This window comes from Vulpes lagopus, chromosome 5, assembly GCF_018345385.1.
Source record: "Vulpes lagopus strain Blue_001 chromosome 5, ASM1834538v1, whole genome shotgun sequence".
Classification (NCBI taxonomy): domain Eukaryota; kingdom Metazoa; phylum Chordata; class Mammalia; order Carnivora; family Canidae; genus Vulpes; species Vulpes lagopus.
In genome coordinates this window covers 75531375-75819732 of record NC_054828.1, presented here as the reverse complement: position 1 = coordinate 75819732, position 288358 = coordinate 75531375, and the positions used below count along the sequence as shown (strand labels likewise).

The following is a 288358-nucleotide window of genomic DNA, read 5'->3' as shown; positions in this document are numbered from 1 at the left end:
ATGTTCTCTCATTTCATCCCTGGTTCAAAAGGGAGCCTCATGGTTGACCACAGCCTCCCAGCCTCCAGGGTCTATTCCCTGCAGCCTAGGGATGCAAGCTCCTGCCTCTAGTCAACCTCAAAGCATGCTGATCATTCATCCCATTCCTCAGATGCCCAAACAAACTCAGTAGTTCCTTACTGTCTACAGAGTGTCTACAGGTACACTCAAGCAATTTCCACAAGTGCACTTCCCACCTCCTGGCCTCATCTTCCCCTCCTGGTTCCTTGTAGCTCCTGGAACATACCATCTTATTCAACTTTCACAGCCAATTTCAAATGGCACTTACTCTATGAAGCTTTTCCTGCGAATATTTCCCTCTCCCCAGGTCCTCACCTTAAACTGAGGGCCTGTACTGTCATTCCTCTAGCCACATTCAGCTTTTCCCTTGGAATATGCCATGGTTCTCTTCTCCTACTGGGTCTGAGCACCTGGGGGCTCTCCTATGGGTATGCTCTTGAGCCGTCCAAACAGCGCCGGCCTGTGAACCTGACCTAATATAGAGCAAGGGCTTCCCACACTCACTCCAGTGCTTGGCCACATCCAGAGGTGCAGCTGGCGGACCATCTACTGTCTCAGAGTCAGCAGCCACAACCCTATGGTGGGTGCCTCCTGCTAATCTTATTCCATTTAAGGGTGGCACTCAGAACCCAAATAAAGACAGATTTTCCCAGGCATGAGAACTGCGGAAATGAAGAGAGGCAGCTCCCAGCAGTCACCCCAAGGGAGCACCAAATTTAGCCTGAAGGTTGAACATAAATACATTAAAAATTTTTTAATTATAAAAATAACATGATAACATTAAAATAGTTTAGAAATAAGGGAATTAAAGCATTCCCACAGATCCGCTGTACTGGCACAACTGCTTTCATTTTTGTTTGTTTCTTTCAAATCTTTGTTCTTTTAATTTTTTTTCCGGTCACATTTGGCTATTTTTTTTTTAATTTAAATTCAATTAGCCAACATAAAGTCCATTCTTAGTTTCAGATGTAGTGTGTAATGATTTATCAGTTGGGCATACACCCAGTGCTCTTCATATCATGTGCCCTCCTTAATGCCCATCACCCAGTTACCCCATCCCTCCACCCACCTCCTGTCTAGCAATCGTTAGTTTGTTTCCTAGAGTTAAGAGTCTCTCATGGTTTTTCTCCCTCTCTGATGACAGTTTTCCTTCATTCTTTTAAGTGCCTACTTTACACATAATAATCGTGGTATGGGTACAATCTTGTATCTTGCTTTTTTACATAAAAATATATGATAAGCACTTAAGAGAAGCATGCTGTAGACAAAGAGATGAGTGTTTGAATCACACTTCTACCACCAACTAGCTGTGTAGGTTACTGAATCTGTTTCCTTATCTGGTAAGAGGGCGGGACGGGGGTCAAATGACCTCATAGGATTATTATAAGGATGAAATGATAACTCATAAAGTTAGCACAGGGCCTAGAAAATAACACTTAACAATTCCAAGTTTGTTTCATAATTATTACCAAAATATACGGGGTAGTTTTTTTAAATTGATTTTTCCCCAGCTAATGGCATCCTAAACAGTTTTGACATTGGTTTCCAAATGTACAGTTTTGGCTTAAACATTGTAAGCTTAACCCGCTCCAAGTAATATTTTGATCCATTCAAAGAAAAGTCCCAGGAAAGCATACAACTTTCCACCCTCGTCTGAATGCCCACTATTGTTTGAAGGCAGGCTATGGGATTTAGCTAGGACGGGCTGCAGAGCCCAGTGCAAGAGCTCTCCTGAGTGGCTTCTTGCACAGCGGCTCTCCAGCTCTCCGGCTCTCTGGCTCTCTCCGTTTCTTTCAGAGGAAGCCCTTGTTAGCAAGTAAATGTGCCCCATCCTATAGGGCCTTGAGTCAGAATAATGGAAAATCAGCTAGGTTAAAGGGCTTAAGCCTTGTTTCCTGCCCATGACTTCCCAGTGCTGTGTTAGCCTTCCCTGTGGTTGAAAGAGGCACCAACTGGGGATGATTTCAGAGCAGTATCAGATCCACTTGCCAAAAATCATCTCCCCACCTACCACAATGCTTGATGAGGTACCTGGAAGTCTCAGTATTGATCATTCCTTAGATTTATGACTTTGAAGGCATCTAGTAAGTCATATATGTTGCCGTCAATAAATGTATTTAGCAACACCTCACTGTAATTCTGATAATAGTCACCCATCTTGTACTCTGTTCAAGACTCTGTCCTGATGCATTGCCTAGTAACCCAGTCCCTCAGATGAAGCTGAGCTTTGCCCATGTCAACCCTCTTCTCTGAGTCTGGATGCACAACTCCAAAAAACCCAGATCAGGGCAGTTACCCTGCTGCCTGGAGTCTTGCACAACTTCTGTGGTCTGGCTTCTGTGCTGCTTGTGCTCTTCAAACTTCCTCACTGACCCTACCTCTGTGCACTTGATGTCTCATTGATTTGACTCCTTCTGATGCCAGGACTCCTCCAGACCACACCCCTGCTGGTTCTTTCCCAGCCCCTTCTATTCAGTCTTCTGCCCACCAGCCTGGACTCTAGGCAATGGGCCCAATTTAGAAGGCCCCACGCATGTTACAAGAATCAATTATGGTGGAAATAATAGTTGCAACGTCAAATAGCGCTTTTTAGAAAGTTGACATATGATATTTAGTTGTTTTAATTAAGAACTCCCTTCTTTTCTTTGAGTAAAGAGACTTTTACTGAAATAGTATGTGTGCTTTATAACAGTTGGTGCCAAGTGGTGTTGTTTTAAGTGCTGCTTGAATTCTTTGTTTTTCAAGACTGTTGGATCAAACTGAAGTCAGGTCACTTGTATTCTGGGGTTTTCTGGAAGAAACTTGGGTTCTCCTCTGGGTTGTTCTAGTCATCATTGGTTGGCATCTTCTCAGCTGTCAGATCTCACTCAGCCTCAATGATACTTCCTTAATGCCCATCCTCTCTGAGGAATGTCCCTCTTCCACCTTTGTTAGCATCTTATCTGTTTCCTTCTCCGCACTTATCACAATTTGTAATTATTTTCTTTATTTACTTGTGTTAGGGTGTTTTTCCTATTAGACTGTAAGCTCCAAAAGAGGGGAATCATATGTTTTATCAAATTGCATTCCTGAAAACTGACATAGTGCCCAGTCGAAAGTGGGTGCTCAATAGATGTTTATTGAGTGAAATTTTTCTCTTTTCCAACTGAAAGAACAATAAAAAAAACTATAGATCCTACTCATTTCTGATGACCATCAAGTAAGTAAGGAGAGGAAGAACTATTCATCCTATTCTATTTACATATCTATCATTTGTAAATTCCTCTCATTGTTCAATCCTTGGACCCACCACAGGGACTTCTGGTATCCACAGGAGGATTGGGAAGTGGGAAGCTTATTTTCAGCACCCCCTCCAAACTCACTGTTTTCTTCATCTGCATATCGTGAAAGCAATCCTTTATGAGACTTGCGAGGTGCCCAGTGCCCTCATTCTTCTGTTTTTCTGCCTGCTGGGTAAATTTGCTATTAAGAAGAAATCTGAAATTCATTCATACTATGATTCTTCATAAGAGTGTTATTAGCATTTAAGCACTGAGATACTTTAACCACAGTAATGAAACACTAGTGGTAGAAATTCTGATCTTATCTGGCACTGGAGGGAAGAAATTAGGAAAGGGGACTGCAGGGGCCTACAACCCAGAGTGTGCTCACCATATTACCACACAGCTAACCCTCTTCAGTGGTGAACTTTTAAAGGGAAGAGGAAGAGAAAATGAGAGCAGATACATGAGGTTGTAATCATACTCACTGTAAAATAAGTCCCTTAGCTTTTGCTGTCTGGGTGTAATACAAATTGTTAAGTGTTAATAGCTATGTTTATAAAACCATGAGATGCACTGCTTCTTTCCTAGGAGAAAAAATGGATCTCGGATGCTTTTTCCACTTAAACGACTCAGGCACCTCTGGGCTGAACACCTTGCCCTTGAACAGATGCCAGGTACACCCCGAGTCTCAAGTCTGCTGTCATAAGAGGTGTTCTATGATCTCCTTGCAAGCCACTTTAAAAGAGCTTTCTTGCCCTGATGAACAACATTGATTGGTAGTTAAGATAATACAGAATTCTGCATGTGTTCCCCACCCTCTGTTTCTTTCTCTAGGAAACAGCACCCATGTGTTGCTCAAGGGCTCGGTGGTCCCTTGACCCTTTGTTTGGAGCAGGAATAATTTCTCCCCTTCCAAAAAGATGTGCTCTCAATTGGAGAGGCCAATGAGAAGCTACCACTGTCATGGAAATTTCTTGGGTCTCAGTTTCCATGTCTGTAAAATAGGAACACCAAGACCCAGTTGACAGAGTCATCCTTGAGGTCTTCCCTTATCTAAAACTCCAGCCTCTTAAGGCCCAGGTCAGGTGTTGTCTTCCATGTGGTTTTGTCATACGTTTCATTTCCTGGAACCTGTGGTTCTTAGAATGGATAATAAATGAATTCTCATTTAATTCTATTACAATTGTTTCCTCTGCCTTAATCTGAGTTGATTTGACCTGAGTTAATCTGACCAGGTAGATGTGAATTCCATAAGGGGAAGTTGTGGAATCATCTATAGACATTCCAGGTTTTCAAAAACAATGTATTCAACATAATAGTGAACATAATAAAGATAATGATGACAACAATGTCAGTGATTACCCTTTAGTGACATTTAATGACATTCAGTGACATTTAGTGACAGGCACTCTAATGAACTCTTCACAGTTTCTCATTTAACAACCCAACAATGGGCAGCCCCCTTGGCCCAGCGGTTTAGCGCCACCTTCAGCCGGGGGTGTGATCAAGTCCCACGTCAGGCTCCCTGCAGGGAGCCTGCTTCTCCCTCTGCCTGTGTCTCTGCCTCTCTCTCTGTGTGTGTCTGTCATGAATAAATAAATAAAATATTTTTTTTAAAAAAAACCAACCCAACAACATACATATTCTGAGGCTCAATATACAAATGAGAAAAGCAGAGTTCAGAGATTAAGTAGCTTGCTGGAATCCAGCTGTAAATTAGCAGCTGGAAGTTTTTAACCCTTGCATGTCTAATACCAAGGCTGTTTGCATTACTGATTGAGGGGCCGAGTCTGAGTGCTTCCCTACCCCACAAAGTCTGTCGTCTTTCTTTCTTTCTTTCTTTCTTTCTTTCTTTCTTTCTTTCTTTCTCTTTCTTTCTTTCTTTCTTTCTCTCTTTCTTTCTTTTGTTTAAAAGATTTTATTTATCTATTCATGAGAGACACAGAGAGAGGCAGACACACAGGCAGAGGGAGAAGCAGGCTCCCCACAGGGAGTCCAATGTGGGACTCATTCCCGGGGTTCCGGGATCACACCCTGAGACATAGGCTCAACCGCTGAGCCACCAGGTGCCCTGCCATTTTTTTTCAAGGTCATGGCATGGAAGGGACACAAAAGAGAAATAGGTACAGGGCCAAATTTTATTAAGACAAACTACACATATTATTTCCTGTTTCATTCCTGAAAGTCCCATCACCAAGGACTGATCTCACAGGATTTCTAATCTAAGAACATTCATTTCACAAAACTCTTTTCAGAGATGGAAGGAGAGTCTTTGTTTTGTTTTGTTTTGTTTTGTTTTGTTTTGTTTCGTTTTGGAGACAGTCTTAATGCCAATGTCAGACAATAGATAAAAAGATGTCCTCTCCAGGGGCCTCTGATGACCAGTCATTCTTCCCTAAATGGCATCTGGGTTAGTCCCCTCTACTTCTCTACCCTCATCCTTCTCTCCACCTACCAATAGCAGCCAAACATCAGCAGAGGGGCCTAGAGATGGGCAAGGGGGGCAGAGGCTGAGCCTCCTGAGCTTTCACTCTCCTCTGTCCTCTCCTCTCATCTGTGTAGGCCAATGCCACTGGCAGTAGTGAGGCTCAGCCTCTCCACCAGCTTCTGGAGGTGAGGGCAGAAAGACACAAGTTCATCCAAGGTTTCCTTTCCTTATTTCAGACTCCCTTCACCTTCACCCACTCTATCAGTGTACACACACACACACACACACACACACACACACACGCATGCATTTTAAAAAGTAATCATCTCCCTTTAAATCTCAGTATCCAATTCTAAGCATCCTTTACTTTCATCCAAAATGGCAACCACCCCATTATGGATGGACTGAACAAAGAAAGCAGGCCAGTCCCTGGGAAGGCAGGGCTTTTCCACAGTCTGCAGTCACCACTGCTTTCCAGCAGTCTCATTAGGAGTACCAGGGAAGCATAGGAATCTCTGTGCTCTTAAATGAGGCCCCTGCTAAGAGAGCTGGAGACTCTCTTACTGCTTCCATGCCCCTGCTAAACTCTCCAGGGAGAGAGAGATTTGGGGTCTCCATAGCTGTCATCACACCTCCTCTTGGCACTCTAAGTTGGCAGTCAAAAAGGGAAATAAATAGGAGGGAAAAACGGTTTTCCAGTATTTTCTCTTTTTTTTTATTTTTATCTTCACAGCAGAATTATTTTTTTCCCAAAGGGAATCTGAGAAGCACAATGCCCTCTTTGTTTTAATAAGACCTGGGGAAATTCCAATGGCCTTCGTGACTGGTGATCTGGTCAGGATCTGAGAAAGGACGATGGCTTCTTGGGCACTCTGGTCAATAAGGTCTTTCGGGGAGCACTGGGTGAACAGCCAAGGGAGAAAGGGATGGGATGGTTTCTATCATCAGGTTGAGCTGTAAAAGAGCCCCAGGATGACAGGTGGTGGCAAGGATTCCAGTGGAGCCTGTGTATACAGTCACTCTCTGGGGGAGCTTGCACCCCCATGGGCTAGTTGTCACCCTGGCAGAAGTAAAGGCTGCAGCATCACCAAGATGGGACATTTGCCAGAGGTACATACCAAAGCACTTGTAAAGTTGAGGCTGCTGGTCAAGTTCCAAGGATGTCTTTGTAAGTAAGACTGGGTAGAGGGAAGGCAGCCAAGGACAGCCCAAGGCCACCTCACCGTCACTCAGGATTTAACCCATTGAGACAACAGATTCAAGAGCACATCTACTGTAAGGTCCTTGATCGATGCTCTTTATTGGCTGGGAACTTTGGACTATTACTTGCAAGAAGAAGGGTGATCAGGTCAAGGAAGCTGTAGAAACTTGGAGATCCATCTGGTATGTGGTGGCTGGTATGTAGAGAGCCATTCTATCCTTCTGGCTATCCCTCCCAGGCCAGATTTACCACTGTTCCCTTTTCTTCCTCTACCCAGTTGACTAAAGAACCCAAAAGCCTTCTACACACACTGAGTAGAGGATGGGAAGGGACAGCAGCCTGAGAGGGAAGCCATGTTTCTGCCTGCACTCACAGAGCCCTGGTCCTACCTTCTGGAATAAATGAGCAATGCCATTGGGACTTGAAGCCCCAAAGGAACAGAGCAAGTATGAGAATGAGAGATGGGGTCAGTAGGGATACATCTTCCCTCTCTGAGCTTCCTTTGTTCCCACCTGGTCCGGGTTCCCCCACATTGGAGGGTCACACTGATAGATCATCTGACCTGGCCTTGCTGCTGGCCTTGCTGAGACGGCGCTTGTCGCTCTGATAGCCATGGGGAAGGCGGTGACCTGGGGAGGCTCCGTTAGGTACCTCAGGCTTCTGGGCATAACGGATATGAATGAAACCCTCCCCAGGAATTGGCTCCTGGCCTTGCACCTGCTCAGTGGCCAGATTGTCTGTGTTCTGCTGGGAAGCCATCTTGTTACTGAAGGGATTGAAGAATTTCCCCCCAGGGCCATTATCCAGACACTGATTGAAGTCAGGGGGTGGTGTGCAGTTCTGGACTATGCCAGCCGAGGGTCCAGGAAGCTGACACTCAGCCATGCCCTGCCCAGACTTGACAAAGCGCTGTCTGAGCTTCTTCCAGCCCAGGTGGTAGAGTTCAGCCAGGCTGAGGAAGAGGGATAGTGCAGCCACAGCCAGCATAAAGACAATGAAGACATTCTTCTCTGTGGGCCGGGATACATAACAGTTGACGGGGTGGGGGCAGGGACTCCTGCGGCAGACATGCAGTGTGTCCAGGAAGATCCCATAGAGAAGGTACTGGCCCACAATGAAGGCCACCTCCATGGTAGTGCGGATCAGGATACTGCAGACATAGGTGTTGAGCAGAGTGCCCTGGAGGACAATCCTTCCATTCACTTCTTCCCAGCAGGACAGCTCTGCCTTCTCTGCCACTGGGTACTCGTAAGAGCCAGCACCCCGGGCCTCTTTGGCCCTCTCAGCCTCCCGCAGCTTCCGCTTCTCCTGCATGCGCACCGTGTGCATGGCGTGGCCCATGTACACCAAAGATGGTGTGGACACGAAGATGATCTGCAGCACCCAGTAGCGGATGTGAGAGATGGGGAAGGCTTGGTCGTAGCAGACATTCCCACAGCCAGGCTGCATGGTATCACACTGGAAATCTGCCTGCTCATCCCCCCAGGATGACTCGGCAGCTGTGCCCAGCACCAGCATGCGGAATATGAAAAGGACAGTGAGCCAGACCTTGCCTATCACTGTGGAGTGCTTGTGTACTTCCTCCAGGAACTCTCCCAGGAAGCTCCAGTCACCCATCTTGGCTCAGCAGCAGACGGCCACCGGGACTTCTGTAAAGGGGACAGAAAGAAAGAGAGAAGAGGAGAGGGATGCTTCTGCAAAATCTGGAGGTCCAATCATGCTCTAGGATTCCACTGATCCATTCTTTAAGAAGGTGCAGCTCATGAGTCAAATTCACCTAAAAAGCTCTCTTTTTTTCAAACCAGCAAAAGTAAAAGGAAATATATTAGAAATTGTCATGTTAGCAAGATTAGAGTGTGATTCCCACATTTGAATGGATCTAGAAATCAACTGAAGAGCATGTTAGTGTGGGTTCTATGCTGCTACCTCCAGAGAGTCTATTTTGGGAGATCTGGGGATGCCCCTGGAACCAGGATCTTCCCCAAGCTGCTGAGGTTACTGTGAGGCAGGCAGTACAAAGACCAAGTCTGAAGAAACACTGGTAAGGTGGGAAGCACATAGGACTGCTCTCTGCCCTCATGAGTCTGGCTGTGTGTCTCACTGAGTCTGCATCCTTGCCTGTAAAATGGGGATGGGAAACAGCTGCATCAGAGTTTTGAGGGTAAAATGAGATGCAGTACATGGGTACTGAATCATAACTCAAATATTCCTATGTTTGAATGGCTGAGGTGAAAAAGAATTATTTTGGTCCAGAAGGCAGAACTAGGTGAAGAGGAGGAAGTGAGGGTAGAGTTAGCAAGTTTGGCCTCTCAGAAGGCATCTTCTAACCTTCAGAACCATCCTGAGCTATATTGGGAGGTGGCGAACAAAACCGTGTTGGGTCACACCAGCTCTGGGTGCTGCAGATGAGTGCTCAGATTTCTCCAGCTGGTAGGCAGCTGGCAATGCCCATCTCCAACATCTCAGTGCAATGCAGCCATTCCTGGTGTATGACTTGCCTTGTCCTTCTGCAGAAGATCCCCGTGCACAGACCTGCTCATCCAGAATAAATGCCATTATATCCCATACGGAACCTTCTCTCAGCAGGCTGTTTCCTGCTTCTTTAGCCTCATTTCCTGTCTGTCCTCATTAGTTCCTTTTCTTCCCCCCCACCATGCCACATCCTGGAAGATTCCCAGGTGCTCTCTTCGAAGCCCTCCTACATGCCCTCTTACCCCTCAGAATTTAACCCAGTTATGGCTTCCTCCAGTGCTCCCTGCTCCTTCAAGCTGAGCCTTGTCAGCTTGTCCCTGTGGTGCCCTAGGGACCCCCAGTTCCCTCCTAGCACTTGCCTTCTTATTTTGTGGCCCTCTGTCCATCTGTGTTCTTCCAGTAGGGGCTCCTTGAGAACAGAGATTGCCTTTTCCTCTGTTTCATCATCATCACCTGGCCCAGAGCCTGACCTGTGGAGTGGGTGCTTAGTAAATCTTAGTTGAGTGAATGAAGGGTGGCACACTCTGGTGTGACAAATCAGTTCCCTAATCCTTGCCTGCATCCCATCAGCAAGATGAAAAGGCCAGATTTCACTTTCTACACTGCAGTTAGATCTGGTCAAGTATGGCAGGAGTTTGACGTAAAGGGAGTACTCTAGAAACTATTTTTCCATTCCTGGATAAATGGAAGGTTCCTCACTGGAGGTCCCCTCCCACACACACCCCACCACCCCCACTACTTCCTGCCCATGGACAGAGCTATGTGAGCCAAGATGTCCCAGGCTGTTCTCAGAAATGCCAACCAATGCCAATGTCCTAAGGCCTCTGAATCAACTCTTGAATCTCCTACCTCCAGAATTCTTACTTAATGAGCAATAAGTGTCCTTATGGCTTAAGCCTCTAACCAACAGAATGACAGAAAGAAAGGAAAGAAAGGAAAGAAAGAAAAGAAAGAAGAAAGAAAGAAAGAAAGAAAGAAAGAAAGAAAGAAAGAAAGAAAAGAAAAGAAAAGAAAGTAAAAAGGAAAGAACTGAACATAAATATTTCCCTCTTGCAATCATAAAACCTCAGAATCTAATGGGATCCTAGATATTATCAAGTTCAAGCTTTGGCCTTTACATCTTTGCTGCCAGTGTGCCCCTGATTCCTATCTGAACATTCTTTAGGCACATGAGGAAGGACAGGGTAGGGTGCCATATTTCTCCGTGCAGGCATCCTTGATTCCTGAGTTGAAACCTTGACAGAGACCAGCCTCCTGGCGCTGTCTTTTCCCTGCCCCAGCTTCCCAACCCTGAGAGTCCACACATGAGTGGAAAGGGATTTATCTCTGTTATCCTCCATATCAAAGACCCAACAGGTGGTGAGGCCTTTCCTCTGGTTTGTGATCAGACATCTGCCCTTTCCCTTAAGTGGTGAAGGGTCCCCCTCCCTTCCGCCAAATGTGGAAAATTGTGGTGTTTGCTCAAAGGGAAAATGGCTCATTAGATAAGAGTTCGAACCATCTGTCATCTCTTCTAGGCACGTGCATAGTGTTCAGCATCTTCAGGGTCATCCACATATGTGCAGGGACCAGGATGTGCTGAGTGTCTGAGAGAGGGGAGGGGAAGAAGAGGAGGGAGAGAAGGGAAGCAGAGGGAGAGAAGGGAAGAGCAGGAGCAAAAAGAAGGAAAAGACAAGCAGAAGCTGGGAATGGAAAAAGAAAGACCAGGTAGTGGTTAGGGGAAGATAGTTTGGGGGTAGCTAAGGGGAGTTCAAATCCCTGGTAATATCTCTGAGCTTGGAGAAGTTACTGGATCTGTATCTCAGTTTCCCTAACTGCAAAGTAAGGATACTCTTATTTAGCTCATCAAGTGTTACGAGGTGATGTATAAAAAGCACTTGGCACAGTGCTCAGGATATAAGAACTAAAGAATAAAAGGCGGGCTTTACTAGCAAAGAAAGTGTTTGGGGAGGACAAGAATGGAGGAGGAAGAAAGAGAAAGTAGAGAGAAGTGCATTACAAGGAAGAGAGAAACACGGGGAAGACCAGAAGGGAGAAAGTGAAAGGGAAACAGAAATGGAAGTAAAAAAGAAACAAAAAGGAAAAAAAGAGAAACAAATGTCATATTCTTCCAAAATTTGGGGCAAGTTTTCCAAACTGTCCTCAATCCCTGCAGACTTTTCCCTTGATCTTCTGGCTCTGCCACTCATTCCTTGCAAGTCCCCTGGGAGGTCTAAAAATAGGGCCAAAGAATGTGACACTCTGGTCTAGTCTGCCAAGAGGCTTGACTGCTGACCACCTCACTTGTGGTGCAAGAAATCCCACCTGGAAGAAAGGTACCAGAAAGGAACCTTGTGGAAGAGGAGAAAGACGGTTATATCAGATAGGCTGCCTCATGGGGAGGGAACGAGAGACTAGCTGACAGGGTTGGGGGGTAGACCCCCCCAACCGTGTGCCCTGGTGGCAGGAAATAGTGTGCAGGACCTCCCATTTGTGACTTCCTGGTTGACCCAGGTGAGGTCAGAGAAACTTAACATTGCTACCATGTACCAGCTGCTCAGTTTATAATATGAAAGTCAGTTTCCCAGCTACACTGCATCTCTTTGAGGCCCCTACAACCTCAGCCAAAGAAATATGTAGATTAAATACCCATTGAGTTTACTGGGTGTAGAGCGTATAAAATGCTTTGTAGATTATTATCTGTTTCTTGGCAGGAAGTGTGTTAGGAGGGGCAAAGGAAGCTGCCCATGCCATGAATAAATTCTATTAAATACAATGGTAATAATATACCTCACTGCTTTAGCTGTGATCTTCACTGGCTTCCTACTGCTTATAAAGTTCAGACTCTTTAACTTGTACTTGAGATCCTCCACAGCACAGCTTCATCCTGTCTTATTCCTTCTCCACTCACATACCCCACACTTAGGCTACATGACTCCCCATACATGTGTATATGGCCCACACCATCTCACTTTTTTGTCTTAGCTCCTCATTCTCCCTCTGTCTATAGAGTCCTTCTCTCTTTCATTCATCCATTTAATAGGAGTGGTTACCAGGTGTCATATAAGGCACTGAAGACACAGCAGTTAAAAAGACAAAGAGTCCCTGACTTTACTGAACTAAACTGCCTTTAAATCCCTTAATGAAGGGGAGAGATCAAACACATTGCAAAAAAGCATCATGTGTGTTAACATTAAGGAAGTATATGGTGCTATGGGAACACATGGCAAGAGGTTGACTCTGACTTAGGGGTTGGGGGGCCTCATTAGGTCAGGGCCCTCTAAGGAGCCAGGGTAATTGAATTCTACAGCACTTTGCAACTGATACAAGTTCTGTTCTGAAACCCCAAGGCAAAAGAAATGGTCCCTAGAACCCAGATGAGAATATCCCCACTCTGTAGTTTCTTCACTCCAAAATCTCCAGCATCTACTGTCAATGTGTCATATCCTGGGACAAAACAAACACTTGGGAGAGTCACCAGGGAACTCATTTGGTAATAGTGACATGGTGCTTAGACAAGAGGGAAAGGTCCAAAGGAAGACTTTTGTGCATAATGAGCATGGATCATTTTATTCCCTTACTTTGTGTATTATATGACTACAAATAAAATTCAGGTACCTATCTTCCCAATCCAGTGTTAGCATCGTTGCCTCCCTACACAGCCAAAGTTTTCAATGAAAACCAACTTAGAGGTTAACATAAACTCATAGCTAGGACCTCCTCCTCTGACCCCCCAGATCTAGGTAGAAATGGAGACATCTTTTCTCAAATTGATCTCAACCCATTTAGGTCTCCTAAATAATAAAGACTCCAAATTACCATTCAGGATGTAGGATACCTTCTCACTTATACGTGGCCTTACACCAATTTTCCAAAATTTTCTATCAGCCAATCCACAAGTACTTTATTAAGTCCCTGCTATGTACCTACCACTGTTCTGGGTACTGAAAATAATACCTAAGAGGTATCAGACCTGGCACATATTAGGCATTATTCAATGATATCTATTAAATTAATAAAATCAGGCATGATTCCTGCCCTCAAGGATTTAACAGCTTTTCCCTTCAAATAAGTAATTGACTTCTTAAAGTCAAAAGCCCTGTATTCTACTTTGTATTTTTATTGCATTAGGTTCTCACATTAGGTTCATAATAAATGCTCTGTTAATGACTGAAAAAATGTTTGATCTAGCAGTAAGATTGCAAAGTGATCCTAGGGAGGATCAAATCGTTCTTCTTAAGTCTAGCAATTAAAAAAAAGAAAAAGAAAACCTTACAGGGCATCTGGGTGAATCAGTCAGTTAAGTGTCCAACTCTTGATTTCAGCTCAGGTTGTGATCTCAGGGTTGTGGGATGGAGCCCTGTGTTGAGCTCTGTGCTTGGTGTGGAGCTTGCTTAAGATTCTCTCCCTCTCCCTTTGCCCCTCCCCACCTCTCTCTCTCTCTCTCTCTCTCTCTCTCTCTCTCTCCCTATCTAAAAAAAATAATAAATAAAACTGTATACAGTTCAAGATGTGCTTCTCCTCCCTTCTCTTGTTGACTTCAAGACGAACATATTTGTTTTGTTCGTGACCAAATAGAACATAGAGACACTCAATTTTTATCGTTAAATGGAGGAATCCTCATAACCACTTTGTGGGGTGATGGTTATTGCCTCTGTTTTTGCAGAGGAGACATCTACGAAGGTAAGAGATTTGCTCAAAGAAATGATGATGAATGGAGGTAGAAATTAGACCACTCCAGAGTTTCTGATCAAGTCTGATGCACACCAGAAAGTGTCCCTCCATCTTTCCTCTGAGGGTGGAGTCCATCAATTCTTACGTCTCCCCACTTCAGAACTTCAAGAACTCCTTTGTCCCCTAGGGAAGTGCGTTGAGACATGACTGCCATTTAATGATAAGACCTGGGGGTCAGCTTTTAAGCAATGAAGCAAATATTTATGATGCTCCCTTGATATGACCATCACTGGGCAGGGCGCTGAGGGGGTTATGGGAAAGTACAATTCAGTTCACCTTCACAAACACTTACTGAGTGTCCACTTATTTGCTAGAAGTTAGGGACCCAAAGATCAGTAACACTCTATGTTGAAGGAATTCAGTGTCCAGTGAGGGATACAAACACAACCAAACTTGCAAATATATTGGGCTTTCCTGAAGAGGCAACCCCTGAGTAGGAGTTAGGTAGAGGTAAAGTTTGTAGAGGGAGGTGCAGGAGAGATGGGGGCATTCCAGAAAAAGGCAACCACATAAATAAATCCACCAAGTGAAAACCAGCATGGTTTTAGAGGACAATGAGCAAAACAGGGAAGTAGTCTGCAAAATAGGATGGAGGGCTTTGGAGGCCATGCCTAGGAATTTAGAGTATTTCTCAACCCCTACGATAAACCATGTTCAGTACATGACTTGTTCCTGTGGGCAGACCCTTATGGTACACAGCCCTCAAATGGGGTGGGGACATAAGGCATGGCCCAGTCAATAATCACCCTGCTGGTGGCAGCCCTTTAGTAGTAGTTGCAGCCTACACTAGGTAGGCTGACAGGTGCCACCCAGTACACTCCTAAAACAGCACCCTGTCTCTCCGGCTCAAGAAAGCATATTGCAAGTGGGCAAGAAGCTACCAGAGGGATGCCTTGAAAATTCTCTTCCTTCTATTCTATCCTCTGGAGCCACACATAGCACTTTTTATAATTTCTTTGCCTCCCACCCCCACCCCAGGTCAGCACCTGGGCCTTGGACTGAACTGTAAAACCATTAGGGTTTCATACACATAATGAGAATTATTTGCTCTACTGACTGTGTATTATCTCTCTAAGTCTACCCTAAGCTCCTTGAAGACAAGGCCCATATTTGTTCATCATTGTAGCCTTCCCCTAAGTCCCTGGACCCCCCCTTTCCCCCTTAGTGCTTAATACTGTGCCTTGCACCTGGTAGGCTGACTCGTGCAACAGTCAACAACAGTAAAACGAATTTTAAAAATCAACAACAGTAAACGAATTACAACATTCAGCTCACTCAAAACATCTAATGTCAGTAGATGGGCTCCCTAGAATGTGACCTTTGAGACCTGAACAATGACTATCGTGACTGGAGAGACAGAAGTCACTGAGCCTTCCTTCTGCCCGAAACAGAGCCCTCGGCTCAGCCAAGCAGGACTGGGTGTATCTAGAACAGAGACACATCTGCTCACCATGGACTATTTCTTCCCTACCTCCTCCCCACAGATCACTGGGGAGCTCACCCAAGTTTGTCAAAATTAGATTATAAAACCACTCCACAGAGTCTGAGTCTAATTCTGGACAATGACACATGTTCTGTACATTATCTAACAGATCTCTGGTTCTCAATAAAGGTTGTTATTTACAGTAATAATAACAGCACTCTGGGCCCATGTTAGAATTCCACTCCTGACACAATGGAATGTGGTACAGAGCAGGGTTGACTTGCTTCCCAAGTAAGAGAATTCTGTTGTAAAAGGACCCAAAGGGCCTCACTTAAAAGATCCTTGGACAGAATATCACGTGAATGCAACCCAGTTCAGAAAGTATTTATTGAGCTCCAGTGCTATGCCAGACATCAAAGGTGGCTTTATAAAGTAAAGCACCAAATATAACATCATCTCAGAATTCCTTTGTAACTTATTCATTAATATACATCTTTCTGATTTCCCCTCCCCCCAATAGTTTCTCACTAAAATGGAGAGAAATAGGGAAGATTGCAGAAGAAAGAGGTCTTGATCTTCAGCTACTTCAGCAATTTTGATTATCCTTGGAGATTCTCAGCTCCATTTCCCAGTTTATCTTAAGTTACATAACAAGAAACGAATCTCGGTGATAATGATAATAATAAAATTAAACTATTGAGACCTCTTTGTTTGCCAGACATTCTATGAGTTTCTTGATATATTTTTTCTCATTTGATTGTCCCCTTTATACGGGCTCAGAGAGGTTGATTAAGCAACATCACTTGAGGGGGACTTGCTGCTAAGTGGTGGAGTTGGAGACCAAACCCAGCTCTGATCTTGTCTGACAGCAATACCCCTGCCTTAACAACTGTGCTAGATTCTATCTAAATAACCTAAAGTTCCTTTTTTTAAAAAAAACCTTACCAGAGGCTGGCCACTTTGACAGAAGGTGAGTGCTGCAGGTGACTGATGGAGTTGATTTGTAAGTGCTTGGGGGGTAATTCTCACATTTAGAATTTCCACTCTTCTCCTGACTGAGGTTTGGGGTAACCTCAGGGGAAACAACTAGGTAGGTGATACAGCTACAACTAGTGAGCTAGGCCTTATGGTCAACTTTTCTCCTTATGGTCAAGTCCAGTGGGGGCTTGTACCCCGGAACCTTGATCACTGAAGAGGAGAGAGGGAGACTGAGATGAGAGGAGACAGATGGAGAAGATGAAGTGTCACTTTTGTTTTCCTTTGACTCCAGCCAATGGCAGATAATTAACCTCTCCCAATTACATTATTTTATTCTAGCAAGGACAGAGTGGTTCACTCAGAAACACCCTGCTAGCAGACAATGGTTTCAAAGCCAAGGAAGTGAAAGGGAGCAAAGTGGGGAAGAAGAATTACGCTGGGATAAGTAATTTTCTTGTTAAATTGTTAGGAGAAGAAATACTTAACTGGACGTGGGTAGGAGGTGGTGGCAAATGGAAATACTCGATTTTAATGAAATATTGAGAGGTTCTTATTAATTACTCCTAAGAGGTTGATTAAAACCTATGCAGTTATTAATGAAAATTATATTTATGAGACACTTAGGTTTCTTTATTATTATTATTATTATTATTATTATTCTTTATTATTTCCACCTTCTTGTCATAGATTCATAGTATGGTGGAGCTGAAAGGAATCCAGACATTAATCAAAATCAATCCCTTATTTTAATACAAGCTGAAGACCAGGGTCCAGGGAACTTAAGTAATAGTGATAACAGATAACACTAAATTGAGTGTTTTCCATGTGTGACACATTTACAACTATACTTTTAACCTTTATATTAACTCTGCTAGGGAAGTAGTTAGTATCCCATTTCACAGCTGAGAAAACTGAGGCTTGAAGGTCAAGTAACTTGTAGAAAGTCACACAAGTGGCAAATGCTGCATAAGTGTCTCGCAGTTGGTGTGCCTGACTCCAAAGCCTACCTTCAAGCTGTGTCTCTAAAAGGGGAAGAAAATCAAAGAGGCCCTGGCATGGACAGCTGGTGACAAACCTGTGACCTGAGTTCTGCTTGGTCTCTTAGCTCCCCAGGCAGGGCTTTTCCCACTCTCCCTTAAGAGGCCCAGGGTTTTCCTTTTAGCCCCTGGCTTATTGGCTAGCCATCCCTTGCATATGCTGTTCCTAGAATTAATGATTCCATCGAAGCCCTCAGCCCACAGTGGTCAGGATTCCCAGACTCTTCAGCATCTGCCACCATTTGGCCAGAATTCACATATAGAAAGTTATTTCCTTTTTTAGCCACTAAGTGCTCTTGGCTGCAGCAGTGTCTACTGCCGGGTTTTTGGCGGACCAAACAACAGACTCTGGTGTTCCATTGATGTCAAATTGTTTTTTTTTTTCATTGATGTCAAATTGTAACAAGAACAACTGAAACAAAAATCAGAGGCGGGCCCCCTGTTTCCTACGGAATAGTGGGATTCAAACCCTGCTTCCATGCTCCAGTTGTGTGTCCTTAGGCAAGTCACTTAGCCTCATAGTTTCCTCCTCATCTGAAAAAAGGGAATGTTTATTCATGGGGATTAAATAATATGTGGACGGGAAGCGCCCAGAACAGTATCCGACACATAGTAGACACTCAATATGTTAGTTCCTTATTTTCTAATGTTTTCAGTAAAGACTCCTCTCAAGTATGATCCAACTAGCCAACCTGATGCAGAATTTGGCAGTGCAGCACGCTGGTTAGGGTGACACAACAAGGATGCTCATCGGACACTGGGTGGGGGAAGGTGACTGTCAGTGAGGCAAACACAAGAGGTGGGGAGGATATTAATTTCACTGTGCATTTGTTATTTCACTAGGCATTCAGACCCTGGGAGACAAGAATGGAGAAGGGAGGTACAAGTCTCCACTCAAATCAGGCCCCTCTTATTCTTGTCATTGGTCCAGAGTGGTTCCAGACTTTTCTAAGTCAAGTCTTTGGGCCTGGAGATAGACTGCATACAAGTCCATACTATAAAATGTGTGCTTCGTGTAACTCCTGCCTTCTGAAATGCTGCAGCACTTTTGAATCTGATCACCACGCAGTCCAAAGGCACATCCAGAAAGTAGGTGTGAAGCTGGTTCAGTTCCTCTTGGTAGAGAAACTGGTCACTTGCGGAGAAGGGCCATCCCAACCGCTAACCACACCTGGCCTCTCCTGAAGTTCTGAATCATGAAGATGCCAGGATGGATTTTCCAGATTTTCTGGAAGTGGGACACCAGGGCGGCTCAGTTGTTGAGTGAATCTATTTGGTTCAGGGCATGATCCCAGACTCTGGTTTTGAATCCCGCATCAGGCTCCCTGCATGGAGCCTGCTTCTCCCTCTGCCTGTATCTCTGCCTCTCTCTCTCTGTCTCTCATGAATAAATAAAATCTTAAAAAAAGAAAAAGATTTTCTGGAAGTTATCTGTGAACAAGAGCCTTGAAAGAGGGGCTCTTTCGAGTCCCAGCTGTTTCTCTGTGACTCTAGATGAGACATTCCCCTCCATGAGCCTCAGTTTGCTCACACGTAAAAGAAATCAGTCAAGCTGGATGGTTGCTAGGTCTAAGTGGCCCTTTTAGCTCTAAGTTAGAACATCTGGGGAGTTTGTGACTTGGCCAATTGTGATAATATGGCAAGTTAGTGGCAAAGCCAAAAGACAAAGCTATATTTTCTGACCCCACCTCCAGCTTAAAGATCAACAAAAGTAGTCCCAGAAAACAAAATCTGTGGTCATAAAAACCAAGCAGTACATTCTCAGAATTACATGTCATGGTGAGCCTTCACTGTGGGAAAGTTTTTACATCAAATGAGAAATGGGCTGAGGACTGAGAACCAGGCAACCTGAATTCTACCCTATTGTTCTATTGTTCATTGAGCACTTAATATATTATAGCCATTTTATTTTTTTTTTGAATCTTCTATTTATTTATTTGAGAGAGAAAGGGAGAATGAGAGAAAACACAAACAGGGAGAAGGAAAGGGAGAAGCAGGCTCCCCACCCAGCAGGCAGCCCAACTCCGGGCTCGATCTCAAAACGCTGAGATCATGACCTGAGCCAAAGGCAGCCACTTAACCAACTGAGCCACCCAGGTGCCCCTATAGCCATTTTATTTCTTTTTTTCTTTTTTTTTTTAGATTTTATTTATTTATTCATGAGAGACACAGAGCTTATGTCTGTGTCTGTTATGACTCCATGCAGGGAGCCGGATGTGGGACTTGATCCCGAGTCTCCAGGATCATGCCCTGGGCCGAAGGAAGCGCTAAACCACTAAGCCACCCAGGGATCCCCCCTATAGCCATTTTAAATACAGGTTTCCTCACTATCCAAAAAAGTAGAGTGTTCTGTGAAGCCATTTGTAAGCTGAAATGGCATAAAACGAAGAAGCAATGACCATTTCATAAAAGTGAAATTTCCACCAGTGAAAGCAGGTACTGTAACATAGGTCTTTTGTAAAACCGAGGTGGCATAAAGCAAATGTTAGTTAGTGGGGAAACCTTCGTTTTATTTTACATTATTTTATTTAATCTTTATAAAATCTTACAAGAAAGGCATTTATTAATCTCTTTGGCAGATAAGAAACCGAGGCTCAGAGACATTAAATAATTTGCTCCAGGTCACACAGCTGAAATTCTAACCCAAATGTGACTCCAGATGCCCAGGCTCTTCCTTCTGCCCAATTCCTGAATTAGATAAACTCTAAGATCCCTCTGTGCTATTTTAATACCTCTGATTCTGAGACCTCCTGAGTGCCTTTCTTTATGAAGGTGACTGAATTTTTCTTGCCCATGATTTGCTAATATCCAGAAACAACTGAATCACAAAGTGGCATCAAGCTATCATTCTCCAAGAACCCGCAGCTTCTGACTATAGAAAGGGAGTCAGCAGGGAGATTTGAAGCCTTCCTGGAAAAATGGGCATCTCTCACCTTTGGAGCCCCCAGGAGGCCAGGCTGCACTGTGGTAACCCTGCGGGGCCGCCAGAGCCCAGAACCCTCCACCACACTCACCCCCCAACAGCCAGCAGAGACGATGAGGAGCAGGTGAGCAAGTAAATGTTGCTGCCAGAAAACAAGGTGGTAGAGATACTGAAATGGAAGAAGCAGGGAGGCCTAGGGAGAAACGGAGGCTCAGAAAACACAGCTGAGGATGGAAGTCAGAGGGGCCTGGGTATGAGTGAGCAGAGCAGGGTGTTCTCCCAACCAAACTGACCTGACTCACTGCGTCATCCCTCGTGCGTCACTTTTCTTTTCTAGACTTTGTTTTTACTGTTAGTCAAAGAAATGGACAGGCGATCTAATGGGCCTCTTCCAGTCCTAATGGCCTAAGCCTTTTGGCAAGGATTAGAACGCGGATAGGAGTCAGGCAGCTAGGAGACAAGAACAACAACCACTTTCAAGAGCCCAGTAAGAACATCTATGGGGTTCTAAGCCTGTGGCAAAGCAGGACAACACAATTGTGTCACTGCTGTGGCTCGATAAACTTCATGTACCTGGGTGGAGGGATGGCCAGAGGGTACCAGTTTGGAAGCCAGGGAACACACCTCCAGTTCTTCTCTGTTACGCACACCGTGATCAGGAGACTGCTCTTTGGCAGCTGCTGAGTAAGGAAAATATGTGGAGGGACGCCAGGGAAGCAAGCTCCAAACAGCCCTGCTGCCTTGGGGAACCTGCTGGAAGGTGGAAAGTTCAGAGCTGTCCCTAGGGAGCAATGAATCAGGTTCTCGAGCTGAGCCGGAACTCTGGAGGCCTTGGGCGGAAAAGATGAAGGCCCACTGTTATGAAAGTCAGGCTGGGGTGCCTATAAATACCAGCTGGTGTCCCCAGTGGTGAGCCATGCCACCTGGCAAATGAGGATACTACACCTCCACACACTGGTTTCGTCTCCTCTCCAGTTTTGCTAGATTTCACCTGGGTCTCCTGACTCCCTGTCCAGTGCTCTTCACTCTGCCCTTCCTTGTCTCTGGCCAGTCAGACCCAGTGTGCCAAAGCCCTGTGTGAGGCTGAGGAGGAAACACCAGGAATCCCTCCACATGATGACATACTGGGAGGGGGGATCAAGTTAAAAGTGAACAAGAGCACAATAAAGATGTGAAATCTTTGTGTTGAGCTTCCCTTTTTCATGGTTTTGAGGTATATTTGAGCCTAAGGAATCATAACCTTGTACAATGTTACTGCTGAACAGAACTGGAGGGATCTTTCCACTTCAAACCCCTCATTTTCTTTCTTTCTTCCTTCCTTTCTTTCTTTTTCTTTCTTTCTTTCTTTCTTTCTTTCTTTCTTTCTTTCTTTCTTTTCTTTCTTCCTTCTTTTTCTTTTTCTTCTTTTTCTTTCTTTTAAAGTAGACTGTACGCTGGAGTAAACTCACAACCCTGATATCAAGACCTGAGCCGAGATCAAGAGCGGCATGCTCAACCAACTGAGCCACCGGGGTCACCTGCAAACCCCTCATTTTCTAGATGAGGAAACTGAGGCCCAGAAAGGGGAAGTGTCTGGCCCAAGGACACACGGCCACTCAGGGCACCATAACCCAGGTATCTCAAACCCCCAATCTGGGTTCTTTCGCCACTGGCTCACAAGAAAGGTCAGGTTGCTAACAGAAACTTTTGTGCCCTGCAGCCATCTACCTCACCCTGTACCCAGGAGGAAAGGCGACCATCAGTGGGCATCTCTCTCCACTTCCGCTCTGGGTCTTCACTAGCCTCCTTCCCCCAACACCAAGAGTGCGTGGCGGCCAGATTGCTCAGAGTACACAGCGGGGACATGATACTCTGCAGGAAACTAAGCAGGGAATATTTTTAAACCACCCAACATGCCTTAGGGGGGAAAAATCAAAACACTCCCGTAGATGCTGCAGAAAGCATTTCAAAAAAGATTCCAAGCCTAGAGGAAGCACAGTAAAACACTGATGGTTTTTGTTTTTAAAGGGCCAATTCCATCTTAACCAAACTTCTTGGAAATGGACCGCTGAGCTGCTTGGAAGATGCCCCTGGAGGGCAGCAACTCGCCAGAGGTAGACCCACTCCAAGGGCCCTCCACTCATATTTCTACAGCTCCTTATAAATCAAGTGAGTAATTTCTCTGCTGCTTCACAACCATCCTCCTCAATATATCCCAACCTCACTATCCCAATGACTAGTAGGGATAGAGAGAATAAGCCCCCAGGTACAGAGAAGGAGCTTTGTTGTTCTCCAGCCTGCAACTCCAGGCTCTCTCTTCTGGCTCCTTCCCATCAACTGGTAGTTTCATCTCTTAAAAGCAAATCTATCCTTACCTTTTCCTTGGTCCTCCTCTCTGGAATTTCCACAGGCTTCCCAGCCGCCTCCTCCACTGCCCACTCTTCTCAGCTCTCAGCCTGTCAGTTACTCTCTCACCCCCTTTTGACTCTGTGTCTGTCGCCCTCCCTCCTCCCACTCTTCCTACTCTTTCACTCTCCACCCCCTTCCCCCAGGTCCCTCCCTCCCTGCTCTCCCACTTGCTCTTAGAATCCTTGCTCACTTCAAAAGTTTTCTTCCCTCTACTTCCCTGCAGTCTCTTCTCACTGCTCTTTCCGGAGGAGACAAGGAGACAGAGATGTCTTTCCCACCACTCCACCGCCCTCCCTCCACTGTCATTGTCACCACAGTCCTGGCACCCTCCTTCTCCCTGGTGGGGAGGGGGGGGAGACACCACATTACCTCCCTAGGCTCCACAGAGCCTCCCAGGTTCCTCTGGCCATCACTGTCTTGGGGCATCAGGGGAAAACTGGCATTACCCAAGAGATCTCTTTTCTCCATCCTTTTCCTGCTGTCAGAGAAAAAGAATGTTCCTTCATGGAACAGGTCTTTTTGGGATCTCCACCCTCCAGATAGCATTGGAAACAGTCTCACAACTCACAACTGCCAGCACCCAGAATAGACACTGGGGGTAACCAGAAAGCTCCAAAGGACAGAGAGAGGGCATTCCTACTGACCAGGATCATAAGCCTCTCTCCCCTTTCTCGAAAGGAAAGATAGCGCCTTTTATGTGCCCAACACTGCTCTAGAATACATATATATATTCAATTTCTATTTCACTTAATCATTCCAGTTTCCAATTCTACAAGGTAGACATTCCTACATTTGAGGATATTCAATCATGGTAATCCAGTTGGCAAATGGTAGGGTTGGGATCAGAAGTTTTAGTCAAAGCCAAAATTCACTTCTGTGCTCCTAGAAAAGCATACAGGTCTCTTGGCTGGAATCCAGTGGATGGAAGTAAGCTTATCTCCTACAAGATCATTTATCACAGGTAAGCAAATTTAGAAACTGAGAGGCACCTTTCCCCTCAAGCTCGCCTCATTCCCAACTCCTCAAATTAAGCACTTAGATGGACCCAGTGGGAGTGTGACAAATATCTACAACAGAGGTTGCTGTAAGTGGACTGAACAGAGACAAACCAATGACCAGGAGCCCACATGTTATGACAGCAAGAAGAAATCTGCAGAGATCATCTGGAACAGCCATGGGAACTGAGGCTCAGAGAGTTGAGGCCACTTGTCAGTGTCACGCACAGTAAATAGGTGGCAAAGGCAGAACCAGAACCCAGATCCGTTCCTTTGCTCCACATCATCACCATCACAAATAGCACTTTTCACACACATTCCAACATTTTGCAAAAGCTGTTTGTTTCTTTAGTGGGTGATATTTTTCATGGGTGAATAAGCTTAGGGTCGGCAAGAGGGGAAAGAATGTGGGGCCAAATCTCCTCTGTCCAGGGAAGCAGCAGCCCTATTGAAAACAAATTCTGGATTCTGGATCCCTTAGTCAAGTTTCTTTTTATTCCTTTGTAGCATCAGAGCAGAGTCTGGGGCTAACTTGTCTGGGTTTGAATCGGCAGATCTCTACCACTTACTAGCTCTGTAATACTGAGCAAGTTAACTTAACCTCTGTGCATCTCAGTTTTACAAACTGAAGATAATAACTACCTCCTAGGGTTGTCATAAGGACTAATGAATATGTGTAAAGCAATTAGGACAATGTCTGGTGCATGCTAAATGCCATGATGTGATGTCACTGCACAATCAACACAATACGATAGCAGTCTCTTCCTGCCTGTTCTTACCATGGCTGGGCCAATCTCCTAGGATAGAATTTATCATGTGAAACCATAGAGAGCTCTAATAATACCAGTTTCTTCTCCACAACAGAGATTATCCCTACACTATGGCCTTGTCCCTATATCCCAGTCACTCTATGATACCCAGGGGCTCCTGGAAATACATTATTATCTCCACCCAGAAGATTCGCTACTTAAAGAACGCATAAGTCTCAGTTGAAAGATAATCTGGGAGCAGGGAAGATTCAGTGAAGTATTAATTCCTATATCACTGCTGCCAAAGAAGAGGTGTTGCCTCTTCTGGCTTACATTGGTTTACAAAGAGGTCTTACCCATTAAAAAAATAAGACAAAAGTCAGAGAGGATCTGGAGAGGAAGCCAAAGAATTGGTCAACAACACCTGTAAGGGAAAGGCTGTAGAAGAGGATGGCAAAATAGGCTTCATTCAACATTTACTATGTGATAGGGTTTATGTGAGGCACTCTTCACCTTCTTCTACTTGGAGATGAAAAAACAGAGGATGACCTTCTAAAGATCATATGAACCATCTGTCAGGGTCTCCAGGATAAGGATTTGCTGGCCACTCCTGTGGCACAGCCTATGCTAAGTATGAGAGAAGGGCCATTTTTTTGTCCACAAGAAGCTGGCATTCTAGTCAGCTATGTAGACAAAACAATTAATATAAATGGCAGTATTCAATATGTATTTGTGCTCAATGCATGATGATATAAAAAAGTTAGGTGAGGAAAAAAATGTTTTGGAAAACAGGTTCATATGGTATGATTTCTTTGTTGTGTTTTAGTGAAGGAGAAAAGGCAAGGCACATTTATTAAAGGCCTTCTATGTACTGAGCATTTTCACCTCACAACACTACAAGGTAGATAGAGCATTACTATTTCTGTATTATAAAAAAGAAAATTCAGAGAAGTTTTGTAAATTGTACAAGATTACTCAGTTAATAAGTGGAAAAAAGGCACTTTCTCACCATGGCTATAGAGGAATTCTCATGAAACCCATTGGCCTGGTCAGAGCGGAGGGCACAGGGCCCTCCAGGTGGGAGCAACAGGCCTGCAGATGCCACAAGAAGAATGGGCTCCAACAGCAAGAGAAACCTGTATTTGACCATGACGATGAAGGTGGCATAGCTCCATCTGAGATTTCCAGACAGAGGCAAAATTACCTTTGTACAAGTCTTTTAAAGGTGGCATTTTGAAACTACTTCTTTTTTGCTTCTCCTTAGAGGCAAGAGGGCAGATGAGGAGACTTTTCAATGTCCCCTCTACCCAATGAATCTCTGACTCCCCAAGTTTCTTTCCTAAGACACTGTAGTCCAGATGTTTAAAGATCCTCCTCCCTTAGAACCTACAACCATAACACATACAAATAAGTTCTGTCAGCATCTAATTATGAGAGTGATGAGTCCCCCATGCCTCACTGGAGGTCATAAAGAGGTAATTGAAGCCATGGTTAGTGGGCTGAGGTCACACTTCTCTGCTGGTAGAGATACAGACACCACAGGCACACGCCGTCCCCTTTAAGACATTTGCTTTCCAGATAGTGGCTAAAATGGGCAAGAACATCCTGTTCCAAGAAGCAGAAAGCAAAAGAAACACAGACTTCCTTGCCCCTGGTGCTTTGGTCTATGAATCTACTCTCAATACATCTCAAATTTTAATCCCAAAGAAAAGCTCAAAGTCACATCCATACCTTTTATTGGGCTTAAGGCAGATGGGATCTTTTGGGATCCCAAACTTAAGAACTCTTTTGTAGTGAGTGTGGGCAAGTGGCCTCTATGGACAGACGTGAGAAGAGGAGGAGAGAAAAGTGGAGGAATCCAGTATCAGCCAAGCCTGACTCTCTCCCACTAAATTCAGGGCATGAAGGCAACAGCTGGATGCAGCCTCACTGGAGTTCTGGAGTCCCTGGACCAGGGATTTCATTTTATGACAAAAATAAGACCTTTGTCTAGGAGATCTTGGGATGGCCTTTGCCCTCTAGATCTGAAAGGAAGTCCTTGAAAGCAAGAAGACTGTGAATTTGATGTTATCTTGGTTATTATATCATTATATGCAACATCTAGAGTTGCAATGAATACCTTGAGCATACTTCTTTTTCCTCTAACAAATTATGCATCCTTGGCCTATCCCCACCTACTCACCTCACAAGAACCAAGGAAGTCTTGCTTCTCCTCTTTCCCCTTCTCCTTTTGAAAAGTGTTCTCAGTCACACCCAAGGTATGATACTAGGTGGTATATTGGCAAAAATAATAAAATACAAGGTCAGGAAACTTTCTACCAAATATGCCATTAACTCAGGTGCCCTCAGACAAATCATGTCAAAATAGAGGCATTTTCTTGCATATAAAATAGAGATGCAAAATCCCATGCCTGTCTTGATAATTTAGACAATAATATTCAAAACATTTGAACATTTTGAACAATAATGTTCAAAACCTAATTCAACAACAAAGTTTACACCTCCTTCTAAATTAATGTCCAGCTTCAACTTTAGCTACTAGGGTCAAATTATTATAGAAGATAAGAGTCATTTAGAAGATTAAGATTATTCCACTTCTTCAAAGTTTTATGTCACATTCAGTCAGCTAAATATTCATGGTAGAATGGACAGGGCCTGGGTCAAATAACCTTGTGGGTAAGAGTACTTGGGTTCAGATCTTGGCCCTACCATTCAGCAGCTATGTGACCCTCTTTTGCCATGTGGAGAACTATTTGAAACCCTGGAGTTGGTAGGGAGATTATTGTAAGCTGAAGACATTTGAGATTCATCAGACACAGGAAGAAGCCTTGTTGGAACTTCCTTTATCTGACTTAAAGCAGCAACTTCTGGGAAATGAGGCTGCCATAAATCCCCTCTTTGGAGGGAGTTGCATGGCCATGAAGAAGACAGAAAGACCACTGCACCTGCATAAACAAACATTATCACAAACTTTCTTATCTCTCATTTGTTCTAAAACCTCATTTGTCTTTCCTAAAGAAACCAATTTGTTCTTCCCATAGAAGCCTTTTCTCCCTCCTCTCTTTTCACTAAGTTTAACCTTTAACCTTTTAGTGAGCTAGCTACTTTTGTTAGTTTCCCTATGCATATGAATAAACTTCTTTTTCCCCAGTTATCTATCTTCTGTCACTTTAATTCTCAAGGCTCCAATAACTGAACATAAAGGGTAGAGGAAATTTTTTTCTGCCTGGCAGCTTCATCTGGCTTATTTTTAAAATGAGAATAATATAGTAACTATGAAACTTAGAGGTTGGTTATGGAGGCTGAATGAGATATATATCATGTTTGGAATGTAGTGAGTACTAAATAAATATTCTCTCTCATATATATAATACAGATATATATACATACCCATATAGATATAGATACATATGGGCAGCCCGGGTGGCTCAGTGGTTTAGTGCAGCCTTCAGCCCAGGGCCTGATCCTGGAGACCCAGGATCCAGTCCCATGTCAGGCTCCCTGCAGGGAGCCTGCTTCTCCCTCCCTATGTCTCTGCCTCTCTCTCTTTCTCTCTGTGTCTCTCATGAATAAATAAATAAAATCTTAAAAAAAAAAAGATATAGATAGATACATACATACATATAGCATATAATGAATCCTGCATCTGTTCTGAAGATTAAAATTAAATAATAGAGGGGAAACTACTTTGAAAGAAATAATCATTTGATAACTGATTAACAATGGGAACATGGTGTTATCATTATTATAGCTATAACTATTATGCCCATCTTCATTGCCTCCTTTGAACAAGGCCACCAGATCTGGCCACATAGATTGTACACTACAGACATCCAAAGGTGTCATCAAATGTAACCTTCCCTTTGTACCTGAGAGCATGGAACAACTGCTTTTCCAGGTGACACTACACTTCCCTCACAGCATCTCCCTCCAAAGTCTGAGGAATAGCACCTACCCTATAGAGTCATTCATTTGCTAATCATTAATTCAGTGAAGGTAAGCTGAAGACATACTATGTGCAAGGACAGGGCATACAAAGGTAAAGGAGAAGCAGGTCCCCGCCCTCACCCTCAACACTTCCCATGGCTGAGGAGAGAGCCCCGAGCAGCAATAAGTAGAATGCAATGTAATGAGTGTACAAAATGTGTACAAAATGGTACAAGTGTGTTACATAGCTTCCCTTATTTATGGTTTAGCTTTCTGTGGTTTCAGTTACCTGTGGTCAGCTGTGGTCCAGAAGCAGATGATACCCCTCTGACCTATCATCAGAAGGTCAATAGAAGCCCAACACTATGTCACAGTGCCAACATCATTCACCTCACTTCATCATACAGGCATTTTATCATCTCACATTACCACAAGAAGGGTAAGTACAGTACAATAGTATTTTGAGAGAGAAACCACATTCACATATTTTTGTTTCAGTATATTGTTATAATTGCTCTATTTTATTATTAGTTAATCTCTTACTTGCCTCATTTATAAATTAAACTTTATCACAGTTTTATGTATGTATAGGAAAAAACAGTATATATAGGGTTTGGTTCAATCTGCAGTTTCAGGCATCCACCACTGGGGGTCTTGGTACATATCCCAGTGGATAAGGGGGCACTACTACACCAGGTTTCCTTCTTAGTGATAGTAGTAGTGGGGTAGAGGCAGAGTGGTTAACAACAGCAAAAAAATGAGAAAGTCTACTTCTCTTCAAAAATAAAAATTCCCAGAAATTAATTAATTCCTTAATCCCAGAATTAATTCCCAAAAATTAAAAAATTCTTTTTTTAATAAAAAAAAGTTAACATGTCTCTGTCATGGGGCCCACACTGCTAGAGAAAGCCCGTGGGGAATCTTCTTTATTGACAAAAAGGGACTGGACACTCTGTTGAGTGTTCCCCAAATCTTTCCGGCAGGAGGAAGGTTCAAAAATAGCTCTCCTAACACTGGACCCAACCCAACCCCAACTTTGGAGTATGTGGAGGGGGAAGAGGAAAAGGGATGGAGATCTATCACTTAAACCCCATCTCCAGTGAATTTCAAATATAGATTCTTATCTAACATGAAGACTCAGTTCTCAGATGATGGACAAAACTCTCAACTTTAGACATATGGCTTCTCTTTAGATCTACATGTCTCTCTCAAAGAGGCCATAACTCAGAGTCAGAAGACTGAAGATGGACCCTCAACCTTGTCCGTTACTTGTTGTGTAATCTTGGGCAAACCACTGAGCCTCAACATTCTCATCTATAAAATGGTTTTAACATTGACTTCACAAGTTTGTTCTTTGGACATTATACACCTTCATTATTATTATTACATGCCAAGGAATGGAGGTAAGATCTCAAGAGAGAAGCAAAGGCCCAGAAGGCCCTTCCATTCCCGTTTGGGGTTTGCATCCCCAGAGCTGCCTGCCCACCAGCCTCTAAGGAGCCTCTGTAACTTGTTACAGAAAGATAATCTTATCCTGGAGCATTGTGCTACCAAGCTGGTGAGCTCAGCCCTTCCCTGGCTCCAGCATCTTAATTTGTAAAGAAGGAATTCTGAGGCTATCAGAAAGGAAGTCAAATTGTTTTCGGAAAACAATAGCCAAGTAACTACAAGTCATTAGCTTCCTCCCTGGGGCCTGAAATCAAGCGTGTCTGGGTAGCTAAAAGGACTGGTAGCACTGTTTACTTAAAGACCTCTGGACAAGGCCCATAAATTAATTCCTGTGCATGACTTTCTGGAATGAGAGGAGGTGAGTCATGGAAATGGGAGAATGTCTGGGAGCAGAGAAGAGATTTCTATTTCTTCAGAGCACAGCTAAATCCCTAATGCTAGCCTGTCTCTCCTGTTCCTTAGAGTGAGAGGAGAGTTTCATTTCATCACAGATAAGTGCCCTGTGGATATCTGCCTTTCAAGATGACTCTTAATAAGTTTCTTCCTAAAGCAGGAAACAAACAAACAAACAAAAACCAACTCTGTTCCTTGCCTTCCCCCTGAAGGCCTCTGGGAAGCAAGATGCTTCTCAGGCAGGGTGTTCTAGAAATTTCTGTGGACAGGCATTCCCTCAGTGACAGGAGCAGACCAACGTTATGATCCAGAATCATGACTTCTTAGAGGGTTGTCTCTGCCACACCGATCTCAAGGACTCACAAATGACAGAACGCTGGAGCTTGACAAGAACTTAAAGGGCAACTACGTCAGATGAGGACACTCAGGCCCACAGTGGTGAGGCAGCTTGTCCAAGATCAGGAGCAGAAGCCAGATCTTTCAAAGAATTGAGGAAATCTGGGGACTTCCCTTAGGGCAGAACAGACCAATTAACTGATAACAGATCCTCTGACCTCTGCTGGGTCTCTTAGCTGAAAGTCCCTGGAGTTTAACCTATTAAGAACTAAAGAAAAACACCTCTTTGGGTCCTGATACAACTTGTCTCCAAGATCTAGTGATGACTCTAGATCCTGAAGGGTTTTGAGAGGATATGTAAAACTTTTGCTCTTAAGCTATTTTTAAACACCTCTGGCCAAATCATGAAATTGCTGATTTGGACTTTAGCTAAAGGATCTTCTATTACATGCATGGATCCCTAGAAGATTTATGGTGAGGTTCACGGGGCCTAGGAACCCCTGCATTCATACACAAAATTTTAGGGAAGAGGGACCACAGTCTTGATCTATTCACAAAGCATTCTCCATCCAGAAAAAGTTAAAGATCACTGCTCTAGGTTGAGAAGTTCAAGAAAGGTTATTTTTTTACTAACCTCCAAGGTAATTGAAATGGCTGATAAATCTAACAGAGGTCAACATGACCTATCCTTTCCCTGACCTAGAAGCCTCTTATCAAACAGGTTGAAATCTGTTGCACAGATATAAGGTGAGCTTCTCAGTTCAGTCTTCACTTGTTGGATATGAAAAGGCCCTTTGAGATCAGGTTGTCCATCCCTTCCTTTTATAACTTGTAAAGCCACACAACTACCAAAGGCCAGCACCTAACTTTAATCATGTCAAGGTCAGCACTCTTTAAGCTGCCTCATAACATTTCCTAGTATATATTAATACTTGGGGTGGGGGTGAGGAGATCACACAATAGCTTATTATTCTACAATTATGGAAATTAGGAATTATGGAGACTGAGATATACCACAATATGCCATCTACAAGGTGGAGACTAGGAAAACCAGTGATATAATTCAGTCTGAGTCTGGAGGTCTGAGAACCAGGGAAGCTGTGATGTAAGTTCCAGAATCCAACAGCCCAAGAATCAGGAGCTCCAATATCCAAATATCCAGGAGATGGATGTCCTAGCTCAAGGAGACAGAGAGAATTTGCCCTTCCTCTACTTTTTTTGTTCTTTTGGGCCCTCAACAGATTAGATGATGCCTGCCCAAATTGGTAAGGGAAGAGGATCTCTTCACTTGAGTCTACTGAATCAAATGCTAATCTTTTCTGAAAACACCCTCACAAACACACCCAGATATCATGTTTCACCAGTTATCTGGGCGACCTTAGCCCAGTCAAGTTGACACATAAAATTAACCACCATTAACCACGGTAGTAAGAAAAAGAGTGCTAGGGAAGACATAAATCACTAGTATAACTAGTGATCCCTGGGTGTCTCCAGCCAACTTGATTAATGAGAAGTAAAAAATTAGTTAATGGTGCCAATCTCCAAGAACCCTTCAGTCTTGAAACCCCTTTGACTAGGTGCTGGGCTAACAAATGCAGCATAAACCAAAGGATTTGTCCCTAAATTTGCAATCTTTCACAAACTAATAGGGATTTTTCAAATACTTAGTGAATAAAGAGGAAAAGGCCAAGTAGGTCTCCAAACTGAAAACAGCTGTGTCCTAAAAGCCCCAATGTAAATTGGTGATGTGCTATTTGGAGTACATTTTCCTGTAGAAATAATGTTGTAAAGTGTAGGTAGCTTCCCAAGCTAGACCCTAAAAGCTTATTTAAGGCATTATGCTGCTTAACTACAGCGCTGAGAGTACTGGAGACTCTAACAACCTAGTTAAGATGGTCTCAGGATGGGAAATAATGATGCCAAGTACTGACTAGGGACTCCAGGAATACATCCCCCTCTCTAGAGTTTCCAAAGAGTCTCTATCCCACACTACACTGAGGCTGGCATCTTCCTGCCTCCTTCTCTTCATAGAAAAGGGAAATAACATATACTTATCTCCTAATTTTGTTAATGAAAGAACTGACCCCTTCCACAATATCCCTTTCATAAAGGAATCTCTGGCCCCAGTCACAAATAGAAAGCTTTATTTTTTCCAGCCCTTCTAGTGTTTTCCAAGTATCAAAAGTAAAAGCATATTATGCTTTTTGGTAGTACAGAAAAAGTGTAAAAAGGACTTAAAATCCCCTATAATCACTGTTAACATATTGATACCTATTTTTATTCACCACATTTGTATCATTAAAATTTTTTTTACAAAACTGAAGTTGTATTATGAACATTGTCTTGTAATCTGATTTCCTTTCACTTAACAATATGTCAGGGACATTTTCTATGTTGGTAGATATACATCTTCTTCACCTTTTTAATGATTATCAGGAGTATAGTGAAGGAAATGGCACCCAAAGGCAAAACAATCTGTTCATCTGTTTGTGTCTTTCTGTCTAGAAGAATGTTACCACTACACTAGAATTTGCAAAGACTGACATCTGTGTGGTACCTCCTAGACTGGTATGTCTCCTATTTCCCTTGTTGAGTCCTTGGGTTACACAGTTTCCTACTCTTTGGATTTACCAAAGTTCATTTCACTCCCTGTTATTGAGCATTTCAATTTTTTGATACTATAAATATCACTTGTTGAAGGTAAGTAGTACCCTTTTGAATTTCTAACACAAAGTAATTTGTGCTACTAACATATTCCCTCTCTGCCCCAAGTGAGTTACTCCATGTGATTCTGAGCCTTCATTTCAAAGCCTTGCAAACAGCTCGTGGGAAAAAGCAGAATTTCTGAACAATTCAAAACAAAACAAAAAATACTAGGCTCCCTATCAACCAACCCCTTCCCCACCACATGTAAAACACAAAAGGAAGTGGCTGGGTGAGTGGTGAATAAGTGGAGATAAGAGTGACCTTGACAGACCCTGAGAAAACTCTGCAAAAATCTTGAGAAGGGATTTCTATGGGGAAACATGGGTAGAATTTTAAATCCTGAGCAGCTAAACCAAACTTTGTCAAAACTCTTGCCTCCTCCGTGGAGCCTGCTGCTCCCAAAACAACTATCTCCTGTGCCTCTTGCCTCCAGCCCTGCCCAGGGTTCAGTGATCTCCAATGTATCCCTGGGATTGAATAGCAGCTCTGCCCATGGAGGCGAGGACATGTGCAAGACACAAAGGCTGATGGAACAGTGAAAGCCCAGGGAGAAAAGTGCTGATCAGGGACTTAGGAGACCTGAGCTCAGGTCCTAAGTGACACTTAGAGTCAAGTGAACTTGAGAAGTCACTCATGCTCTTTGGCCCTCAGTTTCCATATTGGTAAAAAGAAGAGATTGAGTTAGATTACAGTGACTGTTCCTTCCAGTTCAGTGTCTATGATTCTAGACAATTGGTTCTCTCTATACCAAGCCAAAGCTTGGAAGAAGCTAAAGTTTGACTTGAGTGCCCAACTTTATATGTGCTCTTGTAGTTGCTCTTGGGTAGCACAAAATATGTCCTTAGACCTTTTTTATTCCAGCTGGTGGCACTGTATTGAAAACTCAAGGTCATACCAGATAAGGAGAACAGAAGTAAGCAAACACTTGGAGGCGTGTTTCAATCAGGATGGTTTCAGCTGACAATAAGGGAAAGCCCAGGTGCTTCCAATCATACTGACACTATACTGTGGGAAAGTAGAGGGTATGTTAATGGCAATGGATGGCCTACTCCTTACTTATCCATGTATTTATTCATTTAAAAACCCCACTGAGTTTAGTACTGTGTTGGGAACTAGATGTACAAGTGACCCAAACATGACATCTACATTAAAAGTCACCAAAACCTAAGGTGTCATAAAGTGTCTGGGGTGCCCAGACCCCTCTGAGAGCCAAATGAGTGGTGTTGCCAGCCAAGAATTCCATGGGTATGGAGAACTAGTTGGAAGAAAAATGGTGTTTTGGGTTAGCTCGCCATGTCTAGGAGGATATCCCGATATCTAGATTGCGGAGGCTGTGCAATACATGCTGGAAGTTGATGGCAGACGCTGTAAAAAGGATCAAGGTGGAGCTCTGACCTTGAAGGAAATTGAAATGAAATTAGGAACCTTGCCTGTTGGCATCTATTCACCCTATACACAAGGGTGCAGAGAGAGAAAGTCACATTCTAGTTCTGGCTTATTAACCATGGATGTGCAAGTGGCCTTACCATGATGGTTGGATGTGCAAGTGGCCTTATCATGATGGTTGAAGCATATACCTGACATGAATAGGAGGGAACCTTGACGGGTATGACTGTCAAACAAATGATAATAACAGAAGCAACAATACTAACACAGTGCCAGACAGTGATCTAAGTCCTTAATACATGGTGGCTCATTGAATCTTCATAATAACTCAGTATAAGTACTAGTGCCCCCATTCTACATAGGAGGGAAGCAAGATAGAGACTTTGTCCAGGGTCACACACTGGTTAGTGGTACAGCTGGGATTTGAATCCAGGCAGCTGATTTCAATGTCTGTGCACTCAACCACAAAATCAACTACACGACAATGTGAGAAGTGCCACAGTAGAGCTAAAGTCAGAAGGCTGTAGGAACCGAGAATGGGGCAAGTCACAAAAGTGCCAGAGGAGCTCCACAAAAGGAATGACATTGTGGTATGTCTTGAAGAGTGAGTAGAAGCTCTCCAGATGGAGAAATGGGGAGAAGTACATCTCGGGCAGTATGAGACAGCATGAGCAAAGGCATGAGGTAAGAAAGAGAGATGGCATTTTTAAAGACCACTAAATAATTCTACATTGTTAGACCAAAAGGTATGTGGGAGCTTGGCTTGTAAAGAAGTCAGAGTTTAGGGCCAGATTTTTAGGAGCTTTGCAAGCCACATTAATTTGTTCTGGAGAGAGCCAAACAACGGGATGAGTCAGAATTGTTTTCCAATTTTCAGGGATTCACAGGATGATTTCTTAGTTGCCCTATCTTGGATCACACCCAATATAAGATCACTTCTGCTTTGGCTCCCTGCTCCCTGCTTTTAGCTTCCCCACCCCCAGCAATTAGAGGCAGAGCTCAGGGCCAAGAATTTCAGTCTTACTCCCAGTCCAGGGCTGGGTGAACACATAGTTGCTTGAAGGCAGAGCTGGGCAGAACACCACAGTAGTCTTTTCCCATGGAATCCTGGGCTTCTCTCTCACCCTAAGACCCCCAAATCCAAGAAAATCCAAATGGAAAGTCAGCAAATAACTTATTTTCCTTAGAATCTCCATAAAGAGCCCTAAGAATAAGCACCTTCATCAGAAGGCTCCTTTGGACTTTGTAAGTAAAGGTGTAAATAGACATTATATCTTGATTCCTCCAACAACACATCTTCCAATTCACCAGTCAATTGTCATTCTCTCGAGGACACCCCTGCAGTCTTACTAAACATCATGCATCTTTCAAGTTACTATGTTTCTACATCCAAAAGTTTCCCCTACTTATAAGTAGAATAGGCTAGACCTACTTAAGGCTTCAGGCCACCCGGTTCTTGGTGTCTCTGTGACCATTAAGAAAGAGGCTACTGGAGGTTCTGTGGCCTCCAGGGCAGAGTAACACACTCACAGCAACAATCCAACAGCAGCTCCAAAGCCTTTAAAACAAGGTATGTCAGAAAGAACTCTGAGCTCAACTCAAATGCAAGCTCTGTCACTTGTGGCTGTGTGAATGGGCAAGATCCCCTTAACCGCTTCAAAGCTAAAGTCCTCATTGTAAAACAAGTATTCTTTTGTAAAAAGACTGTTCTGCCCGGGACAAATCCATCCCAATATTGTAATGAACTAATGTGTTCCAAACCACAAAGTGCCATGCAACCTATATTATTATCAGATTCTTGCTCTCCCATACCATGGGAGAGCTCTTCCTATGAGTGGAAACTATTAGGGCTTGCCAGTAGCATGTCAACAACCAGGAACAGCTTAGCATGGAGCTGTGCCCATAATTGTAGGGCAGAACAGGCAAAGTGCAGGAAATATGTCAAGTCAGCTTCTGTATAAACCTGGGTGGGGACTGGTAGAGGAGGCAGGAAGTTTTTCCCACTGCTGTTGTTCCTGTATGCCTTCATGCCCATTCTCCTCCTGACCGCATCTCTATCCCCAGGCCCAGGTAGTGGGGTGGTGCTCAAAGACTCTAGAGTCCAAAAGCTGTTGGCACAGACCATCCCCAGGGGTTGGGGGGAAGCCCTATAAGAGGTTTATTTGTGTTTTACTTTTGATAAAGTAATGAGGTAGACAAGTCAAAGACAGATTTGGATCTTTCTAGTTTGATCAGTTGAGATCACAAAGAGGGGCTTGGCCTGATGGGAAGAAGTGCACAAGTAGGACAGAAGGAAGTCAGGCATACTGAACCCAGAGGAAAGAGGGACATGAACAGAGCTTGCTGGTATTTGAAAGACTGGCCTAAGAGGAAGATCTGCCTTATTCTGGGCAGCTCAAAAGAGTGGAGCTAGGATCTATGGTAGGAACGAGGAGAAGGAGGATGGTTAACATGAATTTAATCTTATTGGAAATCGAAGTGCTTCACAAGTATCACGACATCAAATCTTCACAACGATACCATGAACTGGTTACTATTATTACCTTCTATTTTACAGGTGAAGAATCCAAGGCATAGAGGCTAGACAACTTGCCCAAACCACATAGTAAGTAAATGACTGAACCCGCCTCCAAAACCAAATGTTCTAGCTTCAGAGTCCTATAAAAGCTTTCTGCCTAGTATAAGAAAGGTACTTTCAGAGGTTGTCAATTAAAAAAAGAGGGAGCTGTTTTATGGGAGTATTTAGGCTAAGGCTAAGGAGCAGTTTCATGGGATGCTTTTTTGGCAGAAAGTGTGAGAAACCAAAGCTTACCACTTTAGGCTTGGGGAGGAGGGAGAGAGAGGCTGGGGGTGGGGGAAGAAAATGGAAGGAACAGGAGAGGAAAGATGGAGAGGAAGAGGAAAATGAGAAGGAGGGGGGACATTTGTTGGAAGAATGTTGGGAGTGGAATGCAGAATAAAAAAAAAAAGAAAGAAAAACTTTTGAAGATTCAGATTTGAGAACCAGAAGAAGGACTGCCTAGGATCCAGGGAACAGGAACTAATTAACCATTTCTTTGGGGCACAAACACCCAAATAAATTAGCTCTAATGGATTTCTGTCTTTTTGCCATTCTGTGAAGGATTCAAATTCCAGGAAAGAACATTCCTTCAGCCTAGCCTTGGAAAGATTGTTTTAAAAAATCACTAATATTCGTGGTGTGTTTATTTTCTACCAGGCACTGTTATAAGCACTATATTTACACACATTTTCTTATCACAATAAACCTATGAAGAGGATACTATTTAGTTAAGAAACCGAACCATGGAGAGTTTGAGTTAGCAGTCCAAATGAGCACAGACGGTCTAGTGGCAGAACTGGGATCTAAGCCGAGGCCATGTGGTGCCACCATGTCATGCTCCCCCTAACATCAACAGGGAAAGAGCATGTCCCTCAAAGCAGAATTTTTTATGCTGATGAAGGAGGGGAATGGATGTGAAGAGATAAAGCCCACAGATGTTCCCTTATGGCTTCGTCCTGTTAGAGGAAAAAGGGAGGACTCCTGAGGTGACTTCTAGCCAAGAATTCGACATTCAAGTCTCTGTGCTTACCCTCTGACCATTGCAAGGGGAAGATGAAAGCAAGCTAGGAGCAAAAAGAATTAAATAACAGATGTAGAACAATGAAGTTGTTAGATATCTATAACAAAAAGACCGAATGAAATGCAGATATAAGAGAATTAAAAATTTCTGAACAGGAAACCCCCAAATGACAAAATTCTGAGGGAATAAAATCCAAGCCTATAAAAGCTAACTCGAAAGACAACAAAGGAAAGATTCCAAATACGGAAGAACTTTGAGAAACTGAGATCAACTGGAGAAAAGCAAAAGCCAATTTCTCACAAATACTAAAGACGTGATGTGAGGCTCTAAGTATTCTAAGAGGCTAGACTCCACTGAGGTTCAGGATGAGAATTTAGAGTCAGGCTGCTGGGGTTAAATCCTACCCCCAGCACCACCACTTGTGGTGCCTTGGGAAAGTTGCATGATCCCTCCGGGTTCCAGTGTTCTTACATGTAAAATTGTAATAATGCCTATGTCAGAGGAAGGTTGCAAGAAGAAAACAAAGTGTGAGAATGTGTTAAGCACAGTGCCTGGCACAGAGCAGGTGCTTACCAAATATTAGCTAGTGGGCCACTATTTGTTAGCTCCTACAGGCCCAACAGTCTTGGGACAGCACACAGCGGCCCCTAGAACCAGTCCCTCTTGGATTGGAATCACAAGTAGCAAGCCTAGAACAGCAGAGATCTAGACCAGCATAGGAAGCCAAGGAAGTCAGTGCTGTGAACAGATGAAGACAGGCATGGAAGGGGCCTCAACAGATAGATGCTCAGGGTGAGGAGAGGAAAAAAAAATCCTCATGTAAGAGTCCAGATACTGGAGGGCCAGAAATGAGGCTCTGGAACAACATTCCACCTGAACTATAATTGTAAGAGCTCTTTGGATAACTCTCAGAAAACCCCTTTGAGATCTCCCAGGAGTCAAAGAACAGAGCCCTGGGCTGGCAATCAAGAGCCAATCTGTTGATGCCAGCTAGGTTCTGTGGCCACAGGTAAGTCATTTATACTTTCAGGGTCTCAAGTTCCTTGTTTGAAAAACCGGGGATGGTGATATCCACCTCAAATTACTACAGTGCAGATTAAATTAGGCGATGCCTGTAAATCTCCTGGCACATGGTAGATGCCGAATAAATAATAGCTTTCCTCCCTTCCACCCACTGTTATAAAACAAACAGTCATACATTAAACAGGGAGTCTTGTGGGGGCAGAAGAATAAGGTAAGTGGCTGCTTTTTAAACTTAATTTCCAGAACATTCCTGTGTCCCAGCAAATCCATCTCTTTGCCAGTCTCACAGTCTGGAATGACCTCTCCATTTCATCCTGTCCCACCTTGTCTAGCAAAAATATTTTATCCTTCAAGGCCAAGTAAAATATCACTACCTCAAGGAACTGTTTCTGGAAATTCCCTCAGCATGTGACTTATTCTCCAGTTTTGCACGTATATCCCTCCGCTGTATGCTGTAATCAGCTCTTGAAAACAGAGACTGTCTTATACACTTTGTTATTATTCACAGTCTAGGCTACATCATGCGTTTGTTTAGCACCTTACTTTCATGGGTTCTAGGGAGCATCCTGTCTGGAGCAATACCTAGTACCTCCACGTTGGTCTTACCAATACTCCATAAGAACAGAAGAGGGGCTTATCTAGTTGGGATATTTGGGAACAAGGATAGGCCATGCAAGGCCAACTTGATTGTTCAGTACAGTGGCTAGGGTCCCAAATACTGGTAGGGCCACACAAAAAAGTTTTAATTTCTTTTAAAATCAGAAGAAAAGGGGCAACTGGGTGGCTCAGTTGGTTAAGCATCTGCCTTCGGCTCAGGTCATGATCCTGGGGGTCCTGGGATGGAGCCCTGCATCAGGCTCCCTGCTCAGTGGGAAACCTGCTTCTCCCTCTCCCTGTACCTGCCCTTCTCCCTGCTTGTGCTCTCTCTGTCAAGTAAATAAATAAAATATTTTTTAAAATAAAATTGGAAAAAATCTTTTAGGTTGGGTCCAACAAAAAAATTATTTTTTAAGATTTATTTATTTTATTCAGAGAGAGTGAGAGGGACAGAGAGAGAGAATCCCAAGCAGAGCATGGAGCCTGACAGAGGGCTCAATCCCATGACCCTGAGATCATGACCTGAGTCAAAATCAAGAGCCATACACCCAACTGACTGAGCTACCCAGGCACCCCCAAGAAAACGTGTTAAAATGTAATGCTAATAAAGAAATGTAATGCTAAATTCATCCTTATGCTAATGCATATATAATTTTTAGTATTTGTTATGGAGGAGGGGACCTCTGAAGGCAAAAGTGCCTATGACCCATAAAAGTCATGATGCAGCTCTGTGGGCATGGGTGACCCTTACTCTCTCTTCCTCATAGGGAGCTGTCTGCCATCAGTAAGCTAGCATTTAGCCTGCTCCTTCATGCTCACCATTGGACAGGGGTATAGCTATGTCCAGCATTGCTGGGTGACTGGGAAGAAAAGCCCACTGCTGTTACATACCATAGGCTAAGCCTTGACCCTTAGGCTCATCAGTAATACATGTGATATATTGATGTCTTTCCACCTGGCTGCTGTGCCATTCTCGCCTATTTTTCCAGACTTGGATAGAAAAGGGGATGTCTTTTATTTGAACACCTGCAATCATTGTATCAATCCTTTAAGTGATCTTGTCAGGTAAATATGACCCTTAGTCAACAGATGAAGAGAGTTTTCAGAATTGAGTCAAGGTCGGTTAACAAATGGGTTTGGAATCCTGTCTTTCGGACTCCAAGTTAAAGCTCCTTTCTGCCACTACATTAAGAAACTGAGTGTTGAATCAAAATGGCCAGAGGATATTTATCAGGCCCCACAGTGCTTGGTTGAGTCTTTCCCAGAATTGTTAACTTGACAATTAGAAGCTCTAGCTGAAACCTTTGACATTTGCCATTCCTTTAATAAACGCTTTATAAAGTTCCAAATCCATTTTCCTGCCATGAAGACACTTCATCTGTTGGAATATATTTTGACACTCTCTTCTGCTATCTTTATAGGAACAGACTGGGGGTAGGGGGTTCTTTATTTACTAAAGTATTTAGGATATAAATATAATGTTTGATTTTCATGGAGACAGACATAAATATTGAATATAAGGTACTTCTTGAAATTAAACTTCCATTCCAGGAGGCCAACACTCAGGATTAGCCCTTTCTACTATGTCTGGTCTGTAATTAAATTTCCCCACTAAGAGATGGAAGGGAAAGAGGCTTTGGGGATGAAACTGACACATGGCTGTTCTTCTGCCATTATTCTTGGAAGACTCTGTTTCCTCTCAAACCAAAACCCAATAGATCAGGGGCCAGTTTAGAACCCTCAAATATTTGCTAAAAGAAATGTTGTGGGAGAAAAAGAATCTCCCACTTTCTTTGCCAGATGGAATTCCAAGATTGTTAGGCAAGATGAAGTAAAGGATTTGCCAGAGGAGAGTCCTTAATTTCCACCTTGGATTTACATGCATTTCTGCCTCACCTCGTTCCTATCCACCAACCCCAACTAATTGTGAAGCTTGGCTCACCCAAGTGCCTACAGTTCCTTCACAGCAAAGATTCAGACAAGATTTAGGCAAGCCAGATTCTGTTTTCTAAGCTAGGCTTATGTTCACAAAACATTCTACAAGATGGTTTTGCAAATACAGGTGAAGCATCTGACCAGCCTAAGTTAGCTCTCTTTGCTGTAAGTGCTATAGACTTTGCATTCTCCTCTCTCCCTCATGTTTCATACACACATACACATTACTCTTCTTCAGCCTTTCTTCCTGTTGGACTGTGAGCTCCATGAAGACAGGGACCATGCCTGTCTTGTTCACAGCTTTGAGCGCAGTGTGTGGCTGTATAGAACACAGGTTAAAAACATGGGCTCAAGGGGAAGATAGACCTGGATTTGAATCCAACTTAGCTACTTAATTCATTGTAGGACTTACAGAAAGTGACTCCCTATTAGTCAGTATTCTCATCTGTAAAATATGGGTGATAATAGTTCCTAGAAGATTAAATTAGCTCATACATATAAAGCATCCAATTGTTTTAGCCCCTGGTACTTTATAAGTGCTTATTTAGTGTATTTTCACTACTAAATGAGTATTTTGAGTAGAATTTTTAAAAACGAGACTGAGCTCAGGCAAGAAGAATGCAGAGGGCTGGCCTCATTAAGGGGGATTCTTCTCCAGCCCCCTGGGATATTGCCTGATTGGATTCTGGGGTGGGAGTGTCCTCACCAAGGAGGTCAATGAGCAGATCCTAAACAGTCCCAGGAGGAATAGCTCCTGCCATGCTCACCTTCCCTCTCCTCCTGCCCCTATTCCCACAGCAGTGGGAACTGAGACCCTTTGTTCAGTGAGACTCCTTGTTCCCGAGAAGAACCTGATCCAGAGCAAGGGAGACAAGTTCCACTGAGGAGGAAGTGTGCCCAGGTCTCTTACCTGCCCCTGGTGAACATCTCAGTCTGTGAGGCTATCAGCTCAGAGCCTGCCCCTGCTTCCCGGGTTTGTCCAGCCCTCATGGCTCTCCTGATAGTCCCCTGTGGGAACGGCTGCCCTCAGGGGCCTGGGGCAGGAGTGCAGCTGAGAGGGGGGCTCTCTTTCAAATAAAGACTGGTGGTTATGGGTGTAGGTGTGGTGTCATGGGAGGGGCAGACTAAGATGGGGGACCTTTGTAAGGGTGCCACATATTAACATATTGAAAACCCCAATACAAATGTGATAAATTGAAGTTTGGGGGGAAAGAAAAGAAAATGCAAAGAAATGTGTTAAAGCACTCGATTGTCCTCAAAAGGCTAAAGTTTCCACTCCAAACATAAGACTACAATCAGTCCTATGAAATGTTCAAGAAGCTCTAGAACTTAATTACAAACAAAAGTCTCTAAAGCATTACATTTAAAAACATGCACTAGGGACGCCTGGGTGGCTCAGTGGTTAAGCACCTGCCTTCAGCTCAGGGCACAATCCTGGAGTCCCGGGATCGAGTCCCACATGGGGCTCCCTGCATGGAGCCTGCTTCTCCCTCAGCCTGTGCCTCTGCCTCTCTCTCTCTCTCTCTCTCTCTCTCTGTTTTTCATGAACAAGTAAATAAAATCTGTTTTAAAAAATGCATTAAACGTTTCTTACCTTAGGAGATTTGGGGTATTCTTTCTTTGTTCAGTTACTACATCAGATATTTTGTTAGTTTTTCCCTTTGATAATTTTATCTTTATACCAATATCTGAGTTAGTGTCTTTAGATACTCTCCTTTTCACCATAGAAAGGGCTTTTTTCTTCTGATTATATATATAATACATACTCAACATAAAAAAAATTCACAATACATAAGCCATAAGGAAAAAAGTAAAAAATTCACCTGAAATGCCACTACCTTGAAATAATAACTATTAACATTCAATGATTATATATCTATGTAATCTATACATCAATATTTATATTTGTATAGATATGCAGACACATATGTGACTTTTCATAAAAGTTGTAGATTTTCAAAAATTATGAAGACCTATATTTTCTTCAGTGCAGTGTTCTATATATTCCTGACACAAAGATCTAGGAAATAGGGTGGTGTCTGATATGTATCTCAGTTTTATCTACCTATGTATAACTAGATATATGTATCATAAAATATCTATAAGCAAGTAGAGATTTGTATAGCTAGCTATATACAACTGCCTAAACAGAGATCAGCTTATATGACATGTGTATGTTTTTTTTTTTGGCATCCTAATATGAATTCCTACATTGTCAACCAATCATCCTGTGTGTATAACAAAGAATATGATCCATTTTGTTCTTTTATAAGTTTCATATATAATTTGTGATTTGTTACTTTAAAGATTAACCTAGCACATGTCACAAGGCAGTGGTAACATGGCACATATACAAACCTGAGATCATGGGGATCCCTTGGTGGCTCGGCGGTTTAGCGCCTGCCTTTGGCCCAGGGCGCGATCCTGGAGTCCCCGGATGGGGTCCCGCGTCCGGCTCCCGGCGTGGAGCCTGCTTCTCCCTCTGCCTGTGTCTCTGCCTCTCTCTCTCTCTATGTCTATCATGAATGAATGAATGAATGAATGAATGAATGAATGAATGAATGAATAAATCTTAAAAAAAAAAACCTGAGATCAGGAGATCTTATGATCAGGCTCTAAACCTAGGAGACTGTTTGAAATTCATAATCCAAAGAGGGATCACAGCTCAAAGTAGAGCAGAACACAGGGAAAAAATGTCAACTCTGAAAGGAAACTCTGAGATCACCTACTGCAAATCACTCACTTTAGGAATGATGAACCAGGACCCACTAAAGTGGATAGCATATGTAGTGTGGCTGAACTTCTACTGCTTTCCTGAATCATCACCCCACCTCTTTCCATCAGATTTTTGTTTCCCATTACATGTGGCAAAGCTGGTTTTCTTTTTTCCCAAAGCACATTTGCCCAGGAAATACTTGCATCTGTTTAATTCAGACATTTTCAGAGATTGAGTCAGAGGTGGAAATAGAGGAAACACGGTCCCTGAGAAATCAGATTTCATTATATCTAGAAAGGGCGGACAAGGGTAGAGGAAATAATAGTATTATAACAATTCTAACAATAGCAAGGCTGTGCAGCACTTACTGTGTTTCAAACATTGTCCTCCTACTTTAAATATTAATTTAAGCAAATAATGTACATATATTCTCAGATCCATACAACCACTCAGTGAAGCAGCCACTCTTATCCCTCCTCTCAGGAGGAAACTGAGGCATACAGAAGTTAGAAGACTTTCCAGGATTATATAGCTAGGGGTGGCGGAGCCAGGATTATGAACTCAACAATCCAGCTCTGAATTCCAGCCTCTTGAGGATCACCCTGCATGGCCCCGCAGAGGGGCAGGAGCACAGACATGCTGCAGGCGTGTAGCTGAGATGGTGGAAACAGAATTAATGAAGCCCTTGCCTTTGTCACCCCACATGCCTGGCAAGAGTGCAGGCGATTCCAAGGGCAGTCCTGGCCCCTCTCTCAGTTTACCCTGCCTGGGTCTGAGCCTCCTGCCCAGAGCTTCTATAACTGTTGGCCCTTTCTTGGTTCTTTGCTCCTTGTTTGTTTTTTATAACATTGAATGAGAAGATCTTAAACATATGCAAAATTAGTCAGAATAATAAAATAAATCCCCATGTACCCAGGTCCTACCAACAAATGTTTTTAAAAACTATATTATTAATTTCATTTTTCACTCTTCTAAAATATGTTTCCATATGTTGTATAACATGCTTGTATATTAACACCTCATGTATTTTATAATTTATGGGTAATTAAATGAACGTACATTGCAGGGCCTGGTTATATAGCTATTAGTGATGTCAGGACACAACTGATGTGTCAAAGCGGAAATAGAGCTGGAATATCTGGGTCCTGGTTCTGGCTCCACCGCTCACTAGTGGAGTGAGTGACCTTGTACAAGTCACCTCCCTTCTCTGAACATCATCCTTCTCACCCATGAAATAGGCCTGGTAATTCTATCTACCTCTCAGATTTGTCATGTTCAGGAATATGAAGGGCTTTACAACAGTATTGAGCCACATAAAGGTGGAGAGCAAATTAGACTAATATGAGGTGGGTATCTATGGCACCAACACTGAAAGCTGAAATCCAAGGCCAGGAGGATCAATTTGGGGATAACACCAGGAGACATGAAGTGGAGAATCAATTGCCAACCAAAGTTACCTAGGTGGGCTTTATAATATGGCCCCTTTGTCCCTCCCTGTGTATTTGAGGCAGCTTGAGTCCTAGCTGGGTGCAGGATCACTTTAGGTCAGCTGGTGCCTTTTGAGCCGCAGAGGTCATGGGATGACCGAAGAAGGGAGGCTGGGCCTCGTTTTATCTCCTCAACCCACCTTCTTTTTGCAGCCTAGTTGGATGTCTCCTTTGGCTGACATCTCTCCAAAATCTTTGGTGAGGAGTTTCCTACTCCAGTCCTAGCCCACTAGTATGGTCATCCCCAGTTACCTTGCCAGCCAGAGGAGATTTAGAGAAAGCCTTTCTGTTTTTAACACTGTGGATTCTATTGTTTAAATCATATTATAATGTTTGCCAACTTTCCTCTGACACTGCCTTATTAGGCAAGTGACTGCTTCCACTCTACCTCCAAGGACACAGAATGGGCTGGACTGGCCACCTACAGTAAGTAGAGTCAAGATGTCACCAGGGCTGGTTTCCACTGCCAGTGGAGAGAACGCAAGCACACTATTGTCTCTGGATGGCCACACTGCCACCAGAAGACATCCTGCCCCACCCACTGCTGCCCAGGCTGTCCCCAGCCTCTGCAGGGGGATCAGCACCCCCCCATTAATGTTCCTGCCCAGCCAGGCCCACCACTTATTTGAGGTAACAGACCTCTGTTCTGAGAATCTCTTGGCCTCTCACAGAGGAGACACAGTGAAACAAATATAGTCCCTCTGAATAATCACAAGTCAGAGGAACAAATAAACACAGACAGACCAGCTGCCACAGCACAAGGAAGCCGGGAGTAATTGAACTTGTACACATTTTATAAGCCACTTGGAGAATATTTTTAAATTGAGATATTTCTGCCCTAGAGTCCCCCTGGGGACTTTGCTCATGGACATGCCTGACGCCTGAGAATGGCAACTTTCCACCAAGACTTATGTGTTGGGGTTACAAAGGCCACATACTCTGTACGTTTCCCCAGTGATCAAGGCTGGCAGAAACCAAAACGGCTGCAACAGGACCCAGGGAGCAGTCAGTTATATGGGCTCAAGGCTCTGGGCAGCCCATTGTTGCCATATTGGGGTATGAGATTTTTCTCCAACCCCAAATAAGGATGAACATACATCCTCAAGTATGAAGACTGTAGCCTGGGCTATTCAATCCATGACCCCATTACCACAGGTGTTCTTTTCTGCATGTGTACTCATTTAATGCATATTTATATCTCAGTTCCTGAGAAATTACTCAGCTCAATGCAAACATGACAGATGGAAAAAACAGCCTTTTGAGACTTAAAGGTTTAGGAGCTACCGTGGCATGTGTCACAATTTTAAAATGCGTAATTTAAAAGGATCATTTTCTTTATTATCACCAGAAGATGCTTAGTAATTACACTTGAGAAACAGTGCTCAACAGTACATTTCTTGAGCAACTACAGTGTCAGGGAGGGTTTACCAAGGTTGATAAGACACAGTCTAGCCTTCAAGGAGTCCGTAGTCTAGTGGGACAAATAGGCAGATGAACCTATCGTTCTAATACAAAGAGAGAAAAAACTACTTCTAGGGAACTAGTATAATGTCTGTGGGTGCCAGAACACAGTGTGCATGGAGTGGGATTTGGACATTAGGGAATGCTTTGCAGAGGAAGTAAGAGCTGATAAGAGGTAAGGCTAGGGAAGGGAGCAGAGACCAAGTTGAGAAGAAACCAATGCAACTACAGGGTAAAGAGGTAGTATGAGTGGTGCTCGGAAAAAGATAAAACAGCACAGCATACTTGCCCTGCAAATGCAGCTTCACCATGCATTTCCTAGGCTTGCTTATTCCAATCAGACTGCTACCTGAAGACTCTCCAACATAGAAATGCTAGAATTTCCACCAGGTATATGCCTCATGGTGAGTTTTCTTCAGTATATGATGAAAGCCACAGTAAAATTTTCAGCAGAGGATAGACTTGTCTTAACCAGTAAATCTTTCCCCCAACAAACCACTGGTGGTACCTCTTGGAAATCTGGATCTTCAAGTATGCCACATGGATCTCAGTTGCCTTAATGTGAATTAGAAAATGTCCGCCTTCTTCAAAATGCTTTAATTGTCAGAGAAGCATTGCAATATATTGCTTTCATTGGAACAGATACTTTACTGCCACCTGCCAGAAAATAATCATAATATACAAATCTAGAATGTCTAAAATGTAAACGGAATCCCCTTAGATATGTCATCCAGTGCAGTGTTCAACCTGTACAACCATACATGGCAATCCTACTTCAGAGAAGGGCCAATCCATCTGCTTTGTTAAAAATGAGGCTGCTAGATACCGGCAGAGATCCAGTGTGGCAATGTTGGGGAGGAGGAAGGGTCCCTGCTAGGTGGTCCATAAAAAGACATAATGAGCACAGACACTGTCCTTTGCCTTCTCTGACATCACCCAGCACTGAGGATAAGCCTGATGTTGGGTCCTGGGAGCAATCTTACCCTATAGGTTTTTACCCCTTGTCCACACACCTCCACCCCCACCATTTGTTGTCTAATACCTTTTGGAGACATCCTCATCTCCCTCAGTTTTTGCTCAAATGTCACCTTCTCAATGAGGCAGATTTTACCACCTTCTCTAAAACTGTAAACCCCAGCAACACCCCTCACACAAATTCTCCAGATTTATACACCTTTTGACATACTACGCATTTAATTTATTTATGATGCTTATTACCCATCTCTTCAAATAGAATGTAAGCTCTGTTAGGATAAGGGCTTGATCTGTCTCAAATCACCACTGGATCTCCAGTCCTATGAACAGCACCTGGCACCATACTTGGCACTCAGTTATCAGCTAAATGAATTCATTGTCTTCCTTTTGATCACCACCTTGCCTGTTTCTGAGGCCTACTCTCTAAACTTTGCGGATTGTGGAAGCTCTTGTTCTTCTGACTCACAGTGTGATTCACCTAAGACCTCAGGCACCACCCTGCACCCCCATCAGAGTTTTACTCCCTGGAGCAAGGTGCTGGGCCCTATTAAAATGTCTCTGGGAGGAGATAGTATGCTAAATTAAAGTCCAACACCAGTATCTTTGGTTGGATACTTTGATGAGATTCCTTCCCATTACAATATGACTTACAATAGCTATTTATCAAGTAGGCATTAAATTCCCTATTTTATAGATGAGAAAAGAGAAGCTCAGAAACATTAGGGAGCATGCCCCAGTCCCACAGGTAGAAAGTATCAGACCCAGGATTCAAATCTAGAATTGTCAGTGCCTATAATCTGGAGTCAGTTGGACATGTAGCTCTTCTCAACAGTGGTGCTGTCAACTGAATATTTGATATGATTGGTTCACACCAGAAATTCATAGTCAACATTAACCAAGTGGGCCCTATTTTTCTCTCTCTATTACACACAATTTCAATGATAAATCATTTTCATCAAGGCAGATGGTTTCATATCTGGGGAATTGAAAGCAGGGAAACCAAAACAGAATCTGTCACTGTTTAACTTGAACTTGAGAAAAAGATGGGATGGAATAAATTTCAGCCACTCAGATACTCCTTTGAGTAGGTTTGCTTTTCTCTTTTCAGTGAAGTGACAAAGCAGAAAGCTGTATTGTGAGCTGTACCCTGATTCCTTAGCGCTTAGCCATTTATTCAGTGTTTAAAAAAAGAAAAAAAAGTTAGAGACAGGTGGGACAGAGGAGGCACTAGCCTTAGAGAAATGGTCCTAAATGGGCATTGTGGAGAAGCTGTACCAGGGATAGCACCAGGCACCCATTATTCATTGACTGAACAATGACAAAGTACCTGTTATCCCAGATTTAACTGGAGCACACACATACAAGAATATGCTTTGTTAAGAACCAGGTCCTACCCAAACTAAGCTCTAGAATCAGGACCAAAATGGTTGTCAGGTCCACAGGGTTCAGATCCAACATCTGGAGAGTTGTGAAAACATTAAAAGGGTTAATTTCATCCTTGCTGGAGGTAGAGAAATGTCTGTGGTTTATTCTATGGTAAATGGAGAACTTAGTCATGTACAGGTGCAAACACCTCACAGTGAAAGCCTGTTGGTAATGCACAACACCTCTTCAGTAAGGAATCAGTGACACCTCCTAGCCCTCGGTACCAAAGGACCACCTCAGCATCTCAGTGGTTCCAGATTTCTTGTCTGTTTTCCTTATCCAGATTCTGCTGATCCTTTCCCATGTCCCACACTATGCTTATCCCAGAACGACCTGGAGGCGGGTCACTTCCTCATGTTATGACCTCACTCCTACTTTCAGGAGAATCTCAGCATCTTTACCTGGTTTGATCTGCACATACACTGAGTACAGAGAATGTAACCTCATAGTTAATAAGGTCTGGATCCCCTCCAATACATGTGACAAACCGTTCGCTGGCATCCCTTCATCATCTTCATGTCTCTCCCTCAGCTGCCTGCCTTCTGCTCCCGGTTCTGTGCTGCCCTACCTGTAATGTAGCAGTGGGGAGAGGCCTTGAAAACTTCTTGCAAAAAGAATAATTGGCAGGTTGGCCAGAGCTTAAAATGGGTCCCATAACTGGAATATAAACTCCATGTGATTACCATTCCCCTTTGACCGAGACCACACAGGACTTCATTTCTGTTACCATTTCATGTCCCAAATTTTATGACCCAAACAGGCTGTGCACTGAGCTCTGTGGCTACAAAGATGAATATGATCCACCTCACCCTTGGGGGATTTCACAGTTTAGCTGAGGAGACAGTAAACAGATGATGACAATCCAAGGTGGGAAGGGCTTATTGCCTGGGGCAGTAGGAGGAACCCTCTGAGCCAACGATGAGGAAGAAGAAACTTTGCAGTGGCCTTAACAACACAGTCCCGCCTAAGACCTGACAACTGAGTGCAATTCTAGCCAGAGATTTGAGCTGCCCTCTCTCCGAGCTGCCCATGTTTGTCTGCATTCAGAAACAAAGCACACTCTAGGAGGGTCTCATTTCCTGATATTCCTGACACCCTCCCTCAATAATTCTTAACTGTTTGGATGGTGAAGTCAAGAATGCAGACATGTAAATAAAGGAGTTTTTCAGAGAGGGGATGTTTCTGTAAGGTGGAGCGCTGGCTAGACAAGCATCAGGACAACTTGGTCCTTAACACACACTGGGAAAGCTGACAAAGATGACATTGAGCCCCTAAGTGATTCTCAGACCAGGACTGGGACCAACAGTGACTGTGCATGGCCAGTCTCCACCCAAATCTGGTGTCACAAAATGACGTAGGTCTAAACACCTCATTCTTCTTAAGACAAAGGAGTTAATGGGAGTAACTCTTCATTTCCTCTGCATTTCTATAGATTGCTGGGAAATTGGAATCCATCTGGGAAACAGTAGCTCTGCCCCTGAGTTATGTTTTTTTTTTTTTTTTTTTTTGTAGTCTGAGTTATGTTTTTATTTTGAGAAAGCTAATCAACTTATATGAGATAGTCTTCATATTAGCATGTTGGAGGTTAATGCTCTTTCCTACCTCCTTCATGGTATTTAATGAGAATGCCTAGACATGAGCATTAGGTAAAGCTTGCATGAAGGTTTATAACAAGAAACTATGAAAATTGATGCTGATCAGCAGTTTATGTTCATCCTCTATTTATGATGTTAAGTGATTGAAACAGGAGAAGCACTTGGGTTCAGATCCCAGCCCCACTACTACCTACCTACCTGCATGAACAGGCTACCTCTTATCTTTGACCCTCAGCTCATCCATATGGTAGCAATAAAATTATTCACTTTGTAATTGTTTTCATTGTTCATTCATGTATTCGTGCCATGAATATTCATTGAACACCTACAATGTGTTATGCAACAAAAGGTAGTACACCTTTTGGGTTAAAAGCATGAACCCTAGACCCAGAATATCTGGATTACCACTTACTAGCTGGATGACTTTAGGCAAGTCATTTAACTTCTCCATACCTCAGTGTGCTCATGCATAAAATGGATATAACAATAGTATCTACCTCATAAGGTTTATATAAACAATACACTTCTTAACATATGTAAAGTGCTTATGATAGGGCCTGGAGCACAGCACTTTATAATACTAGCTATTTTTCTAAGTACTGCATTCCTGATTGAAACTTACATTCCATAGGAGGTAAGGGCAAGAGTCATAAATAAATAAACTATTTAATATGTAAAAAGGTGATGAGTACTGAGGGGAAAGAGCAGGACAAGCAAGATTGTGCAGGGAGTACATTGCAATCTTTAATGTGGTAGTTAGGGTAAGTGTCGTTGAGAGGGGACATCTGAGCAAAGAATTGAGGAAGGTAAGGGTGTGAGTCAAGTCTGTATCTTGGGGAAAATATTGTAGCAAAGAGATTAGCTGGTACAAGAGCTCTAAGGTAGGTGTGTACTTGATGTGTTTGAGAATAGTGAGTGCAGAAGAGAAAAAACTCTCTTGTATCCTCTTATATTCAGTTTCTGAGATATTGCAAATTAAACTGACAAAAGACAGATCAACAAAAGAGGCAAATAAATTTTATTTGATGTTAATATTTTAACTTGTTTTAATGTATACACAGGGGTCTTACAGAAAAGGAAATAAAAACCCAAAGAAGTGGTTAGGCCTGAGAGCTTAAATATCATTTTAACAAAGAGCAATAAATTTGTGAAGTACCAAGACACAGAAAAAGGATTTTGGTTTCGAGGAGCAGTAAATGGTGGGAACGTAGATATAAGAGGGAAACTAATGGAATATAAGGGTTATTTTAGTAAGGTTTATTATGCAGATTCAAGTTGGTCCCACTTCCAATATGAGTTGTCTTCTCTTCCAAGGGGAGATTTATGCCCTGCTTTTAGGCAGACAGAAAGAGGACAGAGAGCTCATCCTGCAACTGCTGTTTTTCAGTTGTCTGCAGCTCATAATATACATGCAAAAAATATATATATGCCATATTTGGGAGGGAACATATTCTGATTTCCTTCATAAGGAAGACAGTGTGACTAGAACCAAGTAGGGGAGGGCAAGAAGCGTAGGAGATGACGTCAGAATAACAAGACCAGGTAGTGTCAGAACACCTCATAGGCCATTAAGAGGACTTTGACTTTTGCATTAAGAGAAATAGAGAGCCACTGCAGGATTTTGAGCAAAGTGACATGGTCTGACTTATACTGTCTAAAAAGATCTATTTGGGGTGCCTGGGTGACACAGTCAGTCAAGTGTCCAACTTTTTATTTCTACTCAGGTCATAATCTCAGGGTCATGAGATTGAGCCCAGTGTCTCTCTCTCTCTCTCTCTCTCTCCCTCCACTGCTCCCCGGCTGACTCACACACACTGTCTTTCTCTTTCTAAAAATAAATAAATAAAATATAAAAAATAAAATAAAAAGATCTATTTGGCTGCCATGTGATAAAACAGACTGCAAGAAAGTCCAGTTAGGAAGCTGTTGCAATAATCCAGGCAAGATATAACAAAAGTGATAGCAGTGGACTGGTGAGAAGTGGTCAGATTCCAGACATATTTCAAAGGTAGAACCAATAGAATTTGCTGAAGGATTGGATATAAAGGAAAGTGGGAGGAATGACTCCACAGAAACATACAATTGCCATCTACTGAGATGAGGAAGACAAATTGATGGTGCAGTAGGTTTGATTGGAGGGATAAGAATTTGAGATGTTTATTAGATGTAGATATGTCAAGTAGCTAGTTTGATATACAAGTTCAGGAATGAGTGAAGTCACCAAGGAAGTGAGGATAAAGAGAAAAGAAGACCAAGGACCAAGCCATGGTTATACCAATATTAAGATGTCAAAAAGAAGGGGAAGAATTCTCAAAGAAAGTGAAAAGGAGGAAAATCCAGAGAATGTGATGTCCTGGAAGGCAGGTCAATTGTAGCCTACAAGTCATTCTAAGATGAAGATGGAAAACTAACCATGGGATTTAACAATGTGGTTGATTAATACATAAGACTTGGTCAGAGGAGTACTCTGTAAATATCAACTCTAATTATTACTCCCATTAGTAGGCTTTATCAAACACCCATCATATCAGCAGCTCTGCTCCCATCCATCTGCCACTCAGGGTAAAAAGCTGGGTTTGCGTGAGTAGAGCTAGATCTAGCAAGCACTGGAACCAAGGGACAAGGTATTGGAATCCCACAGGGAAAGTGTGGAAAACCAAGCATAAAGAACCAAAAGGAGGAATTTGAGTAAGTCAAGCTAAGGGCTGAGGGTTAGAGGGTCAAATCAAGGATAAACAGGGTATGAGCAAAGTGGCCCTGGGAAATCTCAATAAAATTTCTGATTTGGGCTCTGTGTCCTTTATGGGCTGGTGAGTTCCTGCAGGGTCAGGTAGTTTTGTTTGTTGTCTTGTTTATTAAAGTATAATGAACATATAATGTTATACTAGTCTCAGGTGTACAATATGTTGATTTGATAATTCTATATGGTATTCAATGCTCACCAAAATAAGTATAGTCACCATCTGTCACCATACAACATTATTACAATATATTGACTATATTCCCTGTGCTGTACTTGCCACCTCCGTGACTTCTTTATTTTATAACTGAAAGTTTGTACCTCTTCATCATTTTTATCTATTTTGCCCGTCCTCCACCTACCTCTCCTTTGACAACCACCAGTTTATTCTCTATATTTAAGAGCCTCTTTGTTTGTGTGCTTATTTATTTGTTTTGTTTTTTAGATTCCACATATAAGTTAAATCATGTGGTATTTGTCTTCCCCTGAATTATTTCAATCAGCATCATTACAGGGTCAGATGTCTCAAAGAGCCAGAGGTAGGAGGATAGTAAGGCACAGACCTTTCTAGTCCTCCCTCTCTTAAGACAAAAAACAAACAAAAAAAACTTTTTAAGATTTTATTTATTTATTTGAGAGTGAGAGCGAGAGAGAGCATGAGAGGGGCAGACTCCACACTGAGCAGGGAGCCCAATGTGGGACTTGATCCCAGGACCCCAGAATCATGACCTGAGCCAAAGGCAGACACTTAACTGACTGAGCCACCCAGGTACCCCAACCAGAAACAAAATTAAATGCAGAGTCTTATTATATGGCTCACTATACATAACTTATATGTCATTGGCTAAGTCATGTGCCTGAAAATAACAATTACTAACCCAAAGCACACCAGACCGTGAAGCTCTTCTTGTTCTTGTTCCTCATACTGAGTACTTGAATCTTAAAGGATGGGTAACCTCAGGAATATATGTCCAAAGTCAGTCTATGTTGTGAAATTTGGGGGTTGGAAGTTGCTTCTTACCCCCTGAATCCTGCTCACTGCCCCCCAAAACTCTCTCATTTCTTGGCTCTTATCTGCTTGGGATTTTCCAGAAGACTTGGTCTCCCATTGTTTTGTTTTTTTTTTTTAATTAACGATTTTATTTTTTATTTATTTAAGTTTTTTTTAATTTTTATTTATTTATGATAGTCAGACACAGAGAGAGAGAGAGAGGCAGAGACATAGGCAGAGGGAGAAGCAGGCTCCATGCACCGGGAGCCCGACGTGGGACTCGATCCCGGGTCTCCAGAATCACGCCCTGAGCCAAAGGCAGGCGCCAAACCGCTGTGCCACCCAGGGATCCCGGTCTCCCATTGTTAAAGCAAGGATAACTAAGGATTGAATGATGTCATGTTTGCACTTACAGGGTTTAGTACAGAGCCTGGCACATAAAGTGTCAGGAAATACTTGTTGGTGTTGCGAGTACTGTCAATCTGTTGTTAGGAGGCAGAGATGCCTGGAAAGAGGAATGCTTTAACCTTGACTCCTGGGGCAAAGGAAGGCGTTTTGAGAAGCTGCTCAGTCAGGGTGGGAACACACAGGAAGCATTAGGCAAAAAGGTCTCAGGAGACTGAGAGCTTCAGAAACACACTGTCAATAAGTCTGCACCAGCATTGCTGTTCTAACTGAAGCAGTACCGTATCTACAAGTACCAAGGTGTGGTCTTAGGCTCTGACTTTGTTGGCATTTTATCCTGCTGAATTATTCACCAGGTCATCAGGGAGCACATCTGTTCTTCTCCAGCCACTACTTTCCACCTCTCACAGCCCCTTGCAAACCTCACTTATAATTTAGACTTCAGTAAAACCCAACTCCTTGTGGTTCTCCAAGGACACCTGTAGTTATTGCCTCAACATCTTTGCTGTGCTATTCCCTTCCCTGCCCCTGCATCTGGCTGTCTTCCACTCATCCTTCAAAACTCAGCCTAGGTGTTATCTTCCCCAAAAACCTTCTTAATCATTCTTTCCAAACTGAGCACTGAGCCTTCCTCTGTGTGACCACAACACTGTACTTACTAATTTTATAGCACTTAGCACTTTTAATAACTGTTTACATGCTATGTCCCACTAGGTTTTAAACTCTTCCAGCAAAATATCTTACCTGTCACTCTCCAGCCCCAGCACAGTGGCTGTCACATGGTAGGTGCTCACCAAATATGGCAGTATATATATTTATAGGACAAAGACAAAAACAACAACAACAACAACAACAAAAACATGCATATATATGTTTGGAAATAATAAAGACAAGAAAGACCAAACTTTCTCTTGTTATTTGAAAAGATTTCACAAAAAAAAGGTAGTTGCTTATAGCCATTTGGAAGAAAATGAGAGAGCGCATTTCAGCAGTAGGTGTGGAGTGGAGGGGAGTTGTGGGAGAGGAAAGGAAGAAGAAAGGAAAAGAGTCAACAGGGCTTGAGAGGGAGAAAGAAGTTCTTACTCATGGGGGGGGGGTATCTTAGCAACTTCAGTGTCTATTACTCTCTCCCTGCAGAACACATGTAAAAGAAAGTAGTACATGACATATGGAAGGAAGTCAGTTAGATCTACATTAGAGTGTTGCTTCTTGTCAGTTGTATAATCCTGGACAAGGTGCTTGAATTTTCTGGGCCTCCATTTCCTCACCTACAAAACTGGGTGAGAATACCCACTACACAGGGAAGTACTGGTGTGAAAATGAAATGAAATAATATTTAAAGTGCTTAGTTAACACAGAATCTGATCTTTTTGGTCAGATTTTGCTGCAACAACAAAGAAGTCCCAAATCTCGGTGGTTTACAACTATAAACATTTCTTTCTTGAGGACTGGACTCCACTGGTTTCCCACTTGGCTTCTCATTCAGTAGCTCATGAGGAAGGAGAAGCCACTTTCTAAGGCAAGCTGTTCTCACGGCAGAGAACAACTCCGAAGGGGACAAAGCCAAGCTATGCCAGTACATCTAAATCTTAACTCTGACATGTCTGCTCATGTGACACCTATCAAAGTAAGTCCCATGGCCCAGCCCAAAGCCAGCGGGTGGGATGTCACCTGCAGAGAAGCATGGCAAACACAGGGGAACCTCATAATTGTCAACAAATGAAGCAGCCTACCGCACATGGCCTCCCACTGGCCACTGCCTTTGAGTCAGAAGATTCAAAGGTACTTGGGAAATGCAAGTAGTCTTAGAGAAGGATGGAGATGTAATGTCCAAGGAGACAAAAGAAAAAACATGGCTGTGTCCAAACCTATTTCCACTCCAACCCCACCCCTATGCCATCCCTTTCTCCACTCACCTGCTTCATTGTTCCAAATTCCCAGCTAGGGTAAAAAGTGGAAAAAAGAACCAACTGTTTGAAGCGGTTTATGATAATATGTCATCTGTTAAGATCCCTCATTTCTTACTTCTCTTCCCCTCATTCACTTCCTACCAGGCAAGCTGGCCTCCATGAATCCACTAAGCATGTTCTTACCTCTGGGCCTTTGCACTTGTTAGTCCATCTTCCTAGAATATACTTCCTAAGTGTCTGTATGACCTGCTCTGTTACTTCTTCAGGTCTCTGCTCAAATGCCATCTTGTTGGAGAGGCCTTCTGTATCAGTCTACTTGGGCTCCCACAGTGAAATACCAGATAGATGGGATGGGTTAAGCAACAGAAATGTATTTTCCCACAGTTCTGGAGGCTGAAGGTCAAGATCACAGTGCCAGCATGCTTGGGCTCCAGCAAAAGTTCTTTTCCTAGTTAGCAGATGGTTGCCTTCTCCGTGTGACCTCACCTGAAAGAGAGAGGAAGAGTGTAAGCTCTCTGATGTTTCTTCTTGCAAAGGCCCTAATCCCATCAGACCAGGTCCCTGCCCTCATGGCCAATTTATCTACCAAAGGCCCCATCTCCAAATACCAGAACATTGGGTATGGGACCAACATATGGATTTGCAGGGACACAAACATTTAGTTCACAACACCTTCCCTGATCAACCTCAGTAAAATAACAAACTTCTTCCCAACCATCCACCCCGCCTTGCCCCTTACTCTGATTTACTTTTTTTCTCCATAGCATTTATCACAATATGACTTATTATATGTTTACTTATTTTTTTTGTTACTTATTATCTATCTTCCTCTTTTAGAATATAAGCTCTATGAGAGCAGGGATGGTTCACTGCTACATCTTTAGCACCTAGAACAGTGAGTGATTCACAACAGCTAGTCATTAAATATTTGTTGAATTAATTCCTTGGGTAAATATATGCTGTAACTTTATATAAATTAATCTAATTTAATCCTCATGGAAACTATATGAATATATATATGGTATTTTTGAGCCTCATTTAATGGTGGGAATATTTACAGAGAGTTAAAAATAGCTTGCCCAAGGTCACACAGCTTGGGGCTGCCAACACTACCACACTCCACAAGGAGACAGGCCCTTTAAGCTGCAGCTGAGACGCGGCAGTGCTTCTTCTGCTTTCCAGGACCAGAATGACAGCATGGAGAGGGTCTCCTATACCCTATGGGCCAACAGAGCCTCATTCCCTGGCCACTCTGTTTCCCAGGGATGGTGATGGGTAGAGAACAGAGTAGCCTCCACTGGGAGGTTGGTGTTGGGGAGAAAGTAGAAGGGGGCCACTGTTCACTGTGTGTGACAATGACCAGCAGGAAGAGGATGAGCTTGGAGCACATTAGCAACACTTTTTAATGCTTTCTCATAATTTCTTCTGTGTGCAGCATCTCTAATAATATGCCACAGCCTGTATTATCTCCTCAGAGTTTCCCTTCCTCTCTTGCTCCACATAGCTTCCCTCCTGCTCAGGCCCAAGAATGTTGTCCAGCACTAAAGGCCTTAAAGAGGCTGCATTTGTCTTTGACCCTCACTGAACATGCTCACTTCTGAATGCAGAGGGAGACCCAAGTACTCCCCAGCCAATGATGGCCTTTTTTAAGGCTGACACATGGTTGCTTCATCCTCCATTGTCATTGGTGGCAAGAAATTGTGTTCATCCCTCCCTCTCCATGCTCCTTTTCCTTAGGGCTTTTCCCTTGTTAGATGCCACCAATAGAGAACTATAGAAATAGGAAATCACCATTATTCAACCATAAATAAACTTGATATGGATTTATTGAATACCACCATGATACTTCCTAAGTATCCACAGAGCTCACAGTGCAACAGCCCCCACCAGAGAGCCCCATGCCCTTCCTTGGATGTCATTCTATGGGGAGCTGCCCACCTGGTCCATGCACAGAGACCACTAAAATGACCAGATGCACATGCCAGATCACTTTGTCTCTCATGCTGATTCTTCACCTTCATTGAACTTGCAGGGCCAAGGGAGCCTGCAGAAGCAGTAATCACCCAGGACCAGCACCTCTCCCCAGTGGCTCCTTTCAAGGGCCTCAGAATGGCCATGTCCCTCTCTTCCTCTGTCAACTGTTCTTTGACCCTCTAGAACACTATTTTCTGAGCTGCAAATTACAACTCATTAGTGTGTCATGAAATCAATTGAGTGGGCTGCCATCACCATTTTTTTAAATTTTTTTTTAATTTTTATTTATTTATGATAGTCACACAGAGAGAGAGAGAGGCAGACACACAGGCAGAGGGAGAAGCAGGCTCCATGCACCGGGAGCCCGACGTGGGATTCGATCCCGAGTCTCCAGGATCGCGCCCTGGGCCAAAGGCAGGCGCCAAACCGCTGCGCCACCCAGGGGTCCCCACCATTTTTAATAAAATAAAAGAGAAAAGAAAATATCAGTGTGCATTGCATAAAGGGTAAACGTTTTGCAAAACTTTGTTTTAGTTAAGTACTGTGCATGTGTGTGCGTGCGTGCGTGCGTGTGTGTGTGTGTGTGTTGAGTATTCTGGGTTGAGTATTAAGTGTATTTTTTTGCTGGGCTTATGACACAATATGCTCATAAAAGAACAGTAACCAAAAAAAAAAAAAAAAAAGAACAGTAACCATTACAGGCTGCAGCAGAGGATCTTCCAAAGCCAAGACTGATACTACCCACTCAATAAGTGCAAGCTGGGGGTTCCTGAATTGTGGGCTATGAACTCCATGGGGGGGTTCCTTGCCATCTCTTCTCAAGGGTATCAATGCATCTGCAGAGGGATTTGATTCACAAGTGAGCCTGAGCAGAGGGTTCAACAGTCTCAGAAGAGGAGAATCTTGGAATGCTGAGTGCAATGATAATGCTAAGGGGCTAGAGGCAGCAGCAAAAACAGGGAGTCTGGTGAAAAATAAGATAAAAATCCAAAGAGGAAGGTATAAGTCAGGCTTTCAGCATCTAGTGAGTGTTAATACAAAGTACCATGCTAGGCACCATGGGGCATCCAAGAAATAAGAAATGCTCTGACTTTAATGAACCCATAGCACAACAGAGTTGAAAGCTAGGCAGATCTGAACAGTACAGGCAACATGTGCAAAATAGCATGTTAATTAAGAGTAGACTGACAACTGAAATATCCTTTAGTAAGTGAGTGGATAAATGAACTGTGGCACCTTCAGGCAATGGAATATTACTCAGCACTAAAAAATAAATGAGCTACCAAGCCATAAGAACACATGAAGGAAACTTAAATGCATATTACTAAGTGACAGAAGCCAAATGAAAAGGCTACATATTGTATGATTCCAACTACAAGACATTCTGGAAAAGGCAAACTATGGAGATGGTAAAAAGATCAGTGGTTGGTGAGGGGAGACAAAGGTGAATAGGTGGGGCACAGAGGATGTTCAGGGCAGTGAAAATAATCTGTATGACATTATAATGATGGATATATGTCATTATACATTTGTTCAAACCCACAGTATATACAACACCAAGAGTGACCCTAATATAAACTAAGGACTTTGGGTGACATGATGTGTCAATATAGTTTCATCAGTTATAAAAAATGTATTGCTCCAGTGGAAGGTGTCAATAATGGGGGAGGCTAAGCATGTGTGGGGGCAAAAAGTACGTGGGAACTTGCTGTACGTACCACTCAATTCTGCCGAGCATTAAACACTGCTCTAAAAAATAAAGTCTATATTTTAAAAAGAAAAAGAAGGAGACCTCTTGGTTATAAACTACAGAGTGCTGGAAACAGAGTGTGTAGGCAGGAGGGATTTGAGCAAGGCACTGAGGGATGTAGAGTTTGAATGGAGGGAAGGAAGGGCATTGGAGATCCAGGGAAAATGGAACCAAGGCTGGGTGCCACTAGTCAGTGTGATGGGTTCTTGAGATTATGTTGACATTACTGTAGCTGGAACACAGAGATTTTTTTTTAAGATTTTATTTATTTATTTATTCATTCATCACACACACACACACACACACACACACACACACAGAGGCAGAGACACAGGCAGAGGGAGAAGCAAGCTCCCTGCAGGGATCCTGACATGGGATTTGATCCTGGGTCTCCAGGATCACATCCTGGGCTGAAGGCGGCGCTAAACCACTGAGCCACCTGGGCTGCCCCAGAACACAGAGATTCTGAGTAGAGGCTGGCTTCAATAGGGTGAGGCAAGATTATGGGAGGTCAAGGAAACGGATTTGATATTGTAAATAAGATAAAAATCTAATATAACCCAAATGTCAGCTGCAGGCACACCGACCACTTGAAATCCAGATAAGATTGACTTGAATCTCTATTCTACATCCTGTGGAAAATTCAATGCTCTCCCCAACACATCTACACCTTCACAGAGCTGTGGTCTCTGCTGGTTCCAGGATTAGTTCAGTTTATCAATGTTCACCTTCCAGCACATGTGGCCCCTCTTCTCACCCAGAAATGAAAACCCGGTCTGTTCCCTTGATTGATTCACACCCTCTACAAATCCTACAAGGCCTTTGCTGACATTTTGAGGAAAATGAAGAAAGGATTTACCTTATAGCAATGCTAATGAATTACAATTTAATAGTAAAAAGTCCCTGTTCTTAAAAGGTTCCTCTGCAATTTCCCCTGAAACCCCAGGTTTCTCCCATCTAAATTGCTGAGCTGCTCCTCATACATCCCTTTCTTCCCTCCCCCAGGCCCTGCTCCTGTCTCACACAGAGCAATTTGGTGATACTTGGGTCTTCTTGTTTCCTGCCCACCTCATGATCCTGCCTTCCACCCCCAAGTCTATCCAGGGATTTTCTTAAATAAAGTTGTTTCCTTCCTAACGGAAATTCTTATACCAGCTATTAAGATTTTTGTAAATTTTCATTCTGCTTCATAAGAAATGTTATAGGCAGGTATAAACACCAGCCTAAGAGGTAGAGAAACTGAATGCAGAGGACAAGTAGGAGAAAGGACACAAAAAAGAGGGCGTGAAGATGATTTTGAAGTTTAAAACATTGTCAAAGGAAGGAAAAGAAATGGAGGTTAAGGAAACCCACCCAAGTCACATTTACTTTCCAGAATTTTCAGAGTTGGTTCTTTGAACTTCCACAACGAGACTGGCAGGAAGAAAGAATTTGGAGAAGGGAGTCACGCTGACACGTGGATGTTGAACTTCCAGCCAAAAGGTAAAATGAGACATCTGAATCCTCATTGTAATCTGCAGTATGATCTCATTTAAAACACTTCCTGTTCTGGGCTTCAGTTTCCTTATCTGTACAGTAAGAAAGTCAGACTAGAGATCTCCTTTCGCATAAACTCCATAATCAGACCTTAACCTTATGTTTGCAGTTTATTTGGTTTGATTGCTTTTGCAGGCTTCTTATTAAGAACAGAAGGAGGCATGCGAGAGGTCTACAATTGTGAAGTGGGGAGAATGGGGACTTCTGAAAACATGTGGCACTTAAGGGTCTGGGAATGTTGGCACATTAGCTAAAATGTTGTGTACTTATTCTGGTAGAGCTGTACTTTAATAGAAGATGATGATCCTCAGCAGAAGAGGACACCCACATTCTGAAGCTCAGCTCCTTAGGCTTATAGAAAGCTGGGAAAGGTGGTACACACTGTCACAAACAGGCCTATGATTCTAATGTCACTAACCTCACTTCAACTTCACACATCAAGAAGGGAAAAACCCAATCACTGAATTGTTAGTCTTGAAAATCCTAACCTCTAAAGGGTTTCTCAAAGGATGTGCAGTTAGTCCAAAAGGTGCTCAAAAACCAAAGAGAAGCTTTAATCAAATGTTCTCAGGAAGCACAATCTACCATTTAATTCTTTCTCAGCCAAACACAGTGGAGAAATGTTCTCACCCTTAAAATCCATAAGAATAGCTGCAGTGCTTGGAAGAAATATAGTCACTCTGATGAAGTACACATTGTATTTAGAGCACACATCTTACCTGTCTTAATTTGGGCTGCTGTAACAAATACTATAACCTGGGTAGTTTGTCAACAACAGAAATTTATCTCCCATAGTTCTGGAAGTCAGGGATCGGTGCTCAGGTTCTGATGAAAGCCCTCCTCCAGGCTGCAGACAGCTGATTTGGCCTTGTATACTCAAGTGGCAGAAAGAGAACTAGGTAGCTCTCTAGCCTGTTCTCAGAGGGACAATAATGCCATTCATGAAGGCTCCAGCCTCATGACCTAATTATCTTCCAGACGCCTCCCCTCCAGATATTGTCACATGGGGATTAAGATTTTAATGTATGGATTTTGAAGGGACATGCTCAGTCCATTTCACCAACTCTTTTCCCTCCTTCCTAACAGAATCCTGATCATGATCAGATAATCCTCATCACAGCCACTGGCGTCATTCATTAGGCTATTCAGAGTAAACCCAAATCATATTCAAATCATATTTTGAGAAATTCAGCTTTAAATTTATGGCAAACAACCCAGCTGTATGGGGAAAACCATGTTTCCATGAGATTGATGATCTCAATGGATTCAGGAGGATACCTCATGTGCCTTGTGCTTACCAGATTTGACTGTCAATCTAGCCTTTGTACGAAATTCAACATATCCTCTACACTTAAAAATTTATCTTCTTTAAAGTTATTTATGATGGCTTAACATCCTAGGAACTAAATAGCTGGAAATGTTGGTTATAGATGTATTTTTTCATTCTATCCTTCCAGGGTAATGTGGGAGGATTTCCTGAATTCCACACTACATCATGGAGAAAGTGCACAGTAGTAAAGTTATTTTAGAATCTCAAGACTCTCTAGGGGCTAATCCAATCACTCAGTCCCCATCTATTGATCTAAATAACCTCAAAGAACAGTGAATACTGCAGCTGTTCTTGCTTAGTAGGATCACAGAGCCTAACTTCCTCTCCTAAGCAAACAAAGGCCAAGGATTCTGACCTGTGCTGTCCTTATACAGCTTGAGCTGGCAAGGGAGGGAGGCAACTGCAGCTGGGAGCATTGAGTAAATGGGGAATTGAGGTCAGCATTTGGGGGCAAAAAAGGGCCCAAGACTCAGAGGCAGTCCAATAAAATGTCCACAGTAGTCTAGAAAGAAAGATGAGGCAAAGAGACTGCAACCTGAATCAATACCAGAGAGAGTGAATGAGAGATTGAGATGGACACAGGCAGTCTCTCTTTTAGGGGAACCTGTGGTTTCCCACATGTGTGAGGAAAAATAATTCTTGTGTGATGCCTCTCCTCTCAATACTTCATTCCTGACACTTCTGATCGCCACATGTGGCAGGTGAGGGGTTTCCCACACCAGTAATTCTGTGACATCAGTTAGGTATCCTACAATTTAACTCAACTGTGACACTATCCACCTGGACATGGCATCGTATTCCACAGGTTAAAGGCACAGTCTTACAAGATTACCCCCACCACCACCACCATACCAATCACAAGTCCACATTGATACCTGTGCTTCTGGATGACCAGCTGTAAATCAGGGGTTCTCACAATCTGCTTCTTGGGTTCAATTAATTTGCTACAGTGACTCACAGAATGCAGGAAAACATTCTACTTACTCGATTACCAGCTTATTATAAGAGGATATAACTCAGGAACAGCCAGATGGAAGAGATATGTTAAAGTCATGAGACAGGAGGCCTTTAGGCTGAGGTGATTCTAATGCCTTGTAGCCTACATAAGCAAAGTAAGCAAATGGGAACCTAAGCAGGAGTCAATTCCGATAAATGCCTTAAGATTAAGAACAACCAATCACAAACAGCCAACTTGGCTTTCCCAAATTATCATCCCACACCTTAAGCTATAGCTAATCAAAGAATTTCCTTGCTTGGCTTCCCAGTCTTCTCTATAGAAAGCTTGTCCTTAGCTCCTAATGGAGGAGCACTCCTGACCAATTCTGGTTTGGTATTGCCCAATTTGATGTTTGTTCAAATAAACCCTGAACACTTTTAATATGACTTAATTTATCTTTTAACAGATGGTTAGGACAAGGAATGTGGGAAAAGGCATGGGGCTTCCATATACTCTTCAGGCACTACAACCACCCCACTCCTCATATGTTTACCAACCCAGAAGTTCTCTGAATGCTGTCCTTTGGTTTTATAGAGACTTCTTTACATAGACATACTTGATCAAATCATTGGCCATTGGTGATTGATTTAAATCCCAGTCCTTCTCCCCTACATCAGGTAGGTGAGTGGAGGGAAAAATTTCAATCGCCTGGTTGGTTTCCAGGCCCCATCCTCAGGAGTTTCCCAGAAGTCACTTCATTAACACAAACTCAGGTGTGGTTCAAAGAGGTTTGTTATGAATTTTTAAAAGACACCTTTGTCATACTATCACTTAGGAAATCCCAAGGGTTTTAGAACCTCTGCACCTGGGATCCCTGGGTGGCGCAGCGGTTTGGCGCCTGCCTTTGGCCCAGGGCGCGATCCTGGAGACCCGGGATCGAATCCCACATCAGGCTCCCGGTGCATGGAGCCTGCTTCTCCCTCCGCCTGTGTCTCTGCCTCTCTCTCTCTCTCTGTGACTATCATAAATAAATAAAAATTTAAAAAAAAAAAAAAAAAGAACCTCTGCACCAGACATGGCAAAGACCAAATATACATTTTTATTATAAGCCATAATATTATACCACAGAAAATGAAGAACTGTTGATAGCATTAAGCCAATTTGTTGCAGAGAAAAGGATACCATAACCTGCTTAGTAAATGCATTTGTCTCCCCCCCAAACTGGTAAGAAGTAAAGATTCAAATCTTCTGTGTGGTATATATGAAAGATGGCAATCTTGCTGGAAGGAGGCAGAAGGCAGAGATAGGAGATCACTTTAAAGCTCCAAATGACCCTCAGTAATGCACTATATTATCCTGCCACATCGTGGAGGAGAACCAGCTCTATCTCCAGGGGGATTACCATATTTTACTGCTTTGTAGCACCACACTATGGTGAATTTACATCTCTACCAGTTGAATCGAGTTGAGCTAAGCTACTTATCAAATGACTCGCTTTGACTTAGAAAGCAGGAAATAAAACCAGGACTATCCCTATGTAGAGGCAAGGTCAACAGGCATCTCCATAGACATGGCATGGGGAAATAAGGCAATTAATTTCATCCTTTTCAAATGTCTTACTTTAGACCATTATTCTTTTGCAATGAAAATAATGAAGAAGATACTATTGTCCTTCCTCTAATTCCTTGGTATCCTCTTTTCATAAAGTCTCTCTTGAAATTCTTCCTTCCCTAAGACCTATAGTCCCACCAGTGGAGACTTGTTCCTTTGAATTAAGTAATTTAAAACTTGCCCAAAGTTTTAAAATGTAAATACCTCTGGGAGAAGGAACACATTACATCCCTATTACTTTTATATAAATGCATTTAACCCAGGTTTTCCTCTTAGTAGAAAGGCCTGAGCTCCTCTAGGGCCTGAGAAATATGAAAGAGGAACACAGAACGAGGCCTGGAGAAGAACAGAATGTATGGGGTAGGGGAGAATGGTGTTCAAGTACACATTGGCCTCTGTCCCAATCTTACTGAGGTCTGGCCCTGAATAAAACCAATAATAATTGCAGCCACTTTTACTGCTCATTTTGTGAGACTCGTTCCTTCTTGGTAAGACTCCTTTACTTGAAGCTATTATCCCTTTGTAATTAAAACAATATATTGTAATTTCCACTTGGGATTCCTTTGTAATGGCGTGGATAATACGCAATGGCACTCTAAAAACTTTTATTTAGTTTCTCTTGAGTCAAAGCAGAAGCTTCCAGCAAAGATTTATCATGGTTAGGTCCAAAGAGTTATCTCAGACAACTCACATGCAAGATATGGGAGCCCTGGGGGAGATTCAAAGCTCTGTTTCTGGTGTGAAGGAGGTGCAAATATACAACCATCTCAGAAACTGTCACAGAGCCAAATGACATATCACCTGTAGATTTCCTAGAGGAAGATCCAGGCTATGACACAAGTAGGGCAGAGAAGGAGGGCTTCTCCCTTCTAGGCAAAATAATCTTTCCCTTTTTTCCTTCTACTAGGAAAAAGTAGTGTCTTTAAAGTTACATCTTGTAAAATGAAATTTTGAACTTAAAGAATCTACTGTTCAGTCTTTTTAAGGGGCACCAATGGGGATGGGAGCTCAGAGTCCTTATCTATAAAGTAGATTCATGATACTGACTTCAGAGGGTAGTTCTGAAATTAGATGAGACTCTCTATGAAGTACTTGGCCAGAGCCACACACAAGAAAGCTGATTCATGGATATTAGTTTCCTTTCCAACTTCTGTTAACTGACTGTAACCCCAGAACTTATTTGGGGGCACTACCATGCCAAAACTCCTATTACATTCCTGACTTCTCCTACTCTGCCCTAAACTCTATTTCTGATAAGGAGATGCCTCTTATAGGTAGGGGGGGGGGAAGATTTTGATTTCTTAACTGTCCTATAATCATATTTTTCAAAACAAAAAATTGGTTTGATGTCACCATATGGGTGATAGGCAGGTTTTTTTCCTCCTTCAGATATGTTAACTTATTTATATGAAAAGTCTTCCAAAGGCAAAATGATTAAGCCACATTCAGTATATATTCAAAAAACTATCTTTTTGAAGAATGACATTACATTTTTTTAAAAAAGCATATTCAGAAAAAAAACAAAGTCCTTGATTGACATTGGGACTGTATGAGACAGCACAGTCATCACAGACACCCTTCTTCATTTGCTAATCACTGAGGATTGTGAGTGTTGGATGCCAGCAATGCTAGGTCCCCAGCGCCTGCCATGGGTTGACCTTTCTTTGCCAAGCAGCTGGGGACACTTTGGCCCTTGGCCATGTCCGCTGCCATTTCCTCAGACCCACAGATCTTGTGACATACACTCTGAGTGTTACTGAGCTGACATGCCTGGAAAGTGGTCAGTATTCAAGTGATGGGAATGAAGAGAAAAATCCTCCAAAAATAGAAACATAAACAGATGCAATGTTGAGAAATAAGTCAAATTGCTGTGTCATTATTTTGTTTTTGGTGGTTTAATGCTATAGCTCATTTTTATGTTACGTCTTACACTCCTTAGTGAAAGTAGAAAGACTGGTTATTCCCATTCTCTTCTCCCCTACCTTTCCTACCATCTCAGATATAAACTGCTTAAGGACAAGGACTGCATCTTCCAATAAATAATTCAGCTGGAAAATACTCATTCAGTGAAAGACATAATTACATCACCCATAAATTTGACCCCCAGTCCAGGCTGGGGGACATGTGTAGTCATCTCCCCTTGGTTAGCACTGTCCTTCAGAGAGCTAATCCCCGAATCCACAAAGAATTCTCTACAGCTGCTTTCTCTTCCTCAGATGGAATGGCACCAGCTTGACAAGACTAAGAAGCACAGTGGTATTCATCTTGGCTGGGTCAATTCTGAAATCCCCCCATTCACTGGACCAGTCTTATCTATAGCCAGGAGTTTAGCAAAATATGTCTCAAACATTTTTCTTCATGTCTTCTTCTCACCATCACTGGCTGCCCTCCCCTGACTTCCACCAGTGCCCAAGATCCTACCTCTCTTTATCAGAATAAACTCTTTGAGAAAAATTGTATTGGATAAATATATATCAGCTAGCATCAGTCTAAAGATGTAGGTCAGCTCCTGCCTCTACCAACTATACTCCATCCCCTTAATTAACCATTCTCTCTCCATTCTTAGCCCTGCTCCGCTTCTCAGACCCATCCCAGGATAGGTAGGTTGGTTACAAACAAGCACAGACTTTGGAGTATAGCTGTGTGACCTTGAATAAGTCACATAGCCTTTCAGCAAAATGGGTACAATAAATACCTACATCTTGGGGTTACTGTCAGGAGTGGAATAATATATACAAAGGGCTTTTATACAAGGCCTGAAAACATGGTACATGCCCCAAAAATATGACTACATGCATTACTTTTGATTAAGCAATCTTAACCTTCTTGCCCTTACCTCCCCAGTTCTTGACTCTTACCTCAATTTAGTCTTTCACTTTGACCATTCTCTCCCTGAATCTGCAGCTCTTTGAGATCAGGATCTTAATCTGTCTCTAGCCCCTGATATATAGGTCCCCATGTCTGGCAAAAAGTGAGCGCTCAAGAAATACTGAGTGAATGGTGGGACTGATATTCTGACTTAGATAAGGCATGGCAGGGCTAACTCCTGGGCTCCTTCATCATGTCCTGAGTTTCAGCTCCTCTTCAGCTGGGCTTTTGATCCTTTTTAGTTCCCCACTTCTCCTGAGAGGACTAAACATTTCCTCCACCAAGGACTTTGGAGTCCTATCCCTGAATCCCATTTCAGGCTGGGCCAAGACCCAAAATAATTCCAGGCATCAATTGTCTGCCCCAGATTCTACATGGCCCACTGCTAAGGGGTGGCTTAAATTCAGTCTTTTTAATATCCATCAGCACCTCTCCCACTGATATGGACCATGGTAATTTTCTTAATCTTACACGAAATGTGAATGAAAGTATATTTCAAAAGCATTGCTTTGTTTATTGATTTACACTATACCATCCAAGTAAAAATAGTGCTTGCTATGCAAAAGCAGCTTTAAGATAAGAATACCAACATCTTCGCCAACCTGATTTCTCTCCCTAAATGCCACAAATCTGGAAATTCTGGAGTCATCACTGGCCCTACCCTTTGGTCACTGATAGGCCAATTATGGTAAATGGGGACTAAGGCTGCTCCCCAAGCATGCTCAAAGGCTGGTTTAGAGTAGGTGCAGAGGGCCTAGTTTGCTGAAAGCAGACGGACTGGGATAGGTGGAGGTGGTTTCCTCCATCCATGGGAAACTACCCTAACCTTAGGTCTTGCTTCCTATGACCTACCATTGGCCTCCAGTCACTCTCATCTTCCTCGTCCAGTGGGTAAAGGTGTGCATGAAAACAGCTGTAAAGGGCCTCCAGCTTGAGTATTGCTAGATTCCCATCCACAGAGCCCTTTCCACATGGTAGACGTTTTTCTAGCCAGAAAGGGCCTTCTCAAAGCCACAAAAGCCTCTCCAAGGCAGGTGGAGAAGGCCTACTTCAGTGTGGGATCTAAGACCTCCTTAACTGCTATGCAGCTCTCCCTGCCTGAAGCTCCCTTCCTGAGTTGTCCTGGGTCACCTGCCTCAGACCTCAGGGCTCCACACACATGTTGTAAGCATTCAATCTACTTGAATAATAACACACAAAAATAACCTCAGTACAGGAGCAGTGGTAACAAGTCATTGACTACAAAATCTTTCCTATAATTTCACACTAACATGCTATCATCAGTGATGGCAAGGACGACAGCATCCATAATCAAAAAGGCAGAGCCTGCCCTGGGAAGATGGCTCATTATCTCCACTAATTACTTCTGTGCTTTTGTTTAAGCCATTTCCCTGCCTGGAAGGCCTTGCCCCTATCGCCTCCCATCAATTAAAGTCTTACTCATCCTCTAAGACCCAACTCATATGCTACTTTCTCCAAGAAGCCTTTCCTAATCCTCCAGTTAGAGTTAATTGCTTCCCTTTCAATGTTCCTATGACATTTATTATGTAATATTTTATATCATATTAAAATGTTCTATGATATTTATTACATGATATTCCTGTCATTATGTTAAATGTTTATTATATAATATTTATTATACAGTATTCCTTTGTCATCATATTAAAATGTTGTCATAAAGATATATGGAAGGTGATTAACCCACTGCCTAGCCTATAATATGGCCTTAGTAAAGAGAAGCTACCACTAAGATTTGGATTTATACTCTTCATCTGGCCCAAAAGTCAAGTTTGAAAAGTACAGAGTTTGAGGAAAAAAACAATTTCTTAGGCAAAATAAAACATAAATCTAGCTGTTCCAGAAACAATCTGAAAGAACATACAGACATGGGGTATAACCCTTGTTTCTTCTTCTGTTGGAACACACATTTCATTTTGTCCAAAAGACATCTCTCATTCCAGCTATGCTCAAACTCAATTCCACCTGAATACTTTTAAGTACCAAGCTTTATCAAATAGCTTTCATATATCAAGTTCCTATGTGTAGCAGGCCATAGGCTAGATGCATTAACATTCAGTTAATCCTCCTGAAAATAGAAAAGTGAAAATTTACCCAAAACACAGTTAATAAGTAGAATATTTGAGATTTCAACCAAGGCCTAACTCCTAAACCTGGTCTTACTGTTGTGCTTTCCTGCTTACTTGTTGGAAAGTTTTCCTAAGTTTTGTATTTTAGGTAGAAGCCGAAAGCTCCACCCATAGCTGTGAATTTTATCCTTTGAGATCACCAAAACATACCTAATCACCTTCCACTTTACCAGCATGCAAATAATTAAAAACAGGTGGCCTGATTCCAAGCTGTTTCTTCTCCTGGGTCAGCAACCTTCCGCTGTTTGCTCTCCTACAAAATGGCCCCAGAATCCCTCATAGCTGGATCCCCACCTCTGGACATGTTTCAGTTTGTCCCTGTTGTTCTTTAAGGGCAACACTCAGAACGAAGAACACTCAGCAGGTGTGGCCCTAGGCACAGTGAGGCAGGTAGAGCACAGGCACACTGAGCCCCTACTTCAGGGTAAGTCTTCTTCAACTGTGCTCAAGTTATGCCAGGTCACCTCGGGTCTCCACACTACACATACAATTGGCTTTTTAGGGCTAAGTGTATGACTTTCCATTTATCCCTATTAAATCCCACCTTGTTATATCCAGGACATCGCTTTAGTCTGCTGAGAGCATTCTAAATCCTGATCTTGTCATCCAACGTAGTTGCTAACTCTCTCAGCAAATTTGATCACTATGTTCTGTGAACCCATCCAAGTCATTAATAACAATGTTGACTGAGACCCCCGCAGCAAATGACTAGAGACCTCCCTGAAAGTTGACACAGATTCATTAATCATTAGTCTTTGTTTGTGATGGTTCAACCAATTACAAATCCACTTAACTGTACCAGGCTCACAGGTCTATATCCTGCCTGATAACCCCGTCAACAAAGGAAATGAGCTTAGTCTGGCATAGCTGGTTCTGAGTGAGCTCCTGTTGTTTTATGAAGATTAGTCTGGCGGAGTGAATCCTGGACCCACACTGGTTCTCCTGATGGAGTCTATACATAAGCTAGGAGTTGCAATAACATGATAAATCACCTGTAATCACTCCCAGAACTCTAACAGTCCAGAGCTCCCAATTACCTCCCCTACACAAAACAAAAAATACTTAAATGTAAAGACCAGCCTGAAGGTGGATTGCAAAAGTTATCTTTGGTTCTCTGACACAGTGCTCTGATCCCTTTCCTAGTATGTGGTGTCTCCTTTTCTCTACCCCAGATGAATCCTGTGACCACCTGAAACCCTCTGACATCCCAAGGTTCCCCACCTTGGTGCCTTATCTCATTCCTGCCCTTCCTAAATGCCCTCAAGCCCAAAATTAACTTTTCCTGAATCACTCCTCCCCATCCTATTTTCTTAATGTACTGATCTCAGACAGATATAAAGGAAAAAGCAACTGGGTTGAAAGAATTCATGTTGAAGTATGAACGATTAATTGTCCTGTAAAAATGTTGGTATTTTTGAAACAGAAGCAGTTAGCCCCAAATAATCTCTAGGTGGTGAATGAGAAGCCATGTGATAAAATTGGAGTAAAGAATTGCAAGAAGAATTGATAATCCCTTTTGCTGGGGAGCTCTTGTATTAGTCAAGGGTCTTGAATGCAAACAACAAAAACTCACTCTGATTACCTTAATCAGAAAGGGGATTTAGACAAAGTTTCACGTATTATCCTCAGAACTTTATCAGTTCTTTATCAGAAGCTTGGAAGTGAGACAGAATCTAAGAAAGGCTAAGCAGCCAAGAACTTGTTCAGATCACACAACAAAAACAGGCTGTCTAGAAGACTATGGCAGGCTCCACTGCTAATGGACTCTTGCTGCTACTGGACACTCAAACTAAGTCTCTAGGCATCTGAATCTCTGCCTCTGCTGCCTAGAAGGGTTTCAACTGCCCCAAAGGTTCAAATATCAGGGTCAAAACATCCATTGGCCAAGTCTGGACCACATTGCCACTACCCAGTGCCAGGGAGCAGGAAGATGGCTACCTTCCTCTCCTTGGCTTTCTTAATGGGACATTTGTCCTTCTCACTCTCCCCTATTATTTTAGGATTCAGAAGTAGAGCATCTTAGAGCATGAGGAATGTCCAGTAAGATTCCTAGATCTCCTTAAGTTTTACCATGTACTTTTACTGAGAGTCTGCCCCTGGGTTTACCCCTCCTATAGCCATTTGTGGAGGTTGGAAAGAACTTGATAACTGCAAGTCATTGAAGTAGTACTATCACAATGTAATTCTCTTACCTGTCACTGCTCCCAAGCACAGCAGTCAGAACCTTGACAAACCACATTTTGTTTACATTTTTAAAAACTTTGTTAGAATATAGCACACGTATAAAGAAGTACATAAATCACAAAATGTATAGTGCTATGAAATTTCACAATGTGAACATACTTGTTCAAGAAATACTGTCAGCACCCTGCATACTCCCCATCTTGTATCAGTCCCTACCTCCCAACATAACCACTGTCCTGACATCTAGCATCATAGATTTGTTTTCCCTGTTTTTAATTTTAAGATATGGAATCTTATAGTTTTTATTTTTTATGACTGTCTTCTTTCAATATTTTGTTTCTGAATTTTATCCATATTGTTGGGTATGGTTGACCAACCACTTTCAATATTACTATTTCAATAGTAATTTATTGCACTAGCTGACTATCCCCAGGGGCCTTGGGAGTTACAGATATCATATACTGAGGTCAGCTCAGAAAGCAAAATCTTTAGACATTTGTTACATTCGCAAGAAATTTGGACCCACGCTTAATGAGTTGTAGTATACTTGAGGAATACCACCTTCCTGTTATAATGTGCTAAACTCAGGTTATTATGAGTAATAACAGTAGTGATAAAGATATAAAGGATACCTTAGATCTACAAATGTGTTTCACGTGAGTTTAACATACTCTACAAAACGTCCTCTTAGTTCCTGAAAATGCTTGCACCAGAAAGAGAATTTAACTTAACACATAGTTAAAGGACTTGGTTTATTTGAGAGTATTTGGAGTGCATGGGGTGTTGGGCTTGTTTTGTGACAGACAAAGGCTGTGCACTTGGACATGGCCAAGTGAGCCATCCTCCTGCCCAGTGCAGTGGTCTCCAAACACATGGGTGATTTGGGGTAGACTGGGCTTGAGGAATCATGATAGCAAGGAAAGGGTTACTGATGCAGCTAAAGATCACAAAACAGGTTTACAAAGAGACTGCTGTTGGAGATAAGGAGATGCATTAAGAGGGGCTGGCCATGGGCAGGACAAGGAATGCCAGTTGATCAGACCTAAAACATTTATGCTCTCCTAAAAATGTGCTCCAGAAAAGCAATCTCCGTGGAGAAACAGGTTGAAGATTAAATTGCACCTCCCTGAGATACCCACAGTCATTTGATAGTGCACTTGTGGGGTAGAGGGATCTAGAGGTGAGAAGCCACAGGGAGGAAAGCAGGGCTTTGTGGGGAGAAGAATTCCTGACTCTCAGCTGTTTGTTCTGTAAATGGAAGAAGTACTTTGCATTCCATAGGTCTCTGAATAAAGCCTTCACTTTGAAAGACTCTCTGTTCTTGATTAATTCATACCAATGAGACAAAGAGAAGTTGCTGCAAGTCTTGAGAGTCCCCAGTTAGTGAAGAAGGCAGTTAGGTGACAAGTCTGAAGCCTGGTTGCTGGCAGAGGAAAAAACCTGAAGTGCCCAGCTAGCCTCTCCCCAGCCCTAATGTTCTCTCTGTTTCCCATGCCCAGTCCAGCCCCAGACTCAGAATCTTGTTCACAACTGGATGGGATGAGGACAGGGACAGTAACATAAAGAGGAAAAGGGAGAAAGGAAAAATAATCAGAAGAAAGAATCTGAGCAAGAAGTACAAGTTGAAAGAGACTGCCAGGATTAGGAAGAAAAAGGAGTGTGATAAGGGAGGAAGGAGACATGTTAGAGTCCTATGTCCACTCTTTCCCCTGAAAACCATGAATTTCCCCAGTGTGAATGACAGGCAAAGGGAAGCCATAAAGAGACATTGCCAAAGGAGTAGGCAGAGGAAGGCTCCTATGGGCTGAGAGATGAACTTCTGATTTTACACTTCACTGAAGCATTCATTTACATTTGTCTTTTGAAGTCCTTTTGAAAAAGAAACTTGGTGTGGAAGGCTGAGTACCTTTCAAATAAGGTCAAGAATCTCAACAATTATGTGTATCTACATGTGTCAGACATTGTTTTAGAAGTTGCAGGAGATATTAAAATGGGACAGAAGAATGTCTCTGTCCTCTTACCTACCAGGAAATATAGGACAGGTTATGTTCAGGGCCACAGGAAGGATAGATACCAAATAAGACATTGAAGACCAGCAAAGGGAGAGAACTCACCCTCGTAAAGTGAGCAAGGATTCTCCCAAAAGAAAACTATATATAAGAAGAGCATGGAAAAATAGAGGGTGAAATACTAAGAGCCACAAGGAGAAAAGCTTTGTGCATGTTTGAAATGTGTAGCCAAAGCTTAGAGGGCTACAAGGAAATAGAGCCAGAACGAAGAAAAGCCGTACAAAAAGGCATTTGAATGGCAGAGTTTGGGCTTTATTTAATAAGCAACAGGGAGCAATTGAATGCTTTTCCACAGAAGAGTTTCCATGGTCAAGTTGCATTTTAAGAAAAGTGATCTGGACACAGTGTGATTGTGATGGCAAGGGGCTGGAAACAAGGAGTTCAGTTAGAAGGCTACTGGTATCATCTATGGGGGAGTAATAGCCTGACCTAGGCTTGGGGTAATGTAAATGGAAGGACAGGATAGATATACATATATTTTTTAATGTTTCATTGATAAAGTTCATAGAACTTAGCTATTGATTAGGTAGAGTTGGCACAGGAAAGGGAATAGTGATTCCAAGGTTTGTGTCCAGAGCTGATAGAAGCATTATGGTGCCATTAACACAAATAGGAAAATCAGACAGGCTCAGCAGTGTGTGTGTGTTGGAGGGAGGGACAAAAGGCAAGGAGAGAGCTTAGTTTGGGGATGTATTGAAATGTTAGTAGCATTTCTAAATAGAGTAGGAGGAGGTTGAAAGGTGGAAAGTAATTGAGTTGCAGCTGAATACATAGACATAATTACCATCTTCATAGCAATAGGAGAGGCTGAAATCACCAAAAATTGAAATGCTAACACAGCTGAATGCTCACTGTACATCAGGAGCTGTCATTATCCACAGGTACAGAGGCACAAAATTAAGGGTTAGAAAGATAAAGTGAACAAGGATCTGAACTCAGGTAGTCTGACTCCAAAACCTGCACTCTCCGCCACTAGGCTTGACTGCATCTCAAGTCCTGACAGAGCAAGCTCTTGGGGGGTGAGGAAATGGACACAGCAGGTTGTGAAAGAAAAAAAAAGACACCAAAAAACCAAAACCAACAGAACAGAACAGAACACAGAATGGCAGGACCATGGGAAGCAGATATAAATAAGCCTAAACAAGTTTCTAAGTCTGGGAGATCCTGAAGAAGAGCCCAGGACAGGCCAACTAACATAGAAGGCTCAGGATGAAGTGGAATTAATAGACTCAGGAAAAGAGTTAGCCTGGGCAAGGAAGATAAAAACTTCTCTGGAACCAAAGAGGAGCAAGAAGGTGGAAATACAGAGGAATCTTGAGTAGAAGCTGAGAGAACTGAGGAAGGTAGCTGTTAGGGGTTGAATTGTGTCTCCCCCAAAAGATGCTGAAGTCCTAACCATTAGTACCTGTGAATGTGACCTTATTTGGAAATAGAATCTTTGTAGATGATCAAGTTATGATGAGGTCAGCAGAATGGGCCCTAGTCCAATATGACTGTGTCCATATAAAGAGGGGAAATTTGGACACAGAGACAGCCACAGAGCAAATGCCATGTGAAGATGAAGACAGAGATTGGGGTGATAATGTCAACAAGCCAAGGAATACCAAATATTGCCAGAAGACCACTAGAAGCTAGAAGAGAGGCACGGAACAGATTCTTCCTCATACTCTCAGAAGGAACGAAGTCTGCCAATACCTTGATCTTGGACTTCCAGCCTCCAAAACTGTGAGAGAATAAATTTTTGTTGTTTAAGCCACCCAGTAGGTGATGTTTTGTTATGGCTGCCCTAGCAAAAGACAATGGCCTTGACCTTCTCAGCAAGTGGAAGATGTGTCCTTTACATCACACAGCCTCTATAGAGAGAAGCTGCCAGTTCAATCTAGGGCCAACGGGGTGCTGGTGAGTAGAGATCATACTCTACCGGCAGCCCTTGGCCAGAGTTGAGGAGGAATCAAATGGGAAAAATCTTCTTCTCCTCCCCCTCTAGGGATTAATGGGGCAACTGCTTTCCCTATCTGGCTAGACTCCCTGAGGTGCAGGAATGGGAGGTGGGTGCAGTCTCTGAGCTGACCACAATGGAAGCAAGAGCCATGCATGCAAAGGGTCTCTCTGAGGTAAACTTATGGCTGTGATCTGGGCTCCAGCAACACAGGCTCACTCTGGAAGTGGTCTTCTTTTTTTTTTTTTTTAAGATTTTATTTATTTACTCATGAGAGACACACAGAGAGAGGCAGAGACACAGGCAGAGGGAGAAGCAGGCTCCATACAGGGAGCCTGACATGGGACTCGATCCCAGGTCTCCAGGATCACTCCCTGAGCTGCAGGCAGCGCTAAACCACTGCACCACGGGGGCTGCCTCTGGAGGTGGTCTTTAACATAAGATTGTTCTCAGAAGATACTGTAAGTTACATATGCACTCCTTGAAGTGTTGTTCTGAGACTGACTTTTTTATTTGTTTGAGGAGGAAAGGGAGGAATTAATTTTATTTTCATGTAGCCTATGAGTCTGCTGTCCCCAGTAGCCCTACTGGCCAGGGACTGTGTATTGTCCCTGTGTATGTCCCCATTGTTGACATCCCCACAATGCTTAACCCAGGACCTGGCACATAGTTGCTACCCTGAAGAACAAGGAGAGATCATGTGAGAACTTCTATAGTACGTAGAATAAGGATGATCATTTTGAGGAGAGCATGTTTCCATGTTTTTTATTGCAAATGCAGATTCGGAACACTGAAATTCATTCAGAGAGAAAACTAAAGCTCACCCAATGTTGAGAACTTTCTAACACTATTTCTACCACCTTCCAAGGTAATGAGCCACCATTCTCTTCCATTTATGTGGTACAATCATTTTTTTTTTCATGCTTAGAAAAAAAAAAGGATTGTAACAAAACAGGGAGTATTCAAGAAGGAAAATACTGGAAGGCAGAATTTTTAAAAGCAACAACGCACTAGAAGCCTGGAGACTGTTTAAGCACAATTGACTGACAGCCCACAGTGGGGGGTTGGGGGAGAGACAAAGGAGAGAGTATGAAATGGCCTGAAATATTAGGCACTTGAAAAACTTCTGTTCCCTGACCAATCAGCAGAATATAAGTGAAAAATAGCCCAAGGTGAGGGAAAGAAAGGGAAAGTTGAAGGAAGTGGACAATTAGAGGTAAAGTAAAAACGAGGTAATTAAACATATATAAGGAAGAGCTTTGCAAAGAACTCTTAAATAAATGAAATCGATCCATAAAAGGGAGGAACCTAGCTAGGAAACCATGGAGATCCACTAACAATGATTCTACAGCTGTATATAGCACATACCTCAACCTAGAGAGAGAGGCAGGAGTTGCTCTTTCCACTTTACAAGAGGGAAAGCTGAAGTTCAGAGATGGTGTGTAATTTATTCAAAGTCACACAGCTAATAAGTGAAAGAGCCTGATCTCTAGCACTCAGAATGGAAAAGGATTTAGTTCACAGACTGAATGAATAGTTTACCTTCTTCTTATCTAGAGAGGTGATAAAGAGTCTTATCTCTAAATTTTCCACTAAAATAGACAAATAGATATATTTTCCTCACCTTGCAGCAGCAAATTGTAGTTAACACATGGTTTAGGGAATCTGATCTAGGCTCCAACCTTAGCTCTTCAACCTACTAACTAGAGATCATGATCAAGCTGTTTAATCTCTCTGAGCTCTGTTTCCATAACTGTAAAATAGCAGTAATACTTCCTACAATTATTTTGAGTGGGGAAAGAAACATAATTAGGTAGGTAACCAATTGCTAATATTAAGTGCTTAGTTTTTCTAGTAATAAAAATATTTGTCTATTGAAAAAGTAAATTTTAAAGTTTTTAGAGACAAAATCATAACTCACTGAAGAGTGTGCTCATTTTATTCTAGCTACCTACACCTGAGCCTGGTGTCAGATCATTCTACCATAAAGACACTACTATGGTCTTCAGATGTTAGGAGCAGAATTACTAGGGATGGGGATAAACTGCATCTAAAGGGCTTGGCAAAAATAAAATAAAATAAATAAAATAAAATAAAATAAAGTAAAGGGCTTGGCAGGCATAAACGGGAGTGGCAAAGTCACACCTCACTGACCCGGAAGATGAGCACCCAGTCCATCCCCAGATGCTGTCTAATAACCCCGGACCAAGGTTATCCACACTGCCCAGCACCTGCATGCCACCCTCTGCAATCTTTAAGTGGCTTTGTGAAGTAACTACTGGTATTAATTTCTTTTCACAGGTGTGAAAACAGAGACCTATAGAGATTGAGTAATTTGCCCAAGATCAAGTTAAATTGGAATTGATCTAACTCCTGGTTCTGTGTTCTAAACCCATGGATTTCATGAATTAGTAACTTTAAAGTTTAGAGAAACGGAGTTTCCAAATCATGTGACAGATAAGAATATAATTTCTAAGATATATCATTCATGCATGCATTTATTCAATATGTATTCACTGATGTCTACTATGTCCCAGGCACTGTCTTAGGGGCTAGGATGCAGCAATGAACAAAGCCAAGTCTCTGCCTCCTGTCATGGTCATTTATCATGTTTTACTACCAAGGATGTTTTATTACCAAAAAGATGTTTAAAAGATGTGTTATTATAAAAAGCATGAGAAATAGTAATACTGTACACAGAGAGATAATAGAAATCCAAACATAGAAATAAGAATAGGGGGATCCCTGGGTGGCGCAGCGGTTTGGCGCTTGTCTTTGGCCCAGGGCGCGATCCTGGAGACCCGGGATCGAATCCCACATCAGGCTCCCGGTGCATGGAGCCTGCTTCTCCCTCTGCCTGTGTCTCTGCCTCTCTCTCTCTCTGTGTGACTATCATAAATAAATAAAAATTAAAAAAAATTAAAAAAAAGAAATAAGAATAGGGGCACCTGGGTGGCTCAGCGGTTGAGCATCTGCCTTCAGCTCCAGGTCATGATCCTGGGATCCTGGGATCAAGTTCCACTTCGGGCTCCCTGCAGGGAGCTTCTCCCTCTGCCTATGTCTCTGCCTCTCTTTCTGTGTCTCTCATGAGTAAATAAATAAGATCTAAAAAAAAAAAAAAAAGAATAATAATACAAAACACAAGAAAAAGGATTGGAAATAATAATAGCAAACAGGAAAAATACCAAACACAGGAAAGAAGCCTGTTTTAAAAGATAGGAAAGAATTTCAGAATAAGAGTAAGTTCTTCCTACGAAAAGCTATCTAGAACCTATGCCAATAAAACACAGAAAAGTACAAGATCAATTTTTATTTTATGGTACTAAACTGTATATTATTGATTGCCAGTTTGGAGGTTTATATTGATCAGTGCACTAGGGTGTCTGGGTAGCTCAGTTAAGGTTAAGTGTCTGAGCATCAGCTCAGGTCGTGATCCCAGGGTCCTGGAATCCAGCCCCACATCAGGCTTCCAGCTCAGCACCCATATTCTCTGTTACTATCTGTCTCTCTCTCTTTCTTTCAAATAAATAAAATATTAAAAAAAAAAAAACAGTGCACCAGTAAGTGGACATTGATAGTCCAACTTGTTTAGGTAGCTCATTTCAAATCACAGTCTTTTTTTTTTTTTTTTAAGATTTTATTTATTTCATGAGAGACAGAGAGAGAAGCAGAAACATAGGCAGCGGGAGAAGCAGGCTCCTCCCAGGGAGCCTAATGTGGGACTCTATCTCAGATCCCGGGATCAGGCCCTGAGCCAAAGGCAAATGCTCAACCACTGAGCCACCCAGGTGTCCCGAAATCATAGTCTTTATAGAAATTTGTTTCTCATGTATCTATGCAGCTAAAAAAGGAAACAATCTTCTAACCCTGTGTCTCAATTTTGGATAAAACAAGCATTTCCCCACCTCCTACCTCACCATTCTCCCTACAGCTGTAAGAGAGACCAGGGCCCAAGAGAGGGCAGGGCCCATGTCCAGCCGGTTGGGCCGTGGGTATGTGACCACCCATCTAGCAGCAGGTGGGCATTTATCCAAAAGGGATGCTGCAGATGGGTGAGGACACTTCCACAAAGACTAGCAAGGTCTAAGACTCTGCCAGGAAACTGCCCCAAATTTCAGTTCTCCAAAGATTCCATCTCTCTCTTCAGAAGGCCCCCATGAAAATGCAAATATTTCTGGGATGTTAAGCTATCAGCCAACACTTTCCTTATCAGCCACAGCACCTTTGTTATCAGCAAACACCCTGGCTTAAATTATTTGACAACTTTCCAAGTGTGTGTGGGAAAGAAACCCTGCTTTGTCCCCCATAGGGGGAGGTGAAGAGTGGAGATATGGTTTGGAGAATGCAAGGTGGGAGGAGAGAATAGTTACAGGAGGACCAAAGATAGGTCCCCACTACCTTGACATCTTTTCTACTGGCCCTGCACTCATGGGAGAGGGGCAGAGGGAGGGTGGGAAGTGTGTGTGTGTGTGTGTGTGTGTGTGTGTGTGCATGCACACGTGTGCATATAATCTGTGAGCCAACTTCTGGGAAGCAGACAGCAAGTTCTGAAAAAAGGATTGCAGGCAAGTTTATGAGGCCTGAGCAGAGCACACAGGCTCTCAAGGGATGGCTGATCTGTCGTTCAATGGACTCATTAAAAAAAAAATCACAGCCAGCTGCTTTCCTAATACCCAGCTGGTTCTTGCTTCCCTTCTAAAAGGCCATTTAAAAATGTACCCTTATCCACTCCAGATCACTTTAAGCACTTGGTAAGTAGTTACAATATGACAAAGTTGTTGACTGGTATGAGATGTTAAAAGTTATAACCGTTCTGGGTAGCTGGGAGCAGTGAGCTCTGGCCAGTGCGGGGGGTTGCAGTGTACTGTTGTCAGCTGCTGACCATTGAACCAGGTCCTGCTCCCCAGGGCACACCTTCCAGCTGTAGGCTTAATGTAGATGGTATCCGCTCCTTCTCTCCATCAGTGGTGTCTACAGGTGTTTACTCCCCCTAGCTCTTGGTGTCATTCATTCCATTTGTTTTCTCCTAAATTCTTCAGGGAATTTTCCATTAATATGTCTTACTGTGGTTTCACAGATCATGAAAAAAGCAATCACTTATTAAAAATAACATTTTAAATACCATTTAATTCTTCAGATAAGTGGTCACAACAAGATAAGGACAATGATAAATATACAAAATTATAAACATAATGTCATCCCAACACTATAAAAATATAGTATTACATATATTCAAATCTAGGAAATGAAGATAGAAAATACACCACAATATTAACATAGTTCATATTAACACTGGTTATCTCCAGGAGCTGAAGTTGAGAGTGACTTCTATTGCCTTTCCTCAAATCCATCCACTTCTCTCCAGATTCCTTGCCATCACCTAGTCAAGTCACTATCATCTCTCACCTGGACTTCTACAACAGCCTCCTAACTGGCCCTTCTGTAGCTATTTTTGCCAATTCGTTCACCACATAGAATCAAAAGTTATCTTCTTCAAATGTAAATCTGGGGTCATGAAGATAGGATAACAAACTGGCAGCAGCTGCTGGCTCCTTGCATGAAACCCAACCCTGAAATGACAAAGAAACAAGAGTGAGTTTAATGGACCCAATACTTATTGCAAAAACTATTGTTTGTATGCTTGTTTTTTGGTTGGTAGGAAGTCCAAAGTTGGTTAGATCTTGGGCATGTTGCAAGTTCAAAGAGTGGCAGCCTAGAGTAGACAAGGGCTAGAAACTTTGGATGGTATTTTAGTTTCCTATCGCTGTATAACAAATTACCACAAACATAACTTACAACAACAAACATTTATTATCACCCAGTTTTTGTGGGTCAGGAGTTCAGACACAGCTTATCTGGAGTCTCTGCTCAGGATGTCACAAAGCTACAATCAAAGTGTCTACCGGGCTCCATTTTGTTCTAGAGCTCTGAGTTCTCTTCCAAGCTCATCTTCTCATTGCTAGAGTTCAGTTCCTTGTAGTTATAGGACTAAGATTACTGCTTTCTTGTTGGCTGTCAGTGAGGGCTGCTCTAAGTTCCTAGACATCCCCCCAAATAACTGTCATTGGCCTCCTCACAAACTGACCACTTCTTCAAAACCAACAGGAGAACCTCTCTCTCTCTCACTCCTCCATCCCTCTCCAGTCTGCGAAGATGGGATGTTATAAAATGTAAGGTAATCACAAAAGAGATCACCTCATCATATCGCAGGTCCCACTTACACTCAAGGAGAGGAAATTATACAGGAAGAATTCTGTCTTCCACAGAATTCTTGGCCCCCTGGTCCCCAATGATTCATGTTTTTTCCACATGCAATATACAATCACCCGTATCTACTATAGGTTGAACTCTTAACCCCCCTGTACCTAAGAATGTGACTGTACTTGTAGACAGGTCTTTAATGAAATGACTAGATTAAAATGAGGTCATTAGGATGGGCCCTAATCCAATATGACTGGTGTTCTGAAAGAAGAGGAAATTTGGGCACAGGCAGGTGGAGAGAGAAGACCATGTGAAGACACAAAGGGAACACAGCCATTCATCAGCCAACAAGAGAGGCCCTCAGAATAAACCAACACTGCTGAACCATGATGTTAGATGTCTAGCCTCCTAAACTGTGAGAAAATAATCTCTGTTGTTTCAGCCACCCACTCTGTGTTACTCTGTTATGGCACCCCTCATGGACTAATACACCACCCCATGATCCTTATCCCAGTGCATCATAATCAAAATCTTATCATCTAAATCTAATTCTTATCACCTCATTAACTCAAAGTCCAAAATCTCATCATCTAAATCAGTGCTGATGAAGATCCTAGGTGTAATCTATGAAATACAGCACTTGGGATGCAATTCCTCTCCATTGAAAGACCTGTAAAACTAAAGAGAGAAGGTATCTGCCCCAAATGCAATGGTGTGACAACTTTAAGGATGATAGCTATCAATAGTCTGGCTCAAAAATTGGGAAGATAAGAGGTAAAAAAAAAAACAAAAACAAACAAACAAACAAAAAAAAACAAAAAGAGTCCCTGGTCCTTCACAGTCCTGACATTCAGCCAGGCAAATAAATGTTAAATTTCCTTGATTAGGTTTCAAGGCATGGGGATAAATTCTCTATGGCTCTCCACCCTCTGGACTCTCTGTTCTGCCCTCTGAGCCACCCTTCCTCTTCCACAAAAGATAGCCTATGTTGCAGCAAAGTAATTTTATTAGTCTCCTTCCTGCCAGGAGCTTGGCGTCCTCGCCTAAGCCTGACATAGGGAACTGGAACTAGAATAGAGAGAGGAGAGCATCTTTGCAGGTGAGGGGATGGCCTTAAAAATGGGAGATTGGTTTCACACTGGGGAATTATTCAGGGGCATTAGTCAAGTAATTAAATATGCTATCAATAGTGAGAGTCAGATTTCTCAACATCAGAAAATGGAATTACAATTACGGAAAAGCAGAAAATCAGAATGAATTCTGTGATGTTGAATTTGGAGCTAGCAGTTTGCAATATACATATTAGATATGGAAATAAATGTAGATATATAAGCATGTATATGTATACATACATATCTTTCCTAATTCTTTCCAGTGAGAAGTCTTGGGAGTCTTGCTTATTAGCCCTAAGCACACTTACTCCAACTCCTGGTTTCTAAATATTATTCTCCACTTAAAAGAAGTACGGCTTCTTAGAGAGATGTCCAAGTTGAAGGCTGGGGCAGGGAAAGTATAAGATGATCCTATAAATTATTTTTTGCCAGAGGCAAGGAAGTACTCAAAGAATGATAGAGATACACAGATCTTGAAGATTTGTCTCTTCAGCCACCTTGAAGAGACTTCCACTGAGCAAATTGGAAACAATTTGAGTATCAGAATAAATAACAATTGTAAAAACCTGTAATTCTTTAAGAGGGAAAGAAACAATGAATCCTTATAGATATAAAATAATACATGAATAAATTAGCAGTTTGTTGAGGTCTAATAGGATAATTACATAGTTTCGTATTTTTCCACACATAACCATTTATTAATTACAAAGAGAAAAGAAGTGACTTGAGACTGGAGAAGCCTGAGGGACATCTTCTTAATAAACCAAAGTTAATGCCAATTGGTAAGGGGAAAAATTGAAATTTGCACCACCTGGTATGATGCACTGAGAATAACAGAGCATCATTTCCGTGTTTTCCTTCCAAAGAATTCATAACCTGAATCTAAGACAAGGAAAGAGGATAAATGCCTAAATGAAGAGACATTCTACAAAATAACTGGCCTACAATCTTTAAATGTGGCAAGGACATGACAGTCAAAGAAAGATTAAAGAACTGTCTCACACTGAAGTGAACCAAAGAGACTTGGTGCATGTAAACTGCGGTTTTGCACTGTATCTTTTAGCTGGAAAAAGTACAATTGCAACACTTAAACTTTGAGTGAGATCTGACGGCAGCAATGCTTCAAAGTTAATTTTCTGATTTTGTTGACTGTATTGTTGGTATATAAAAGAATATCTTTATTTGTAGGAAATACCAAGTTAATAAACAATCAGACTGACTATTCTCAAATGATTAAGGAAAAATAGTCACTTCTATAGTACTTTAAAAGAATATCTTTATTTGTAGGAAATACCAAGTTAATAAACAATCAGACTGGCTATCTATTCTCAAATGATTAAGGAAAAATAGTCACTTCTATAGTACTTTAAGAGTTTTTGGAACCTTGTAATTCTTTCCAAAACTGCTTAATGAAAGATATACTATCAAAAAAATAGGCTGTGGTCTACCTGGCAGGGTGTCCTCCATCTCTGCCTTGTGGGCCATCCCCAAACAGTGGGAATGGAAGACAATAGTTTCTTGCTGATCTCACGCTGTGGAAAGGAGCTGCTATTGTCAGCATAGCAGCAGCTGACTGTGGCTCAAGATTTTTCTGTCCACATTTCTGTATTAACTTCACTGACAAATCATTCTCACAATTCTCAAAAGATATGCCCCATCTGTAATATAATCACCAAATCAAAGACCCAGGTCTGACTAAAATCTCTCCCATTCTTCAGACTACAGATCTCTGTCTGTCCCTGAATCTTTCTAAACCAACAAGGCGTCTGGGTCTCTTCAGAAATAGATTTACTTCCTATTATATTAGGGGGAATGTTGCTGACTTTTACATGAGATTTCCTGCTTTCTCTCAGCAAGTGACTAAACTGGTTACAGCTAATTCTGCTGGGAGGTAACCAGCTGTTTTTGCACAATCCTGCAGCCATTTCCATGAATTAACTTGGGAGCATTGCAGACCCTTGAAAAGCAGCATAAGGCTCTGGTGCCTGACAGCTTTAGTAGGATTTAGCAGCCTCAGCAATGGACTGAATATAAAGAAACATAAAATCTATTAACAGCTGCTCCTGAGATTGTCCGTGTAGACTTGGGTGAGATAAAAAAGAAAATCTCTCTATCCTTTTGGGTAATATGATGATACCACTAGCCCATACCTATTGTCAAGGTGTGTGTGAGGATAAACAGAGTGTACTTAGAGTCTTGAGTTCTTTATTAAAATAACATCATATGGGCACCTGGGTGCCTCAGTGGGCTAAATGTCTGCTTTTGGCTCAGTTCATGATATCAGGGTCCTGGGATAGAGTCCTGCATTAGGCTCCCTACTCAGCAAGGAGCCTGTTATTCCCCTTGCTTGTTTGTCCTCTCTCTCCCAAATAAATAAAAATTTAAAAAGAGAGAGAGAACATTTATAGCCATGTTGCTGTATTTATTCAGCGCTTACTGAAAGAGAGAAATTTTAAGCCCTAGTTCTACTAAATAACATAAGAATTATTATTAACAATTACATTATAGGTAATAAGATTGAATTTAATCATTTGTTTATTCAACACATATTCACTGAGTACAGACACTATGCTGGAACAAGGATGAAGCCATGAATAATAGCTCTTGGAGCATACAGTCTAGTGGGAAGATATGCAACTAGCCAGCCCTCACAAGTGCAGCAAGGGACAACTAGAAAAAAACTCAAAAAGTTAAAAATAGAACTACCATATGATCCAGCAATTCCACTTCTGGGTGTCTATCTGAAGGAAACAAAATCACTGTCTCGGAGAGACATATGCACCCCTAAGTTCATTATAGCATTATTTGCAATAATCAAGATATGGAAACAACCTATGTGCTCATCAATGAATGAATGGATGAAGAAAATATGGTGTTATTTTCTTCATGGTGTGCATACACACACATACACACACACACATATATATATACATGCACACAATGGACTATTTTTCAGTTATAAATAAAAATGAAATCCTGCTATTGGGGACAGCGTGGATGAACCCTAAGTGAAATAAGTGAACACTAAGTGAAATAAGTCAGACAAAGAAAGACAAATACTCTAGGATCTCACTTAAATGTGAAATCTAAGAAAAACTCAAACTCACAGAAACAGAACATATTGATAAGGGGTGGGAAGTGGGGGAAATGGATGAAGATGGTCAAAAGGTACAAACTTCCAAATAAGTACTATGGATGGGTGTACAGCTAACAATACTATACTGTATATTTAGTAGTTGCTAAGAGAGTAGATATTAAGAGTTCACGTCACAAAGACAAAAATGTAACTAGGTGTGGTGAGTGATGTTAACCAAACTTATCATGGTGATCATTCTGCATTATATACATATATCAAATCATTCTCTTGTACACCTGAAATATTTACAATGTTATATGTCAATTACATCTCAATAAGACAGGGAACCAGACTGTTTTAACTTCAGTGAAAATGACTATTATCAAGCAAGTAAGAAATCATGGGTCTGCGAGTCAGAAGAGGATCTGGAACTCAGTTCTCCTACTTATTGCTACATGAACCTCAAGAAATTACTTAACTCTGACAGCCTTGATTTCATTAGGCATTCTCTGAAAATCAGCACAGCAACACCTGCACACCCTCTTTCATGAGATTCTTGGGAAGCCCAAATGAGATAATCAATGCAAAACCACTTAGAAAACTCAAGAGATACAAGTTTTGCAGAGTCTTTATACAACATTTGAGCATGGTTGTTTTTGTTTGCCCTGGCCACTCTGGGTGGAAAGAGCCAGGTGGTACAAATCCTTACCAGAGGTGCCCTTGTCAAATCCTACCAGGTACTGTGGGGATGACTGTACCCAGACAAAACAGATCCACCACTGCTTGATTCTGTCCACTAGTCTCAGTCCTGTTCCGTTCAACATTTTTAACAACAAATTGGATGAAAATACAGGAAGACATTTATCAATGTAAAGCACAAGTGAAACTAAGAATAGAAAATACAAAGATTGACAGAGTCAGGATCCCATCTCTCCAGAATAACAAGATGAAATATAATTAAGATAAATGTAAAGTCCTGTATTTAGAGTCACAAAAATAACTGCAGAGCAGCACAAACAAAAGACCGGAATATTGCTTGACTCTTCTTTCGGTATTTCACATATAAAGTGTTCTACTATTCACAAAGTGCTTGCCTCTCATTTAATCACTTAGGAAGTTAGCTTTTGTGAATCTGATATGTTAGATAAAAATTTACTTTGATTTATCCTTTTGATTGCAAATTCAGTATTTACTTATTTAGGCTTAATTAAATCTGAGTTCACGGACAGCACCAAGTATAGCTACATCCTAATCCTTGTCATACCTAGAAGTGTCAATGGTGTGTACTGTGCCCAGGATTCAACAGTGAGGCATAGCTGAGGCTAGGATGAGACATAACATTGCCCCTTTAAACTCAGAATCCTACCTTCTCTGCAATCTCCATTTCTTCTAAGAAACTTGTCCCAGTCTTCTCAGCTGCAATTAATCTGTTTTTCATTATAGTCCGTATACAGACAAATGTAGTTATAGGTGTCCATATGTACAGACTGTTCACCATCTTAAATTAAATTCAGTTATTCTGCACCAACCAACTCACCCACCCCACATTCAACTCTAGATTAAACAAAAACAAACACACACACACACCTTACAAATCTTCAATACTCGATCACGGAGATTTGCACATTTTAGGTACTCAATAAATATAAGCAGAATTGAGTGATGATAATAGAGTCCATTCTTTGCAGTCACTCTGACATTTGACTTACTGTTTTAACTGTTTACTAAGTTCCATCCACTTACTTTGACCCCCTCCCCCATATTTTGCTTTGTTTTTATTTTCAGCTTAAAAATGGGCATATAATAGCCACATTATAGAAGATTCTCTGAGTACTAAATGCTAGCAAAATTCATAGGTTATATAAATACTAGTTCCCTTCACCCTTCAACTGCTAGCTCATTGGCTCGACAGAGGTCGGGAAAAGAGTTTCTTTAAATGGAATAATAAGAATAAGACACCCTGACTAGTCTTCCCAAGTTCCTGTAGAGAGATCAGATATCAGTGGCTTCTGGTCCCCAACTGCCCACAGTACTTGCAGACTCTCCCAGTGCCTGACTAATCCCTAAAGTCACAGAAAGGCAGCTGTTTTTCTATAAGTCAGCCATGCAGGGTTATTTGGGAAGCATGGGGTTTCTTTCCCCTACCGCTGCCCATAACAGCATTCCATCCGCACAGACCTGGACTCTTGGACCTCACAATTGTTTGCAATTCAGCAAATGTTTCACTGCTTACTGTGTTTCAGAAACTGTTATAGGGCCAAAAGAGATTTAAAAGTTGATTTGATTAAAATTACCCTCAAGGAACTCAGTCTACTGAGAGTTGTGGAGTATACTTCTACAAACTAATCTCCCACAGAGCAGAATGTGATAACAGCCAATAAAGAGACATGTCCTGGTGGGGGAAGGGAGGGAGGATTCCCTAGGACTCCAAAGTGGAAGATCTACTCTAGATCTTGTTAGGAAAGGCTCCACAGGGAGAGCGGCACTTGAAATGCACTTAGAAAGATGAATAGGTAGCTATGGAGATAGAGAGGGCATTTGGGTGGAAGGGATACCCTAAGGAAAGGCAGAGAGGTGGAAAATAATGGCAGGTATTCAAGTCACAGCCAGCACACAACTTGGGCAGAGCTAGGGCATACACAGTGGAGTAGCAAGTCAAGAAATTTGGTATAGTAGGTAGCTTCTGAAATGGCTCCTAGTGGTTGCCTCCTGATATTCATACCTTCCTTGTGGAATCCCCATCTCTGACCCCCATGCAATAAGGCTATAAAAGACTGGACTGACTCCCATCTTGTTCCTTCTGTCTCTCTTTTTCTCTGTCTCTGTCTCTCTTTCTCATTCATTTCAGTAAAGCCAGCTGCCATGTTATGAGGCACCAAGGCCCTCAGTTCAACAGCCCACAAGAAACTGAATCCTACCATAATCATTGGGTGAACTTAGAGGCAGATCTTTCCCTAGTTAAACCTTGAGATGACTATGGTCCCAGGTGATGCCTTGATTGCAGTCTTATGACAGACTCTGAGGTAGAAGACCCAATCAAGCCATACTCATCCTCTAGACCCACAGAAACTGTTAGATAATGAATGTATGCTATGTTGAGCCACTAAGTTTGGGGATAATTTGTTATGCTGCAGCAATAATTAAAGTACTTAGAAAGGATTAGAGACAAATTTTGCAGGACATTCAGTAGCAGACTGACACAACTGCCCTATGACTGATATGTTTTGCCTATATCTACTGTAATATATATCAAATGTGAGGTATTAAAGGAATAATGATATGACTAGAGACAGGTTTGTCAAACACTGATGTGGCAGGAGTGCACAGAGGAACATGGAAAGACTCTCAAGTTTAGAAAGAACTTTTGTGTAAATTAAGAAATTATACAAAACTGTTGATGGACCCAGAATCCTATGATGAGGAGCAAAGAAGACTCGAAAACCAAGGGCTGGGATGCCTGGGTGGCTCAGCGGTTAAGCGTCTGCCTTAGGCTCAGTGTATGATCCTGGAGTCCCGGGATTGAGTCCCACATCAGGCTCCCTGCATGGAGCCTGCTTCTCCTTCTGCCTCTCTCTCTCTCTCTCTCTCTCTCTCTCTCTCTCTCTTTCTCATGAATAAATAAATAAAATTTTTAAAGAAAGAAAGAAAACCAGGGGCAATGGAGAAGAGAGGGAAGACAGGCAAGGCATTAATCAGACTTGTATGGTCTTAACTGTAGATGGAATGTGGGGGTGCAGGAGAGTGAGGAAATTAAATGAAGATCCTAAAGAAAAAGGACTAGAAAGGTAGAAATATGGAAACGTTATTTACAGAGATGAAAGAAAAGAAAGTTTTGAAAGGAAGATACTGAATTCAGCATGGGACCTGTTGAGTTTGAAGTGCCAGTGAAGCATCTACACAAGTTTGATACTCAAGGCTGAGGTTGAAGCCAGAAGTTCGGGGAATCACCTATATAAAGCTCAAAACCTACTCCTAATGGGAACCAGGGTTATGAGTCACAGCTCAAGTGACCCAACAACAACCTTAACACAGTGAAGGTGAAGCTGGAGCTCAGGGATCATGGTCATACTCCTTCATGTGTTGTCAGGGAGCCTGGCATCTTGCTGGGAGAACCAAAGGGTTAGTCCAAATGCATCTGGACCCTGATAAAGGTATACACAATTTCCTGCATGAATATACCAAAGACTAGCCCAGGGAGTAAGGTAAAGTCTTCATGTCTCATTCTAGAGGCCCCTTCAACATGAATGCTCATGTTCAAGTTGTAAAAAAGGTGGGGATGGAAGGTTATCTTACACAAACAGAAAGTTAGAATGATGATTTCTAGGACTGGGTGAGGGGAAAATGAGGAGTTGCTTAATGGGTATAGAGTTTCAGTTTTGCAAGATGAGAAAGTTCTGGAGATCAGTTGCATAACATAGGAGTATACTCAACAATGCACTTAAAAATTATTAAGACAGTGAAGCAGAGCCACTAGAGGAGCAGTTTTTTTTGGTGGTGGTGGTAGAGAGGAGTTGATCTTTTTTACCTCCTGACTCTGTGAAGCTGGTCAAGCTTCTTCAAAGCTGGTCCTGCTGATTCTTCCATCTCAAAGTGTGGCACATCTACACTTTCCCTTTTATTCTCCTGCTTCCCCCTGAATCTAGGCCCCATGCCACTTGGATGATTGTATAATCTCCTAGCTCTTCCATCTGCCTCCCTGCCTCCCTGCCTAGAGACCCTATACACTGCCCCAGATTGATGATACCAGACCGCCACTTAGCACATGACTACCTCAACTTAAGAAGACTCCACTGAGCCATAATTAAATCCTGAAGGAGCCCTCTTGGCTAGTCCATCTCTCCACTTCTTCCAGGCTCTCTCCTCTGCTGAGTCCCAGACATGCACCATGATTTTGCCCAGTGCCTCTCTGTTGCTTGCACCCTTTCCACTGTTTCATGCCCCCCTATACATTTATCCACCTGTGGGTGGCCTTTAAGACACAGCTCAGTGACTTCTCATCTCTATGAGGGCCTCTGCCCTCTGTAGCTATACCTTTCTTCATACTATAATATCTTTTTTCTCTATTAATCATTTAATCATTATTATTCATTATTGATGACACCAAAAATTATATAAGCTCTTTGTTGTTCACTATGTGCTAGGTACTTTACATACTTACACTTTACACATTCTTTAATACTTATCATTAATCCTTACCAAATTTCCATGAAATAGGTATTATTAATATTATTTTTCAAATGAGGAAACTGAGACCTAGAGGGGTTATACAACTTACCTAAGATCATACCAGCCAAGAAGTGGTCAAGCTGGAAATCAAATTCAGGCCTATGGAACTCCAGAGCCTATGTTCTTTTTATATTATGTTATGTAACTTCTCACTCATTGTGTCATTATTAAGTCAGCAAATAATCACAGTGCGCCTATTATGCGCCATGCATTGTAGTGTGTTTCAAGATGGTCAAGAATAAATTAGACACAGCCCAAGCTTCAAAGAGCATTTCTTTTGTTCTGTATTTTCTTTCTGTCTGAATGCCTGCATTCAGTGGACAATCTTTTCCAGCAGACGGTAAGTGCGTAACATCAAGGATGGGGATTTCTCTTAAGCACTGCTATATTTTCATTATATAGCACAGTCTCTAGCACATAATAGATACTCAAAAAATATTTGTTGAACAAGTGAATAATGAGTGAATGAATGAAAGAATATTAAAAGAGGCCAAAGATGTAGAAGGAGAGAAGGGGGAGCAGGCCGAGGATAAAGCCCTCCATTTCCATGCCCCAAGATTCCCCAGGGGAACAGCATAAATATAGCAGTTTGAGAGCAAGACGGAATTTAGTGCTATTGTCACTGCTTAGCTGATGGATGAGAGTCAAATCGTTCCCATGTTGGCTATCTGGCCCATATGACTGACTGATAGATCCTGTACAATGTCCCCCGCTTCCACACCAGGAAGAGAGGACTTCAGGTCCAGGGGTCCCAAGTTCAATAGCCTTTTCTTTTTTGCCTTAAAAAATTGTTGAGGCATGAGATAGTTCCGTTCTCCACTGGCATCTTTGCACTGTGCCCAGTGAAACAATCATATCACATTCAGGAAGGCAATAGCCAGCAAAGGCAGGGAAACAGGAACCGTCCCCACGGATGTCCTCCCGGGGGAGACAGCCAGGGGCTGGGAACAAATGCTGTGTGAAAAGGAAAGCCAGACTTTACCAGTGGCTCCAGGTTGAGGGGCTGGCCCTTCCCAGCCTCAAGCAGGACCCTCAGCCGCAAATCCGGGAACAACATGTTATTCTTAAACACACACACTTTAACTTCCCTACCCCCAGCCTCCCTAAACACACCTTAAAGCTTATGTGACATCTGAACAGGGAGCTTTGTACTACAGAGCTCTGAACTGCATTCCTACTCCTTAGCCCCGAGGCCAGGCCCTCACCAGAAAAGCATTCCTCTTCCTCTCCAGTCCATCTCCAAAATTCCAGCAGCAGCCTGGGGGCTCTGCTCACTGTCTCCAAACATGTGTCAAGCCCAATCCCACTCCAACCCATTCTTCTCTTCCCCATCCACACACTCCCTTCCCTTCCTCTCTGATTAGCAAATTCTTCCCCTTGGGTCCTTGACCAGAGCATCTCAATCAGAGTCACCCTTTCTCACTTTTGAATTCCAGCAGCACTTCCTGTGTAAATCAATGCTCCTAATCTTCTTCATGGAATAGAAAATAAGAATATTTTCTTATTGGCACCCTGGAGTAACACATGGAGATGATCTTAGCCAGGGCAACTAGCCCAGGGACTCCAGATGCCTGTAGGATGAGGGGAACCAATACCGCCTGTAATCAATTCAAGGTCAAGGAGTGCTGGGAAAGCTCAGGTCTATACACTGCTTGACCCTGTTCTAGAGCAATCCTACAAGCTGGAACAAGAAGGGAAGTATATATGAGAGTCCTTGCCTTAAAGCACTTCCATGCTAATTGAAGGAACAGAAGATGCCTACCTGTATAAATAAACACACACATATTCATTTTTAAGTTCTTTGTGTAACATAAAGAACATAGTCTTTGCCATCAAAGATGTGGAAGTTCAAACTCTGGCTTTGCCACTTACTTGCTGTATGAACTTAGGCAAGTTAATATTACCTCTCTGATCTCACCCTTTCCATCCATAAAATAGAGATAATAATGCCTATGTTCATAAGGTTGTGTTTTCTTAAAAAGATTTATTTGTGTATTATTTTAAAGGTGGTGGAAGGGTGGAGGGAAAGAGCAAGAGAAACTTAAGAGGACTCTGTACTGAGCACAGAACCCATACAACACTGAGATCATGACTCTGAGATCACAACTGGAGCTGAGCAAGAGTTGGATGCTTAACCAACTACATCACCCAGGTGCCCCCATAAGGTTGTGTTTTCAAATCACCTTTATTTTAGTGAGGCATAACTAACACACAATAAAGTTCACCCATTAAAAGCATACACTTTGCTAAATTTCCACAGGGGTATATAGCCATGTAATCACCACTACAATCGAGATATAGAACATTTCAATCATGCAAAAAAGTTCTTCCAGCTTCTTTACAGTCAATCCCCTCCCTACATTCCCTGTCCTCTGACAGTCATGGGTCTCGTTCTCGTCACTGTAATTTTGCCATTTTTTTAGGTTTTCATATAAAAAAAATTGTACAGTCATAGTCCTTTGTGCCTGGCTTCTTTAACTTAGGATAATTCTTTTGGAATTTGTGTATATTGTGTGTATCCATAGTTCATTCCTTTTTATCGCTGAATAGAATTCCATTGTATGGACATACCATGATTTGATTATGCATTCTCCTGTCGATAGACTCGGGTTATTTACAATTTTTGGCTTTAACTAATAAAGCTGCTGTGAATATCCTTACACAAGTCTTTTTTGCCAACATGTTTTTATTTCTTTTGGGTTAGCATCTAAGAGATAAATTGCTGGATTATAGAATAGGTTCATATTTAACAGTTTATCTTCAAGTTTTAAAATTCCAGTTAGTTAACATACAGTGTAACTTTAGTTTCAGGTGCAAAGATATAGTGATTTATCACTTACATATAGCACCTATTGCTCATCACAAGGGCCCTCCTTAATACCCATCACCTACTTAGACCATCCCTCACCCACCTCCCCTCTGGCAACCCTCAGTTTGTTCTCTGTAGTTAAGAGTCTGTTTCCTGGTTTGCCTCTCTTTTTCCCCCCATATGTTCATCTGTTTTGTTTCTTAAATTCCACATATGAGTAAAGTCATATGGTATTTGTCTTTCTCTGACTGACTTACTTCACTTAGCATAATACTCTCTAGCTCCATCCATGTCACCGCAAATGGCAAGATTTCATTCTTTTTTATGGCTGAGCTATTCATATATATATATATGTATGTATGTGTGTGTGTATATATATATATATATACACATCTCACATCTTCTTTATCTGTTCATTAGTCGATTGGACTCTTTCCATAATTTGGCTATTGTTGATGATGTAATCCCTATCAAAATACCACCAGCGTTTTTCACAGAACTAGAATAAACAATCATAAAATTTGTATGGAACCACAAAAGACCTCAAATAAGCAAAGCCATCTTGAAAAAGCAAAGCAAAGCTATAGGTATCATAATTCTGGACTTCAAGTTACATTGCAAAACTACAGTGATCAAGACTGTGTGGTACAGGCACAAAAACAGACATAAATCAATGGAATAGAATAGAAAACCCAGAAAGGACCCACAACTAAATGGCCAACTAATCTTTGACAAAGCAGAAAAAAAAAATATCTGATGGAAAAAAAGACCATCCCTTCAACAAATGGTGTTGGAAAAACTGGACAGCCATATGCAAAAGAATGAAAGTGGACCACTTTCTTACACCATACACAAAAATAAATTCAAAATAGATGAAAGACGTATATGTGAGACAGGAAACCATTAAAATCCTGGAAGAAAATACAGGCAGTAACTCTTTGACCTCAACTGTAGCAATTTTGTACTAGAAATGTCTCCTGAGGCACGGGAAACAAAAGCAAAAATAAACTGTTGAGACTTCATCAAAATAAAAGGTTTCCTCTCAGTGAAAGAAACAATCAACAAAACTAAAAGGGATCTTTTCTGGTTCCATACAAATTTTAGGATTGTTTATTTCAACTCTGTGAAAAATGTTGATGATATTTTAATAGGGATTGCTTTGAATGTGTAGATTGCTTTGGGTAGCAGAGACATTTTAACAATATTTGTTGTTCCTCCATGAGCCTCAACCTACAGAATGGGAGAAGATATTTGCAAATGACATATCTGATAAAGGATTAGTATCCAAAATATATAAAGAACTTATAAAGCTGAACACCCAAAAAACCATAATCTAGTTTAATAATGGGCAGAAGACATGAATAGACATTTTTCCAAAGAAGTCATATACATGGTGAACAGACACATGAAAAGATACTCCACATCACTCATTATTAGGGAAATACAAATCAAAACCACAATGAGATACCACCTCACACTTGTCAGAATGGCTAAAATTAACAACACAGAAAACAACAGGTGTTGGCAAGGATGTGGAGAAAGGGGAACCCTCTCATACTGTTGGTGGGACTGCAAGCTGGTGCAGCCATTCTGGAAAACAATATGGAGGTTCCTCAAAAAGTTAAAAATAGAACCACCCTATGATCGAGCAATTGCACTAGTAGATATTTACCCAAAGATATAAAAACACTGATTCAAACGGATACATGCACCCCAGTGTTCATGTTTAACTTTTTTAAGGACTTCCAAACACTGCTGCAAATTTGACCACCAATGTATGCAAGTTCCAATTTCCCTTTTTCATTATAGACATTTTTAAAAGATTTTATTTTTAAGTAATCTCTACACCATACGTGGGGCTCAAATTTACAACCCCAAGATCGAGTCACATGTTCTGCTGACTGAGACAGCCAGGTGCCCCTGATTGTAATTATTCTGGTGGATATGTACATAGTGTTATTTCATTGTGGTTTTAATTTGCATTTTCCTAATGACTAGTGATGTTGAACACATTTTCATGTGCATATTAGCCACATATATATCTTCTTTTGTGAAGTGTTTATGCAAGCCTTTTGCCCATTCTATTTGCTGGATTATCTTCTCACAATTGATCTGTAAGAATTCTTCACATATATCAGAAAGAAGTTCTTTGTCAGATATAAGTTTTACAAATATTTTTTTCCTAGACTATGCCTGGTCTTTTTATTTTAATGATGTCTTTTAATGAGCAGAAGCTTTGAATTTTGATAAATCTAATTTGTCAATATTTTTTCTCTTTGATTAGTGCTTTTTGTGACCTAAGAAATATCTTGTGATGCCAAGGTCACAAAAATATTCTCCTGTTTTCCTCTAGAACTATTATAGTTTTACCTTTTATGTTTAGAACTATGATCCATCTCAAATTAATTTTGTATATAGTATGATGTAAGGGTAAAGATTAATTTAAAAAATACATTTATCCTGCTGTTGTATCACTATTTGGGTAAAGATTATCCCTTCCTCTACTGAACTAACTTGATAATTGGTCAAAAATCAATTTACCATACATGTGTGAATCTCTTTTCTGTACTCTATTCTGTTTTATTTATCTAATTTGTATGCTTCATAGAAATTACTATATTATAAAATATTAATTACTATAAAGTATTCATGTAATCAAGTAATGGGAATTCTCCTAATTTATTCTTTTTCCAGATTGTTTTGACTATTCAAGTCCTTTGCATTTCTACATAAATTTAAGAATCAACATGTCAATTTATATTTTTAAGAATCCACTAGGATGTGATTGAGATTGTACTAAATCTATAGATCAATTTGTAGAGAATGGGCACTTTTCCCACATTGATTCTTCCAATCTGTAACCACAATATATCTCTCCTCTTGTTTATGATTTCCTTAATTCCTCCCAACAATGTTTTGTGCTCAGTGTTGACATTTTGCACTTCTACTAAATTTATTCCCAAGCATTTTGTTTTTGATATTATTGTAATATTTTTGCATTTAATTGTCCAATTTTTTACTGCTAGTATAAACAAATATGATCAATCTTTGTACAATGACTTTATATCACCTGATTTTTTTAAATGCACTTGGTGGTTCCAGTACAATTTCGGGTGGGGGAGAATTTATGTTCCTCAGCATTTCCTGAATACACCGTCATGCCATCTGAAAAAAAAAAAAAAGACAATTTTACTTCATCTTTCTCAAACTTTATTTCATTTGTTTCTTTTGCTTTCCATATTGTACTGGTTAGGGTCTTCCATACAATACTGAGTAGAAGTAGTGAGAACACTTGTTCTGATCTTAGGAGATAAGCACTCAATATTATACTATTAAGTATGATGTTAGCTATAGAATTTTTCATAGATGTTCATTATCAAATTGAGGAGGCTCTATCCCTTCTCTGGTGAGCATTTTAATCATGAATGAGTATTGAACATTTTCAAATATAGCTTCTTTTTTTTTTTTTTTTTTTTTTTCAAATATAGCTTCTTAAGGTGAAATGTAGATCATTGATTTTAAACATTTTTACTTTTCTGAAAAAAAGAAAAAAGCTTTAAATGTGCCTTCAAGTATTTCTTTAGGAGGAAGGGCAAGACAGCAGAAGAACATGGGACCCTGTTTCATCTGGTCCCTTGAATTTCGCTAGATAATTATCAAATCATTCTGAACACCTATGAATTCAACCAGAGATGTAAGAAAAGAATTGCTGGAATTCAACAAATAGAAAAGCAGCCACTTTTTGCAAAATAGGGGGTGTGGAGAAGTGAATCTGAGGGGATATATCAGAAGATAAACTGCAGTGGGAGGGAGCCTCTATAAGCCAGCTATCAGAAAGTGATAGCAGTGGAGCACAAAATCGGAATTTTTAGAAGTCTGCTCCAGTAAAAGAAGTCCCTTCCTGAAAGATGCTCAAGTAGTAAAGTGGAGCAGAATCCTAGGTAGGACAGCGTGGTCTCAGGATCCCGGGGTCATAGAAAAAATGGGATGCCTGAGTAGGCAGCATTCCCAAGCATTCAGCAGGGGAAACCATTATGGTTAGTGGGCCCAGGAGGGAGCTCTCAGCTCCAATCACCATAAACTGGGAACTGCAGCATGATTGGGCAACCACTCTCCCTGCAGGGGTCCTGCAAAGAGCAGAAACACAGCGGCCCTCCACCTTCCCTCAGGAAGATCAATGGGGTCCCACACCACAGGAGTCTGCAGAGTTTGGCACACACAAAAGTGAAGACTGTTTTTCCCTAAAGGTTTACTGAAGAGAGGGACCATGCTCTTTTAGCTCTGGGGCTGGGGGGGTCAAGGTGAAGCCATTTTTTTATTTTCATCCTCTAAGGAGGCACAGGAGGCTTTCAGAGAACAAAAGAAAACATAGAGCAACCAGTAACAGCTTACATGGAACCTGGCGCTCTGGCAAGGGCAATGCAACTCCACCCAGGCAAAGAATCAGCACATCAGACCCTTCCCCAAGAAGACCAGCTAAAACAAGAGGTGAATACCAAGTTTACAGAGCACACAGGACTGCAAAATTCCAGGGCTAGAGGAAAATAGTATATAGAATTTGAGGGGTTTTTCTCATGGTTCATTTATCTTTCAAATTTTTTCCTTTTCTTTTTTTTATTTCTTTCCTTTTCAATTAGTTTCTTATTTTTATCAACTCTTTGCTTTTAAGTATTTTTTTAACTTTCATTTTTTTACATTTACATTTTATAGATATATTCTTCTTTCTTGACTTCCTTTTGCTGTATTCCTTTTTATTTTTGTGTATATGTAAGTTTTACTTCTTCACAATCTGGGGATTTAGTGTCTTCTAATAAACAGACCAAAATACATCAAGGACCAAGTGGATCACCCTGCTTTGTCCACCTGAGAGATTATATTCTCTCTCCCTGCCCCTTTCTTTCTTTTTTTTTTTTTTCTTTCCTTTTTTAGTTTCTGGTCTCTTCAAAATTGTCTAGTGTGTATTTTGCTTGGGTCATGGTTATTTTGTTCTCTCATTCATCTATTCTTCTCTGGGCAAAATGACTAGAAGGAGGAATTTACAACAAAAGAAATAACCAGAGATAATACTCTCTGCCACAGATCTAATTGGTATGGATATAAGTAAAATGTCAGAGCTGGAATTCAGGATAACGATTATAAAGTTACTAGCTGGCCTTGAAAAAAGCATAAAAGACACTAGAGAATCTCTTAGTACAGAAACAAAATCTAACCAGGCTGAAATTAAAAATGCTTTAACTGAGATGCACTCAAAATTGGATGACCTAACAATTAGGGTAAAAGAGGCAGAAGAGAGAGTAATACAGAAGACAAGTTGATAGAATGGAAAGAAGCTGAAGAAAAGAGAGAAAACAACTAATGGACCATGAAAGGAGGCTTCAAGAAATCAGTGAAACAATATTAGAATTAGTGGGGTCCCTGAGAAAGAAGAGAGAGAGGAACAGAAGGTATATTTGAGCAAATCATAGCTGAGAACTTCCTCATCTGGAGAAGGAAAGACATTCAAGTCCAAGAGGTAAAGAGGACCCCTCTCAAAATCAATAAAAATTGATAATATATAATACTAAACATATAATAGTGAAGCTTGCAAATTTCAGAGATAAAGAGAAAATCCTGAAAGCAGCTCAAGAAAAGAACTCCTTAACCTAGAGAGGTAGAAACATCAGGCTGGCAGTAGACCTGTCCACAGAGACCTGGCAGGCCCAAAAGGGCTGGCATGATATATTTAGTGTACCAAATGAGAAAAACATGTAGCTAAGAATACTTTATCCAGCAAGGCTGTCATTCAGAATGGAAGGAGAGATAAAAAGCTGCCTGAACAAACAAAAACTAGAATTTGTGACCACTAAACCAGCCTTGCAAGAAATATTAAAGGATATCCTATAAGCGATGAGAGACCGAAAGTAACATAGACCAGAAAGAAACAGAGACAATCTACAGAAACAGGGACTGTGCAGGTAATACAGTGGCACTAAATTCATATCTTTCAATAGTTAGCCTGAATGTAAATGGGCTAAATGCTCTAATCAAAAGATATAGGGTAACAGATTGGTTAAAAAAGCAAGACCCATCCATGTGCTGTCTACAAGAGACTCATTTGAGAACTAAAAACAGCTGCAGATTGAAAGCAAAGGGATGGAGATCCATTTATTATGCCAATGGACATCATCAAAAGAAAGCTGGCATAACAATCCTTATATTGGACAAATTAGGTTTTAAACCAAAGACTGTAGTAAGGAATGAAGAGGGACACTATATCATACTTTAAGGGTCTATCTAACAAGAAGATCTAACAATTATAAATATTTATGCTCCTTACTTGGGAGTGGCCAATTATATAAACCAATTAATAAAAAAATTAAAGAAACACATTGATAATAATACAATCATAGTAGGGGACTTCAACACCCCACTCACTGCAATAAACAGATCATCTAAGCAGAAGACCAACAAAGAAACAAGAGCTTTGAATAACACACTGGACCAGATGAACTTCACAGATATATTTAGAGCAGCCCATCCTACAGCAACAGAATACATTCTTCTCAAGTGCACATGGAACATTCTCCAAAATAGATCACATACTAGGCAACAAATCAGGTCTCAACTGACACCAAAAGATTGGGATTATTCCTTGCATATTTTCAGGCCACAATACTTTGAAACTTGAATTCAATCACAAGAGGAAATTTGGAATGAACTCAAACACTTGGAGGTTAAAGACCATCCTACTAAAGAAGGAATGGGTCAGCCAGGAAATTAAAGAAGTTTTTTTTTAATTCATGAAGACAAATTAAAATTAAAACACAACTCTTCTAAACCTTTAGGATACAGCAAAAGCTGTTAAGAGGGAAGTACATGGCAGTACAAGCCTTTCTCAAAAAATTAGAAGTCTCAAAAACACAAGATAAATTTACACCTAAAAGAGCTGGAGAAAGAACAGTAAATAAAACCTAAACCCAGTAGGAAAAGAGAAATAATAAAAATTAGAGCATAAATCAATGAAATAAAACCAGAAGAACAGTAGAACAGATCAATGAAACTAGAAGTTGATTCTTTGAAAGAATTCATAAGATCAATAAACACCTAGCCAGACTTATCAAAAAGAAAAGAGGACACAAATAAATAAAATCATGAATAAAAGGGGAGAGATCATAACCAACACCAAAGAAATACAAACAATTTTTAAAACTTGTTATAAGGGAGATCCCTGGGTGGCTCAATAGTTTAGTGCCTGCCTTTGGTCCAGGGTATTATCTTGGAGTCCCAGGATCAAGTCCCACATCAGGCTCCCTGCATGGAGCTTGCTTTTCCCTCTGCCTGTGTTTCTGCCTCTCATGAATAAATAAATAAAATCTTTTTTAAAAACTTATTATAAGCAACTATATGCCAACAAATAAGGCAATCTGGAAGAAATGGATACATTCTTGGAAACTTATAAACTACCAAAACTGAAACAAGAAGAAATAGAAAATCTGAACAGACCCATAACCAGCAAGGAAATTGAAGCAGTAATCAAAAATCTCCCAACAAACAAGAGTCCAGTGCCAGATAACTTCTCAGGGGAATTCTACCAAACATTTAAAGAAGAAATAATACCTATTCTACTAAAGAAGTTTCAAAGGATAGAAATGGAAGGAAAACTTCCAAACTCTTTCTATGAGGCCAGCATTACTTTGATCCCAAAACCAAACAAAGATCCCATCACAAAGGAGAATTACAGACCACTACCCTTGATGAACATGGCTGCCAAAATTCTCACCAAGATACTAGCCAATAGGATCCAACAGTACATTAAAGGATTATTCACCACAACCAACTGGGATTTATTCCTGAACTACAAGGATGGTTCAACATCCACAAATCAATAAATGTGATACACTACATTAATAAAAGAACAAGAACCAGATGATACTCTCAATCGATGCAGAAAAAGTATTTGATAAAATACAGCTCCTTTCTTGGTTAAAACTCTCCATAGTGTAGGGATAGAGGTAACATACCTCAATATCATAAAAACCATCTATGAAAAGCCCACAGTGAACATCATTCTCAGTGGGGAAAAACAGAGCTTTTCCCCTAAGGTCAGGAACACTACAGGATGTCCACTTTCACCACTGTTCAACATAGTACTAGAAGACTTAGCCTCAGCAATCAGACAACAAAAAAAAAAAGTAAAAGGCTCTAAAATTGGCAAAGAAGAAGTTAAACTCTTACTCTTTGAAGATAATGTGGTTCTCTATGTGGAAAGCCCAAAAGACTCCACCCCAAAATTGCTAGAACTCATACAGGAATTCAGCAAAGTGGCAGAATATAAAATCAGTGCACAAAAATCAGTTGCATTTCTATACACTGAGATAGAAGAAAGAGAAATTAAGGAATCAATACCATTTATAACTGCACCAAAAACAATAATATACCTAGGAATAAGCTGAATCAAAGAAGTAGTAAAGGATCTGCATTTTTAAAAACTACAGAAGACTTATGAAAGAAAGTCAGGAAGACACAAAGAAATGGAAAAACATTCCATGCTCATGGATTGGAGGAATAAATATTGTGAAAATGCCTATGTTATCCAGAGCAATTTCCACATTCAATGCAATCTCTATACCACCAAATTTTTTCACAGAGCTGGAATAAATAATCCTAAAATTTGTATGGAATCAGAAAACACTGAATAGCCAGAGGAATTTTGAAAAAGAAAACCAAAGCTGGTGGCATCACAATGCCTGACTTCAAGCTATATTACAAAGCTGTAATCATCAAGACAGTATGGTACTGGCACAAAAACAGACACATAGATTGATAGAACATAATAGAGAACCCAGAAATGGACCCTCAAATCTATGGTCAACTCATCTTCAACAAGGTAGGAAAGAATATCCAATGGGAAAAAAGACAGTATCTTCAACAAATGGTGTTGGGAAAATTGGACAGCCACATGCAGAATATAACTGGACCTTTTCTTACACCATACACAAAGATAAACTTAAGATGGATGAAAAATCTAAATGTGAGACAGAAATCCATCAAAATCCTGGAGAAGAATGCAGGTAGCTATCTCTTTGACCTCGGCCACAGCAACTTCTTAGATATATCCCCAAAGGCAAGGGAAACAAAAGCAAAATGAACTATTGGGACTTTATCAAGATAAAAAGCTTTTGCACAGCAAAGGAAAAAGTCAACAAAAATAAAAGGCAACCCACAGAATGAGAGAAGATATGTACAAATGTCTTATCAGATAAAGAGCTAGTATCCAAAATCTCTGAAGAACTTATCAAATTCAACACCCAAGAAACAAACCAGTCAAGAAATAGGCAGAAAACATAAACAGACATTTCTCCAAAGACATACAAATGGCCAACAGACACATGAAAAAATGCTCCACATCACTTGCCATCAGGGAAACACAAATCAAAACCAAAATGAGATACCACCTCATACAGAGTCAGAATGGCTAAAATTAACAAGACAAAGACAACAAATGTTGGTGAAGATGCAGAGACAGGAGAACTCTCATACACTGTTTGTGGGAATGCAAACTGGTGCAGCCACTCTGGAAAAGTGGCTTCCTTTTAACTTCCTTAAGAAGTTAAAAATAAAGCTACCCTACAATCCAGCAATTGCACTACTGGGTATTTACCCCAAAGATACAAATGTAGTGATCCAGTGGGGCACCTGCACCCCAGTGTTCACGGCAGCAATGTCCACAACAGCCAAACTATGGAAAGAACCAAGATGTCCACAGACAGATGAATGGATAAAGATGTAATATATACATATATATATATGTGTGTGTGTGTGTGTGTGTGTGTGTGTATGCATAAGGTAATATACAATGTATATATAATGGAATATTACTCAGCATTAGAAAGAACGAATACTCACCATTTATATTGTTGTGGATGGAACTGGGGCGTATTATGCTGAGCAAAATAAGTCAATCAAAGAAAGACAATTATATGGTTTATAAGAAATAGCATGGAGGATCATAGGGTAAGGGAGGAAGAAGTGAATGGGAAGTCATCAAGGAGAAAAACCATGAGAAAATTAACTATAGGAAACAAACTGAGGGTTGCTAGAGGGGAAGTGGTTAGGGTATGGGTTAGTTGGGTGATGGGCATTAAGGAGTGATGTGATGAACACTGGGTGTTATACGAAACGGATAAAATACATTTTTTAAGATTTTATTTATTGATCTGAGAGAGAAAGAGAGAGTGTACAAGCAGGGAGAGCAGCAGGGGAGGGAGGAAAAGCAGACTCCCCATGGAGCAGGCAGCCCAAGCCTTAGGCAGGTACTTAACTGACTGAGCTACCCAGAGAAGCCTTGCAAGTGATAAATTGTTGAACACTACATCTGAAACTAATGATGTACTATATGTTGGCTAATTGACTTTAAGTAATAAAATAAATTTCCATTTAAAAAGTTATTTCTTCAGAAGTATACTGATATTTTTGTTTCATTTTCCAATTTCTCTTATGATTTTTTCTTTAAGACATGGGCTACTTATGCATGTGTTGTTATATTTCTAAGTATTGGAGGATTTTTCTAGATACCTTATTGTTACAAATTTCTAATTTAATTTTACTATAGTCAAATATATTCTGTAAGATATTAATCTTCTGAAAGCACTGTCAGTTATTTTATGCCCCAGCCTATGGTCCAACTTGGGGAATGTTTGCTGAGCACTCAAATGTTTATTCTGCTATTACAGGGTAGAATGTTCTATAAATGTCAGTTAAGTAAAGTTGTTGATTGTGTAGTTCAAAACTTTTTATCCTTACTAACTTTTTAATTTACTTGTTCTATAAATTAGAGAAAGTTATTAAAATCTCCCACTATACTTAGATATTCGTCTATTTTTCCCTATAGTTCTGTCACGTTTTGCTTCTGTTATTAGATGCATTTATATTTAGAATTGTTATGTCTTGGGATGCCTGGGTGGCTCAGGGGTTTAGCGTCTGCCTTCAGCTCAGGGCATGATCCCAGGACCTGGAATCGAGGCCGACATCCAGCTTCCTGTGAAGATCCTGCTTCTCCCTCTGCCTATGTCTCTGCCTCTCTCTCTCTGTGTCTCGCATGAATAAATAAATAAATCTTTAAAAAAAGAAAAAGAATTGTTATGTCTTCCTTGTGAATTGACCCTTTTATCATTGCAAAATGTCCCTCTTTAAATATGGAAATATTCCTGGACTTTAAGTCTACTAATACTAATATAGCCACACCAAGTTGCCTCTATCTAACTGTTTATCTTTTCCTGTATATGGATCTTGTATTCAAGCTCTGTCTCCTCTGGATATCATATACATGCCCTTCTGAAAATCTATCTTTTAAGTAAAATGTTTAGTCCATATTTATTTAATGTAATTATTGAGATCATTAGGTATAAGTCTACCGTCTTGCTTTTTTTTTCTACTTGTCCCATCTGGATTTTCCCCCCTCTATTTCTCCTTTCCTGCCTTTTTAGGGTTTTTTTTTTTAATTGAACTTTTCTGGTATTCCATTTTATTTCCTCTATTGACAGTTAACTTGTATTTTGAGATTTTTTTCTTAGTGTTTGCTCTAGACATTACCATAGGTTTTGTTCATTTGTCATAATCTGCTGAGAATATTGTGCACTTTACATGAAATGTGAGACTCTTGCAAAACTATACTTCCATCTACTCTTCCATCTTTTGTGTTATTGCGATATGTTATACTTCTACCTATATCATATACCCTACAAGATACTCTTGCCAGTTTTAAGCAGTCACTCATCCCTTAAAGAAATTAAGAGGAAAAACGAAGGTAGTGTTGTATACTTACCTACATATTTACTCTCTGCTTTCATTCTGGTAGATCTGAATTTTCATCTGATATCTTCCTTCAGCCTAATAACTACTTGTTAGCATTTCTTGTAATGTAGGTCTGCTGGCAACAAAGTCTCTTAGCTTCTATTTATCTGAAAATGTCTATCCCACTTCATAGTTTAGAGATATTGTCACAACATATTGAATTCTGAGTTGACAGGACTTGTTTTTTTTTCCACCTATGAAATATATCATTCCATTCCTTCTCACCTTCATTATTTCCTGTGAGAAGTCAGCTCTAATAGATTTTTTGTGTGTCCCAGTATGTTGTGCCCCCTCCCAGCTGTGGCTGCTTTTAAGTTTTTCCCTCTTTATTTTCTTTAGTTTTTAATTGGTTCTTAAAATACAGTTGACATATAATGCTACATTAGTTTTAGGTATACAACAAAGTGATTCAACAATTCTTTATGTGACTCAATGCTCACCACAATAAGTGTAGTCACCATCTGTCACCATATAGTGTGACTATATTATTGACTATATTTCCTATGTTGTACCTTTCATTTCCATGACTTATTCACTTTATGACTGGAAATTTGTACCTGTTAATCCTCTTCACTAGTTTGTCCATCCCCACATTCACCTGCCCTCTGGTGACAACTTGTATTTAAAAATCTGTTTTTGTTTGTTCATTTGTTTTGTTTTTTAGATTCCACATATAAGTGAAATCATATGGTATTTGTGTTGCTCTGTCCAATTTATTTCACTTAGAATAATACCCTCTAGATCCATCCATGTTGTCACAAAGGGCAAGATTTCATCCTTTTTTTTTTTTTTTTTAAGATTTCATCCTTATTCATGGATGCATAATATTTGTGTGTGTGTGTGTGTGTGTGTGTGTGTGCATTGTGTATCCCACTATGCCACATCTTCTTTATCCATTCATCTGCTGATGGACACTTGGGTTGCTTCTATATTTTAGTTAGTGTAAATAGTGTTGCAATAAACATAGGGATGCATATACCTTTTCAAATATGTGTTTTCATTTGCTTTGGGTAAATATCCAGTGAAATTCTGTATCGAACGGTATTTTTATCTTCAATCTCTTTGAAGAACCTCCATACTGCTTTCCACAGTGGTTGCATCAATTTACATTCCCACCAATAGTGCATAAGGGTTCCCTTTTCTCCACAACCTTGCCAACACTTATTTGTCTTTTTGATACTAGCCATTCTGGTTGGTGTTAGGTGATATTGCATTGCATTTTCCTGATGATTAATGACATTGAGCATCTTTTCATGTGTCTATTGGCCATCTGTATATCTTCCTTGGGTTTTTTTTAAGATTTCATTTATTTATTCATGAGAGACAAACAGAGAGAGAGGCAGAGACACAGACAGAGGGAGAAGCAGGCTCCATGCAGGGAGCCTGATGTGGGACTCGATCCTGGGTGTCCAGGATCAGGCCCTGGGCCAAAGGCGGTGCTAAACCCCTGAGCCACCCGGACTGCCCTATATGTCTTCTTTGATAGAATATCTATGCAGGTCCTTTTTGCCCATTTTAAAATCAGATTGTCTTTCTGGTGTTGAGTTGTATAAGTTCTTTATATTTTTTGGATATTAACCTTTTATTGGATATATGATTTACAAATATCTTTTCCCATTCAGAAGGTTGCCTTTCCATTTTGTTGATGGTTTCCTTTGTTATGCAAAGGCTTTTTATTTGGTATAGACCCAATAGTTTATTTTTGCTTTTTTTCCCTCTTGCCTGAGGAGACATGCCCATAAATGTGTTGCTAAAACCAATGTCTATTACTGCCTGTGTTTTATTTTAGGAGTTTTATGTTTTCTGGTCTCAAATTTAGGTCTTTAATCCATTTTTTGTATGGTGTAAGAAAGTGGTCCAGTTTCATTTTTTTGAATATAGCTGTCCAGTTTTCCCAATTCCATTCATTGAAAAGACCACCTTTTCCCCATTATATATTATTGCCTCCTTTTTTACAGATTGACCATATAAGTATGGGTTTATTTCCAGATTTTCTCTTTATTTTTTATTTTCAGCAGTTTGACTACAATTTCTTCCATAGGAATTGCACTGATGAACATTGAAAACTGGATATGTTCAGATTACAGATTAAATCTCTTGAAACATTTTTTAAAATACTTTGTTTAACCTCATATTTTCCCAGATAAAGAAGGCAATGAAGGCCTTGGTGAGTATTGAAATTAGATATCTAGAATAAAAAGTTGAAAAAACAAAGCCATGAGAAAAAAATTAAAGAAATATTATACTAGAATATAAGAAATCTGGGAAGAATCACAAAGAGAAAATGCACAGATATCTAACTAATTAAAATGATCTTCAAAAAGATATTTGCACTTCCATGTTCATTGCAGCATTGTTTATAATAGCCAAGATATATAAATAACCAAAGTGTCCGTCAATGGATAAGTTAGTAAATAAGTAAATAAGTAAGTAAATAAATAAATAAATAAATAAATTGTGGTATGTATACAATGGAATGTTATTCAGCCATAAAAGAAAGAACAAAGTCTTGCCACTTATAACAATATGGTTGGAACTTGAGGACATTTTGCTAAGTGAAATAAGCCAGACAGAGAAAGACAAATACCTATGATCTCTCTTACATGTGGGATCTGAAAAACAACCACAAGCTTATAGATATAGAGAACAGGTTGGTAGTTGCCAGGGGGTGGGTGGTGGAGAAATGAGTGAACTTTTTTAAGTTTAAGTAAATTGATAAAAAAGTTTTTTTAATATTAAAAAGATTTTTTTTAATTACCTTATGGTTGAGTAAGTCTGCTCCTACATATGTAACCAAATGATTTGAAAGCAGGGACTCAAAAAGAGGGGGCAGCCCTGGTGGCACAGCAGTTTAGCTCTGCCTGCAGCCCAGGGTGTGATCCTGGAGCCCAGGGTGTGATCCTGGAGTCCCGGGATCGAATCCCACATCAGGCTCCCTGCATGGAGTCTGCTTCTCCCTCTGCCTGTGTCTCTGCCTCTCTCTCTCTCTGTCGCTCATGAATAAATAAAATCTTAAAAAAAAAAAGGAGGAGGAGGAAAAAGTTCTTAGAAATTAAAATATAAAAGCAAGAACAAAATAATTCAATAGAGATATTGAAAGATATAATTGAAATCTCTCAGAAAGTAGAACAAGAAAACAGACATAAAAATAGAAGACAAAATTAGAAGATAAATTGGGGATGTCCAACTCCTGATAAATTAAAAGTTTTGGAAAGAAAAAATATGAAGGAGGAAATCAGCAAAGAAGTAATACCAGAAAATTCCCCAAATTGAAGGACATAAAGTTCCAGATTGAAAGGACCCACCAAAAATCTATGCAATGAATGGATTTACATCAAGCACATCATTGTGCAATTTAAGGGTGGTGGTGATAAAGACAATATTCCTGGATTTCCCTGGATAAAAGAGAAAAAAAGAAAAATGCGGAGCAACCCCACTGGCTCAGCGGTTTAGCACCACCTTCAGCCCAGGGCCTGATCCTGGAGACCCAGGATTGAGTCCCACATTGGGCTCTCTGGATGGAGCCTGCTTCTCCCTCTGCCTGTGTCTCTGCCTCTGTGTGTGTGTGTGTGTGTGTGTGTGTGTGTGTGTGTGTGTGTCTCATGAATAAATAAATAAAAGCTTTAAAAGAAAAATGCAAGATACTTTTTTAAAGTTCAGAAATCATGTGACACCTGAGTGGCTCAGCTGTTGAGCGTCTGCCTTTGGCCTAGGGCCTGATTCTGGAAGTCCCAGGATCGAGTCCCACATTGGACTCCCTGCATGGAGTTTGCTTCGCTCTCTGCCCATGTCTCTGTCTTCCTCTGTGTGTCTCTCACAAATAAATAAAATTTTTAAAAAATAAATAAAGTTCAGAAATCAGAATAGTAATTACATGTCAAGGGATAATGGACCAATGTCCTCAAAATTCTGAAGAGAAATGATTCCAACCTAGAATTGCATTTCCAAGCAAACTATTGATTGAGCATGAGACAGAAAAAAAGACATATTTGAATATGCCAGTCTCCTGGTATCTGGAAGTCCCCCAAAGATGTTGTCTGGAAAGATGTAATATACACAATCAAATTTGTGAGGAAAGGGGGAAAATGTGTGTGAAAAAGGATAATGTTAAGAAAACTATATTCTTACCTTCTATTGTGAAATAGTGAGATAAATACCAGAAGAAATGCCTAATTGTCCCTGGAAAGTGGGACTTAGAGATAGGATATCTGTTTTTCAATCTAATCTTAAAGTACAAAGTGAATTTAAAAATATGTCCATATATTGCTTCTAGGAGGGACAATAACTAAAAATTACCTACCTGACTTGTATGATAGGCAGTGCTGTATGTTCAACAAGATGATTTTATTTTTCTCCTGCATAATTGGCTAAACTGGCCCTCTTGTTAGGGTGGAGCTACATACATGTGAGTGGAAGCCACATGTGCTCTTCTCAGACCTGACACATAAAACTCTGCAATAAAAAATGTTTAATCAATCTTTTAGCTCTACCTAAATAAAATTGATTTTAGCAACCAAAGTTGTTCAATAATGAAAGAGGCTATCTCAAAGAAGTGAGTTACCTGTTGCTAAAGTATTCAAATAGTATCAGTAAGACTCCCTATGAAGAAGATGGAGAAGACGGTCCTGTCTTTGACATAGGATGAGCTAGCCAACATCTATGTTTTCATCAAACTCTAGTGTTCTATAGCTCAATTTCAGAATTTTGGGGTTCTATTCATTCATTCATTCAACAAATACTGAAAGCCTATTATGTGCCAAGTACTGGGGATACCATAGTGTGCAGGAAAAATTTACCCAACCTGGAGGAATTTACCCACCTAGCAAAGGTATGAGAAGAAATCAATCTGAGCTCTAGCACAAAGATTTAGATTAGTTCTAAGGAAGGGCTTGCTTAGCTGTTAAACACAGGAGCTTTGTGATTTATCTTTCTTATAATTTTTTTTTATGATAGTCACACACACACAGAGAGAGAGAGGCAGAGACATAGGCAGAGGGGGAAGCAGGCTCCATGCACCAGGAGCCCGACGTGGGACTCGATCCCGGGTCTCCAAGATCGCGCCCTGGGCCAAAAGCAGGCGCTAAACCGCTGCGCCACCCAGGGATCCCTAAATCTTTTTAAATAGGAAAGATCCTTGTTTATCTGAGATGGTTTAAAATATAATCAAGTAATGCTTATAGAAAGAGGACTGAACTTGATAGTCTAGAAATCTTTCCTAGTCTGGTGAACCAATTATTGTCTGAACACATCTGGGAATATGTTATCTCAATACTTAGACCATTTCATTCAAAGTCTTCATGTGCATTTCCTAATCTTAATTAAGCAAAGATTAGGAGATGAATGGAGATGAATGGATCTCCTTCCCCCATTAATTAGAAGGAAAACTGAGGTAAACATGATTAAATGATTGTCCAGAACCAAGGCTGAACTTAGAAGAGTATGCTTTCTTACCATTGATATTGATTAAATAGCTACTATGTGCTGTGTATGCATTGACCTACGTACCTTAAGTATATTATTTATTCCTTTGAGCAACACAAGGGGTACATATTACAATTCATAGTTTGAAATTAGAAAAACTGAAGCTCAGAGAGTAAAAATAACTTGGTGGTAAGCAGCAAATTCAGTATTCAAACCCAGATCTGTCTGATTCTAAAGCCTCTGCTCTTAACCACTATACTGTAGTATGATCATACACAATGTATATATAGCGCCTGGGTTTGTAAATAATTCCTTAGGCTCTGCTAGCCAAGAAACATCCATGGCATGCTCTCTCAGTAAAGACTCATCGTGCCCTAGAACCTGTAGGGTCCTAGTTATGAAGGTTATAGAAGGTATTGGCAGGGCCCCGGGCTTCCAGGGCCAAGCAGCATGTCTCCAAATGATAGCTGCAGTGCTCCTGATGAGGAGATGGATACTACTGCCAATTAAAGTATTTGTTCCAGCTGGATCTAGCCTCCTTCCAGGGCTATAAAGCAGAAAGTTAACCCCCAACTGGGGCGAAGCCATCTTGCCTTCCAATGCCAGGATCATCCTGTGATTTGCTGGGGAAGATGTTTTCTCACTTGATAATTGGATATTAAAGGGTTATCCTTCTCACCAATTCTATAGGAAACCGCTGACATCCCCTTTATAACATGCTTCAAAATATTTTGGAAGATATATCCAACTGGAGAAGGCAGAGAAGAAATCCCTCAGAAGTCAGACACTAAGGACTGCTATGTCCCTCAGGAAACCTTCCCAAATCCAGGTTGTGCTTTGTATCACACTTAATTGTATGCTGTCTTATAATATAATAATTAGTGTATATTTCCAACCCACTACACTAAAGTGCAGCTTGTTGAAGCAGACTTTGGAGACAGATAGACCTGGATTCAAATCTAACTGGAACTGGGCAAGTTGCTGAATTGCTGAATTTCTCTGAATTTCTCTGAATCTCCACTTTCTCATATTAAAATTGAGCTAACAATATCTCCCATTAGAGGGTAATTCTTAGGCCTGAAAGTTCTTAGAGCAACTGACAGTTAATGGGCATTTGTCCCAGGTTTAGTCACTATTTGCTGAATGAGGAGAATGCTCTGAACTTGGAATCGAAAGATCTGAGTTTTAATTCCAATTGACTGACTGTGTAACCATGGTCCAAGAGCTTCCCTTGGATGGACCTCAATTTCCTTACTCATAGTATAGAGTTGGTAATACTTACCTCATCTGACTGAAGATGCATTAAGCATAACTGTGTCAAGTACAGTGGTTCTACACCGTTTATACATTAGAATTAGAATGTTGGGAGCTTTTCAAAAATATTGATTTCCAGCTTTACCTAGGTCATAAAAAAAAAAAAACTCTGGGGATGAGGTCTAGGCAGTATATATATTTCCAGAGGAGTTTCTAGTAGCCAGACAAAGCTGAGAATCACTAGTTTACACAGTGCCTGACACTCTGCAAGCACCAATAACTGTTTTTCCTTTCAGGTAGAAGTGATGATGATAAGGCAAATTTCCTAGAGGGAAGACAGGATCCCTATTCCTAATTCATTCCACACAAATCCTATTACTTAGAAATTCAGTATTTATTATTTAAAAATAGAAATGCTGCTAAGATGGCTATATTTATAAATATTTACAATTTAAGCTAGAAGAACTCTTTAAAAACATCTAGTCCAAACCTCTCATTTTGTAGATAAGGAAACTGAGACCCAGAGAGAAGTGATTTTTTTCTGTGTCACATAGTGGCAAAAACACAAGTCTGCAGATCCCCAAACTGCTGTTGTGGCATTGGATAATAGCATTTTCCTCAAGCTACTAAGTGACAGAAGGCAAGGAAGAGGTCAGACTCAGTCATTCAACACATGCACAACCCTTATGCAAGATACTGTAATAAGTGCTGTGGTAGCAGGGATAAATCAGGTAGAGATTCCACTTTTATGGGGAGATTACAAATTTCCTGAGAAGAAGAAAAGGAGGTAGTAGGATTCTGACTTCACTTTCTTTGCAGTATTGCCTTGGGCCTGAAGTGGGAGGCAGACTGACCACTGGGTCATGACAAACCAACCTCATGCTACCGTGAGTAACTAACTTTAAGTTATTGTTGTTGTTACTTATATTCTTAATATGATATGAACTAATAAGCCAAGTACTGTACAGACCAATCTTTTACTGCCAAGCTCAAAACAGAGAATTATCTGGAAAATTCACCTTTGAAATAGACATCATTGAGCCTTCAGCTGTGGCAGACCAACTTGTACAGACCAACCCTCATTCCAAGAACAGCCAGAAGATCTAGATAAACTATTTGAAAGAAAAACATCAATTGGAAGATTCAGTGAACTACCAAGGCAGCAAGGGCTTAAAGACAAAGATCTGTGCCATGGGAAAGAGGAGTCCAGTGTTCAGCTTCACTCTTCTCCTACAGACATGTGTTGATTCATAAATAGTGAACCGGGAAACTGAGCTTCATAAATTCTGGGAGGCTGGGAAACTGAGCAGAGCTGTTGGCAGCCTTATAAAAATTGAGGTCAGCATCCACCAAAGAGGAATAGCTCTGATAACACCCTTGATTTTCACTTTGGACCTCTAAAAGGCTATACTTTAAGTGTAAATGTGAACTAGAAATAGACAACCCCTCAAAAAGAATAAATTTCAGTTTTCAATGAGCTCATTTATAGACTGGATTGAGATAAATTGTCCCTAGACCGATTGCTTGCTAGAAGCAAAAGTATATATCCTCTGAAGTAAAATAACATTAAGAGTCTCAAAACATCCCTTAAATGTTTTATGCACAATGTCTAAGATTCAAACAAAAGTGAGACCAAATTTCTCAAAAACAAAAGGGAAAAAAAGAAAATAGAAGCAGAACCCATGAGAGATTCAGATCTTGATGTTATCAAACTATAATAGTTGTGAGTAATATGTTCAAAATATAGATGAGAAACTTTCTCCAGAGAACTGGAATCTATTTTTTTAAAGAATCAGGTGGAATTCTAAAACAGAAATAAATACAATAATTTAAATTAGGAATTCAATGGAGAGGTTTGAAAGGAGATTAGATACAGCTGAAAAGTGTGTTAGTAAACTGGAAAAAATAGATCAATAGAAAATATCGAGAGGGAAAGAGAGGGTGAAATAGAAGAGCATAAGACACATACAGAACATGGTGAAAGGTGTAAAAGATATGTAATTTAAGACCTGATGGAAGCAAGAGAAGAAATGAGGAAGAAGCAATATTAGGAGAGGTAACAGGTGAGAATTTTCCAAAACTGATTAAAGGCATCAATCCACATATTGGAACCTCAGTGAACACAAGCAGCATACATACATAAGCAACCCATAGCTAGACACATTATGGCAAAACTGCTAAAAACCATGACCAAGAAAAATCTGTAAGAGCATCTGGGGCCACGGGTAAGGGAAGGGGAATTAAATCACATTATCCAGAAAGGAACAAAATAAGACTGGCAGATGACTTTCCAACAGAAGTTATAGAAACCAGGAGGCAATGACATATTTAAGCTGCTGAAAGAAAATAACTGCTAGCACTAAGAAAAAAAACCCTGAAGTTATCCCAGATGGTAGGTTGGAGATACAGAAAGGAAAAAAAGGCAACAGAAATTGTAAATATGTTGATTATTCTAAAGAGATAGTGTATTGTATAAATAGTGTATCATGTAAAGAAACCCTAATTCCCAAAGCTGCTTGTCTAGTGGAGGCAAAACCGTTATAGTCACCCAGGTAATGATTGGAAATGCTTCCACATTTCTCAATCATCACATTTGTGCTGTATTCTCTTCTTTTTTTTAAAAGAAAAAAATTTATTTATTTATTAGAGACAGAGAGAGAAAATATGAGCTGAGGGGAGGGGCAGTATTTATTTATTTATTAGAAATAAATATGAGCTGAGGGGAGGGGCAGTAGGGAACCTGACATGTGGCTCAGTCCCAGGACCTTGAGATCATGAGCTTAGCCAAAGGCAGATGCTTAATCAATTGAGCTACCCCAGGCACCCCTGTGCTGTCTTCTCTTCTTAAGCCACAGATGGATCTACTCTCTAACCATCAATACTAAGTTTTATTATTATTTGTTAGATTAGTTTGTCTTTGACCAAGATCTTTCAATCTGTTATAATGACTCTGTTCCAATACATCTAAACATGCTTTCCCCAACACACTATATATAAAAAGCTGTACAATCTTTGCCAGCATAATTCAAAGAATTCCGGTCTCAGAATCTAACAATATGTATTTAAAAATCAAAAGTCTTCTGTCTTCTTCATCTCCACTTGTTTTCTGCTCCTGCCGTCAACTGTGTTGGACGCTCTGGTACACTCGGATCTACTTCAGCACCAGTTGAATTGTCCAATCCTGAGTAACAGCCACAGCCATTTTTGGTTTCACCCAAATGCAAACCTTTCTTCAGGCTAGAATTAGGCACAGTTTTGACAATGGAGTTCAAGCTCGTCTGTTACATATGCTCTTTCAGTTTTTCAAATCTAGAGTTGCTAGTAGATCATCATACTCCATTGGCTAGTCTATATGCTAGGTATGCAAGATTTAATGGGACCAAATGTTGATCCCTTTCATTGCTTATTTACCCATTTTGTTGTCTTTCTAAATAGTTCAACTCACTGTTTGCTGATATTGAGTGAGACAAATTATACGTATTCATTCATTCAACAAACACTTTTTGAGCACCTGATACAGTAAAATCCTGCAATGACATTGAATTAGAATTAAGACAATTGTAAGTTGACTCCTATCCTCCATCCAGCCCCCATTCTTAAATGTAGCCATCTAAATTTCTTATTACTTGGGGAAAAAGAGAGGGAATGTCCAAGAGAGAAGGCAGGACGGGAAAAATTTGTGCAATAATAGACAAATTTGCCTTTGAAATCAGAGGAGTGGAATGTCCCAGTATCCCTACCTACCTATTTAGGATGTGTCAACAAATAGATAACACTAGCCAGGAGATTTCTGGAATCACTCTTCTTGCCCTGGAAATTCAAACAACAGGATCCAGAAGCATCCATCAATATTTAAGCTAAAACAGACAACTGCCACCAGGATTTGCCAAAACACAGTCAGGTGGTGATAAATTTCAATGGGAACTCCCTGCTGGCTAGCTGCACTGAATGGCCCCAGTTATCTCATTAACCTAATTAATTTGACTTCTCTTTTTTTTTTTTTTTTTTAGCGAATTTCTGGACACCATTTAATCAAGGATCAGCAAAATTTTTCTTAAAATTAATTTTAATTAACATGCCCTCAAGGAACTTAGATTTTATTGGAGGAGCTAGCTAAGCTAACTAATAATCATCATGTAATTTAATAAATTCCATAACAAAGGTATGAATAGGATGGGATCATCCCAACCAAACAAGAAGATAACTATTTTTCTTTTTTCATGTTTTTCAAGAAATAAGATTGATCAACTTCATTGTAAACACTTTCAAACTTTGAACAGGTTGTCAAGAATGATGGGTTTTAGATCTGTGTTGGCCCACCAGATAAGTACATTGAACAAATACTACAAATGGATCAACCAGCAGCACCTACTGCAGTAGGGTTTGCTTTCATTGATTATATTCAGTGTTATGATTGCAGTGATTATTATCTCAATTGTTCTGTGTGTGTGTGTGTGTGTGTGTGTGAGAGAGAGAGAGAGAGAGAGAGAGAGAGAGAGAGAGAAACCTAACACGGGGCTCAAACTCATGACCCTGAGATCAAGACATGAGCTGAGATCAACAGTCAGCCACTTAACCGACTGAGCCACCCAGACGCCCTTGTTTCAGTTGTTCTTAAGTTAAAGTTAGAGCCACACTAAGTCCATTCTTAAACTAAGCTAATTAACTTCTAGGCAGGAGTAAACACTAACTCCATTGGACTATGCTAGTGAAAAAAAAGACCAGTTTAAAGAGGTTATGAAAAATCATTAAATATAAAACAAATATGAGAGAGAAAAAAGATCCCTTTAGGACCAAAACTTTTATGTTTCTAAGAATAGAAGAAATGGCAATAGGCAAAAATCACACAACTGGAAGGTTAACATTTTATAAGGTAACTGAAGAAGGCTGTCTGAGGCTGATTTCTTATGGACAGTATAAAGACAAAGGAAGATCAGAGACCAAAATCCCTGGACACTAATCTTCTCAGTGTTCTTACCATGCTGTCTCTGCACAGTTCTTTCACTACCTCTTTTTTCCAATCTCCTTCAGCAGTCTGCCAAACAGCAGCTGATTGGTCTGGTTATTTAAAACAAACAAACAAACAAAAAAAGTCCCATCTCAGGAATGGTTACAATGGGGTTTCAAAAAAAAACAATTTACAAGCAAAAATTTACAGAGGAAACATGAAGGAACTGGGTTATGCATAAACCCTAAGACATATCTCCCAGGGCCCTCTTCCTTAAGAGGTTGGATCTAATTACACAGGGAGCCATGAAGAGGACAAAGTTAGCATGAATGACCCACAGTGCTTCAGGTTACCAAGATTGAGGGACAAGGGCTAGGGAAGGACTTTGGTGTCTCTCTAAACAAAAATAACTCCAGCTGGGCAAGGAGCTATGTGTCCCTTTTTTTCTGTGATCCTCTGGGTCCTGGTCTCTTTAATGCTCTTTTTTTATTTGCCAGTTACACATCTCAGTTTATTTTCCCCGAGCCCTCTCCTGACTGATTATACTTCATCTCTCACTTTAATGGGCATGTGAGGGTACAGAATCTTCCACCCCTGCCTCAGAGCAGATGTCTTATTTCTCAGATTTTCACACTAGGGTCCACCCAATAAAACAAGCTGAACTTAAAATGATGTAAGATCTGCTTCCGTCAATCCCCAGTTTAAAGTCAGTTGTAGAGTCTCTCCACCACCACCACCACCCACTCTTGTTTCTTTATCAAGAGAAAGCAAATCCTGTTACCAGAGTCTCAACTCCAGCTGCTATCTCTACCTGTACATTCTCCAAAGGACGTGTACTGTGGCATAATGGGGGAAAAACCCAGGCTTTAAAGTTTAGGGGGGCCCAGGTATAAATTCGGATTCTGCACTTCTTAGCACTGTGACCTTGGACAATTAAACTAATGTGTTTAACCTCCATTTCCCCATCTGTAAAATGGGAATAAAAGAGCTACTTTATAGATCTTTACAGGCTGACTAAATGAAATGATGTATTTTGTAAAAGCACAAGCTCTTACATGTGTATTTAATAAGTGCTAACTATTAGAAAAGAGACTCTTCTGTTTTATGTGGATAACATTTTCATTTCTCATAATAACACTGACATTCACATGCATGTATGTCTAACTCTTAGGATATAACTGGTAAATTAAAACTACATCATGCCAGTCCCTTATAGAATGAGTCACGGACAGTAGCAGACCTTCTTGCTTCTAGTTTTTGATCAAGGACTTTCTGTAGTCTTATTTCTTGTCCGATTTTCAACCAAAATGGATGAGGAATAGAGCCAGACCAATTTCTCTACTCCAGTAATTGACAGAGCCATTTCCCAATCTATTCCTATCCGTCTCTGAGGCTTTTCCCACTTACCATGTAGTGTCTGGAGAAGGACGTTAGCCTTCTTCAAGAGAGAAAGTTCCAGCAGAAAACAGTGGTCTGAGACTTAGGCGGGAGCAAACTTGTGCCCATTTAGAAACTAACTGTAAATCCAAATGAAGCATGGAGTAGTCATTGCTTCATCTTTAATAACACCTCACAGTTTTCCAAGGACTTTCATGTTTCCAACCCTCCAGGAAGGCCAACTCTTCATTGTATGCATATTTCGCACTCTGAATGCCTGCTTCACTGAGACAATATTAATTCAAGGAATGCTTATGTATATTATTTGTTCAATGCCTTCCTCCAAGAGAATGGGGACCATGTCTAGCTAGTACAGCATTGTCTTTCCAGCTTCTAGGCAAACACCTGGCACAGATTTAGTCCTCAAATATTTCTTGAATAAAAAGATGTTATAGCACACATAAGCCCATCACTCTCTAATAAAATATTTGTAACTGAGCTAACAGGTTTAGTTGAAAAATGAATTTACTGCCAAACAAATACCATGACATTTTCTGAAGATCTTTTTGGATAATCCATGCTACCGCTCCACCGATAATCAGCAAAGGACTGCCAATACCCCTAACTCTCACTGCTAATGAATCATCATCCCATTTAAGAAGCCAGGAGAGGATTTTCTTCCCAATTCCATTTCATCAGTTTTACCTAAACAGTTGTCAGCCTTAATAGGACTGAAATAAGAACACTTATTTCTCCAGATTAATCTTTTCACTTTTTTAGAAAGAATGATGGCACATTGCCCTCATTCTGGTCTTCCTATTCTTCAAGATCCTCCTCCTAGAAGACAGTGATATATTTTAGAGATTCTCTTACAGTGGCCCAGGACCTGGAAAGCATCTTGAAATTCATAATATATATGTTTTGAAATGTTTAGGAAAATTTCAGAGCTTTCTAGATTGTTCTTTCTTGATTCCCACCCACAGTATTTTCTTTCTTTGTTTTCCTTAAAATTTTCTTTTTGGAGACTCTAAAAATAAATTAATATTCAGGGAGGTGTGTTAGGGCCCTGAGATGTGCTTTATTCCCGGTGTTACCCCTGGTTTACTGTATCTGTGCCTAAGGCTGCCAACACGGTTGAATGACACGTCAAACACACTGTCTGTGACCTATTCTGTTTGGCAGTGCCAAAAGCTGCTTTGATTAATTTTTATTTTTAAATGCAATTGTTGTGTGGGTGAAGTATGGATCCTGCCTTTGCATGCTTTGTGCAGAGCATGTAATCCACCTCTTTCACCTATTTCTCCACTTGCAAAATTGATATGACCATATAATCTTTCTCTCCGCATTGATATACAGTAAAAGAAAAACTATCCAGGACCATGGTCAAAAGGTGCCAGACTAGTGCCTCAGAATGATCTGTTTTCTGATCTCCCTGCTTCATATCTTGCATTTCTAACAGGCTTCTCTCAACCATGTTCTGCGTCCCTAGCCCCAGCATTTATCAGTTATACAAGCCACAAATACAGATTCATCTTAGTGTACACTAAATCAAATGAGAAAATAATTCTCCTAAAACATTCATCACTGTACCCCAGAGCCAAATGCAGATCACTCATGGATAATCCAAGCCACACCTCTGCAGGCTATGAGGGATACTCTCCTCTTTGGATACTTACCATCTGTGTGCTAGGAACTCCATAGGTATTAGCTAGCCAATCTTAACAAATAGGTACTATTATTAAACTGTATTTTATATATAAGGCAACCGAGGCACAGAGAGATTAAATGATTTGTTTGCTATCACACAGGTAGTAAGTAAGTGGTAGAGTCTCGATTTTAGCCAGTTGGCTTAGCTACTACACTCTACTGAGTTTCAAGATAATGATAGTGACCATTTATGTGCCAGCTGTTGGGCCAAGTACTTTACCCAGAGCTATCTGATTAAATCTCCATAGCAATCATCCTTATTTACAGATGATAAAACTGAGATTTCAAAGAGTTAATTTGCCAAATACCACATAGCCAGTAAGTGGTAAGTTCAGAGCCAGGCTGTCTGGTTATAGAGCCTGAGAGCAAAGAAAATACTACACCATGTTGAAAAAGCCAACAATGAACTCCAGCTACAGAGTCTTCCATGCAAAGCCCCCTCATCCTTTTTTTAATTTTTTTTTTTTATGATAGTCACACAGAGAGAGAGAGAGAGAGAGAGAAGCAGAGACACAGGTAGAGGGAGAAGCAGGCTCCATGCACCGGGAGCCCGACGTGGGACTCGATCCCCGGTCTCCAGGATCGCGCCCCGAGCCAAAGGCAGGCGCCAAACCGCTGCGCCACCCAGGGATCCCCCCACTCATTCTTTAAAAGGACATGAAATTGTGCCTACTAGATCTAGTGGGCAGAGAAATTCCTCTTAAATCCCCACTCTAATGGGTTTGCAGACAGGCCAAGGAGGGAATGAACTCATGAGTAGGAGCCTGGAGGCTCTGTTGATGCAGGCCATCACACTGGCTTTTGATCCTCTTGCAGGCGTTCGGTTGGCAAGTCCAAGGCAGACAGCTCCCCCAAGAAGAGGCCCCCTACCAACTACCTTCTACAGCCCCAAGAGCTCCACCCAAACCTGCCTCCAGCAACAGAGGCTTCTGGTAATGGTAGCAAGCAGCTAGAGGAGTAAATTTCACACAATCTCAGCTATAACTCTTAGAATGGACTCTCCTTTTCCCTAGCCAGAAGGGCCCAAGAGTACTGCCCAGGAGTATATATCTCTTGGGCCTCTAATCTCTGAGGTCAGAGCCTGCCATCTGCTGAGGTTCATCCTTTGCTTTGGCATCACATGAACCAACACTACACAATATACTTTTGCCCTTTTGTAATCAAATACTTCCCTCAGTACAATCAAGGATACAGTCAAATAGTGCAGGAGCAGAGGAAATAGGGCAGGCCTGGGAGAGGGAAGGGGGATATAGCAGAGAATCTTGGGACTCTCAGGTTTGGTGATTTTGGGAGCCATGAGAAACAAGGTAAATATTACAGTGATAGAAGGAGCTAGTGAGTAGGAAAAGAAAAGGAGAGTGAGGGATACTCTCTGGGGCACCTGCTCTACCAGTTCACTAAATAGAGTGAGGGAGGGCAAGCAAGTATGGTCCCACAATAAATGGTCCCCTAAGTTAAGGGCAGCCTTTGCCCCTTTGCATTCCCATCCTCTCAGCCACTGACACTCAAACCATGCCCTTCTATTCTGGTGCAATGAACAGATTTCACAGGACTCAGAGGTATACCTAAAAGCGGCCTCTTTCTTGGCCCACAGTCTCTGAAGACGGTCCTAAAACAAAAACAAAAACCCTGCATGGAGCAAAAGAGAGACAGCATCGCCCCCTAGTGATGTGAGGACTATCTTGGTAGACTTCTGGATGCTTTCACGGGCTGCCCAGGTAGAGGCACAATGCTGGAATGGAAACAATCTCCTTAGAAACTCTATCACGGAACTAGAGAAAAAGCAACAAATAGACCCTATCCCCAGCAGAAGAAGACAGTTAATTAAAATTCGAGCAGAACTAAATGATATCGAGACCAAAAGAACTGTGGAACAGATCAACAGAACCAGGAGTTGGTTCTTTGAAAGAATTAATAAGATAGATAAACCATTAGCCAGCCTTATTAAAAAGAAGAGAAAGAAGACTCAAATTAATAAAATCATGAATGAGAAAGGAGAGATCACTACCAACACCAAGGAAATACAAACGATTTTAAAAACATATTATGAGCAGCTGTACGCCAATAAATTAGGAAATCTAGAAGAAATGGACGCATTCCTGGAAAGCCACAAACTACCAAAACTGGAGCAGGAAGAAATAGAAAACCTGAACAGGCCAATAACCAGGGAGGAAATTGAAGCAGTCATCAAAAACCTCCCAAGACACAAGTGTCCAGGGCCAGATGGCTTCCCAGGGGAATTCTATCAAACGTTTAAAGAAGAAATCATACCTATTCTACTAAAGCTGTTTGGAAAGATAGAAAGAGATGGAGTACTTCCAAATTCGTTCTATGAGGCCAGCATCACCTTAATTCCGAAACCAGACAAAGACCCCACCAAAAAGGAGAATTACAGACGAATATCCCTGATGAACATGGATGCAAAAATTCTCAACAAGATACTAGCCAATAGGATCCAACAACACATTAAGAAAATTATTCACCATGACCAAGTAGGATTTATCCCCGGGACACAAGGCTGGTTCAACACTCGTAAAACCATCAACGTGATTCATCATATCAGCAAGAGAAAAACCAAGAACCATATGATCCTCTCATTAGATGCAGAGAAAGCATTTGACAAAATACAGCATCCATTCCTGATCAAAACCCTTCAGAGTGTTGGGATAGAGGGAACTTTCCTCGACATCTTAAAAGCCATTTACAAAAAGCCCACAGCAAATATCATTCTCAATGGGGAAGCACTGGGAGCCTTTCCCCTAAGATCAGGAACAAGACAGGGATGTCCACTCTCACCACTGTTGTTCAACATAGTTCTGGAAGTCCTCGCCTCAGCAATCAGACAACAAAAAGACATTAAAGGCATTTAAATTGGCAAAGAAGAAGTCAAACTCTCCCTCTTCGCCGATGACATGATACTCTACATAGAAAACCCAAAAGCCTCCACCCCAAGATTGCTAGAACTCATACAGCAATTTGGTAGCGTGGCAGGATACAAAATCAATGCCCAGAAATCAATGGCATTTCTATACACTAACAATGAGACTGAAGAAAGAGAAATTAAGGAGTCAATCCCATTTACAATGGCACCCAAAAGCATAAGATACCTAGGAATAAATCTAACCAAAGAGGTCAAGGATCTATACCCTAAAAACTATAGAACACTTCTGAAAGAAATTGAGGAAGACACAAAGAGATGGAAAAATATTCCATGCTCATGGATTGGCAGAATTAATATTGTAAAAATGTCAATGTTACCCAGGGCAATTTACACGTTTAATGCAATCCCTATCAAAATACCATGGACTTTCTTCAGAGAGTTAGAACAAATTATTTTAAGATTTGTGTGGAATCAGAAAAGACCCCGAATAGCCAGGGGAATTTTAAAAAAGAAAACCATAGCTGGGGGCATCACAATGCCAGATTTCAGGTTGTACTACAAAGCTGTGGTCATCAAGACAGTGTGGTACTGGCACAAAAACAGACACATAGATCAATGGAACAGAATAGAGAACCCAGAAGTGGACCCTGAAATGTATGGTCATCTAATATTCGATAAAGGAGGAAAGACTATCCATTGGAAGAAAGACAGTCTCTTCAATAAATGGTGCTGGGAAAATTGGACATCCACATGCAGAAGAATGAAACTAGACCACTCTCTTTCACCATACACAAAGATAAACTCAAAATGGATGAAAGATCTAAATGTGAGACAAGAGTCCATCAAAATCATAGAAGAGAACACAGGCAACACCCTTTTTGAACTCGGCCACAGTAACTTCTTGCAAGATACATCCACAAAGGCAAAAGAAACAAAAGCAAAAATGAACTATTGGGACTTCATCAAGATAAGAAGTTTTTGCACAGCAAAGGATACAGTCAACAAAACTAAAAGACAACCTACAGAATGGGAGAAGATATTTGCAAATGACATATCAGATAAAGGGCTAGTTTCCAAAATCTATAAAGAACTTATTAAACTCAACACCAAAGAAACAAACAATCCAATCATGAAATGGGCAAAAGACATGAAGAGAAATCTCACAGAGGAAGACATAGACACGGCCAACAAGCACATGAGAAAATGCTCTGCATCACTTCTCATCAGGGAAATACAAATCAAAACCACAATGAGATACCACCTCACACCAGTGAGAATGGGGAAAATTAACAAGACAGGAAACAACAAATGTTGGAGAGGATGCGGAGAAAAGGGAACCCTCTTACACTGTTGGTGGGAATGTGAACTGGTGCAGCCACTCTGGAAAACTGTGTGGAGGTTCCTCAAAGAGTTAAAAATAGACCTGCCCTACGACCCAGCAATTGCACTGTTGGGGATTTACCCCAAAGATTCAGATGCAATGAAACGCCTGGACACCTGCACCCCGATGTTTCTAGCAGCAATGTCCACAATAGCCAAACTGTGGAAGGAGCCTCGGTGTCCATCGAAAGATGAATGGATAAAGAAGATGTGGTTTATGTATACAATGGAATATTACTCAGCAATTAGAAACGACAAATACCCACCATTTGCTTCAACGTGGATGGAACTGGAGGGTATTATGCTGAGTGAAATAAGTCAATCAGAGAAGGACAAACAGTGTATGTTCTCATTCATTTGGGGAATATAAATAATAGTGAAAGGGAATATAAAGGAAGGGAAAAAAAATGTTGGGAAATATCAGGAAGGGAGACAGAACATAAAGACTCCTAACTCGGGGAAACGAACTAGGGGTGGTGGAAGGGGAGGAGGGCGGGTGTTGGAGGGGAATGGGTGACGGGCACTGAGGTGGACACTTGACGGGATGAGCACTGGGTGTTTTTCTGTATGTTGGTAAATTGAACACCAATAAAAATTAATTAAAAAAATAAAAATAAAATAAAATATACAAATATGAAAAAAAAGAAACTCTATCACATGGCACGTTTTGTCAGATAGTGAGGTCCCCCAACATCATCACCATGTCCCCTCCAACCCTCCCAGCCAACTTCCAACTCCTGAGCTAGACCCGTCTGCAAATGCCTGTTTTGAAGACAGGTTGCCCCTGCAAGAAAACATGTAGCAGATTAGAGCTGGGGAAGAGAAGAGAACTCTGATGTCTTTGTTTCCATTTCAGTCCATTCTGCCAAGTTGAAGCAGACTGATTTCCATTTGTCTTAAATCCAAAGGGGAAAAAAAAAACTACCTCTTAAACCAAACACCATCATATATGTACCCCTAAGGAATAATGAACTGCCTTTTTAGGCAAAGGAAGAAAGATCTCAAGAACCATTGCCAAGCCCAGGGTGCATTAAGAAGGCTGGGAAGAACTTTATTGACTGAGGAAATGTCTGGGTTTCCAGCTCAAAAGCCAGGATAGTAACATGAAGTTCCAAGTGCCTAGGTCAGTGAGGTCCCCACTGAGTGGCACTACCTGCTTTCCCTGGAGCCCTCGACAAACAGGCTATCTTCCCTTTGCACTGCCTCTCTGAGACTATCTGAAGCTTTGCCACCACACCGGGGTCACTCCCCTCCCAGCAGTTCCTCTGCCACTCATGAGAGGAGGGCAGGCACCAGAGGGTGGTCAGGGCACAGCCAGAGCAGCCCCTACATCAGAGCACAGAGCCTGGAGTCTCAACTCACCCTGGCCAACACAGAAGCAGGGAGGGAGAGAGGCAAAAGGAGCCAGCCTGTTTCCATAGATACAGATTTCAGTTGCATTTTATGACAGCCATGCCAGGCTGCCTGGAGAGGCATTGTTTGGATGCCTGGGGACCTGCTCAGAAGGAAAATAAAGAAAGAAACAATTAAAAAAAATTTCTAAGTGGTTTTTCTCCCAGTTTTGGGTCAAGAGCCATATCTGCCCTCTAGGGAGCTTCACATTTATAGTTAAGAGAGGAAGGTACCTGCCTCCCTAGAGCCCTGGACTGGCTGAGCAAAGCTGGCTATGAACTGCATTTACCACTACTAGGAATTTGGAGGATTTAGAATTCCCCTTCTGCTTTGTCAACACTCTTCTCTATCCTTTGCCAGCTCTCACACTTAAGGTAAAATGGAACTTGTCACCGCCATATCCCCCTATACAGTTTGGAGGGGGCACATTTGAAACTCCATAGCTGTGATAATGTCATGAAGGTTAGATGTTTCTCCCCTAGGGCTCCCACACCCTCTATTTACATGTCCAGAGTCCCTTCCTGCCTGTGAGACTGTAAACTGGCTTTGACCTATTTTGGTGGACTATCTAGAGAAAAGGGGACTATCTGCAAAGAGGCGGGCCTCAGCAAGTCACATCAGCAGCACAGAAGTTGAGGGAAATCCCAGCTTCCTCAGTAGCCATAGGACCTAAGGAAGTACAGGGCCCTGGGGTAGCAAGTCTTTGGGAAACGGGCAGCCTCTTCCCAGTGTTACCTTGGAGGGTGGGAAGGAGCATAAATTGGCCAGGGACCTAAGCCTCTTCAGCTCAGTATATCACAAGTGTAAGCAAATAAAGACCCCAGTTTCAGGGGTTGGAGGTACCATTTCATGGAAAAGACTCGGAATGAGGCAACTGGAAGGCAACATCCTACCTCAAAAGTATGCTCTGGCACACCTTGGCAGGTGAGTCTACTGCTTAGGAAGTGGCCAAGGTGAGTGAAAGAGTGTGACAATTCCATTTCTGTTTTTAGGGGAAAAGTAAATCCTCTAGTTTTTTTTTTTTAAGACCTCATGCCCTATGGTCCAGAGGCTGTCATGGTTCCCAAACACCGTGCTGGCTCAGGACTGATTACTGTGTCTCCAATTACAAGGAACAAGAACCACCTTCCCACTTCCCAGCCTCTTTTTTCCTGTGGCTTTTTCCTCCTGGAACCAGGTGGGTCCCTCCCCAAGTATTTGCCCATTCGAGAAAGGTCACCTTCATTAACCCGAGGAGCCCTATCCTACCCATCTCAGGGACCCTCAAAAGAAAAAGAGAATCTGGTCTCAGAAGAGGAAGAAAACATAAAGAGATTGTGTGTGTGTGTGTGTGTGTGTGTGTGTGTGTGTGTGTGATTTCTGGCAGAGGTCATTTATAGCAGGGTCTTTACCTTTAGGTGCAGCCTGAGCAGCTCTAGACTCCTAATCCCAAGTCACTGAAGGTCACTGTTGGAATTATTCTTAGAAGCAGGCCACATCTGGGGCTTCTCTTACAGCTGCCATACAATCCACCCCCTGCCCCACCCCTGTGACTTTCATGATGGCTACTGCTGGTGCTGGTGCTTGTGCTTTGAGAGGACAGGGCTTACCCTGGTCTCTAGCCAGCAGCTCAGCCTGGAACATGGAAAGAACTCCCCTTGTTCCTGGACTAAAACCATCCACTCCCTGGAACATTCACGTCCCTTTCCAACTGGTACCTCTTCATCTCCTGCCATCTCTCTATCTCTCTATCTCTCTGTTCATCATTCATTCATTTATTCATTCCACAAAGACTCAATGAGTTCTCTCATTTGCCTGGCCTTCCTAAAATGGATATGAGAAAGACACATTCCCTGCACTCACAAATCTCATAGACTAGTAGAGGAGAAAGACTCAGGAATGCACTCTTGAAATCTAACCTAGATGGGGCAGAGAAGAATTCCTGAAGGAGGTAAAGCCCAAACTGAGCCTTGATGGATGTGTCAGAGCCCGGGAGGGAGGTTCAGAGTAGCAGGGACTGCATGGACAGAGGCATGGAGGCAAGAATCAAGGTGCCATGTACAGGGAATTCAGGAGATTACAGCTGCTAAGGGTCAAGAGCAAAGTTATGAGTGGCAAAATACAGACTGGAGTATAGGCAAGCTTCAGACAGCAGAGGATCCTCTGTGATATGATAAGGATCCAAGCTGCATTCTGTATTGATTCTTAGCCTGAGAGGCAGAACTACAGGCACATTGCCCACCCCCCTTGACTTGAATGACATATTTCATACCTTTAATTCAGAGTAAGGTTGAACTTGAAATTAAAATGTTATGCAGAAAAAAATTTAAAACTTAAAATAAAAAATAAATAAAAATTTTAAAATGAAATACACAGTATTTCATTTTCAGAGATACACAGTATCTCTGCATACAATAGCAAGCTACAGAAAAATTTGACGTATGGGAAGGACATGATCAAGTTTGTGTTTCAGAAAGATCTCTCTGGCTTCTGGGTCCTACTTGGAACCATTCCTCAGGGCAGTCCGTTGCCTAAGAGAAGCTCTGACAGCAACAAATGACTTATAGCAAAAATTAAAGCTTCTTTGTTACATCTGTAATAATTGCTGCTAAATATATTTCATTCATAGGGGAAAAAATGAAGTGGGGATCCCCTTTCAGGACTTGGACTTCAGACCCATGTTCGCCAGCCGTCTGTGTTGATACTGCCATCTAGTGGTGTGAGTGCAGCATAACCCCCCCTGAGGTACCAAACTTGCTTCTCAACAACCTTTTTGTCATGTTTATTTTGTAAAATTCCGTATTCTCTTATTTAACCTTCAAAGCAACTCCCAGGTATATCTCATTGTTTATCCATGTTACAGTGAGGAAACTGAGGGATGGACAGAAAACAATACTTGTTGTGAGTCTTCCTTGGACTGGGAACCATGGTAGATGATACACATGAGATTGACACCGTCCCTACTTCAACAACAGAGAAACCGAGTCCCTGGTGGAGAAACCAACCAGACTAAGCCACAGACTGAAGTTTTCCAGCTGCCAGAAGCATGTTCTTCCCAATGAAACTGGTCAGATTCAAGCCTCTTACTTAAGTCAAAAAGAAACCAAGTGGTAAAGGATTTAAAAAGAGGCAGGCTTTTTTTTTTTTTTTTTTTTTTTTGAATTCGGGGTAATTGGCCCCGACCACAAAGGAAAGGCAAAAATAAAAAGAAATAGAGGAAAAGATGTCCTCCCCATAAAAGAGTAGACAATATGCCTGTGAAAAAGAAAATAATAATGTTTATCCTCTCTCTCCACCCATGCGTGTGGTATCTGAATAGAAGTACAGATTAGGCATCCAAAACCATAAAGAGGCAAAAAAAAAAACACCTCCAGGAAGCAAAATGACACAGCCGATCCTTGAGTTTGGTTTTCTGATTTGCAAATGGAATGGGCCCTGGAAAAGGATGATGATGATGAAATCTGTGGCCAAAGGTACCAAGACAATGAATGCAATTTACATAATTTCTTTCTGATTAAAATTAAAAGTCCATGATAGCCAAAACTCAGAGGAGAATAGGCAAGGTTCATATTGTTCTGACAATTCAGTTTTTCAGAGATCCAAGCTTAAATGCTGAACTGAAATGGAATCTACTCTGGCAAATTTCTTTCCTAACTGGTCTTCTGAATTTTAATGAAATGTAGAAGCCTTTCTAAGCCAGGCACAACGTGGAGAAACTGCAAGTTTTTTCATGACAGATTTGATTAGATAAAAATATAAATCCCCTTGTACAACAAAACACACAAAAGCAAATTTACAAGTCATCATATGAAAAAAATGTTACAATGCTTATGACAGAGAAATATTAGCCATAGTCTACAAAAAGAGTTTATAAACCAGCAAGGAAAAGGCAAATAACCACCACCACCCCTCAAATTAATAAAGGATAGGAGGAGTAGGTGATTCAGAGAAAAAGAAATGCAAATGGCTAGGAAATATATGAGTCATCCCCCGGGATCGAATCCCACATCGGGCTCCGGGTGCATGGAGCCTGCTTCTCCCTCTGCCTATGTCTCTGCCTCTCTCTCTCTCTCTCTCTATGTGACTATTATAAATAAATAAAAATTTAAAAATATATATATATGAGTCATCCAATAATCAGAAAACTGCAAATTAAAATAAAGAATATCTCCTGTTCGTCTGTTGTCAAAAAATAAATGTAAAGAGAGACAATAGCTGGTGATGGTAAGGATAGATCTCGAAGTGCCCATTCACACGCTGTACTGAGTGTATAGTCTGGCACAGTCTGTTTTGAGAGTAATTGGTACTTACTGACTTTTAGGTCACATCCACCTTTTGAGCAATCAGTTCTACCTCTAGGGATACATCCTCCAAAACTATTCCTACATTTGCCCCAAAATATGTACATATAGATGTTTATCATTTTTTGAAAGTTTGTAATAGGGGCACCCAGGTGGCTCAGTGGTTGAGTGTCTGCCTTCGGCCCAGGGCATGATCCTGGAGACCTGAGATCGAGCCCTGCATCGGGCTCCCTGCTTGGAGCCTGCTTCTCCCTCTGCCTATGTCTCTGCCTCTCTCTGTGCCTCTCATGAATAAATTGATAAAATCTCTAAAAAAAACTATACATATATGGCAAAGCTAGTGAGATATATTAGGCATATATTGTTATGTATATATTAACTGTACCTTTAAAAAGCAAAAAGCATCTGGAAGGACACACACCAAACTGCTAAGCGTAGTTGCAGTGACAAGAAGATAGGAAGAAGGAGGTAAGCAAGGATCTTTACTCTTTATCCTGCATGTCCCTACCTTGCTTGACTATTTTCATTGTGCAAGCATTCATGCTATACATTTGTCATTTAAAAAATATATGGACATGTACAAAGCGAATTACTGTATTTAGAATGTATTTGCAGTTATGTGGGGTTTTTCAGAACAACAACAAAAACTTTTTTAAACACGCAAATGTTAAGTGATTAGCACAAAGACGGGAGACCCCAAATGTTCTGAAAGGTCAGCACTGTAGAACTGATTCTCATAATTAAAGGTGACAGCATGGACAGCCAGAGCAAACATGGGCTTTGGAGTCAAGCAGATCTGGTTCCAGTCCTCACCCTGCCCCTTTCTTTCTGTGACCTCAGGAAAATTACTTAACCTTGTGGAGTCTCAGTAAAATGCAGACCAAACTGCCCACCCCTTGATGTAGGTACAACTGCCAATACCATGCATGAACAAAATTTTTTTCTCCCCTTCTCATTTATGATATTATATATGTAGGATGGGCTTATATGGCAGCTGAGAGGGAACTGCAGGGAACTCCACAAGTTGTTTGTTTTCTGGATGGACTCAAAGAAATGTTTCTAGGGCTTCACAGGGGAGGCAGGGTGTTGGGAAGTGGGGAGTGGGAGAGGGCCATAACACAAACATTTTGGGCACCAGGGCCAGCACAACCAATTCTAGTAGCCAGGCCTACCTCAAGCAGTGGTTCTAAAATGTTAACCATGTGAGGGCTTTTTAAAACAGTTTACTATTCTCCACCCTCAGAGTTTCTGATTCAGGATGTCAGGTAGGGCTCGCTCCCCTAACAAGCTTCCAGGTGATGCTGCTGCTGCGGCTGGCCTAGGGAACCCCAGTTTGAGACCCACTGACTTACAGCATCAATAACTGCTCCCACCCCAGTGAATATGAGGCTGCATCAGCCTCTTTCCCTACACCTCTTCTGGAATGTTCTCCCTGCACCCCCCCCCCCCCAGGCAGCTAGAATGCCAGGACACTCCCTAGTCTCAAACCCAGCCAATGGCCAGTTTCTGCAGCCTGAGTTCTCTCACTAAGGTGATGGGGCAGCTGAAGAGAACCTAAGACTTTTAGTGGGGAGAGGGGAGGCATTGGCAGGAAGGGGTGAGTGCCGAGAGGCAGATCTAGCCCTGGCCTGGGTCCTGCTTGCTCTGCATGCTCAGCACAAGGACAGGAAGTATGTCCCCCTTCTGCCTAAGCAGATTGGAAAAGATAACTTTGTTAGCAGGAGAAGCCAGGGCCAGGGGTCGTGCTCTATAGAATTGGCACAATCTGCTCTCATGCATGAGCTGCTCTGTTCAATAGAGTGCCCGGCCTTGTCCTGACAACCGTCTGTGCGGGAAATCCTCTCCCCAGTGAAAGTGACCCCTGTCCCCCACTCCAGCCCATCCCTTGCCCCTCAGGGCACAGGAGCCCTTGAATCTCAGCCAAATTGCTGTGATGAAGAAGAATCTCTGGCTCACAACCAAACTGGCCAGGGAGGAGGGACAGACAGGGCCACAGCTTACCTCCAGGCCTCTCCAGGTGGTGCAAGCAAGGAAGAGTAAGTGTTGATCCCTCTGCTGGTTAAGCAAAGAGCCCTGGCTCTCCGTCAGGTGGTAGCCAAACTTTCTTCCTAATAGTGATGACAGCAGTTACTCTTTAGCAAGTGTTCACTGAATGTCAAGTACTAAACTCAATCTTATGCATATTGTTTTATTGAATCACTGTGACTCTTGCCATTTTTCACAGGAGAAAACAGAGGAGATGCTGAGGACAGTCAGGTGAGCAAGGCCAGGTGCCGATTGGGCAGGGATGGTGATGGTGAACGGATCTTATTCCAAAACCTGGCATTTCATGGTTTCTCTGTTCCTGTTCCTAAAAGACGGAAGCCACAGCCTCAGGTAGGCTCTGGTAGGCTCAGGTGGCCTCAGGTAGGCTCTCGTAGGCCAGACACCCCTCCTCTGCCAGGCCCTTATCTCCTTGAGCAGACGGGCATGAGGCTTCTCTGTGCACTCGGCGCGCTAGGCATCACCGCAGGGCTTGTGCTCCATTCAAGTTTGTGCTCCCAGCACAGCACCAGGCACACACTGACAACTTCACAAAAGCTTTGGGGCAGAAGAGGAGGGCAAAGTTCCGCGCTGGAGGCTGGGTATCTCATTTCTTGGTATCATCGAAGTTTTAAAGATGAACAAACCATATGTAGATGAAATAATCAAGAGACAGAAATTACATTTCCCAGCCGATCCTGTCTACACCCACTGTTTCAGCCACACCTAGCCTGCCTGCTGCTGAAAGGCTTGGCCTGGCTTGTTCTTCCCACTACACCCTCACAGAGCTCTCCCTCACCCTCTTTATTTTTTTTAAAAAGATCTTATTTATTTACTCATGAGAGACACAGAGAAAGAGAGAGGCAGAGACATAGGCAGAGGGAGAAGCAGGATCCTAGAACCCCAAGATCACGCCCTGAGCCCAAGGCAGACGCTAAACCACTGAGCCACCCAAGTGCCCCTCCTCACCCTCTTTAAAGTGTGCCCAAACCTCACCTGCTCAGTGAGGTCGGTGTGAGAACCACCCCTCTCCTCTAATTGGCTCTCTCAATTCCTCCCCTCCCCTCCCACCTCCGAACTTTTCCCTTCCGAGGTAGCTCTTATCACCTCCTAACCTACTGTGTAATTCCCTGAGTTATTGTGTTTAAAGAGAATCATCCCCTCCCCCCATCAGACCATCAGCTCTGCTATGGAGGGGATTTTTGTTTTACTCACTGATGTGTCCGAAATACCTCCTACGGTGGGAGCTCAGAAAATGCTTGTGAAGTGACCTCCAAACATTGCCCACGAAGTCAGAGCCAGGCCTCGACATTCAGAGAAATGACCCAATTCACCCACAGCCCTTGGCCCTGGGTTTCTCAGAGACTCATTCTCCCTTGCACACACAAGCAGCTGAAAGAGAAAGATTCTGTGCCTCCTAATTCCAGTCACTGAGATTGATTGATAACAGTCCCCTCGGGCCCCATACAGCTGTCTGCCTGCCCTCCTGTTCACAATAGGATCTGCCGGGTTCTCCCTAAAGAGGCTTGCTGCTTAGTGAGTCTATACCCCTACATGGAAACATCCAGAGCCATGGAAAGTTCCTGGGCCTCAGAGCTGTACCACAACCTCAGGATGTCATTTCCACCCTGAATTGGTTTCCCCACCTGTAAAATGAGGGATGGAGGCCCACAATTTCTTCTGGTCTTTTCCAGTTCTGACATTTTCCCTGTGGGAGGGGAGCATGTATGATCTTAATCAAGTCAACCCATGATCCTGGGGCACAGGACACAGACAGATTCAGAGGGGGGAGGAGATCACAGTGAACATAACTAACAACTGGACAGGGATTCACAGCATTGCATGGGTTAGATCAATAGTCACCATCATTATTATCAATAGCCAACACCACCTTTTCACAAAAGAGGAAAGGAGGTCATTATCATCTCTCTTCCATAGATAAGAAAACCAAGACACAGAGAGACTGAGCAAACCGCTTACAAATAGAAACTGAAAGGGCCCCACCCAGAGCCAGGCCTTCCCACTGAAAATCCAATGGTCTCCTCACACATAACTGTTTCACTGCTTCCAAAACATACCTTGAATAGAATGCCACTGTTAGATTATCCAAAACATCAATGCTCTAATAATCCATACTACAGAACAGAAAAGTGGTATTTGCATTCAAATGTGGTTAGACCCCGTACTCTAGAGCTTTATTTACATCAAACAATAGAGCCACCACAAGAGGACTTCCTACTGAAAGACCGACTCTAGAGTCTGAAAAACCGACTCTAATTGCTGCTTCAAACACCTCTCAATAACAGATGAGTCTAAGATGATCCTCTCTCTCATTTTTTTCTTTTTCTTTCTTTTCTTTCTTTCTTTCTTTCTTTCTTTCTTTCTTTCTTTCTTTCTTTCTTTCTTCTTTCTTTCTTTCTTTCTTTCTTTCTTTCTTTCTTTCTTCTTTCTCTTTCCTTTCTTTTTAATTATTTATTCATGAGAGACATAAAGAGAGAGGCAGAGACATAGGCAGAAGGAAAAGCAGGCTTCCTGCAGGGAACCCAATGTGGGACTTGATCCAAGGACCCGGGGAATCACACCTGAGCCAAAGGCAGACACTCAACAACTGAGCCACCCAGCTTCCCCTCCCATCTCTTTCAAAATGTTCCTCGAAGGTAAGGGATTGAGTGTGTTTTCAAAGACTACAAACAGAAAAACTGACAACAAAAATAATTCAATCAAGTGGGCACTATTAGCAGAGTGTCTTCAACATCAACAGAATAAATAAGCAAAGAAAGCTAGATTTGTCCAAACCTGAGAGACTATAGTTGGTTCAGAGATGTGATGACATTCTTTATTTTTCCAGACTCAATCACATCCTCTATGACCATCTCTCACAAAATGATGTCAGGAGGTGGGGCTGCTCTATCACAAGCCAAGTTAGCTTGGAAAGCCCTAAATGAGAGAAAGTCATTTGAAAAGAAGTCTGTAGTTTCTGGAATATCTCAGAGAAAGCACAAGCTCCAGGAATCAACATTTACCAAATGCTTTCAAAAGAAACACTGGGTTTTCTTCCCTCTCTCCTCTGACTTCTTGCCTCACTGATACTGGAGAACAGCCTTGGCCAGTTGTTTTTAAATGAGGGATTCTCTAGAAGGCTCTGTCTCAGTTAGAGTAGTCCTTCAAATTTGAAGTCTGAAAGAAATCAGAATTCTAAAGTAAGTAAGATAGTGAACATTATAATACAATTGGAGTTGGAGACTCATACAACTTTGGTACCATCACCCTTCCAACAACCACCATCAAAATGTAATATTTCCATGACACCAGAAAAGACAGGAAATGAAGGTTGAGAAGAGGCAAGCACTCAGATTATTTTTTTCCGGTTTACTCTCAAAGTTGCCTTCCACTTAGTAATCATATATTATAGATTTCCTAAAACAATCCCAGTTCCAACTATTTTTGCTCCCTTATTTCCATACATAAACTTATATAATAAGTTTGGGGTTTGGAAAATGTGGTCAAAACAATCATTTTTCATATCAATGTAATGGTCAGTCCCATACAATGGGAAGAGGATGGGCCTCGGGGAGGCAGAGAACATACATTCATGCCCTCAGAGCTAGCTTCCCAAACATCATTCCTCATTAGGCCACACACAGGCATTTCATCCCGGAGCTTCTTGGTGATGTAAACCTCATGCCCCCATTTTGCAGTTGGAGGCATAAGAGTCTAAAACTGTTAGCTGACCCTGCGTAATCAATCTCCCTGACTCTGCAGCTTCTCAAAAGTATTTGTAATTATGAGTAAAACAAGGTGGGAAATATTCTATTGACAAATGGCACCAGAATTCTTCGGAGTATTAAGACTCCTTTCAAAGGAAGAAACTTTGAGACACAAGAACAAACCCCGAGTAGAGGATGATAGATCAATCTTTGTAAAGGACTTAACTGCTCTTTTTGGGGGGAGGGGGCGCTTTGGCACAGTCTGGGAGCAGGGGGATGCACATAAGTGACCTCTTACTGTCCCTACCTAGGGATTCTCTAAGCTGACAATACTGGGAAAATTGCCCCAGCCTCAGGCCCTCTGGAGAGAAGCCAAAGGTTTTCTGCAGTAGAGGGCCAGTCTGCTGCTAAAAGACAGTTTTGGAAGCTACAGAAGCCCATCTAAGCTTTCCCACATCAGCTTTTCCCCACCCTCCTCCCCTCTGTGCCCAACACAGCTCTCCCATTCTCTCTCTCCTATTGTTTTCCAAACATCCCTCCCTTCATAAAAGCTGTCTGGCTGGGAGCTTAAAATATTGCTGGACAGTAAAACCTACCCATCAGTGCCAATCCAGTCATATCTGCTCAGTCATGCAGCACAGTAGGGGCGGGATAGAGAAGTGGGAGGTGGGCTTTTAGGTGCCAAAGGAAAGAGGCCAAAGTTGCCATTTTGCTGCTGAGCGCCAAGAGAGAAAGAGAGCGCATATTTCTCCGGAGGACCCTACTCCTACTGGCAAGTTTTCCTTGGGTTATATTGGTCTGTAGCCTTCCCCCCTGCAACCCCAGCTTCTTTTCCAGCCTAATCTAAGGGCCATATCTGGGCTTCTATAAAAGGAAAAATGTTGTCACTGAAGTTCAGTCTTGGGTTGGACAGGCTGGACTTAGAGTCCAGTTCTGAAAACTCTCTTGGAATTGACCTAAGAGTTGGCAGAGCTTTGGGAGGGAAAGGAATGTAGCAATGGGGAAAGGGGAAGGGAGGTAGATGCCCAAAATTTAACCACAATTTGACTTTTTTTTAAGATTTTCTCATTTTTCAGAATGAATTAACATGCATCCAGGAATCCTGAGGGACACAGAACAAGTATTTCGTATTTATGAGTTTTGCACTTTTTTCACTTGACCTCTGTGATAGGAGTAATAGTAAAAACTACCGAGGGCTGTGGGTGTAGAAGGCTTCATGCTCCGCATTTTCAATGTTGGAGCATTTAATGCCACACAAGAACTGGTCTAGCTGAAGACCATAAACGTCTTCCTGGGAGCAGGCTCTGTCGGACCTCTTGGAGAGCCGCTCTTTAAAGTGGCTGCTCTAGAGACATGAATGGAAGTACATTTACACTCTCTTACCAGCCGGAGTGGTAAGTGGCCATCTATTCCTTCAGAGAGCTGGTTAACAAGGACGTAAGTGTGTCATTCTGCCTCTTTGAAGGCAAGAGAAGACTATACTTTACTGGAAATTGCCCTGGGCTTGAAAAACTGGAAGACCCAGGCTTACATCCCTGTTCTGCCCCCAGCTGATGAGCCCCTTTGGCAGAATTATTTAACTTCCCAATCTGCCTTCCTGTTAATGGAGGCTGAATGTGCCTGGTTCACGTGTTCTCAGTCATTCTCTAGACCTGTCAGTTCTGGTCCAAGATGAACCTTTCAGCAGCCTGTAATAATAATGTAGTAAACTATGTAGTCAATTTTTCACCAATTTAAATATGTTTGATTTAAAGGACTTTTATTCTGAAAATATGGCTTTTCTACTTTTGTAGTATGAAAATTCCCCATTTACAAAACGATGGTGAATACAGACTATAGTCATAATTAGTGATTTATTTTTTTAAAGATTTTAATATTTACTGAGAGAGAGAGAGAGAGAGCACAGGGAAGGGGAGCAGTGGGAGAGGGAGAAGCAGACACCCCACCAAGTGGGAAGCCTGATACAGGGCTCCATCCCAGGACCCTGAGATCATGACCTGAGCTGAAGGCAGATGCTTAACCAACTGAGACACCTAAGCACCCCCATAATTAGTGATTTAATAAGTTTCTTATTTTTATGTCCTTGCTTGGCAAATTAAGAGTTGGTAGCCCTATGTTGGTCACCCTACTCTGTTGTTCTTATACTAGTCTGTGAAGTCCAATTCTGAGAACCACTGGCTTAGTTCACATGGTCGTTATGAGGACTAAAACAAGAAATGGAAGAGTTATAAATAGACAAGGGGTACTCAAGTACAAGGTATCATTTTAATCATTACTTAAAACTGTAATCCTCTGGTGGGATATCCTGGCGGATACCCTGAGGGTGGAGGCTTGACCTCCACTGGTTTATTTTATATCTATAAACAGATCTATAAAAGATACGTTCCTCTTTGAAGAAAAGAGAAATATTCTTCCTTTGGTTTGGATTACTCCCTGCTCCAGTGGAATGAATAGCTTGTTTGTATATACTCTGATCTAACTTGCTTTAAGCATAATTTTCATTGGTAGAAGTCAGGGACCCAAGGCACTTACCCTTAGCACCTCTAAAGCTTCTCTTAAAAGCATAGTTTGCCAGTTTCAACAGCAAGGAACTGGAAAGATTTTGTCCTAAGTTATTTTCTCTCCTTCTATTATTATGAAAAACTTTGTGACTAGACATTAAAACACACACATGCACACACACACACATATACACGCTCAATCCTGGTATTGCAGGGTGGGGTGTAGAAGAACACAGCTGTGTTTGGCTTTAGTTTGGAAATTACTGATGGGGTGGTCAGGAGGCTCTTCATATTCCATGAATATACGCCATGACATTACCTATCAAGAATCATTGACCTTCCCTGTTTGTTTATACAAAACAGTCCCTTAAAACAGCTAGTTTCGGATCAATTTACTATCCTTTTTTTTTTTTTTTTTTTTTTTTTTTTTTGGCATTTAGCATTTCTTTGCAAGTTCTCAGTCTCCCCACTGCTAACTCCAGCAAAGAAGGCTGCAGTTCCCTAGACTTTAAGTAGTACTGGTACTACATGTGTGCTACATGGTACTACATGAGATTGAGAATTTCAGATTTCAAACTATTAATGTTGGTCCCATGCACTGGTATTTATGAAGCACCCACTCTGTGAAGGTCTTTGTTTTGTGTCATTATGGTTCACAGAAGATGAAGACAAAATGATCCCTGCCCTCCTAGAGCTTTTGATTCTCAAAGGCAGAAAGAAACAAGACTGATAGACATACAGTCCTGAGAGTGTGTGCTTACCCCACACATTCATTAGGTACATAAGTGAAATACACACAGAAACCCCAAAGGACTAATACAGTACAATACAAAGACCATGTCAAAACTGAGTTGATGTATCAATGAGGATAAGACATTAGCAACGCTAAATTCAGAGTATGTTAAAGCCAGACTTGATCTTATAGGAATAAGTTATACAAATTGTTGTTTTCACATGAATGTTAGTTTGAACCATGTGATAAGAAACTTGGGTTTTCCTGGCTCTGCCACCAAAAGAATTTATGCCTTGGCTGTTTACCTGATTTACCTGTTTACCTGATTCCATCTGCCAGAAAGCAATGGAAATGGCTGCCTCTCATTACAGAGCAAGCACTAGATTTAAATGCACTTGGAGGAGTGTTAATAGTAGAAGTGTAACTAGATGCATGTGACTGGGATTCTGAACAGCTGGTTCTGAGTAGAGGACCCTCTCCCACTCTCAGTCCCCCATTCCCAGAGAGCTACAGATGCTCTTGCCTGCCCAGGAGGAGAGAAGCTGCTGTTGGATGCCCTACCTCATTGGGAGTTTCTAGGGCTCCAAGAGGAGCAACACCCTCTGCTCTTCAACTGAAAGCAGACAGCAGTCGTGCATACCCTGAGAGCACAGGTCAGGCATTGCTCATGCCTGCAATCACTGTCTGCCACCAAATACTGTCTGGCCAGGCTCCAAATGACAGGTTGAAAGGTGGCTTTAAGGTGCCATTTTGTTTATCCTTTCCTAGCAATGAAAATCACACCTAATTTAAGATACCACTTATCATCACCCATTCAACTGTCTAACAAATTTCACTCTCATTTAAAAGTGGGCTTTGTCTCTGTGAGCTTCCCATCCCAAACGGTGGGACATGACTGAGAGAAGCCCAGAGTAGCATCTCCAGCATGAACTCTTGCCCTGGTCTAAGAGCTGTGATGAGGAAACACTGTAATTCTAGAAATGTTCAGGCTGGAAGAGCATCTGCTACAGGCTGAGGTGGAAGGGGTTGGTTTTTTTTTATTTTATTTTTTAAAGTATATATATTTATTTAAGTAACCTTTACACCCAGCATGGGTCTTGAGCCCACAACCCCAAGATCAAGAGTCCCATCCATGCTCCTTGGACTGAGCCAGCCAGGTGCCCCAAGGTGGAAGTTCTGATCATAATCCTTCATAGATTAGCACATAATTGCACTGGGTGAATGTCCCAGTTTGCACACATCACCCCTGTCAGTTCAATCCCATGTGCATTAGTCATTGTTGTTGCTAGGGGCGTTATATGCTGTCATGTTTAACGGTATTTTTTTTCCTGACAAATTTTTAGCTCTATTAAAATATCCTCATGTTACAGATCCGAAAACCTTTTCATTCTGTGGGACACTAAAAACGTCTCAGTGGACCTTCCTCACCCTATAACATGATTCCTCCCTGAAGCACTCTCCCCATTCTTTTGGATTTTTATATTATTATTATTATAAAAGAATATTGCTGTCAGTTTGTGAAGCTGTTAAGAATGGTTTCCAGATGTCAACCTAGAGAAGAAAAAACATAAATTAAGAGTCCAGGAGTTGCAGAATTGTGTAGTTCTGATCGAAAGCAATGTATCTCCAGAGTGTAGTGGAAAGAACAGACTTTGGGACCAGGCAGACAAAACTGCTGCTATTTAACCATCTGATCTTAGTTTGTTTAACCTTTCTGAACTTCAGCTTTCTCATGTGTTCAAATCAAATTGGTTAAACATGTTTTGAGCTTTCACTCAGCTCTGGGCTCTGTGAGAGGCACTGAGTATGCAGCAGTAAATAAAATAGGCACAGTCCATCGCCTTACGAAGATTATAGCCTCGCAGTATCAGATTAAATAAAATAATGTAATGTCAGAAGGCTGTCAAATAGTAGATGTTGAAAAAATATTTCTTTCCTCCACTTCCCTCCAAACACAGGATCATTATACATTACCACACAGTCAAAAGTAAGATGGCTACAGACAATTTCACACATCCTAGAATTTTGGTGGGGGCCCAAACACCCATGGTATAGGGTATTCTTTCCTCAGTGTGCTTCTTGAAGCTTAGTTTAGCTTGTGGTCTTGATTTAAATCCATGTAAGCATAGGTTTCTATTTACGGTCAACAGTGAACTCTTACTGGGGTGGAATTCAAGGAATTATATCTATATTGCCTCATTTATCCTTTCAGACCACTACTTGCACAGTGTCCAAGAACAGGTATTAGCGTTAAACCCACTTTGCATGTGAGGAAGCTAGTGGAAGCAGATTCTTGGGGCGTTCTTGACTCCTCATCCCAGCCTACACAGAGGAAGCATCCACAGGAGCTGTTTCGGTGCTCCAGCACATTCTGGCAGCTCAGAAAGGAGAGGGACCCCGAGTGTTAGCAAAGAGGGGCCACTGGGGATGGCACCGTGGCCGCTCAGCTCTTGCCTTCTCCCTCCTCCAGGTGGGTGAGAAATGGGTGACTGGAGCTTCCTGGGGAACATCTTGGAGGAGGTGAATGAACACTCCACAGTCATCGGCAGGGTCTGGCTCACGGTACTGTTCATCTTCCGGATCCTCATCCTGGGCACGGCCGCCGAGTTCGTGTGGGGGGATGAGCAGTCCGACTTCGTGTGCAACACCCAGCAGCCCGGCTGCGAAAACGTGTGCTACGACGAGGCCTTCCCCATCTCGCACATCCGCCTCTGGGTGCTGCAGATCATCTTCGTGTCCACGCCATCGCTGGTGTACGTGGGCCACGCGGTGCACCATGTCCGCATGGAGGAGAAGCGCAAGGAGCGCGAGGCCGAGGAGCTGTGCCAGCAGGCGGCGGGCGACGGCGGCGACAGGGTGCCGCTGGCCGCCGACCAGGGCAGCATCAAGAAGGGCAGCAACAGCAGCAAAGGCACCAAGAAGTTCCGCCTGGAGGGCACCCTGCTGAGGACCTACATCTGCCACATCATCTTCAAGACCCTCTTCGAGGTGGGCTTCATCGTGGGCCACTACTTCCTGTACGGTTTCCGGATCCTGCCCCTCTATCGCTGCAGCAGGTGGCCCTGCCCCAACGTGGTGGACTGCTTCGTGTCACGGCCCACAGAGAAAACCATCTTCATCCTGTTCATGCTGTCGGTGGCCTCCGTGTCCCTCTTCCTCAACATCCTGGAGATGAGTCACCTGGGCCTCAAGAGGATCCGGTCTGCCTTCAAGAGGCCGGTGGAGCAGCCGCTGGGGGAGATCCCTGAGAAGTCCCTCCACTCCATCGCTGTCTCCTCCATCCAGAAAGCCAAGGGCTACCAGCTGCTGGAGGAAGAGAAAATTGTGTCCCACTATTTCCCTTTGACCGAGGTCGGGATGGTGGAGACCAGCCCACTTTCTGCTAAGCCTTTCAGTCAGTTCGAGGAGAAGATGGGCACCGGGCCCCTAGGGGACCTGTCCCGAGCTTACCAAGAGACACTGCCTTCCTATGCTCAGGTGGGAGCCCAGGAGGGGGAGGGCGAGGAGCAGCCCGTGGAGGAGGGGGCGGAACCAGAGGTGGGGGACAAGAGGCAGGAAGCTGAGACAGTGAGCACAGAGGGGCAGGAGACCATGGCTGTGCTGGAGGGGGAGAAAGCCGAGACTCCCGAGGTGGAGAAGGAGGGCGAGAAGGAAGAGCTGCAGGCTGAGAAGGTTTCAAAGCAAGGGCTGCCCGCAGAGAAGTCACCTTCACTGTGTCCAGACCTGACCAGGGATGACACCAGACCCCTGAGCAGGCTGAGCAAAGCCAGCAGCCGGGCGAGGTCAGACGATCTAACGGTATGAAGTGGTGTCAAAGAAAGAAAGAAAAGAGGACACCTGAGCTAACATAGGGCAAGATGAAACCTAAAGACACCACCATGATTTGAGTCTTCTGTCCCTCCCTTCACACCCGCCCCTGGTTGGACAGGCGCTGCAGGGGCACAGTACTTGCTGTGCAACTAGGAAACCACATTTCCCATATAAAAGGATGACCAAGATAAACCCATTGTGCCATCAAAGTTCCCAGTCTGGAATGACTGCCCTGCCCCTCTACCCCAACTACAATGGGGAGCTCTGCTTTCATCCCCATTTCTCCATAGAAATCCCTCCAATCAGAACTGTGGTTGCCTCATAGCTTGTTGCCAGTCATGACTCAAGCTCACTAGCTCAGCCAGATTTTTATCACCCCAGCACTTCCCTAGCAGACACCACATGATCACATATCAGAGGGGCCCAAACTCAGATGCCTATGGGATGCAGGCAGCTGCTTTAACCTGATGGGGTGGACCTGTTCTAATGCCACGGGACGTCTAGGGTTGTGAAGATTGGGGGGCTCTGCTACTCAGTACCAGGCACTGATTACTAGGCAGTGTTACCTGACTGTCTGATTTTCCCAGAGAAGCCAGAAGTCCAAACTTTTCAGTGAAATTTTTAATATTGCCAACTAATTTTTAAATATGCCGTGTGGGCCATACAAAATGTGTACAAACCAAATTTAACCTATGAGGCACCAATCTGCAAGATCAGCCTATACTGGTGAGCCCAGCTTTCCTATGGAATTATCCATATTATTTATGGCTCCCAAATCTCATCTCAGCATTTTGGAGTGTTTGGTTAAAATCATCAGTCCAAGGGATACCCAATATTCTCACTGGCCTTTCTTTTGGGTCACTGTAACCCCTGGGTTCTGATTCAGTTTTATCCCTTGAATTGGTGGGGATTCTGCCTTGGGTACCATAAAAGAAAGAGAGCAAGACTCTCACCCTTTCCCTGAACTGAAAGAGCATTGTGAGTCTGGTCACAGTTTTCTTCCCTGAAATAAGAAGATCCTCTTCTTCCCTCTCCTCTTCCAATATCAGCGGTCAGCCTGAAATCCACACCTCCTTTCATCAGGGGATGGGAGCAAGCCAGTCTGAGCCAGCAGATAACCTGCCCACTGGCCTGTCTTGAGGAGAGTCAGCTCTCAGGCCTTACCTAGACACAAGATATGTACAAAAAGGACCATCACAGTGATACTCGGGAGAGCATCTTACAAAGTGGGAGCTCCAACAGTCAGAATCCCAAAGTCTAGTCCCAGACCAGGCCTCATCCTGGAAGGGACATAGAGACTAAAGGTAACAAGGGGGATCTCGAAGTTCTCCTACCCCTTACCCTCACAACCAGCCTTCCTCGATCATAGAGCCCAGTCCAGGGAAATCCTCAAGTATAAGTACATATTTCACACAGGGAGCAATTTTTACCTGGAGCCAAACAGTTCCCAGAGCTGTGGGACAAAGTGATAACCAAGATGGTTTCTATAAACCAGAGCTATGCTTCATGGGCTGCAGTGCCAAGGCTAAGGAAGGAGGGATAGAAACCAAAATAACATGGCAGAGATCTGGACAGAGGACCACCAGGGAACCCAAAAGAAGTACCCAGAAAACTGCCTTCATTCTATCTTTCCCCCAGCCAATACTATCCCAAAGTATATGCAGATCCCTTGTGCTACCCTCTGGTAATCCCCTTCCTTTTTTGATAATCATTCTAGATATGCTTTTCCAGAGCAAAGCCTCCCCCAAAACTATTCCTCTCCAAGTGACAATATTCCCATTCCTTAGTGCCGCATTCCAAAACAAAGTGGTCTAGAAATTAAATTCATCCTAAGGTATGATTGTTTGATAACTACTCTGGAAATTTTACATTTTAAAAGACAGCCTAAAATGTATTTTACCTAGGTTAATCCAAAGTGACAAACTTGCAATGAAAGAACATATCAGGCAGGGGGTAGTTGAAGAGAAGAGATACATTTTATCTCAAAGAATGTGACTTTCTTTCTGGCCACGGCTTGAATCTGCCCCTTGCCATCAACATTATTCCATCCAGACCTTCCGGATGATGAGACAAGTAGCACGGTCACAGGCCTCAGAGACTGTGTCACTGTACTCACCCCAAAGGCCACACTATTGTTCCTACAGTTTTACTCCCGAAGACTCATTTTTAAGAAGATATAAACTCAGAACCTGAGAATAACTTGATTATCACCAGAATGGAGTGTCCTGTCTCAACTAGGACCTAATCCGAAAGAGAAAAGGAAAGGAGAAGTGCACCCTGCTCTAAGTGAAAGCTGCTTGGTGCTGTTTGGAAAGGGTTGCAGAGGCATGGGTGAAGGCTGCTGGTCTCCTTGTCTGGGCTGGAACAGAAGCCTGTGAGTGAGTGTATCTCCTTGGATGAAGCAGCATCCTGCCTCACTGTCTGTACCCACCCCCCACCATGGAAGTTGCCATTTTTCCTATCAGTCTTCCCAATAAAAGAGGAAGACTATTTGGGGAGAAATTGACCCAGGCATCAAGAGACCAGGATTTTTTTTTTCTATTTCTGCCATTTAGTAGCTGTGTTACTGTCATCCCTCTCTGTATCTTGGTTTTCTGTCTACAAACTCAAGATGGTATTCATGACCAACCTACCTCCAGGGATATCATAAGGATTAATGAGTTGGCTGCCAAGTCTAGAGGTTGCTGAGTGTTGCCACTCCTTGAAAGATTCCTCTAGCAGCAGGGAGACCAGGAAGAAAGGGAGGTGGGTGGTTTCCATCCCACCCTCTCAACCTGCCTTGAAGTTACCTAGTGAGAGTTTCTCAATATGGAATAGACACTCTAGAGATCAGTTTTCTCAGAGAAGCAAAATCTGGACCCCATGTGTTTAGTAGGAACCTGAGGCTCTGTGATCTTGAGAAATGACTGGAGGATAGATTGGTGATTACTCTCATCCTCTGGAAAATGTCCCAGGTTCCAGTCACAGGCAGCTGTGGGTCTGTGAGTGCCCTTACCTATACAGCTGGATTTCTCAGTGTCTGTTTTGAGGCAAATAATTGTGACTGACTCAGGATTAAAAATCCCACCCTGGGCTCCATTAGATCCAGCTTTAAATCCTACTCCTGGTCCTTCCCTTGTTAGACTAAAACCCTTAGGGCACGTAGACCTGTTGATAAAAAGAAGCAATGGACAGCTGGATATCCAAAGTATAGCTCATTCCAGAGAAAAAGAGCCAGTCACTTACTAGCAGCTATAACACCTCCATCAGGGGAGGTCTGTGACCAGGAGGGACAGAGTTACTTGCAGTTCAGTTAGAAACTTCAAACCTGGCTCTGTAATCCCCAGGCCTAGTATTTGGGGCATTAAAAAAAAAAAATGCCTATCTGCTTTTCACCATGACTTCATCACTTGCCATACAAGTGACACATCCAACACAAAATATATAAATACTCCTAAAGGTCAGTGTGACCTGGGGATAAGATTTCCCACAAAGAAACAATGAAGTTCAACTCAGAAGTTTGGCTGCCCCTTGTGATTCTCAGGACCCCAAGATGTCACTTACCTGCTCCCAATGATAATCTTCCCTAGGTTAATTGGGGGTAGCAAACGTTGCCCCTCATTCACAAGATGGAACAAGTGGATGGATATCCAGGAAACACAATGAGCATACTAGAAGAAAAAAGGGGGTGTTTTTAAAAACTCATTAATTTGGAAATAAAAGGAAAGGGAGGAAGGCCTTATCCAAATTTGTAAGAAGTCCTTACTGTTAAACGTATACTGAAGCAATGACAGTCACCACTTTCAAATACTGCACAGATTGTTGACTAAGATCTTGACAAAAAGTGAGCTAATAAGTAAAGTGAAGGAAGCAAATGAGGGGGGATATGGTCAATATTTCTGTAGTCCTGAATTCCTAAGAATTACACTATGAAAACAGAACATTTTTAATCATGCAAGAATTCATTGCTCGAGGTGGTGCTATAGATAGTCAGCCTCCTAGGGCTCCTGTGTGGAGATACACCAGCCCCTGAGACCCTCTCTGACTCATGGCAGAAGTGACCCCCTGGCTATTGAAAGAACTATTTGCAGGAACTCCTTGGTTTAGCCATGTGGAAGACCTGGGGCAAGGCTAGTGTGGACAGTTGTTCTTCATGAGTTCCTGAGGAGGGTCATCAGGTCATGGTCAGGGTGAAAAGGCAGCATACCTCCCCAGGAGATCCCATCCCACTCCACATATTTCCTCCTCTCTCCTTCCCCAGATCCAAATTATCCCCCTATGTATACTGTGTGCAATTGACCACACAACCCAAGTTAGCAAAGTTTAAACAAAAAAGATTTGCCGGGTTAGATGGAAAACTCCTCCACACGTAAATGCAATCTGTAAAACAAAGTAAATGTGTGCCTAGAAGTGATACTGAATAGTCAGGGAGGCTTTCCATTCTTGTAATTATCATATTTTAACAAAACGTGTAACTGGGAAGGAAGGAGGAAAAGGAAACAAAACTCTAGGTTCTGCAGTTAGAGAAGATGAAAGGAAGATGTTTATGAAAGACAAGTCACTCTCCACTGCCCTAGACACTGCAGCTCCCAAAGTTGGCCACCAATGTAGCAGTGGGATATACCATAAGCTCCAGTCCCACTTTCTTCCAGAAGTTCTTGCTCCAGGGTGGATAAAGAGAATTCTGGAAGAATACGTGAAGTTTCCTGGAGGGAAAACTTGATGGCTTTATTGCCTTTTTCTGCAAAATTTTCCATCTATGAAAGGATTAGTAAAGACTCAGCTAAGAAACACATTCATAACAAACTTCCTAGGGAAGTCCATGGCAAGGGAAAGAGGCATTATTGGGATTGTGTCCTGAATTCTCCAACCCTCTGCATCGTTATGTTAGAGCTAATAGTCACATGTTAGACTGTTACAAAACAAATAAAACTAACTTGACTTTTCACCATCTTTGTTTTTTTTCTTTTGACTTGTCAACCAAGCTAGACTGTGAAGAGACTGTTCCCCTTTCTAGTTATTCTTCCTTTGGAATTAAAGGATTGGGGAAAAAGAAGACTGAGGACTGGGGAGGGGGCAGTGGTATTCTGATAAACATTCCACAACCTGCTCTCTGAAGAGTAAAGAGGTCCTGGTGTATAGTGTTTGCCACTTTCCTTGGTGTAAATGTTCCTACCATTGACCACTAATTTCAGGCTCCCAACATAATGTCACTGAACAGACAGCTGAGGAGAGATGTAAAGTAACACAACCTTATAAAATATTTCCATCTTACCATAGCTACAAATAACCCATTAGGATAGATAACAGTAAAATAATTAAGAAGCGATGAGCTTTGAGTATTTATTACCCTGTGTTTTATATTTAAGTTTATCTGTTTGTTAATAATGACTGTACTTAACTATTGGCTCACAAAATCCCAGGAAATTTAGCAAATGATTCTTATGGGCCAGTATAAGTCAGTTCAAGCTCACCACTGGGTAGAATGGAGGAGACTCTGATTCAGAAAGAACATGAAAACTCTCCTTATCAATTAGATTTTGATCACTTCATTCCCTCTCTTTCTCTACACAAAAATCAGGAAAAATAAAAAAGTATACTTGTTTGGCCTTATGGGAAGAGGCAGAAGAATAGGGTTTGTTCTCTTCCATGTCTCTGACAACTATAGGAAGAGTTGAAATTATTTATTACAGGTCAAAATAGATAACTCAAAATAAAATTGGCCCAAAAATTCTTCCTGGGATTTACCATGTCACTTCTCTGCTTAACATCCTTCAATAGTTCTTCATTATATACCCAATAAATTCAAAATTCCTCAACACAGCTTCCAAAGCTTTTATAACTGACTTCAACCCACCTAGATAGTACATCTGTTTTAAACTGTTCTCCAATCTGTTCTCCCTTCTCTGATAATAACATCTTGATTTTATCTGGGGGGAAATACACTTCCTCAGTTAGAGACAGGCTTGGTAGAACTCTAAGTAATGTTTATCCACTTCTTCTGGTGAAGGGTCAGGTCTTTTTTACCCAAAGGGGCCAATCATACCCTCTCTCCCTGGAATGCAGATCTTGAGTGAAGTAACAGAGAGACTGCAACTTGAATGGAATTCATTCATCTTGACAGAATCCCCTTGAACAGACCCACAATGAGTTCCTGCTTACTTAGATTTCTGGGCCATGCCTGACTTCTCCTTTTTCCAGATCCAGGACACTAGCCTCCCTTCAGTTTGCTGAATGATCCCAGAGTCTTGTTTGTTTGTTTTATTTAGCTTAGCCAAAATTATTTCTATTGTTTGCAAGGCCTTGATTGCCATACCAGCTTTGTAGCCTCATCTCTCACATCCACCCACATGCATCTGTGCTCCCAACCTTCTGGGACCATTGGCCTGTCCTTAGTATAGACAGGCCTGGCTCATGGTGATGAATGAATTCCATGATGTTTCAGGACTCTGCCCTGGCCTGCCTTTTTCTCCATGGTCAGCTCCTTCTTACTCTTCAATATTCAGCTCAGTTTTCTCCTTCTTTATGAAATTCCATGAACTTCTCACACTACAGTTAGCTGCTCCCTCCTTTGTGATCCCTCAATATTTATGTACACTTCTACCATAGAGTTTATCAAATTGTTTTATCTCCTTTTCTCTCATCTGGCTGCAAGCAATCTTAGGATAGAGGTTTAATCCTATGTAACTGAATATTCTTTCCTTAGCAGAGCACCTGGAACATAGTAATGTTTGGTGAATGCATGAATGAGGACTGAGTCATCTCCCATGCAGGAAGGAAATAATTGGCCAAGTGCTCCCCATTACCAAATGGGATGTACTGTAGGCTGGCACTACACAGGAATATATCTGAGGAAGCGATTCCCTAAAGTCCCAGGGGTTCCAGGCTTGAAAGCAAGCAGGCTTGCTTTGTCATAAATAAAGGAAGGAGGGGAAGAGATTTTTATCTGAATTGCTGGATGTCATCATCCAGAACAAACTTGGAAGTCATATGCTGAAGACAGCAGTCAGAGTCTTTGAATGATTGTAGATCAGAGGACCTTCCCATCCCTACCAATTTCTAATTGGAGTTTTGAATTTCTAATTAAATTAAAAATAAACTTTATTGTGTTAGTCCTCTGAGCCCTCAAGATTTATCTGTTATAGGATCTAGCAAATACCTTATCTATTTAAAGAAACTGAGATTAGATGTGGTTTTAACAACAACCTAAAATTTACTGTTGCTTTGACTTACCAGTTGAACAGTGAATGGTGAAGAAATGAAAATCAAAGGTACAAGGTTAGAGCTCCAGGCTATGCCATGTAAATATTTAGTAAAAATGTCACCTGTGATGATTGATGTATTAGCTATTTATTGTTGAGTAACAAATCACTCCAGAAATTAATGGCTTAAAACAACAATCAGCTTTTATCATCACTCACAGTTTCTATGGGTCAGGAATTCTGGAGCAGCTTGAGGTCTCTCAATAAGGTTGTAGTCAGATATTGACAAGGGCCTGCACCTGGGGTGATAGGATCGACTCACTCACATGGGTACATGACTAGCAAGTTAGTGCTGGCAGGTCGGTTGCCCTTGGGTCTGTTTGAGGGTCTCGTGAGCTGGTGGCTGCTTTCCCCTACAGCAATTGATCCAAGAGATCAAGGAAAAGTTTCCATGTCTTTTAAGATCTAACCTTAGAAGGCACATACCAGTAATTACTTCCATCATATTCTATTGGCCACTTTCCCTCAGACCGTCCAACTCCCATGGAAAGAATGAACTATCAAGGAGCAGGATTTGAGGTAAAGACATCAAATATTACTCCTTTTTCTTTGTTTTAATGATTTCATTGTACATATGTGTTTTAATCTGCTTCAAATGCTCTTGGAAGTAGGCAGGATTTGAATAATGCTAATCCAAATTGCTATGCAGTTGCCACCATGAGGGGAGCTTTTAGCTAAGAATAGTGTGCGGTCATGACTCTTTTGGCCAGAACAGAGTTTTGAGAGGCTTTCCCCACCTCTAGCTTGTTTTCTCTAACACTCAGCTTTCCTGAAAACTGGTCAGTTTTTCTAATTCATTCAGGTTTTCCAGGTATATTTTTATATTTTTCTCACTTGCTACAGTTATCATCTCTACAGGTGGCTGGGACTATAGATTGAAGAAAGAACAAGGCACCTCCAGAATTGAGTTAGACTAAAAAACCAACAGAAAGTGGATGAGATCAAACAAATGTAAGTGAGTTGAACCACTTACAAATCACTCCAGAAATTAATGGAACAAATATAATGTAACCTCAAAATCCTCAATCGTGTCTTTAAGCCAGACACAATGACAAGAGATGTTCTTATAGCATTATAACAAATATGAATATCTGTAATGTCTCTCAGATCAGAACTTCAACTTTCCTCAACTTCTTTTTTCACTATTGTATCAGACTGAGGCCATAATTTATAGGACAACTCTGCATTATTCTTGAATTGCATACTAATTGTCTTCCCTTTAAATGTTTTTTAGATCCTCATTTATCCAGTAGTCTTTCTAAAAACCCTGTTGAGCTAATTACTGTGTCTAATTAGGTTCCACACATATCCTGGGACAGATGAGACTCTCATCTTTACATATGAGTAAGAGACAAGGAAAATAACAACAAAGAGACAGCTAACAACCTAGAGAAAACAGAGAATACCAAAAGTAAAAGAGTAGCATAATTTCAAAAGATATTTACTTAAAAAATAAACGTAGGCTGTTTTGTGCACTCAAAAAATTTTAAAAAAACATGGACTCTGTAAAGCAAGAAATGAAACAGAAGATAATAAGATAGTAGACTGAGTTGGAAAAGGATTGGCAGGGTTAGTAAGCAAAGCCACAGCAGAATTTAAGAATAAAGAGCAGAATTAGTAACACATAAACCCAAATCAGTACTGTAAAAAATTGACATCAGTAATTTTCCAGAATGCCAAGAGGAGGAACAAAAGGATGAAAATTATCACGGAGGAGATAACAGACACGGAGAGAAGGCTATAGAAATCCAACACATAAATATGGACCCTCCTGAGGTCAAGGGAACCATAACCATCAAAGATATAATGAGAGAAAGCTTCCTTAGAAAGTCTGATAAAAGACCCGAAATCACAAATTGGAAGGAATTCATCATGTCCCAGGGGAAAAAAATCTAGACAAATTTTGATTTGCAAGTATAAAGACATAATCCTACCAAAGTCAGAATTATAAGAAAACAACCCCTGCTATTGTTTGTGTGCTGCTGATGACCAGCTCTGTTTTCACATTCTTGTCTGTTGTGAAGGTAGGGTATGATCCCGCCCTGTTCATAGAGGTGAGGGTTTCTGTGAAGAAAATGGATATTTTGATGTCAAATCCTGAAAAGAGAAAGATTCTAGGGTAATAAAAGAGGACTTGGAAATAGGAAGAAGAGGGAGCTTTCTCTGTCTGAGCTTCATTCACCTAGGCCTGGAATCCAAGGAGTGACAATGTGCTCAATATGCTTCTAAAAGAAACAGAACAATCTTGTCTACCATATAGAGAGGCAAGTCCAGGACTAAGGGAGTTAATGACTTACTGTATGCCAAGATCTAAGAATAATATCTGGCACATAGTAAGCACTTGGTAAATATTAGCTATTATCACCATCATAAATATTATTCTATGTGATAAAATAACTGCCATAGTCTTGCAACATATGACTAGCAAAGTTTTACTGTTAAATGCTATACCTTAGACTTTGCTGGGTTACAGAGATTTAAGGGAAGGGTTTGTGCACTTGGTCTCAAGGAATTGAGAGGAGGGATCTCTTTCCTTTTAGAGGCCATTGTTGGTCATGGGAGTTTGTAATAGCTCTGATACAAAAGAAGAGCTAAGGTGAAGACAAAAAAGCAAGACTGGCTCTCAGTTTCAGCCATCCCTCCCTGTGTTTTGAAAGGTGAGTCAGTTGGACATAAATCTAGTGTAAAGGGGGATCCCTGGGTGGCGCAGCGGTTTGGCGCCGGCCTTTGGCCCAGGGATGATCCTGGAGACTCCGGATCGAATCCCACATCAGGTTCCCGGTGCATGGAGCCTGCCTTCTCCCTCTGCCTGTGTCTCTGCCTCTCTCTCTCTCTCTCTCTCTCTCTCTCTCTCTCTGTGACTATCATAAAATAAATAAAAAATAAAATAAAATAAAAATTACAAAAAATCTAGTGTAAAGGTTTCTAGGCACATTCTGCAACCAAAAGCAAGGGGTAGTAGTTCTTTGGGTCACCGTGGCCTGGCCTTGACCTGGAGACAGGTGTTACAGTAGGGAAAATCCTGAATGGTGCCATTCAAAGCTTTGCACAGAGCTGGGGCCAGTGGGACTGCATACCTTTTCTCTGCTATGCCAAGTTCACTGAGACCCTGATCCCCACCATGCATCCCAGTAAGCCACCAAGGTAAACTGCCTCGATATGCTCTCCCAGAATTCTGCACTATCACACAGCCTTGAATCTCAGTTAGATGAGATTCTAATTCATTATGTGTAGGTGAATGCCTATGCAGTAGCACCTGTGTGAGCATCTACCTGCATCCCTGATAGATGTAGCCAGGGACACAAAGTTCTCTGGTTTGACGCTCCCATAGTAGGGCTACCTCCATGGCTTCCTAGCCTTCTATCTAAACATCTGACAGATAGTTTGGGCAGCTTAGTATGGCAATTCAATTCTAAGAAAGAGAGACACCTTCCCTCGTGTGTAATACATTTGTAAGTCTCAAATTACTCAGATTGCAGTAGTCTAAACACTCCGGCCCTCAGTGCCAGTGTACTCAAGTCTATGCTTCCCGGTACCGGCTGCAGCTGCTCCCACGCTGGGTCATTGCTCTCCGCTAGTGCTATGAGACTATAGGAACTACATGACTAGCTAGAGCCCTAGAGCAAAAGGGTAAGCCTCACAGCAGTGCATTAAGCCTTCATGCAATGAGTATCCTCCGATGCATGAAGTAGTGATTCAGTCTTTATTTGTGCAACTCCAAGGGAGGGGGAACTATTTCCTAAAATAATTCATCTTCAGACCCTTAAAGAATTATCACCTTGTTTTAAATTAAAGCTAGCTCCATTTAACATTCAGTCCTGTCTTACATATACCTCCAGGGGCCATATCAATTCTACCCATTCTTTCAAAGACAACTACCATGTTCCTGAGTCTCCTTACTTCAGGTCCTTCCATCGGTCCTCATCTGGTGGCTCAACTCTGAGCATGCTCCAGTACATCTCTGTGCCTCTTAAGTGTAGTACGAAGAGTGCAGTAGTCCGAGTGTGGGCTGATGGGTACCAACTACAATGAGATTTATAACTCTTGTTATAGATGGTGTGCTTTTTTTGGTTATGATATCAGAAATTTACTTGGTTAGCTAAATTTGCTAAAAATATCATCTGCCTTTCCACTCTTCCTCACCTATAATTAAGCAGTTGTTTGTGTGTCGCCAGGTAGAAGTCCTAACATTCAAAGCACAATGCCTTAATTACGGTTTAGCTCACTATAATAATCACTAACTTCATCTTACTAGGCATGATCACCACACAATGGAATTACCACTTTAGATGTTAGCTCAGGCTCCACCACCTTCGGCCCCAGAAATGAAAAGCTACCGGGCATTACATCAGCTCGGGGACTTTCGGACCAGCGAGTTGCAGCCCGCGCGTTTTAGCCAGGCCGCCCTTCGTTAAGCCCCGCCTCCAGGACGACCTTCCTTGGCCCCGCCCCGAAGCCCAGCCCGCGGGAGCCTCGCGTCCGCCCCGCCCACTCCTAGCCCGGGGCGGGAAGTGCCAGATAGAGCCGCCGATTGGCTAACTGGGGCGCCGCTTGATGGCGTCGGGCTGGCCCGCCGCAGTCCCCGCGGTGGCCCGGGGGCGAAGGCCTCCGTCGTGAGAGGGCCTGCGACCCCAGCTTGCTGTGGCTACGGGGGGCGGAAACTGGAGGCACAAGCCTTCCCTACACTTCGCCATGAGTTTCCTGATCGACTCCAGCATCATGATCACCTCTCAGGTGAGCTACTGCCTCCCTCCCCAGAACCCCTCAGCCCCTCTTCCGTGAATTGTCTTCTCGGGGTTTCGGAGATGCCGGCTGACCCAGGGTCTGTCTCGCCCTTCTCGTCCGCCGCCTAGGCCTGCCTGTGCCTCATCGGTTTCCAGAGCGCGGGGAGAGTGTGGGACCTGCCCTCCTAGCGGCCGGCCGCGCCCTCACCCCGCCTCTAGCTCCCCGCTCTCTCGTCCACTTTGGGGACAGTCATGGCGCCTCGGTGCTCAGAGCCGCTGCCTGGAAAAGAGAGCGGTCCCCGAAGCGCCCCCGAGCTTGTGGACCGCGCCGCTGACCCGGGAAGAGTGGTTCCGGGCGCGGGGTACGCAGCACGCCAATCGGAGCTGGCTCCCGGGACACGTGGGCACCTTACTGGTTACTTGGCGGATTCTCAGTCCAGATTGGCAGGACTTTGCTGTGGTCAGCTCAGAGATCTTTAAAGTACTGTAAGGTTTGGTTTGTGCACCAACACCGCATCCTTTCGTCCTTTTTCTGCTGCCCATGCTCTTCGGATCTTTTTCTTGACCCTCCTTTCTTACCCAGTGGGCACCTTCATTCATTCCTGCAGTCAGCCGACTTTTATCCACCATCGTATAAAAACTCTTGTGGGTACAAACCCAAATAAACACTAACTGCTTGTTCCATAGAAGCTTTGTTCAGGAAGCCTCTTGCTTTTTTAAAAATTTAAGTTCAATGAATTTACGTATAGTGTATTATTAGTTTCAGAGGTAAGAGTTAAGTGTTTTATCAGTTGCATATAACATCCAGTGCTCATTATATCACGTGCCCTCCTTAATGCCCGTCACCCAGTACCCCATCCCTCCCATCTCCCCTCCAGTAACCCTCAGTTTGTTTCCTATGGTTAATAGTCCCTTAAGATTTGTCTCCATCTCTGATTTCCTCTTATTTTTCCCTTCCTTTCCCTATGATCCTCTGTTTTCTTAAATTCCACATATGCGTGAAATCATGTGTCTTTCTCTGTTTGACTTATTTTGCTTAACATTATACACTCTAGTTCCATCCACGTCATTGCAAATAGTAAGTATTCGTTTTTTATGGCTGAGTAATATTCCAGTGTGTGTGTGTGTGTGTGTGTGTGTATCACATCTTTATCCATTCATCTGTTGTTGGACATCTGGGCTCTTTCCATAGTTTGGGTATTGTGAACATTGCTGCTATAAACATTGGAGTACAGGTGCCCCTTCAAATCACTATATTTGTATCCTGTGGATAAATCCCTAGTAGTGCTATTGCTGGGTCATAGTGTAGAAGTCTCTTGCTTTTACCGGTGTTCATTGTTGAGCTACTCTGGGTTTTTTTTTTTTTTTCTTCACAGCTTTTACTGTAGCACTAATACTTATGTAATTATGAATTTATTTTTTTATGTCCTGTTTTATCCAAGCCTTAATTCTGCCACCCCCCCTTAAGTACAAGTACTAAACACAATTATTTGCTGGCCAACTGTTAATATTTGTAGAAGCTCAGATTATCTAATCATTGATTTTTTTTTCCCCACTCAGCCAGTAGTTGAGTATATTTTCTTGCTCTTTTTTTTTCAAGCAGCAAATGACAGAAACAGTTCATCTTGAACTGTTCAAATGAAACTAAATCTTTGACCCAGTTTTCATATTCCTTCATCCAAATGCTTCTGTCTTTGGAACAAAGCACTGTCCGTGTCTCTTGAAAAACTTTAATTACGGCATTTTTTAGAAAGTATGAAACAAGGAACACTCTAATAAGATAACTTTTAAATTTTACCCTTAATATAGTTTTCAGAATTGTTTTTATTGGCTCATAATATTCAAATGTATTAACACACAAAAATCTGGATTCATAATTCTCTTGCTTTTCTAACTTTTCTTAGTCTTTTCTAATTTTTTCAAGGCTAATTGCCCTTTCTGACAATTCAGGTTTGTTTTTAGCCCAACTACCACCTCAAGAAAAATGACAATATTTCAATAGTTTTATTTTTTCACTCAATTTTTTTTAAGATTTTATTTATTTATTCATGAGAGAGAGAGGCAGAGACACAGGCAGAGGGAGAAGCAGGCTCCATGCAGGAAGCCTGATGTGGGACTCGATCCCAGGACTCCAGGATCACGCCCTGGGCTGAAGGCAGGTGCTAAACCGCTAAGCCACCCAGGGATCCCCTTCACTCAATTTTTAACAAGAATGTGAATGAGGAGATTGGCATTGCATTATAGCCTCTAAGATTTTTTAACATGGATATAATTGATAAGTTGATGCAAAAAAACAAGTGGCTTTCTGATTTTTTTTACATTACTTTAACTTTCATATGTGCTTTTACACACAATATTAATTTTTTTTAATTTTATTTATTTATTCATGAAAGACACAGAGAGAGAGAGAGAGAGAGAGAGGCAAAGACAGGCAAGGGAGAAGCAGGCTCCATGCAGGGAGCCTGATGTGGGACTCGGTCCCGGGACTCAGGATCATACCCTGGGCCGAAGACAGGTGCTAAACCACTGAGCCACCCAGGGATTTCCCAAATATTTAATACTCTTTATAAATGAGGAATTAAGACCCAAAGAATCATTTGTGTTGACTATTCTCTGCCCATATATTTGTGTAGCTACTTCATCATTATTTTGGTATCAGTAAAAATGTCAGTTTAGAGAGGTTTGTCCTGACCTCCTACCCCCAACACAGTAGCACCTTTTCCAGCCACCTTCAATCTCATTTTCTTGTTTTATTTTTTTAGCCTCTATCACTATTATTTATGTCTGTTTGATGTAAACTGCATGTGGTCCAGATTATTCTCTTTCTTGTTCTCTGCTGTATTCCCCAGCATCTAAATCAGCTGCTGAGGGGATCCTTGGGTGGCTCAGTGGTTTAGCGCCTGCCTTCGGCCCGGGGCATGATCCAGGAGTCCCGGAATCGAGGCCACATCAGGCTCCCTGCATGGAACCTGCTTCTCCCTCTGCCTGTGTCTTTGCCTCTCTCTCTGTGTGTCTCTCATGAATAAATAAATAAAATCTTTAAAAACAAAGCAGCTGCTGATATGCAGAGGCCCAGTAAATATTAGATAAATAGTTACATTAGAAACCCCTCTTCCTCATTTTTCCTACTTTGTGTGAACTCAAAGATTTATTTTATTTATTTTTATTTTTTTAAATTTTTATGTATTTATGATGGTCACACACACACACACACAGAGAGAGAGAGAGAGAGAGAGGCAGAGACACAGGCAGAGGGAGAAGCAGGCTCCAATGCACCTGGAGCCCGACGTGGGATTCGATCCCAGGTCTCCAGGATCACGCCCTGGGCCAAAGGCAGGCGCCAAACCGCTGCGCCACCCAGGGATCCCTCAAAGATTTATTTTAAATGAAGTCTGTGGGGCGCCTGCCTGGCTTCATCATAAAGCATGTGACTCTTGATCTCAGAGTTGTCAGTTTGAGCCCCACATTGCGTGTGGAGATTACTTAAATAAAACCTTATTTAAAAAAAAAAAAAGATTTTGTTGATTTGACAGAGCAAGAGAGCACAAGCAGGGGGAGCAGGAGAGGGAGCCCAATGCAGGGTTTGATCCCAGGACCCTAGGATCATGACTTGAGCCTAAGGCAGTTCCTTAACTGATTGAGCCACCCAGGCACCCATTAAATAAAACTTTAAAAAATAAAATAAAATAAATAAGTAAATAAAATAAGACTGAGGACACCTGGCTGACTTAGTCAGTAGGGCATGCATCTGCTGATCTCAGGGTCATGAGTTTGAGCTCTATGCTAGACATAGAGCCTACTTAAAGAAATAAAATTAATTAAATAAATAACTATTTCAGACTTCATTTATTTTTCTTGAAACAATCAGGTGTTTGTTCCATTCCCCTCATAATTTCTCTGAATCTTTATCACTGTGCTCAAAGCCCCCTTTTCCATCCTCATCTCTTGAACTCCTAGCAGATGACCTTGCCTCCTACCATATCAGTAAAAGTGAGGACAAAAGATGGTCTCACTACGTTCTAGGTCTTAGTCTAAGCAGTTATATATGTCTGCCACCGTTCCCAGCTGCCTTCCTCCCCTGTCAGAACATAAAGTGCCCCTTAGTCTTTAAGGTTGTCCTCTCTATCTGTACCTTTGATCTTTAGCATAACTTATATAAAATGCTTAAAAGCAGAAGCTTTGGAATCAGCCATACAGACTTCAGATTTGATCCTGATTTTGACAATTATTATCAATGAATTCACTTCTCTAAACCTCAGTTTTCTCTGAAATGAGGATAATCACACATACTTTAGATTTTATGATTTAGTGAGATTATAGTGCTAAGTATTTAGAGTTCCTGGAATATAGTAAATGGTCAATAAAGGATAGTTGCTGCTAATCAGAGTAAATTATTAACATCATCAGTTGAAGGTGAAAGCACCTTCACCACAACTAATTGGCCATAAGGAAATTTTATGTAAAAGATAAGCTCCCAAAAAATAAAATGGAACATTCATTTAAAAGGACATAATGAGGGATCCCTGGGTGGCACAGTGGTTTGGCGCCTGTCTTTGGCCCAGGGCGCGATCCTGGAGATGCGGGATCGAATCCCACGTCGGGCTCCCGGTGCCTGGAGCCCGCTTCTCCCTCTGCCTATGTCTCTGCCTCTCTCTCTCTCTCTCTGTGACTATCATAAATAAAAAAAAATAAAATAAAAATAAAAGCACTCTGAATCTTGAAAAAAATAAAATAAAATAAAAGGACATAATGAAATGTGAAAAATGAATAACAAAATTAAAAAGGTTTATTTGTGAAATACAAAGTATTTGAATACATCCAAATGTATAGTGTAGGTTCGTGGTGATGCTATACCAATAAATGAATTTATTTTGTGGATTGTACCTAAGTCGTTCATTCATAGCAGTATACTTTTTTTTTTTTTTTTTTTGCTTGTTGAGTTGTCTTCTCATTTGATATCACATTTTCTTTTTCTTTTTTCCCTAGAATTTTTTCCTTCATTAAGAAAAGTATCATTTTCCAAATACTGGGATTTGTACATTTGTAACTGATCTTTGCAATGCACTGTGAAAACCTTCCACAATACTGTCTGTTCTTGGTGCATTGTCACATGCCCCTTGAGGATGGTGACTATCTTACTCATCTTTGTATCCCCAGCATTTAGCACAGCACATGTAAGTTATCACTAAAAAAATTGAAGTTGAGTGTTCTTTAAGAACAAACCATCTTTCACTGTGGACCATTTACCTATTTAGCAAACATTAACGGAGAGCCTGCCATGTGCCAGGCATTGTGCAGGAGCTAAGAATACAGATTAGCATTCAAATATCCTTGTCCTCACAGAGTTTACAATCTAATGTCTAAGAAAGTGTGTTTAAATTGTACATTGCATAACTGTGTGGCAGGTGCTTTGGAAATACAGGATAGAATAGGATTATATAAAAAGAGCGACATATCTTTGAGAGGTCAGAGAAGGCCTTCCAGAGGTAGTAATTAAGTTAAGACCAATAGGGAATGGAGAGAAGTTCCTGTCAGAGGACAATGTCCATAAAGTTCTTTATGTGAAAGAATATTGTGTCTGAAGACCCATAGGCAGTTCCATGTGGCTGAAAATATGAGTTTGATGGACAGGAGGGACACAGCAAGAGCCTAGAGGAGTCTTCTAAACCATGCTCAAGAGTTTGTGCTTCCTCCTAGAGTTCATGGGAAGGCATAAAAGAATTTTATTCTGAAGGTTCCCAACCAGTATAAGAAAAGGGGAGTTATGGGGCACCTGGTTGGCTAAGTTGGTAGAGCATCTGACTCTTGATCTCCAGTTGGTGAGTTTGAGCCCTGCATAGGGTTTAGAGATTTAAAACAAAACAAAACTGTTTAAAACAAAAAAGAAGAAAAGAAGAGCTGTGTCAGAGTGTGTGTGCATGTAGAGAGGATTCTGCTCACCAGTAAAAAACAAACCAGCTTTTAAGAACACTGAACAGTGCTATCATGTGGCTACTATCTCTGATGCCAGCTTGAATCAAAACTGACAAAGTGGGATCCTGCAATCTCTTGGTTTTACACTGAGAAGGAAACCATTTTATATGGATCAGGCAGGATTTTGGAGAAGCTAGGAAAGTTCTGTGAAAGAAAATACATTTTAAAAAATCAGTTTTGGGGCACCTGGGTGGCTCAATGATTGAGCATCTGCCTTCGGCTCAGGTCGTGATCCTAAGGTCCTGGGATTAGAGCCTGCATCTCCCTCTGCCTGTGTTTCTGTACCTCTCTCTGTGTGTCTCTCTTGAGTGAATAAATAAAATCTTTTTTAAAAAAAAATCTGCTTTTCTATCACTTTCCTTTTTTTTTTTTAATTTTAACTCCTTTCCCATAAAGTTTTATTTTTTTAAATATAAATAGGCATCTACTGGGTGTCCATCGAAAGATGAATGGATAAAGAAGATGTGGTTTATGTATACAATGGAATATTACTCAGCCATTAGAAATTACAAATACCCACCATTTGCTTCCATGTGGATGGAACTGGAGGGTATTATGCTGAGTGAAATAAGTCAGTTGGAGAGGACAAACATTATATGGTCTCATTCATTTAGGGAATATAAATAATAGTGAAAGGGAATAGAGAGGAAGGGAGAATAAATGGGTAGGAAATATCAGAAAGGGAGACAGAACATGGAAGACTCCTAACTTTCGGAAACGAACTAGGGGTGGTGAAAGGGGAGGAGGGTGGGAGGTAGGGGTGACTGGGTGGCGGGCACTGAGGGGGGCACTTGATGGGATGAGCACTGGGTGTTATTCTGTATGTTGGCAAATTGAACACCAATAAAAAATAAATTTATTATTAAAAAAAAAAGAAAGTGTAAATGCATGCTTTAAGTTTGTGTCTGTGTGTTGTGATATCTGACCAGGAATAATAAAACCTGTCTTTCATACCCACAATTAAAATATATATATATATATATATATATATAGGCATCTAATGTAAAGAGCAAGTTTCACTGGCTCATTTTTTGATTTGCTAGCTTCTCTAGCTAAAATGATAATCATAAGATTACAGGAAAAAATACATACTTTCATTTTTGCCTAACTTAAACAATGTTCTTAAACATGGATAATTTCAAAACTTGAAGAGCATTTTAACATCTTCTTCCAGTGTTATGGACTTTAATAAGTAGATCTTATATAAGTGGATCTGGTCTTTAATCTCTGAAATAAATTAACTGTCTGGTTAGCAGATCTTTTATCTTAAAATAGTCTGTATTGGGCACTTCTCAAAAGATAATATGTATTAATATTCTATCTTCTTTCTCTCCAGATACTTTTCTTTGGATTTGGGTGGCTTTTCTTTATGCGCCAACTATTTAAGGACTATGAGGTAAGAGGAGATCATTTTGATTATGAGTCTACCAAATGAATTTAGATTGTTGTAAAATGGGCAAGAATGGGGTACCTGGGTGGCTCAGTCAGTTGAGCCAACTCTTGGTTTTGGCTCAGGTTATGATCTCAGGGTCAAGAGATCAAGTCCCCTGTTGGGCTCTGCACTCAGCATGGAGTCTGCTTGAGATTCTTTCTTCCTCTCCCTCTGCCCCTCTCCCTTCTTGTGTGTGCACTTTCTCTCTCTGTAAAATAAATAGATCTTTAAACATAAAAATAAAATGGGCAAGAAAAATGCCTCTGTTCAAGGAAAGTCATGATCACTTCCAAGATAGGAAGTTTTAGCCAAATGAGTACTATATAATTCTTAAGTTGGAGAATATGATTAGGCTTAGTTGATGTTAAAAAAAAAAAAAAAGCAAATCCTATGTAGCCCAGGAGCAAAACTGACATGCCTTAGTAATATCAGTATATTAGTTATTTTTTGGAAGAGAATTTCACTTACAGTATCTCCTAAATGTTCCCATTTATTTGGGTATCTGACCTTCAATGTTAAGGACTAATCTTACATCCTAAGTTAATACCAAAATCTTAAGTCTAACCTGGTTCTTAAGCCTTGAGTTCATAGAGGAGTACCTGGGTATCTCAGTCCATTAAGCGTCTGCCTTCAGTTCAGGTCATGATCCCAGGGTCCTGGAATCAAGTACCACATTGGACTCCCTGCTCAGCGGGGAATCTGCTTCTCTCTCTCCCCCCTCTGGTGCTCTTTCTCACTCTCAAATAAATAAATATCTTTTTTAAAAAAGCCTTGAGTTCATACAAACACCAACCTAGACTAGAAATTTCATAATAAATCCTCACTTAGTAATAATAAGCTCAATGGTTGTAGACTACTTTTAGATCATTCTAGATGTTCACCATTAAACCTCTCCAGGGAGTTTGGTTTGTTGTCTGAAAGAGTCCAGGATTCTAGAGATTCTGCTCTGCTGCATACTTTAAGCACTCACCACTATTGAAGAAACTGTTTTAGCACAAACCTATATATATGTAATAAATCTGTCCTTTTTATGTCAGTGTGCATCAGGAATTCTGAGTGCTGCTTCTGACCCTGTCACTTCATCTTGTGCTTTAAATGTTTCATCCACAAGAGGATGATGGTAATAGTGACCCATAATTTAAAAATACTACCTACTTCCATCTATCTTTTTAGCTCCAGGCAAGTTTATATTAGGGCCTCATTTCCAATGACTTGAGAATTTTTTCATTAAGTTTTCTGACTTGTGACCAGATTATCAATTAAATATTTCATGCAAGGAAATGACTTGTGTTCTCTGACTTTTAATAGGTACGTCAGTATGTGGTACAGGTGATCTTCTCTGTGACTTTTGCATTCTCTTGCACCATGTTTGAGCTCATCATCTTTGAAATCTTAAAGGTATTAAATAGCAGGTGAGTGAGTACTAATTAGCTCTTCTTGTGAAGATACCTGTGTGATCAATCAGGTGGAAGCCTTAACCTGAGTTCCATTGTTGAAAAATCCATGTGTTAGTTTAATCTCAGTAACTAAAAATCATAGCAAATATGTATCCCAGTCACCAAATAACTGGTTTGACACAAATTGTGAAGTAGGAAAAAAAAAAAGGTCTAACCATAGCTCTGAGGAGTTGAGATTGTGGCTGTGAGAGCCTGAGTTCCAGGCTTCATTCCTAGAAGTTTTATTCTTCTCAGGCTACTCTTTGAATCCTGCTAATGGCCCTTCCTCCAAGTTAGTTATGTCTGGGCTTCTCTGAAGTCTGAACCCAGCTTTCACTAACTGAAGTTACCTTTGTTGATTTCAGGGGCATGGTCAAGTCTGTCTGAACTTAGTCTTTATTTATTTATTATTCTTTTTTAAAGATTTTATTTATTTATAGAGATGCAGAGAGAGGGAGAGAGGCAGAGACACGGGCAGAGGGAGAAGCAGGCTCCATGCAGAGAGCCTGACGTGGGACTCAATCCAGGGTCTCCAGGATCACGCCCTGGGCTGCAGGTGGCGCCAAACCGCTGCGCCACCTGGGCTGCCCAACTCAGTCTTCTTTAAAGCATATTTTAAAAGCAACTCCTATTCCCCTCCAAATAACAGACCTATTGTTTATTAGATAACCTGTCCAAAATATTTCTTGCTTGTTAAACTACAAACTTGATTTTTTTTTGTTTTTTTTTTTTAAGATTTTATTTATTTATTCATGATAGACGTAGAGAGAGAGAGAGAGAAAGACAGAGACACAGGCAGAGGGAGAAGCAGGCTCCATGCAGGGAGCCCGACACGGGACTCGATCCCGGGACTCCAGGATCGCGCCCTGGGCTGAAGGCAGGTGCTAAATCGCTGAGCCACCCAGGGATCCCCCAAACTTGAGTTTTTAAAGACCATTGTTTGTGTGTGCATTATATCAGCTATTTTATGATGACTTTGTAGTTTTTATCACGGCATGGAAAAATCTTTTAATAAAGTGGCATTTGACTCTATAGTCAGGAATCAGTGCTGAGCTAAGTTGTATAACTTACTTCAGACTTGAGACTTACAAAGAGACTGTATTCTCAGATTCATTTGAGAATCAGAGTTGATAATTAATGTCTCTTGATGGATAAATCAAGAATTCATAGCATGTTAAAACAAAGTATGTCCTGACTCTTTTATTAAACTAGTTCTTTAATAATCAAAACCTTTTTTAGATAAGCAAGATACAGGTCATATGACTAATGAGAATAGACCAAAATTCTTTAACTTGCTAATTACAAATAATAAGTCACAGTTGGGAACTTTGCTCTCTAACCAGAGGTCATCAAGTAGTTCAGTAAAGGGCTAGATAATAAACATTTGAGGCTTTGTGGGTTATACAGTTTCCATCACAGCTACTCAGCTATGCTGTTGTAGAGTGAAAGCAGCCATGGGTGATGTATAAACAAATAGGTGCGGCTCTGTTCCAGTAAAATCTCACTTATAAAAGCAAATGTTAGGTGGTTCAGTGGTTTAGCGACTGCCCAGTGGTTTAGACTAAATGGTATTGGCTTTCCGTAGCATAGCTTTTAATGAATAGCTCTTTGTTTTATGATGCCTGCCCATCCATTTTGAGGGGAACAATAAGAAACTACCCTCTGAAACTCATTTTCATGTTTCTCTTGAAAGAATGTTGTTGAAGACCTTGTTAATTGCCTTCACATTCTCTTTAGGAAATCTTTGGAGAAATTTCATTATGGTCTTGGTAATAATTCAGTGATAATAAATCACTAATAATTATGTTTCCTTGAAGCAATTGGTTTTCCTATAGCACTGTCACATTTAACTGATCAGATTTTCTGTTTCACATCAACCATTGGAAACTTCAAGCTAAATTTATGTTCCACTCATATCAAGTTTTTAGAACTCTGTGGTGTGCATTTTCATAATAGTCATCAGGCCTGGCCTGCTTTTATACCTGTCTTTTCCGGGGATCCCTGGGTGGCGCAGCGGTTTGGCGCCTGCCTTTGGCCCAGGGCGCGATCCTGGAGACCCGGGATCGAATCCCACATTGGGCTCCCGGTGCATGGAGCCTGCTTCTCCCTCTGCCTGTGTCTCTGCCTCTCTCTCTCTCTTTCTCTTATGAATAAATAAATAAATAAATAAATAAATCTTTAAAAAAAAAACAGATGGCCAATAAACACATGGAAAGATGCTCAGCATCATTAGCCATTGGCAGGGAAGTGACAATCAAAACCACAATGAGCTACCACTTGATACCCACCAGGATGACTATGATCAAAAAGACAGTAACAAATGTAGGCGAGGCTGTGGAGAATTTGGAACCCTCCTATACTGCGGGGGAGAACGTCAAATGGTGCAGCCACTCTGGGAAATAGTGGCAGGCCTCAAAAAATTAAGTAGTTATCACATGACCCAGCAGTTCCACTCCTGGGTATATCCCTACACAGAAAGGAAACATGTCCACACAAAAGTTTGTACCCAAATATTCATAGCATCACTGTTTATAATAGCTTAAAAGTGAAACAATCCAAATGTCCAGCAACTAATGAATGGATAATCAAGATGTGGCATATCCATACAATTGAATGAATATTATCTTGTCATAAATTGGAATGAAGTATCAATAGATGCCATAGCATGGGTGAACCTTGGAAACATGCTAAGTGAAAGAAAGCAGACATAAGACAACATGTAATGTCCAGAATAGACAAATCTATAGTGACAGAAAATAGATTAGTGTAGGAAGTTGAGAGAAAAGGAGAGCTAATGGGAACTGATACACTATGGAGTGATGAAATACTTTAAAACATATTTCGGTGATGGTTGCACAACTTTGTGAATATATTAAAACCATTGAATTATTTATACCTTAAATAGGTGAATTATATCTCAATAAAATTGTTTTTAAAAATCCACAGATGGGGGTTGGGCAAAATGGGTGAAGGGGAGTGGGAGATACAGACTTCTAGTTACGGAGTGTGTAAGTCAAGGGAATAAAAGGTATAGCACTAAAAAAAAAGCCGTAAAATTTTTTTAATCAATTCATAAAATACAGTTTATAAGCAGTAATAAAAATGATGATATAAAAGAAATATTTAAGTCTTTATAGTACATATTACTATTAACATTTATTTTCTTCTAATTATGAGACTCCCAGTGGTAAGTGAAACAATAGTCACTCTACTACTGATAGTATATGTTGTTATGTTATTATACACTGCCTATGAATATAACTAGAGCATTAACATTCTCATTTGGATAGGTAAAATTCTTAGGAAGTTAGGATGTTCATCTATACGTTTCAGAACTCTAAAATATATTCTTTAACCTCTATAAACAATCAGACAGTAGCTTGCTTAACTAATTGAATGGAATATATTCGGTATTGAGTTCAAAGAGCAAGAGATCTTTTAGAAAACTGAAGAGAAGGAAAGTTCCTGCCTTCTTCCCCTCCTATTGATATTCTTTGATATTTATTTCAGTTCCCGTTATTTTCACTGGAAAATGAACCTGTGTGTAATCCTTCTGATCCTGGTTTTCATGGTGCCTTTTTACATTGGCTATTTTATTGTGAGCAACATCCGACTATGTGAGTATTTATAATCATGAGTATTTTACCCTCTCGTGTCAGCACATAGATCGAAATGAGGATTCGTGGAGATTGAGGCTTTGGAAAGCTCCATTTCTATGTAACTTTCAGTAGCAACTGTTGTTTGGGGTGCCTCACACACAGCCTCTTAAAAAGTTGGGCATAAAATCAATGTTGAATAGTTAGGTAATTGGTGCTGCTACAGCTATACTTCTGTTTCTACTATAATATCCCCCTTAACTCAACCCCCATCTTAATTTCAGCCAAATTCCTCTTACAGTGATTAGGATGCTTTCTCTAAAATCTGTATTACTCCATCACTCATTTGCCAAGTGAACAAGCCAGTCAAATATTAGTTAGCATGATTCCATGTATGTAAGTAGAGCAAGCTCTGAAATACATATCTATTTAACCTCACAGTCTCTCTCTTCCTTCCTAGTGCATAAACAGCGATTACTCTTCTCCTGTCTCCTATGGTTGACCTTCATGTACTTCTTCTGGAAACTAGGAGATCCATTTCCCATTCTCAGCCCAAAACACGGTAAATGTCTATTATGTGGTGGGGAGGGGGAAATAATTTTTTTTATCACTTTCTAATTTTGAAAAATAATGACTATTTTTAAATTTCTGATTATGGCACATATAGCAAGTTATTTCTCTAAAAACAGTCTGGTTGTGTTTTTTTTGTTGTTTTTTTGTTTTGTTTTGTTTTAAGATTTTTTATTTATTCATTCGTGAGAGAGAGAGAGAGGCAGGACACAGGCAGAGGGAGAAGCAGGCTCCATGCAGGGAGCCTGACATGGCACTCGATCCCGGGTCTCCAGGATCACGCCCTGGGCTGAAGGCGGTGCTAAACCGCTGAGCCACCCAGGCTGCCCAACAGTCTGGTTTTAAATTGAATTTCCCTTCATTCTAGGAAATACCAAATGCTGGCTTTGGAAACTACTTCTGTGATTTTAGAGCAGGCGGTTTTGACCTTAGGTTAGTGAATGAACTTCAGGAGAGCAAGGGGTAGGGGAAGTTGTCTTTAACTTAAAACTTCTGATATTGGGGATCCCTGGGTGGCGCAGCGGTTTGGCGCCTGTCTTTGGCCCAGGGCGTGATCCTGGAGACCCGGGATCGAATCCCACATCGGGCTCCCGGTGCATGGAGCCTGCTTCTCCCTCTGCCTGTGTCTCTGCCTCTCTCTCTCTCTCTCTCTCTGTGACTATCATAAATAAAAAAAAAAAATTAAAAAAAAAAAGAAAAAAAAAAAACTTCTGATATTGTATGCAGAATTATGGGGAAATATTTGTATGTTTATTTAGAATTAAAGTATCCATAAGCTTTTATAAGACTCTCAAAGCAGTCAGTGACCCAAAAGGTAAATGACCACTACTCAAGTGATGATAAATGTTGTCTTTAGGGAGTATATGTAAAATTTGGGAAAAAGCAGTGACATAAAACATAAAAATAGTAGATAAGGAAAAGCTTTCTAGGAATCAGTATGTCTCCTTACACAAAAAAAATTCATTTTAAATACAAGAGCAGGGGCACCTGGCTTGCTCAGTTGGTAAGGTGTGCAACTCTTGATCTTGGGGTCATAAGTTTGAGCCCCACGTTGGGGGTAGAGATTACTTAAACAAATAAATACTCAAAAAAATATCTTTAAATACAAGAGCAAATCATAGAGCCCTAATTTTTGTGCTAAAAACCATGAATAGTAAAGTGTCAGCTAAAAGCTCTTCCAGAACTACTTCAGAAATATATATGTGAATATAGATATAGGTATATATGCCATCTGTAAGGAATATACTGGTACTTTGATACTGGAGTTTTGTTTTTTTTTTTTTTAAGATTTTACTTATTTGAGAGAGACAGAGATAGTGAGAGAGAGCTGGATCAGGGCGGAAAGGGAAAAGCAGGCTCCCTCCTGAGCAGGGAGCCCAACATGGGGCTCAATCCCAGGACCTGGGATCATGACCTAAGCCAAAGGCAGATGCTCAACTGACTGAGCCACCCAGGCACCCCAATACTGGAGGTTTAAAAAAACACATACATCAGCTCAGCGGCGGCGGCTCGCGCAGAGGAAGAAGCTCCGCGCGGAGGGGGCTGCACGGCTCCGGGAACAGCTCGGAGAGGCTCGGGCGGCGGCTCTGCGGAGGGGGCTGCACCGCCGGGAGCGCGAATCCAACAGCGCAGGCCCCGGAGCACAGGGCGCCGGGACACAGCCCAGGATCCGGCCTCCCCCGGGACAGGCAGAGGCCGGGAGGGCCCAGGACAGCAAGGACGCTCCTGCCTGGAACTGAGCAGATCAGCGGCCCCGCCCCGGAGCCCCCAGGCCCTGCAGAAGGAGAGCCCCGGAGCTACTGCGGGGGCTGACTCCAGGGTCCCAGAGCTGCCCCCAACACTGTGGCTTCCTCCTGGGGCCTCACGGGGTGAACAACCCCCACCGAGCCCTGCACCAGGCAGGGGCAGAGCAGCTCCCCCAAGTGCTAACACCTGAGAATCAGCACAGCAGGCCCCTGCCCCAGAAGACCAGCGAGACGGACCAGTTCCAAGGGAAATCAAGGGACTTAAACTACACAGAATCGGAAGATACTCCCCCGTGGTTTTTTTTGTTTTTTGTTTTTTTGTTTTTGTTTTTGTTTTTTTTTTGTTGTTGTTTTGTTTTGTTTTGTTTTGTGCTTTTTTTTCTCTCTTTCTTCTTGATTTCTGATTGCTTCCCCCACCCCCCCTTTTTTCTTTTTTCTCCTTTCTTTCTTTTTCTTTCTTTTTCTTCTCTTTTTCCCCTATTTTTTTCTTCTTTCTCTTTTTTCTTTTTCTCTTTTCTTTCCTTCTCTCTCTTTTTCTCCTTTTCCCAATACAACTTGTTTTTGGCCACTCTGCACTAAGCAAAATGACTAGAAGGAAAACCCCTCAAAAAAAAGAATCAGAAACAGCCCACTCTCCCACAGAGTTACAAAATATGGATTACAATTCAATGTCAGAAAGCCAATTCAGAAGCACTATTTTACAGCTACTGGTGGCTCTAGAAAAAACCATAAAGGACTCAAGAGACTTCATGACTGCAGAATTTAGATCTAATCAGGCAGAAATTAAAAATCAATTAAATGAGATGCAATCCAAGCTAGAAGTCCTAACGACGAGGCTTGACGAGGTGGAAGAACGAGTGAGTGACATAGAAGACAAGTTGATGGCAAAGAGGGAAACTGAGGAAAAAAGAGACAGGCAATTAAAAGACCATGAGGATAGATTAAGGGAAATAAATGATAGCCTGAGGAAGAAAAACCTACGTTTAATTGGGGTTCCCGAGGGCGTGGAAAGGGACAGAGGGCCAGAATATGTATTTGAACAAATCCTAGCTGAAAACTTTCCGAATCTGGGAAGGGAAACAGGCATTCAGATCCAGGAAATAGAGAGATCCCCCCCTAAAATCAACAAAAACCGTTCAACACCTCGACATTTAATAGTGAAGCTTGCAAATTCCAAAGATAAGGAGAAGATCCTTAAAGCAGCAAGAGAAAAAAAGTCCCTGACTTTTATGGGGAGGAATATTAGGGTAACAGCAGACCTCTCCACAGAGACCTGGCAGGCCAGAAAGGGCTGGCAGGATATATTCAGGGTCCTAAATGAAAAGAACATGCAACCAAGAATACTTTACCCCGCAAGGCTTTCATTCAAAATCGAAGGAGAGATAAAGAGCTTCCAAGACAGGCAGGAACTGAAAGAATATGTAACCTCCAAACCAGCTCTGCAAGAAATTTTAAGGGGGACTCTTAAAATTCCCCTTTAAGAAGAAGTTCAGTGGAACAATCCACAAAAACAAGGACTGAATAGATATGATGACACTAAACTCATATCTATCAATAGTAACTCTGAATGTGAACGGGCTTAATGACCCCATCAAAAGGCGCAGGGTTTCAGACTGGATAAAAAAGCAGGACCCATCTATTTGCTGTCTACAAGAGACTCATTTTAGACAGAAGGACACCTACAACCTGAAAATAAAAGGTTGGAGAACCATTTACCATTCAAATGGTCCTCAAAAGAAAGCAGGGGTTGCCATCCTTATATCAGATAAATTAAAATTTACCCCGAAGACTATAGTGAGAGATGAAGAGGGACACTATCTCATACTCAAAGGATCTATCCAACAAGAGGACTTAACAATCCTCAATATATATGCCCCGAATGTGGGAGCTGCCAAATATTTAAACCAATTAATAACCAAACTCAAGAAATACCTTGATAATAATACACTTATACTTGGTGACTTCAATCTAGCTCTTTCTACCCTGGATAGGTCTTCTAAGCACAACATCTCCAAAGAAACGAGAGCTTTAAATGATACACTGGACCAGATGGATTTCACAGATATCTACAGAACTTTACATCCAAACTCAACTGAATACACATTCTTCTCAAGTGCACATGGAACTTTCTCCAGAATAGACCACATACTGGGTCACAAATCGGGTCTGAACCGATACCAAAAGATCGGGATAGTCCCCTGTATATTCTCAGACCATAATGCCTTGAAATTAGAACTTAATCACAACAAGAAATATGGAAGGACCACAAACACGTGGAGGTTAAGGACCATCCTGCTAAAAGATGAAAAGGTCAACCAGGAAATTAAGGAAGAATTAAAAAGATTCATGGAAACTAATGAAAATGAAGATACAACCGTTCAAAATCTTTGGGATGCAGCAAAAGCAGTCCTGAGGGGGAAATACATCGCAATACAAGCATACATTCAAAAACTGGAAAGATCTCAAATTCAAAAGCTCACCTTACACATAAAGGAACTAGAGAAAAAGCAACAAATAGACCCCACCCCCAGCAGAAGAAGAGAGTTAATTAAAATTCGAGCAGAACTCAATGATATCGAGACCAAAAGAACTGTGGAACAGATCAACAGAACCAGGAGTTGGTTCTTTGAAAGAATTAATAAGATAGATAAACCATTAGCCAACCTTATTAAAAAGAAGAGAGAGAAGACTCAAATTAATAAAATCATGAATGAGAAAGGGGACATCACTACCAACACCAAGGAAATACAAACGATTTTAAAAACATATTATGAACAGCTGTATGCCAATAAATTAGGAAATCTAGAAGAAATGGACGCATTCCTGGAAAGCCACAAACTACCAAAACTGGAGCAGGAAGAAATAGAAAACCTGAACAGGCCAATAACCAGGGAGGAAATTGAAGCAGTCATCAAAAACCTCCCAAGACACAAGAGTCCAGGGCCAGATGGCTTCCCAGGGGAATTCTATCAAACGTTTAAAGAAGAAATCATACCTATTCTACTAAAGCTGTTTGGAAAGATAGAAAGAGATGGAGTACTTCCAAATTCGTTCTATGAGGCCAGCATCACCTTAATTCCGAAACCAGACAAAGACCCCACCAAAAAGGAGAATTACAGACCAATATCCCTGATGAACATGGATGCAAAAATTCTCAACAAGATACTAGCCAATAGGATCCAACAACACATTAAGAAAATTATTCACCATGACCAAGTAGGATTTATCCCTGGGACACAAGGCTGGTTCAACACTCGTAAAACCATCAATGTGATTCATCATATCAGCAAGAGAAAAACCAAGAACCATATGATACTCTCATTAGATGCAGAGAAAGCATTTGACAAAATACAGCATCCATTCCTGATCAAAACCCTTCAGAGTGTTGGGATAGAGGGAACTTTCCTCGACATCTTAAAAGCCATCTACGAAAAGCCCACAGCAAATATCATTCTCAATGGGGAAGCACTGGGAGCCTTTCCCCTAAGATCAGGAACAAGACAGGGATGTCCACTCTCACCACTGCTGTTCAACATAGTTCTGGAAGTCCTCGCCTCAGCAATCAGACAACAAAAAGACATTAAAGGCATTCAAATTGGCAAAGAAGAAGTCAAACTCTCCCTCTTCGCCGATGACATGATACTCTACATAGAAAACCCAAAAGCCTCCACCCCCAGATTGCTAGAACTCATACAGCAATTTGGTAGCGTGGCAGGATACAAAATCAATGCCCAGAAATCAATGGCATTTCTATACACTAACAATGAGACTGAAGAAAGAGAAATTAAGGAGTCAATCCCATTTACAATTGCACCCAAAAGCATAAGATACCTAGGAATAAACCTAACCAAAGAGGTAAAAGATATATACCCTAAAAACTATAGAACACTTCTGAAAGAAATTGAGGAAGACACAAAGAGATGGAAAAATATTCCATGCTCATGGATTGGCAGAATTAATATTGTAAAAATGTCAATGTTACCCAGGGCAATTTATACGTTTAATGCAATCCCTATCAAAATACCATGGACTTTCTTCAGAGAGTTAGAACAAATTATTTTAAGATTTGTGTGGAATCAGAAAAGACCCCGAATAGCCAGGGGAATTTTAAAAAAGAAAACCTTAGCTGGGGGCATCACAATGCCAGATTTCAGGTTATATTACAAAGCTGTGGTCATCAAGACAGTGTGGTACTGGCACAAAAACAGACACATAGATCAATGGAACAGAATAGAGAACCCAGAAGTGGACCCTGAAATGTACGGCCATCTAATATTCGATAAAGGAGGAAAGACTATCCATTGGAAGAAAGACAGTCTCTTCAATAAATGGTGCTGGGAAAATTGGACATCCACATGCAGAAGAATGAAACTGGACCACTCTCTTTCACCATACACAAAGATAAACTCAAAATGGATGAGAGATCTAAATGTGAGACAAGATTCCATCAAAATCCTAGAGGAGAACACAGGCAACAACCTTTTTGAACTTGGCCACAGTAACTTCTTGCAAGATACATCCACGAAGGCAAAAGAAACAAAAGCAAAAATGAACTATTGGGACTTCATCAAGATAAGAAGCTTTTGCACAGCAAAGGATACAGTCAACAAAACTAAAAGACAACCTACAGAATGGGAGAAGATATTTGCAAATGACATATCAGATAAAGGGCTAGTTTCCAAAATCTATAAAGAACTTATTAAACTCAACACCAAAGAAACAAACAATCCAATCATGAAATGGGCAAAAGACATGAAGAGAAATCTCACAGAGGAAGACATGGACATGGCCAACATGCACATGAGAAAATGCTCTGCATCACTTGCCATCAGGGAAATACAAATCAAAACCACAATGAGATACCACCTCACACCAGTGAGAATGGGGAAAATTAACAAGGCAGGAAACAACAAATGTTGGAGAGGATGCGGAGAAAAGGGAACCCTCTTACACTGTTGGTGGGAATGTGAACTGGTGCAGCCACTCTGGAAAACTGTGTGGAGGTTCCTCAAAGAGTTAAAAATAGACCTGCCCTACGACCCAGCAATTGCACTGTTGGGGATTTACCCCAAAGAGTCAGATGCAATGAAACGTCGGGACACCTGCACCCCGATGTTTCTATCAGCAATGGCCACAATAGCCAAACTGTGGAAGGAGCCTCGGTGTCCATCGAAAGATGAATGGATAAAGAAGATGTGGTTTATGTATACAATGGAATATTACTCAGCAATTAGAAACGACAAATACCCACCATTTGCTTCAACGTGGATGGAACTGGAGGGTATTATGCTGAGTGAAATAAGTCAATCGGAGAAGGACAAACAGTGTATGTTCTCATTCATTTGGGGAATATGAATAATAGTGAAAGGGAATATAAAGGAAGGGAAAAGAAATGTTGGGAAATATCAGGAAGGGAGACAGAACATAAAGACTCCTAACTCGGGGAAACGAACTAGGGGTGGTGGAAGGGGAGGAGGGCGGGTGTTGGAGGGGAATGGGTGACGGGCACTGAGGTGGACACTTGACGGGATGAGCACTGGGTGTTTTTCTGTATGTTGGTAAATTAAACACCAATAAAAGTTAATTAAAAAAAAAAAAAAAAAAAAAAAAAAAAAAAAAAACACATACATCTATTCATTTTACTCTCATGCTGTCTCAGGATTCTTCTAGCAGAAAACAGAATCTACTCTAACAAGTTTAAATCAGAAATTTATTTCAAGGCATTAGGGAGTTTATAGAATTTTTAGGAAAGCAGGACATCAAACTTAAATGCTGCATAGTGAAGAGTAACATACAATCATACCACAGTAGTCAACTGGTTAAAAACCCCACTGAAGTTGTCACTGCCACTGGGGACCTGTGACATCAGGGATCAGAGAGAGGACCTCTGCTCCAGTGGCCGCAGATCCCAAGTGCTGTCCACACTCCCATGTTAATTCACTTCTACATTTGAGGTCTCACATAGGCGTGTGAATTTGATACAACCCAGGTACATTCAGAACCTTAGCTTCAAGGAAATCTGGGAAAGAATATTTGGCTTTCTAGATTCTGTAATACAAGAAGACCAGGCTAGAAAGGAATCAGAGTGAATGTTGAGTAAACCAGTGTCTAGAATCTACCATGAATCCATTTGTGTCTACTCCTTGCCTGAAGCAGGGATCTGATGAAAAGAGGTTTTGAGATTATGCTGCAAGAGGATCAGAGAAAATGCACAACTTTAAAAAGCATATGCAGGGGTCTGGGTGGCTTAGTCGGTTAAGCGTCTGCCTTAGGTTCAGGTCATGATATCAGGGTCCTGGGATCGAGCCTGGTTTCGAGGCTCCCTGCTTAGTGGGGAGTCTGCTCCTCCATCTGTCCTTCTCACTGCTTGTCTGTGTGCTCGCATGCACTCACTCTCATATAAATAAATAAAATCTTTAAATAAAAGCATATGCACTATCCTAACTTTTTTTTTTTTTTAAGATTTTTATTTATTTAATCATGAGAGACAGAGAGAGAGAGAGAGAGAGAGGCAGAGACACACAGGCAGAGGGAGAAGCAGGCTCCCTGCAGGGAGCCCGATGTGGGACTTGATCCTGGGACCCCGGGATCACTCCCTGAGCTGAAGGCAGATGCTCAACCGCTGAGCCACCCAGGCGTCCCTATTCTATTTTTAAATTAGAAATAGCTATTATGAAATTTCAAATAACATTTAAGAAGGTCAAAAAAGTTAAACACGGGCAGCCCCGGTGGCACAGCAGTTTGGTGCCGCCTGCAGCCCAGGGTGTGATCCTGGAGACCCGGGATCGAGTCCCACATCGGACTCCTTGCATGGAGCCTGCTTCTCCCTCTGCCTGTGTCTCTGCCTCTCTCTCTCTCTCTCTCTCTCTCTCTCTCTCTCTCTGTCTCTCATGAATAAATAAATAAAATCTTTAAAAAAAAAAAAAAGTTAAACACTAGGTTACCAGAAACATTCAAACTATTAGCATGGTCTACAAGACCTTCCATGACCTGACTACTGCTGTCTTTCTCTCTGTGTCTGTCCTACAGCCCTTCTGAATTACTTGAAGTTTCTAGAGCTGTTCTGTTAGGACATTCCTTCACCTCTTGTTTATCTAGAAAATGCCTATTCTTGCAATATTCAACTCTTGTCAATTCCTCTTAAGATCTTTTAGGCCATCACTAGGAGATATTAATTGTTCCCACTTAAATGTACTTCTCTCACCTCTAACAATTATATTACTTGTTACCTTTTCTGACTTCCTCATTATCTCGCAAGCTCCATGAGGAACTTGGGGTCAAAATCTGTATCTTGTCTTTGTATCCCCTGTGTCTAGTGTGGAACCTCGCACATAAATGTTTAGTGCATGTTTACTTAATCAGTGAATAAAAAAAAAAAAAACAATTTCAGTGTCTCCAAGGTAGTAGAAGAGTTTAAGAATGTAACACTCTGGATAGGAATTTAGGGTTTGCTAATATGATTAGCATGCACATGTCCATGTAGGGAAGGATTTGGAGTAGAGAGGCCTTGACAATATAGCTCTCAATATGAACTATTTCAAATAAGCCCAAGAGAGACAAATTCGTGATATCAGAAACAAGGCACAAGAATGATTAAAGGCCCCAAAGCTGTTTACAATGATAGCACACACGTGCAGCCCAAAGACAAGACTCTGATGTCTGTCTTCAGCTTTTTCCTTGTGAGCAGTGAGTTCACATGACCAGTTTAGCCAGACCAAGCCTCAGGAAAGATGAAGACCATCACATCTTTTCTATATTAGTCCTTTTTTTTTTCCAAATTCTATAGAGATATTGTAAAGAAGACACTGGGGGGAAGAACAAGGAGATAGTTTTAGTTTTAGTCTTTCCTTTATGCTCCAGGAAATAAGCATTTCGATTTCGCATCTGGTGTCTAATTCACTGGACTAAGGGAAGTAAGTAGGAACAAAGTTTTAGGCAATGGATGAGAAGCAGCCAGGCTTACCCTGCCATTCTAGAGCTTTTCCAGGACTATCCCAGCAACCGGTATGACTTATTACTGTGGAGACCACAAAAAGACAGTAAGACCTAATTCTTGCCTGTAATGAAAAAAATATCTGTAAAAGTACTCCTTGTGCAGTGCCTGAACCTAGGAATGTTGGAAGGCATTCCATAGTGGAAAAGAGTAAGGGAGGCTAAGAAAGTATATGAAGTGCACAAAAAATAATAAAAATTAAGTGTATGCCACTTCATCCATCTGCCTTTCCATTTATTAGCTAGAAAAACAAGTAACAATTGACCTTAACTTCATAGAAATGCTAGGATTAAATAAATAGTATCTTCAAAGTTTTAGACCAAGAAAAGATATTTAATAAAGGGACATCACCTTAAAGGGAATAAAAGTAGAGGGGACATAGTTTCTTATGTTTAATAACCTGCATTAATCCCTTGGGCTTTTTTGTTACTAGATGAAAATTATATACCTACAGTCTGTAAACATTTGCTGAACATCTCCCATGTGCCAGGCAGTAAGAAAAACAAACATCAATAAGACATGATTTCTTCCTATAAAGAGGATGTAAAGAGGTATGTGGGAAGTAGAATCAACAGAATTTGGATGAGGATTTAGTCATTCATTTAACATTCCACAAATATTTTTTGAACACCTAATTTTACTTTAAGTACTGGAGATACAGCCATAAACAAAACAAACTTGGTTTCTGCCCTCCTGAAACAGACTTCAGTAGGAAGGATTGAACAGTAAATATATAGACAAATAATTGCCAATTGTGATCATTATCAAGGAGCAAACAGATTACAGTGATAGACAACAATGCAGATAAGGATGTAAAATTAGATGCAAGTGCCTGGTCAGCCTTTTTGAGGAAGTATTTTAAGCTGAGATTTAAAGAACAAGACCAAAGATAGACCCAGCAATGGCAACAACAAGACACATATAAAGCCGTGAGGCAAAAAAAACAAATAAAAACAAACTAGTGTATTCAAGGGGAAGTAAAAGACAACGGAGACTAGTGGTATAGATTTTTCTGTTTTAGTGACTAGATGGTTGATGATGGTCATTTTCTAGGATAGGTTATGCAAAAGAAGGAGAGTAATTCGAACTTGGGATATGTTGAATTTGAGTTATGCACATCCAAGTGACGTTCAATATGCAGTTGGATACACAAGTTGGCAATTTAGGAGAAAGGTATGGACTTACTAGTCCTCCTCGAAATAACTCCTGGAATCTAAAAATTTAGGCACCATTAGCTAAATGCCACTAGATGAACCTGGGGAAATAGGCAGAATTACCCAGGGAAAATGCATAGAGTGAAATGATGGAGGATTCTGGCCCATTCTGAGCAGAGAAAGACCAAGAAAATAAAATAACTAGAGAAGTAAAGGGGATGACTGAGGGAAATGGTATAAAAGCTAAGAAAGGAAAATAATTTTAAATAGTATCACAAAAGATTAAACAAAGATCAATTCCAAATGGATTGGAAATATCATTGAATTTTGCAACCAGAGGAAAATTTGTGACCATATTACAGTAATGGTTAAGAGTATAGGCTGTGGTGCTTGGGTTTGAATCCTAACTCCCATTTACTAGCTGTGTGGCCTTAACTAAGTTTCTTACCCTCTCAGTACTTCTATGTCCTCATCTGTAAAATGAGGTTTTTCGATAATACCTGCCTCATAGGGCTATCATGAGGAGTAAATGAGTTAATACTGCTTCAGGCAGTGCCTAGTACATAACAGGTGTTTGATGGATATTGCCATTACAATTATTAGTGAAAGCAGTTTTCTTTAGGTAGGAGAATGGGATGAAAGTTGAATTGCAGCCAGTTGATGAATTAATGGAGGTGAAAAAGAGGTGATAGTAAGTGTAAGTTCCTTTCAAGAAGTTTGGCTGCAAAGGGTGAAATAAAGGATTGGCAACTAGAAGGAAACTTCAAGGCTAAGGACAGACTTTCTTCAGAAGGAGACTTGAAACTGAAGGAAAGAACCAGCAAGGAAGAAAAGATTGAAGATAAAAGAGAGAGGACAGGTGATGGAACAAGATTCTAGAAGAGGTAGAAAAGGAATAAGATCAAAGCACAAGTAGAGAAGTCTTAGCTTCTTGGCTCAAGCTTACTCTTGTTAGAAGGGAACAAGTTGGGAGGATGATTGCAGTTGTGAGTCTAGTAGAGTGAAGAGAGTATATGTCTAATGACTTCTGTAATAAAGACTTTAGCTAAGGAGGGCAAAGACTGGGAAAATGAAGTTTATCTACTGGGGTGGGGGGATGGCGCCTGGTGGCTCAGTCAGGTACATATTCGACTCAGTCAGGTACATATTCAACTCCTGATTTCAGCTTAGGTCATGATCTCAGGGGGGCTCCGCACTCCTTGAGTCTGCTTGAGATTCTGTCTCCCCCTCTCCCTCTGCGCCTTCCCACCCAATGGTTGTACTCTCTCTCTCTCTTTAAAATAAAAACTTTAAGATTTTGTTTATTTATTTATTTGTTTGAGAGCAAGAGCATGAGCAGAGGTGAGGATGTGGGGGCAGAGGGAGAAGCAGACTCCTTGCTGAGCAGGGAACCTGACATGGGGCTGGATCCCAGGACCCCAAGATCATGACCTGAGCTGAAGGCACTTAACTGACTGAGTCATCCAGGCACCCCTAAAATAAATAATCTTTTTTTTTTTTTAATTTATCTGCTGAGGGGAGTGGGAAGAGATGGCTGACCAAGGGCAAGAAAAGGGTTCCTCAGTAGTGTCATAAGCTCTGTTAAGACTTAGACATAAATCTGTAATAGCACCAATATCCGAATGCATTCTACCAGTTTTAGCAGCTCAGGCAGAGACGCAGGGAAGATGGAGTGTCAGATAGATCCAAGATTGGGAGTTTTCAGGATCAGTGCTTCAGAAGGAGGAGAGTCAAGACAGAGTCCTAATGAGAGGAGTTGAAGCAAGCAAGTGTGGAGTTCAGGCTCAGTGAAGAAAAAAATGGAAGGTAGGAAAAACCAAAAGACCATAGAGACCAGAGGTCACAAAGATCTCTGAAATGGTGTAGTGGAAACACAGGAGCCGGAGGACTGGAATGTTGGAATTTCAATTTCAAACTAACAAAATTCCTGAGCGGCAGCCCTGGTGTTAGGCCAGAGTGGATAATGCTGAAGTGGATTCCATCCTAGAAATAGGAAGTGAAAACAAAACTAGTTTTGTCCTGTGATTCCAAACTTCCTGGCTTTTTCTTCAGCATTGCTTTCTCTCGTTTATCCCAAATATCAACAGCATGAATTTTAACTACTAATTTTCAGCATTCTCAAATAATAGGAAACAAGTGATAATTAGAATACAACTGATAATTTAAAACTCACATGTCTGCCTTGAAAATACTCATGTATGTATTCAGCTCATTTGTTAGATGCCTTATATGTTTACTGACAAAAATGAATAAGACATAAGCTCATAAGACCTAAAGAGCTTATGATGACCTAAGGGGGAAATGTATATATTGATGGTAAGTATAATGGAAAGGATTACCTGGTATTTATACTTTTCCAGCAGATTTACTTTCCTAAAATTTTTTTGCCCAACTTTTACTAAAAGTACTTTGCTTTGTTAGAGTTCACACTACCTTGAGTAAACAGTCAAAAAGTATTTTGACAAATATTATTTTAATATTACCATCACCCAGTAATAGAGATGATTCTGGAAGCAATATGGGAGAGGAGGAAAATCAATAGACTTTTATACATATATTATGGACGATGTACATACTGCTAATAAAAAATTTGGCTTATTTACTATGTAATGGTTGATGTTTTCTGTGATGTTTCCTCTTGCAGTGCCATTTTATCTTTTTCACCTGACATTAAGGTGCTTTGATGTTTTTAGGGATTTTGTCCATAGAACAGCTCATCAGCCGAGTAGGTGTGATTGGCGTGACTCTCATGGCTCTTCTTTCGGGATTTGGTGCTGTCAACTGCCCATACACTTACATGTCTTACTTCCTTAGGTAAAAAGAACGTTGTCTCTTTTCTTTTTTCCTATTACTTCATGAATACGTGTGTCCTATCATGCCATCATCATTAATACTTAAATATTAGATCCGTGACACTGCCTTTTTATTCTTTCCCTCTGTCCTATGGACATTGTCCTAGGAATCTCTCAAAATAAATAAGTCTTATCACTTAGATTGTTTGCCCTTTAATTGTCCTACATTCACTGATTTTAAAATGGTTATTTTAGAGTGTCTGAGTGGCTTAGTTTGTTGAGCGTCCAACTCTTGATTTCAGCTCAGGTCCGGATCTTGGAGTTATGAGATTGAGATCGAGCCCCCTGTCAGGCTCTGCACTCAGTGGGGAGTCTGCTTGAGATGCTCCCTCTCCCTCTGCCCCTTTCCAAGCCCACAAGCATTCATGCACATTCTCTCTCTCTAAAGTAAAAAATGTTTCTAAAAAAACAGTTATTTCAGTCAGATCCTCTTTACTTCCTCTTACACTTTTTAAAGGCACATTTCTTGTGGACAGCAATGTTAGCTAATCCCTACTTCAGTAAATCAGCTCCTCCTAAAAGTAGAAAGTAGAAGACCATATGCCAAATTGCAGGTGTGCTTATATGTACATTGTAAGTGTCACTGGATCAAAGCTAAGAAAGACCATAAGAGACCCAGTTACCTTCCACTGCCCTGAGACTGCAAAACTTTTTGCTATCAAAAATGACAGCAGTGTTCACTTCGGCAGCATATATACTAAAAATGACAGCAAAAGCATTTTTGCTTTTTATAGTCGTTTTAATATTCTCTAGAAAAAGGTCCTTGAATTACTAACAACTGAGGTTGATATGTTTCTCCAGCTGCTTTGTATTGATTATGCCCAAGGATAGTTCCCAAAACAACTGCTAACAGTTTGTGCTTCTTATAGAAATGTGACTGATGCAGATATTGTAGCCCTGGAACGGCGACTGCTCCAAACTATGGATATGATCATCAGCAAAAAGAAAAGGTAAAAAAAAAAAAAAAAAAAGAAAAGAAAAGGTAAGATGTCAGCACATTAAAAAACTTGTCCTTAGAATTTTTCGACAAGAAAACATGACTTTGAATTAGGGCTAACAGGGAATTTCATCGTACTCGTTTTTATAAGTTAAGGTACCATCAGAGATTTAGTGTCTAGTCTTGCATGAAAGAAATTTTCAAATTCCACTATTTCCTGACTTTAGATAAATTCTCTTGAGATAAACTGTTAAAATAACTTTTACATTTGAAGGTATTCTGCACTGGATACTTTAAAAGTCTATTGTCCTACATTTTTACAAGCTTTTACATCCATGCCTAGTATCAATCTTTCAACTTCCTTTTCTCCAACTACTTAAAAAAAAATCCTTCAAGACTTTTAGCTGTTGTCATTTTTATCATTTAAGAAGTACTTTTACAGTGTATGCTTTTAGAGTGGCCTTTCTAGAAATCTTTTTTTTTTTTAATTTTTTTAAGATTTTATTTATTTATTCATAGAGATGCAGAGAGAGAGAGAGAGAGAGAGAGAGGCAGAGACACAGGCAGAGGGAGAAGCATGCTCCATGCAGAGAGCCTGAGGTGGGACTCGATCCCGGCACTCTGGGATCATGCCCTGGGCTGCAGGCGGCGCTAAACCGCTGCGCCACCGGGGCTGCCCCTTTTCTAGAAATCTATATCACAGTGGGTTACAGCCTAGGCTGTAGATTCAGACTATCTGAATTTGAATCCTTGGCCCACAATTTAGTGTGGCCTTGAGGCAATTACTTTATGTCTTGGTTTCCTCATCTGTAAAATGGAGATAATAAGTTGACATGTAGAACTCTTAGAATAGTGAGCAGTACAGAGCTAAGGAAAACTATTGAACTTACTAATAGTCTCTGGGGGACAATCATTAGGTTTTAGTGCTTTGTCTTTATTTATTCATTCATGTATTTTCATTCTCTTAATAACTATAGGAAGCCTAATTTATGCTAGGTATTGCACTAAATGCTGAACTCATAGAGATAGAATGAGGAATGAGATAAGTTACCGGGTACCTGGGTGGTTCAGTCTGTTAAGCATCTGTCTTCAACTCAGGTCACAATCCCAGGGCCCTTGGGATCGAGCTCTGCATTGCTGAGCAGGGAGCCTGCTTCTCCCTCTGCCTCTGCCCACCGCACCCTACCTCCCCAGCCCAGGCTTGTGTTCTCTTTCACATGCCCCCTTCCAACAAATAAAGAAAATCTTTGAGAAAAAAATACAATAAATTACTGTTTTCATGAAGCTCATTAGTCTGCTTTTTTCAAAGTTCTATTCCCCGGACAGTGCCGGTAGCCCAGCGGTTTAGCGCCGCCTTCAGCCCAGGGTGTGATCCTGGAGATCCCGGATCGAGTCCCATGTCAGGCTCCCTGCATGGAGACTGCTTCTCCCTTTGCCTGTGTCTCTGCCTCTCTCTCTCTCTGTGTCTGTCATGAATAAATAAATACAATCTTTAAAAAAATAAATAAATAAACAAAGTTCTATTACCCAAATAAAAACAGTGGCATAGAAGTTTTAAATTGCATGAGTCTTGGGCACCCTGGGTGGCTCAGTGGTTTAGCGCTGCCTTCAGCCCAGGGCCTGATCTTGGAGACAGGGATTGAGTCCCACATCAGGCTCCCTGCATGGTGGAAGAAGGAGCCTGCTTCTCCTTCTGCCTGTGTCTCTGCCTCTGTCTCTCTCTCTCTCTCTCTCTCTCTCTCTCTGTCTCTCATGAATAAATAAATAAAATCTCCATAGTCACGTCAAAGAAGGCTTAATGTAAAAAGATAACAATAGACTATAGAAGATAAAGAGGGACAGACTGGCCAGCTCATTATTTGTCTCCACTTGTGTACATTTGTACTAGGATATTGAAAGTAAATACACATGTTGTATATACATTTTTTCTTTGCATTTTGTTTACATTCATTCTATACGGCTTATTTTACATAACAATGAATGTAGATTTAAAAGACATAACAGTAAGAGCTACATTATTCAATACTGAAAGATAATTATAAAGGAATAATACTATTTTGGTTCCTGGGATTATTCTCTCATTTACTATATTTCTCGCATTCATATGGAGAGATGAATGTAAAGATATGAATGACCCATGTCAAGTATGGATGTACATTTTTTACAGATTGTATTTATTTATTTGACAGAGCGAGCGTGCAGGAGCAGGAGGAAGGGCAGAGGGAGAGGGAGAAGCAGGCTCCCTACTGAGCAGGACCCTGAGATTGTGGCTTGAGCCAGAGGCAGGTACTTAGCTGACTGAGCCACCCATGGACCCCAGATGTACATTTTTTAAAAATTTTTTATTGAGGTATAGTGGACATACATTATGTTCAAGTATACACTACAGTGGGGATTCCTGGGTGGCGCAGCGGTTTGGCGCCTGCCTTTGGCCCAGGGCGCGATCCTGGAGACCCGGGATCGAATCCCACGTCGGGCTCCCGGTGCATGGAGCCTGCTTCTCCCTCTGCTTGTGTCTCTGCCTCTCTCTCTCTCTCTCTCTCTCTGTGTGACTATCATAAATAAATAAAAATTTATTTAAAAAAAAGTATACACTACAGTAATTGAACAATTCTATACACTATGCAATGATTACTACAGTAAGTGTACATCTGTCACCATGCAGTGTTATTAAAATATTTTTGACCATATTTCCTAGGCTGTACTTTTCATCTCCATGACTTATATATTTTATAACTGGAAACTTGTACCTCTTAATTCCCTTTGCCTATTTTGCCCATCACCCCCATCACCCTCCCCTCTGGCAACCAGCAGTTCTGTGTATTGGAGTCTTTTCCTGTTTCATATGTTTATTTGTTTTGTTTTTAGACTCCACATAGAAGTGAAATCATACGGTATTTGTCTTTCTGTCTGACTTATTTCACTTGGCATAATACCCTCTAGATCCATCCATGTTATTGCCAGTGGCAAGGTATCATCTTCTTTAATGGCTGTGTAATATTCCTATGTGGGTAAAGTGTGTGTGTATGTGTGTGTATACCACATCTTCTTTATCCATTCATCTATCGATGGACAGTTAGGTTGCTTCCCCCTTGGCTACTGTAAATAATACTGTAGTAAACATAGGAGTGCATGTAGCTTTTCAAATTATTGTTTTTGTTTTCTTTGGGTAAATACCTAGTAGTGAAATTACTGGATCCTCTGGTAGTTCTGCTTTTAATTCTTTGAGGAACTCTATACTGTTTTCTACGGTCATTGCATCAGCTTACATTCCCACCCCTGGTGCATGAAGGTTCCTTTTTCCTCCACATCCTTGCCAACACTTGTTACTCTTATTATTATATCCATTCTGACTGGCATGAGGTGATATCTCATTATGGTTTTGGTTTGCATTTACCTGACTAGTGATGTTGAGTATCTTTTCATGTATCTGTTAGCCATCTGTATGTCTTCTTTAGAAGAATGTCTCTTCATGTCTTCTGCCCATTTTTAATCAGATTATTTGTCTTTTTGACGTTGAGTTGTATAAGTTGTTTATATATTTTGGATATTAACCCCTTATAAGGTACATCGTTTGCAATTCAGTAAGTTGCCATTCAGTAAGTTGTCTTTTATTTTATTGGTTTCCTTTGCTGTGCAAAAACTTTTTATTTTGATGTTGTCCCAATAGTTTATTTTTGCTTTTGTTTCCCTCAGTAGAGGAGACATATCTAGAAAAATATTTCTAAAGTTAATGTCCAAGAGATTATCACTTGTGTTTTCTTCCAGGAGTTTTATGGTTTCATGTCTCACATATAGGTCTTAATCCATTTTGAGTTTATTTTTGCATATAGTATGAAAAAGTGGTCTAGCTGCATTCTTTGCATGTAGCTGTCAGGTTTTCCCAGCACCCTTTATCAAAGAGACTATCTTTTCCCTTTGTGTATTCTTGCTTCCTGTGTTATAGATTGAGTATATAAGTGTGGATTTGTTTCTGGGCTTTCTATTCTGTTCCATTGATCCATACTGTTTTTGATTACTGTAGCTCTGTAGTATATCTTGAACTCTAGGACTGTGATACCTCCAGTTTTGTTCTTTCTCAAGATTGATTTGGATATCTGAGGTCATTTGTGGTTCCATACAAATTATAGTATTACTTGTTCTCGTTCTGTAAAAAAGGCTATTGGTGTTTTGATGGGGATTGCATTGCGTCTGTAGGTCACTTTGGGTAATATGGACAGTTTAACAATATAAATTCTTCCAATCAGTGGACATGGAATATCTTTCCATCTGTTTGTCTTCTTCAATGTCTTTTATCAGTATTTTATAGGTTTCAAAGTACAGGTTTTTACTGCCTAGGTATTTTACTATTTTTTGGTGCAGTTGTAAATAGGACTATTTTTTCTTTCTGTAAATAATTTTACTTCTTTCCTATGATTTTGGATGCCTTTTACTTCTCTTTTTCTTGTCAGATTGTTGCAATTAGAACTTATAGTACTGTGTTGAATAAAACTGAAAAGAGGGGGCGTCCTTGTTTTCTTCCTGATTTTAGAGCAAAAGCTCTCAGTTTTTCACCATTGAATATGAGGTTAGCTGTGGGTTTTTCATATATGACCTTTTTTACGTTTAGATAAGTTCCTTCTGAAACTATTTTGTTGAGAGTTTTTATGATCAAGTATTGAATTTATCAAATGCTTTTCTATTAGGATGAATATATGATTTTTATCCTTTATTTTGTTCATGCGGTGTATCATGTTGATTTTGTGAATACTAAACTGTCCTTGCATCCTTGGAGTAAATCCCAATTGATTGCAGTAAATGATCCTTTTAATGTAGTGTTGAGTTGAGTTTGCTAATGTGTTGAGGATTTTTGCATCTATGTTTATCAGGGGCATTGACCTATAGTTTTGTGGGGTTTTTTGTAGTGTCTTTAGATGTTTTTGGTATCAAGGTAATGCTGGCTTTGCAGAATGAATTTGGAAGCCTTTCTCCCTCTTCTATATTTTGGATAGTTTTCATAGTTAACTTTTATTTGAATATTTGGTAGAATTCACCAGTGATTCCATCTGGTCTTAGACTTTTGCTTATTGGGAGTTTTTTTTTTTATTATTATTATTATTACTGATTCAGTTTTGTTGCTAGCAGTTGATCTGTTCAGATTTTCTATTTCTTCCTGATTGAGTTTTAGAAGATTGTATGTTTCTAGGAATTTATCCATTTCTTCTAGGTTGTCCAGTTGGTTGGTTGCCATATAATTTTTTGTAGTAGTATTGTATAATTTTTTTGTATTTCTTTGGTGTCAGTGGTTGTTTCTTCTCTTTATTTCTGGTTTTATTTATTTGGGTTTTCTCTCTCTCTCTCTCTCTCTCTCTCTCTCTCTCTCTCTCTTTCTCTCTCTCTTTTTTCATGATGAACCTGGCTAAAGGTTTATTAATTTTGTTACCTTTTCAAAGACCCAATTCTCGGTTTCATTTATCTTTCTATTTTCATTTTTTAAAGTCTGTTTCATTTATTTCTGCCTGGTCTTTATTATTTCCTTCCTTTTACTAAACTTGGGCTTTGTTTATTCTTTCTCTAGTTCATTTAGGTGTAAGGTTAAAGTGTTTAAGATTTTTCGTATTTCTTGAGATAGGCCTATATTGCTATAAATATCCCTCTTAGAACTGCTTTTGTTGCATCCAAAAGATTTTGGATGGTTGTTTTTCCACTTTCATTTAACTCTATGTATTTTTTTGCTTCCTCTTTGATTTCTTAATTGACCTTGGTTGGTTAATAGCATGTTTAGCCATTATGTGTCTCTGTTTTTTCCAGTTGCTTTCTTGTGATTGATATCTTGTTTCATACCATTGCAGTCAGAAAAGATGCATGTGATCTATCCTGGAGAATGTTCCATGTCCGCTTGAAAAGAGCGTGAATTAAGCTGTTTTGAGGTGGAGTGTGTATCTGTTAAGTCCACCTGGTCTAATTCAGAAATATTGTTTATTTATTGATTTTTGGCCCAGATATTCCATTCATTGAATGTAAGTAAGGTGTTAAAATTCTCTAGTATTATTATATTACTGTCACTTTCTCCATTTATGTCTGTTAACATTTGTGTATTGAGATGCTTCAATGTTCTGTGCAAAGATATTTACAGTTGTAATATCCTCTTGTTGGATTGATTTCTTTATCATTATCATTATCATGCCCTTTTGTGTCTCTTGTTAAAGTCTTTGTTTTAGAGTCTGTTTTGTCTGGTAAGTACTGCTACCCTGGCTTCCTCCCACCTCGCATCCCCAGCCCCACCCCGCTCTTTCATTTGCATGGTATATGTTTTCAAGCCCTTCACTTTCAGTCTGTATGTGTCTTTGGGTCAGAAGTAAGCCAAGTAACCCATCTGTAGGCAGCATACAGATGGGTCTTGTTTTATTTTTACCCATTCAGTCAATCTATGTCTTTTGATTCAACCATTTACACTATTTACATTTTAAAGTGATTATTGATAGGTAGGTACTTATTGTCCTTTTGTTCATTGTTTCCTGGCTATTTTTGTAGTTCTTCTGTTTCATCTCTTACTGTCTTCTCTTGTGATTGATGACCTTCTTTAGTGTGTGCTTGGCTTTCTTTCTCTTTATATTTTGGTTACCTCATATACATTTTGGTTTTGTGGTTGCCATGAGGTTCATATATAACATCCCAAGTATGTAGCAACCTGTATTAAGCTGCTAGCCACTTAAGTTCGAACATATTCTAAAAGAAATTTTTTTACTCCCCACCCCCATTTTATGTATATGTTGTCATGTTTTATATCTTTATATTCATCATTTTCTTCTATTTAGGGAGGGCCTTTTTTTTTTCACTTAAAGAAGTCCCTTTAACATTTCTTCTAAGGCCAATTTAGTGATGATGAACTACTTTAACTTTTGTATGTCTGGGAAACTCTCTCCATCAATTCTGAATGATAACTTTGCCAAGTAGAGTATTCTTGGATGTAGGGGTTTTTTTCTTTTTAGCACTTTGAATATATTATACCATTCATTTTTTCTTCTGCAGAGTTCCTGCTGAAAAATCAGCATCATGATAGCCTTATGGAGTTTCTCTTGTATATAACTATTTGCTTCTTACTGCTTTTAAGATTCTATTTAATATTTGAAATTTTAATTACAGTCTGTCATGGTATGGACCTCCTTTGGTCCATCTTGTTTGGAACTCTTTGCTTCCTGGGCCAGAATGTCTGTTTCCTTCCCCAGGCTAGGGAAGTTTTCTGCCCTTTCTTCTCTCTCTCTTATTCTGGGACACCTATAATGTAAGTGTTTCTTTTCTTGATGTTGTTCAAGAAATCCCTTAACCTGCCCTTATTTTTTTAATTCTTTTTTCTTTTTGCCATTCAGCTTAGGTGGCTCCCATTACCATTAGTGATTCTAGATCACTAATCCATTCTTCTGCATCCACTGATCTGTTGATTCCCTCTAGTATATTTTTCATTTTAATTATTGTATTCCTCAGCTCTGGTTCTTTTTATATTTTCTTTCTTCGCTGAAGTTATCACTGAGTTCTTCTCTCCAGTCTGGTAAGCATCTTTATGATCAATACTTCAAGTTCTTTATCAGGCATATTGCTTGTCTCCATTTCATTTAGTTCTTTTTCTGAAGTTTTGTCTTGTTCTTTACTTTGGAGCATATTCTTCTATCTCTTCTTTTTGCCTGCCTTTCTGTTTTTGTTCTGTGAATTTGATGGAACAGCTACTTCTCCTAAAGTTAAGAGAATGCTCCTCTGAATGGTCACCCTCTTTGTAGATTGTTTATAACTGGTAATTTTGGTTGACTGTCTGGAGCTGTGACTAGCATGGGCAGGGGCTCTTGGAGCACTCTTTTCTGCGTCTGCCTTGGTGGGATTTTTTAGAGCTGAAGTGGGTGTGGGCTAAGATGGTCCTGGGGCTCTGCAAAGACAGTGCCTTGTCAGGACAGCTGAAGCTAAAGTGGGTGTGTGTGGGGTAGGGGGGTGTCCTAGGCCTCTCTCTACAGAGGGCCCTGGCAAGACAGCTGAAGCTGAAATGAGTGCAAGTGAGGGTGTCCCGGGGCACTCCATGCAGGAAGCACCCTGACAGGTGGTTGCAGCCAAGGCTGGCACAGGCCAGGATGCTCTACTCAGGTAGTGCCTTGGCAGGACCACTGGAGCTAAAGTGGACACAGGCTAGGGGTTCCCAAGGTGCTCCACACAGTCAGTGCCCTGGCAGGGAAGCTGGAGCTGGACTGAAGCATCTGTGAGCCAAGAGGTCCCAGAGTACTCTGCACCAGGGGAGCTCCAGCAAGCCATCTGGAGCTGAACTGGTATGGCCCTGGAGCATTCTAGGGTGCTTTGCACCTGTGTCTCCTAATGAGATGGCTGGAGCTGTAGTGAACACAGTGCATTGTTTTGGGTCTGCCTTTGTGGGACAGCTGGGACTCACTGAGGTGGTGGTCTGACTGGGGTGCCCAGATAGTGCTTCTATCTGTACTATCAAGGTGGAGGGGGAACATAAATTGTGGTGCTTGCCAGCCCCTCCCACCCGGAGGTAGTTCCAGCAGCTCCCCTGCTGTCTGGTAGGGTTCTAGAGCTGACTCCTTTATATTCTTGTTGCTATTCTAAACCACAGCTTTTTTTCTGTGCCTCAAGGCAGACAAATCTGCTAATGGTCCTTTAGTACTATTCCTTCCCCCTGCCCAGCCTCCCCAACCCCACATTTCACAACATTGGGGGTGGAGGGTTCCCTTTAATACCGAGTCTCCATTTGTTTTGCCATTCTCTATGTGGTCTATCTTTTGTTGTGCAGAAGCTGTTCAGACACCCTTAGTTATTCTTCAGGAGGAATTGCTCTATAAATAGGTGTAGATTTGGTGTGTCTATGGAGGAGGTAAGTTCAGGGTCTTCCTCTATCACCATCTTCAACCTTTTCCTTAGATGTGTACTTTTTAAGCCATTTCATCATAATGGTTAGGAATTCTTTTCCTGTGGTTGGGAATTGGCCTTGATCCATACATGTATCCTATAGGTTTTTGTCTAGTTAGAATCTGGGATGGTTTGTGGTCCTGCAGTAGATCTCATTAATTTGAGTGGCTCTCAGAAGGGACCAGAGAAGGGATAAGCCTTAAAATCTGACTATAAAATATTTTCTGATTCTTTGTTGACCACTAACCTGCTCAGGCTCAGCAGAGACCACCAGAATCAAGCTAAAAAGAGAGCAGCTGGATGCTGAAAAAACTGAGTAGACATTAGTTGCTGCACACAGTAGGTCTGACCATTTCACAGCTTGAGCCCAGGGAAGTTAACTTTTTTATTAGAACAACAACAATAAAGTCCTCAGAAAAACAAAACAGATTTCAAAGTACTGCAACATAGTATCTACGGTGTTAAGTTTTCAGCCAAAACTTACTAGACATACAAAGAAATGGAACCCTGCAATCCATATACAAGATAAAAAGCAGCTCATTGACACTTAACTTCAAGTGGGCCCAGGTAATAGATTTAGCAAGTAGACTTAAAAGCAGCTATTATAAATTCTAAGAAATGAAGGAAAGCATAATATTAGTGAATAAAGCATTCCAAAAAAAAAAAGTGGAAACTGTATTTTTAAAAGAAAACAAATTCAAAAGTTGAAAAGTACAGTAACTGAAATGAAAATTTTATAGGTAGGATTAGCAGAAATTGAGATAGTAGAAGAAAGAATCAAGTTGAAGACAGATCCATAGAAATTATTCAGTTTGAAGAAAAGAGAGAGAAAAGACTGGGAAAAAATGCACAGTATCTCAGTATAAAACAAAGTCAATTCAACATGGAGTTGGAGTCCTAAAGAGTGAGAAAAGCAAAAAAGCATTTAAAGAAATAATGGCCAGGAACTTCCCAAATTTGGCGGAAAACATTAATTTACAGATCCAAAAAGCCTAAAGAACCCCAACTAGGATAAAAACTAAACTACACCTAGGTTCATTTTAGTCAAACTGCTAAAAGATACAGATAAAAATATCTTGAAAGCGACAAGAAAAGAATGATATATACAGGGGAACTAATGTTTGTTTAACAATAGTGTAAGGTACAAAATAAATATACAGAAATAAATTGTATTTCTTTATACTGGCAGTTCGATATAGTATCAATTACAATACCAGTTACATTCACTCAAATGAACTACTCAGCTGAGTCTAACAAAACATGTACAGGATTTACATGCTGAAAAAGATAAAATGCTGTTGAAAGAAATCAAGTATCTAAATAGAGAGGCTGGACACCTGGGTGGCTCAGTGGTTGAGCATCTGCCTTCCGCTCAGGGTGTGATCCCGGAGTCCCAGAATCAAGTCCCACATTGGGCTCTCTGCATGGAGCCTGCTTCTCCCTCTGCCTATGTCTATCTCTGTGTCTCTTATGAATAAATAAATAAAATCTTTATAAATAAATAAATAGGCATAGCCTGTTTATAGATTGGAAGGCTCAAAATAGTAGAGATGTTAATTCTCTCCACATTGATACACAGGTTTAACATATACCAACAAGATTTTTTGTAGATCTATACAAAATTGTTCTAATATATGGAAAGGCAAAAGTACTAGAATAACTTAAAAAATTTGGAAAAAGAACAAGATGGAAAGAATCAGTCTGATTTCAGAACTTACTGTACAGCTATACTAATCAAGACTGTGTGATATTGGCAGAGATATAGACATATCAGTGGAACAGAGTTGAGAACTCAGACCAACATAAGTATGCCCAACTAATTTTTTACAAGGATACAAGAGCATTTCAATGGAGAAAATATAGCTTCTTCAGCAAATGATGCTGGAGCAATTGAACATCCATAGGTTTCTTTTAAAACAAGTAATATAAATCTCACATACAAAAATTAAACCATAAAACTATGACTTAGGAGAAAAAAAACATAGGGATCTAGGGCTAGGCAGAGTTTGTGACACCAAAAGCATACTTTATAAAAGGAAACATTGGTAAATTGGACTTCATCCATACTAAAAACTTTTGCTCTGGGAAAGACTGTGCTCAGAGGATAAAAAGACAAATTACAGACTGAGAGAAAATATTTGCAAACTACATATCTGGAAAAAAAAAAACCTAAAGTATATAAAGAACTTTCAAAATACAGAGTTAAAAAAAAGTCCAGTTAGAAAATGGGCAAAAGACATACAGATATTTCATTATAGAGCATATACAGATGGCAATTGAGTACATGAAAAGATGTTTTAACATCATAAGCCATTACAGAAATGCAATTAAAACCACAAGATAACCAATATACACATACTAGAATGGCTAAAATAAATAGATGACACCAAATTCTAATAAGGATGCAGAGAAACTGGATCACACATACAGTGCTGGTTAAAATGTAGTAATAGTAATTCTGGATCAGATTTAGCAGTTTCTTTAAAAATTAAACCTGCAGCTACCACACAATCCAGTGAATTGCATTCCTGGGCATTTATCCCAGAGAAATGAGGACTTATGTTCACACAAAACTTGTACATTAATGTTTATAGCAGTTTTACTTATAGTAGCCAAAAATGGAAATAAGCCAGATATCCTTTAATGAGTGAATGGTTAAACAAAATGTGACACATCCATACCACGAATACTACTGAGTAACAAAAAGGAATGAACTATCAATAAAAGCAGCCTGGATGACTCCAGGAAATTATGCTGAGCAAAAATAGCCAATCCATAAAGGTTGTATACTATATGATTCTATTTATGTAACATTTTTGAAGGGGCATATTAGAAATGGAAAACAGATTTGTGGTTGCTGAGTGTTTAAAGAAGAGTTGGAGGTGAAGGGGGGAAATGGGCTCCACAAGGGCAACGTGAGGGATTCTTGTAGTGATGGAAACTTTCTTTATCTTGACTCTACCAGAGTCAATACCCTGGTTGTAAAACATACTATAAATTTACAGGATATTTCCACTGCGGAAAGCTAGGGTACCTGGGATCTCTCTATTTTTTTTTAAATAACCACATGTGAATTTACAGTGATCTCAAAATATTTAATTAAAAAAGAAGAGTAATATCTGAATACCTACTTTCCTGGTTTCCGTGAGAAAACAATAGAATGGCATGGTTAAACCACAGTAGACCTTTTCAAGCCTCTTGACTTGCTACCACCAAACCTCAGCCAGGTGCATATATTTTTCCTGACTGTGGGGTTTTTTAATGGCATTCAGCTAATAATGAATAGATAATTTCTCAATCTGGACTACCCTTATTATAAAGAGGCAATAGGGACGATGATCACAGTAGGTGTAGGTAGTTATGATAGTGACAAAAAGTTCAATATAAAAGTTACCAACTTCTCTAGTACCTCATACTATTTTTTTCCTTTTTTTTTTTTGCCATATCTCAGGAAGTTTGATATTGTTACTGTTTCTTTTAAAAATAGATATTAATTTTCATCTGCAACTTCTTCAATAAGAACAAAATTGATTCAGAGTTCAGTGATGAAATTAAAAGTGAAAGTCAGTTGTTTAAAACAAGGTTATGCTTGCTGTATGGATAACCTTCACTTCGAGTGGATTATACCTTGCTGCCAGTTATGGGGCCATGATACAGTGTCAGTCACCTTTTTATAGTCAACCAGTTCCACTCCACAGCTGGTCATTGCGTTTGTTGTACTGTAGACATTAAAACTAAAGATAATAGAAATGGGTCTCTGTTCTCTCTCTCCCCAGTGCCTCTCCTTTAATCCAGCAGGGTAAACTGAAGTGAACCTTTAAGCAAGTGAGATAGAACCTTTTCCTTTTCATACAAATGTTCTAGCTTTTCTAACTATGAAGATGGGAAAACCAAGGGTTATGAGTCTTGCCAAGTCAGAATCTCCCCAGGCCTGAGCCTCTTCTTAGTTGTTAATTACATTTCCAACAATGCTGAGTTACAATGAATGTATGTAATTAAAGAAAAAGACAGCTAAAACTTAGAGCTCTATTTCATTCACTCAGTATCCAGGCAAAAGTCATTTTGAGGAGGAAACAGTTAAGTCAGCATGGCCAATACACCTAATATTTTTATTATTTATATCATTTTAACCTGTGGCTTAAAGAATCAACCTACAAAAATACTATTTGGTACCATTGGTATTATTTTACATTGGTTCGAACAGGAAATATTAATGCAGCTTCTTCCTCCTTGCCACTTATCTCTCATGTCACCCAAAAATCTCTATCTTCAGTTCAGTTTTTCTTTAGTTCTACTTCTCTGTTACACTTCACATGCTTTATTTTAGGCTGGTAGGCCGTGGCCCACTACACCCTTGAAGTAACCATTTATTATGTACAAGAAATCTTTCTTTTCCTTGCAAGGCCCTGTTCTTTTATTATTATTATTATTATTATCATTATTATTATTATTATTAGATTTTATTTATTTATTCATGAGAGACATAGGCAGAGACATAGGGAGAGGGAGAAGAAGGCTAGGGACCCTGATGCAGAACTCGATCCCAGGACTCTGGGATCATGCCCTGAGCCAAAGGCAGATGCTCAACCACTGAGCCACTCAGGTGCCCCCTCAAGGACCTTGTTCTTAACACCAGTGTGGTAAGCTGGAACATGCCAGCAGCTGCTACTGAGGCAGTGAGGCCTCCATACACTGAAAGGACAAGAAGAAGTAATAGTAAGTTTCTTGTTGGCTTATTCAGTAGTTGGTGGGGGGAAGGGATAGCATTAGAGAATGATGTTTTAGAAGAGACTAAGTGCATGTGATTTTGCTGGATTTACTTTTTGTTCTTCTGTCTGCTTTTGCAAAGGAAAGAAAACATTTCTTAGTTCCTATCTGAACCTGGTCCTTTAGGTGTGTTAACTATTTTGTCCTTAAATAATGGTAATAATTATTAAAATATACATAGTGCTTTGTAGTTGACAACATGATTTCTTATGATTACCCATCCAGAGATGAGTAAATAGAAACTCTGAAGTCTCACAGCTTCTGAGTTAGAGCCAATCTCCACATTTATTGTCTTCTCCAAATTCTGTGCTCCTTTGCCTAGGCCACATTGCTGCTTGGGAGTGTGTAGTTTCCCCTCAGCTGTGGGTAGTGGACTTCAGACTTTGCATTCTTTCCTGAACAGCTCAGCAAGAGAAAGGGGCAGTTATGAGACTAGAAGGTAGATGAGAACAGACTATGAGGGTCCAAGCTCCCTTCCTGAGGTTTTATCTTTTCTTTCATTTCAGGATGGCAATGACACGGAGAACTATGTTCCAGAAGGGGGAGGTGCATAACAAACCATCAGGATTCTGGGGAATGATAAAAAGTGTTACCACTTCAGCACCAGGAAGTGAAAGTATCCTTTATCCCTCTGTTTGATTCTTTTTTCTCAACTCTGGACCAAGGCCAGAAGAAAAAAGTAGTATTGGGGTGGTCTCTCCTGAGGTACCTGACTGCATCAGAGTCCAGCTGGGCAGGGCTAGGCTTAGGAAATACAGAGTCATCTTTCCAATACCCCTAAAAGATCATAAAACCATTGTCTTTGAGCTAAAGAAGTCCTAAAAGTCACTCTTTCCATTTTATAGATAAGAAAATAGACCCAGAGAAATTAAGTCACCCTGTGGTTTGTGGCAAAGATAGGGCCTCCTCTTGGTTCTTTCCCCTACACTATTCTGTTTCCCAGGTGTGAACAAGCAGCATAAAACACAATGGCTAAAAAAACACACACACACACACACACACACACATACAATGGCTCCCTAAAATGGATGGTTTGTATATGTATGGGATGGTAGGGACCTGTTTTCTAAAGCAGTCAGTATTTCTAAACACATTTTAAGCAGCGCTGTATCTTCAGTGACTTTTGATTTAAAGAATCAAAGAGACTGGGTTAATGGACTAGTCCTGGCCCAGCTGGTTGCAGTGTTAAACTGATGCCTGGAGGAAAAAAAAAAAAAAAAAACTGATGCCTGAATAGAGTAACAAAATCTCTCTGTGACTACCAGGCTCTTTTTTTTTTTTTTTTTTTTTAAGATTTTATTTATTTATTCATGAGAGAGAGAGAGAGAGGCAGAGACACAGGCAGAGGGAGAAGCAGGCTCCATGCAGGGAGCCCGACGTGGGACTTGATCCCGTGTCTCCAGGATCAGGCCCTGGGCTGAAGGTGGTGTTAAACCGCTGAGCCACCCGGGCTGCCCCTACCAGGCTCTTAAGTCAAAACTCTGGGGCATTGGGCGGGGGTGGAGGGTGCTGGTGTAAGGTAGCATATTCTTGCTTCTTTCTCTGGCCTGAGGAAGCACAAATTCCCTTTTGCTTCAACTGGAAGAAAAGGATATAATCTGTTCTTGCTATAAATTGTGGCATATCTTTCTGGTGTCAAAAGTGGATAAGAATTAGACCAAAGAAAGACAGGATAACATGACTAGGAGAGAGAAAAAAAGGTTTACATTGAATGCATTTAATCCAGAAACATTTATTTCACGTCTCCTATTTCCAGGCAGAATCCTAAGGGATAAAATGATGAATAGAGGGCAGCCCGGCTGGCTCAGCGGTTTAGCTCCCCCTCCAGCCCAGGGTGTGACCCTGGAAACTGGGGATTGAGTCCCACATTGGGCTCCCTGCATGAAGCCTGCTTCTCCCTCTGCCTCTCTCTGCCTCTCTTTCTGTGTCTCTCATGAATAAATAAATAAAATCTTTTTAAAAAATATGATGAATAGAGTATACTCTCTCTCCTCAAAAAGCTGGCTATCTAATCATGGGAGAGGCAGACTTGAAACTTAGTTACACCCTGTTGTTTGCCTGCACCATGCAAGTAGCAGCCACTACTGAGGAAGGAGCTGAAGGGCATTTGGTAATTTGAGTACTACTGGCATGCCTAATACATACCTCAGAGATGTTACAGGTTTGGTTCCAGAACATCACAATAAAGCAAATATCACAATGAAGCAAGTCAGATGAAGATTTTTGGTTTCCCAGTATATATAAAAGTTATGCTTAAAAAAAAAAAAAAAAAAAAAAAGTTATGCTTATACCATATCTTATTGAGTGTGCAATAGCATTCTTTAAAATATATATATTATATATAATTATATATATTTTATATTTATATATATATATATTTTATATATATATATATATCCCGGGTGTGTGTGTGTGTGTGTGTGTGTGTGTGTATAAAATACTAACCGTCATCTGAATTTTCAGTGAGTGGTAATTACTGATCATAAATCACCATAACAAATATAATAATGATAATAATAATGAAAAAGTTTGAAGTAAGGTGAGAATTACCAAAATGTGACACAGAGACACAAATGGTGCCAATAGATTTGCCCAACATAGGATTGCCACAACCTTCAATTTGTTTTTAAAAAAAAAAATCTGCAGAGGGCAAGAAAATGGGGTATATGCCTCTAGTGAGAAAAATCAGAGTAGGGAGGATTTGTATCAAAGAGGATCTTCCAACTTGGGCTATCTTCAATATTTTTATTACTTAAAAGTCCATAAAAGCCAAAGTAGGCTTAAGCTATTTTAGCAACAATATGTCAAGTCTAAATGGAGAAAGTAATAGGTTCTCACTGAGTTCTTTGGAAAGTAGCATTAGTGTAATGGAAAGAACAGGCGTTGGAGGAAGGCAGATCTGACTTTGCATCCACACCTATTAGCCTCATGACTTTGAGCAAGTTATTTGACTCTTGAGTTTTGCTTTCCTTATCTACAAAATGGGTTATAACACCTATCTCATGAGACTGTTGGGAGAATAATAGAAAATAATGTCTATAAGAACCAAACAGGGTCATGCTTATAAATCCCAGCCTGTATTAGAACTCAGTAATGTTAATTCCCTTTCCTAATAATATATTTATTCAGATATTTTAGGGAAAAACTATGCTATTTTATAGATGACTATGTAACTATTTGAGATTTCAAGGTTATATTTGACTTACTCTAACCAAATCAAAGAAAAACAACAATGAACAGAACCATCTGTCTGAGCCACTTGAACTAGTGAAAAACTGAGTGGTATGTGTTTGATAATGCTCTTGCTGGAGAAGTTTTACACACCTGTGTTGGAGATTGGGAAAATTGCTCTGAAGGAGTACTGTTGGCCAGTGAAGCAGGAAATTGAATAAATAGGTAGTTTCTAGGATTACTCTAGGAGAAATCAAAAGCATATGCTTTCTTCATTGCTATTTCTTGAAACTTCCTTATGATTTAAACCTTGATGCCCATTTTGTACCAGATCTTACTCTTATTCAACAGGAAGTGGATGCTTTGGAAGAACTAAGCAGGCAGCTTTTTCTGGAAACAGCTGATCTATATGCTACCAAGGTACAGATTAAGGAAATGGAAGTGCTGTTTTTACCAGTATGATTGAAAAGAGAACAAGATTTAAATTTACTATCCTCTATGGCCAAGCTGTGCAAGAGAGACCTCATAGCTCTAGTATCAGCCATGAAGCATTAGGAGTCAGCATTCTTCATGACATTGCTCCTACCTGTAGCAAAATTCTTACTGGAACACTCTCAATAATAGACATTAGTGGGGTAGTCAAGAGAGGTTTTTCAACATCAGAAGGTGGCACACACTACTTCTACTGATACAGGGTCAATATGATAACTCTTCTGATTGTTTTTTATTCCCTTATAAATTAGTAATATTGTAAGAGCAGTGCCATGATCTAGCCATGTTTTAAAGGATCCAGATCAAGGGGCACCTGGGTGGCTCAGTCAATTGAATGTCTGACTCTTGGTTTTGGCTCAAGTTATGATCTCAGGGTCATGAGAATGAGCCCCTCATTAGGCTCACACTGGGTGTAGTCCTGCTCAAGATTCTCTCTGTCTCTCTTGTCTCTCTCTCCCTGCCTCTCTCCCTCTGCCCCTCCCCCTGCACCCTCTCAGCTCTCTTTCTCTTAAAAAGAAAGGAAGGGAAGGGAAGGGAAGGGAAGGGAAGGGAAGGGAAAGAAGGAAGGAAGGAAGGAAGGAAGGAAGGAAGGAAGGAAGGAAGGAAGGAAGGATGGAAGGAAGGATCGATCCAGAGCAAGAAGTGACCTAATTGTAAGAAGTAACTTTACTATTTACAACTAAAATACAATTTAAATAAGCAAAATCTAGAGGGATCCCTGGGTGGCTCAGCGGTTTGGCGCCTGCCTTTGGCCCAGGGCACGATCCTGGAGTCCCGGGATCGAGTCCCGCGTTGGGCTCCTGGTGTGGAGCCTGCTTCTCCGTCCTCCTGTGTCTCTGCCTCTCTCTTTCTCTCTCTACATCTATCATGAATAAATAAATAAATAAATCTTTTTTAAAAATAAATAAAATAAATAAATAAATAAGATCTTTTAGTTAAGTTCGTTTGAACTATTTTTATACTTTTCAAGGATCACTTCATAGGAATAGCCGTATAAGATAGAAGTTAACAAAAAAAAAAAAGATAGAAGTTAACATGGGCCTTGAAGACAGACCTGAGCCTAAATTCCCCAAATCACTGGCTGTGTGACCTTGGGCAAATTATCTAATCCCTGTAAGCCTCAGTTTTCTCATGTGTAAAATTAAGATAATAGAACATATAAGAGTTGTTATAAAAATTAAAGTAGATAATGTATGTAAGGGGTTTATCTTAGTATCAAGCTTAAAGTAAGCATCAAGTAATAAATATTGCCCACTAGTATTATTTTAATATTAATATCACGTGTGGGTTTTTCACCCTGGCAAAACAGTGATTTCATAGAGGCAAGAATGTTTTGGTTGAGTATTAGTTTACATTTTGCTGAGACTAACCATGTTTTGTTGTTTGTTTTCTCTCAGGAGAGAATAGAATATTCCAAAACTTTCAAGGGGAAATACTTTAATTTTCTGGGTTACTTTTTCTCTATTTACTGTGTTTGGAAAATTTTCATGGTAAGTATATTTGTTTTAACTGTCAGGGTTTAGGTTATTTTCCCTGGTAATGACAGAAAGAAAAGTGGGTTTGACTGAGGCACAGAACTGAATACCAAATTCAGTAGACTCAACAGAGAATGCTGCCTATCACATTGCTTAGCCTAACTCCTACCCCTCTTTTTTAGATCACCTAGAGGTTGCATTTTCCTTCAGTCAGATATCATTAATAAGTCCATAGCTTATAAATTATATGAAGAGAATACGAAAGTTTCTTATACTCTGCTTTCCCTATTACCCTTGAATATAGCTATGTGACATAATCCCTACCTTCAGCTCAGAACAGAAACCACCTCTCCTTTTTAATCACCTGTATATATCTTTAAAACTTCAATCCACAGGGCAGCCCGGGTGGCTCAGTGGTTTAGCGCCACCTTCAGCCCAGGGCCTGATCCTGGAGACCCGGGATCGAGTCCCACGTCAGGCTCCCTGCATGGAGCCTGCTTCTCCCTCTGTCTGTGTCTCTGCTTCTCTCTCTCTCCTGTGTGTCTCTCATGAATAAATAAATAAATAAAATCTTTAAAAAAAAAAGTTCAATCCAAAGTAAATTGTATAACTAAAACATATTTCTAGAGATAAATTCATCTTATGTGCTTTTAGCTCTTATTCTTTCGTGGCTCTCTCTTAACGTTCTATTCTTTATGTGCATTTTATGTACATTCTTGTGACTCATCTGTAGATATTCATGGATTTTAGTGTGATTACAGAAAAGGCTGAACTTTCTGGTTCTGTGACTTCCCTACTAGAGCTGTGTTTGCACAAAGAGGAGCTTTGTCAGCTTGTTAATTTTGATCGATAGAGATAAATGGAAAATTCTGGATTTTAATGGATCTAACATTATAATAAATTGATGTCAATACCTATTCAGAGAACATTTTTAAATTTTGATTCATTCAAGTTGAAGATGATAAGTGAAGATCATATATGTTTAATGAGCTAAGCTACTAAAAAGTTTTTCTTGAACTATAGCCTTAAAGGGAGAATATCATTTTATAACAGCTTTATTGAGGTATAATTGACATTCAGTAAACTGCACATATTTAAAAGGTATAGTTGGGTAAGTTTTGACAGAGGTATACATCTGTTGCAACAGCTATCACCACATTTAAGATAGAGAACATCATCCATCCATCACTTCCAAAAGCCTTGTAACATATCTCATGCAACCCCACTCAACCACCAATCTGTTGTCATTATACATTAGTTTATATTTTCTAGAATTTTATATAAATGAAATCTTAAAGTAGGTATCCTTTATCTTTCTGGAAGTTTCTACTCAGCATAATTATTTTATGTTTCATTTATGTTATTATGTGATCCTCATTGCTGAGTAGTATTCCGTTGTATGATTATGCCACAGTTTATCTATTCACCTGCCAATGGGTATTTGTTTCTGCTTTGAAGATATTATAAATAAAGCTGCTATGAACATTTGTGTACAAGTTTATATGCGGACATATGCTGTCTTTCCCCTTGAGAGAAAACACTTAGGTGTAGCATGGCTAGGTCGCATGACAGATGGATGTTAAACTTTTGAAGAAATGGCCAAACTTTTCCAAAGAGACCGTACATTTTACACCTCCACCTGCATTGTTTCAGTATTTGATTTACTCCACATGCTTGCTGACATTTTATAGTCAGTCTTGTAAATTATAGACATTTTAGTAGGTATGAGGTGGTATTGATTAATTTGCATTTTTCTAATGCCTAATGGTGCTAAACAACTTTTCATGTGCTAATTTGCCACCTGTATTATTTTTAGGAGGAGGATAGATTTATTCAAATTTATTGCCCAATTTTTAAATTAGGTTTTATTGTGTTTTCCAAGTTTTTCACTATAATCTGGAAACCTTTTATCAAATATGTGATCTTCAAATATTCTCTCTCAGTCACTGGCTTAGCTTGTCATTCTCTGCACAGTGTCTTTCCAAGAATTGAAGTTCTTAATTTTGATTAAGTCTAGTTTATCTTTTTTTTCTTTTTTTATCTTTTGTTTTCTATTATGGGTTATGCTTTTGGTGTTGTACCTAAGAAATCTTTGCCCAACCTGACTTCATAAAGACTTTTCTCATATTTTATTCTACGAATTTTATATTTTGAGATTTTTACATTTAGGTACATGATAAATCTGGAGTTCATTTTCTCAGACGATGTTGGAATGTGGATCCAAAGGATGCCTGGGTGGCTCAATGGTTAAAGGTCTGCCTTTGGCTCAGGGCGTGATCCCGGGCTCCTGGGATCGAGTTTTGCATCAGGCTCCCTCTGCCTATTGCCTATGTCTCTGCTTCTCTCTCTGTGTCTCTCATGAATAAATAAATCTTTTTAAAAAGGGGAGCGGGGGCGCAGTGGTTTAGCGCCGCCTGCAGCCCGGGGTGTGATCCTGGAGTCCTGGGATTGAGTCCCATGTCGGGCTCCCTGCATGGAGCCTGCTTTTTTATCCCTCTGCCTGTGTCTCTGCCTCTCTCTCTCTCTCTCTCTTTCTCTGTGTGTGTCTATCATGAATAAATAAATAAAATCTTTAAAAAAAAAAAAGATCAGTTTGATCTTCTTGAAGCTTATTTTAAAAATAATAAAATTAAATTAAAAAATTAGAAATTGGGCAGCCCTGGTGGCGCAGCGGTTTGGCACCGCCTGCAGCCCGGGGTTTGATCCTGGGGACCCTGGATTGAGTTCCACGTCAGGCTCCCTGCGTGGAGCCTGCTTCTCCCTCTGCCTGTGCCTCTGCCGCTCTCTCTCTGTATCTCTATGAATGGATAAATAAAATCTTTAAAAAAATAAAAATAAAATAATTAATTAATTAAAAATTTTAAAAAAGGAATGTGGATCCAAGTTCATTTTCTTCATATAGATATCCACTTGTTCTAGCACCATTTGTTGAAAAGATTATCCTTTCTCCATCGAATTGACTTTACAGTTTTGTTAAAAACTAATTGACCATATATGGACGGGTCTGTGTCTGTACTCTGTTCTTTCCTATTGATACATATGTCTGCCTTTATTTATGCCAGTACCACTCTGGCTTAATCACTGTAGCTTTATAATAAGTCTTGAAATCAAATTGTTTAAGTACTCTAATTTTGTTCTCTTTTTTAAACTCATTTTGGGCATTCTGTATCCTTTGCATTTCCATATGAATTTTAGAACCAGATTTTTAATGCTGCTGAATACAAAAATACCTGCTGAAGTATGTACTAGAAAGTCACTAAATCTTCAGATCAATTTGAAGAGAAGTGACAGTCCTAATATTGAGTCTTCTAATTGATAAACAGTGTAACTTCATTTATTTATTTTTTTTATTTTTATTTTTTTTTTTTTGCTTGGTGAATAAGTTTTAACTTCATTTATTTAGATCTTATTTAGTTTCACTCAGCAATGTTTAGTTTTTAGTGTATAGATCTTTTACATCAACTTTATCTCAAGTATTTAATATTTTGATGCTATTATTTATAATAATATAATTAAAATTATAGTTTATATTTTTATGATTTCAGTTTTTGAGTGTTACTAGTATATAGATATACAATTGATTCTTGTCTGTTGATCTTATATTCCACAACCTTGCTAAATCCCCTTATTCTAAATGCTTTTTATAGATTTCATTGGATTTTTTTATACGTAGACAATCAGATCTCTGAAAATAAAGACAGTATTTCTTCTTTGTTTCCTATCTGCATGCCTTTTATTCCTTCCCTTCTTTTCCCTTCCCTTTGTATCCTATATCCCATCTTTCTTCCTTCTCCTCTGGCCTTATTGCACTGACCAAAACCTCCTGTAAAAAATTAAACAAAAGTGTTAAGAGCAGTCATCCTGATCTTGTTAAATACAGGATTAGATAGGTACCCTTTATCAGGTTGTGGAAGTTACTTCTACTTATAGTTTATTGAGTGTTTTTAATCATGAAAGCGTGTTTGTTTTGGACGGTGCTCTTTCTGCATCTATTAAGAGGATCATATGACTTTTTAGTCAACTAATATAGTGAATTACATTGATTAATTCTTTAATATTAAACTGGCCTTGAATTCCTGTAATAAACCTTACTTGACCATGGTGTATATTGTTGGGCTTAATTTGCTGACATTTTCTTAAGAATTTTTGCATCAATGTTTATGAGGAATATTGGAGTATGGTTTTCTTTTCCTTTTTTTAAGATTTTATTTATTTATTCATGAGAGACACACACACACACAGAGAGAGAGAGAGGCAGAGACACAGGCAGAGGAGAAGCAGGCTCCATGAGGAGCCTGACATGGGAATCAATCCCGGGTCTTAAGGATCACACCCCAGGCTGAAGGCAGCGCTAAACCGCTGGGCCACTGGGGCTGCCCTGGAGTATAGTTTTCTTGTAATGTCTTTGGCTCTGGTGTCAGAGCAATGCTAACCTTAAAGGTTAAGAAGAATTCCTTCTTCCAATATGTGGAAGAGTTTATGTGGAATTATAATTTCTTATATGCTTGGTGGAATTCACCAGTGAAGGCATCTGAATCTAGAGTCATCTTTGCAGGAAAATCATTTAACTACAGATTTAATTTCTTTAATAGATAATAAGGTTTATTCATGTTATTTGTTTCTTGAGTGAGCCTTTGTAGTTTCTGTCTTTTTTAAAGAATTTGTCCATTTTTATTGGAGTTGTCAGTTTTATTAGCATACGATTGTTCTTAATATTCCCTTATTATCCTTTTAATATCTGTAAAATCTGTAGTAATATTATCCCTCTCCTCTTTTTATATAACAACTTTATTGGGATATTCACAACAAAGCAATTCACCTGAAAAGAAATTCCCATTAGCAGTCATTCCTTATTTCTCCTCCAGCTTTAGACAGGCACTGATCTATTCTATGTCTCAATAGATTTCCTATTCTGGACATTTCATGTACCTTGAATCATACAGTATGTGATCTTTTGTGATTGGCTTCTTAGTAAATGTTTTTAAGGTTCGTCTATATTGTAGCCTCTATCAATACTTCATTCCTTTTTCTGGATAAATAATATTCCATTATATAGATATACCTCATTTTATTTATCCATCTATTAGTTGAGAAACATTTGCGTTCCACATTGGCCATTATAAATAATGCAGTTGTGACCATTCATATATAAATTTTTATGTGGATATATGTTTTCATTTCCCTTAGGTACATACCTGTGAAAGAAAATTGCTAAGTCAAATGTCAACCTTTTGTTTAACCTTTTGATAAACTGCCAGTCTGCCAGGCTTTTGTCTGAAACAGCTGCACCAGTTTACATTCCCACCAACAGCATAACAGTTGCTATTTCCCCACATCCTCACCAACCCTTATTTATCTTTTTATTAGAGTAATTCTAGTGGATGTGAAGTGGCATCTAATTCTTGGTATTGGTAATTTGTGTGTCTTTTTTTTCCTGATCAGTCTGGATCAAGGTTTATCAATTTTATTGAACTTTTCAAAGAACCAGCTTTTGGATTAATTGATTTCCTATATAGTTTCTCTGCATTCTATTTTATCAACTTCTGCTCTGGTCCTTATAATTTCTCTTCTTTGGCTTATTTTGGGTCTCCTTCTAATTTTGTAAAGTCCAAGCTAAGATCATTGATTTACAACTTTTAATATAGGTGTTTTCATTCTATAACTTTCTTGCTAAGCATCTCACAAATTGCAGTGTTTCTGATGTGTTGTGTTTTTATTTAGTTCAGTTCAAAATATTTCTAATTTTTCTTCTTTGACTCATGGGCTATTTAGAAGTATGTTATCAAAAAAAAGAAATATTTTATCAAATATTTGGGGACCTTATTAATATTCTGTAATTGATTTCTAATTTAATTCCATACTTAGTATGATTTGAATCTCTTCAAATTCATTGAGACTTGTTTTCTGTCCAGAATGTGTTCAACTATGGCTAACATCCCATGTACAATTGAGTAGAATGTGTATTCTGCTCTTGTCGGTTGGAATGTTGTATGAATGTCAATTAGGTCAAGTTAGTTGGTATAGTATTGCTGAAGTTTTCTGTCTTTGCTAATTTTCAGTCTATCTTATCAGTTATTGAGGGAAGGGGTGATAAAATTTCAAACCATTGTTGTGGATTTGTCTTTTGTTCTATCAGTTTTTGCTTCATGTATTTTTTTTTATCCAATTGTAATTAACATACAGCGTTCATTTCAGGTGTATAACGTATCAATTCAATAATTCTATACATTACTGAGTGCTCACCATAAGTGTAGTCACCATCTGTCACTATACAATGTTATTATAAGATTATTGATTATCTGCTTTATGGTGTACATTTTATCTCCATGACTTATTTTATAACTGAAAGTTTATGCCTCTTAATCCACTTTATCTATTTCACCCATCCCTTCACTCATCTCCCCTCTTGCAACCACCAGTTTATTATTTGTATTTAAGTCTGTTTATTTCTGGGCAGCCCCAGTGGCGCAGCGGTTTAGCACTGCCTGCAGCCCAGGGCGTGATCCTGGAGACCCTGGATGAGTCCCACGTCGGGATCTCTGCATGGGGCCTGCTTCTCCCTCGGCCTGTGTCTCTGCCTCTCTCTCTCTCTCTGTGTCTCTATGAATAAATAAACAAAAATCTTTTTAAAAAAATTTTTAAAAGTCTGTTTATTTCTTTGTTCATTTGTTTTGTTTTTAAGATTCTGCTTATAATTGAAATCATGTGTTATTTGTCTTTCCTTGTCTGACTTATTTCACCTAGCATAGTACACTCCAGGGTTGTTGCAAACAGCAAGATCACATTCTTTTTATGGCTGAGTAGTACTCCATTGCATATATACACCACATCTTTTTATCCATTCAACTATCTATGGAAACTTGGTTTGCATTTGGAAATTTGGTCTGTATCTCAGGTTTGTTTTTTTTTAAAGATTTTATTTTTTTTAAACATACTTTTTTTTAATTCTTATTTATTTATTTATGATAGTCACAGAGAGAGAGAGAGAGGCAGAGACACAGGCAGAGGGAGAAGCAGGCTCCATGTAGGGAGCCTGACGTGGGACTCGATCCTGGGTCTCCAGGATCAGGCCCTGGGCTGAAGGCAGCGCTAAACTTTTGAGTCACTCAGGCTAACCCCCTGGAATAAATTCTACTTGATCATGGTGAACAATTTTTTTTAATGTATTGTTGAATTCAGTTTGCTAAATTTTGTTAAGGAATCTTGCATCAATGCACATCAGAAATATTGGCTTATAGTTTTCTTTTTTTGTAGTATCTGTCTGGTTTTGGTATCCGAGAGATGTTGGCCTTGTAAAATGAATTTGGAAGTTTCCTCCCTCCTATTTTTTTTTAAATCCTCTGAGAAGGGTGCCTGGTCGGCTCAGTTGGTTGAACATCTGACTCTTGATTTCAGCTCAGGCATGATATCATGGGTCATGAGATCAAGCCCCACATTGGGCTCTGTGCTCAGCGTGAAGTCTGCTTAGGATTCTTTCCTTCTTCCGCTCCCTCCATCTCTCCCTCTCCCCCCTCTAAAAGAAATCAATAAATCTTTTTTTTAAAGTTGTTTGAGGGACACCTGGGTGGCTCAACGGTTGAGCGCCTGCCTTCAGCTCAGGGCGTGGTGCCAGAGTCCTGGGGTCGAGTCCCACATCAGGTTCCCCTTGAGGAGCCTGCTTCTCCTTCTGCCTATGTCTCTGCCTCTCTCTCTATGTGTATCTCATGAATAAATAAATAAAATCTTTTAAAAATAATAAAAATTAAAAGTCATTTGAGAAGAATAGGTATTAAGTCTTTATTTTTAGTAGACTTGACACACAATGTTACATACATTAATTTATTTAAGGTGTACAAGTATAGAAGATCTTTCCATTTGTTTGATTCATCTTCAGTTTCATCAGTGTTTTATAGTTTTCAGAGTACAGATCTTTCACCTCTTTGGTATTAACTCTTTGTTAAATGTTGGTAGAATTCACCTGGGAAGCCATCTGATCCTGGGCTTTTGTTTTGGGGGAGTTTTTTTTATTACTGATTTCTATTTTATTACTAGTAATTACTAGTAAAATCTGTTATTTTCTATTTCTTCCTGATTCCGTTTTGGAAGATTATGTTTCTAAGAATCTATTTCTTCTAGGTTGTCCAATTTGTTGGCATACATTTTTTCATAATGGTCTCTTATAATCCTTTGTGTTTCTGTAGTGTCAATGGTTATTATTTGTCCTCCTTTATTTCTGATTTGATTTGAGTCTTTTTTTTTTTTTTTTTTTTTTTTTTTTTTGAGGAGTCTGGCTACAGATTTATCAATTTCGTTGATCTTTTCAAAGAAACAGATTCTGGGTTCATCGATTTTTTTTTTCTATTTCATTTATTTCTGCTCTAATCTTTATTGTTTCCTTCTGCTAGCTTGTCTTTGGTCTTTCTGTAGCTCTTTTAGATGTATGGTTAGGTTGTTTACTTGAGATGTTTCTTGTTTCTTGAGTTAGGCCCATATTGCTATGAAACTCCCTCTTAGAATGGCTTTTACTGCAACTCAAAGACTTTGAACTATTCTATTTTCATTTTCATTTGTCTCCATGTACTTTTTTGTTTCCTCCTTGATTTCTTGGTTGACCTATTCGTTGTTTAGTAGCATGTTACTTGGCCTCCATATATTGACATTCTTTTATATTTTTTTCTTGTGATTGACTTTTAGAGTCATACCAGTATGGTTGGAAAAGATGCATGATATGAGTTCAGTCTTCTTAAATTTATTGAGACTTGTTTTGTGGCATAAGTTGTGATCTATTCTGGGGAAAGTTCAATGTGTACTTGTAAAGAATGTGTATTCAATGGTTTTTGGATGGAATGTTCAGTATGTATAGAATATAGTTCATCTGGTCTAATTAATGCGTTGTTCAATAAGGACGTGTCTTCCAGATTGCTGATCCAGTCTGCATCCTCTAATCGTTGATTGCCTCTAGTGTGTTTTTTTTTCTTTTTTTTTTTTTTTCAGTTATTAAATTCTTCATCTCTGACTGGTTCTTTTTTATATTTTTGTTGAAGTTCTCATTGGACTAATTCATTTTCTTCTTAAGTCCAGTGAGTATCTTTATGACCATTACTTTAAATTCTTTATCCAGGCATATTGCTTATCTCCATTTCATTAGATCTTTTGCTGTGATTTTGTCCTGTTCTTTCATTTGAGACATATTCCTCTGTCTTCTCATTCTGTCTAGCTCTCTGTTTCTGTGTATTAGAGGCTCAGCTCTGACTCCTGGTCTTGAAAGAGTGGCCTTGTGTAGAAGAAGGCACCAGAACCAGGTGCCCCAAGGGTGCCTCCTATATGGGTAGCATGCACCCTACTATTGTGGTTGAGTTGCATTTGCCTTAGTTGGCGTCAGTGACCTGCTTTGCCTGCTGTGGGCACCCTGGGCAGGGTTTGGTCCCTACACACCCAACTAAGAGACTCAGCTATTGGAACTGTGGGCACACTGATGTGGAGGGTTCTCTCTCTCTCCCCAGGGCTGTAGTCAATTTAGAGTGGTGCGGGTCCCTACTCAGTTTGCTTGCAGGCTGTGGTGGGGCAGGAACTGTTTTAAAGAGCCAACCCCTGAGGCAGGCAGGTCCCCAGGTGAAAGATGGGGCAGGGCATGTGGTGCCAGCAAGATAGGTAGAGAGTAGTATTAGTGCTGGTTCCCACAAGCATCTGGCTGTCTAGGCTGGGGGAGGAGAAGAGAAATGGTGCCCACCAGCACTTTTGTTCTTGAAGTCTCCTGAAGAGAAGACTCCCTGCCCCTCCAGCACATGTTGAGATTAGTAAATGAATATCCTTCGCATATACCCAAGCACTTTTCAAACTGCTATTTCTATACTCTTAAGCCAAGTTATTTATTCTAAATCTTTAAGAGCAGGGACTAGTTTTCTCTTGCCCTCTGACTCTCCCAGAATTAAGCCCTACTAATTTTTAAAGTACCTGGACTTAAGCCCTGCTGATTTTAAAAGCTCCCAAAATTAATACCTACTGGCTTTCAAAGCCACATGTTACTGGGAACTCATCATCTCACTGCCAGGGGTGTCTAGTTTGGGATCCATCCTCTCTGCTTCTCTGCTTGTAGTGTCCCTCCTATTTTTGGTTAGTCTCAGGGGGTTTGGCTCCCAGGTATGTAAGCCCCTCCACCCTTTTCAATATGGCTTCCTCTCAACAGTTAACTGTGGAAGGTCTGTTCTGCCAGTTTGCAGGCTGTTTTCAGACTTGCACCAAGGTAGCTGTTCTCTTGATGTGAGAGAAGGTGAGCTCAGGAACCTCCTATTCCACCATCTTCCTGACACCCCTGCTTCATGTATTTTAAAGTTCTTTTATTTGGTACATACATCTTTAGGATCATTTTGTACCCCATTTTGTATCATTTCAATAAATGATCCTTTTATTGTTCTGAAATGACCCTTTTAACCCCTGGCAATATTTTTTACTTTGAAATCTACTTTGATATTAATACAGACCTTCCAGCTTTCTCTTGATTCGTGTTAGCATAATATATCTTTTTCCATTCTTTTACTTTTAACCTATTTGTATCTTTATACTTAAAATGGTTTCTTGTAAGCAACATATAGTTGGGTCTTGCTTTTTTTATCCAATCTTATGGTCTCTGCCAGTTAATTGGCAGGTTTAGACCAGGATTCAGCCATCTAGAGCTCATAGGCCAAATCCAGCCACCACCTATCACTGTACATAAAGTTTTATTTGAACACAGCCAAGCGCATTCATCCACATATCATCTGGGGCTATCACTATGGTGATGGAGTTTACTAACCCCTAGTTTAGACTATTTACATGTAATGTGATTATTAATATGGTTGGATTTAAACCAACTGTGTTGTTTTATGTTTTTAATTTGTCCTATCCTTTCTTCCATTTTCCTTTTTTTCTGCCTTCTTTTGGATTAATTGGGTATTTTTCATAATTCTATCTAATCTCTTGTTGGCTGTAACTCTCTTTTCATTATTTTAGTGATTGCTCTTAGAGCATTCAGAAAACAGAGTGTGAATGACCCTGGAATTCTTGATTCTCTTACTCAAACTTCATCTACCAGAATGTTACCCATCTAACTTCTGTGAAATTTAGGTGTATGTATATACCATAGCCTTTTCTCCCTTTATTCTTTACAGAAAAGAACAATAGGGACTGGATAAGGACTTTTGTTTGTCTATATGTGAATAACCAAAATAAGTGTCTTATATATGATTTAGATTGAGAGTAGAATTGCATTTTTAGGAACATCCCACCTATAATATATGTTATATTGGTTCATTATTTTAAGTCACTTTTTGAAATAGTAATTATTGAGATGCTCTAATATAAAGGTCCATGTCTTTGCAGGCAACCATTAATATCGTTTTTGACCGAGTTGGAAAAACTGATCCTGTCACAAGAGGCATTGAGATCACTGTGAATTATCTGGGGATCCAATTTGATGTGAGTTGTATCAAAATCTTAGTTTCTTTTTTATCTGCTGTAAATTAAAATTGTTAAGATTCTAATTCCTTACTTCATTCTGCCTTTGTTCTTCACTCTCCTCTGTTTTTTTTGACATATTCATATGGCAGATTTGTTAAGGACATAAAACCATAAGTGATAGCTGGTACTTATTACTGATTATTATTATTATTATTATTATTATTATTATTATTATCAATGCTGATTATTTCTGTAGCTCCTCCTCTGCTTTTCTATAGCCAGCTTCCCCTCCCCAGTTTTTTCCCCAAATACTGGGTACATGAGATCTCTGATGCATGAGATTTTCAAATCCAAAACTCACCTTTGATTCCTCTAGTAAAAAATTAATCACTAATTAGTGTTCCATGTTAGAAGTGAAATTATGTCTGCCGTAAAAAGCTATCAATTAATGTGAACTTTGAGCTAAAGATGGTAACTGTAACCTGTGCAGTTTTAATTCCTTTGCCTGTTTTATAATATCACTATTGTTAAACACACTTTTTTTTTGTATATGTTTTTATTGAGTTCAGTTTGCCAACATAGAGCATAACACCCAGGACTCATCTTGTCAAGTGCCCCCCCTCAGTGCCCATCACCCCATCCCCCCACCTACCTCCCCTTCACTACCCCTTGTTCATTTCCCAGAGTTAGGAGTCTCTCAGGTTCTGTCACCCTCACTGATATTTTCCACTCATTTTCTCTCCTTTTCCCTTTATTCCCTTTCACTATTTTTTATATTCCCCAAATGAATGAGAACATACAATGTTTGTCCTTCTCCGATTGACTTACTTCACTCAGCATAATACCCAGTTCTATCCATGTTGAAGCAAATGGTGGGTATTTGTCCGTTAAACACACTCTTGTCCCAATTTAAGTTTAATGTCTTTATTTATAGAAGAATATATTTTCCAAATACGTGCTTGCGTGTTTGTGTGTGTGGCCAGTGAATCAGCACTTTGGTAGTAAGACCAGAATCATGTTCTTAGTCCTTCTGAGGACCATTTAGCTGTGCTATGATTCTAGTAACAGACTGCATGCTACTCCCAGCCATCCATCTCAGCTGGATATTCTCCTAGTAGCTGGATAAAATGAAAATTAATCACAGCAAATTGAGCTTCAGTCTTTGAAAAACAACTCAAAGCACATGTTTTTTGATGATAGGTCAATAGTGTAAACTTTTTCATGTGAAGGAGCATGGTATCTTTCCTCCAGATAATTTATAAATTCTACCATTAAAAAGGCTTCACTATTCTGCATATGTGTTCTTTTCCTCTTTTAAAATTCTTACTGGTCTCAATTATTAAAGTGTTCTTCCTCATCAGTGCTTTCTGAAGCTATTTAAGTTGCTGTAGTGTCTGTATATTTCATCTATAATCCATCTGTATACTCCACGTATAATACCTTTTAGATGTTAGTAGTAGCAGTTCCCCCATAGATACTTTTCAGACCTGAATCCAGCACAGGGTCCCACAGTGAAGCAATCCAGGAGAAGAAAACAGTACTATCATGTAATTCAAGTGAAGGTCAACTGTTTATTTCCCAGACCATAGCTGAGAATATTTACATAGTCTTTCATTATAAAAAGAAAAATTTCTCTAAGTTTTGGATGATCAAGGGACTGTCATTCATGGATGTCAAAAATAATTTAGCTGCTAATTTCCTTCTAATCCATGCTTTTCACTTAACACATTGAAGCTGTGTCATTGGTTCTATCTGTTTCTTCAAATTGACTGGTGGTGTTTTCATCACTTCACTGCACTTGCTTGCTTCCATCCTAAGTTTTGATTAAATCTTCTTAGAAAGCTATCCACTGCAGTCTTCCTAGGTGCTGTAGTTGCCCCTTACTCATTTTCCTCCCACCCTAAATTTTTTTAAAACAGGTAGGGCCTAATGGAGTTCTCTCAGTCATGTAAGTGATCAGAATAGCCTTCACATGTCTCTCAACAGAGATTTCACACACACTTCTCCTTCCTTTTATGGTGGCAGGTGAAGTTCTGGTCTCAGCACATTTCCTTCATTCTGGTTGGAATAATCATCGTCACATCTATCAGAGGATTACTGATCACTCTTACCAAGGTATGTTGTATCACTAAGTTTAAATGGCTTACTATTTGTGATATTTCGTGTGACACCATGAGATAATTTTACCTAATAGAGATTTCAACCTTCTGAGATCTTACACAACAGTTCACAAATATTTAAAAGACCTGCAATAAAGTTTTTTAAAAGTGAAACTGTTATATAAACTGATGTTGATGGGTTTACATAATACACCAATCAGTTGAGTGCATTTACCAAAGGTCATAGAATGAGATCATGGTCTGTTTGTTCACTGATACCGCATCGGCACCTAGCAGTAGAAACACATGGTAAGAACTCCAGAGATACTTGGAATGAACAAACAAGATAGGTATTTGAGGTTAGGGTAACTTTGAAAGTCACTTGTAAGGAGGACATATAAGTAGGAGAATCAGAATATTTGTTTTCTGATCAACATAGAAAGGCTTTACAGAGGCAGAGGTAAATTTTCTTTTAGAGAAGAGGTGTAGGGATCCCAATATCCAAGAATTGTTTGAATGGAAGGAGTGAAGAGGTTAGGAGGAGAGAAGAGGAAAAGGGCTCTCCAGGCATATAGCACAATTTTGGAAAATGCTCAGGAGCCTAGTAATAATTATAAGGGCATGGAGTGGCCTGGAGTAATCTGTTTTAATGTTTTATAGTGATATGAAAGTCATGTGTATCACATAGTTTCTGAAAAATTTGACAGCGATTGGAATCCTTTCATGTCATAATGTAATTCTTAAAACCACCAGCTGACCTTCTGGGGACATTACAGCTAGATCCTTTGCTCTGAGTCTCTTTCTCTTCTTCATGGCATTAATCTTATCAGTTGTTCTGTATTGGATTATTTGTGTGGAAGAGAAACTTTTAATTAAATGTTAACTATGATACTTCATGTTCGTGACACAAGAATCTAGCAGTGCTGAATGAATTCTCCCTTTCTTGACAGTTCTTTTATGCCATCTCCAGCAGTAAGTCCTCCAACGTCATTGTCCTGCTATTAGCACAGATAATGGTACGTTTCATGAACTAGTTTTATGCTTATGACTGTAAAATACCAGAAGTGTTTATACTTCTACGTATTTTAACAATTCCCTTTGGCCCTTCACCACATTCAGAGTGACTTCTGGATTAACTTACAGGGCATGTACTTTGTCTCCTCCGTGCTACTGATTCGAATGAGCATGCCTCTAGAATACCGCACCATAATCACTGAAGTCCTTGGAGAATTACAGTTCAACTTCTATCACCGTTGGTTTGATGTGATCTTCCTGGTCAGTGCTCTCTCCAGCATACTGTTCCTCTATTTGGCTCACAAACAAGCACCAGAGAAGCATATGGCACCTTGAACACGTGCCTGTTACAGACTGCGACAGGCCAATGGTGTCAGGATTTGGATGTAAGAGGAAAAAATGGAGGGGACCAGGGCGTAATCTTTTTTAAACAATCAAAATGCTGAGATAGCATATTCTACCCTCAGCTTATGCCTTCCTCCTCAGTGGATACTATGATCATGAGTAGCATTACCTAGAACATGAGAGTGTGAAGTAAACTCCAGCTAGCACTCAGCGGAGAGCATTCCATGGGGGTTTGAAGCTGGTGCAGCATCGGGACAAAGAGGTGGGAAAAAGCCAAGAAACTAGGTGGTGGGAATACACTAGAACCCTGGGGAAAGGGACAGTCGCGGGTAGCTGTGCCAGACACCCAGATTTTCTGTTCAAGGCTCACAGGGAGGAGGTTATGGCTTTCCCTTAAGATTGACTATCATTAAAATCAGATTGTAACTCTTTGGCTTTATCTTCATTTTATCAAGGGTAGCTTGGTGTAGTGTGTTTATGCAATCTAACATGAGTTGGCATTCCCCTGCCAACCCCCGCCCCATTAAAATAACCAACAGGTTCTCTGTTCTTGTCTGGGGATAGGACAGTGTGCTACTGAAATCGATTCTATTGAGAGCATTCAGGTATATCATCTTTATTGATTTCCTTTTAAGTTAGTATCACCTGAGAATGAATTATATACATTCAATTTGCTGATGTTGCCTCGTTTTTTGTTTTTTTTTTTTTCCTTCCATCTGCCCTTCATGCTGTGGGGGTAAAACAATGAATAACTGTTAACTGGAATAAGTCATTTTCCTATCCTAGACCCTACTCTCTCATCTGTCAAAGCAAAATGCTAGACAGTTTATAGAACACTGCGAAATGCAATTTGAGGAAAGCCATCCTGAGTTTTATTACCAGGAAGTCTCTAAGATCTTATGCTGAATTTTACTGTGGTTTGGGTTTCTAGAGGCAAAATGAAGGGTAAAGCATAAAAGCAAGTTTACAAAAAACAAAAGCACTATTAAGGTTTTATCAGCTAACAGGGAAGATTCAAGTATACTCGAGAGGCATTTTTAATGGCATCTATTTTAGCAATCACAACATTCTTACAAAAGCATAGTTTTAATAGGCTTATCTGCTCAGATATTTTATAGCAGTTCTCACATATACAGATTTATGAATCATCTTTAGTGCACAAGAAGCCTATAGAATTAAGAAATATCATCATATAGAGAAATGTAGTGAAGTTGAAGCTTGAAAGAGATCACATGTAAAGAATCTGGTTGCTGCCTTAAGTTGACCATAAATAAGCCATCTATTGCAATAGTCACCCCCAAGACAAATAACAACAGAAGACAGTCAAACATGATGAAGTGGTTCCCAGAGGAGTTCTTCTCTAATAGAGACAGTAAATGGGTGGCAGCTCATTCCTCGGGAAAGGATTTGTACTAAATACCCAGAAACAGCTGTCAGCCAAAGCCTTTATTTGCTTTCATCACATCTCTGTGTCTTCAGAATTGGAAGAAGAATGTGAGGCTGTACTGTGAGCCTGTGCAAAAGAAAACAAAGGATCTGTAAGTGCGAGAGTGTGAATGTCAGCAGTTGAATGACTTAAGGCAGGGAGTAGAGTCACTCACTAGAAGCCAGGTAACCTGAATTTCACACTTGGCTTTGTTTCTACTTTGCTGTTTGACAGACAGTAACTCTTTTCTATAATTGCCTAGCCCTATAACTGACTTGCTATAGAAATAGAGAATTCTTTAAAGACAAGTAGAATGCTTTCTTTGCTAAGCAATCAAGAATGGAAGGTCAATGGCTATTGTGTGTGCTATGGTCTAAATGTTTGTATCTCCCCAAAATTCATATATAGAAATACTAATCCTAAGGTCAGGTGATATTAGGAGGTAGGACCTTTGGGAGGTGATTAGGTTATGAGGGCAGAGCCCTCATGATTGGGATTAATCCCTTATGAAAAAAAGTCCCCCCAGAGCTCCATATCCCCTTCTACCATGTGAGGACATAGCAAGAAGTTGGCCATCTCCCACCTGGATGAGGGGTCTTCCCCAGTCACCAGATCTGTCAGTGACTCATCAATTGATCTTGGACTTTTCACCTTTCAGAACTGTGAGAAATAAATGTGTGTGATTTATAAGCCACCCAGTCTATGGTCTTTTATTATAGCATCCCAAACTAAGTGTGTATTCATTAACAAGTAGTATTTAATTTATATGACCAATCTGTAAAATTAATGTAAATGGAGTAGAATTAAATATAACGGAAAGAAGAATGACATAAATCTTTTGGAGTTTTGGCTTTGCCGTTCATTTCCTTTATGAACTTGGCAAAAATATAAAAGACTTATCAAGGAATTTAATCCAGAGTAATGCTTTTTCCTATTAATAAAACATACATACCTGCCAATTATCTTAAAAAGAATGTCTCTAACCACTACCATTCAGTTTCAGGCTTACCATTATTAACCAGGCACTGTTTGAAGCACTTTAATAGTCTTAGTTAATAGGAAACAAACAGGGTTGCTGGAGGGGAGGTATCTGGGGGGGATGGGGTAACTGGGTGATAGGCATTAAGGAGGGCACGTGATAGAATGAGCACTGGGTGTTATATGCAACTGATGAGTCATTAAACTCTACCTCTGAAACTAGTAATATACTATATATTAATTGATTTTAAACTTAAAAATTTTTTAAATAAAAAATAGTTAATATAATCCTAATAATCCTATAAACTATTCTTGGTTTAGAAGTGGGGTAAGTGAGGCAGAGAGAAAATAAATCCATTTGCCCAAGGCTGTTAAGTGACAGAATCAGAATTTGTACACAGTCTGATTCAGGTTCTTCTGGTGGTTCCATTAATAATTTTGATACACTTTTATTAATTGATTTTTCTCCAGACAGTTACTGTCAACTCCATGCTATGAAAAAGAAGCTTGTCCTCATACCACTTCCTCTCCACCAAAATAATTTGACTTGCTTGTTCTCTTTGTAATTTTCCAGTATTCTAGGGAATGTGTGGTCAACACAGACCTGGGGTGTACTTATTAAGGACTTTATCATACCCTGATAGGTTAGATCACTAAAAGAAGTCTGTCACCACTCACTCGTTCTTTTGCCACATGTGACTTGAGCTCTGATTCTGCCAGTGTTTCTTCTTTGGAATCAGGAGTTTCATCCAGTGGATCAGCCATGGAAGAAACAACAGGGATTTTCTTAACCTGGAAATAATCATAGGCCTTCTTTCCACAGACCAAGAGTGTGACATTCTTCCCACTGCTCTGGATTCTGTCTACCACCTTCTCATAGGGTTCATCCACCACCTTTGCTCCATTCACTTCAATGATGATATCTTCATCCTCCAACCCTGCCAATTCAGCAGGACTGCCCTTCTGTACCTAGGAAGAGAGGTTCTGAATTATCACTTCCTGACATGGATAAAGGAATTTAGTTTAGCTTCCCTTCAGAGGAGAGAGGAGTTTGAAAATGTACTCTTAACCATGTTATTTCTCCCTAAGGTACATAAGAAAGGTGCTCTAATGCTTTTCCACTTCTGAAAGATTCAACTTCCGTTCTCAAATGAATACCATGGTAGGAGGGGTCCGAGATGACAGCACAAAAAGACTCTGAACTCACCTCCTCCCGCAGACACCAAATCAACATCTACATAAAGAGCAATTCCTCCTGAAGAACTGAGGGCTAATTGAGCAGCTTTTACACAAAAAAGAATAGACCACAGAGAGAACAGCAGAAGAGATGGAGACACAGTAATGATGAAACCCCCCACCCCTGATGCTACAAACTACAGTAGGGAGAGAGACCACTGAGGAGTCTGCACACAGATTCCCCAGACCTGGGGCACAGAAAAATAGTAGCAGTTTAAAGAGCAACTAGACTAATCGAAGAGAACCAGTTGATTAACCCGAGAGCATCTGCCAAATGGTAGAGAAACTGCTGAAATTCTCAGGGGCACAGGGTATTAGCAAGTACCACTGTTAACATTCCATCTCCACCTTGATAATGCAAGATAAGCCCAGATGCTCTAGCCATCCTCAACAAGCCCTGGGACCCTAGCCCACACCAGCTCAATGCAGGCCCACTATGGCACACACCAGGACACCCTCAGCTACCTCACCAAAGCAATCATGGCATAAAGCACTCCAAATCACCCCAGCCCATGCCTGCTTCAGCTATGCCACCAGAGCTGGCTCCACCCAAAGCTACTAGGCACCTGCAGTCTACACTGGGGACATTTCTACACAAGATCACTCCTTTAAGACAGGAAGATGTAGCTGTTTGAGACAGAGGAATATGTTTCAAATGAAAGAATAAGACAAAAAAAGAATTGAACAAAATGGAGATAAGCAATCAACCTGAGAAAGTTCAGAGTAATGGTCATAAAGATGCTCACCAGACTTCAGAGAAGAGTAAATGAATTCAGTAAGAACTTAAAGAAATAGAAAACAGGGACAGAAAGCTTTTTTTGAAGAAATAATAACTGAAAACTTCCCTAATCTGGGGAAGAGACAGACGTCCAGGAGAACCCCAAGCAAGCTGAACCCAAGAAGGAACACCAAGACCTATAACAATTTAAATGTCAAAGATTAAAGATAGAGAATCTTAAAAGCAGCAAGAGAAATGCAGCTAGCTACCTATAAGGGAAATCTCGTAAGGCTATCAGCTGATTTTTCAGTAGAAACGTTGAGATTATATATCCATATAACATATAGACAAATATATGCCATTCCCCCTCTGGCCTGCAAAGGACCAAAAGAAAACCTACGTGCAAGGATGTTCTACCCAGCAAACTCATTTCCAGAATTGAAGGAAAGAGACAGTTTCCCAGACAAAAGTTAAAGAAGTCACAACCCCTAAACCAAACTTACAAGAAATGTTGAAGGGCCTTCTCCAAGTGGAAAAGGGCATAACTAGAAGAAAATTATGAAAGGAAAAAATTTCACCAATAAAAGAAAACACGTAAAGATAGTAGATCAATCACTTATAAATCTAGTGTGAAGGTTGAAACACAAAGGTAGTAAAACCAATTATATCAAATAAATAAGAGATTTATAGAATAAAAAGATGCAAAATAAGACACATTAAATGTGGAGGGGAAGGAATAAAAATATAGTGCTTTTAGAATATATTTGAATTTGGGATGCCTTGGTGTTTCAGTTGGTTAAGCATCTGACTTTTGATTTCAACTCAGGTCATTTTCTCAGGATTGTGAGATCAAGCCCTGCATCGGGTTCCATGCAGGGCATGGAGCCTGCTTAGGATTCTCTCTCTCCCTCTGTCCCTCCTCTCCCATACTCACTTGTGCTCTCTCTTAAAAAAAAAAAAAATATATATATATATATACACACACACACACACACACACACACACACACACATACATATGTTTGAATCTAAGTGACCATCAACTTAATATACACTTATATATTTAGGATGTCATATAGGAATGTTATATAGTAACCATAAATCAAAAACCTATAATAATACAAAAAATTAGAAAGGAATCCAAGTGTAACATTAAAAGAAAGTCATCAGTCATAAGGGAAGAGAGCAAAAGAAGAAAGAACGTCATCAGTCATGAGGGAAGAGAGCAAAAGAAGAAAGGAATAGAACTACAAAAATACCCGGGAAATAATTAACAAAATGTCATAGGTATGTACCTATCAATTACTTTATTTTTATTTTATTTTTTGCTTTTTTTAAAGATTTTATTTATTTATTCATGATAGACACAGAGAGAGAGAGAGAGAGAGGCAGAGATACAGGCAGAGGGAGAAGCAGGCTCCATCCAGGAGCCTGATGTGGGACTCGATCCCGGGTCTCCAGCATCACACCCTGGGCCAAAGGCAGGCACCAAACCACTGAGCCACTCAGGGATCTCCCTTATCAATTACTTTAAATGTAAATGGTCTAAATGCTCCAATCAAAAGACAGGGAACGGATATAAAAGCAAGATCCATTTATATGCTGCTTATAAGAGACACTTCAGGCCTAAAGACCCAGGCTGAAAGTGACAGGCTAGAAAACATTTACCATGCAAATGGAAGCCAAAAATAAAAACAAAGTAGCAGTGCTTACATTAGATAAAATAGATTTTAAAACAAAGACACTGGGGCACCTGGGTGGCTAACTGGTTGAACTAGAAATCACAAGAAAAAGTCTAAAAAGAACACCAATAACATGCTACTAAACAATGAACGCGTCAACCAAGAAATCAAGGAGGAAATAAAAAAATAAATGAAGACAAATGAAAACACAATTCAGTCTTTGGGATGGAGTAAAAGCAGTTCTAAGAATCTCATAGAGCTACTGCCCTACCTCAAGAATCAGGAAAAACCTCAATTTAACCTTATGCCTAAAAGAACTAGAAAAAGAACAAAGCCCAAAGTTAGTAGGAGAAAGAAAATAAAGATCTGAGTGGAAATAGAAACTAAAAAAAAAAAAAATAGGAAAGATCAGTGAGGGATGCCTGGTTGGCTCAGTAGTTGGGGATCTGCCTTTGGCATAGCTCGTAATCCTAGGGTCCTGGGATTGAGTCCCGTATCAGGCTCCCCACAGGAAGCCTGCATCTCCCTCTACCTATGTCTCTGCTTCTCTCTGTGTCTCTCATGAGTAAATAAATAAAATATTTTTTAAATTAAGAAGTGGGCAAAAGACCTGAATAGGCATTTTCCCAAAGAAGACATGCACATGGCCAAGAGACACATGAAAAGATGCTCAACTTTATTAATCAGGAAAATGCAAATCAAAGCCACAATGAGATATCACCTCACACTTGTTAGAATGGCTACTACCGAAAAGATAAGAAATAAAAAGTATCGGCAAGGATGTGGAGAAATGGGAATGAACCCCAGTGTGCTATGGGTGGGAATGTAAATTGGTGCAGCCACTATGGAAAATAGTATGGAGATTCCTCAAAAATTTCAAAACAGAACTACCATAAAACCCATTGATTCCACTTCTGGGTATTTACCAAAAAAAAACAAAACACCAATTTGAAAAGATTTGTGTCCCCCTATGTTCCCAGCAGCATTATTTGCAATAGCCAAGATACGGAAGCCACCTAAGTGCCCATGATGGATGAATGGGTAAAGAAGATGTGTGCATGTGTATGTCACAACGATATTACTCAACCATAAAAAAGAAGGAACTCTTGCCATTCACAACAGCATGGATGGGCTTAGATAGTATTCTGCTAAATAAAATTAGACTGAAAAAGACACATGCCTTATGATTTCACTTATACATAGAATCCAAGAAACAAAACAAATAGACTCACATCCAGAGAATAAAACTGGTGGTTGACAAAGGAGAGGCAGATGGGGGATATGGGCAAAATAGGCAAAGGGGATTAAATACAAACTTCCGGTTATACAATAAATAAATCACAGGAATTAAAAGTACAGCTTAGGGAATATAGTCAACAATATTTAATAACTATGGTGACAGTGGTAACTACACTTACTAATGATGAACATTTGTAATATATATAATTGTTAAAACACTATGTTGTACATCTGAAAATAATAGAACATTGTATGTCAACTATACTTCAACTTTTTAAAAAATTATTAAGATCATCAGAAGAAAAAATGAGTAGCATTGCAATGGTTAAATACCTTATCATATGTCTTCTGGGTTGAAGGCATTAATTAGATTTGATAGGTTCCCTTTCTTCATTCCCAACTTGAGAGTTATAGGGATAGACTTCGCACTGTCAGTCCCTATAGGCCAGGGACGTTATGCCAAATGCACAAAAGTAAACAATTATCACTCTCAGAGCTGATAGTGACTGTCAAGTACAGTCATGCTGATTCACTCTACTTGATTTGAAAGTATCTAAAGACAATTAGGTGTTTAAGAAAAACAAAAGATGTGAGCTTAGGATGTACTACTCACTATCTTAAAGGGTATGAGATCATGACATTTCTTTAAAACCAAGTGAGACCCTCAGTGTAGGTCTTCAATGCAAACTTTTTACTAAGCCATCGAGTGGGAGAAACTATGGCTCTCCTAAGTGTGACTGTGGTCAGTGGGCTGCTGGAACCAGATTACCATACCTCTTTGATGAAGGAGCCTGGCTGACCCTGAATCGCATTTAAGTGGAAGCCATAGCCATTTTCGCCTTTAACCAGCCTGCAGAGCTTAGGCTTATGATTTCCTACTTCCTCTGTAGTATCTGAACTTGAAACCTCTGGAGGAGCAAGAGTAGGAGCTGGAGCCTCCTTGACAGAACCATTAGGCAGTTCTTGACTTTGATAGTAGAGAAATGGAGAAAAATGAGCCTTTTGAAAATAAAAGGGGAAAAAAACATTAATTGTAAGTATGAGTAGTTATACTTTATTAAATGTGGTAGCTTAATTTACAAGGTATCATATATGTTCCACACTCTGGCAAATACATTTGATTGGGGGCAGTAAAATTTCTCTACGACCCCAACCAGGAAACATATGAAGAAAGATTGAGCTTGGCTATGGAGTAATATGTATAAATATGTAAATAAATGCACATACACATAAAATAAAAGCAGTATAGAATGTTGCATAAAGATTCAAAAATAAGTTTAAAAATTGCTATTTTCTTTTGACTTTGTGATAGTAAGCAAGTCACTGACCAACTGTAGGCAGTCTCCCTGTGGGAGATTATACACATCAAGGGACTTGCTCTGTAGCTCATGCATAATAGGTTCCTGTAGCCCTCTTCAGTAAGATGGTCTTCAGAGCTCCTTAAACACATCAGAGAAAGTGAAACAAAACACTATTTTTATCACCATCTTAAGTACACACAGTAATTTGTTGTACTCATTTTACTATTGTAATCTTTAGCTGACACTTTTGTTATGCCAAACTCTTCACCAACTTTTTTTTTTAAGATTTTATTTATCCATTCATGAGAGACAAAGAGCGGGTGGGGGGGGGGGGGTGCAGAGACACAGGCAGAGGGAGAAGCAGGCTCCACGCAGGGAGCCCGACGTGGGACTCGATCCCAGGTCTCCAGGATCAGGCCCTGGGCTGAAGGCAGCGCTAAACCACTGAGCCACCCGGGCTGCCCTGTTCACCAACTTTAAATACTTCTACTCCATCTCCACTCTCAGACCATCCATGTGAAGAAGGGAATGATGGTCTTGAATACAAAAGAGACATAGAACAGGAAACATGACTGATTTTTTAAAAGAATTAAGAGCTTAGTACACTGTGGGTTTTAATTGAGATAATTAAAAGGGTAAATTTGGGTATGGTAAGAGCCGAGATCAGCAATTAAATTGCTGCCCACGAGTATACAGGACATTTGTTAGGCAATGAGTAGAAAATCAAGCAATTGAAAGTTAGTACAATGTGTGCTCTGCCCCAAGTCACACTGTTCAGCAGCCTGGTTAAAATTAGGTTGGGGTCCTCTGGTTATCATCTCTCTAACCACAGACCACATCTTCCTTCCTAAGCAAGAATAGCACAGCTAAGAACTTCCTAGGTACCCAGTTCAACTAAGTTTCAGACATTTCAGTGATATATTTGCAAGTGTCCCACATTTCTTTCTGTCTTTAAAATGTGGAAAGTTATCAGTGACTCTTTACATATAGAAATACTGTTGAATCACTATCCAACACGCAAATCAACTGTAAGTGATAGTAGCAGCTAATCTTGAAGACAAGTACAGTAATGTTAAACACTTAATGAGTTTTTATTCACTTTCAAATATTTGAGTTAGGCATTTGTTTTATTCACTGATAGATCTCAAAGATACGCCCACCTCCACACACTCCTGTATGGAACCTACTTTAATTTTTTTTCAAGATTTTATTTATTTATTCATGAGAGACACACAGAGAGAGAGAGAGAGGCAGAGGTACAAGGCAGAGGGAGAAGCAGCCTCCATGCAAGGAGCCTGACATGGGACTCGATCCTGGGTTTCCAGGATCATGCCCTGGGCTGAAGGTGGCGCTAAACCACTGAGCCACCAGGGCTGCCCTGGAACCTACTTTAGAGGGGATTTGGAGAGGAGGAGGAAGAAGATGGGGACAGGCATCTTTTTAGATCAAAGTTCTCTTTTATATTAACCAGAACATTATTTACATCATTGTCATAAAATTAGGAGGGAGTGGAAAATAATTGGTGCCTGAATCCCCTTTACAACAGCCAGATCAGGAACCTCCTGACTTCTGCCTGAACTATCCACCACCTGGGAAGTTACCACTCAGCAAAAATGGCTCCCCCTGTTCCTGGCAGCTTCAGTGGTCCTAAGCCAAAAGCTAGCTCCCTATGTAATAGACTTCTGAATTCTTTTATATATATATATATATATATATATATATATATATACACACACATTTATATACATATAAATATATATTTATACACACACTATTTACCACATTTTATTTTTTTTAAGATTTATTTATTTATTTATGATAGACATAGAGAGAGAGAGAGGCAGAGACACAGAAGCTGGCTCCATGCTGGGAGCCTGATGTGGGACTTGATCCCAGGACTCCAGGATCACGCCCTGGGCCAAAGGCAGGCGCCAAACCACTGAGCCACCCAGGGATCCCCTATTTACCACATTTTAAATCTATTCATCTGTCAGTGGATACTTGGGTTGATTCCATCTTTGGGCTAATGTGACTTAATCTGTAGTCTAGCATATGGTCTATTCTGGATAATGTTCCATGTGCCCTTGAGAAGAATGTGTTCTGTTGTTGGGTAGATGTGCTCTGTATTTCTGTTGGATCTAGTTAGTTTCTTTTGTTCAAGTCCTTGAGTTCCTTATCTTCTGAGTGGTGGCTCTATTCACCATAGAGAATGGGATATTGAAATCCTCCAACTATTATGATAGAATTGTGTATTTCTACTTTCAAGTTTGTCAATTTTTGCTTTATGTTTTTTCCAGCGTCATTAAAGTATAATTGACAAATTGTATATATTCAAAGTGTACGGTGTTATTTGATAACATTGTGATGTGACCACCACAGTCAAGGTAATTAACATATCTATCACCTTACATAGTTACCATTTAGCCTTTCAAGTTACTTGAGGATATTCTCCTTTCTTCCCCAAAGCCTATGCTTATTCAAGTTAAATATTCACATGGTGATTTCCAAAATCTCTGCCTTGATTACCTTTCTTTTTTTTTTTTTTTAAGATTTTTATTTATTCATTAGAGACAGAGAGAGAGAGAGGCAGAGACACAGGCAGAGGGAGAAGCAGACAGGAAGCCCGACATGCAGGAAGCCCGACCTGGGACTCGATTCAGGGCTCCAGGATCACACCCTGAGCCGCCGCGGTGCTAAACCCCTGCGCCACCCGGGCTGCCCCCCTCCCCCCGGACTTGTCTCCCCCGCCCACCCCCCCACCCCCGGGGCTGCCCCCTGATTACCTTTCCTGACACTGGTCTTCTTATAGTCATGTTCTCAGAACTGGACACAGTGTTGACTTAACAAACATAACATGTCTATGTGCCAGGTATTATTCTGAATGTTCTAGATATTACCTCATATAACCCTTCATAGTAGGTATCCCCCATTTTACCACTAAGGAAACAAGCACAGGGAGCGTAACTTGCCCAAGATTCCATTACTAGTCACTTCAAGTATGGTCTGAATAACTCAGTACAGTAATACTATCGTCTCCAAAAGCCAAGTGTCAGTTAAGGTAACTTTAAATTGCCTTTTGGGGATGGGGGTAGCTATTTAGAGTATCATCAGGTTTCTGGTCTTTTTTTTTTTTTATAGTCCTCAAATCAGGTCTCACCATTTGATACTCATACAATTTAGTTTTAAGTTAGTTTAGTACCTGAAGTTTATTCCTGTTTAAACTTAAACTTATTAGTTTTTATTCTTCTATCCTGACTACAAATTTTGAATATTATAATCTCTAGTAAAGTAATTACCCATCAACACATTAAGCCATTTGTACGAGTTAAGTATGTTAAACGTTTTCCAGGTCTCCATCCAAATTTGTCAGTAAACTAGCTTATGATAAAAAGTATACCACTGGAGACATCTATTCAGATTGACATTGTTCCAATACGAATTATTCTTCAGGTATGGTTGTACAACTACCTAAAAAGCCATTAATTGTTCTATCATCCAGTTCACTCTTCACAAGTATCTTGAAATAGCTAATCAAAATGTGCTGAGAAGGTATATGATATAATGAATTAAAAACTTGGGTTTAAATACTGGCTGAGGTAGGTGACTTTAAAAAAAAAAAGTTTAGAGAGACTAAGAAATTGGTAATCTATAAAAAGGAGCCAATGCTACCCCCTATCATATTCCTCCCTCTGTATCAGTTATGTACATTTAGATGCTTCCATTATTGCGTTATCACATGGAACAAGTCCATCTTTGTTCATCTTTGTGACTGTCACCTAGCAAGACAGATTAGGTATGTAGAAGGTCCCCAAATGTTTGTTAAACTAGACTGAATACCTCAGTTCTTGTGATAAAATTTTAAAATTATTAAAAAACAAAATATGCACGTTAACAGCTGTTGTGATTAAAAGTGGCAAGCAAATAAGGTTAGTTTGATCCTAAGGTTAGTTAGTCTTGGTGAATCCATGTTTCTCTTTCCTTGCTAAGGGCTTAGAAGCTATTTAATAATACTTCCTAGGCTTTTATGTGGGGTTAATGGAATTTATTGGTCTATAATTTAAAATCCAATTGTTTCCTATTTGGGAAAGTTAGTGCTACATCTGCCTATTTCCAGACTATTGTTCATAGATTTTTCTCAGATCAACAAGAGTAATTCTGTAGTTATATTTGCAAATTCTTTCAAAATCTTAAATTTAAGGACTTAAAACTCATGTACCAATCACTTGGCATTCTCTTATGACTACCAATTTGAACTTCAGTGCAGTCTTAATGAGAATTGTTATGCCCTTCCAGTTTGAAAATCAAAGTGGTAACCTAGCCAAAGTTTGAGACTTGAGTGAATTGACCCAACCTTAATGCATGAATATGCAGCCTTAAATTACTTACCAGTCTGTACATGTTGTCCGTCTCTTTGTCTACCACCAGCAGCGAAGTCTGATCTCCGCCCTTTCTAATCATTTCCACCACACTGTCATGATCCAGGGATTCCACAGACTCGCCGTTGACAGCCACCAGCAGGTCATTGTTCTTCAAGCCAGCCTCCTCTGCTGGACTTCCGGAATCTATGTCCTTGATGACTTGACCTAGCCTCCCAAAAAATTAAATTATCAGAAAGACTTCTAGATTAAACCGAGGAAGTTCTGTGGGAGCCCACCACTCTAATAAAATGAATTTGGAAGGTGTGCTGAATCCTACTGCCCCTCCCACTGGCATCCAAGGATGACAATAAACACCCTATCCAGCCTCATCCCCTGCCCACAACTTACTCCACGAACAAACCCAGCCACTACCAATGAAAGGATCTTACAGAAAAGAATCATGTTGTTACTAAAAGTGTGTGAGATTCAGTCTTGACAAAATAACATCCTAAGCATTAAGAATCAGCAAATTCCCAGGAAGTCAGTGAATATCTTTGTGCCCATACATCTTATGTAGAAGCTAAGCTATTAAAATGAGGAAGAAGAAAAAAGAACGAAACCAAAGAACTCAGAGCCTAGGAAACACATGCTAGCATTTTAGTAGCGATTGGATGTATTCAACTGTGAATGTGCTTGTATGTGTGTGCCTCAAGGATGTATCTTTACCCTTCCTCTCCTGACTTGAACTGTCTTCATGAGATGCCTTCAGGTCTCTCACATTTTTTTTATCCCTCCCACTATTTTGAGAAGTTCCAGTTTCACTTTTCCAGCTAGCTGTTGGGCATCTCCAGCTAGGTATGAAAATCAAATCTATGAGCCCATAGATCCCTCAAATGTAACATATTCAAACCAAAAGCCATCTTTGCCCATCTCCCCCATCCCAAAGCTCTTCCCCTTGCTCACTTGTTCATGGGAGCATTATCACCTCAGTTACCAACAGTTAGCATCAATTATTCCTCAGTATCCACTCCCCATATTCTAATCAACTGCTAGGTCATTTGATGCTACCTTAATATTTGACATATTTCTTCTCTGGTCTCACTTCCTCTACCCTAAATGCATATGGTATTAGTTCTGGCCTTAAACTCTACTGGACTATAGCACTTTACCAACTGCTCTCCCTGTCCCTAATCCTTGCCTTCTCCAATGCAGATCTGCCTTCAGATTCATCTTTATGCAACATCCAACCAAATTATTCCCTGGTCCAGCAGCACAAGCGTGGGCTTTAGAACTGAACAGACCTGAATTTGATCCCAGTTAAACCACAACTATTTGTCCTTATAGTTACTGTATCTTCTCCCAGCCCTCAATTTCAGAAATTCTTCTTGCAGAATTATTAGGAGTACTTGAGATGTGTAAAGCCTCCAAGATATGGTAGGCTTAATTTTTTCTTCCTACGCTGTTGAAAAAACTTTTAACTCCACATAAACTACAGAGCCAAGTCCAAACTCTTCAACCTGGCCTTAAAGGCCCTCATCATCTCTTTCCAACCTTCCTTTCCAATGTGATTTTTTGTGTCATGCATTAGATGCCAATCAAACTACGCCCATGCTTCCCTGCTTTGTTCACACAATCCTCATGGAATGGGCTTCGTTGTCCCCATACCATCTACTTGTCCAAATTGTATTCACACTACAAAGTCTGAGCTCAGGTGCTGTCTCTAGTATGAGGCCTTCCGGTTCTTATTTAGTAAGAAAAATGTGCTCCAACTTTGAATTCCAATTGTACTCTACCCCATATGACGGTGCTCCTCACCACTCACCTTCTGTTATATGTGTTGTATCTCCTCTACTAAATAGTGGGCTCCTTGACTGAAGAATCACTGTTTGATTCTCTTGGTATTATATAAGGCTCTGAAGATGTTTTTATATAATATGAATCAAAATTAATATTTGACAAATTAATGTAAGTATACATAATGAAAAGAAAATATCAACGTCTAGAATGACAGTTTGCAAATGGCCTGAACCTGCATTCTTTTATGTCTTCAGCTTCCCAAGAAGGACCTTAGCTCTTTCCTTGTTGAGTTACAAGGAATCAGAAAGATTCCCAATTCTATTTGATTCCCAGATCCCAACCGACACCCCTGTCTCAGATCTAGTGGTGTATTGGAGCTGGCTCACATAAGCTCATGAGAACCAATTCTGTTCAAGACTTTTCAACTTCGCATTCTGTGACAGCACACTGGTAGCTTCAAATCAGATGTATTGGGAGTACCCACACCACAAAAAAAAATCAACAAAAGCTAGAAATCAGGGTGCCTTTTTTCTCCAAGAGAACAAATTGCTCCATGAGCTACCCTCATGCAGCTGGTAGGGACTCAGGGGCATAACAGAAGCCTGGAGTCAGACTGAGTGAAGAATTACATGGTGACACCACCAAGTATTCTGCTCTACTAGTGCCTTACCTTTCTGTTCTGGACCTGCCCTCAGATAGAAACCATAGCCATTGCCTCCCTTCTTCATCTCTACGACCCGAGGCTGGTGGGGTAGCAGTTTCAGGCTGGCTGTTTCTCTCTTGAATTCTATCTTCTGCTCAGTATGGAGCTTGTCAGTCTCCTTGTCCACCAACAGGAACATGACATGGCTTCCGGAGTTCTTCACCTACAACAGCACACACAGGTAAGCCCCATGGCCAGCTGCAAGAACAATGCTGGAAAGTAGGAAAGTCTCTGCCTAGAAGCACAGTCTCTAGATTCAATAGAATATAGAATGTAAGTCTCAAGTTAAACTGTGATACTGTTTCCTACCATCTCACTGATGTTGATCTATCTCCACATCCACAGTTGTATTTCCCTTTGTTAAGTATGACCTCACCCACACAGGTGCTAACTGAACCCAAGTGAGAGCTAGAACTCCAAAAACCCAGACAGGTACTTAAGTGAGGTACTTAAGTCTAGAAAAGGAGTTTGGAAAAGCAACTAAAGGTCTACTGTGAAAAATTATTCTACCAAAAGAAGACGAAGTTGGTCAGTTTTCAAGGTTCCATATTATCTCAAAGGAAAACCTCAGAGTGTTATCCATGTATCATGGAACCGTGCTGGGACATAAGATTCGGGGTAACAGGTCTTCCAACACTCCCCATGTGTAGCTCTATATTCATAACCACAATTGGTCATCTGCCAGCTTGTCTTAAAACATTTTAGTAAAAACACTGACTTTATTATAAATTCAGAGGAGTATCCCAATCAGGTACAAATAAGATCCAAGAGATAAAGTTAACGATTCTTTAGAATACTTTTCTCCGAAAACCTAAAACTAGTAAAGGCCTTATTCCAAAACCCTATCTTAACACTGCTGACACCACTAGTGAGTCTGTTCATTCTTAATACAAAGGGTTGGTTAACTTCTCATCGTTATATTCCTCCCATCATAAACTACCATTACTGTTTTCGTGTCACTTCTAATAAGAGTAGAGTGAAAAGTAAGTATCCCTTTGGGCTATACCTTTGCAACCACTTCCTCATGGCTGGCATCTTCTACATTCTCTCCATTCACTTCAATCAAGTGATCACCTGCCAGGACACCAGCTTTCATAGCCACACCTTGAGGTGTTATATCAGTCATGTACACTCCCTTTTTCCCTGAAAGGATATGGATAAGCATTACAACCCTATTACACAGAAAGTCCAAGAATAAAGGGTTTTCTCCCAATAATGTAATATACAACTTCTAATATTATGGCTAACTCAAATAGACTTTGGCTTCTGATCTAGAATTTAAATTATGTCTCCTAACACAAAGCTTGACACAGACATTATTCAGTTGGTTCTTATTGATCTGAATAGAATTCCTGAGCCCAACTAAATGCAAGGAAGGAATCTCAGAGGGCAGTGGCCTCTTGAATCAGAAAGCACCAAGCCATACCCATGCTGTATCATTGTGTCTTACTCCCGTTCTTCATATTTGTGGAATTAGAAGATATCTGTTCCATTCTGTCCTCTTTAATTAGTACTATCACCAAGCATCCCATACTAATGAAGTCACTAAATCTCACCTATGCAGGCCTAAGAGGACAGAGGCACAGAAGGGAGGGGATGTACACACACATACAGTCAGGTCTGGATTACTGGATGGTGTGATTTAGGTGCTTCTTATAGAAATGCTGTCAATTCTTTCAAGATACTAATATTACAACCTAGGCAAAAGGTAGCTTCATAATGATGAAATAAATCATTTGTAGGGAATAACAGTATAAACTGCTGCCTTAAAATTTCTCCTGTTACCTTGTTATATATTTGTCGTGAAGAAAACATTTTCTTCAATAAGCTAATTCTAAACCATTCATTATGTACGTTAGCACAAGGGTCAAATGAATAGAATCTGAATTATTATTTTTTTCACCATTTTGCTGATAATGGACTTCTAAGAAATGCCAAGCTTCCCTTGACCACCTACATCATTATGTTTAATAACAGAAAAACTTGAGAAATACCTCTTGCAGCTACTTTATATCTCTTGCTATAGGTTAAATAAGCCTTGGAAACAACTTTATGTATACTGTTGTTCTGCTCTTTATTACTTACCCAAGACCAGTGCTTCTCTAGTATCAGAAAGAATGTGGGAGGAGCAACATTCAAGGTGGAACCAAAAGGCTAATATAGCTTCTATGGCTCCAACCTAAATCCCAGAGACACCATTACAGAACCACAGTCAACTGAGCAAAGGTCAGCCTACATCTCTGAAATCCTAGAAACAGAGCTTCTAGTACTTCCTGATGATTGGGGCTTTTCTTTCTTTTTTTTTTTTTTTTTTTTTTTTTTTTTTTTTTTTTTTTTTTTGATTGGGGCTTTTCAAATCACTATGTACCTCTCAGAAGTCAGGGACGCATCTCAGAGCAGTTGAGGCTGGGCCATAGTGGAAGGTACTATTTCAGTGTCACAGGAGGGTGGGGATTAGTATAGCATCCTTGGCAACTGTAACAGGGTCTGGCATATCAACAGGTACTCAAGAATGTGTTGAATAAATGATCACCTGAGCACTCAGTAGTGAAAAGATATCCTTATTCAAAAGTAGCTATTATGAAGAATCTCCTTTTTCTTGCCTTTTATTCCCACTTCTCCCCTCCACTCTCACCCTCAAGAAGTGAGGAAATAATAACAAAGGATCGGCAGTCCTCTAACCCCCTGCCCTCCAAGGCTCAGCCTAACAAACACTGGGGGACAGAGTGCCCAGTGGTCCTCCCCACCCTGTGCTGGCTCCAGTGTTTTGATTCCTCATTGCACAATTGTCAAAGCAAGGGAAGGTCCAGGGAGGGAGGGAAGAAGGGAAAGAGGGAGGGAAGGAAGGAGGGAGGGAGGAAGGGAGGGAGGGAGGAGCTGCAGTTGGATAATCACAGCATCTGAAGATTTCGTCAAAGAAGTTATTAACCAATTATATCTTTCTCCTGAAAATCCTACCCTCAAGCTCACCTTGGACGGTTTTCAGAGAGAAGCCATAGCTGTTCCCTTCCTTCACCAGGTAGCAGAGCCTGGGTTGGGTCCAAGTCTGTGCTCCTTCATTCACCACGGGGGACAGTTTCTCATCATTCAAACTCTGCTCCTTCTGATTTTTACCCAACTCTTTCAAGTCTACCTGTTTTTTCATTGCTTTCTCATAGGAATCCCCATCCAGGACTAGTAAAGTCACTGAATTCCCACTCTTTCTGACCAGATCCACAACCTAGAAGGAAGAAAAAAATAACTTTAACCAAGAACCCCATCAGCCACCATAGAGGATGTTCACCATCTGGCTCATTCTGGGGACCTAGAGATTCTGAATGCTGATCTCTGGAGCCCAAAGAGTCAGCAGGTAGTGCTCCACCCATCTGTACGCCATCCCTCCTAAGATCTAGGTGCTGATTGGAGGGGGCAGGGCTCTAGCACTGGTGGAACCTAGAGTGGGGCCCAATCCCAGTTGGGCTAATGGAAACAGCGTGGTATATTGAAAAGAGCATCCACTAGGAGGCAGGCAGAACTGGGATAAGGTCAGACCTTCACGTGTGTTCACTGCATGAACACATTAGCATGCGTTCTCGGAGCCTCTGAGCTCTCTTCTGTGAAGTGGTGATATGTAGCTCATGTATTGTATTCAACAAAATAAGGAATATGAAATTGCCTAGCATGGTTCCTGGCATATAGCAAACATGATGCCTGTTGGCTCTGACACTATTCAATCTAGGAATACTTTTATAGTTTCCAGTTAATTTGGAGGGGATTTGATGAGCACGCAGAAAGTATAGCCATAAAGGTGTCTGCCTTGCCAGTGGCAGCCGGGAAATCTCTGATGATCCCAAAAACTAATCAGCAGAGATGTGGAGGCTAGAGATTTTTCTTTTTTAAGATTTTGTTTATTTATTCATGAGAGACAGAGAGAGAGAGAGAAAGAGAGAGAGAGGCAGAGACACAGGCAGAGGGAGAAGCAGGCTCCATGCAGGGAGCCCGATGTGGGACTCAATCCCAAGACTCCAGGATCAGGCCCTGGGCTGAAGGCGGCACCAAACCGCTGAGCCACCCGGGCTGCCCAGGTTAGAGAGATCTTAGAAGAAGAACCCCAGATGTCCCACTCACCTGCATATGCTCTTCCTTGTCCACAAAGACACCATTGATCCTAAGAACTCGGTCTCCATCCTGGAGGCCCGCCTTCTCTGCTGGGCTACCCTTCTCAACAACCCGGACCAGGTGGCCATCAGTGTCCTTCTCAATTCGTAAGAAGAAGCCATAGCTTTGCCCTTCTTGTTTAGACAGCTCACATTCTCGTGGATGGAAGGTGGAAGCCATTTCTGGAATGGGAAACAAATGAATAAACCCATGGGAAAGAAAAATCTACTAGGAGAGAGAAGCTTTGTCCTCCATCTCTCATAATCTTATTCTAATCACGCTAAACCTAGGCCATAGCAACGCTAGGAAGATAGAAGGCTGCCTTCCAGGACTTGCTAATGATTTCCAAATCTATTTCCTCAAGGATGTCCTTTTTACATGAGTTTCAGACCCACGTATTTGGCTGGATCTTGGACAGATTTTTCAGTCTCAGTACCTCCAAAACTAAATTCCTCTTTGTCCCCCTGATCTAAAGAAAGTAGGTCTTAACACCTGACCTAAAAATTTTAAGAAATTCCAAGCCCACTTTCATTCAAATATTTGGAGAGCCTCCCAAATACTAGGCCTTGAGGATAAATCTGCAGACAAGACGGAACTATACTTTGCCTCTCACATCAGAGAGAATGTATTTTTACAACAACACATGGTGAATGATACGCTAGGGAAAAACAGAGTGATAAAGCAGAATATAATAAAGGGTGTTGGAAGTAGGGACTGGGATGAGCAGAATTAAGAATGGCTTCCTGGAAAAATGACCTTCTTAAGACCTGAAGGACTAGTCAAAGTCAAGTGTGGTAGGACAGGATCAGGAAGGCTTCAAACAATTAAAAACAGAGAAACAACCCCTTCAGAGCTGGCTTGATCTATTGGAGAGGAGATGAGAAAGTGGTTGACCAGGAGCCCTGAAGTTCTAGTCAGAGCAGAGTAGGGATTGTGAATAAGATTGGAGGCCAGAGCGCCAGGTGCAAGGCAGACGCCCAAAAGCAGAAGGCTGGACTCTGCTGGTTATACTACCTACAGGGTGAGCCTTGTGTGTGGCTCATCACAGTTCCCTACCAGGAAATCAGAGAATAAACTGTCTGTGCCTTCCCTCCTGGATGGACAGGAACAGATGACCATGTAGGGAATGGATGGTGGGGTGGAGGAGGGAAAGCAAAGTGCTCCAGGCTCCCTAGAAGCCACAACATGGTGATTCCAGAGCCATCTCTGACCTTCGTGCCCACAGAGACATACAGTACAAACTGGGCAGAAAGGCTCTCGCTGCCTGACAACCTGGCCATTGCAGATAGTAGTCTTAGCAGAGCCTCCCAGCCATGCCACCAGAGGTACCAACAACTAAGCAGTCAAAGAAACAAACAAACAGAAACTGTTTCAAGTGATCTCTGGCCAAGGGCCCAGGGCCTGAGCCCTCCCCACTGCATCTCCAGGGAAGAGAAAAGTAGAACTACAATCCTGTGGTCATTGGCCACCACCCCTGGCAGAGCTTAGCAGCTCTCATAGCATGACCCTTCACCAGGAAAACACCACTTTGGGAAGAAATGGGGAAGGATAGTGGGGGGGGAGGGGGGACTGGGCATCACCAGAGGCGGGGGGGCTTCCTCATGTGCAGGCACCTGGGATCCCTGAACCTTTACTTCTCTTTCTGCTTAGCATCTGACCTGCATGTATCAGTTCCATTTTCCAGCTCAAATCTACATCTATCCCCAAACTCACCTCTAGATCCTCCTCAATATTCAGTTTCATAGGGTTGAAAAATTGAAAAACACCAAAGCCTCTGAAATTTGGGGGTAATGATGGAGAAACCTTAACCATATCCTACAAAATCTGCAACATGTCCTTATAATCAAAATAAAAACCATTCAATTCTGTGTTTTCATCAAAAGAGGAGACAGTCTGCCATCAGCATATACATGCTCGTGTCTAAGGCACCCTCCCCTAAAATTCAGCAATCTTACACTCTGGGTGTAGCCACAGGATCATAATCTCTTTCTCTGAAGATCTGTAAGGATAGAAAGTGAACCTTGCTAGCCAGACTAGTCTCATGTTTAGGCAAGGGGGAAGGGATAACATTTTCCTAGGTCTCAACAGAGACACACAGGAAAGACAGCTTTATTTCTTGGCAAAACCCCAAGAAATATTTATGACCCCAAGAAATGTTTATTTGTTTGGTGAAAGTTTTCAAACAGCCAGACAGCAATCACTCAGATCTAAACTTATGTGTTTGAAGCCTGGGATGCTGGCTGGGAAACAGCTGCCACTCTGAACCCCCTGCCCCCTCCTGCCACCACATCTGCCCCTCCCCACAATGCAGCCCATGAAGGATTAATGACAGTGCCCACCCCACACTGATGAGATATTTAACACCTTCAACCACAGCAACAGAGAAAAGCAGACCAAAACCCCAAAAGCCAGGCCATCCCATGGGGCCCTTGGGTCCCTGAAACTATTTCCTTTGACATCTTGCCAAGTGACAATTCAACTAGGATCCCAACGCCTGGGCTCTGGTCCAGCTCCAGACCTGGGTCCGTCTGGTGTTACACTGGCCCCTAAGTCAGGGCTGGGACCCATGACTTTAGCAAGACTATCACTGCTCTGTGACAAAGATGCCTGGGACTCTGGAACACAGGGCCTCATGGGAAAGATCTTTGTATTTAAGGATACTCATTCCTGTTTCCTCACCCCCAACCCCATCTTCTGCTTCCTGAGAAAATCCAGATTGGACCCCTATGGTGGAAAGGTATTTAACTAGTAGTGAAGGTGTAAGGATTTCTATAATACCATATGAGCAATCATCCAATGCTGGAATCCATTAAATCTTCAGCAGCCTTTATCCCCAGTTCGGATAGCCAAAATAAAATACTGGAAATAAAAGAAAGCTCTAGCCACTGCTGAGCTCTGGGAGGAAAGTCAATACTTGGCAACAAAGTTGCTTGTCTGTGGGAAAGAGAACAAAGTGCTGGCTGGTGGACAACAAAGACTCAGAGCTGAGAGCCAGAGATTTTTTTTTTTTTTTAAGATTTTATTGATTTATTTGAGAGAGAAAAAGAAAGCATGAGCAGAGGGAGAGGCAGAGGAAGGAACAGACTCCTTGCTGAACAGGGAGACTGACCAGCAGCTGGATTCCAGAACCCTGAGATCACGACTTGAGCAGAAGGCAGATGCTTCACTGACTGAGCCACCCAGGCACCACTGCCCCCACCAAGATGTTTTTAATCAATCTTAATTATTCATCATACCTTTAGACTCCACCTTCTTCCAAAGGAATTAGATTATTGCTACCAGGAAAGAGAATAACATGCCACCGTCAAGAAGGAAAGTTCTGCACACTTTAGAAGTTGGGAAGGCAGGACAATGACAACAGAGGTGTCAGAGACCTGTGGATGTGACCAGAGAAGAAAGAATTGAAGCCACTGGGCTATTTTCCCCAGGAAAGAAATAGCTGATGAGACTCAGGGAGCTCAAGGCAGGCCAAGGTTTCTCAGCAACCAGGCAGCCACCAACCTGTGCCGGTCTCTGGCCCCAAGTCAGCACCCAGCAGCCTGCACACAGGACAGAAGTCTGAGCCAGGAGCTGTTCCTGAAGGGAGCATGATCTACATAACAAGACCCAAAAAGCCAGGAGAGTTCAATTCAGTTGGCCACCACCGAGAAGTCATCTCATTGTCCCCTCTGTTGTGTGCATGGGGCTGGTGGCTGTGGGACTCTCCTTAGCAGAACTAGCTGGGAAAGCAGGGAGACTCCATTCAATTGATTCCAATGTCACTGGGACTTGTAGTAAAGTATGCCTGCCCTGACACCTTGCACATCAAAAAGTTCTCTGTTCTACCAAAAAAAGCCTCAAATAATCTGATTTTTAAAAATGGGTAGAGAACCTAAACAAACATTTTTCCAAAGATGACATTCAGATGGCCAAAGAAAACTGCTCAACATCACTAATCAGGGAAATGCAAATCAAAACCAGAAGAGGTATCCTGTTACACCTGTCAGAATAGCCAGTTTTATAGATATATATGATATATATATTTTATATATTATATATGTATATATATATATATTTCTCAGCCATAAAAAAGAATGGGATCTTGCCATTAGCCACAACATGAATGGACCTAGAGGGTATAATGCTAAGGGAAATAAGTAAAAGAAAGACAAATACCATAACATTTTCCATTATATGTGAAATCTAAAAAATGAACAAAGAAACAGCCCATAAATACAGAGAACAAATGGATAGTTGCCAGATGGAAGGGTGTGGGAAGATTGGCAAAAGGGGTGAAGGGGAGTGGAAGATACAGGCTTACAGTTATGAAATGAGCAAGTCATGGGGATGAAAGATACAGCACATGGGGCACCAGGTGGCTCAGTTGGTTGTGCGTCTGCCTTTGGCTCAGGTCATGACACCAGGGTCCTGTGTTCAAGTCCCATATTAGACTCCTTGCTCACTGGGGAGCCTTCTTCTCCCTCTTCCTCTGCATGCCATTCCCCCTGCTTGTGCTCTCTCTGTCTTTCTGTCAAATAAATAAAATTTTATAAAAAAAAAAAAGAAAGGTACAGCACAGAGAATATAGTCAATAGTATTGTAATAGCACTGTGTAGTGACAATCGAGCACAGCATAACATATAAAGTTGTCGAATCACTATGTTGTACACCTGAAACTAGTATAACACTGTGTCAACTATACCCCAATAAAAATAAATAAGAAAATTCTCCATCCCATGATAATGGTTATAAGTGGAGATTTCTAATAAAAACTATCATAAAGGGATGCCTAAAGGGATGCCTGGGTGGCTCAGTAGGTTGAGTAACTCACTCTTGATCCTAGCACAAATCTTGATCTCAGGGTCATGAGTTTGAGCCCTGTGCTGAGCTACATATTGGGCATGGAGCCTACTTAAAAAAAAAAAAAAAAAACTATCTTAGGCATGAATACTCATAAGTCTACCTACTGTAGGAAACAGGGGTGGGAGTGAAGGAATTTAAAGCCACTTAACTCATCAAAAATCTATGATCTAACAATATTTGAGAGTCTCAAGGTCAGTGGGAGCCTGACAAAAACACAAAGAGTTTCCCAATACAAAAGTGAACATTTCCCAATACAAAAGTCTCTGAAACATTCCCTACTCCAAAACAGAGTTATTTGTCTAACACCTGTGAGCTTTCAGGTATTATTTGGTAAAGGAATCCTGAAGTTGTTAAAGATCAGATACAACACAAGTCAGTAGAGATCAAATTCTTCTGAGGAAGGAAAAGAAAGGACAGCTCCTAGAAAAGTAAAGTAAAGCAAGAATTATAGGATCTTCATTTATCTCCTCAATCCTGGGAGTTGTCCACTCATGCCCAAAGGCACCATCTGGTTTTATCTGAGCGAACAGAAATACTTAGCTCAAACAGTATAAATCTATAGGCCTTCAAGTGATGCCTGCAATAATAAATCACTTTGCTGTTTGAAAACTCACTATGTGTCAGGCATGGTACAGAATCTCACTCAACTCTCACGTTCACCTTACAGATTTTATTTTTCAATTCCCAATGACCCCCAGAGATTTGTAAAAATAAATGCTTTTTTAAAAATTTTATTTATTTATAATAGTCACACACACACACACAGAGAGAGAGAGAGGCAGAGACAACATAGGCAGAGGGAGAAGCAGGCTCCATGCACCGGGAGCCCGACGTGGGATTCAATCCCGGGTCTCCAGGATGGCGCCCTGGGCCAAAGGCAGGCGCTAAACCACTGCGCCACCCAGGGATCCCTGTAAAAATAAATGCTTATGCCTCACCTCAGATCTACAGACTCAACCTCCCTGCTTGAAACCTGAACATGCCCATTTTGAGAAACCACCCCCTCCACTAGCTTAAGACATTTGTGCTTAAAACCATCCCTTTCTGCTCCTAACTGCTGTTTTCTCTCCTCAGTCTTGGGATAATACCCTCATTGGGTCAGAGAAGAATGTCAAGGTTGGGTGAACTATTAACAGCTACCTTAAGCTCACCTTTACTCAACATGAGAAACCAAGGGGGCACCTCAGTTAGGAGAGGCCCTTGCCACACTGTGCAGTCCTTGGGATCCAGCTCTGATTATAGACAATGCCCTGGCCAGCAGTATAGAGGGTATGGTGACCTTAAGTCTGTGCCTTGCGCCTCCCTTCCCAAGTCCCAGTTCTGAGCCAGACAAACAGAATCAAGCAGATGAAAAAAACCTTGAACAGGTTCCATGTGTTCTTTATTCTAGGAATTACATCTGTGGGGCCACTCCCCATCCCCTAAATCTAACCACCTTAAAAGCAGAGGCCATGCCTCCTCCCCCATCACCCTGTGGGTAGAGTTTCAAGTTCCATTCATATCTGAGGCACTACCGGTCATCCTGTGAGCTCCTAAGGAAAAGTGGCACCTGCCAGCTCTACCTCATGGTTTCTTGTTCCCTGCCAACCTCTTCCTCCCCTTAGCTTCTTCAGTTAACATACTGGACTGGGTAAAGTCTATCTAGGATCATGAACAAAGGTCTTTCAACTTTCTCTTGAACATCAAGACCTATGACTCCAACCTGATTTCATTTGTCCATGCCACCTTGGATTGGCTCACATTCAAATGCAAAACACTTTTAACTGGTTGATGGAATAAAGTTGAAAACCACTCTATTCTCAAGGGACTTTATAGTTGAATAGAGGTGAAGGAAAAATTTTAGTACAAAAATAGCTACCAGTATGAACAGAGGATAAATATCATAAGACTTCCAACATGGAACAAATTCAAAAAAGCTTCACGGATTAGGGAGGACTTGATGTAGACCTTGACAACAGATAGGTAGGATTTCAGTATGTATGCAAATAGGAAGAAACATTCTAAACAGAAATGTGAACATCAGGTATGGAAGTGGGAACGCTTTTGTGTATGATCAAAGAAGAGTTAAAAACTCAACATGACTGAAAGCCAACTTTCTGTCACGGTGACACATTAGACTGTAAAGGCCTTGAATGCCAGCCCAAGGATCTGGCCTTCGTTTGGTGGTCAGCAGACTCCACTCAAGGCTTATGAGCAGAGGAATGACAGGACCAGAGATGGGCTCCAAGAATAGCAGGTGGGATGAACTGGAGCAAAGGTCCACTGTAGGAAGTCCAGGTAAGAGACTGTTGTAATAACCCTCCTCACACGCAGCAAGGCCTGGACCAGGATGGCAGCTGTGAGAGTAGAGTGGAGGTGACAGTGGCGGAAGAACTACAGTGAGGGTAGATTGTAGCAACTCTTCAATTCCATTCCCTCAGATTTCTCCATGACAGGTGGCCACAGACGGGACAGTTTTCATAACACAAATGTCCAAAACACTTAGGTGACCAATGAGCAGGACATACAACAGATTTGCGGCCCCCGGCAGTGTCAGGGGTCCCTGGTCCTCTCCCTAACATAGGCTTCCTTTACTCACATGCTGCTTGCTTGTGGCCTCTCCTTCATCAGGAAGGGGTCTCTGCTGCACTCAGTGGCACATGCACAGTAAAGTCTGCTGAGGCCACAGCTCTATTTGAACAGAGTTCTGAGTTTCTGTTCAAAATTATTTCTGTGTTTCTGGCTCTTCTCCGTTCTGAGCTACAAGGATACTACAGCCCTGGAGCCATCTTCTCATTCTGTCACTGCTCCATAAAGGCCATTTGTTACTTAGATTTGCTGCCTTACCTCAGTGTTTCCTGCTGATCCACTCTGACGTCTTTCCTATTTTCAACCCTAGACTCCCCTTCTGTATGGACTGAACTATGTCCCTCCCAAAATTCTTAATGTTGAAATCTTAACCCTTGAGGTGACTATATTTGGAGATTAGGCTTTAACAAAGAGATAATGAAGGGAAGTAGGGTCACAGGTTGGGGAAATAATCTAGTAATCCTTATAAAATGACGAGACAACAGGAGTACATGCACCCAGGAAAGGCCATGTGGGCACATGGCAAGAAGGTGGCCATCTGCAAGCCAAGGAGAGAGGCCTCAGTCTTCTGCATGCCAACAGAAGAAATCCTGCCAACATCTTTTTTTTTTTTAATTTTTTTATTTATTTATGATAGTCACAGAGAGAGAGAGAGAGAGGCACAGACATAGGCAGAGGGAGAAGCAGGCTCCACGCACCGGGAACACGACATGGGATTCGATCCCGGGTCTCCAGGATCGCGCCCTGGGCCAAAGGCAGGCGCTAAACCGCTGCGCCACCCAGGGATCCCCTCCTGCCAACATCTTAATCCTGGACTTCCAGCCTCTAGAACTGTAAAGAAATAAATTTCTGCTGCTTACGCACACACACGTTCCACCATCCAATCTATGGTTTCTTGTTATAGCTGCACTGAGACTAATGCGTCTCCCACTTGGGCTGGGTGTTGCATAGGGAAGGGGTCAGAAAACCAAGCTCACGCCTTGGTGACTAACGGAAAAGTGACACCATTAAAACATGGTGTCACTATGACAAATGCAACAGCCACATTTGAGATGGGCTTAAATCAGAGGACTTGCAGAACATCCTGCAGGTAGATAGGAGTGTGGCTGGAGCTCAGGGACAATGGATTGGGTGTGCACCACAGAGTTAGGTGAAACCCACCCCCCAAGTAGGAACATGGAAAGATGGGGGCCCAGGATAAGGCCTGGAGTAACCCTATATCCAGGCAACCAGAAGAGGAAGCAGAGAAGGAATAATCAGAAGGCCAAGGTTTTATGGCGTAGTCAAACTAAAAGAAGAATTTCAAGATTGATTCGCAAGGCAAAATGACATCATTACAAAGTAAAGAGAATGAAAACTAAATATGTCACTAAGCTTAGAACGTGGAAGTCCAGGATGGAGAAGGCTCGAGAAGCTAGTAATAGAGGCAATGAATCTAGACACATCTCAAAACAGATGACAGAGAGAATCGGGATAGCAGCTTGAGGGGAAAGCAGGGCTGATGGTTTTATTCTCACGGTGAAGAAAATGAGCAGCATGTTGATGTATCAGGGAGGATACGAGGAGCATAGGAAATGGGTTTCACCCCGATGGGATGGAATATTTCCACTGGGGCAGAAGTTTTTTTTTAAATGAGATAAAGAGGAAAATAAAGTCACTTACCTCAGCTTCAATTCTTCCCGCAGAGTAACTGACACAAACCAGGAACTCTGAGGATATGGACCCAAATGTCCAAAGGGCTCAAACTGACAAATCGCTGAGGGTGCCCAAGAGAGGCCTGTGGATTTGCTGCTATTAGCACCAAAAGACAGCTGCTGGGAGGTAATAGGAACCCGGAATGCCGGATCTCCCAATTTCTCAAGAGAATCTGGAAATCCAGCTTTATGCAAAATGTCACCACTGTAAAAAGCTGACAGCTGTTTCAATTTTTTTTCTATTTCAAATCTTTAAGAAACTCCATGTAAACTCAACAGAATTGAGACCCTGAGCTGGCAGTTTATAACCACTGGCCAAAAGGATTTCCAATAGCCACAGCATTGTTTCACTACAATGAGTCAACAAATCGAATGCATTTTTCTAAGAAACAGCCTAAGGTGATTTTTTTTCCCCATTAGATATACAGGTAGATCTCATTAATTGATAACAGACCAATCAGGATGGCTTCTCAGGGCTTTTCTCACCACAGTGTCCGCCAAGAATAGAAGGAGAAAGTAGTAACTTTTATCCTAATTTTGGGTTTGACATGTTTAAAAAACAGAAGGCTCAGAGATGAGGATTTCTATACATATGATGAGCACAGAGCTGGAATGTTAGACCAACATGAGTTGGCAGGTATGGTGTGTGTACCAGGTAACCAGCACAGGGACCAACGAACAGAAAGGTAGAGCAGATAGAATGAGGAAAGCGTGACCTTACATACAGAGAGCTGCTCCGGGGATGGACCATGGTAGCCAAGGAGTAAGTAGCAAACAGGCTCATTTGCCAGGCAGCATCACTGAATTTCCAAAAGATTAAAGAAAGGGTATGGAAAAAATGCATTCTGTTTGGAAGCAGAAAAACAGAAGGGTGCTGTCAGTGACAGACAACCAGGTACAATGACTTCATCAGGAAAGGGGTCCCAGGCACTGTCTTTCATCTAGGATGCAGCAGGATTATTCTTCAAACATGGTACCCAACTGCTAGTCACAAACACTATGGATCCAGCACCATCTTATCTAATAGTTGGGAACCAATGGTGCAGTAAGTACCAGACCACAAAGAAAACAGTCTCTCCTCAAAAGGCACTTATGTAACCAACACTCAAGCCATGAAAAACTACACAGCAAAAACTTAGCAAGACAGCAAGTAAATAATGTTTAACCCTAGTCATTGTAACTGTGGATGGATATTTGACTGTATAACTAGGATGTACCATAGAGGAAATTATTTCCGTTTCATCAAGGCATGAGAGGAAGATAGGGTGGGAGCCCAGGATAACATTCAACCTGGATGGTATTCACTTTGCACTGAACTCCTTGCTGGTCTATAAAACCCTTGGAACTTCAGCAAGGAGAAGGCAACATTCCCAGGAAGTTTGGCTGGGCAAATCGGCACATTGTGCCCTCACAGAGAATGCTGTTCCTCCACTACTGGTGTGCATCTGTGTAATTAGACAAGCAAAACACTAGACTTCTGTCAGAAAAACACAGTTGGTATAGACTACGAGAGATTAAGTCAGCACCTGTGAATGGGCCAAGAATCCCTGCTAGCCGTCGGCCATGACCAAGGGCCTCCTTGTGCCCTCCTCTTGCCCTGGGCCGGCATGTCCACCTTCTTTCAGGGCCAGCCTCAGAGCCTCAGACATGCAGTTGCTTCAGACAGCGTAAGAGGAAACCCATTGTGTCGCAGCTGGTATTGACAGATGTCTCCAGCAAGGAAGAGATAAAGGCCATTCAATTTAATCTTTCTTCAAAAACATTTCACCTAGAGCAGATCCTATGTCTTTGCTGCAGATAATACATTTAAGGCCACCTGGATTCCTTCTTGGAGAAGCAAGACCTATGGAAACTCAAACACTCAAGTGTATTCATTTTAAAGAATTACTGTCAAAAACAGAAGGATAAGTGGGGCCCTAAAATATGTATTTGCTAACTTTACTTTCCCATTGTCACAATTACCATTTGGTCTTAGCCAGCAAGAGATTTCACATGTGGGAAATTAATGAAGTGCATTCCATTGAGCACTATGTGGAAAAGAATGATCCCAGGCCCAGTGAGTAATTTTTATTTCTCGTTTATGATAAGGAATGAATCTGCTTATCTCAAAGTTCATTTGGCCTGCCAGCGCTAAATACTACCCCCCAACCCCCAGGCATCATGAATGATACTTTGTTCTATATGGCAGGACTCTGGGCTGGAGATCAAGGTCTTTCACACTTGACTTGCTTACCTAAGAGTTCTGCAAGCTGGGAGAGAGACAGAGTCAATATTTTGTAGGAACAAAGATGCCCTCAGAGAGGATACCCTTTTGCTGCTGGTAAAGCTGAAAAAAACCTGAAAATAGCCAAACTGTCCTGAGGATTGACTGGAACAGAGCTATCCCCTCAAACTGGCATCTTGTTCTACAAGACCTCTTGACCTTGCATTTCTACACATTCATTGTTTACGTATGTTAGGGAGTCCTCCCGCCTCCAGGCTCTCCCACTCACTGCCTTGAGATCTTGCCGTCATCATGTCAGGTTCTAAAACAATCATTCAAGGGGCACCTGGGTGGCTCAGTCAAGTGTCTGACTCTTGATCTGGGCTCATGATCTCAGGGTTGTGACATCCAGCCCCATGTTGGGCTCTGTGCTGAGCATGGAGCCTGCTTAAGATTCTCTCTCCTCCTCCTCCTCCTCCTCTGCTCTCTGTCTCTCAAAAAAAATAAAAATAAAATAAAATAATAATAATAATAATAATAATAAATAAATAAATAAATAAATAAATAAATAAATAAAAACAATCATTCAAAAAGCAGAATCCAGACTCCCTGCTCAGGCTATGAGCTTCAGCATAATCCAGCCCTACCTCATTACCCTAGGCTCCTCAGCAGACACCCAAATGGCCTACCCACACCCAGCCTACCCTTGGCTCATGCCACCTGCTCTGCCTGGAGTACCTTCCTGACTCTGATTACTTATTCATAGTAGCTCCTAAGTAAACATTCTTTCCAAGTGATGAATTTAAAACCTACCCATTTTCAAGGCTCAGTCCAAATGTTAAGTTAAACACAAATCCTTTCCTGACCACCACAGTCTGAAGGCATCACTCCATTGTCTGAATTTCAAGTATCATTTCTATAATCAACAAGTTATATTTTGTTCCTACCATGGGGCAGACAGATACCAAGGCCCTAACCAGACAAGACACTGTCCTGCCCTCACGGAGCCCAGGAGTGCAGTGGGGAAAGTTATAAACATAATTACCCAACAGTGGCATGAGTGCTGGAATATTTAAAAGAAAATGTCTTACTATTGTTATACATATTTACTGAGCTCCTACCAAGTGCCAATCACCATGCCAATCATCATGCCTTTCATGAGCTTACATTTAATCCTAATGGGCCATTCCACAAATTAAAAAAAAAAAAAATTCTGCAAAGTTCAGTTGATTTCCCATAGCTATCTGGATAAGCCCCAGAGCCTAGATTCAAACCCACTTGAGTCTGGGTTCCTTCCACCATCTCCCCAGCCTCCCAACCGTGAGGTGTATGCTGTGTTAGGAGACACAAGTAGTTAGACTAGAAGAACCCAAGACACCCTAGGTAAAAGGAACAGCACAGGTGTGTTCAGGAATGGTGAGTGGTTCAGAAAGCCAGAGAATAGGTATACGTGGAAAGGAAGAAGCAGGTCAGGTTAGACTGGGAAACACCGTAGGCTCATTCCTACAGATTATGGAAGAGCTTCAGTGTTTGTGTCACGTGAGGCTTAGAGCCTCAGAAGCTGGAGGCCATCTCAGACCAAGAGCAAACTGCATAGCTGCCATCAAGTCACCTAGCGGTTATCCTTCCTATTTATCACAACTCCTTGCCACTGCCTGGGCTCCTTCCTTCCTGGGGTTATGCTTATTGCAAAGTTGTCTGAAGATCATCAGAACACTAGCACCTATGGTGTGCAAGGCCCTACGTGCCTTCTCCCATCTAGTCCTCCCAATACTACAATGAGGTACTATTGTGCCCATCTGATGGGGGAGGACAGAGTCTCAGAGAAGAAGAATGTGTCTGCTTGCAGTGCAGGCTTCCAGTGCCAATGCCTATGCTCTTCATCACTTAGCCACGACCACCAAGTAACAGGATTAAGAAAACTTGGGCAGTTCCTCACGAAACACAAAGAACAGCTGTTGCTGAGATCTTGAGGAAACATGCCTAGTTGAACTACTCTTATCAAACTCCTATGCAACAAATATGAAAATCATTTAACCAAGATGTGACCAGAGACGCACATCTCCCACATGATCAAACCTTAGATGATCTGAGAGTATCAGAGTTCTTAAGCATCCTCTCCTTAAGAGCAGTTTATCAAAACACCATGATTCTATCCCTTCAGCTCATTCCCTGCCACACTAACTTCAATTTAACCAAATATCTAAACATCTACTCTATGCCAGGTGACATCCTAAGAACGAGGATTACAGCAGGTAACACAAAGGACAAGATCCCTGCTCTCCTGAAACTTGACATCAGGCAAGGGTGACAAGTAGAAAGTAAACGAGAGGACTTCTGGTGACAATGGCTATGAAAGATGGAGATGCGGTGGTGGGACAAAGGGAGAGGCTGGCTTGGAGAGCCGTTCCTGGGGAGGTAACATTTGGATTCATACTCAAATGACAAGAAGGAGTCAGCCTTCCAAGCTGCAGGATTATGAGGTCCTCATACTTAAAGTTCCAGTGGGCTGGAGAGGATGTTAGCAGTGATCTAGTCCCAATTCCTGATTTACAGGAGTAAAGAGAGGCTCATTGAGATGCAAACACCAGGACAAGGTGCCCCAACTGACTGCAAGCCTATTTCTTCCCACAGATCCTTTGGACACACACAGGAGATGTACATGCCTTACATTTGTGCCTCTAATCCCCTCATCCTGTTTATAATTTTATTTTCAACACAGCCCTGGGGAAAGAGAGGCCCTCACTGATAGATAGTGAAATTGAAGCTCCAGTTGGCTGACTTGTCTAATGGTCTGTCACTAACAACCAAACTACAGCCTAGGCTCTTTGCATTCCAGTCCTGTGTCCTTTCCCCTGGAGGAGAGGGAACTGTCTGGCCAGAGGTCTATGAACACAAGACATCATTACTAGCAGCTTCATAGTTTATGGTGCAAAGAACATGCAAAAAAGCCAAAGATAAGAACAATTTACTTAGTCATAACACACAAACTCAAAGTCCCTGAGTTATTTGCCGCAGGAGAAAACATGTGACTACAGGTGACTAGACAACCAGCTCCTGTGACTTCTGGATACGGGACCGAGAGCAAGCACGTCGGTGCAACATTGCAGAGACAGCTGAGGAGGAAGGAACCAGCCCAGACCAGAGAAGTCTTTGGCTGGTGAGCCCTTAGACGAATTTCATATTTAAGTCCCTTGGACTCTTCTGCTTAGGAAGTGGCCAGGGGTTCTCTAACCAGGCTGCACACCAGAATCATCTGGAATGTTAAAGAAACAAAAATTTTCAGACCCACACAAGATCCAAAGAATTATAAACTCCAAATGGTAGAGCCTGGGGAAGTTGCTTTAAAACTCAGCCTAGAAACCCACTGTCTTTTCCTCATTTCTTAGTGCTATAACGTGATGAAAAGAGGATGTGTCTGTTTTTATTATCCAGTGGGAAAATTAAGTTAGGTTTTATTCTTTAAGGGCTGTTTCCAGAAGAAAATCTCTAAAACACAAAGCCCTTGCCTACTGGGGAGCTCCGAGGAGTATATCCCTGGTGACCTGGGAGGTCTTTTGTCACACTCCCTTTTGGCTGCACATCAAACTCCCAGGCAACCCTTGGAAAGCTTTTTCTGGTAAATCAGTTTACCAATTCCTTTGTGAAGCAGACGCTACCCTGCAAGGGTCAGACATCACAAGCAGAGAGAACCTCAGAGTGTGGCCCATACCCACCCCCCACCGACCACCACCACCATCATTAAAGGGCCACTGGCTTCCCCATAAGCCTCCCTTCTGCCCTGGACAGCCAGCTACCGCTTGGAAAAGGAGAAAGGAAAAGAAAGAAGGTGGTTCAGGCCCAAGCAGCTGGCGCCCTAAGTCAGAGGGACAGAGTCAGTTCTTACCTGGAACTGGGAAGAAGAAGAGCCAGTCCGTTCTGGAAGTTCTCTCTCTGCTAGTGAGCTCCAGTCTTGGAACTCACTGGACTTTGAACAAAGATTGATTTAAAAGCTGATGTATTTAACAGCGACCTGTGGTCTGAGTTCAAGTGACCTCTGTCCTGCTTCCTGCCAGCTGGTGGGCCCTGAGCAGGGCAAAGCTGAGACATCTGCAGCAAGCCCAGTGCTGGGCCCGCCTGCTTCACCTCATGGGGACGCTGTTGCTCACCTGCCCCTCCCAAAGAAGAGAAAGGAGAGGAGGGAAGGGGCAGCTGAGGAGGAGGAGGCGCCTCTGCCTTCTTTGCTCTTCTCCCTTGGCAGATGTGTCAGTCACACCAATCAACACTCAGTGCATTAAGAAGCTCCACTGTGCCCTATTCCAGGGTCAGGGCTGGGGGTACCACCTGAGCATCCTCATCCACTCAGGCCTCCATGGGGAGCAGGAACCTCTGTGACCCCTACCTAGTAGAAGGTCTGTGCCAACAAACCACAGTAAACGGAGCAAAACCCCTCAGGCTCCCTTCTTCCTCCCCTGGGAGTTTTTACCTACATGCAAAACCCTGGTCTTACTTCCCAGACCTCTCCTCTTCTTACGTGTTCTCTCTTCACTCCCTTCTGTTACCTGAGGGTACTCTGTTCTATTCTCTAACCTGGTAACAATTGTCTTCCCTGCCACCCACTCAGAGCCTCTCAGGCAAGCCCAGCAGGGGAAGATGGAAGGCATTTCCACAAGCTCCTCAGCATGGCTGCCTGGGCAGTGGGGAGGGGCCCCGTGTTCGGCCCCTTGCCCCAGCTGCCCTGGAGCAGCAGCCGATCCCATCAGCAACACCCACACAGGCAGACCGAGAGCCAGGCTTCTGACTGACCTGGGTTCTCAGCCCACACTGGAAATCAGGGCAAGAAATTGCTCTAGGCAGTAAGGCAAAGCAAACCCCAAGCTGAGGACAGGGTGACCTCATCCTCCTCCACCTATGCTTGAAGGGCTACTGGTCTTGGCTGGGCCTTGGCTTTTCCCAAGAAAGGCCTGGCCCAAGCCAGAGGGTAAATGGTCAAAAATGATAAACATCTGAGCAGCCAACTCAAATCAGATTATGTCCACCTGGATTGCCATGCCCCCTGGGCCTCCTGTGTCTCTCCCTAAGTGGCGAAGAAGAATGGAAAAATCTTGATTTAAGATTAGGATACCTGTGTTCAAATGTGACTCTGCCATTTCCCAGGTGTTTGATCTAGAGTAATTCATTTCTAACTCTGAGTCTCACTTACCTTCATCATCTGTAAATAATTGTTATTATATTGTTTTTAGAGATTTTTAAAATATTGAGTCAAAAGGCCTCTCACTTCTGCCCATAAATCCTAAAAGTTCCCTCTGGAGCCACTCTGAGTCTATTCTACACAGAAGCTCTTCAGATATTTGAAGGCTGTTATATCCCCCATAAGCCTTCTTTTCTCTGGGATTCAGTGAATGTCCCTTATTCCCTAAGGTGATCTGCCTAGGCCATGACTTCAGGTCTTCCCCCCCACAGGCTCCCAGACTCTAAAGGGGGAAACTTTAAGGTGAGGGAATTGTTCTATATCTTGAGTGTGGGAGTGGCTATGCAACTGTCTAAAATTATCAAACTTCACCAATCTATACACGTAAAACAGGTGAATCACATGGCATGTAAAAAATACTTTAATTGCTAAGAAGCCTAAATCAGTAATATTTATTCTTGACACTTCTAAAATTTAAAAACTCTGGAGTGACAAAAAGAAAATAAAATAAAGACAGCCCTCACAGCAGAGCATATTCTCATCAGGAGACTTCTCAGACTTCCCCTTCATCCCAGCACAGATGGAGAAATAGCCTCAAGGTTTGAACCTATGAATGGAAAAGACCTTGAAATGCAGAGAAAGTAGGGTGCCTCGGTGACTCAGTCATTTGAACATCAGACTCTTGACCTTGGCTCAGGTCCTGATCTCAGGGTCTTGGGATCAAGTCCTATGTTGGGCTCCACTCTCAGAGGGGAGTCTGCTTGAATTCTCTTTCTCTCCTTCTCCCTCTGCCCCTCCCACTGCTCACACACACTCTCTCTAAATAAATAAATAAAACTTAAAAAATAAATAAATAAATGCTGGGACGCCTGGGTGGCTCAGCTGTTGAGCACCTGCCTTCAACTCAGGGTGTGATCCTATGGTCCTCGGATCGAGTCCCACATCAGGCTCCCTGCATGGAGGCTGCTTCTCCCTCTGCCTATGTCTCTGCCTCTCTATCTCTCATGAATAAACAAATAAAATCTTTAAAAAAAATAAACGCAGAGAAAGTTTTGGTTCAAAATCAAAGAGAAGGGCAGCCCGGTGGCTCAGTGGTTTAGTGCTGCCTTCAGCCCAGGGCGTGATCCTGCAGACCTGGGATCGAGTCCCACGTCAGGCTCCCTGTGTGGAGCCTGCTTCTCCCTCTGCCTGTGTCTCTGCCCCTCTCTCTCTCTCTGTGTCTTTCATGAATGAATAAATAAAATCTTAAAAAAAAAATCAAAGAGAAACAAGCATTTTGTTTTTAAATGACTAAACCCTTTCCCAGTGGAATATTGAATGGAATGTTTGCCCTCACTAAAACTTGAATTTTAAAAGCTCTCCTGCCTATAAATGGATCTTATCTGATTAATGCAGTCAATCTTTTTTATTGATTGCTTAGATCAAGACATTAATGAGAAGAGAAAATAACATTATCTGTTATATGCCTGATAATCCTTTATATCCATTATTCTGTTTAATCCTCAGTACAACCCTTTAGGCTGATATCCCCATTTAACAGATAAGAAAAGCCTAGACTCACCTGGTCAGTTATCCTGCCCAAGGTCTCTTGATTCAGAAGAACTAAGGAGCCTGTCTGTGGGTGTTATGGCACCTGTATGATAAGGGCCCCAGCCAACCAGAGAAGGAATGTGCTCTCCCTCTCTAGGGGTATTCAAGCAGAGGCTGATAGCTTTGTATCTGGTTACTGAGAGCTATCCTGCATTGTTAGGGAGATTGGAGTAGGTGTTAGGGAGGAGGAGTAGATTGGTAGTAGTCTTAGGTCTTCCAAGCTTGGGTCTCTTCCAACTCTGAGATTCTGCGATCTTAATACCATGGATCTAAGACCGCTTCGGCCATGAAGGTGTGTGATATAAGCCCTGGTGTGTGCATAAAAGGGCATGTAGGTAAGAGTTATGGGCATGGGCTTATGAGCATGAAATCAAACAAATGCTGTATTGAATACTAACTCTACCATTAATAGTTTTGATAGTTTTATACTTTTTCTCTAGGAATCCTTGGCAGCCCTAGTGGAGGGTTTGCTTTTGTTTTTGTGAGGTAGCACCTCTCCATACCCCTAGAATAATGAAGAAAGGCACTAACAACAGGGCCATTTTATGTAACTTGCTTTAGTGTTTCTAGATCATGCAAATAATCCACATCAGCTACAACTCCAACCCCTTTTTGGGGGGGAGGGGCACAGAGGGAGAAGGAGAGAATCTTAAGCAGGCTCCATGCCCAGCACAGAGCCCATCATGGGGCTGGATATCATGACCCTGAGATCATGACCTGAGCCAAAATCAAGAGTAGGGCACTTAACTGACCAAACCATCCAGGAACCCCCACCCTAGCCTCCTGTTAAGGCAAATCTATGGTTGGGAATTCACACTATGAAATTCTTTTTTTCTTCCCGGAGTCTAGACCAAGATAGATAGTTTCCTTGCTATTCCTGATCGGTTTTACCCGGTTCTGTGCTTTCCATAAATAGTTCCCTCTTCATCATACTTATATATTATGTTTATTAATTATTTTCTGTCTCTCCCCAACCATAATATAAATTCTCCAAGGGGCAGGATTTGTTTTTATCACTGCATCCCAAGTGCCTGGAATAGAAGCCTAAATTATAGCAAGCTTTCAAAAAATGAAATTGAGAAAGGAGTGAAAAGATGCATTTCATTTTGCCAGCTTGGTTTTTATATGGCCCTTTAACTAAGAATGTAGATTTTTGAGGGTCTAATCTCCTATCCCAAAGTGATTCTGTGAGAACAAACTGCTTGCTTACTGTTTTTTCAGCTTCCTCTTCACCTCTAGACCTCAGAGATTTCTTTCCTTTCTTCTAAGTTTAACTCTCTGTTGAAAAAAATACTTGATATATTTAACCAGCATTTCTATGAACTTTGTAGAAAGAGGATTTTCAGGTTATCTAGTCTGCCATGTTTCCAGAAATAGTTCTATCACTTAGTAACAGAAAAAGTTACTTTTCTTCTCAAAACTCCAGCTTTTTGTTTTATAAAATATAGATAATATTAACAATCTCATAGGATTTTTAGGAGACTTAAGTGAGAAGACTTTTGTAGATCACCCAGAACCTAGTAAATGCATAAATAAATAAATACATAAATAAATAAATAAAGCAAGTAAGCAACCAAGCAAGCATATTATAACATTATTACTATTGTTTTTACAAGTCATGCTCTCTTGATTTATGGGCACATATTGTACAGACAAGCTCATGCAAATAAACAGGCTAGGAGTACACCTTGGGCAAGTCAGGAGTTCAGGATGTTTGGGGGCATTATGGATGACATTCTTGCAGACCCATGATGCATCATTCTGTGCAACTGATCAGAAACAGAAAACTGCAAAGACTTCCCAGTGCTTCCCAATACTTTCCCACCATGTCACACAGAGAAATTAATAGTTGTGTAGTTCACTAGGGTAAACAGATGAGGCTTCTCAAGACTGGAGTGACCCACCTAGGACCAGCTGCCCCAAGCTCTCCCAGACTACTCAAAGGTTAAAGGGATTGATACTTTGTCACACTCTAGGAAACGATAAAACATTATTGAGAGCAACTAAAGAAAACTTAAGGAAATGAAGATTATACCATACTCATGGACTAACACTTCAGCACTATAAAGATGTTCATTCTTTCCAAACTGACTTACATATTAAGGTATTTCCCCATCAAACTTCTTGCAGAGCACATGTGTTTATTTATTTGGTTGGGGTTTTTTGGTGGAGGTTGACATGCTAGTTCTGAAAAATAAGACTAAGGAAGTCCTCCTGGGTAACAAGACAGTGGAGAGATAGTAATTATTACAATATGCTTGGGCACCAGATGGACAAATGGGCTAATTGAATAAACTAGAAACCCCCCCAAACAGACCAGTACAAATAAAAACAGTTAATTTATGACAAAGAACACAGGGAAAGGTTGGTCTTTTTCAATAAATTGTTCTGGTGTATTCCTTTTGGTTTTGGTTTATTTCATTCACTGTAATTGTGAGATACATCCCTGTTGCTCTGTGTAGCTAGAGTTCTTTTTTTTTTTTTTAAGATTGTATTTATTTATTCATGAGAGACACACAGACAGAGAGAGAGGCAGAGACACAGGGAGAGGGAGAAGCAGGCTCCATGCAGGAAGCTTGATGTGGGACTCGATCCCAGGACCCCAGGATCATGCCCTGGGCCAAAGTCAGGCGCCAAACCACTGAGCCACCCAGGTATCCCCATGTTCATTTGTTTTCCTTCTAGGATTCCAGTTATGCAAGGCCCAAATGTCAGGCAGAACTTTGGGTGATGTCTCTTAGGTGTTAGAGACCTAAGGATAAATAGAAACACTATTCTGATTTTTTTTTAAAGATTTTATTTATTTATTCATGAGAATACACAGAAAGGAGAGAGATCGAGAGGCAGAGACACAGGCAGAGGGAGAAGCAGGCTCCACGCAGGGAGCCTGACATGGGACTCGATCCCGGGTCTCCAGGATCATGCCCTAGGCTGAAGGCAGCACTAAACCGCTGAGCCACCAGAGCTGCCCTCTATTCTGACTTTTGAGATGCTGGCAACATTCCAGCTCTTGAGCTAAGCAGTCGTGAATAGGTGTTTATGAATGATTAAATATTGAGCTATGTATTTTAGTTTAATGCATTTTCTCTATATATTATATTTCACAATTTATAAGGTTAAGAAAAAAGAAATTTTAAAAAATATGTGTAAGACATACTGGGGTAAACAGAAAAAGCTCTTCAGGGCTGAAGGTGACCTACCCTGAGGGTTTCAGCTGCCCTGAATCCTGCCTGGCCTGTCCAAAATTGGAAGGGATCAATTTCTTGGCATTACCTCTGCACCTTGGCCAGGAATCTGATCTCTCCACCTCAGGCTTTTTGTTTTTTATTTTTTGTTTTTTTTTTGTTTGTTTGTTTTTTGTTTTTTCACTGCAGTAAAATACATATAACATAAACTTACCACTTTAACCATTTTTGAGTGTATTAAGTACATTCCTATTGTCATGCCACCATCACTACTATTCATCTCCAGCACTTGCTCATCTTCCCAAGCTAACACTCCATGCCCATTAAACAATAAATGCCCATTTTCACCTGCCCCTAGGTCCTGGAAACCACCACTCTAACTCTGTCTTTATGAATTTGGTTATTCTAGGTATCTCACATAAGTGAAATCATACAGCATCTGTTTTATTGTGACTGGGTTATTTCACCTAGCAAGCGTCTTCAAGGTTCATCCATATTGTAGCATGTGTCAGAATCTCCTTCCTCTTGAAGACTGAGTAATATTCCATTGTATGTACACACCACATTTCATTTATCCATTCATCTGGCAATGAATTTGTTACTTCCACCTTTTGGCTATTGTGAACATCGATGCTATGAACACAGGTCCCCACTTTCAGTTCTTTGGGGTATTTACCCAGAAGTGGAGTTCTCAGATCATATGGTGATTTTACGTGTAAGTTTCTTTGGCACTATCCATACTCTTTTCGCACCGTTGTACATTCCTGCCAGCAGCACAAAGTTCCCAATTTCTCTACATCCTCACCAATACTTGTTATTTTCTGATTTTTTTTATAATAGTCATCCTAATGAGTGTGAGGTGACATCTCATTTGAGTTGCATTCCTCTAAAAATTAATGCTGTTGAGCATCTGGTCACATGCTTAGTGATCTTTTATGTATCTTCTTTGAAGAAATGTCTGTCCAAGTCTTTTGCCCATTTTTTAATCTGCTTGTTTGAGGTTTTTTGTTATTGAGTTGTACTGCCTTAATTTTTTGACTGAAAATGAAGCAAAGACCCAGAGAGTTGAAATGACTTAGCCTAGCTCACCCCAGCTTCACAGAAGAGCCATGGCTACAACCAGACGCTTTTATCCCCAAGGCCGAGGCCCTTTTCTCCTCCACCTGGGTATGAAATTCCAGCCTCCGATCCTCACATCTGAGGTCCATTCCTGATGCCCTCAAAATTTTACTCCAACTTCAGATCTGGTCATCCCTGTCTTACCTTGTCGCTTTAGTAGTTCATTAACTTGAAGCCTAGCTTTTTAAGGTCCAGTGAGTTTTTGTCCCTGTCCTGAGTCAGTATTTATGACGGTTCCTGCCCCACATTTGAGTCCCCGTGTTACTCTGGCCTCTACCACCTGAAGAGGCATCCTGTGTAGTCTGCATACCTTTGGAGGAATTTATTAGGCCAGGGTCCAGATGCAGAACTGAGATAAATGTTTTACAGCAGTGCAAGCAGGGCAGGCCACTCTCCTCTGCTGCAGGGCTCACTGGAGCCCCACATGACTGCTGATCTGAACTTTCTCGTTTTCCTCAGCACCCAGGTGGCAGGTCAGGGGAGGCCTGAGGACCCCTAGAGAGCTGTGAATTATTAACACTTGCAAGCTGGCTGCAAATGATACTTTAGTAGTCATTCCTTTCTTTCTTTTTTCGCCTGAGGGGAGCAGAATACACAATACTTTTCTACTAAAAGGAAACTGTGGTGCAGAAGCAGGACAAGCCATGCCCTGGGTTCCTGCATGGGCCAAAGTCTGGGTACTCTCAGAGGATGGATTTGCGTCTCCACCTGCCTCTTTCCGACAGACACAGAAGCAGAAGGAAATCTGGGACTTAGGAAATCTGGGCCCTTTCTCAGGGGCCCCAGAGGGACAAGCTTGGGAACAGGAGGACAGCAAAGGAAAGTGCCAGTCACCTCAAGGCCACAACCTCAGTCTGAGTCTACCCCTCACAGAGAGACTGGAGACCAGCCTACCCAAGGGGAAAGGACCAGTGAGAGAGAATCAAGACTAAGAGCAGCCTAGTGGCCCTAAGTCTGTGAACATCCTCTAAAAGCCACCCTTGCCTCAGTGGCTCAGTCAGTGAAGCACCCGACTCTTGATCTCAGCTCAGGTCTTGATCTTAGGGTTGTGAGTTCAAGTCCCACTTTGGGCTCCACATGGGGTGTAGAGCCTACTTAAAATAAATAAATGAATGAATGAATAGATAGAACTAAGACATTCCTGCTTCAAAGTATTTCCTCCTCCAGGATGGTTCTGGTGCCTCCTGACATTCCAGTTTTGAGCGCAACCTTAATCTATGCACACCCTGTTTTTTCTCATTATTGAGAATTCTAACATGCCAGGAAGATAATAGCAATATTTGCCTTCATGATCCACTGGAGAATGTACATTTTCTTCTCAGAAGCCCAAGTCAGAACAAGGACAGTCTCATCTGATCTGCCTTAAGGTGGAGTGCGGCCTCCATGCCCAGCTGGTTAGAGGAGTACCTGCGATTCCATCCTTGGCAGGGGATCGTTTGCTAAATACAATATTTTACCTTTCCCCTAATCAGCCTGGAAATATCCTGGAGGACAAACTGTTAGTCCCTGATTCCAAGAAATAGGCATCAGGAAGGCCTGAGGTTCCCAGGGGTTGGGGGAAGGCTGAGAAAGTGCAGATGTCACAAAGTAAGGGAGGCTGGTTTCCTCAACACCTGTGGCCAAAGACAGCCCAGCACTGGATTCACAAGCTGCTCTCAGCAGGTGAGAAGCAGAGGGAGGGGGCATAAGTAGCTGTAGGGCCGTGTGCTGTGTGATGTCAGTGTCCAGGAGGCAGTGTGACCCTGAGCTGCAGAGAGGAGCCTCTTTCCTGTTTGTTCACACAGCACAGTGTGGTTTCTGGTAGGGTGCAAGGGCATGCTAGTCCAGAGGACACACAGGAACTGTGACTGGAGCCATTTCTGCCATCAAGCTGTGTCCCGAAGAAGCTCACATTACCCCTGTGCAGATCAGTGGGTGGAGAGGGTGGCAGCATTTGGACTGCTGAGCCAGTGGTCCTGTGGGCCTGGTCCTCTGTTAGCACAAGGCCTGATATGGCTGGTGTCCTCAATGACCAGGGAGAGACAAGACAGACTTGCTAATGCACCATAGTGACTGGAGCAGATTTTCTCTGCCTTCTATTTAAATGGACAGAACATTAGGTCAGTATTCCTGGTAAGCCATTCACTACAGACTGGAAATTAGAATTGAAACTGAGAGAGATACTCTTCCCAAGGCTTGTCCTGTCATCTTGATACTCAAACCCCTGCAGCTACCACCTGGTCTCCATCATAAAACAGTCCTGACTCCCTCCTCATATATTACCTAGGACTCTGGGCAAGAGGCCAGTGGGGACAGTGGTCGGGGATGGGGACTGAAACACCTACACAGCTTTGCTTTAAGTGCCTTCTGGCCCGGAAGTTTGATTTCTTTCCAGAAAACTGTTGGCTATGACAGAGGGGTCAGTTCATCTTCTCTCACCAAGCCCCTGGAGTTAAGAGGGGCTGAGGCCAAGGCAGAGAAGGGTATAGATCCTTCAACCTCTGAGGTACTTCCTCACAGTCACCTGGCTGCTGATTGTCACACCAGTCACGAAACAGGGACAAGCCCCACATCAAATAAAAAATCAGGGGTGTTCTCCCCAAACAACACCCTTACAACCTCACACACAGTAAGAGCCATATGTGGATGCAACCAGGTAAACTTCAGGGGGAATGAGACAGAATGACAAAATTTTCCCTCTGCATGCAGACATGGCTCCTGGCTTCCTCATTGCCTAAAAGCCCAATATGGTCAAATGAAATGTGGAAATTCGTCACGAAAGTTAAAGCCATCTTTGATTGCAGTGACCAGACGAGTCTCTGACTATGCTATGCAGATGGCAGGTCTGAGCCCCACACATACTTGACAAGGGAACCTGACAAACTAGACTACATTCAGAGAGAGTGACAAGGCTGAAGGATATATTGACACTGCACCATAAGGAATAGTTGAAGGAGCCAGGGACATTTAGCCCTGAAAGAGAAATGTTAGCTAGTAGGATTAACTTTCTTCAGAGATTTGACGGACTTCCATGTAGAACGGGAAGTTCGGTAATGACAATAACATTTATTGAGTACTATGTGCCAAGTACCACACTGTTTTACATGCATTTTCTCATTGAAACTAGCCATCAATCCTATGACAAGAGTGTTATTATCATGCCCATTCCACAGAGGAGGAAATTAAGAAAAGTTGAGTGACTTGCCCAAGGCCATCTACTAAACAGTGGAGTCAGAAGATGAATCTCGCAGTCTGACTCCTGTGCCTATGACTTAACCACTATCCAGACACAGGTTCTGTGTGGAGCCATCAGAAGAACGGGAAGCAATGGTTAGAAGTTAATGGGAGGCAAATCTGAAGGCTACATGAGGAAGAATTTTTAAACCGGAGGTGTTCAAAAAGAATACTGGGTGGGTGCTCTGGGTGGTAATGAGCCACACACCACTAGAGAGATGAAAGCAGAGTCGGCAAGAGGTATTGCATAAAGCAGTTTGCAATGAGCAACTCAACAGTAGCACCTAGGAACTTATTAGAGACACAAATTCTTGGACTCCACTGCCAACCTACTGAATCAGAAACTCTGGGGCAGGGCCTAGCCATCTGCATTTTAACAACTACCTGGTGACTTTAATATACACTCAAATTTGAGAACCACTGGCATAGAAGTTTCTACACCCTGCCAGGGACTGAACTAGACCTCACAATTCTACAGAAGCAAGATATGATTTAACATCCAACCAGATCTTTTAATGTTGAGCACTTACTAGTAATACCTTAAACATAATGTCCTAGTTGCTATGCTGTGTAATTTGCCTCAGGTGCCTTAGATATCTAAAGGCTGAGAGGATAAATATGTGGGAGGCTGTGGGCCAGGGGCTGCCCCTGAAGCCTCCCAATGGGAGGCAGCCTATATTCCAGCCACTTCAGTTGCTTCTCTGGTTTCCAAACAAGCCTGTCAAGTTATTCCTATAACTGAAAAATGTTTACCCCTTCCTTTGAAATCCTACCCTCTGTAAAAGTCCAATTCAAATGTTACTTCGTCCACTAAAGTGCCTAACAGTGTCTGGCACAGGGGCAGTCTCCATTTCCTCCTCCTCTCCTTCTCTTCTTCTGGGCTTCCTCTCACTTCTGGGGTGTTTATGGCACATTCAGTCTCATCCCGCACTTTGTTCCTTTCAACAAAGCATGCTCTCTTTGAGAACAGGCCAGCTGGTGCTCAGTCATGTCAACCCCACAGAGCCTAAGACACAATAACATTCAGTGACAAGGGAACAGAGGCAGCATTTTATAGAAATCATGTTTGCAGGTATTTGCATGATGGACAGACACACTCTGACTGGTGAGAAGGAAGTCCTCTGCCATTCAGTTTCAAGACTGAGGTCTTTGCAGAATTTTGAGGGTTTTGCAAACAACCACTGTGAAGACATAGGTGTCTGCTGGTGCTCAAGGGGCCCCAACCTTGCAGATCCACAGTTTTATCTTCGACTCCTCTTCACATTCAACATCCTCTTCATTGTTGCATAGCCTCTGGCTAATGAGAAAGACTGGCTGTCATGGCAAACTTGTGGGTGTCCACAAGTGTGAACAAATCTCTATTTCAAAGAACAGAGAAGCCATAAATTGATCACTGTTGTGGGGACTGGGTTAGCAAATACAAGGCCCTGTTCAGCAGTTCATCTCTGTGGGGCCAAGTGTCCTATGGCTGTAATGGACTAGTTCTGTGCCCAGGATGATGGTGAGAGACCTGTAGATGGGAAGAGATTCTCCCCGCACCCTCAGCAAACACTTGACAGTGGTTTCCATCCCCCAGGAATCCACACATTCTATTGCAAAAGCTGAGAAGTCTAACAGAATAAGGAGATGGGGGCTGATGCCCATCTCACCTGATAACACGATGACAGGTTTGGTGGGGCCCTTGAAAGGACCTCAAACACTTACCACTCTATGGTCCTTAGGCCTCAAACTGGTGGAGCCCTTGAAAGGATCTCAAACCCTAAAGCACTTTACTGGTCTAAGGACCACAGAGTACTAAAAGCAGGAATTCCCTGTCCACATATGAGTGAAAGTGACTCCAGATTAGTCATGAAAAATTTCCCCAACCTCACTTCTTATGACACCTGTTGGGCTCTTGGGCTCCATTGGTTGACAATCATGCTGGGTGTTCGTTTCAGAACCATGGGGCTTCCTGTTGTGCTGAGTCCCCTCTGACATGGGGCCTGTCCCAGCCTTGCAGAAGTTAGAACCCAAAGCTTTTCATTCTTAGACCAATGCTCTTTCCACCAAAGTGCATGACACTAGAATTCAGGAGTAATCACTGTAATCTTCCTAGTCACCAGTGACCAAGGAGGAACAGAAAAGAACAGAATGGAAATGGATCGAGGGGGTCAGAGGTGCGGAAACAAGGTCAGCAATCTACCCGTTTATCCCTCCATACAGGATCATTTGGACTGCCCCCTGCTCCATCTCCCATGCCTCCCCAGCCTCCCTCACAGCCCCACCATTCTCCCCCTTCAGCCTGGAGCTGCTTTCTATTCTGTCCTGTCCTTAAGCAAAACCTGCTCTCAGGAAAAGACTTGACACCCTTCTTTATACTTGGAGCACATGCTGTCCTTATATCTTCTAGTCATTCTATCATCAGTCTTACCCTTATTATGAATTACCAAGTAAAAAATCTGTCCCCCAAGGTGAAGAAAACAATTTTAAAGAGTGCTTTTTCTCAGCCCTCTCAGCAGATAGTTGGATAGAGTCTGTCTCTATTACACAAAATAAAGTAAAAAGAGAAGGCAGCAGAGGATAAGGCGGAGAAGAAAAAAATTCACAGTGGGGGTGGAGGAAAGAGAGGCAGGAAGACCCCTGACTGCTACAAAAACCCATGCTGTGGTTTTCAAAGAACATATATACCAGTAATGAAGGTGTGAGCAGTGACGGAAGTGGGAGATGACCGAAGAATAAGTCAGAGGCTGAGAGCTCATTCAAAGTGCCTTCAACAGAGCCCCCAGCCTGAGAGCAAGAAAGAACTTCTGTTCTGAGGTAATGAGGCCCCCTGGGGACCTGGGTTCTGGGAGCAGGGATGGGACAGTTGACAGAACCACTCAGGTAAGGACAGGCTTCCAGTGAGGTCCCTGAGAAACTCTGATTTTTGAAATGCCCTTTACCCTCAGGAGCCTGGGAAAGAGAAGTGTTACTGTGCCAGCTGGGCTGCCATGCTCGTTCTTCCCCAGTAGGCTTTCAGGGATACAGGTACCATTCTGACACTTATCTTACATGGGAAAGAACCGTACTGTGCATTCATGGGAGGGAAATCCAGGTGAGTTTCTTCAAGTAACATACTTGATGGAGCATAAATCTCTTATGTTGTTCTAATTTCTCCAGGCCACTTTTTTGGTTCAGTGTTCGTGGGGGATGAATGACAAATGGTCATTCTTCTCAATAAAAAGGAGATAGTCACTTGAGGACAATTACCAAGTTTTGGATCAGCTCTCCTCTGGATCCCTCAAAGCCTGACCCGGGCTCCATGGAGCTTCAGGTCCTGTGAGGCATGCCTGAGGGAAGTTTACATCCTAGATGTATGCTCTGGGGGTGATGCCAACAAGAGAGGCTTTGGGCCAACTGGCATGTTTTGGCAGAGTAAATGTGAGAATTCTAGGATGAAAATAATGGTTTAGAAATAGTTTTCCATGGGATACCTGGGGGGCACAGTTAGTTGAGCATCTAACTCTTGGTTTCAGCTCCGTCATGATCTGAGGCTGGTAGGATCTGCTCGCACCAGCTCTGCGCTCATTGCAGAGTCTGCTTAAGATTCTTTCTCTCTCTTCCCCTGTATCTATCCCTCCCCCTTACTTTCTCTCTCACTCTCTTTCTAAAATGAATGTGTAGGGATCCCTGGGTGGCGCAGCGGTTTAGCGCCTGCCTTTGGCCCAGGGCGCGATCCTGGATACCTGGGATTGAGTCCCACGTCTGGCTCCCAGTGCATGGAGCCTGCTTCTCCCTCTGCCTGTGTCTCTGCCTCTCTCTCTCTCTCTCTCTCTCTGTGTGTGACTATCATAAATAAATAAAAATTAAAAAAAATAAAATGAATGTGTAAATCTTTAGAAGAAGAAGAGGAAAAGGAAGAAGAAGAAGGAAGAGAGGAAGGAAAAGAGGAAGGAAGGAAGATAGATTTTTTTTCCTATAAGTTTCAGAGTTATGCACCTTAGTGGAAGATCTTTCATCTAGAAATCAGGAGATCTGGTTGCCTCAGTTTCCCTATTTGCAAAACAAGGAAACTATTCTACAGGTTCTTAACTGGGGGTCCATTCATGGGATTTGTGAATCTGGGGAAAACATTGTATCTTTATTTCCACCAGTCTCTAGCTGAAAGTTAGCATTTGCTTCAATTATGAATGTAGACAACAAACTACAATAGAATTTGCCATCAGTAGAAATCAGAAATGTTTTCAAATCTCATTACAGTTGTTACAGATTTCTCAAAATGTCACCTATGCTCATCACTACTATGAAGTTATGACAATTACTGATGTTAGATCTAAAGAAGCACTTATACTATTCTATCACATGTTCTTCTAATGTTTGAACAACTGTTTTGATATAATTTGTTTCCTTTGTTATCCTTTGTATTTTATTGTATTAATTCATAAATATTATACTGAGAGAGGATCCACAGGCTTCACCAGACAACCAAAGGTGGCTGTGGTGCATTTATGCTACGGTTCAGAAACCCGGCTCTGTATGTCAAGGGGTTTAAGAGCCACAAGTCTGAGAAAGCAGTCAAGAGCTCCAAGGGCCTCCTGAGGCTAACTTCAGTTTACTTACTAATCTGATTCTATTTTAAGGAGGCTGGGGTTGTAGTGGTTGGTGAAATCTCATCTTTGGGTCTGGGGGGTCTTTTTCAGCTTGGTGGGAGATTTGCAAACAAGTATCTGCAAACCAATATTTGTGAAGCTGATTGCAAACCTTCCAGCTCCTCTGAGAGGCTACATCTGGGCTTTAGTAGCAAAAAGAAAAGCCTCTTCCTTACCATCTTGTACCTGCCAGAGATGATCCACACTCCCCAGAAAACTCTGGGCACAGATTCATGTTTCATTTAACTATCACAATATTTATTCACAGGAGCGAGCTTTAAACACAAGAGGAATGAGGCTGAGCAAGGTTAGTAACATGCCTGAGATCACATGAAGCTTGGATCTGAATCTGGGACTCCAGGTGCCTCCCACATATAAGGTCAGGAGAAGGAGGGTTTTTATCTCCAGAGGCACATCCTCAGAGTCCATAGGTCCTGGGCACCAAGCACAGTTCAGGGGCCCCGAGGAACGCTGAAAGATGAGGATGCCAACCTAATCTGGACCCTCATTCTTGCCAGCCCTGGGGCTCACCACATCTCATGAGGAAGAGGAGACCTGCCTCTAGCTTGTGGGCCCCCCAAACCCCACACTTCCCTCCACAACACTTCTTCCCGCTATGGAGGGCCAGTTGCGACTCTAGCACAGGCTGTGTCCCCAGGACCCACCAGACCTGATCTTGCATCCCTCACATCTCCAATACTACTAGTTCAGGTTTTCCCCTGCGGCCGGCCTGCCTGCCGTGCCCCAGCACCGGGCAGGCTTCTCCAGGGCGTCTCCGGCTTCAACTGGAAGGCAGCGCCCTCTAGCGGTCAGGATGCAGAAGCCGCGGTGCCTGCTCTAACGGGCCCTGTCTGCATCAGGTCAGGGTGCTACCCCTCCAGGCTCCAAGGTCACCTACTCCAAAAGCACCTTTTCCCCCATTGCCCCCACCTGCCCCGGGCCTCCTGAACGTCCTACGATCAACTTACACGCACAGCTCGGCCCCGGGTACCGCGAAGCCCGGCCACTCCTGCCTCAGCAACCGTGAGCCTATCCGCCACCTTGCAGCTCTCTTCTTGGAAGCAGTCCTTACCCCGCCCCCTCCCATCCCGCTGCACCAGTCCCTCAGAAGACACGCCTGGAGAAGGAACATGACCTTCCCAACATCTCACAGCTAGCTACTGCACAACCGGGACTGGAAGCCAAATCTCCCCAGCCCATTCCCCACCTCACCTCACCACAGGCTAGCAAACATCTGTCAAGGCCCAACTGCACCCCCCTCTTGCAACCTTCAGAATTTCTCTTTTCCTATTCCTCGATATGCTGTATGACTTTATTATTGTTATCACAGCCATCCTTGAATTGCAAGTGTTCCTGAATAGCTGGATAGCTGTGAGAAATGAGGGACAAAAGACATGAATCTCCAAGAGAAAGACCTGCATAACTTGGGAGTTAGAATCCTAGCTCCTTCACTTAGAAGCTGTGATTTTAAGCTACTCACAATGTCTAAGCTTCCATATGCTTGGGAAAAGTGACAGTTTTTAAAATAACTCTAGTAGCTGTGTTTTATAAGAACTAAACACAATTGTGGATATGAATGTGTTTGGGACACCACAAATTGCCTCAAATATGAGGAAGCATAAAAATAATCATAGCTAACATTTACTGAGCTCTTACTCTACACCAGCCACTATATTGACATTATATCATGTAAGTAGTTTATATAGGTTGCCTCCTTTAACCCAAAGAACCCTGGAAAGAGAATACTGTCATCATTTTATAGCTCAGTAAGCTGCTTTTCAGAGAGGTTGAGAAACTTGCTTAACATTAAGCAGCTAGTAAGTGCCAAAGCCAGATTACATACCTGTCCTTCTGACCTAGAGGCTGCAGAGAACCACTGAGATAGTCTGCCTCTGTTTTAGTCACTTTCGGTGCACTATGGTGCCTGACACATCATAGTTGTTCAGTGTTTGTCAAATATACCCATTTATTAAGGGCTGAGCATAGTTCCTGCCCCAGGAGCCTAAGAAACTCGTCTGTCACACAACTAGTAAGTTTCAGGACCAGGTTAGACACAAGTAGTCTGCCTCCAGAATCCATGCTTTTAACCACAAATCTAGGCTAAATGAATAATTGCAATTCTTCACTATCTTCCTTTTCAAACCAGATAATACTTTGTAGCTAGACACAAAAGCCTATCACTAAACATTCAATGTTTCGTTTCAAGAGTCAGCAGGACATTGTGGTGGAGACATGGAATAGCATGAAAGTATGACGACACAGGAGAGGAAACAAGAGGTCAAGATGGCTAGAGCAGCAGCACGAGGGGCCAGATCACTGGGATTTTTCATTAGGATTTAACAAATTTATAGATAATACAGGGAAAATTAACAATTTTCTTTATATTTTCTTTTATGTTCTTTAATAGCACTTCAAAGGTTTTATCCTATAGATCCTAATAGAAATCTTGTTACATTTTAAATTCCTGGGCATTTTATGGGAATTTGTTGTTATTGTCACTATCAGTGGGATTTTTTTCTTCTATCATATTTTCTAACAGTTATATCTAGGAAAATTAACAATTTCACATGTTTATTTTGTAAGTGAATACCTGATTAATTTTTATGTTGTGTTTTCTATATTTATCGTTTATATAAATTATAAATACAATTTTATAATTATAAATTTATTATTTTATATAAATATCCCATACTATGGGGATATGCCATAATTTATTCAACCATTCTCTAATGGGTCTTCACCTTTTTCTAGTTTTTTGGTATTATAAATACTGCTGCAGTAGATATTCTTGCACATATATTCCAGAACACTCATGTTTTTATTTCTGTAAGATAGAGCCAAAGTTATAGGGCATATTTTCACCTAGAGTGAACTATTGTACCTATTTCCTCAGATCCTCAGCTTTTCTGACTCTTTAGCTTAAGGTAACAAAAAATATGTTATCACTTTTAGTTCTACTTACATTTATGATATTTCTTCTTTCTTGTTCATAATTTTCACTTTCTTCCTTTTTCCCTATATTCCACTAGTTTATTTTTTTTTTAAGATTTATTTATTTATTTGAGAGACAGAGAGAAAGATAGTGTGAGTTGAGGGAGGGGCAGAGGGAGAGAATCTTTCAAGCAGACTCCACTCAGTGGAGGGGCTCGATCCCATAGCCCATGAGACCATGACCTGAGCTGAAACCAGGAATCGGGGCTTAACCAACTGAGTCACCCATGCACCTCTATTTTATTTTATTGTGGTTTTCCCTTACAGTGCTGTGAGTTGGAATTTAAAGGATGAATAGGAGTTTATCAGACAGAGGCAGAAGTCATCTCTGGAAGAGTAGACAACATGGGCTGAAATTTGCATCTGTGAAATAGCTTGGGAGTATTTGGTGAATTGTGTCTTGGATTGGCTAAAACAATGATTGGGGGGTGCAGGGAGGAAGCACTAGACTATGAAGGAATCCCATCAGGGAGTATCATTCTACCACCACCTCATCTTTGCAGCATGTCCTCAAGATACAAAGGCCTGATGAGAACATCTCATTAACCCAACCCCAGCTTTCAGAGCATAGGAAGAAAGTGTATCTGGTCCTTTGAGTTCCTGAAGACAGTATCAGCCTTCTGTTTTCTACCAGTACTCACAGAGAGGTATTGAAGAGAAAGAAGAGTGGGGCTGGTTCCACCAAAAGATATTAGTGGTTAGCCAGTAGGAAAGACAAATACCAACTACATGAAGTCACTGAAATCTTTTAAGTGGGGAGAATGTCAGATTCAGATCTGTATTGTTGAAGGTTTGCTTTTTCAATATTCTGAAGTAGACAGCTTCCCCATCATACAGATAAGGAAAAGGCCAGGTGAGGACCTGAGACAAGCCCAAGAAAACAGAATCATTAAAAGTTGGAATCAGAGTTTCCCCAGGTTTTCTAGGTTTAGGAAAATTTAAGAAATACTATGGAGGAAAGGAATGCAAAGTATCCTTCCCTGAAAAGAGGAGATATCTGTGAAGATTAAATGATTTAATGCATAGAAAGTACCTGATATGTAATAGGCCACTACAATTACAGTGGCTTTTTCCCTGTCCTCCATCTCATTTCTAAAATTTTTCTTTTATAGATTACACTCTTGCATATAAATCTATAATTTGAAAAGATTATTTCAAATTAAAATACATTCATAGGGTAAAATAAATCAAGCAAAAGAGTATGAAATGAGAAAAAAAAAGGGCTCCTTATATTTATCTGCCTCCCAATCCACAGGAACCACTCTTCCCCCTCAAATTTCATCACTTTTAATATTTTCCACTTAACCCATGGATACAAGAACAGAATTGTGGTTGCCAGAGGAAAGGGGCCTGAGGGGTGGGTAAAACGGATAAAGGGGGTCTGGAGGTACAAACTTCCAACTGTGAAATGAACAGGTCATGGGGATGTGGTGTGCAGCATGGTGACTACAATGAATGATATTGTAGTGCACATTTGAAAGTTGCCAGGAGAGTGGATCTTGAAAGTTCTCATCAAAAGAAAAAATTTTTTTGGTAAATTTCCATGTGATGGATGGTGACTAGACTTACCGTGGTGATCATTTCACAGTGTATACAAGCGTCATATGAGTATACCTGAAACTCATATGATGTATGTCAATTATACCTCAATGAGAAAATTAGAAATAACCAAAATGCTCACTGGTAGGAATCCATGAGAATAAATACACATAATTATTAATAATGTGCAGCAGTTTTTAAAGAGGGAAAGCTGTTTATGTTCTGATATGGAATGGTCTCCACAGGACAAACTGGTAAGTTAAAAAAGCAAAATGTAGAACATAGCGCATTGTATACTCTCATTCATGTTGTTATTGATGTTTTTCACAAAAGGAAAAATATGTAATCTCTTAAATATGCATAGAATATCTCTAGAAGCATCCACAATAAGGCAACACTGGACTCTGGGAAAGGGCAATAGATCACTGGGGGTGAGAGTAAGAAGGAAACTTTTAACTGTACACCTCTACCCTTTGAACTCCATGAATGTAATTACCTACCCCCAAATTTATAAACTACAAAAGTGTTTTTAAAACACTTAGAGATAATTTTTAAAAATAAAAATATTTATTTTATATGCACAGCTCTGCAATTTGCCTTTTTTGACATAGAATTCTATATTATTGATCCCCCTTCAGGCTCATATTTAGAGAACTCATTCTTTTTAATATATACTATTCTACTGTATGAAGGAATTATGTAACCATTTCCAACTGATGAAAATTCAGGTGTTATCTTGATTTTGCTTTGGGTTCAGTTTGGGGTTTTGGACATAAGAATTTTTCTTAGCTAGGATTAGAAGATCTAAAAGGTAAAACAATAAAAACATTGGAAGAGAAGCATAACTCCAGCTTGAGGGAGACTTTCTTAAGCAATACAGAGAACACATGTATCTTAAAAGATAGATGCACTGTATTTTACTACATACAAACGCGAATTTTCCTGATGGAAAGAAACATCATTCAAGAGACAAACAATGAATCGAGAGAAAGTATTTATTTAAAAAAATGTCTGACAGGGTAATATCTTTAAATAGAGGAAAAGTGATTTTTTAAAAAGTTGACTTTGAAAAAAAGTGCAAAGAATATGAACAGGCAATTCACAGAAGAGGAAATACTAATGACCAATAAATGTATGAAAAGATCCCCACCCTCACTAATCATGGAAATGCAAAATAAGACAACAGTGAGACCTAATTTTTTATTCATCAAATTGGCAAAAGCGTAAGACAATATTCAGTGCTGACAGTGCATTCTTGTTGAGCATCTGAATCTCAACCGTATTTCTGGAAAGCAATGTGATTATACATATAGAAAAAAAAATTTACTGTTCATATTCTTTGATCCAGTAATCCAACTTAATTTGGAAAAAAATATCTGAAAAAATAGGCTTTAGTGTCTCCCTATGTCTCTTCCCTCTTTTTTCCTTTCTTCTCTCCAGTACACCTCACTTAATTAACTGTCTCACTTCCATACCACCTGGACTCTCAGGCCCAAGCCTTCTTCCACCTCACTCTAGCCAACTTGAGCTAGTACCGGGAATGTGGAGATGGTCTTGGAGCCCTGGAAAGCCTTGTCTAGGAGTCCCCATGTGCTTTCAGGAACGTGAGGCCAAGGACATCGCTGGAGTCAACATTTCCTGCAAGTTCCTGTGTCTGCTGACAATGTACAGGACACTGACGGCAACTGGCAGAGGCTCCTTGGCCCTGGCCATTCTGCTGGCAACTATGGACATCCAGCTTGGTGGTGAGGACAGGCCGCCCATCCACATATCCCCATGGCAGGGACAGCCGTCAGGGAAAATCCTGAACTCATGAGGAGGAATGGATCCCAAGGTCTTTTCTCTGCTGGGGAAGAAAGGGATCCACTCCCTCTTGACACTAACGAAAGGGTGAAAAACATAGCTTTCCTCTTTTTGTTAAAACTAATACTATTGCCCTCCCCCATGAGACATTCTGCTTCTGCTATGTGTTGCTAAGAGCCTGATAATCTGCCCTCAGTCTAAGATTCTTTCAGGACCTTACACATTCAAAATTTATGAAATCTAGGCCTGAGATCCACACACTATAATATGTATTGACTTGGGATGCCTGGGTGGCTCAGTCAGTTAAGAGTCCAACTCTTGATTTTGATTCAGGTCATGATCTCAGGGTCATGAGTTCAAGGCCCGCATCAGGCTCCATGCTAGATGTGGGGCCTGCTTAGGATTCTCGCTGTCTCCCTCTGGCCCTCCCCTCTCCTCTCTCTTAAAAAACAAAAAAAGAATTATATATATCTTTAGCAACCCATTTATCCACTATGTACCTCAATTTATAAAATAGAAAAAATAGTACGTGTTCCTAGGGCTATACCAAGCATTAGATGTATATAAAAGCACTTTAATAAAGGTCCTATACAAGTTCCACTTGGAGAGTAGAAATAAAATATAAACCTTCTCTGAATTGGGGCGCCTGGGTGGCTGTCGGTTGACCGCCTACCTCCACGCAGGTCATGGCCTCAGGGTCCTGGGATCGAGCCCTGCGTTGGGCCCCCCACTCTGCTGGGAGTCTGCTTCTCCCTCTCTCCTTACCCCTCCTCCCAACTCTCCCTCTCTCTCTCAAATACATAAATAACATCTTTAAAAAAATAAAACATTTCTGAATTAATGAATAACTGGGATTGCAGGTCTCCCTCAGACATGGGTATAGCCAACAGACCACTCTTCTAAAAGGTTGGTGTTTAATGTCTATTGGGCAGCCCCTACTTCTGCCTTGACATTTCTACATGAGTGAACTTAGTCTGCCATAGATACCCAGCTTTTCATGGCTAATTCTTCCCCCTTCCCATTCTAGGGTGCATCCATATCCACAGCTCAATGTACCAGAAAGGGAAACAACTAAGCCTGACCTGTACTTTGTGGTATAAGACAGAAGAGGCTGAGGGGGTTATAGTGTTTTTGTGCAAGGACAGGTCTTCGGACTGTTCCCCTGAGACCAGCTTGAAGCAACTGAGACTTAAACGGGACCCTGGGAGAGATGGTGTCAGTGAAGTATCATCTCATTTGGTGTTCACCATAAACCAAGCCACACCATCAGACAGTGGGACCTACCAGTGTTGTGCCAGAAGCCAGAAGCCAGATATCCGCCTTCAGGGTCACTTTTTTTCTGTTTCAGTCACAGGTGAGCTCTGACATCCCACATGCCACTAGATGAGATAGTAAGCAGGGTTGATAGCTGGAGACAGAAATAGTTACTTCAGGTCCTGGATAGGCAGTCTCCTTGAGGGAAGAGTTCCTCCTATTACTCAATCATTTCCCACCAGTCCCATGGTCAAATGCTCACAGCATGAATACAAAAGCAATCTTGTTTTGTCTTTTATTTTAAAAATCTTAACTGAGGTAAGCCATTCCATTTTTGTTGACACTGAGACTGGGTTACATGGAGGTAAAGTGATTTGTTCAATTTGTCTCACTGACCAGTAAAGCATATAGAAGTCTGGAATTTAGGCTTCCTGATTCTAAATCAGAGATCTCTCAGAAATATGGTTCTATTTCTAAATTTAGACACTGAGACAGAGATGGATTTGAGATAAAATGGATGTTGTCTTAAAGAGCATTTAGTTGTAAGAAAGAGGAAACCAATCAAGCTGCCATAGGTTAAAAGGAACAAATAATAAAGCAGGAATAAAAGAATAAAGCCCTCATGAGATCCAGGTTCTGGCATCAGAAACTAGAAAGCCAACAGAACCTAAAATAGTCTCAATCTTTCTAGGGCAACAAGGCCTCTCATCTCTGCATATTTCCTTTATTTTGTCCATACTCCCCTACTCTGTTAACCACTTTGACAAAACCTAAATATAGTCACTCCAGCCTCAGCTTTATAAATGACTTCCTCATATACCCAGCAGTGACTCTTGTGTTTCTATATTTCTATATTCCCAAAGGAGCAAGGCTTCAAAACTGAGAACTATATTCTAATTGGAATTCTATACCCAACCAAACTACCAATCAAATGTATCTGAAGAAAGAATAAAGACAAACATGCAATAACTTAAAAAAAAAAAAAATGCCCTCCATGTGATCTTAAGAAGCCACCAGAAATGCTTGAGAAAAACAGGAAAGCGAATAGATCAAGTGGCTAAAATGGGATCCAGGAAAGTAAGGACACTAATAGGGGATGGGATATAAGGAAATTCTAGAATGAAAAAAGGGCCAAAATAGGCAATTTCAAAAGGAACAAAGAGAAAGGAACAATTTCAAAAGGAACAAGAGAAAGAGCGCTCTGGAAGATCTCAAGGAGGTAAAAACAAAATGGATAAATCATCTTTCTAAAGGCCTGTGACACACTGGATAAAGATTTAAAGATATGGCTATGGAAAATTCTGCTTGGTTTAAAAAAAAAGGTGGTTATCATCTCTAAAGAAAACACTAAATTTTGCAAAAGGAAACCTGATCATGGCACACAACTTGGCTCTGTAATAGGTAACATTTACAGAATCCAAATTACATTAAGCATTAATTTAACTAAAATGTGTAATACAATGATTTGTGAAAGATGAAGAGAAGGGGAAGCGGATAGAGGTTTAAGAGAAACATATCCTCATTTTTAACAGATAATGTCTAAACTTTATCATCAAGAAGTGGTAATATAAGCATACTATTTAGGAATACCAGTGAAACATCTCAGAGTTGACAGGGGTTATTTCTGGGGAATAAGCCTAGGAGGAAAAAAAGGAGACTGCTATTATTCTTCATGAACTTTCAAATACTATTGTATATTTTAAGAAAAGTAGAAATAAATTACATTCCCTCCCAGAGCCTTTTAACGGATGTTGTAATCATCTCCTGTGCTTAGCCATTAATCTGCATTTTCTATGTCAGTCTAGATTGATTTACATTTTCTTCCTTGCTACCTGGGTCTTCCCCTCTGACCTCATTACAGCATCTAGCACTTCCATTCTCTCCTTTATCAAACTCCCATCTCTGTTGGCTTCTGCAACTCTCTACTTCCCTGGTTTTCCCACCTTTCTAGCTGTTCTTTCCTTCTCTGCCTCCATTTCCTCCTCCCACTTCTCAAACATGAGAGAATTCATTTCCCCAAGACTCATTGCTTACTTCTCCAATCTTTTCCCTACCGTTTCTCCTAAGTTCTCACTTACCTTCATGATTTTTAACCAGCATCTTCTTGCAAACTGACCCACAAATCAACTTTTCCAGCCCTAACCCCTTTCCTAAGTTTCAATTTAATATTTTCACTGATGACTGAACTCCTAGCTTCTGACTGCCTTGCCATCTCCTCAAACCTATCCTGAGACCCGTACCTCTGCCCATGATTTACAGTTGAAATCTTAGTGTTTTTCTTTTCCCCATCCAGTCATTTACTAAGTACAACTAGTTCTCTCCACTCACATTCCTTTCTTTCCAAAGGGGCTTTCCAAGTCTTCATCATCTCACACTTAAAATATTCCAAAAGTCTCCGGACAAGCCCCTTGAGATCCGACTGGGTCTTGTTCATCTTTATATCTCCCCCCTCAAAGCCTGGCACTGAGCTGTTGCCTTAAAAATGATCCATCAACTCTAAATATTATTTCTCCAAACCAAGAAGCCACCTGCCCTCTTTCTAAAATGCTACTTTGTACACGCCACACCATCATTCAATTTTAAAGGCTTTTCACTATGGGACAGTCTAACTAAATTGCTTTTGCCGAGCATGAGAAGCTCTATAAAATTTAATTTCATTTATGTGAATACTGTTTCAGTTGATCTCACCAGTGGAAACTCTTCTATCATTCTTCTCACACTTCTTATATTGATTGTGCATGCCATAGGCACAGTCCTAAACTTGGAGAATAGAACGGGTGGAGCAGTAAAACCCTTACTCCTTATAAGCTAATCTATACGTAGTCTATAATCTAATCACGTTATCTTAATATGCCCTAAGCATTTCTACTTGTGATGGCTCTCCCTAAAATTCCTATCTCATCCTCTCAGTATATTTAAGTATTAGAGTCAGCACATATGGATGCTCACCAAATGCAGAGATGACAAGTCTCCTCTTGGAAGATGAAACTAACAAAGCCGGACAGGTAACATATAATACCAGTAAATGTCTACCATTTACTAAGTGCTTACCGTGTGCCAAGTATTGTGCTCAATGATATATAATTTCATTTAATCTTCATGGCCTTTTTGAGGTTGCCGCCGTTGTTGTCAAGTGAAAAGTTAGCTCTAAGGTAATTTGGGGTAAGTTTATTCAGCTAGTAAATGGTGGATAAAAATCCAAAGCCTGAAGTTGTTGTTGTTTTTTTTTTAGATTTTATTTATTTATTCATGAGAGACCCAGAGATGCAAGCAGAGGGAGAAGCAGGCTCCCCATGGGGTACCTGGTATGGGACTTGATCCTAGGACCCCAGGATCAGGACCTGAGCCAAAGGCAGATGTTCAACCACTGAGCCACCCAGGTGCCCCTAAAGCCTGATTTTAACTAATGCTAAACTTGACACACTCCAGAAGATGGTTTTTAAATGAGGGGGCACCCAAGTCTGAAGTGACCATTTCAGCTGTCTCTCTAACAAGATTTTAATGTTCCCTCAAGGTAGGCCTGCTTGCATCTTCAGCATGACACACAGATTCTTTAAATATTTTTTGCTGCTTAAGTACCTCATCATCACTACCCATAAATGTAAAAAATACTTGGACAATAAATTGTGCTGAGAGCTATCCCTGGATATCAAAAAAGGTGTTCTGAGATGATGCAAAAGGAAGTGTTATGATTTCTGAAATCCTCCTCTGATCAATTGATTCTCTTTTGACCCAGAGACAGGGAACTACACAGAGGAAGGACTGAAACATACAGGACAGTCCGAGTTCAATCACAATAAAGGCACTCTCTGTTCAGGCTTCCTGCAAGAAAAAGTCTGGGTGATGCTGGTCACCAGCCTAGTGGCCCTTCAAGGTACGTTCAGAAGACATTTAAGCACCCCAGGCAATGAGGCTACTACACCTCCGACATCTTGATTATCCTTCAGGAAGAGAGGGGTAGAATGGAGGCCTGGAGTGGGAGAGTGAAGTGCTGTTCGAGCCCTGGCTGTCTACAGGAAAACATTAAATCAACATGAGGGCAGGGCTGGTCCAAAGGGATTTGAGAATTTATACTAACTAGAGGAAGATGGATGAAACACATTTCTACTGGATAAGGAGGTTAGACCTATTAGGAAAGAAAGATTTTAGAAGAGGCAAATAAATACAGCTGCCTCTACTCACTGGGTAACAGATGTTTGCCTATTACATGAAGATGAACAAGGCAAGAGACAGACTAAGTCTGGAGGTGGGTTTTAAAAATGCAACTCCTGGGCAAAGGGTGATGGTCAGATTGAGTAGAAACACTTGTAGGTGAGTCCTCTGAGTATTAATACAGATCATGGTTTTCCCTAATAGATAACAAAGAGATTGAACTTACAATGATTTACCACTACATTTTTGCATAATCAGTAACTAATGCAGCTTTTTACCTGTCCTTGGTATTAATTCCATTTTTTAAGCTTTCCTCTAATCAAACACCACTGTTTGCATGCCACCAGAATGTAAGCTCTATAAATGCAGGGGCTTTGTCTCATTTACCCCAACAGGCACATAGTAAGTTCTTTTAAGCTCTTAATAAATTTATTATAGAATTTGTATGATGGGCTAGGTTTTACATATGGTGATTCTAACCCTATATAATCCTTCCAGAGAAACATTCCTGATTACTCATCAGGAAACAAGAACAAAGAGCTTACATGCTGCTCCAGTTCACAGGAAATAACACAAGACCTTCTCACTCCAAACTGTCTGCTCTCAGTAATTACCTACTATCTGCTAAGTACCCTTTCTTTCAACCTCTTCACTACCCTCCCCATTATGAGATTGCTTCCTCCCCTTTCCAGAAACAGGACCACCTGACACTCCCTTATTGCAGCCCCTTTCTTAACTGCAAACAATCAAAAGAAAACAGACCTTATTTGTGATCCTTGGCAAAACCTGCCACATGTAAGCCTATGACAGTTGTCAGGAGGAAACTGGTAAATACCAAGCAGTCTGACCCTTTAGACCTAATTCTTTATTGAATCTAAATTCCCTCAGATGGTTAGCTACTCTGTTAGAAAAATAAATTGTATTTCTTCATAGAGAAATAACAACTCTGAAAAGGAAATTGAGTCTAACCATGCAATCTGACCACTTACTGACTCCCAAGTTATGCGAGAGCAAAAAAATTCCTCAGCTCTTTCCCCTTTCCAATCAGGTGAAGAGAATGAACTTTTGATAGTTGATGCTTTTTATCCTTCTCCCCCCAACTCCAGGCTTAGCAGAACTATGGAAGAGGTAATGTTCAGTAGAACAAAAGGTGACACATTTTGTCAGGCACAAAGAGATCATGTAGATCAAGTTATGATGCTTACAGGTGATCAAAAGGATGAGGGAGTTTCCTGGTTCTCTGGGCTTCCCTCAGCTCATGAAAGCACCTTGAGTGAGTACCCTTGTCCTATCACTGTGTCAGCCTCCAGTGCTACACATGGAAAATCTACCTGGAATGTTTTGGATGGCTTCTATTTCTTGTTTGATTGTCCTACCTTCCCACAAGAAGACAACAAAGGTTGGCTTCCTCCCTTCTTCCACCAGGACCAGTCAGATTTGCTAGAGGTCACAACTTCAACTTTAGCAGTAAGATACAACTCATACAACCCCTTCCTTTTCCCCATTCCCTCCCTAGTCATCAGGGTCAAATGACGAATTACATCAGGTATCTAAATTGTATGGCAGTAATACAACTTTCCTTTTTCTTTCTAGAGCTTTTGTAAGCCTTGTGCCAGAACTTTAAAGAAAAGTTACAGCAAGATAAACTTGACTCTTTAGCTTGCTACCTTTCACATTACAACATACACAGAGAAGAAAACAGCACAGAGGAAGAGATGCTAAATATGCCAAGAATCTGGGGAATATAAAGTGGGACAAATGAATGCATTCCTTGAACTCTCCTTCTCACTGCCACAGCAAGCCTGTCCTTCTCACCTCTGTCACCAGTTGGGGAAAAAACAAACAAACAAACAAACAAACCTGCTTTTCACAAAAGTGGCTGGTGGACAGTTCTCATTCAAATATTGGATAAGTATGTGTTTTTGTACCCAAGACAATGTTTTCCCCCCTCCTCCCCCACACAGTAAAATAAAGCCAAACAAAATAAGAACACCAATTTTTTTGGAAAAAATTTTTATTTAACATTATAAAGAAGAGAGAAGAAACCAGCAAAGATAGGTATGCTAGGAAAAGACAGCCAGAGCCAGTGACTGACCTGGCATGAAAATGAAGAAATGGGGATCCCTGGTGGAGCAGCAGTTTAGTGCCTGCCTTCGGCCGAGGGCGTGATCCTGGAGACCCGGGATCGAGTCCCACATCGGGCTCCCTGCATGGAGCCTGCTTCTCCCCCTCTGCCTGTGTCTCTGCCTCTCTCTCTCTCTGTGTCTCTCATGAATAAATAAAATCTTTAGAAAGAAAGAAAGAAAATGAAGAAATGGAGAGACCTTGGCATTCAAGAGCATCCTCACATCCTCACATCCTCACAACTGCTGGACAAAGAGGAAGCTCTGTGTGCCCAGGTGCACCACAGAGCATAATCAGCTTCAAGCAAGTACTTGTCAGCTTCTTTGGCCATATCTCTTTCCTTTTAAATAAATGCCCAGAGTGGTATTTGCAACCTTTACTTTTCTCCTAAATTCATAAATCCTCTTCTTTCTATTTGGACAGATGACCTCTTGTCATAGTGAAATGCAGGCAGCAGGGGAACTACATGAATAAAGAAGTTAAGACCACAGACAATTTAACTGCACCTAAAGGGCAAGCCATCAAAAGAAACAGACACCTTACCTGTGATACTTGGCCAGAACGTGCCAAATGTGGGAGCTAAGGTTTGTGGGAAGAGAGAGAGAAAAGGCTGAAAAAGATGGGTTAGACCCCTATTAGTGATGGCACTGACCCTCAAACTAAGGACTTTTGGGGTTTTCTGCCTTATGGAGGTAAAAAAAAGACTAGGTATAGAGTCAAAAAACACCTGGATTCAGTTCTGTGTCCTTGGACAAATGACGTTTTGAGATGGTGTTTCTGTCTACTTATCTTTAAATGGTATCTTGACTACTCTATCTTCTGTTTCCCCAGGGTCACTCTAAGGATCCAATCTAAGACTCTAGATTTTAAACCCATAGCCATTTGAATTCTGACTCCAAAGTCTCCAAAGCTTTCTCCATTAAATTATGTTCACTTTAATCTTTCTCTGTTTTATGTATGTTTTGTGTTTCCAACTAAATTTTAAGCTCATATGGGTGGAGATGTCTTTTGCTTTTTACTATTCAAAGAATCTTCTGAAATTTCTCAACATTACACAATCAATGGAAGTCTCACAAAGAAGCCACATTCTACTACAGAAAAGGTTTCGTCCATTGTGCTACACTAATTACAGTCCACACATAAAAATTTGCAAAAGGATACATGATCACTGTTCAAGCTTATTAAGACATTCAAGAGCATTAGACTATTAGCTCTGACTTGAACTAAGCAGAATAAACAAAGCAACAGTCAGAAGTCCCATTTCTAAAGAATTTATGTATTCTGCTTATCTCAAGACTTGGTTAAGCAGAAATGTGAAATACTTATATCCCGGCTTTAAAAATTATTGATACCACTGATTTCAAATAAGCCTACAAATTTCCATGCAGGTAAGTTTTCTGAACACATGTCTTAACCTTAACCCATATGAGTGATTCACGACTCACACATGGAATTTGAACCTCTGTGGCATGAAGTTATCACAAGGAATCTGTATAAGCACTATTGTTAATCTAAATAAATATAGCAATATTTCTTACAAATATTTATATGCTATATTTCAACTGGATGCAGATTATGGTGTTCCTGGATAAAGACAAATTGATTTAAAAGCATTACTGAAGGATGCCTACCTGGCTAATTTGGAAAAGCATGTGACTCTTGATCTTGGGATCATGAGTTCTTGAGCTCCAGGTGGGGTGTAGAGATCACTTAAAAAAAAATTCCTGAAATCACAGCAGCTTTCTGTTGTGTATTTTTTCATCAAAAGATACTAAAAATATACCTATCATCCTATTGTGAGGAGTCCAGTAATTTTTGGACCTTGAAAACAGTACACCTTATTAGAAAAAGTAAAGGACCACACGCCTACATCCCATGAGTCACAGATATCCAGCTGAAAGAAGAAAGACAACAAATGCAGATTCTACTTCTGTGGACACCAACTAAGTGCAATTTGGCAAAACTTCATAAAGTTTATATGCATATAATCTTACAGTTGAATGCCTATAATTCCATATATCTGGCAGGTATGAGAGATCAAAACCTCATGTCCTTTGGTTAAAACAAGGGATCTACCTGGATCCTAGATAATAACTCCAGTTGTACACATTGTATTCTATACATTGTACTTTAAACCCCTGGAACAGTCCTGTGGTTCCCAGCCTGGGTGCTAAGATGCTGACATTACTGTTTCGTACAACTTCAGCCCACAGGATGGCCACTTGGGATATGTTCTCTTAACTTCCTGCCTCAGAACTTATGTGAGACTCATTCTGGAAACTCTCATTAAGAGTATACTCACCAAACTCTGATGGTTTGGTTATTCATCAGAATAAACCAAATCTCTGTTGGTTTATTCTGATGAACAGCACTTTTATCTTCCAATCTCCCCATCTGAGAGACTAAAAGAGGGCTTTCCCTCTCATGCTACTATCTGCTTCTGTGGTATAATTAGTTGAACATAAATACAATTATCTATTTACATATTTTCTAGATAAGTGGAATTACAGGCATTCCACTCTTATATACATATAATATTTGAATTATATACATATATATTTATATATAATTATTAGACCTCTCACAAGATGAGGTTGTATTTTTGGTACCTTTGGATAAAAAAATGTGTAACAAAAAGCTGCTGTGATTTCAGGAATGCTTTTTTTAAATAAGTTTTTCTTTTTTTAAGTAATCTCAAACTTATGACCCCGAGATCAAGAGTAGCATCACCCCTGCTCCTCCTTCTCCTAAAATCTGTCTTCCTTCACAAATGTCAGTGGCCTGCCTAGATCAGCTCTAAAAACCAACTCTGAAGAGCTCCTCCCTTCCAAAAGCCCCAAAGGCTGTTCTGCTGTTGTTTAAAACAGATACAAATTATGATTCCCTCCTCATTCGTTTTTAAGACTGATATATTTAATTTGTATTCCTTGAGGAAAGAGCATGTAGACACTAGAGTGAAAGAAAATGAAACATGCAGGTCAAGAGAGAAGTTAATTTGATAACAATAATTTATAAAAAAAATTAAAAAGCAATACATAGTTGTATTTATGTTCAACTAATTATACCACAAAAGCAGAGGATGATGGCTATCCTCAAAGACATTTTTTTTCTCAACACTTAGAAATGACTAGGCTTTTACCTCCAGTGAATCCCTTAGCCACACACCATATAGCAGGGTGTCTAGTTGGCAGCAAAGCCAACAATGCCCATAGCAGACAATTATGGAAACACAAGGGTCTGAGGTATATACAGTAAGAGACTCAGACTGAGACTCCAGCCCTCTGCTGTACCTACTAACTTCATCTCAGTGGCTACTATATCTTTCTTCCTCTACTGTGAAATATGCATATGTGTTGTGTCCCTGGACACATACATATTCACACACATGAATGTGGAATACAAAGACACAAACGGGAATTTTTTTCTCCTATTAGCTATTAAACCAAAGTGAGAGCTGTTAGGAAAAAGAAACAATTTCTTCCCCAGAAAACTTTCTTCTAACTTGAAAATTAATTATTGGACCATGAGAGTACTGTTCAAAGATAACAACTAATAAGCACTTGCTCAACTGTTGAAAATGTTGACAACTAATATTTATAGTAAGCTAAGGAAGCTATTTAATTTACAGCCATCCCTACATCTCCTATCTAGAGTAATTCCTTTTTCTTACAAATTAGAACATTGTAAGGAAAAGTCCAGGAGCTACAGCAACAGGGACAAAATGCCATTTTGGATTTTCCATGTTTCCCAGCTTTTCAGAGAACTGGCAGTAGGAACTTTGAGGGAAAATGAATTTTTAAGGCCAGAATTATTCTTTCTCTCTGCTCCCAATTCAGTAGCTTAGAAATTTTAAAGATGTTGGGAGATCTCAGCTTCACCACTCTGTTCTTTCCACCCGATACCCCAGTCTGTCCAGCTGGATTACCCATATGAACCTGAGTTAGACTAATCTGAAAATACCTGAGAAGCAATCGCCACTTGGAAGCCAGCAACAAGTTGCCCTATATCACTTTCCCCAACTTCTAAATTTACCAATCTCTAGGAGGTCTCTCCTAGTTATGTGCTAACAAAATAGTTTTCTTCCCTCTAATTTCAAATTATAGTGGACAAAGGGAAGACAAGACAAGACATTCATGAATAAGAAAACAATCTGTTGGGGAATCCGGGTGGTTCATTCAGTTAAGCGCCCAACTCTTGATTTCAGCTCAGGTTATGATCTCAGGGTCAGGAGATTGAGCCCCACATTGGACTCCATGCTGCATGCCTGCTTGAGAGGTCTCTATCTCCCTCTCCCTCTGCTCCTACCCCTGCTCCTATGTGTGTGTTCTTTCTGTTAAAAAAAAAAAAAAAAGAAAGCAATCTGTTTAGCTCTGCATACCCAAAGGTCTTTTAATTTGAATGTAAAGGCCTCAAGTATAAAGGCTCAAGATCTGAAATTGCAATTGTTTCTTATCCTCTTTGACAATCAGGGAGAGTTAAATCATCTCTCTTTTGAATCCTGTTAAGGCTCCAGATTCCTGAGTCTGTAAACCTTCCAACTCTAAAGGAATGAACACCTGAAAAAATCCAGGCTATGCAGCCCTCTGCCTTGAGCACTATATCTAAAACTGTTTGAAACATTTAAAAGCAAGACATTCCTAGAAATAAACTCAGCCATGTTTTGGTGTTAGGTCAATGAATCTGCGATGTTTCTTCCTAGAATGGGAGGCATCTCAGATTTCCAGGTTAATTCAGGTTAATTAAAGAAGAAAAATAGGTATATTCCACACAGCAAATTGGACCTCGTTCCCATATACATTTCTCCAACTTTTTAACCCTAGTACTAAGGTCTCTAAGCAGAGCAGACATTTCTCATAGAGACACACTGTTTATTTGGCAAAACTTAAGTGGAATGGGTATCACTCTGCTGTGTGCATTTCTATTTCTTCTCCTATATTGGTTAATTTTATGTGTCAACTTGGCTGGACTAAGGAGTACCTAAATATTTGGTCACAGATTATTCTAGATGTCTGTGATATGAGGATATGTTTGATAAGATTAACATCTGAATAGGTAGACAAATTAGAACAGATTGCTCTCCGCAATGTCAGTGGGCCTCATCCAATCAGGTAAAGGCCCAACTAGGAAAAAATATGACACTCCAGCTACCAAGGGAGAACTCCTTTTGCCTGGTTGAGTTAGGACATTGGTCTTTTCTTGCCTTTGGACTCAAACTAAAACACTGGCTTTTCAGGGCACCTGGGTGTCAGTCAGTTAAGCATCTGCCTTTGGCTGAGGTCATGGTCCCAGGGTCCTGGGATCAAGCCTTGCATCTGGCCTCCCGCTCAGTGGAGAGTCTGCTTCTCCTGCTCTCTAATGCTCTCTTTCTCACTCAAATAAAATATATATTTTTTAAATACTGGTTTTTCTTGGGTCTCAAAACTTCTACCAGTTTTTGGATTGGAATTTATACCATTGGCTCTCCTAGTGCTCAGGCCTTTGGAATCAGACTAGAACTACACCATAAAGCTCTACTGGCTGGTTGACTAAAAAATCTTGAAACTTCTTAGCCTCCATAATAACACAAGTTAATTCCTTATAGTAAGTCTCTTTACACAGACAGACAGACACACACACACACACACACACACACACTCTCTCTCTCTCTCTCTCTCTCTCTCTCTCTCTCTCTCACACACACACACACACCTTATTGCTTTATGGATTCTGTTTCTCTGGAGAACCCTACTAT

General features: G+C 41.0%; 5 protein-coding genes across 15 annotated transcripts; 3 read left to right on the top strand and 2 right to left on the bottom strand.

The window, feature by feature from the left end:
• Positions 1–6442: 6442 nt before the first annotated feature.
• GJA5 (gap junction protein alpha 5) lies at positions 6443–23385 on the bottom strand. 3 transcript variants are annotated; one of them, XM_041756192.1, is made up of 2 exons: positions 23256–23385; positions 6443–8601 (listed from the first exon to the last, which is right to left on the bottom strand). In XM_041756192.1, the coding sequence occupies exon 2, from the start codon at positions 8567–8569 to the stop codon at positions 7493–7495; it is 1077 nt and encodes a 358-aa protein (XP_041612126.1). In that variant the 5' UTR covers positions 8570–8601; positions 23256–23385; the 3' UTR covers positions 6443–7492. The 3 variants fall into 3 exon arrangements, with proteins under 3 accessions (XP_041612126.1, XP_041612124.1, XP_041612125.1); XM_041756190.1 differs by lacking the exon at positions 23256–23385 and adding an exon at positions 22853–22973; XM_041756191.1 differs by lacking the exon at positions 23256–23385 and adding an exon at positions 9281–10129.
• Positions 23386–77625: 54240 nt separating this feature from the next.
• GJA8 (gap junction protein alpha 8) lies at positions 77626–146047 on the top strand. 2 transcript variants are annotated; one of them, XM_041754320.1, is made up of 5 exons: positions 77626–77799; positions 115764–115831; positions 131238–131353; positions 135134–135165; positions 144343–146047. In XM_041754320.1, the coding sequence occupies exon 5, from the start codon at positions 144354–144356 to the stop codon at positions 145674–145676; it is 1323 nt and encodes a 440-aa protein (XP_041610254.1). In that variant the 5' UTR covers positions 77626–77799; positions 115764–115831; positions 131238–131353; positions 135134–135165; positions 144343–144353; the 3' UTR covers positions 145677–146047. The 2 variants fall into 2 exon arrangements, with proteins under 2 accessions (XP_041610254.1, XP_041610253.1); XM_041754319.1 differs by lacking the exon at positions 135134–135165.
• Positions 146048–157434: 11387 nt separating this feature from the next.
• Positions 157435–219430, top strand: GPR89A (G protein-coupled receptor 89A). 3 transcript variants are annotated; one of them, XM_041754456.1, is made up of 14 exons: positions 157435–157657; positions 164957–165016; positions 166361–166464; positions 169999–170105; positions 170545–170646; positions 184240–184360; positions 185268–185348; positions 199495–199604; positions 202473–202579; positions 204049–204141; positions 215464–215559; positions 217567–217656; positions 218591–218656; positions 218784–219430. In XM_041754456.1, exons 1-14 carry the CDS (start codon positions 157616–157618, stop codon positions 218988–218990), a joined length of 1386 nt encoding a protein of 461 aa, XP_041610390.1. In that variant the 5' UTR covers positions 157435–157615; the 3' UTR covers positions 218991–219430. The 3 variants fall into 3 exon arrangements, with proteins under 3 accessions (XP_041610390.1, XP_041610392.1, XP_041610391.1); XM_041754457.1 differs by having other exon boundaries at positions 157440–157657; positions 202491–202579; XM_041754458.1 differs by lacking the exon at positions 166361–166464.
• A 169-nt stretch (positions 219431–219599) lies between these two features.
• Positions 219600–253910, bottom strand: PDZK1 (PDZ domain containing 1). 2 transcript variants are annotated; one of them, XM_041754454.1, is made up of 9 exons: positions 253767–253910; positions 238544–238755; positions 237407–237656; positions 235443–235579; positions 234404–234599; positions 231965–232161; positions 227052–227276; positions 222082–222372; positions 219600–220512 (listed from the first exon to the last, which is right to left on the bottom strand). In XM_041754454.1, the coding sequence occupies exons 2-9, from the start codon at positions 238751–238753 to the stop codon at positions 220459–220461; spliced, it is 1560 nt and encodes a 519-aa protein (XP_041610388.1). In that variant the 5' UTR covers positions 238754–238755; positions 253767–253910; the 3' UTR covers positions 219600–220458. The 2 variants fall into 2 exon arrangements, with proteins under 2 accessions (XP_041610388.1, XP_041610389.1); XM_041754455.1 differs by lacking the exon at positions 253767–253910 and adding an exon at positions 242874–242930.
• Positions 253911–266845: 12935 nt separating this feature from the next.
• Positions 266846–282493, top strand: CD160 (CD160 molecule). 5 transcript variants are annotated; one of them, XM_041754367.1, is made up of 5 exons: positions 266847–266953; positions 267085–267230; positions 274895–275039; positions 276125–276451; positions 280088–280302. In XM_041754367.1, exons 3-5 carry the CDS (start codon positions 274958–274960, stop codon positions 280285–280287), a joined length of 609 nt encoding a protein of 202 aa, XP_041610301.1. In that variant the 5' UTR covers positions 266847–266953; positions 267085–267230; positions 274895–274957; the 3' UTR covers positions 280288–280302. The 5 variants fall into 5 exon arrangements, with proteins under 5 accessions (XP_041610300.1, XP_041610301.1, XP_041610298.1 ...); XM_041754364.1 differs by lacking the exon at positions 267085–267230 and adding an exon at positions 269033–269071 and having other exon boundaries at positions 266888–266953; XM_041754366.1 differs by lacking the exon at positions 267085–267230 and having other exon boundaries at positions 266846–266953.
• Positions 282494–288358: the final 5865 nt, after the last annotated feature.

What these genes read in the sequence shown, in the direction of transcription:
- PDZK1 (XM_041754454.1), bottom strand. Translation starts at nt 238,753, where the DNA reads ATGGCTTCCACCTTCCATCCACGAGAATGTGAGCTGTCTAAACAAGAA. An exon ending in CTCTCTGAAAACCGTCCAAG is followed by an intron (nt 235,580 to 237,406) that starts GTGAGCTTGAGG and finishes ATATCCTTTCAG; the next exon opens with GGAAAAAGGGAGTGTACATG. An exon ending in GGCAGGTCCAGAACAGAAAG is followed by an intron (nt 232,162 to 234,403) that starts GTAAGGCACTAG and finishes TTGGGAGGCTAG; the next exon opens with GTCAAGTCATCAAGGACATA.
- GPR89A (XM_041754456.1), top strand. Translation starts at nt 157,616, where the DNA reads ATGAGTTTCCTGATCGACTCCAGCATCATGATCACCTCTCAG. An exon ending in TGTGAGCAACATCCGACTAT is followed by an intron (nt 170,106 to 170,544) that starts GTGAGTATTTAT and finishes CTTCCTTCCTAG; the next exon opens with TGCATAAACAGCGATTACTC. An exon ending in TGCTATTAGCACAGATAATG is followed by an intron (nt 218,657 to 218,783) that starts GTACGTTTCATG and finishes ATTAACTTACAG; the next exon opens with GGCATGTACTTTGTCTCCTC.
- CD160 (XM_041754363.1), top strand. Translation starts at nt 274,835, where the DNA reads ATGTGGAGATGGTCTTGGAGCCCTGGAAAGCCTTGTCTAGGAGTCCCC. An exon ending in TATGGACATCCAGCTTGGTG is followed by an intron (nt 275,040 to 276,124) that starts GTGAGGACAGGC and finishes TTCCCATTCTAG; the next exon opens with GGTGCATCCATATCCACAGC. An exon ending in TTTTTCTGTTTCAGTCACAG is followed by an intron (nt 276,452 to 280,087) that starts GTGAGCTCTGAC and finishes CTTTTGACCCAG; the next exon opens with AGACAGGGAACTACACAGAG.
- GJA8 (XM_041754319.1), top strand. Translation starts at nt 144,354, where the DNA reads ATGGGTGACTGGAGCTTCCTGGGGAACATCTTGGAGGAGGTGAATGAA.
- GJA5 (XM_041756192.1), bottom strand. Translation starts at nt 8,569, where the DNA reads ATGGGTGACTGGAGCTTCCTGGGAGAGTTCCTGGAGGAAGTACACAAG.